Genomic DNA, 213,407 nt, shown 5'->3' with positions numbered 1-213,407 from the left:
CAGGAGCCAATTGGGGTGTGAAGCTTAGCATTTACTGCCATCTAGTGGTTGTCTGGAGCGCATGTCCTCGGGTGGGTCTGTCAGAGTAATAAAAAAAAGCAAAGGATTTATTTTTATCACCTTGAAGCAGAAGATTGACTAACTTAGAGAGTTTAAAATGTGTCTTTTTAATAACTGTAAACGACTTCAATGTTTTATACAATATTTTTTCCACAAGTCTAAATTGTCATTCATGATTGCCTAAAAGAATATTTGAATATATATTTTTCTTTTTTTTTTCTTTTTACAATGAATTGTAAAAATTGTTCATGGTGCTCAGTTTTTCCCACCCCCAACTCAATGTCCATCATTTGATCCATCTCTTGGAGCTGCATGTAGTTTTTCATCTCAGGCTGTCAAACTACATTTCCTGTTGAGTTTCCAGTTTTTTTTGAAGGTCCCGTGTCGTCTCACAAGTCTCCAACGGGAGGCGCTCACCGTCCGTCCGCAGGTTTGCAGAGTCAGGAGTCTGGACCCAGGACTTTTTGCGCCAAAATTCCTTCTGCAGCCTTGCCGCTCTTCCAAGAGGCTGCAGGCATGCCGAAATCTGGAAAGTATTAAACAACCTGCTGGTGGAGGAGGGCAGGGGCTGAGGAAGAGAAGGTGGGGGGATAAAGTTTAAAAAAAAAAAAAAAAATCAACAACTGGGGTTAGGGGGGTTAGAAAAATTGGGGAACAGAGGGGGAGGAAGCAGTTCATATGGCGCCCTTTAGTTTGCTACCTCCAACCTCCCCCCATGCAGCTAAGCTTGTCCCTAAAATAAATAAAAGTACTTCTATTTTTTTTTAAGTTAAAAAAGGAAGAACCCAGAAACCACTCCCAAAGCAACTACACTGTTTTATTTTTACAGCAGCATTTCACATCCCCCCCTTTTTAAAGGGTCATAAACAAACAGCCGTTTCTCTCATGTAGCTGTACTGAGGGAAGAGGCTGGGGTGCGTGAGGCTGGGCTGTGTGCATTTGGAGTAGCGAACAACAAGAAGGCCAGTGCTGTCAAAAATCCCCAACTATGTGTGTGTTTGCGTGTGTATTTTTCTTGTGGGCAGCAGGAATTATAAAACTGGATGTCATCCAGACCCCCTTTCCCATACTTTGACTTGCAAATGCTCCAAGCATGTTGCAATCAACTGCACATACTATGTCCATATGAGCTCAAAGCACGTTAGGTAAACAGTAATGCACTTTAGTTTTAACTGTACCAGGATAAGAAACAGAAGAGAAGGGCTTCATCTTTACTATTTCAGATACCTCCCATCTGCCTGTAGGTCAGTGTGCCAAGTTCCACGTCTCCAAAAAGGGAGCAGGACTTTGAAACTAACAAATGTTATCATTCTAAACCTCTTTTTTTCCCTTTTTTTTGGCCAAAGATATAACTCAGTACTCCTTTAAAACAGAGACACACCACGGTACTACTGATACTGGTGTTAGCAGGAGTAGTGAACATAAACATTCCAGCACCCACATTTGACCTCCTGACCCCTGAAAGTTGCCTGGGCAGGGCTGGCAGTGGGAGACCACACAAATACACACATGCTGGGGGGGGAGGAACAGGGAGGACATAAACCCTCTCCCATGTCTTTGCTCTAAAAAGCTGGAGAGAGTTGAAGCAAACACAAGTATAACATTCCAGTTCTTTTGAAGGTGCGTCAAAGAGAAAGGATGGTTTTTCACATATGGAGGAGTTGTTCAGAAAGAAACCTCTCTGGCCTCCATTTGGCTGTGTTCACATCATTAAATGTGCGTTGATAGTTAAACGAGGTAAACTTTGACCAATCAGGGTTCTTGAATGTGCTCCACATGCCCCGGTCTGAACGTAGCATTATTCTTTCTGAGATATACAACAGGATCCTTAATCAGCTGTGACAGTACAACTGCTAGAACTGCTTTAAGCTAATTGAAGCTTAAAGTTACCTTGATCTTTAGTCTCAATAAAAATAATCTCCATCCAGTTTTTGTGTTTTGTCTTTTTTTATGTAATGGTACCAGCATTCGGCCCTCAATCGTGACATTTCAGAAAAGCTTTTTACCAAAAGCATTGACACGGTGATTCATTCCTTTATTTTCCATTCTATCCCTCATCTTCGGTGCTGCTCTGCTTACCCTGTCTCATTCCTGTGAAGGTCCTCCAGCCACACGGATCCCCAGGAGGTCCAGCGCGGCCTGCACTCAGCCATGACTGCTGTCAGTGGGGCTGGGAGCTCTGCTGCACTCTGCCCCCTCATCTCTGCCAGATGCTGCTTCTTTTCTCGAGCTCTGCTGAAACAGAGCACCCACGCTTGCAAAAGCAAAACCTCCAAATGTAAACGTCTGCACATTTCCAAACATCGAGGTCTGACAAATCCCAAGTTTTCATTCATCTGGGATTGTGGCTGATTGGTGGAAAACATTTATCAATGAACCCATGATAGATGAAATAGGATTCGGATCTTGGTCACACAGCCAGGCCACATCCTTGTCAGCATAGACTTGGCGCCGTCTTTGCAGAGGCCTTATGTCCACACAATGCACCTCTTGTGTTGGTGGACACTGCCTGCGAAAAATACTCCCAAACTGGGAGATCACAAAGGGTCGCTTCCCATCAGCAGCTTTTAAACTCTGACCTCCCGGACTTCTGTCCAATTTATTCTCACTATCGGACACAATGAGCAGCAGAAATGCCATTCATTCAACACAAAAGCAGAGGCCTGCAAAAACTGTTCCTTCTTCTTGCACATTGCTTTTGGATGATTCAACACCTCCTCTGCACCCTAATATTATTTTAATAGGCTTGCATGCTCAAAAAGGACTTTTCCAATATCTATTTGCAGGAAGTAATTTCAGCTCTTTACACCCTCTATTGCACTGAGAAATGAAAGTATGCACGACTACTTTCTGGATGTTAGCTAAGTAGATACTTTTTGCAAGTTGTCAAATTGAGTGCAGACATATGCAGCTCATTAACTGGGGTATTGCTCGTAATTCTACATATTTAATCTAAGATATCAGGTTATTTAACATTGCTTGCACATATGAGATGAGTCTATGTATTTATAAAACTCGGTGTTGACTGTTTGCGCGGCTGAACCTCATTCAAATATCACAGTGCAAATGTCAGCACAGCCGGTGAGATCCACTCTCCATAACAGTCTAGCCTTCCTGCTTTTCCTCACAAATTTTTCACAAGCTTTCTTTCTGCAGTGGGAACACTGAAACCGCTTCAAGGCTCCTTAACTTCCTTTAAATCTCAATGGCATCATAAATCAGGGCGTGTTTAGAGAGAGAAAACAACATGAGAGTGAAGAATCCCCAAGATTCATTTGGTGAGACGGCTTTAAGACGCACAGCGAAGGGTGTTGGTCACCTATTAAATAACTTCGTCATCCAGTTTGTTCTCGACTCCCTTTGGCCGTGAGTCCCTCTGGGCTGAGCTGGAGAAGAGACGGGGAAAAGTCCGGCTGATGCTGGCCTTCCTCGCCATACACTGGCCAGACTCTCCTCCTCCATGTTCACTCAGCCAATCACAGCTGACAGAACATGGGCAGATGCAGTTGTGTGTTCTCTGTTGTGTACTTTTGTTAAGCTTATTTAATCCCTTTCAGGCAGGATTCATTTTTTTCTGAAACAAAGAAAACTTTTGACTGAATGTGACTCTACATCTTGCATACATAAAAGTTTCGATGTAACTTTCTACTTCGTTGTAAATACAGCAAGACTACATGCTGCCATGGCTGCAGGCATGCAAGTTGTAAAAGTGAATGTTCATAAAAGTCTATATAGTTTTGAGCGTCTGGCTCAAAACTATATGGCTGAAATACAGTAGCTCCAATATTGCTCACCATTTTTGTTGAACAGGTAATGTTGGGATTGTGAGGTACTGTAAGCTAGCCGTAAAGCGTGTAACAGATGGATGATGGGGGATGAGCTTACTCTGCACCAATAGTTCAGTCCACAACTCATTTTAGATGAACTACTGCTGCCCTGCAGAAACTATGTTCAACACAGGTTTTATTTTATTTTGGCCAAAAAACGGCATAATCTTAATTAAAAGACCCCTGGGAACGCTTTTAGAAACGATCAAAAGACGGTTGGAGTAGGCCTTTAATCTTAAAATTTGTTTTTTATACCAGCAATGGAAGTGAATCTGGATCCTCAACCCCCAAGATGCAGCTGCTGATGAATTCTGTCTGTAAAGGGTTGAAGCCCCCACCACCCTCAGCATCTGCAGCTGTTTTCCATTGACAGCTCGCAGCACTGATCAAAGAGCTGCTTCAGATTCATCTCGAGCATTGGCTCATTCAAGTTACAGTCTTTTGTGAAAAAGGAAAAAGTCACGTCGGCAGTAAAAAACAAACAAAAAAAACCCTCAAACTTCATGGCTGGTGTGCAAAATGAGAAATGCACGAGTGTTTGCATTGAGCCAATGAGCAAAAATGAAAGCTGGCCTCTAACTAAGAGAGGAGGAAAATGTGAATGAATGGCAAAGTAATCATTGGCGTGTCTGTTTTTTTCTTCTCCCCTTTTTTGTTCCATGCTCCAGCTGTGCTGCAGCTTTTAGATCAGGAAGTGTTGCAGGAGGACTTTATGGGATGGAGGCTGGGTGAGGTCACGGAGCTTTTTGCCCTTGGGATGGGAGGATAGTTAGGAGGAGACACATGGCTCACTGTTCCAGCCCTATCTATTCATTCTTACTCCGACACTTAAAGGAGGTCTTCATCTGAGTTTAAGTGCACCAGACAGGATTGCCATTTCGAGAATGACTACACAGTGACCCCCAGTTTCACATCTGCGCCCCTTCACACACAGACATAGTGAAAGTGAGTCACCAACAGAGCTGCAGTCATATTTTGGAGATCTGTGAATGCCTGGCCCTGCATGCTTGGGATGCCTTGGGTGTGACCAGGGTGGCCTCCGATGTGTGTGTGTGTGTGTTTTGGGCTGCTCCAGCTGCTTGCCGCATCAATTCTCGCCAAAGGAGAAGAGCCAGCCAAACTCTGAGTCAAGCAGACCCCAAATTCGCAGGAAAATACACAACACATGCACTGAGAGGATGTAATGGAAAGAAGTGCAGATAGCACATGGTGTTCTGGCTTTGTCATGGATGCAAATAAAAAAAGAGACTCCATCCACTTTTACTCAAGGCAATCCAGTTTAGTATAGAAGACATTGTTAGAACTCCAATAAGGTGATTTGGTGATAGAAAATCAAACAGAAAGAACAAATTACCAACAAGATAAAGGTTATGGATATCTGCTGCATGCAAAAATGTTATTGGGAAAACCTTGGCATGCATGCAAAAATCTCTCTGTTATTTGTCTGCAGAAAAATAGTTGCCATTAAAAAAAACAGTTAGATTTAAGAGCTAATAGGGAGTATCTGCCTCCTGAAACTTTGCTGGAAACTCTAATAACCACAAACAAGCATGAAGTCTGAGTTGCACCCTGGAAAGACAGAATGTATGAGGTTTTATCTACAACTCCATCATTTCTGTAAGCTGTATTTGTGAGAAATAAAAACTCTTGTCTTGGATTTGACAAAAATAAGCTAGAATTAGATTTGTGCTCATTATTTAACACACCAGCGGAAAAACAAGCCATTAGGTTAGTCATGAAAATCAAAGGCATTCCTATTCACAACAACATTTCGACACCATCGGGAGACGGATTTACTGATAGCAGCTTTCTGTGAAGTTTCCAGTTATCCGTCGTGGTCTTGAGTCTTGGAGATTCAGAGGAATCATAAGGAATGGACGGTACGGTCTGCTCCCTCCTCCCACACTAATGTGTGTAGTTTTTACAAACTGGAGATCCACAAACACAAGCATGACCTGAGGGAATGAAATATCCTCTTTGGGAAAACCCCCACATCCCCAAAGTGGTGTTTAAACTTGTCAGCTGCATTGTGACTGCATGTTTAGTTTCTTTTCTGTCAGGAATACCATCGGCGAGGAAAGGAGAGACTTGGTTTTGTTTTACTCAAATCTGTCTGATGCTGTCTGCAGTGTTTTTCTTTTAGTTGTGGTGTTTAAATGGCACATTGGTTCATCATCAAAGCAGACTGACGGTATTCCTTGAAGCTGTTTGCCTTTTTACAACTTGAGTGAAGCTGATCTTAAAGGTTTGGTGCAATGCTTTGTTATACAAGGGTAACTTTATGAAGGAAATATATATAAAAACAGCCCCTGTTTTCAATTAGTGTCCCATCCCCCAGAAGTTTGAAACAGTGGGAGCGCACTTCAAGCTGCCATACCACATTATTTCTCTGAGTTCAGAACATTTGTGGCGCCATATGGCCAAGCGTAAAACTTTATCTAACAGTAAAAGTTCCACTGTTTCATAATTTCATTGTTTCAGCTGAAGTAAATTCATTTTCAGATTTGCTATTGACCACACCCTGCTCACCCCCCACCCTCCACCTTCTAATCACGAAAGGGTGAAATCCATTACATGAAGCTATATAGCAAAAGACATGTTTTAAAACTCTGGTGTGGGTGGGGAGACCAGGATAAAACCTCATCTGGAATGCGTAAAGCATAACAACATATTTCAATGTCTCTCATGGCTCTGGGTGTTCAGCTGGGATGGGAGTGGGTGTGATCCTGCCGGAATTGTATAGGAGAAAAGCTCAGGGCGATAAAGAATGAGATGTTCTTTCTGTGCCTGCCTTAATAAATGTGAAAAATAAGCAGCTATAAGGAAGACATTTTAATCTTATGGCCTGGATATGGTGCTATAATGTGAGATTTGCCTTTAACAATGACGATGGACACATTTTTCATGATAAGAACTAGACTTTTTGTTTGTTTAGGATCCATATTGTGCAGATATCCCACAATAAAAAACACAAATAGGGCTGTGATTGATTATGTCGATTTTCTTCTGAAAAAGATACACATTTAATTATTTCTATTTGGGATTTGTTCTGTTACTTCTTTAAAAACTCATCATCAAATCCAGTTTGGCTTTCAAACCTTTACCTGTCTGCAACTTTTTTTTTTATAAACTCTGCAGTGTTTATTTATAATATTCATAATTTCTTTTGATTTTTTTCTGGGTTACGTTCATTGAAGACATGGATATGAATTTGCACATTAAAGCCTCCTTTTAATTTGTACATCAGATATTTTCATGGGTCAAAATTCTTTTGAATGTATGTTTTTGTTGTAAAACTGTTTGAAATGTGGACATGTAAGGATTTTTTAAAAATCATACTGTATTTTTTTAGCCTCAAATATTGTAATCAGTTCAGATTAGAATACTTTATTAAGGTTTTTTTAGTGTTTGCTAAAACAATTTTCAGGTTATCTTTAAAGTTCAGCTGTTTTTTCCCCATAAAATAACTTTAAATGTTTTGGTGTTTTGAGCATATGAAGCTTAAAATAGCATTTCTGAGTATTTCTTTATTAAAATTGTTTTTTTTTTAAAAAAGGGTAGCCAAAAAACACAGTTTGAAAAAGATCATATATGTCACAAAGAAAATACAATGAGGGGACCACAAGCTCCCTGCTCCACTCCATTCTGATGAATCCACTAGATGACTAGATCCGTTTACACAATCGGTTTCCTTGTCCAAGCTGGCATCTTTTTGTTGCATCTGTAGTAGTTTTATTTTATTTTTTTAATTGGCTATAAACAACATAATTGTACATACATAAATATAAGACCACGGGGAACACTTCTAAAACATAGAGAAAAATATCATTTCACATAAGTTTGACATTTATTAATACCTGTTGGGTGGTTTGTTGTATAAAAATGATGACAGCTGATTAAAGGGCCCCATTATATATGTCTTTTTTTTCCTTCTTATGGACTCTGGAGGCTCTGACAGCACCCCTGATCTTAAGGGATCCGTCACAGCAGAGAAGGACAAATCTACATTCATGCATCCTGTAGTAGTTAGACCAAAGGCTTCCTTAAGATGAAAGTTGAGACGATGTAAATGATGTCCTAAGTTTTATCTAACAGGCTGACACACTAAGGCCTGACAGTATAAGTAATTAAAAGAGCATAAGAGCATGCGTGTTTTGGAAAAATGTTGACTATTGGTTTTATGGTTAAAATTCTTAATCTACAACACATTCCTGATGATCCATGAATGTTTGTTGAAATTGAGTATGGAGGGAACAAAGTGACTCTCTGTGCCTGGAGCCATCATGGCTTATAAAACATAATGAATTTCATGTACCGGGTATATTATTTCATATGTTTAAAGCGAGACAGTCTTGTAATGAGGACAGTGATGTCAAACTCGTAGAAAGGCTTTGGCTGTGAGTCAGAGGGTGCTTTCAGGTGAATCTGTAAAGCCGCTGGAACATTGCTGTGGACCGGCTCATCCTCTTTTACTCCAGCGCCGAGCGGAGCTGTCGCTGAGATTTTGCGTTCACTATGGGCTGCAGTCCAAACTGGTGCCGGCAGACGGAGACACACATGTTGACTCCACAAGCCAGTTGCACTGCAAGGTGGTGGTTTTTGGGTCAACGTGCAGTCGCTCTGTTTGGTGTGACCTCCATTGTGCCTCACTGCATTTCCCAGCACGTGCTCAGACAGGTTCTTCTGGAAACGTGTGATAGAATAAGAGCACCAGAAGGAGTGCAGATGATTTTATCAAGCCCAGTTTTGTGTATCAATACCCCTCGTGACTTCTGATCCAGGCAGAGATGAAACACAAGCTTGTTTAGTGAACCAAAGGGGAAGATTAAGTTTTTGGGTTATTTTCATTTTCTTCTTGCTTTGGCCAACTCTTTCAGCTTACAAAAGCTCTGTAGTTGTGTAAGAGTAATAAACTCAAAAAGACATTTTTTTTCTGAATAACTAACCATGAAATATCTTAAAGCAGAGCTGAAGAAGCTCTAAAATGACCATAGAAGCAACTTCTTCTATAACTCATGCATACCTTAAATACCGGTAATCTCTTAATAAACAGACACCTTCTTACAAAAAGAAAAGGGAAAGTATGTCCTGGCACACCCTTTTTTTTATCTGACTGAAGCTGTCAAGTAGAGCATACAGACAGTTCTTGGCTGAAGACACCCCAGCAGCACCAATGAGAAAACCAAAGATAACTAACAGATAAGAGCCAGTTGTCTCTGGGAGTTTATATTTTTGCTGCAGAAACAACACAATCTTCTGAGTGCATCTGAGTCAGATGTATTTGACTGCAATTAAAAGCTGAAATGGAATGTGTCAGGAGAGGAGTAGACATTCAGCAGAAGATAGGAAAGAGTGTGAAGAAACCAGAGGCGGACCACGAGGATGTGTGTGCTGATGACATCAACTCCAACAGGAAGCGAGAGACTAATGATTAGCACATGTTCAGGATCACTGGGGTGCCACCATTTGGACGCTGTCACGCTGTACGTCTCTGATTTATTTGCTTGTTATTTCTTCTCAGCGAAGGACAGACTCACTTCCAAGATAAAAAAAAAGTCTTTACCTCTCTCTTGCTTTTTGGCCTGCTTTATCTGATTAGCTCTGAGCCAAGGGAGCGCTTCACCTCGGTCATGGCTCATTCTGGAGTTTCTGTCTTTAAAATGAAAGGATACCGAAAGCTCTTCAGGGGCTTTTGCACTTACAAACAGACTCAGTTTAATGCATTTTCAGTGAAAACATTCAAATCCAGTCAATGAAAAGTATTTACAATCAGTCTCTGCATGCTAACTACTGTTCAACTGTGTCCTGCAATGTTTGCAATCCTTCAGCATAACTCTGTGTAAGGGGCTCCTCCCAAACTCCTCCTGCATGGTCTCTTCTGTGTTATCTGATAGTCACTAAGGGGCCAAACACAAACACCAGCTCAGCAGCTCGGGGCAGAGGATTGGAAACACAAAGGATGCGTCACACGCACTGTTTTGAAATCAAGAGAAAGCAACTATAAGAAAAATGTCGTCTAAAGTCTGAATCGTGTCTACTAAGCCAAATCCTAAAGATTGAGGCCACTATCTAGAGTAAAGAGCAAAAGAGGAAAAAAGTTGGAATAAAATAACCTTCTTCTTCTTATGTCTTCTGCTTATGTCTTATCTTCTTATGTTGGGATAAACCTAAAAATTGACAGGTATGGCTTGATGACTTTATATTCCCATGAGTGGGAACGTTTTTTAAGCTTCCCTGCTTTAACAGCACATAAGCAGCAAAGAATCTGGGATCAAATCCAAAGTCTAATCCCTAATTTTTTCCCTCTTCTGTCACCCTCATGTTTGCTGTCAGAGATTGAGTCATTCTGGCCACGCCTGCTGCTGGAGCCCAGTTCTGAAAACTCTGGACCTTTACTTTAAAACCCTTCATTTTGAAAAGAAAACTGAAGCCCACCGATGTTCGATGCAGATGATCAGTGCAAAAAAGGCAAACGTCTAAATAGTCAAACTAACACATTTCAATATATGGCAAAACTCTGCCGTTTTACTGGTACATTCCTGCTGTAAACAACTCCAAATCTTTCCAAAATTGTTAATTTTCCAGACATTCATACATAGAATAATGTGTTTCCCTCCAGGCAGTGCTTAAATCACACCATAACATTATCAAATGTAAGATTTTTTCCCCCCAAAACTTGCAGGGTAATGATAAAACTAAAACAGTTTACATTTACATTCACACGAACTCGAACAAAAGTTTTAGCTTTATTTTGAAAATATCTGGATTTTATTAAAGTAGAGGGGGTGTGAGCAGTTCTGCATGGTGTCCATTAAGCTTAAAAAAAAGGTTAAAACCAGATCACTGGATACTTATTTCTTCAGAATATTTTTGTTGTTGAAGAATATGTTTCTTAAATATTCATCAATTGAAAAGAACGTATTAAAATTTTATCAGAATTAGGTGCTTTGAAAACCTGAAACTATAAAGCTTTTAGCCTTTTTTGGGCTGAGAAACTCTGATTTAAAGAAAAAAGCAAGTCTGTTCTTTGACAGTGAATTTTATTGGATGCCAGAGTGAAGAAGCTAAATGTGTTCTCCTGGCAGATGATACTCCAGATGCAGTGTTGGAGAGTTAGAAGCCAAATGTTTCTGTAAAATAATATGTCTCCATTGGAATTGTACAAACACGTTTTTCAAGGAAAGAATCTGTCACTGAAGCCTTAGGAAGATAAATGGAAGGATGCAAAACGTTTCAAATGTTATTTTATTTTTATTGCATCCAAAAACCTGCTCCAGCTGCACAACTGAGCTCTTTTTTTCCCTTCACCTTGCAGCTGGCACTTCCTCATCCATCTATGGTACCAATTACATCTTCATAAACAGCAGCTGAGTGGTCGGCTGCTGGTCAAAGCTGAGCATCTTTCTCCTGGCGGTTGATGACAGCAGCTCTGCAGTTCACTGGCAAACGCTGGCCACAGGAATCCACCTGATGATGAGCCAGAAAACCTGCAGTCTGGGCTAAAGAAGCAACAGATTGCTGCCTTTTTTTCTTAGTGTTGTCGCTTCTATTTTCCCTTGTTATTTGTGAGGAAATGGCCTGAGACCACATCATAATGAAGGTTAAAGAGCTGAGACCGACTGCATCTTTGTGCCTCATCCGGAGATGGTGTTTGGGTGGAGAGGCAAGGTGTTCCGTCGATTTAGCATGACCAAAACACAGTGTTAACTCCCCTGTGGGGCTGGACAGGCTCTCCCGTCTTTCGGCAGACAGGAGTAAACAAGGAGGGGGTCTGCCTGACACATTCTGGCATACCACAAACCTCTGGGGGGGTTGGACTCTCACAGGCCAACACACACTGACTGATCCCTGCTGGACATGTGGCTTTTAGTGCACACTAAATTGGGGTTAGTTTGCCACTTTTAATAGGTCAACCAAAATGTTCTTTGCAGTTATTTTTTTATTTTTTCACATTTGCAGGTGTCCCATAAAAAAATATGTGCAATGCAATAAGTCAGTGGCTTTTTAGGTGACCTTTTATGGGTGCAGTAAAATCTGTGCACAAATGCATTTCTGGCTGTTTGACAGGTGTTATGGTGTCTTCCTCCAGCTTTGCATGCAGCCTGTGGGGTGCATCACTAACACATGCTGCAGCGGGAAGAAAGGGGGTGGCGTGCGCGCCGGGAGCCTCGCTCTGGTGACGTGCGGGGCCCGCGGGCCGCGCAGGGCGGTGTTTTCAGGCGGGGAAACTGCCTGACTGGGGTGTGTGAGTCTGAGCCACATCTGGAATAGGAGTCGAGAGAAGCACAAGCTTAGAGATACTTTCTCCAACTCTTCTGCACATCTGTGGAGTTTTTCTTTTAATTACATTTGAAACTTTGCCTTTTTGTAAGTTGGATTTATCCAGGATTTGTTTTTATATATTATTTCAAGCTTAAGATTTCACGTTTGTATTTACTTTCTGATTTTTTTCCCTACCGTTTTGTAAAAGTGTTGGACCTTATTCGGGAGTAAAAGCGATTTTGGATGTATTTTAAAGAAAAAAGTGCGTTTCTGTCCCGTGTTTTGCTCGAAAGTGTTTAGGCAACAGTGGGGGCTGAGGCATGATGGCAGCTGCTGGGATTGGGGGAGTTTTCCGCGCTGATGGAGTCACTTTTGTTCCAAACTACATTATAACTCGAAAATAAGTTCGCGTTTTCCTTTGTTTTTCATATTTTTTATGTATGAATCAGTTGTGTTTTTGCTTTAAAGGCGCAGACGGTTGCTCACGCTTTAAGGAGGACTCCCCCCCCCTTCTGTTTTTTTTTTGCTTTTTTTTCTTATGAGCGTAAGCGGACACTTTCACACCCACCAGGAGGAAAGTGGAGAAACAGCGCCCTCTGCTGTTGTGATCGGTCATGACACCTCCAGTTTGTTTTCGATGATACGTTTTTCTTGTTTTGTTTGTTTTTTTGTTTGCTTTTTAACAGTTTCTTTTATTGTGTCTGCAGATCTACTTGAAAAATGCTGTTCATCCTGCTTGGAGTGCTTCTTTTGCACCTAGTTATCCTGATACTTTTAATTGTATCTACAGCAGCAAGTGTACGTCTTTTTATTATTATTTCTTCTAATGGGAAAATTCAGAATTGAATAACTTTTAGGTGCGGGTTATCACATGCAAGCAACGGATAATTAATTTAAAAAAAATGTCTTCCTCACCAGGCCTGGTCTGCAGGTGTGGATAAGAGCACAGATCTCTGGTACCATTGCCAGACAACCTCTGGGAGCTACCAATGCAAGCACGCCAGCAATGAAGGTTTGTCCACTTATATGACATTTTTGGTATTTTGTGGTATAAAGTTGAGGAGGATTTGAATTTGTTTTCAATAATTCTCAGAGTGGATCCAGGCTGTGCAGGCCCTCATGATCCTCTCCTGCATTTTCTGCTTCTGTGCGCTCATTGCCTTCCTGTACCAGCTGTTCAGAATGGTGAAAGGCGGCCAGTTCTTCTTCACCGCCATTTTCCAGATCTTGGCGAGTGAGTACAACTTGATCACTGAAGTGCCACACCCTAATAGAAAGTGAGCTGTGAGGTCATCTTGTCATTCCATCCGTGCTTTTTTTTCTAGGTGTGTTTGTGATGTGTGGAGCGATCATATACACCGTGATGCGCCCCGACGAGGAAACCATAACACATTTTGGCTACGCCTATGTCCTGGCCTGGGTGGCCTTCCCTCTGTGCCTCATCAGCGGCCTCATTTATATCGTCCTGAGGAAGACGGAATGAGAGTAGGAGAAGAGGAGGGGGAAAAATTGGGGGAATGTTACAGGACCCCCCTTTAGAACAACATCGCACTGTGCTTCCTGCCCACAGACCACAGAATGACTTCATCACAATCCTCCAGTATTCATCGTTTTCCCATCACAAGCTAAAACCATTTGTCTTGTGAATCCAAACTAAAGCTGTTTGTCACTACAGTAGTGTCCTGTGGGGTCATTCTCAGCAGCCTTTCCCACAAATCCAACCAGAGTCACCTCCTCACATCCCTACAAAGGTGTACATAGTGTCTGTGTGGGTTTTGGACATATTTATAACATTTTATACATACATTGTGTACATAGAGTTGTCGAGTTAACATTGTCACGCTCGTTTATGTTTTAAGAGTGTGTCTCACAAATCATGCAGCTGTGCCAAAGAAGTGTCGCTTTAACTTCCAGTGTGTCAAGCTTTTTTCTCTCCTCTTTTTCTGTGTTAAATCAATGTGCCTTAATCAGAATGTTTGCTTATATTGAAGGAAATGAGATCAATCTCAGAAAGTGGCGATTCCTATATGAAGTTTAACTTTGATAACTCAGCAAACTGATTTGCATTTTGTATTGAAAATGGTGCTTTTTTTTTTCAAAAAAGACAAAAAATACCAACAAAAAAAAGACCCTGCTATCCTTGAAATTTGTATCCTAACTTGTGTTACTAAATGTGTTTTGTTCTGTAATTAATTTGCTTTGTACAAAAACATTTTTAAACTTTGCTTTTTTGGTCATTATTACAATTAAAATTCTTTTAAAAAAAAGCATCGGTTGAATAAAGGTCAAATCGTCTGCAATCTGCTGAGTATGGCAATTATTTTGAGTCACGTGATCTTTTTGAGTGAACAACATGATGTGCTGGATGGAGACTTTCTTGCAGTATTGCTATTTTTTCACGGGGGGGCGCTGCAATGCACAGAACACAGCCAGACCTTTAACTGTCATGTTAGCAGACCACAGAAATTTGCCCCAGTTACAGAAAATTTGACTTCTGATTTGGAGCTGCTGTTTGCCATGGGGCCTTGTTTATGTATTGTTTGTAAACGTGCAGGGGATGGGCTGTGACCCTATATGTTTTTTTGTTTTGTTTTTTTGGACTCTTTAAATGAACTTTAATGACTCGGTCATCACTGGAAACCACAAATCTCTTGTATATTGTTAACCAGCAAATGGAATAGCGGTACATTTGTGGGTTAGGTAATTAGAATGTCTGTAAGGAAAGGCAAAAGTAGTAAGTTAATGTCTTTGAAACATCTGGCTGAATGTTGTAAATTATTTTTTTTTCCACAAAACCAATTTTTACTCAACTTGTTCCATCAAATAACTATAAATATGATTTAAATTAAATACTTATTCATTTATGTGGTTAATGGATAGAATATAAGCAATTTCTGCATTATTCCAGAGTAAAATTTTCAGTTAAACATGAGGCTTTTATTTTAGCTTTTAAAAGTTAAGGGTTGTTGAGAGAAAAAACAGTTTGAAGCATTCCTCTAATTATCCACTAGATGGCGACAACCCATTTCTACAACAATAGCTGTGCTTACATTTCCAAACGTCAAACAAAAATAAAACAATAAAGAGGGTTGGTGATATTTAATTTGATTAAACTAACAACACAAATTTAACTTTGTGTTTGAAAAATAGATTCACAGCAATATCATTTTTTGCATATATAAAAACTGACACTAGACTAAAAGTTTATCATTTTAAACTAACATTTCATATCAAAATTAAAATGTTTCAAAAAACAGAACCAAATTACTACGAATTACAATGTTTTTTTATTTTACGTAAAATTTTAAGTAGTATCCATATGTATATATATTTACACACACAGTGAGGCAAAAAAGTAATTAGTCAGTCAAAAGTTCTCTCACTTAAAATTATAGGGGAGGTCTGTAATTTTTATCATAAGTACAGTATATGAGAGACTATGAGAGATGAATCAAAATGAGGGGAAAAAAATCCAGAATATCACACTGTCTGATGGTCACCTATAAACAAGCAAGATTTCTGGCTTTCACAGACCTGTAAGTTCTTCTGTAAGAAGATACTCTGTCATCCATTCGTTATCTGTATTAATGGCACCTGTTTGAACTCGTTATCTATAATAAAGACACCTGTCCACAACCTCTAACAGTCATCACACTCCAAACTCCACCATGGCCAAGACCAAAGAGCTGTCTAAGGACACCAGAACCCAAATTGCTGACCTGCACCAGGCTAAGAAGACTGCAGAGTCTGCAACAGGTAAGCAGCTTGGTGTGAAGAAATCAACTGTGGGAGCAATTATTAGGAAACGGAAGACATACAAGACCACTGATGGTCTCCCTCCATCTGGGGCTTCCCGCAAGATCTCACCCCATGGGGTCAAAATGATCACAAGAGCCGGGACCAAAGTAACACAGGCACTACACTGCCAGGGAGGGACTCAAATCCTGCAGTGCCAGATGTGTCCCCCTTGCTAAAGCCAGTACATGTGCAGGCCCGTCTAAATTTTGCTAGAGAGCATTTGGATGATCCAGAAAAGGATTGGGAGAATTTCCTATGGTCAGATGAAGCCAAAATAGAACTTTTTTGTAAGAACTCTGCTTGTAGTGCTTGGAGGGAAAAGAATGCTAAGTTGCATCCAAATATCACCTTACCTATACTGTAAAGCACGGGGGTGGAAACATCATGCCTTCGGTCTGTTTTTCAGTAAAGGGACCAGTACGACTGATCCATGTAAAGGAAAGAATAAATGGATGAATTGTATCATCAGATCTGGAGTGAAAACCTTCCATCAACAAGGGCATTGAAGATAAAACGTAACTGGATATTTCAAAACGACAACGATCCAAACATACTGCCTGGGTCACAAAGGAGTGGATTTCAAAGTCCTGGAGTGGCCTAGCCAGTCTCCAGATCTCAACTCCATAGAAATCTCCGGAGGAAGTTGAAAGTCTGTGTTATCCAGCGAAGGCCCAAAACATCACTGCTGTAGAGGAGATCTGCATGGAGGAATGGGCCAAAATACCAGCAACAGTTTGTGAAAACATTGTGAAGACGTTCAGAAAACATTTGACTGCTGTCATTGCCAACAAAGGGTAAACAAAAAAGTATTGAATTGAATTTTTGTTATTGACCAAATACTTATTTTCCTCTATAATTTAGAAAAGAAATTCTTTAAAAAAAATGGGGCAGTAACCCCCAAACTGGAGAAGTGGCTACAGCACATCCCTGGAAAGACCTCAGACCTCTCAGTCCAGAAAAGCGCATTGCATTTGCGTTGTATTGTGGATTTACATTTTCAGATTATTTTGAAATAGAATTCTTGATGTTTTGACAAAAAAACAAATTTAAAAACATGAAATTAGAAAAAAGTAGGATGCAATAAGCTGCTTCCTTTAAAAAAGACATAATCTAAATACAGTTACATAGCTCTTTACTTCTAAACAAACATTTCACTGTTAAATGCGTCACTTTTATGCTGATAGTGGAAATATCAAACTCACAGTGTACCAAGTGTAATTCAAACATGTCTGAGACAACATGTGTGCACTTTTTACCACTAATGCTATTTGAATAGACAGAGAATTATTATCCTTTTAAAGTTTGGTGGTAAAAGAAAAATCTCCTCTTTAACAATTTCTACTCTGACACAACAGACAGTTAATTCCAAACTGGTAAAAGTCCCTGGGCATACAGATAACTTATTGAGGATGTCAGGAAAACTCTGGAGGCCCATAATGGCCTGGCTGCTCCATTTGAAATGTAGTTAACCTTAAGGGTTATTTATCACTGTGAGGGTCACAGAGGTGCACTTAGTATTTACTGCAGGACACGCAGGATGGAGGAGTGGGGATTGGAAGGAAGCCACCCTTATCACATCCACTGCGTGCCGCCGCGGCTCAGACATACATCAACAATGTTTTGCTGCTTGATAAAAGCCGACATTTTTCACCCGCATGCCTGACCATCATTACGAGTTCAAAACAGCAGCTGCGGACATTAATGTGTCAACTGCTGAGTGTTTTCTCGGTTTCCCTGAACACACCATAATTATTTCCATTACCTGTTTTGTTTTTTTTCCAAAGGGATAAAAATTGTCATGAGACAAAACCTGCTGCTTTTGAAAAACATCATTTAGACTGTTGGTTTTTAATATAAAAGATGTTTCTGAAGTTTTTTCAAAGCTGATTTTATGACAGCCATAAATTTTCAAGTAAAACGTCATAGCCTTCCCTTTTCTAGCTTTTTGTCTTGCTAATACGCATTAGATTGCGGCTGGCTGCCCACTTTGATGGCTGCAGTCTTGGCAAAGTAGCAGATGCGGAACCTGGAGGCACCTTTGACCCGTGAACCCCACAGTTACATCCTGCCACCAAGCGGGAAGAATCTCCCTCCTGGATCCATTTCCTGCCCAAAACTCTCCCAGACACTAACTTATATCTAAAAAAATGGCTGTTATGCTGGTTTTACATCCTTGCATGGAAAAGTTTTCTCACTCAGACAAAAACTGTTGTAACATGAGGATTGTAAAAACACGCTCAAGCTAACATAGATGATTTTAGTCTAAATCAAACATCATTCAAGCCTGGTTCATGTGACAGTCTCATACATCCGCTTTATGGAGTTAACACTTCATGTACTGAACATAAACAATTTCGAAAACTGTAAATAGAATCTAGTGATTCAACAGGTTTGTCCTGCTGTTATTCATGAAAAAAAAAACTTAACTTATAATGGATGATAGATTTTCAAAATAATTTGCAACCAGGGGGAAATAAAATCATTTTTTGAGCTCCTGATTCACAACAATTTGAATAAAGAAATACTCAGAACTGCTATTTTAAGTTTAGTAGATGTTCTTCATCATCAGAAAGATTCAACAAGAACATGTTAAACACACCAAAAACAGGATAATTCAGCTTAGTGGGTTGTTATTTGAACTGGTGGCGACTCTGGTCTCTGTATCAGTGTGACAAGACCACTGAGGCAAACAGTTCCCATTTAATTATACAACACCGAGTCAGTGACATCCTTGTTACTCTCAAGCTCATGCAGAGTTCCTCTAAATTAGAGAGCAGTGTGACAGTGCAGGGATGCATCAGTGCAGGGATGCATGGAGAGATGCTTGCACGGCTGCCGATCTATTCATGCGCCTCCGACTTCTGTGTGTCGATCATTTGGGAGTTTGTGAGAGTCCTCACATGGAAGAGTAACTAAACTCAAAGTGGCATAAAAGGTATTTGGAACCACTTTGACAACAAAGAGATTTAAATTTGTTTTTCTCTTTCAAAGCAAAAGATTTTGATCTTGTCAGGCTTTTATCCACTTGCAGACTCAATATATCAAAGTCAGGAAATCCAGCATTATTTTGCGTCTGATGTTCTTTCTTTTGCAGGATCTTGGGCTCTTTTTGAACCCATAGAAAGACTAAGAGATAGTAAATAGATGCAAAATATCCAGTTGCAGACTCTCATCAGTCAATAGACAAACTAAGCCCTCGGACGTGATATCTGCTGGCAGATCAAATGAGGGATGGTGGTCATGGCCTAATCGGGTGGGTCAAACTGAAGTAGCTGTGTTATTTCAACCTCAGTGACCCTGCCCAGTGGCCTCTAGTCTCCCCAGTAGATTTCTGAACGGATGGGGAGTTGAGAGCAGCCAGGCTAAAGGTGTTTGGAGTGGATGTCTTTGTTTGTCTTCCATGACCGAACCCCAGACTTAATGGTGACTGATTGTCAGAGTCCAGGTGGCAGCTGAAGTATGGAGTTAGGAAAGCTGGAATTTCTTCATTGGCAAACACTCCACAGCCCAAAGTTCACTAAAAGGGTGGAAAGGCTCAAGCAGAAGAGACTCCAACACAAATGTAAGTTAGAAACATCCACTTCCAAAAGTGATCCATGATTAAATAAGTCAGTGTGTTTGAATTCTTTCATTACTCACTACTTAGTGCACCATGCAGGGCATTCGGCATTGTGTAGAGCTGTCTGAATCTACAATTCCAAAATCCAGTGCCCTAGTAATTAGAAACTAGAAAATAGTGTGCATCAATGCTGGCTAGATTGGCAAATATAGACCAAAATGCATTGTGATTGAACAATTTTTCATGTGTATGTATTTAAATGTATTTTTATCCAACATTCAAGTTGTCATCATCAGAACTCTGTTTATTCATATATAGTCTTTCTTAAATGTTCATACTTACAGTGTTAGGTTTTTACTTGGGAAATCGGTGACGTCATATTTGACGTTAAAAAAAAGTGAGCACGTTTTATAAATTGCTTTTAAAATCCAGAGATAGATGGATAGTCCTGCACGATATCTTTTTCAGGGAGTAATGAGGAAATTTGGACAGAGTCAACAATTGGTCATGAGCCCCTTCCTCTCAAAGACTCAATTTACGTCATATAGAAACACACAGGATGGTCAATAACAGTAAAGGGAAATGAGGCAGCAGAAAACGTTATTGCATATGATATAGTGATGTACATTGAACCGTCAAATCTGCAATAATTATGAAAGGATTGAATGTAAATTTAAAGTCCCTGTTTAGAATTGCAGTTTGAAAGGGGGGGGGGGTGGAGAGAAAGGTTAGTTGTGTTCTAGATTTGTGGTTATTGTCTTGATGGCTCATGAGAAGAACTGTTTTGCAGTCAGTAGGCAGGGGGAAATATGTGGTGACCTGGGTGGTGGTGGTCGGTTGGGTTTTGTTAGACTCTGTTGAGGCACTGTGAGTTGGCGATGGAGTTGAGGGTGGTCACTCCTCTTCCCTCTCTCTTTATCATCTGATCTGCATCCAAGAAACCATACATGGTTGGAAGAGACCATTTCATTGTTCTCCAGTTTGTTCCTTCTAAAGACTTTCAGGAAGTCAAGTTGCTGCTGGGCCATCTGAACTGCCACGTTGGGTTAGATGTCCATTAAAGGTCCTTGTAGGTGTGGTTCCCCAGAAACGTGCCTGTGGGACACATGGGTGTGGTTGATGTGCAGAGGGACAGTGACAGTTATGCCTCCTGGAGACCATTCTTAGTCTCGCTGATGTTCTATGACACACTTTTTCGACTCAGCTGTTAATATCCATTGCTGTTCATTTGCTTCCACATATATGTCAGGGATTTCCTATTGTTCACTGTCGGGTTCAGCAGCTGTGTGACATTACTCCTTGTTGACGATGACCAACAACAGCCTCTTTTTATTAAGATTTACAGTCTGCTGTCCTCAGATCTGAAAGTGCATCAGTAAGAAACATGCAGAGAGGAAAAAGAGTGTTGATGTGACATAGACCAGACTGTATACGCAACGCGAAGGCCAAAGAGCCCTTTTAAGCCATTGGCACTAGTCCATAAACACTGAAAAACTCTGCTCACAAGAAACTTATCTAAATATTGTTGTCCTGTAGTGAACCCTGTTAACAAAAAAGTTCGAACACTTAAACAAAAAGACAGAGAGAGAGCTCCAACAGAGAGAAATCACCTTGCAGCTTGGAGACCCCTGGTGAGGTGGGGTTAATAGGTTCTCTTACATGTCTGAATAGTGCAAATATTGACAGTTACTCCATCCTCTTGCCTAATAACCCTCTAATGTTGCTAGAAAACTCAAAGAGGTAAAGTTCTTGCACCAAGACTCTAACTGTTGTATGAATGCAAGCATTCCACCCTCACTTTTGTTTTGTACATTTATCACTGAAAATAATGATTAAAAATTATACAAAAATTAACAACAACCAAATAATTCACTACCATATTACACATGTCAGCACAAATTAGGTTTTTCAGGCACCTTACAATCCTACAAGAGTATAAAGACGTTTTAATGCATTGTGATCTTCTCAGAATCAAGATCAGACAGGGACTTCCCATTTTACTGCATAAAAAAGTAATATGAGTACCGGTGTAATGAGTTGGCTGCAAGGTGGTGTAGCGGTTAGCACTCTCGTCTTACAGCAAGAAGGCCCTGATTTGACCCCAGGTAGGGTCCTTTCTGTGTGGAATTTGTATTTCTATAAACATGCTTCATTGGTGAATTGGTGCCCTTAAAATGTTCCTAGGTATGTGAGTTTGTAGCACTACAACAGAATGGTAACCTGTTCAGGGTGAACCACGCTTTCACCCTAGTAGCCGGGTTGGCTCCAGCAGCCCTTTGACCTCGAAAGGGATTAGGCAGGTTCTGAAAATGGATGGATGGTGGAATGTGGCGGATCTCCATATGGTGCCTCTAGTGGTTTCAGAACCCAAAGCTGAGGCTATGGTTTTAACAGGTTTCCGTAGAAGATGTGAAAGATGTCTGGTCTGGTGAGTTTCCATTTGTGTTGCAAAATCCAGACGGTGGGGTTGGAATATGGCAGCATAAAATTATGGATCTAGTCTGACGGGGAGTACTGTTGGGAATACGAAATTATCACTCAATCAAGCAAAAGCTGAGATTGGTTTACCATCAAACTCTTTAATTACTATTTGAAGAAAAAATGCAGCTCTCATAAAAAAGAAAGATGCTTCTGCGGTTCCAATTTTTACTGAAAGCGCACATTTTCTGAGTAATGCCGAGTAATTTCCGACATCCCCTGTCCCAAATGCCTTTTGTCATTGATGTTGTTGTAGCACACATAAAAGCCACAAGCCAACACAAGGCTGTGCACCCTTTAAATGTGTTTTGGAAAATCTGAGCTGATGAGTGAATTGCGGTAAAGGCCAAAAACGTTTAAAGAGACCTCTCACAAAGTATAAAACAGACAAACCCTCTTATGCAGCTGGCATTTACTTTAAAGCTGCCCAATAAATTGGTTGACATTAAGATTACTTCTCAACATTTGTAATTATTTTTAAAGGAAAGGGACATTTTGAAAAAGAAACACATTAAAAAATAAATTTTCTGAAAGATTTGAAACAAACAAGACATTCACATTTTTAGACTATTTACCAACACTTAAGTGTCACAAGCAGTTAAATCTTATCTTTGTTTGCCTGTTCACTTTTAATCTGGGTGCATAAAAGACTTGATTACAAAAAATGACAGTTTAAGTTTGACTTGTTGCCAGAAGTTCACATGCAAATGCTATATTTTATAGTTGCCAAATCTCTAAAAATCACATACTTCCAATCAACCTTCCGATTCTGCAAATTGCAGGTAATTTAAAAAAAAAAACTTCAGTTTTCTCCAAATTACCATGCTAATTTTCTTCCCCTTTTTTTTCTTTGATTTAAAGCTGTAATAAATTGGTCAGAGCCTTGACCCTTTTTTTAACATTTGTACAAAACATGGTATGCATCGTCTGTGTCCTGATTTGTTCAAAAGCAATGCTTCAAGCCTGTCATTAGGAACTCTTAGTGCAGTGCAGATGACGTGACTCAGTGCATTGCGTTAGTACATTCAATTGACCTGTAGTTTTTACACTCAACACACATGTTTTAAACATTTTTTAACATCATTAAAGTAAAGAGGAAGCAAAACATTTATAAGCGCTTACCAAAATAACATCTTTATGGTTATAACAATTAACATCAAGTTTACATGAAAATTCTTTTCTTTTATAAATCAGTGTCTTACGAGATGTCTAGACGCTTCTCCATGCTATCAACAAATATGTGAGCAGCTAAACGCCATGGTCATAAAAAGCATGATTCATTATGTTCTGACTCTGCCTGAAGTATGACTGAGATTTGTTTGCCGTGAAGCTGGGGGCGGAGCTCAGACTTGACATGAATTCAAGCCGGGCATTATTGTGATGTTTCACAGGATGTGAACCATGTAAATAGATTTGGCCAAATTTAGGCTGTCTAATCAAAAGTATTCCTCAAAAAATAGAATGACTCGGAAAGTGGTATGACCTGGACGTATCAATACTGAATAGCAGTTATATTATCTCAATGGGCTTCGTACCAGTAATTGTAAAGTGGACATAAAATCACAATGTATCACAAAACACTAATTTCCTACACCTGTCTGTCATTTAAAAATGAAGCTTTTGTAACAAATCAGGAACTGGAATTGATGACTTTCTATTGACTATGATTTTAGCACCGTTATTAAATAAATCATACAGTATGGTTTAAAACAAGCATATCTAAACACTATGACAGCTGGGGATTTGAGGTAGGACAGTTGTATTCCACCCTAAGAGTTGGTAGTTTGATTCCTGGATACACAAAGTGATCTTGGGCAAGACACTGAGCACTTTTCACGTTTCAAGCTTCTGGGTTGAAAAACTCTCCTGTTCTTGTGCTGCACGTATAAAATGCATATCCATTGACGCATTGAAAGTCAAATCAGTTAAACTTCGACCAATCAGGGACATGGGATTGGTAGTGATGTATGGATGGCGTCTGTTATAAATTAATCTATAGATTAAGCTATTTTTTCTAAAATAGTATAGTTTAATCTCAAACGTTTTTTTTTACAATGCTGCAAAATTAACAGAAATGCTCATTCATCTAATTTCTACTTGATAATAATAGACATTTCTTTATCTCCAACTTGGTCTGACAGCTAAGTCACAGATTAACGGGAGAGAGGTCCAGTTAAAGCCATGGCAAACATGAGGGCAGACTGGAGCCGACTAATCCCAACAGCTGCAGCTCAACATGCAGCATTGTCATATCTGTGCATCTGTGCAGGACGCCGCATCACATAAATTTACCCGATGTATTCTGTCTCTCTGCAGTTAGAGAGCGTTTGGGTGATGAGTAACCTTCATGGGCTTAACTGGCTGCACCTGTTAAGGTGTAGATCTAAAGACTTCTCGCTGTCTGTGTTGGGAATCCATCTGTCTTTTGATGATTGCAGTCGCTTGTTGTTGTGGTTTTAAGGCACTGTTTAATTCAAACAGAACTTGATTTATTTAGTTCAACTTCAAGCCGCAACTACAAAAAAAAGAACAAAAAAATTCTTCAGAGAACGGGAACATTTAAAAAAGAGTTTCACAAAAAAAAATGTTCACAGCAGGAGAGTAATCCTTTAGGAACAAACTGAAGCATCTCTCAGAACAACGACACGGTTAAAAACATGCATGAAGAACAAAAGACGAGAACATTTTACTGACAAAGTTTTTATAAAATATAACCCATTCAAGTGGACTAAAATAGTTTGTTTCTTAGCTTATGTCCACATGGTAAATGCAAAAAGCCCATCAGCCAATCAGAAGACAGAAACTTTATGGATGTATGTGAGTCATTCCACAATGATCAGATGAAAATGACCATCAGAAGGATTGTGCCTTGTGGTTTGCGCTTTAGGTCCTAATATATTTTACAACATTTTATACAATCATTTTTTGTGATTCAATGTTTAGTTTTAACCCTGGGATTCAGGTTTAACATTAGCATTTCAATAGAAAAACATTTTTAAAAATATGTTTAACCTCAAGAATAGACATTTGGATTTGAGACTTATCCATCTTTTAAATTCCCTTGATCCCTCTGGGTCATTGGGTTGCTGGAGCTAATCCCAGCAACTCTGGGGAAAGGTGGGTCCATTGCAGGGCTTAGATTTAAATTTTAAATTAAAAGTTCACATTTATATTTAAATTCTACATTTTACATTTTTGTTTATGCTTTTATATTCAACATTGAAATCAACATGCTACTTACAAATGACACATTTGTTTGCAATAAATTCTGATTTTAAGGTCACAAAAATGCAGCAAAATTAGAAAAGTTGGCCTAATCTGGGAACAGGTGCTCCCAAAGGAGCAGCTCTACGAATTGTGTAATTCTTCCAGGCAAATAGACTAATTTTAAAGGAAAAAAGTGACAGTTTCGTCTTATTTTTTGAACATCAACTGCATTCATGTTTGACACTTTTGCACTGTGATGGTGAACCCCTCCAAAGTAATCCCCCATCTCCCTAGACGGCACAAGCAAATATAGCTGAACAAGAGAAAGCTCCTTGAAGGAACAATCTTCTAAACCAAAGTCATCCTCTCCCTGGGTGGGAGCTCAACTTTTACCGAGCAAAACCTTCTTTCAAAGTTTGCGGGCCACAGAACCGTATTTAAAGCTGACAGCTCTTTAATCCAGTGGTTTGCTATGATTGGTCTGTGATTAATGTGGAAATTGTTCCTTCGTTCATGTGGATATTCATCCTCAACCCCATTTCTTCCTCAATGCAGTTACACTGCGCTGACAGGCCAAAGAAGAAAGACGCACATGAACTTCCCAAAAAGCTGCTTTCCTTCGCTACAGGGAACCTGGCTTGTTTTTCTTCAATTTGCTTGGATGACGAGGAGAGAAAAATGTCACCCTAAAGACAAATTTAACAGAATAAAAATCATATGGAAAGAATGTGCTAAACAACAGATTTGAGTCTGACCTACTACTGGAAAGTTTCACAGAGAATTTAAAGCAAAACATCCATTTCAGGTCAGGATATAATAAATAATGGATTTTTGAAGGTAAGGAGATAGAGCACTAACTCCCACTTATTTGCATTTATTCAAAATGTAAGAGTTACAGGGTCAAATGTCAACACTTTTGTGAAGTTATTGCAAGAACATGGTTTACTGTCATCCCGGCTGTTCTCCATAACAGTGGAAAGAAAAAGAAGCACGTCAAAATAAAGTTTTTAATATTTTCAGTGGCCGCTGCTGCTCTGTTCATCCTCTCTGCTTTTTGTCTGAAGCAGGGTGGTCATTACAACAGAAATGCAGATACTAAACATCCTTAATAACTTTATCTCTATTATGAAAGGAAGTTCTTGCATGACTTACAGAACCACCCCTATCATCTTTTTATTCATTTTTAAAGTGTAGTGGTATTTAAATTATGATTAAGGCTAAATAATGTTACCTCTGAGTTGTGGGTGGGACCATCGAAGCAGAGCAACCCCACCCCACCCCCTTGCCCCCTTCCATTGCTGAGAGATTGTAGCAGGGAGCTTGTGCGAGTTTTGTACATCACAAATCCCCTCTTTTTCAAATGGCATTTTTTTTTTGTCTGCCTGATTCACGAGTTGAATAAATACTCAGAAATGTAGCTATACGTTTTTTTTTCTTCATTTATGTCCATCATCAGAAAATGCTACAAGAACATGTTGAAAACACCTAAAACATCATTTTCATGTCAGTGGATCTTTAAGTGGAGAAAGGAGCAGATTTCTGTATCATGCAGATAGTCAATCCTAAAACCTTTTGCCGCTTGGATCCCTCTCTTTGCCTTTTTCAATGATGCAGCACTGCTTCTTCATCACTGTCGAGGTGGCCATCCTCACAGTGACAGAGACGACACACAAACATCAAACTCTTTCCTTCAAGCCCAAAAAAGAACTGCAAAAGTCAGCACCACTTTAAAATCAGAACAAGCAGTAATTCTTGTAATCTAGGGCTCTTGAAAGCCTAATGCATGTTCAGAGAAATTTCCTGACGACTGCAATGATAATACTTGCATCACATCTAAGATAATTGAATTAGTCGGCCTTGTCTCTCCTAATAAAGAGCGCAACCCAGTCCTCTGAGCTATGGGTCACTGGCTGGTGGAAGCGCTTGGATATAGAGGAATGTAAATTCATAACTGAATGTAATAAGGCTGATGTGTAAATTTAGGATGACATCAACTGGAGGATGTGTGTGTTTAGGCAATGTGGACTATGGTTTTTGACCTGGACTGCTCAGCCACCAACACGGACATTTCTTCTTTTGAGTCCTCACTGTGCGCAGTGAAGGGCGTGGACAACACAAGGGGGAAAAAGACCACACATTGTAGCTTTTTTAGGCATCCTCTGCTGCTCTTTTACACCATTTATAAATATGAAAAACTTTACATAATGCAAGTGTTCACATTTCATCCAGTTTAAGGGTCCATCCAAATTCAACCAAAAGTAAGAACATCCTCATGAATGTTGGATTTTGAACAGTTTTCATTGACTTTGTCAGGTGAGAGAAGACGCCAGAGGCTGTATACATCACCAGTCTCCCTTTAGTGGAGGTTTTTGACTCAAAGGAACCATGATTGGTCTGAAGTCTCACCCAAAACCAGGATACCAAAGGCAGCAGGAAGGATGGATGGTAAAATCTGAAACGGATGCGCTTTTTGTTTTATACGTCAACACAAAACTGAAACAACAGAAGCATCTTCAAAGTGTGCACATTTATGAAACTAGGAGCAGCTGTTTGTAGCAGTGCCTAACATTTTAAGATTATTTAAAGTCTATATGCGTCAGCAGCTTTAAATTTCTAACAGAGCAACGTCGGGTGCTGCAAAGCAGGAAAAATGAAAGGATCCGAAGATCTTCTGTTATAACTTTACCCAGCTGGTACACACCCACAGAGCGGAAAACTCAGGCTTTGGGGTGCAGCCTGTGTGTCTCACATTGTGGCTTAATGAAGTTCATCAAAGGAAAAGCCAGTGGAGAGTTCGGTTTTGCATGAATTGCAGGATTATTGCCGAGGCTTTCAGTTGTGGCGTGGGGCAGCACCAGCTTGGATTTGGAGGGAAACATGAAGAAGAGTGGGAGAATAGGAGGTGCTGGTAGTTTGATGAATCCTTATATATCTAGTGTGTAACAATTGAAAACCACTCCATTTCAGCTCTGTTTTTAGCTAAATTACAAAGCGAATTAAGGTAGATTTTTGCAAAAAATCTCAAGTAACATCTGAATTTTCCAACACTTTTAGACAGTTTCAAGGCGAAACGACAACTTGTCTTAAGAAAGAAAATAGATGTTGACAATTTGGTAACAATATGTGACAGAGCTCCCCTGATACCATGGAAACTAGTGGAATTTTGCTCAATAGAGCCCATGACGAATCAGGACCTTGATGTTCACAACTTTCCAACCAAGGGCGGCAGGGGGAGGGAGATCGACGACAAAGCTCACTCAGACGGCAACACTTTGCGAGCTTGTACTGTAGAAGAAATCTTAACCAGGAGGACATTTTCCTTTACTGGGAATCAATTTAAAGACTGAAAAAAATAATCATTACATGCTGAAATAATCCATTTATGTTACAACATCTTGAGTGGTTAAATATTACAGATTAGTTGAATTTTGTTTAAAATTCATAATACTTAAAATACATCATGTACAAAATTAATAACCAAAGAAAGTTGTTAAAAAGTTTTATAGTCTGGCTTTGCTAGACACATTAAATTCTCAGCCATCTGCATAGTTGGGGGAAAAACATCCCAGTCCCACAAAGAACTCATAGCTGGCCTGTCTGTTTAAGACTTCAAGATTGCACAAGGCTTAACCCAAAGCACTGTCATAAGAAGTCAGTTAAAGAGCCACTCTGACGGAAATTGTGTTTTTTGTCTTTGACATGTTTTTGGGGGAATCTTTCCATAAATAAAAGCCATGTACAAAGGCAATTAAGCTCAAAATTGTATTTATGAGTATCTCTTTATTTAAACTGTTGTGAATCAGGAGCTCACGAAAAAATATAATTGGGAAAAGATTGTAATGTGACAGAAAATCCGATGAGCGGCCACAAGGTCTCTGCTTCCCTCCATTCTGATGCATTTACTAGATCCATGTATATCTTAGTTTTCCTTGTCCAAGCTACCATAATGAATAGGTCCAATATTGCTTGCCATTGTTTTTGCACCAGTAATAGGTTTGGGGTCTGAGGAGCTGTAAGCTAGCGGGATAGCATGTAAATACTCTCAGTTATGAGTGACAGGAGGGGGGGCATAGTTGCTCCAGGCCATAGGTCTTTCCCTCAATTCAGGGCAGATTTTCTAAAGAACTTCTGCTACTCTGCAGAACCTACAAAATGGTGCAGTTTTTTTTTTTATGTGTGGCTAAAAATCATAATCATAATAAAAAACCACAAGGAAAATAGAAAAAAAAAAATGTTGGAAGTAGGTCTTTAAATACATCCTGGGATTTGAAAATATTCAAATCACAAATGGTCCGTTGCTAAGCTCGTGCTAAGAACCCAAAAAGGTGGACTATCAAGGAATCCAGTGTACAACTTTAACAGTCTTTGTAAAATTTAAATAGAGCTCATAAATATCAAGAAACTTGTTTTTTCTTTTAACTGAAGCTTTGATATCAAAGCTCAAAACTCAGCGATGGGCAACAAAAATATGCCTTAACACATCCTCCAGTTTTATGACACATTATATTTCTGCTCTGATATGAAAGCTCAATTCTACAGACTGTCCTTGAATAGCACAAAAGCTCTTTTTTAGTACTCTGTCTTACTTGTGATTTTCTTAAATGTAAAAAGGTCTGATCCTAAATATGGACCAGAAAAGTAAAATAATTTTTCCTGCATTCTACTACTCCTCCATTGACTGTGTTCGTGTGGAGGGCAGATAAAGTGATACGTTTTCTGTCCCATTCTGGTGTTTCGTGAACTTCTGTTTATTCCCAAGAGAAGTCGCTTAACGGACTAATTAATTGCACAATCAGATTAAATCCCTTAAAGCCATGAAAGTATATCTGTGTGACATTGTTTCTCATACTGTGAGAAGCAGTTGGAAGCAAGAATGTTTGAGTCATAACCTCCCACTGATCACCATAGATCTTAATGTATGCCGTCATTCTAACATTCTTCTTCAATAATTAAAGCAGGTCATTGTTTGAGGAACAACATTTTGACTTCAGATTATCATGTACAGGTAAATAATCTTCCTGGTGGTTCTAGATGGGAGACCAAGCAGCGGAGAGCTTGTAATTCCACTGAGAGTCATTCATCTTGGTCAATTCTTAGTCTGGATTCATTAGGATGATATCAGTGCATCACAAATATATAAAAATAAACGAGGACAGGCTGCAAACAGCATTGTTTAGAAGTTCAAAAGGAATTACTGCACACTTGAAATGCTTCAAATGATCTCAAATGTTGCCACGTAAAGAATTGATGCCATTTTTTATACAATTTGTTAATAAACAGTGTATCAGAATTTAAAAAATGGTCTAGAGATCAGGAGCTTAATTAAGTGTCTGTGCTCTAGTACAGTGATAAATTCATTACAATTGCATACCACTGGGATTTGGAGAGGTCTGGCCTAATGGAGAGTCAAAAGTGGTACCAGGCAGGCGGGCGACTGCAATAAATAGTACTGGGAGACAAGAATGAATGAATGCATTAACGACAGGGGCTGCCTGTATTGGTTAGAGGGCACTTCTCCCCTCATACTTGTCCTCTTGGGACTCTCTGGTTACAACAAACGGATCTGACTGCTTGTGATGCAACTTCCAGTCTTCACAACATCATCTTGTCTGTTTGTTGTCTCAACTAGCAGAATCTTTTTTCAAAGAACAAACCACAGTTTCAAAATCTAAGCAAGCTCTACTTAAGTAAAGTGCCATATGTGGATTTCCGTAATCTCCCTGCAGTCTGAAAGCTCTGCCTTTAGACTAAATTGGCAAGATCATCAGAACACACAAACTTTGAAATCATTTTAAAAAGTCTCAATGCCAACAGTTAACATTGTACATTTAAATCTACAATGAGATGAACAAACTTTCATCTGTGAACAATGTCCCAAGTCATTGTTCTTATTTTATTTTAATTTGAGCAATTTTTACAAATTTTTTCCCATTTCACTTATCATGATTATAGTATCATTTTGCATTGCTGATCATAAACCTTCTAATGTAAAGAATTGATGATAAGTGTCTATTTTTTTGTGGATAATGCACCAACTTTTGTGTTTTTACTGATGTTAAATTATGTTTTTAATTTAAAGAAAGCCCACAAATATTTGTAAAATGATGTTAAACCTACTTTTGGGAACAATGATAGCCATGTCTGCATTTGAGGGATTGATTTAAAGTAAATAAAAATGTGAATAAATGAAAATGTGATAATAAGTGAAGTCTATTTAACTATTCTTATCTTTCTAAGTTTAAAACAAACAAAAGGGAAAATCTGGATACACTTAAAAGTATTGTGAGCTTTAACATTTGCTATTCTATCAAAATAAAATCTATAAAGTTTCATTTATTTATTTTACTTTGAATTGACGTGAAGCCGTTGTCTTCTGTGACACTTTTACAGATTTCATGCGAAGCTAAGATTTATTTATTTGAGCCAATGTGTTTAGAGATTTTTAGAGACTCCATCTACAAGATCTTGACTCACGAATGCTTTGACTAACGAGATTCGGAGGAAGCAAAACATTTATGAGTTAAGATCCTGCAGATGGAGTCTGAGGTCCAGTATCAGAATCTGACAGCAGTTAATGCAGTAATTTGATTTGACTTGACAAACTAGGTGTGTATGTGTGCATGTGTGTGCATGAAGGGGGGTCTAAGGGCAGGGATGCCAGTATAGCTTAGTCAGTTTGTTAGTTCATTTTAGTATTTTCCTATTGAACTCTTTGTATTTATGATCCTTTTGAGTTCATATTTTACTTCGAAGCCCATCGAGACGACTGTTGTTGTGATTTTGGGCTATACAAATAAAATTGAATTGAATTGAATTGAATGTGTGAGTCTAAGTGTGTGTGTCTTGACTCCAAGAATTTGTTCTCCTGTTGTGTGTGAAGTTACATGAATCAAGCTGGACCTACAGAAAATCCACAGGCTCTTTTGGAAGAGGGATTAGATTTGGATTAGCTATGTCAGCACGTACATGTCAACTCCAAGTCTATGCTGTCTCAGATTAATGCTTGTCCTTCCTCTTGGATTAGGATTAAGTCTTTAGGAGAATAAAAGAAAAAGGGTCAAAAAGAAAGGCAAACATCTCTTCAGGATCTAAAAAAGTATAAACAAGAATACTCATCTTGCGCTAACTTTTTTGTGCCTTTAATGTTCTTTTTTATGGTCTTTTTATGGTTGTGAGTTCCGGGACGTGCATAATTCAAAGTTTGTATCAATAATTCAGTAGAATTAAGTTTATTTCAGTTATAACCTCATTTGTATTCATTTTTCGATGCTTCTTCATGAGAACCGCCTTCAAATATTGTTTTTTTTTAATTCATATTTTAAAAACGTTCTTTTGGTCATAGTTTTAGCTCCAACACAGATTTTTTTAAAGCATTTAAGGGGCATCCAGATGAATCCCAAAATTAAGCACGAAAAAGCCATAAAAACTGTTAAGAAAAAGTATTTTCTACTTTAACCTTCTTGTGGCCAAAAAAAAAATGTTCATATTTTTACTGTGAAGCTACATTCACACCACTATCAGGCACACATGTACAAGCGTCCACTTCCAATGAAAGGTGCGTAAACGTGCATGTTCACACATAGCTATGCAAGTTTCTACAACTATTTTCAGGTTCTATGAATAAAAAATCATGGCCATTGAACACACTTTGCAAGTTAAACAAAGTTAAACTTTGACTAATCAGGGACACGGATTTGGTTGCGAGCCATGGATGGCTCTTCCTTTTTTAATTCACAAAAATGCCAACTCTTTGAAAATTGTTCATGAAGGAAAAATGAATATATTCGAATAATATTAGACAAAGTCTTTCAAATACCGCCTGGAGCTGTGTAAGAAAAAGCCTGGAGCAAGATTTCACACCAAGCCTCTTCCGGCTGTAGGTGGCGGACAAGCGCAGGTAAACAGTGGAAAAAGGAAAAAGAAGAAGCCCCTTCTGGCTTGTGTAAACACCACGTGTGCCTCATATGCCCGCGTGTCTTTGTCCAATTCTTTAATGATGTAAATTTGATTTTTTTTTTTTAGTGTGCAGACAGATTTCCATCAAATTAACGATTAAAACTGCAATTCACCTTATTTCTACGGGCAATATGGTTGATTTATTCCTGAATGGTCTCACATTTTACCCACATAAAAGATCTTAATGAGACGGCATCCAATTGCCTCCGCCCAAACTACAACTTTCATCACAACTATCCTCCAATTCAAAGACATTTTCTTTTGACTTTATTTTGTATCTGACATTATTTCTCTGCGGCAACTGTCAAGTCTATGTTTGAAGTCACTCAGCTCTCCGGCTGCCAGGTATCAATTTCCCCTGTCTTCCCAACCTTCAAACAACAGCAGTCGTCCTTATGAAAGCCTGGAGGGATGTATGCTAACAGCAATTCCCCAGCTGGGAGCCTAGCAATTACAGCACTCCACCCCCTCTATCCCTGTAATTGCAAAGGGAGCTGCTTCCTGGGTGATCAGACAGCCTGCCTGACACCAGGGAGACTAGCTTCATCTCCTCTGGCAGCCTCAGGTAAATGAAGGTGTTTGGATGGGAGATAAATAAAGGTTGTTTGTTAACAGAGTAAGGTGAGTCATATCTTCATCAAGCTTTACCTTTGCTGTGCCCCCTCACTGAGTTGAATGTTGGGGGCCGGAGGCCAGTTTGCAGAAACAACTCCCTTTAAAGTGTGACAGATCATATTAGAAGAAGGTGTTTAATGCTTGTGAAAGAGAGACAAAAAAGTGTGGAAGATACTGAATCCATGTCAGGTTCACACAGGACTATCAGGGCTTTAGGCTGGCACACTCTTACCCTGGCACATCAACGACAGGGCAGTTCCCCCCCCCCCATTCCCTCTAAATGAGAAACCTGAGTCTTTAATGTGTTTTGGGGCTTCATGGTAAGAAAACCATTTTACTGGGAGGCTGAGGTTGCTAAAAGTAGCTAATTGTGTTGTGCTAATTAGGTGCACAATGTGCAAGATGATTAATGTGAAATCTGCTGTTTTCTGGAGGGATTTGAAGATGGGCACCACAGAAGTATCACAACCACAGGTACTATATTAAGTCATTTTACTTAGCATCCACAGATATGCATTTTGAAAAAATCTTTTTTTTATTCCCCATTTGTGCAAAATTTAATCTGCATGACACATTTTTTTTTTTGTTTGATCCCTAAATATCAATAAATGCATGTTGCTCTCTGAAACTCAGTCATAGAATGATACAAATATTTGGAGGAAGGACCATTTTTTTTCCTTCACACAAACATGTTCTGCAGTTGGGCTATGTGAAGCCTAAGAATCGGCTTTGAGGAATTTTATTAAAAGTATCCCAAACAGCATTGGAATCAAACTCCCTCTTTAATCCAGAGTACAAAAAGTGTAGCAAAAAACAGCTCTATTCTTGACTAATCATGAATTGGACTAAAGGGTCACCCGTGAACTTAATGTCACAGATTAAGTTTTATTGAGAAGCCTGAGAGATTAAGGAGAAACCATTGCTCAGTCTTAATTGACATGATGAGGACCTATTACTGTATTGATTCACCTGGCAAGTCACACAGCTTCAGTTGAGGTCTGCATCGACCTGCCTAAGTGGGTGTCCAGTCCTCCGGGGGTCAGGCAAATGTTAAGGAGAGATTACCAGTTTGTTGTAAAACTAGATCCCAATCATCTTAAGGTGAAACAAAAGGAAGAAAAAAAAATCTAATGTAAAAAAAAAAAGAATCCTGGTTCTGCTCAAAAAATATATTTAAAACAGACTGTGCTTTTAGAAAAGTGTGTGATATCTAAACTAAAACAAATAATACATTTCAAAGGCTCAATATCATACCAATAAATTATCATAAAATAGAATTCTGCTTCTTCTTTTTTTTACAACAAATACTATACATATACAATATGTCCTGATAATACAAATATGAGAAACGGGAGTAACCAGAATGAGTCTCTATTCCTCAGAGTCCCAGCCGAAGTCATAACCAGTCATCTTATAAAATTTTCTATTAAATGGTTTATAAAAGTCCCTTAGCCTCTGCACCACCTCTGGGTCGATATTAGGATGAGTCCTCCCTTTGGTTTTACCCAGACAGTGTGGCTTGCTGTTACCCTCAGGTCTCTTCAGGCACGGAAAGCCTTTTGCTGGGTTAAAGTGGAAATATTTCTCGGTGATGACCCTCCTGATTCCGAGAAAGTCCTGGACGCGAGCCATCTCACCTGCGGGGTCGGTAATAAGGCGCTCTCCGCTGACAAACAGCAGCTGCTCCATGGGGAAGAACTGGAGCCAGCGCTCAAGGTGCTTGGCATACATGCCGATTTGAACTGCGCTCCATGTGGTGTCGATCAGACCTGCTGACATGTTCTTAAAAGTGAGGCTCTCAAAAGATGGGATGTCCGGCTTCTTGGAGCGAGTTTGAGTGTAGTCGGAGATGGCACGAGTGACGGGATCCCGGACGACTACAATCAGCTTTGTGTCTTTGGACATGCAGTAGATCCGAGCGGGCACCTCCCTCGTGACGTAGTAGCTTGGTGTTTTCTCCATGGTCAGTTGGCCCTCGGAGGACTTGGGCATCAGGTCCCTGTGAAGCACAAATATGTCATGACTTAGATTTGCATAGAACATAGTGTGCTCCCAAAATAGCCAACTCCACCCAGCTGCTAGTTCAGAGCTTCTTTGTAGCACCACCATTTTCAGGAGCCAACACCTTGCAAAAGTGCAAATTAGGAAGGACAAGATTAACACTGACACTGGCTCCACATGGCAGATCTGAAGTGACTGTCAGATGGGATAGTTATTCGTGAGCAAGAACAAAGTTGTGAGCATCAAAATCTGTGTTAAACAAGTCCTTGAACATGCACAGAAGTGAGAAGAACTGCTTCACAAACACAGTCTATCAGTCCTGAGTGACTGATCCATGATGAGTTAATGATGTTCTGTCTACCAGCAAAAAAGCACAACACTGTTGCATTTCATTACCATAATCATCGATTTCAAATGCCAAGCTTTCAACAGAATGCACCAAATATGAAAATAACAAACGGCCTTTTGTCTTCATGCACCTCTATCTTTACATTTCTCAGGTTTTGTGTGCAAAATGTGGGAAAGCTTTGCATCCCTCCAGAGGGAATACAGGAAATGTTGGCCCTGGGTGACTCTGGTCGATCATAATATAGCCTGTTAACTGCAGCCAGCACTGGGTAATGGCTAAAGTGAGCAAAAGGGGATTAGAACTAAGCCATTAAAGCTGCGGCATTACACTGTTATGGGCCTTACTAGCTAACTGGGTGGCTGTGTTTCTATGGGGAGAAGAAATGCATGGTTACAGCTCTGAGACTTTACAAGAACAGGAGGAAAAAAATGAAAAGACACTAAAGAAACTAATAAATAAATTCCATTTTATAACCAATCTTTTGGTTGTTCATTAAATTTTTTAATTTTATAAATTAAATGAAGGAATGGTAAGACTCCAAAATGATTAGAATTTTAAGAAAAGTCTCAAACCAAGAGCAAATTTCTTTTAATGTGTTAAAAAGAAAAATAATCTACTTTTAACACACCACACCCTAGGAATCAAATATATGTCCTGAATATCAGGAAACATGTTGGGAGTTTTGAGTTTTTGAGTGGTTGATCTAAATTGAACCCCTGGAATCAAGAAAACCCATGTCATTATCAAGATTATCATCATTTCCATCCATCTGCTGCACAACAGGAGTTTCAATGTTTCTGTAAAAATAAGAGTTTTCCATCACAAGAATGCATTTGGATGAAAAAAATCACATCATTATTATTTCTGAGATTAAATGGTAAAGCTAAGTGACCATGGAAAAAATATACTTCCTTTACTTTTTCATTTAACAGTTTTTTTCTTTTCATGTATGTCTAAGGCCACCTTTTCTTTGTGCCTATTTTGTGTGAAGGACAGTTTTACACATTTCTCCGCACCTGTCCACCACAGCTCCTTGGCAACCACCACAAACCAATTGATTGTAGACAAAACACACCGTCAGCATCCACCCTTCAAAAGGTTTTTGAATCCTGTTGATTCCTTAAGCTTCGACGGAAACAAAAAAAAACTAACAACCGATCAGTCTCTGCTTTAGTGACAAAATCTACATGAGAAGAGCATGAATTATTCATCTTAGCAGAGACAGGGCAAGAGAGCGTTTCTGACTGAGCAGAGTGACAGAGTGGCTGTAGGCAGGTGGATGCAGCAAGCTTTCACAATTTGTTCTGCTCAATAGACAATGATGCCTGCAAGCAAAAGATTTCATCAATCAATCACCCACGCCACAACACGATTGTTGAAATTCACGTTATAAGTTTCTGTGGGCTTTTTTTTTTTTTTTGCAAGTAGATGCATCAAAGTTTCACTTTTACAAAATCCAATCCCAAACAGCAAAGTATAGCCCCTATCGAGGCACAACTAAAGTTGCTAAGTTAGCTGATGTGCCTTTATTTTCCAGACATGACAACCCAGTCTCAGGCCAATTGTTCTGTAATTTTCCTTTGTTTTGTCTCCGAGAAACTCAGGTGTGTCCATTATACTGGCTGCTGCAGAGACAGTGTGAAACCTCATGCCTTGTTTACATTCACTTTTATCAGGAAGTAAGTTCAAAGGTAGGAATTTACAACACCAAAGCACGCTGCACTACCTCAGCAGCTGCTGAAGGATGCTTCGATAACACTTTTACCAAAACCCAATGCAGCGATAGCCTGATAATCTGAGAATTTTTTTTTTCAACCCTGTGGCGGGGTCAACTCCAGAGAAAGCTTCAGCAGTATCTCATGCCATGACTGCTTCTTATCTTTCCATGCAGCTCTGAGCCACTGTGGGAATCATCTCATTCTCAAGGACAGCATGAGAGGTGGTGGTATGCAGCCACTCAGAATAATCGGAGCATCTTACTGTGAGACAAGTTACAGACGGGAATCAAAGAAGAAGGCGTCTTTAAAGAAGGTGTCCTTCCTCTTTGCAGCCAAGCTTATCAAGAAGTGAAACATTGCAGATTACAAAAATGACCATCTTACATGAACCTGAGAGCCTTTCTGTTTGCTGAAAGCATTTGGGAACTGCAATGACAGTCCCGAAAGTGCCTTTTTCCATTCTCCATTATTACTGTCAGCATGCAGAATTGAAGACCACCTGGCTGTCTGGTGGAAACTGGCAGGAAGGATGAACTATGCATGAACCAATCTGGCACACAAATGTCAGCTTGAAATTAATAAATGAAAATTCAGAAACGTCTTTAATTCTATTTGCTGGAAACACAAAAGAGGAAATGAATGCTTTGAAACAGAAGCTAAGCTTTTCTTCATCATCACTCAATTTTAAAAATACAACTGCAGCTTGAAGCAGCACAGATATGCATATGCTGTATTTATAAAGGGAAGCTTTCAGCCTCTTACATTTTGTAAACCCACTTGTTAGCAGTACTTCATTGCTTTCGTTGGGTTCGAATGAGGTAACTTGAGTTTGATGAACACAGGGAGTTGCTAAGTCACTTCAACACAAACATACTGTATTTCACAGGATGTTGCCCTAAAATAAACCCTTGATACTTTTTTTAACCCTTGTGCTATCCTAGGCACTTTAACGTTGGGAGTTGGGTCATCTAGACCCCACAAGACACTGCACTGAACATTTTTTCTTCAATGATTTGTGATCTTCACTGGTGTCCATGAAATCCTCTTCACTTTTATCCACCTTTGTCATGGTAGGGAGAACAAATCAATGTAAGGATGGGGTCATAGGAAAGCACAAGGGTTAAAGAGATGATATTATGAAGAAAGTTTGTTGAAATTATTCCTAAAACACTCTGCGAAAGATCAAACTGGAACAATTATGGGCAAGAAGACAAGGCAATGTCATCATTTCCTGAAGATTCTCTAAACAAGCTGATGAAAAAAAAAAGAAGAAAATTCCGCCTTTAGAAAAAAAACGATCTTAAGGCAACTTAAGATTAGAGATCATATTTTGGCTTTAAGGGCAAATCCAAACAAATCTTATGGCTCTAACTTCATACTATAAAACAAGCTCATACTGTCGTTGAAAAAAGGCCGAAATTCTACTTTGTGAAAATACCCACATATACGGTGATGCCTCCCTTTTTGGAGCAAAACACAAAGCTGATAACCATCAATTAATGTCATGAATAGTTTATTTTTTTACGTTTTTTCTTTGAAATCAAACTTCGATCAAAATTGATCATGACATCACAAATTTGGTCTAATAACTCAGCACTTCAGGGTTCATTTCAGTTTTCTCAAGCAGGTTTGTTTCTCACTGATGCATGCAGCTTTGGGAGGACTGCAAACAAGACATCAAAGAAGCAAAACAAAGATGTCTCTGGCAGATTTGCTTCCTTTCAAAGAAGCTCTGGCTTTCTATGAAGAAGTCTCTTAAAAAGAGTAAGACAAAAGCTAGAGAGAAGTAATTTTGCCAGAGGACTCAAAACAAAGAGATGAAGCTAAAATGTAACTGAGGACTTCTTTGGTTTCCTTGGTTTTAATGAATCATTAAAAGTTGCTGTTTGAAAGCTCGCTTCAAGAAAAAAATCTAAATCTTTTAAAAGTGCTGTTCATAATGCTGTGCCTTATCAGGTCAGGTGCATATTGACAACCTAAAAGACTTATTTAAAGAATAAAATCTGAAAAAATACTTTGCTGTGTTGTCTTAATCAAAAGAAACATTTGCAAAAAGAGCATATTTTTGTAAAATTCCTCTTCAAACCATCTTCTGCCGTTTTTCCCTCTCCATTTGTGCTCCTGGCAGTGGTTTGGTCCAAAGTTTTTGGTGCATTTCACCAGCTGAAGGTGTTGAGCGTGCAAAAAAGGCCTGACAGGGCTTTAACAGTGTGGATGTGCAGACTTTCTCTTTTAAAAAGTCAACTTTGAGACTCAAAAGCTTAAAGTTTCTTCTTTTTGGGGGGGGGGGGGGGGGGGGCGTCTCCAGTGTGTGCATTTTCTGATGAACCCCCTGCTGCGCTTCGTCAAAGGACACTTTCACCCTTCTGAGCACATTTGCATACAAAGTGAAGGCAGAGAAAACATGTTTCACACTAATTGTCTGCTCCTTTATTGTCGGGGTTAATGCAGTCCTAGGGGGTTCTCCTGCATCCCCGTTTCATTGAGCTCAACTAAAAGGCCCACAGTAAATTTACTGCCCTCTATCTTCCACTGGCCTGCAGTGAGTCTCCCCAAAGCTCTGAGCTGGATTAGGTCGTCTTGTCTGACATCCTTTGTGAGTTAGCAAGAAGGTTTTTCATTGTTTTACTGCCTCACAGGGAAAAACATGATTGCAGCTTTACGTTCCATCCACTACATGGAGCTTAAAAAACTTCATGAGTCTGCAGTCAGTAGATGAGCAGTGCTGAAAAAGACGCATAGAAGAAAGTTAGAACAGGGTGCAGAAGAAATGAAAGAGGAATGTGTTCCCACGGCTTTTGGGAGTTTCCTTCAGTGCTTTTTAAAGGGTAAGCGTGCACAATTGTCTGTCCGCTGCTCCTTTTATTCCAAAGGGTGAAAACAGGCTATGCTGGTTGGCACCCCTGCTGTGCGAGGGCCTCTCCTCTATAAAAGATGAACACAGCAGACGTCCAGCAGGAAGGATCCACCAATCGCAGCGGCTCAATCGTCTGAACACAACTCAATGCCGTCACGAGAGATGATAAGCCCACCCAGGGAACTGCTCCTGTCCCCCCCCCCACTGACTGCTCATCATTAGTCTGAAGGCAGTGAGGTGAAGCATATGGCCAAACAAATCACTGGACACCTTGGTGTGGGGATCAAAGGGGAGATAAGGCGGTGAGATGTCATGTTTTAGAGGTGTACTGAAGTGAGCACAGGGTTTCTGAGAAAAACAAATGTCCTCTTGAAGTTAATGTGACTTCAGATGTCTTGCTGCTGCACAAAGTCGGTTTTTGCCATGACAAATCGAATCAAGTTGTTGAAATTTACTGTCTAAGAAAACATGGTCAGTAATAAGCCTGCTCAATAAATCGAAACTGTATAAACATCAATATCAGTTTAAGAAATGAAAGATGGCGTAACCTGCGATTAAGTCCCACTCCAGTCATCTTTTGACATATTTTTAAAGCATTTCCAGTGGTCTTTTAATTATGATCTAGCCGTTTTTAGCCAAAATAAAAAATTTGAAAAAACAGTCTCTGTAGTTCAGTTCATTTAAAATTTGCCTCTGAGTTGTGGATGGGTCTGTTGCCGTTTTTTTCTTTTGCTATTTGTTCGTGTCATACAAGTCAGATTGTTATCTCAATATCGATCCCTAAAATCGGTTATCGCAACTTTTCCTCATATCGTGTAGCCCTAGTGGGCAGACAATCATTGCTGGATGATGGGTAAGAAATTACAAGTCTTCAAACGCAGGTTGACTGCAGTTTTTCCAGAATTCTTTAATGAAAACAGTTTCTTTTTAGAAAGCTCAATGGAAAGAAAAAAAAACCAAACCTATCTGGACATTCAAAAAAAACAACCTTTATTTCCCAGCCTTCAAATGTGTTTAGATGCTTGAACACAACCTTGTTAATTCCTGAGCGCAGTCAAATGCACGCCTAAGTGTGTCGATGAATCTCACAGTCAACTCTCCCGTGAAGGAAATTAAAATAAGTTCACAGCTGTATGCTAGATTGTGGTAGTTTCCTCTGGGGCTGCTTAGTTGTGGAATTGTGCAGCTGAGTCAACATACTTCACAAGGACGAACTGAAACGACAAAGTTGTCTTTGACATCGATGGTCATATGGAATGAAAATCAACTAATTACTGCAACTGATTCAGTGTCTGACAACAGCTTAAATCCTGCACCTCCCAGCAAGCAGCTCAAGGATGCCAGCATTATGTAATCTTTTTCATGTGAAATGACAAACCAGGGTCAATTTTCTCTGAACCACATGCTATTCAAACCTACATGACACTTCCAAGCATCCACTTGTTCTGTTGTTTTTTCTCCTCTGGCCTGAAGGTTTAAAGAGAGTGCAGATTCAAGGACAGAGGTAGGAAAATTCCAGGAAGCGAAGAAGAAGGTCATCTAAACAAGAACAAAATCAACCACGCTTTGTAAATATTAAAAGGGACCAAGCAGAAAAAAGGCAAACTGAGGCTGTAAAACATGAATCCTGCTTCTGTTTTTTTTTTTTTTTTATTTCATTTTATTTTAATTTGATGTGTCCTGATGTCTTTGAACTTTTCTTTTAGAGAGGTAAGCTAATGGACACATTTCTGCCTTATAAGCGCACATAAGACTAAGTTATTAAATTGTATTTTTTTACATTTTTTACGTGCAAATAACCTTAGATTATTTAAACATTAATTTCTTATTCAAAGACAAACAAATTTGAAGCTTTTAGTAACATTTGACTTTTTCCATATTATTATTATTATTATTGATAATATTACTACTACTACTACTTCTACTACTACTACTACTACTACTACTACTACTACTACTACTACTACTACTACTACTACTATTGCTGCAGATGCAGGTTTGAGGAGCGCTTAATTTGGTGTACCTGTACCACTCTAGCCCCTTGTCGTAGTTGCGGTCGAAGAAGTGCGGCTCCGCTCCCACCGCCCTCACGTCCGGGTGCAGCCGCAGGAACTCCAGCAGCGCGCGGGTCCCCCCCTTCTTCACCCCAATGATGATCGCCTGGGGCAACTTTTTACCCTCCGTCTCATTAAAGAAACCTGACATGGCATTATCATCCAGCGCCTTGGTCTCGCCTCTGATGTCCTCCCACTCATCTCCTCTGCTGTCCAAGTCATTCTGGTTGTTCAGTAAGTCCCTGGACGCTCCCGCAGAGGAGCCTCGGTTGTCGGCGTCTGCGTCGCTCTCGCGCCTGTTCGCGTACGCCAAGTTTGGGACCGTGGAGCAGTAGCCAACGCAGCAATAGATCATATAGACCCAAAGAGACAGCATGATGCATAGCACAAAGAGTTTGTTCCTTACGTGGGATGATGGCACAACATATAGATTGTGTAAAATCGGACTATATTCCATAGGAACTCCGTACAAAAGTTTTATTCCAGTCACAAGGCATTTTGTTAAGCTGCCTCACTTCTCTGTCATCCAGGAAAACCGGCGCGCAATCCTCCAAAACGTAAACCAAAAGGGAAAGTTAGATGTATTTCTCATCTGTTTAAGAGACTTGGTTGGACTGTTAAAGTAAAAAAGTGGAGAAGGCTGGTGGAGATGTCACCAGCTGAGCCACAGTCTTAAAGCGGTCACAGAGCGCGTCTCCCATCACTGAAACTCACCGTGTGAGCGCGCAGATCCGAAGATGGTCCAAGTCATGGGTGGCAGAGTCAAGTCAGAAAAGGTTCTGGAACCATTTCCTGTCTGACCCTTCAGAATATATTGACTGCCATGAAATCTTTGTGATGTGAATGTGTTTGTCAGGTCAGTAAACAACATTGTAAAGTTTTCAGACTCTTTAATGTAATCGTTTAAAACTTGGATTAAAAAAATATGTAATCCAAAAAAACTGTTTTTCACAGGAGTTAATCATGGTCACACAAAAAATAAAAAATAAAGATATAAAAAGTGTATGATTCAAATGCGAAGATATGCTTTTATCTTGAAAGCGACTGACATACACATTCGTTTTTTTTGTCCAAATGATTCTGTTTTCACGCAGAGCAAAGAAAACCAACGATAGTGCAACTGATTCAAATAAATAAGCAAAATCAAACACCTTTTTTAGTTTTAAAAAGCTGTACTGAAAACAGTAAAATTATGATCTTCTTTAGAAAACAAGGGGTAAAAATGACTAATGAAAAAAATAGCGAAAATGCTTCACTCTTAAAACACTCAATTCTTTGGTTATTCTTGTTGGAGCAACACTTTTTTTCGGGTTACAATATTTTTATTTTAACCCAGTCTATGTTGTTCTTGAGATTTTCCTTAAGGTTATAAAATTAGTACGTTTCGTTATTTGTAAAAATCCGTGTATGATTAAAAATACATCAGATAAAACTTGAATGTTTGCTTGACATTATAACACAAAAGTGACTGGTCTGGCGCTCTCTGTTCCGACGGAAATGCTTTTATTTTGAAAGAGGCAAGGATACCGTTGCCCTTTTCTGTCAACCAACGATTGATTCACATAAATACTCAAATCAACAACTTTTCAAAAAAAAATTAGAAATATAATGAAAATTGCTAATCATCTTCCCTATACCACAAATAACTGTAAAAAATTGTTTAAAAAAATGGTAAAATTTCAATTAAATTAGTTTTTTTAAATCTAATTTTTAATGAACATGTGCAGTTTTATAATTATTCTGCAGAAGTTGATGGATTTTTTTATTATTTAAAAGCCGAGATGGAGCTTTTAACTGCTTTTTCTATACATTAAATGGTTGTCGTTATCTCAATTTTGTTCGATTCAAAGACACATTAAGGAAATTACAGTCTGACAGTTAGCCAATATTAGTCCATACAACATGCCTTTTGGAAAAGATGTTTCACAACATCTGATTTACAGGAACTTTATGACCTGAAATCAGCAAACAACCTTCTGAAAATACAGGTCATGCATCAGCTGTTTGTTAACACACAAAGTTCTTGGCATCTGCTTTGTTGCACGTCTGGGTAGAAGTTAATTGTCCTCATAATAATCCTTAACTGCCATGTGATTTTCCTGAAGGTGAACAACCAGTTAAACAAACGCTATCAGTGGGTTTTAAAGATCCATAAGAGTTAATCATTCACTCTTGAAGGCTGTGGTGGTGCAGCCAAGTGCTCGTTTCAGCAACGCTGAGAATGCACCATTAGGGATTTTGCAATGCCTCTAAAAGTTTTGGTCTGTGTGTCTGTGCTGACACCTCCTCCTGCTGTGAGGTCAAAGGTCCCAAGTCCCACTGCACCCCTGAGCAAGCAGAGGATTAGCAGGATTACCCCAAAGCCGCCATGTCACTCAGGGTTTCAGATGACCCTGGCCCCTTCATCCAAGCCCCTTATCTCATTTCTGTCAGACCTTGCAATATATGATGCAGCATGTGTGCAGCATGCATGTGTGCGGGTGGGTGTGTGTGTGTGGGGGGGGGGGTCAAATCCCAACAGTTTCATTTCCACAGTGGAAGAGCTCAAGATAGTCCAGTAAAGATAGAGTGTGTGTGTGCAGGTGTTTAGTCACCTGTAGTTTGACCTTTCCCTTTTGTAAATAGACATTGTTGGTTTCTGCACAGCAACATTCACACAAAGATAAATAGTTGAGGTAAATCAAGAAGGAAACATCTGTCTAATGAAAACACACAATTTAATCTCATTGACGATCTCTTAGTTAAAAGAGGAAAGGACATATTAGGATTTCTCACTCTTTATTTCACTGCTAAATATGGAAAATAATTGGGACAATTTTGTCACAAATACATATGTCCATCTGGGATTATTGTTGTGATCCAACCCTACATTTGTAGGGTTGGATCACAACCCTACAAATGTACAAATTGTGTTTTTAACATGTTTTTGTGGCATTGTTAGAGAAATTATATGAATAACGTGAAGTTCAATATGGCATTTCTAGGTATTTTTTTTTATTCGAATTGTTGTAAATCACGAGTAAATGAAAAAAATACTGCTGGAAAATGCTTGTAGGTGTGACATAGAATTTACAACGGCAAGCCTCCAGCTCCCTGCTCTGCTCCATTTTGATGTATCCACCTGTAGATGTAAATAGATCCATGTATGTCTTTGTTTACTTTGAAAAAAATTTGACACCTGGATAGCTATAACACTGCTCGCCATTTATGTTTCACCGGTAATGTTAGGTTGGGGTTTTGAGGGGCTGTGAGCTATTTGGAAAGCAGAAACTGACGCTCTGCAGAAATTAATGTATATCTGTCACAAGAACGGCAGAAGGCTGGTTCCAATTGAAGACGACTCCCGCCGGTGACCAGAGAGGGAGACAACTCTCCCGTGAAGGAAATTAAATTAAGTTCACAGCTGTATGCTAGATTGTGGTAATTTTATTAGGGGGGCTGACATCAGAGGGTTCAGACCATGACCCCCCATTCGGGAGTCCACCAGTGGGCTTCAGCAGTGAGATGTGGAAGGTGGGCGAGGTGCGGTATTCAGGAGGTATTGAAGGCGGTAGGACACAGAGGTGATCTGTTTGATTATCTGGAATGGCCCCATGCACCTGGGACTGACCTTTCTGCAGAGGAGCAATGGCCGAAGGTCTAGACACTTTCCTGTCTGTGTAGATCGGCCTGCTCTCGTATTCAGCGGACGGCTCGTTGGAGCTGTACATGAGCCGCCTCCCATATCTCCTCACAGCGACGGAACCACTTGTCCACTTCTAGCAACTCCGTGGGCTCTTCTGACCAGGGAAAGAGCACACACACACACACAGCACATACTGAAAGGGCGAGAGCTCCGTGGTTGCCTTCTTTAGTGAATTCTGAACATATTCGGCCCAAACCAGGAATCAACTCCTGTCCTCTTGCTGTCGACTATAGTAGGTACGGAGGAGCCGTGTGTTTTCCTGATTCAGGCATTCTACTTGGCTATTTGCTTCGGTCGCAGAGGTTAGACGTTGGAGCTGGTGCTCCTGCATTAAAGAAGCAAACCCCGCCCGGTTCGCCGGGCTACGAACGTCTGCTGCTGTATCCCTGTTTGGCAAAGTATTCTTTCACAAAAACAAGCAGACTGCTGGTTCCAAATGCAGCAGTCTGCAGCCAAATGCACAGCTAAAATTCCACAAAGCTAAATCAAGGTCAGGCAGGCAGGGGTCAATCACGAGCATGGGAGCATCAGAGAAGAAACAGGAGTAGTCAAGATCCAGGCGAGATTCAGGGCAGGCAGAAGGCAAACAGAGTCAGAGACAAAACAGGGTCAGGAAATCAGGAAATCATGTCAGGTTACAACACTCTGTAATGCAGGCAGAGTGACCCAAACAATACTTCACACTGAATGAGGCTCAGTACAGTGCTTAAGAATACTGATGATTGTTTTGACGAATGAGAGTCATGTGTGCGGCACTCAGAAATTGCAGTCTGGGATTGCTGCTAGATGTAGTGCGTTTAGAACTCTGGAGACGACTCACGCCGGTGACCAGAGGTGAAAATGGAAGATGGAGCTCAGACTCCTGACAATATCTTAGAAAACGACACAGGTTTTTTGCTTTAGCCTAAAAACTGCATGATCTTAATTAAAAGACCACTAATTCTAGTTTTAAACTTCAAAGCTTACCTGGAATGAATTAGTTTTCTTTTTCAATTGTACATCGAAATTCAAGTTACCATCAGTATCCGTTATATTAGACTTTTGACTGATTATAATTTTATTTTTTATTATTTAATACACCTAAGTGAAGATACACAATTATCATTTCACACAGGGCAGAATTGTAAGGTTTCTGCTCCCAGAGTCTCATAGACTGAGTTCCCTCACTTCTTCCACTTGTATCATTTCACGATACACATAGTTAAAACCTCATGTGCACACAGTGGCCTCCATGTCATCCCATATGGGTAAAATTAAACTGAACACGCTAAAAGGAAGTGCTAGACTTCAACTGCACATCCGTGGTGCAAATATACAAACTGAGCCCTGTTAACACACTGCAGTTCTGCAGCCTAAACAGATTACATAAACAGCGCTCTGGTCAGACATAAAAGCTGGACTGTTAAACAAAGCCCTGCAGCAGGGCACTAAAAATGTCAGTGTGTTTTCTACTGTACTGTGTAGACAGAGAATAAACACATGATCTAACTATCTATAGTATTAAAGTTATGCAATTGCAATTCCTTGGACTGAAGGATTTCTGGAGGCAGTTTTTCCGCATAGAACTTTGTTTTTCTGACACCAACAGAGTGCAGATGGTGCTTCTCATAACTTGTTCTTACTTATCACCTTATAACCTTCAGCATTCTTTCAAAACTCACTTCTCAGCATTCCTACAGCTGCATGAAAAAACAAAGACCAGAGCAGGTGGAAATAGAAGCCATCTGTGTTCCTGTGTGTCACACTGTCCAAGTTTTGTCTGCATCAGAATTCACCGTGGCTGGTGACGAGAGCGTGCAGTCGAGCATACAAGTAAATACCCATTAGTTGTGCTGGGGTCACTACTTCCACATGGAGATTTGAGCCAATTAAAGGGTAAAGTGTAATGACGGATGAGCTCATCATCCACAATCTGTCCTACAAAGCAGAGAGCAAACAAAAACAACAGTTAGGCCTCACACAAACCTGGGGTCTAACGACAGGGTAATTAGACAAGCTTACTCTCATCTTAAGACAGATCTGGCTTCTCTAGTCCTTCCTTGAGGTCTTCAGCTCTTGCTAAGGCTCTTTAAGATGTCCTTAATTTCTCTAGAGCTCTACTAGAGATTGTCTTATGTTCTCCTGAAGAACAGAAGTAGCTTTGGCGGATTTCCTGACTTGATCCTGTGGAAAAAAGTTTCATCCCTCTGATGTTCCTCTGGACACAGAAGAAATGTTTTGGAAGGCAGGAAAGCTCAAACCAGCTAAGATGATCTGGTTCTGCTTATCAAACAGGCCAAAATTCCCTTGTGCTTTTACAGATAAAGGAAACTGCCACGTAAGATTTCAAATAGTAATACTACACTCTGACATGCCTTCTAATGTCTTCTTTTAATAATAATATTAATAACAGTATGACTGAGCAAAGAACATGATAAAATATAATGCAATTTCATATTTTCTATGGAAAAAAAAACCTGAGAAGATTAAAAATACAATAAAAATGAGTATTCTTGCAAAACCACCTTTTTTTAAATATATTTAATAACCTGAAACACTAAACTGCAGCTCAGATTTACATATAAATATAAATGTATCCACTGCATGAAAGATATACAAATTGTTTGTGAGGCATTGGGAAATTTGACATAATTCTAAGAGTTAGCGTAGAAGTGTGTAACTGTCTTTTTTCTAGTTACTGGGAAACTCCTGGGATTGTGAACAAGTGCATCCATTGCAACACGGCTTTCCAATCATCCGTGTTTGCCATAGCAGACAAACATCAAGACTTCAAAGGCAAAGATAGAATGACCTTCCCATATGAGTATTTAAAAAAAACAGATCCCAGCCAGGAGTCAAAGAGCACGATTGTCTGGCGCTGTTCAAAAGATTGCGGTTAAAAGATTCATTGGAAGCGATGGCAACTAGATATTCTCAAGTTCCATGTCTGCTGGTTGGATGTCCCAATGGGGGTATCTCCTGGATGAAAATTTGGTCCATTATTTGAGCTGAGAACAGGTGCTTTCAACAAAGACTCCAGCATCAATATGTCTTGTATAAGTTGAGGGAAAATATCAAGGATCAAGGCTGTGGAATTTCTAATGCACCTTTTTTGATGCACCAGATCAAATGCTGGAGGATTGAGGATCAAATATTGAAGAATAGAAATGGGAAACAAATATCCCATCTTTTCACGCATACAAAGATTTAAAAAGGTTTTGTAATAAGAACACCATAGTTATTTTAGTTTTTTATATCAGCTTTTTCTGAAAAGTGACCATACTTTTGTGTGGTTTGTTTGAGTCTCTTGAGCTCATTATTTAGTCTCCAATCTCAACCTGCACTTGCAGTTTAACATGTCAGCAGTTTTTTGGGGATCACAAAAAAGAAGAAGCCATTGCCAAAAAAAAATGTCTCCATGGGTGGAGGTCCTTTATGCCCCGGATTTCCAGCGTTTTTCCTTTCCTTGTGCTTGCCTTTGAACATTCCTGACATGCTTCATCTACCACTCCTCTTTTATCTCCTTCATCTCTCCAGAATAAAGCATGCACAAATCTCACTCTCCATCTCAGATCTTTTTTGGATCTGTGGAGCAGCTCTAGCAGATAAACAGCTACCCAAAGTAACAAAACATCTCCAGGTGTCAAGCAACATTTGCTCCCCAGTTGCATGCGCATCATGGGCTCTGCTGAGTGTAGTGGTAACTGTCAAACCACAGACTGAGATGGCAAGGCTGTGGGCCTTAAGGCTCCTCTGTCACTGAAGGTAATAAATAATGAGGTCAGCGGGGAAGATGCAACAGAAGTTCACACTATCTGCAATGGTACCTGAATAACTTGATCCTGCATCTAAGATTTTAGACATTGTCGAGGTTTACTAAACAGCCACAGCAAAGCCTAGCATTTTCATGTATTTATTGAGTAGATATGTTTCAATAAATTACAAAAACAACAAAAGTTTTTTGCAATTTTCATCTAAAAAGTGCCTTCTGAAAAGTCCCAGTCAGCTTCATTGCCTTTTCATCATGTTTCTCTTGTATCTGTTGATGTGTTCTCTGCAGGGAGCCAGTGTAGCCGAAACACAGTACAGCTGGTTTATGGGCAAGTCAAACCCCCCTAGGAGGGAACAAGACAAACACAAAAAGAAGCTGTCTGTAAAATTACAGACTCTGCAGCCCTTGATGGAGCTCAGCTCAGAGTTGGGAAAAATAAGGTCATTCCGTCACCCATGCTCTCATGCAGAAGGTGCTCCTCCTGGATTCCTGCACACCAATGTCAACAGGAAAAGAGGCTTATTACATTAGGTTCACTGAAGGATCTTCAGTGTGCACTTACATTCCAATGGTGACCTTAAGTAAGCAGGAACACACCGTTTTACCCAAGTTCAACCAGCGCGTTGACACTCATGAACTCTGTCTGCAGGTTAACCACTGGGAAAACAATGATAGTCTATTACATATATGTTATGGCACCAGGGGTGGGGAAACACTGTAATCAAACCTTGTTATGAATTTAAATTTACACCTGTCAGATTTTAGATTTATGGATGTGTTAGTGTTTAGTTTTGACAGAAACCCTTGTGAAGCTGTTGGAGCTTCGGGCTACAACAAAGCCAACGGTTTACTGCGATTCAGCTTCCAGCCCCGCCCTCCAACTACACAGACTCTTTATGTTTCACTTCAATTTGTTCGTTCCCACAGGTTCAAGTAATCATCCAGACTTGTGTATTGCACCAGCTCTGTTCATCACAAAGTGGCTGCCAGCCCAGGGAAGAGTTGGCCGGCCCCCTAGGTTGCTCTGCTTGCATCATAAATTCTGAACCATCAAAGGTCATTCTGCCTCCCAGATCCACAAAATTCCAAGGCTACCTGAAGGCCCTGAGTTTCCAAATGCTGGTTTCATATCAGATATCCAGTCAGTGCACGTATGTCAGTGTGTGGGCTTCTGTGCGAGATTTATCTAAAAGAAAACAATTCTACAATTGTTGTTGTGCATACACCTGCAGAAATCTCAGATTTAAACAAGCTTGATTTAACTATTTTATTTCTGATTTTGAATGTATTTAATCTTTTTGATATTGTTTGCATTTTTTGGACATTTTGCAGAATTTAAACATTCCCTGTGGGGAGAGTATGCAAAAAAAACAATTAAGCCAAAATAAAACTTGTTCATACCTTGATTTCCAAAAGGGCACAAAAATATTTAAAAAACATTGTCTAAAGAATCTAAAGGTTTCTAAAGATGTGTCTTACCAAATAAAATTAGCGTGTGTTGCATTTTTACAAGGAAACCAGAGGCAAATGCAAGTGACTCATCTTTTGATCTATTTCAAAAGCATAATTTTGATAAGTGTAATTGTAATAATGCTGGTTTCTTTTTTATGGAAATCAAAAAACCTGTATTATTTCTAGGACATAGTTTCTGCAGAGGATCAGTATTTCATTTGAAATTTACTTATGAATTGTGGGTTAAAGCATTGGTAAGGAGTAAGCCTGCCCCCTACTTCCCATCATCACCATCCCCTCGCTACCTTACAGCCCCTCGCAACCCCAACCTCACATTTCCGGTGCAACAAAAATGTTCATGGATCTTTTTGTCTACAAGTGTCTACATCAGAACGGAGCAGGGATGTTGTGGCCTGCCGACAGTAGCTTTTATGTCAGAGCTTCAGGCTGTCTCCAACAGAATTTTTATGTCTGCTCCTGATCCACATCAATTTGAATAAATTAAAATTCAGAAATACAATTTTGACCTTGATTTTCTTTATTCATGTCCTCCATCACGAGAAGAATTGCCACAAGAACATGTCAAAAACACCAATTTTCATCAGAGTGGGTCTTTAAGAATAATAGCCTTCAAATTCCAAAGTGTAACTTAGGGCAGCCCTCATCAAGCTGTGCCACAAACGACCAGAAACAATCGCTTCATCACCTGCTCCCACTTCAGTTTGAAATCATGTGTGGAAGCATTCCTCATGTTCATGCTTCTGACTGAAAACATGAAACTTCTTTGTGTATCTTGCTCAAACAAAACCAGTGTTTTCTTTTTTGTGCCGACATGTAGAAAATTGCATCTCTTCAAACACAGATACATTTACAACAGGCTTTTCTGTGAGGTGGTCTATAAAGCTTTAAATTTGCAAAAACAAACTTTAGCAAAAGCCTTTTGATGCAGTAAAGTTACACAGAAAATCTCCATCTGTACCTTTTAGACGATGTCTCTTTAAAAGCTGTTGTTTCGTGTACTCCAAGCAGAGTGCACATCAAAACAAGGATACTCTATGACTCCAATGGGGGAAATATTTACAAATCTAAAGCAAACGGAAGCGTAACTACTGGCAAAACATCAAGAAGGGATGCACTTCAAGCCACCATAATATGTTTGAATTCTCTTCATCAGACGTTGTCATTATCTATTACAGCATGTTTATGTGCTGAATAATCTGGGTGATGATCTGTGAAAGATAACACCTTAATACTTGATATATTAGCACCATTCTGTCAAGTTTATGTCCTCACCTCATTCCGTAAAATGGAGTCTATGGAATGTGTTTTTTGTTGGAGTGTTAAAACCACCTTCATTCCTTCTTTAGTGTGTGTTTTTTTGTTTGTTTTGTCCACTCACTGCTGCGCTTCAAATGCCTGGCTTGTGACTGAATTTGAAGCCTCTTTTCCAGCAGACGTGCATTCTGCATGTCTGAAAGGTGCCCGTGATAACCATCATTTTGTGTCATCTGATGCATGTTAAAACAGCCCCTGTAGTTTGAACCTGTAATGCCCCTGATCTAAGATGTCACAGCGTTGTCATTGGGCCAGGCCCTGAGTATACCCGGGCTTGTAATAGTCCCGCAGAACACTTGAAAGACACACCACAAAGTCTGCCAGGAGTACTCAAGCTGACCCACGAGGCTGTCATTAATGCCCACGCCCAGTCTTGACTAAACAAAAACGGTCCCCACCACAAACCATCTGCTTTTTTCCAAGTTTCTTGATTCAGGTCATTATATCTGTGATCGAGGATTCCTATTGAATTCCTCTGGTTTCAAATGTTGCATTAGTAACTTGAGCAGAGCTTGAAGTGTTTCCTGCTGCCTTACACATACTTGCTTGATTAATTTGTCACACTTTTGTCTAATGACAGACCAAAGGCTTGTAGTAACCCACCTCTTTCATGCAGGCTGATTGATCTAGGTAATATGATGCTGCGTGTTGGAAGATAAAACACAAGCCTGTGATCTGTAGCAGTCTTCCCTTTGTTGACCTGGCAGCCCAACACCCTACTTTAGCTAGTCTCCTGTAAAACTAGTTCACTCTGATACCTTGCAGAGGTCTTGCCGCAATGCTGGAGTGGCTGTAATAGTTTGTCTGAGGTGAAAGGAAAAGAGAGCAACTCTTTGTAGGCCACTGACTAAGTGCAGCCCACATTTCAGTGGCAGTGATGGCTCCTCCGTTGCAGAGGCTATGACCTGAGAGAAGGCTTCATTAGGTGAACTGGGGTCCAATTATTCCCCAGCTGCCCAGCAGAGGAGCATTAGAGAGGGAGGAAGAACATTTAGACTTCCCACGTTGGAACAGAATTAATCACTCAAGTATTTTTTATACTCTTGTGCAGTAATAAAAAAAGTTTTGCAGACAGAAAAAACCTGGAATAAAAGCGCAAATGTATCCTACAATCCGCATATGTTAAGTTCAAACTTCTTGCCTCATTACAACCATGCAGATAGGAACTTTGGCAAATTCTAAACTGATGCTAAAATTTCCATAAACACCCAGGAGATGGAAGTTAGCTTCCAGATTTAGAACAAACGAGTCTCTGGAGATGTTTGCTGAAATCATCACTGTGGAGCAGGGTGAAGGTCTGAACTGGGCAGTTATTCTGAGTGGGAACTAATGAAAACAAATGATCTGACAAGGTCATAAGGTTGAGATCAAGGCTGAATTATACCCGCCCCTCTCCATTTACAACTAAAGAGATAAATGAGGGCTGAAAACAACCATTTCTCTGTATCATTTACCCCCTGAGGCGTCAGAACCTTATGGCAGCAGCGTGCAGCCCACCTGTTTGCCCATTAAGGCCTTGGAGCCACAGGGCAGTGACAATTTGTGACTTGTCTGCCAGATTTGCAGCACAAAGAGCATATTTAGCTAAAAAATCTCTACTCAAATGATCCTGAGGCATCAATGAAACATGGCTTGGGTCAGAGTCACTACATTTGCTAACGTTCCATCTCAGCAAAGATAATGTAAAGTAAAGGCATTCTCTTTAAAATGATTCCATTTGGATTTGTTGTAAAAGATAATGCATTTGTATTCCAAAGCTGCAAAATTTACCTTTTTTTAAAATATTTTATAAATCATGGAACATGTGTAGACATGTTTGACCATCTTCTCATACTGAACTAATGCATTAAAAATGCAAAGTAAAGCAATCCTGTTTGCATGAGTTTTAAGTTTACATTTTGCTTCAATTTTTATTAAGAGAAATAACAAAACATAAAATCTCAATGAATGATTGTTAATTATATAAAAGCGGCTGTCTGTGACATTTAAATTACAAAAAATCAACAATTTTTAACAGAAGTTTTTTTTTTCTTTTTGCATGTGAATTGCAGTTTGTAAAACAAACCCAAATTGAAGAAATGCTGAAGCTCTTCCAGACAGTTCTTTGACATTTTAGTGATGATGATGCAGTTTACAAGACAAGACTGCTCCCTCCTGGACACCCCCTGTAGTCATCCTTTCATTGAGCATGAATACAACGTGGGATTTCAAAACGTTGCAGACCAACAAAGCATAATAGTTGTTGAAATTCCAGAAGTTCAAGTAGAAAATAATGTGCTTTACTGCACCAAAGATAATTTTATAAAAAGCTAAATTTCAGTAACAAATTTATGTTTCACTTAATGTAGTTTTTAAATGATGTACAACCCTAAAAAACAAGATTTTAAATCAACTAATAATACACAACTGGTCCTTGCACTTGCAAATATCAGCCACTAGATGACAATGTCTGTCAAGCTCATCAGTAATTAATTATTAAGCATGAGATTTACAAGTACATGACAATGATTTATTTTCTCCTGTTTTTTGGTATACGCTAAAATTTAAATTTTGTGATTTTGTTTTGTTTTTTTCTATTCTGCTATTAAAATATTATTTATCAGCAGTAGGTGCTGTTCTTGCACCAATATGCGTTTTTCGTATTGCTGGTGCTAATGTATGTTGATTTTTTTTTTTTTTTCAAACACGTTACAAACAAAGAAAGTTCCCATCAAAGTGGTGCATTGGCAAAGCCTGGTGCGAAATTGGGTTAATCGCTCTTCGTGAATTGTTACTACATTTCCCACATTGCATTGCTGCGCAGCCGCTACTTGTCACCGCTGTCGCTCTCCGCCTGCGCGTCCGTGGTGAATTGGTCCAGCATCACCTCGCCGGCTATGGGGCAAAGAAAAATCTAAAACCAATTCACGCCTTTTTTACGTGAAAAGATGTAGTTGCTGGACAAGTTTTCGGCGCGCAGCCGCTGGCAATGACGCATGGGAAACACAGCAGACTGGATTTTGCGCTCTGTGGAGGACGGACCGATGCATTAAGACAAACAATGCGGAGTATTTTCCCACAAAGGTGTTAACGCAGAATTTCAAGATGAAGAAGCAATTCAACCGGATGCGACAGCTCGCCAACCAAACGGTTGGAAGGTAAGAGAAGCCGTCCAGCGCGCTAATGAAACCCAATTCAAATGGCCCAATTAAAATAAAGAAAACCCAAATTTCCTAACGATTGGACATTTTACAGGTAAATCATCATTTGTGTGCCCCACGCAAGCTGAGTGATAAGTCACGGGGGGGCAAAAGAAAACCCCATGTTCGGAACGCCCCCAATGTTCCTATGCGTAATGTGCGTTGGGATATAATGCTACCGCATAGGCAGCGTGTAGGCGCATTCATTGCCCCACTATCAGCCGACCAACTAAGATCCACCAAAGGCAAGACCCACGAGCTCAGTGCTATTAACACGCAGCAATGAGCGGGTGCGACAGAACTTGTGTAAACGACGCATTTGCGGGGATGAATGCGCCTCCTGTCACCCAACCTGTCAGTGATACAGGCTGATGCGGTGTGGGCGGCGATGCGGGGGGGGGGGGGGGGGGGGGTCAATGTTTTCATTGCGCTGCAATTTCTACTGAGGAGGGACGCACCTCCGAGGGAAGGGCCAAGACTCGTGATCTGCTGTTGATTTTTCCCTCTCTAAAATAAAAGATGAAGATTTTCGTCCTCTTTTTAAAAGCCTAAAAGGATCTGAACGGGACCCACCACGAATGTATGCGCTTCAGACCCTCTTCCCCCTTTCAAAATGGGATATTTGTGACCTTTTTCTCAGGTGCATTGGGTTTATTGACCACCCCCCTCTGTGTTCAGGGAGAGCAGCTTGTCAAGCAGCATCAGGCCATAAGGTGTTTTCTGTTGGGAGGATTAGGAGCAGGCTAGGTCATTATCACTACAAGACTGCGTGAGTGGCGTACTCAGGGAGAAGGGACACACCTTGCAAAATGTGAGGGGCTCCACCATTCCCATGCAGCTCCTATTTATGCTGCTTTATCCCGGTGACTTATTTTATTGACTATTTATTCATTTTTATGTCAGAGAAGCCAAAGTGACACTGTGTGCGTTTGCATGGCTGAGTGTGGCTCTCACAATTTCCAATACACATCTTGGAGTTTACTATAAAAATAGCCACTGTTAGAAATGACAATTAAAAATGCAATACAGAAGGAAGCAGCTGTTGCTTCTTTGCAATCTAAGATGGATTATTACAGGAAATTTTTAGTTTTTGTATCAGTTGAGATTTTTGAAAATAAAAAAAGTAAACAAGCCATTAAATGTAACATCCCAAATTACTAAAGCACAAAAAGTAATAACAGAGCATGGAGCCAAGCCAACAGCTATTTAAATCTTCCAATGAACAGATGAAAACTCAATTATATAGTTTCTGTTTTGCAAGTGGCCCATTTTTAGGAAATCTTTCAAAAACACTGTAAAAAATTAAAGTAAATAATACGCAGGGTGGTGGAGGAGTGATTATTTGAGTTCATACAGGTGTCACATGACCTTGGCAGCTTCTATCACTCACTGTGTCGACATTGAGCTATAAGATAAAATCCAGGGACAGCTTTTTCTCCAGAGCTGTGAAGGTTATAGCCCCCCTCCCCCCATCACTAGTGCATAGAGGTGAGGAGATCACACAGACTTTTTGCACTAAACTACCCTTCATTTGCATTTTTTCCTTCTAATTTTTTAGATGGTTTATTGACATTTTTTTATGTTTATTTGAGTTGTTGTTCATATGTGCCTCTCAAGCCTGCAAAATGTCATTATGTTTTAACTCTTGTGCTCTCCAATGCACTTTATCGTTGGGAGTTGGGTCATCTAGACCCCACAAGACAGTGCACTGAACCTTTTTTCTTCAATGATTTGTCATCTTCACTAGTGTCGATGGATTACATGAAATCCTCTCCACCTTCATCCACCTTTGTCATGGTAGGGAGAAAACGTCAATGCAAGGGTGGGGTCATAAGATAGCACAAGGGTTAACAAAGACAATAAAGGCTCTTTTTTGAGGATTCTAAAGATACTGATTTGTTCTGATGCTTAATTTAAATCAGGCAATGATGTATAAAAGTTATTTTTCTGACCCATTTAGATCTTGTATTTGTTGTTTTATACCAGACGTTTTCTTCAGGTTTTTCAACTCATGTGTTTTAGATTCAATTCAAGCTAAATAGTTCAACTAAAAGCAGTCAAATTTGGTATTCTTATGATTGTTTGTTTGCAGATAATTCCTAGATGTGTTAAAATGATGCCAACAGATTCATTTTATATTAGCTGCAAAGTTTTTTTTAACATGAAACGTCAAACTTAGCTTACCTCCACCAGATCCCCCCCATCTAGTTCACAGCTGTCTTAGTTGTAAAGTGAGTCTCTAAGACAGAACATTTGTTTATCCTTTGACATCGGCTTTTTGGTCATTTGATTTTCAGCATTCACTGCAATAAGAGTAATTGTGTTGCTGATGTGGCTGAGGCACATCATCTGCAGTCCAGTCTCGTTGTTTATGTGTTCTCTGCATCACACTGTTGCTCATTTGCATAATATCCACCTACAAGCCACCAGACATCCGTGTTTTGGTTCACATTCAAGCTTTTAGAATTTGCATGGTCCCAATAGGAGCCACTATACGGGTAAGTCATAGCTCATATGGGGTGAAAATGAAAGCCAGCCCAATGTTTTTGGTAATACTAGCATTTCCTTATGTGCTGCACATTTCTGGATTAAAGACAGTTTCCTGTTGGGAGCAAAGTGACATCTCTGAGTTCCATACTGTTTAGAGACAATAGTATGGAGATACAAATTCACATTTTCCTCAGTTGTTTTTGCTGTAATCCCACAGATTTTATACCTGTTTTGGGAAGGCATCCTTCTTAATCTTTTTGGGTAAACACATACTTTGGATGAAGCAAGTGTGTGTGACATGGCAACATGCATCATGTTTTGTGTACAAAGAAAGATATACCGGAATCTGCTTCTGCACCCAGATGTCGCAGGTTGTTAGTGTGTGTCTGTGCGATTATTACTGCATGCAGAAGTCATGCTGCTGATTCATGACGTGAAGCACCTCCCACCTTAGAGGAAAGTCTCATAAAACTTTGGATGATTTGGTTTAGGCTTTTTTTCTCTTTTAGTTTGCTCATTACATTGTGAGAGACTACAAAATAGAAAATAAGGGGGATAAGGTAATCAAGATTTTTTTAAGGACTGCAGTATATTCTGTTCATGTGGACAGTAAATACATTGATTCTTCTTTATAGCCTTGAATGGATGATACAGAATGAATTTACACTAAAATATAGGTAAAAAAAAGTTACTTTCTACGTACTTTATATGCTTATTGGTATCAGATATTCTAGGTTCATTGGATTCATGATTTTATAGTTTTATTACCTCTTTAGAAAATGTATCTATTATTGCATTTTAAAACGTGATGCCATTACTTAAAAGAATATCCTTAAAGGCAAATCTTTATGTCCCTTTCAAAAAAAATAAATAAAGAAAGAAGGCATTAACACATATAAATGTACACTAACCATCTTGTTTTTCTTTCAATGTTAAGACTCTCTGAAGTTTAAGTGAAATTTAACTTAGGTTTCAGTTAGTCAAGAGGGAAATATTAATGTCTGAAATTTTGTGTTTTGTAAACCTGACTGATATATTCTTTTTTTTGTTATAGTTTAGGTTTATTATTAAATATCTCAGTTTATGAAACACTAAAATATTTGTATGTATATATTAAATAAATAAAAAGTTTCAGACCAATTTAGACTTTTCTAGGAGTTGAGTGATTTGGGAATCCAAGGTGTTTCTGTATGGAGTGTGTCTTTTCTGTAAAAATGAGTCTTTTTATTAGGAAGTTGTTGGCATGAAGCTTTAGCCGTGTCAGCAAAAGTTTTAGTTACTTACTGTAAAATATGTGTAATGTGACCGTCATGATGAGGAACTTTTTTAGTGTGGTTGGTTAGTAAAAGCTTTAATAAATTACGGAGAGTCATGGGTTAAATGAAAGGCTTGTATGTCTTTGATTTGTATTTATTAATACAAAAAACGCACTCATATATAATTATATGTAATAATAAACACCGGGAATATTATGAATTTATTTTTGCTTTAAAAAAAGCAAAATTTCAATTTGAAGGTTTTTATCTTACATTTTATTTAATTTATAAAATATTAGGAAACAGGAATTTTTAAAAAAGCGTCAGCATTTTAACAAAAAGTAATGTTTGTTGACCATTTCAGATGATATATTTGTTAATAACAATTTGACGAAATACCATCAAAAGGTAAAAATTCTTTAGGTGAAGAAAACGTAAACCACATATGAAAGCATTTTTTTAATCTTTTTATTTTTAAAACAATGAATCACTACCAGATATTTAGTATATTTTTGTATTTGATGGTTTGGAGTTATCTACAGCAATGAGAAGCAATGTTGCAGTGGTTGCTTAGATTAGTCTGGCAAACTGAGAACTTACAGTCAAGAGTGTGACCTTTAAATTTTCAAAGAGGATGCTTTCTTTTACTCCTATTTTTGCTAAAACAAAGGGAGGCTGTTATGCTCTTGTTGACCCAGTTTTTATTGAGATTGAGCTCTAAATGAACGATATTGTAATATTTTCCTTTAGGGTTCACAAACCCAAACATTTGTAAAACCTAAGAATGTGTGTCCTGTCCTGTTTTGGAGTTTAATCAACTGTAGTGACTTCAAGAATATTGTCCAGGCAACAGTCTTTTGGGGTTTCTTCTGATATATAGAGGAGGAGGATGAAATTGAATCATTTATGGCTTGAACATAAAAAGTGTATAGACAGTAAAAAATGTACTGATTTAGTGAAGTGCTAAAAAATGCATGACCTCCCATCACCCAAATACCCCCTCTACACTGATGCCTATAAGCCTTCATAGATTCAACACGGGTGGTTGATGGAAATGTGTAGGCCACAGTTCTTCAAAAACCCAGATACAGGAGAAGTCGCCGGCGACAGCTAAATAACACACGCTCTTTGATAAAATCTTTGACTGTTTCAGCTGATTCTGACGCAGAGATAAGCGGATTTTCAGAATGAATTAAAGAGCGTATGAAAAGATCTCAAAATAGGAATAAAAATGTGCCTGATGCTGATATGAGAATAAGATGTTATGGGGATCTGTCCACACCAGCAACCACCCCATTCATAATGACAGAGAACATCACCACAGCTATAAAATACATAAAGAAGGGAACTTTAATGGACAGGTAAAAAGCACAAAAAGTAGTCTAAAAAAATTGACCATGAGTAAAACATATAAAAGAAATACATACAAAAAGTAAAAATCAATGGACATTTTTCTTCTTTACTTGTAGAATATACATTATCACCAAAAAGTAACTTTGAATACATCTACCTAAATCTTTACCATATTAAAAACAATGGAATTCACTATTTTACTAATTTTTAAAAATTCTCAGATGATCCAGGAGTTGTCCAGAATGTGTTTTTTCAGAAACCAAATTTGGCAAATGCAATTTTAAATTGTTGACAATGCAATCTCATTTTTGTATTATTGCTAAAACTTTTTTTTTTTTTTTTCTGTTAGGGTAAAGATTTACAACTTTGTGAATTTGCATCTTTTAGGAATTTTGTGTCCTATTTTCTCAAATATTTTCATGTAATCTTGCAGACTGATCAGCAGTCTTTTCTGGAAAACCTTTGTGGTGCCTTGAGGTTATAAGAAATGTCTACATTTAGCCTGGAAGACACGGGCCTTTGTGGGATATGAAATTTGAGTACAGATTATTCTAAAGATGAAAATAAAAATCACATTAAAAAATAATGTGATTTTTTACTGTTGTTGTCCATAACAACAGTAATGGAAAACTGACAGTGAAAAAAATCTATTTGTGTAAAAAAAAAAGATATCAACGCATCAATCTTTGTCAGAAAAAAAGAAAAATTATTGTTAATAGAGAGTTATTCAAAATACAGTTTTTTTCTTTTAAATTCTTTCTGTCTTCATAAACTATAAAGAAGTAATTCAGCATATGATTTGGACTCTAAATTTATACCTCTGTTATGTGTATTCTGATTAAATCCAACCTAAGGAACATTAAACTACCATAGACTGCATTATGTCTAGAAATGCGATTTTAGACACAACGCACATAAAAAAACTCAAATTATATGAAAAGGAAAAGTGTTGAATTGTTCTGAGGAAATTAGGCAAAAGTGTTGGAAACCAGAGCACCTGGAATTAAAAATATTGTTTATTGTTGATTGTTCATCTCTTTATAGGTGAGCAAATAACCAAATTATCTATCTCCAATTAGCCCTGTCATCTGCATGCACCTTCCATCAGTGATCCATTTTCAAGATACTGAAGTTGGGGCTTCTTCCAACACAGCATTCTTACGCTGGAAGACTCATTGGATAAAAAAAAAGGTTACCTTTACTGTTAAAGATTGGAAAACCGGAGTAACCTGGAGAAAAATGTTGTCAATCTATGTCAGTTTGTCCTGATAACAGGGTGAATCACAGGGTGTTGTGGAAGAGTATTTCCTCTAGATTTAGATGTTGTGCTTTCATAGACATGTTGGAGTGAAGATTTTTTTTTCTCCAAAGTTAAATTTTTTAATTTTAATTTACATTTTTTTATTCTTACATTTACCTGCAAAGCTGGTTCATTGAGGACTGCTTGAACTGAGTTGCCATTTTGTTTTCAACTTCCCTTTTTCTTCAAACTCCTTCGCTGGCAGCTTTTCAGGTTTGAGTGGAACATTGGATAAGCTATCAACTGTATAATATTGACTCTGAAAAAAAGCCAAAATTTTATTCCAAAGGGAATGTTTGGATGCAACAGCTTTGCTTGTGCCAACATTTGTTTCCCTAACTTTTTACCTAATATGTTCTATTTATTTTGTTGGCTTCCATTAGAGGTTACTATAGTCCGAGTTTGTCTCCGTGTTCCTGGAAAAGCTGGTTTGAGTGGAACATTATGCACTTCATAAAATGCTGAATAAGACATTTGAAAAAATAACATAATTTTATTCTTAGCAGCCTGTCTGTCTCCTTGCTTGTGACGGCGTTTTTTGCCACTATATGCATACTCACTAACCTTTTGTCAAATGTATTATCATTATTTTTTTTGAGCAGCAGCATGTAAAATGTAATATATGATTAATTTTTAAGAGGTAATTCAGAATTCTGACCGTCTTCTCATATTTCAGTTTGAACTCTGGATTGTAGACAAAATACCCTTTCTTGTTTTGGATTTGTAATGATCATAATCACAATCAGCATATTTGCTGTCACATACATGGAAATACACAGTATGACATACAGGGAGATGTGTGAGCTGCTCAGGAGTGCCAGGGTCAGAAATTGAAGAACACGTTTGCTTCTGGTTGACTGATCCCCAGGTATATGTCCCATGTCTTCCTCCGGTTGGTTATTGCTGGTCTTTTCCCCTGTCTTATCCTGTTTGGGTATTATTTAGTCCATGATCTGTTCAGGAAGAAACAGTGAGTGTTTGGTATGCATTAAATAAAGACTTTCTATTGAATCCTTTGCGTAAATTTTTATGTAGATTTGGCAAGCTGCACACTTTCTGTGCAGGAGACACAGTACAGAGGAGATGGAATAACAAGAATGAAGCCGGGAAACAAAATGGTGAGATGGAAAGATGAAGAGCTGTTGAATGAAGACAATGTTTAGGAGCACAAAGTAGAAGAGATGGCTGTTTAAGGAGCAGGAAATAGCAAAGATCAGTAGGGATGAAGTTAGAAAGATTATAAAGATAACAAAAAGTGGAAAGATGGCTTTAGACTAACTGCAGACTTTGTTGGTTGCACCAGGACTCCTACCTTTTCTCCTTAGGTGCATCTCTATGAAAATTAGGTCCACCCACATTTTCTACTGCATAGTATTTACTGCCACAGTTTTACAGGGCCACTTTTTCTTCTTAAATGGCTGCCCATTTGCTGCTGCATGCCACTGAAAGGGAGAGGGGACTCTAAAGCAATGCATTTATCATAGCATGGAATATGCTTCGTAAATGGATCAAGCTTTTTCAGTGTTTCAACTCAAAATGTATTACAAGGGGTGACAGATGCACTATTGCCAGCCACCATCTTTCCACAGTGCTAACAATAATGCAGTCCATTAAATTATGGGCTATTTGATCAGTAAAGGATTAAACCTCTCTCGGACATGAATACACCTGACTTTACGTTGACACCCCCCAACTCCTCAATACTTCTACATAGTTAAAAAATGTCAGCAAAAAGTTTGATTCTAGTTCAAACATCAACCTCACAGTTATTTTCTAATCTTTAAAGTCTGAATATGTTTTTTTCTCTTTTTGTCTTATTTTCTCACTTTCTGCACTGAAATTCACTTTGAAACAAACAGCTATGACTAATAAAATGTAGTAAAATAAGGCAAATGTAGCATTTATTACACCATAAAACACAGTGTCCAGACCCTCAAAATGCAAATGCTTATTCTTTACTCTCTTTATCTTCTTTCTTTGTGCTGTCATTAACAGAAAAGTCACTAAAAATGGAGGGAAAACAGATTAAGATGGTTTGGACACGTTGAGAGGAAGGACAGTGATTATGCTTAAGTTGGAGCTATCAGGGGAGGCCTAGAGGAAGACCAAAGAGGAAGTTCATGGATGTATTGAATGAAAACATACGTGTGGTTGGTGTGAACAAGGATAGGGTTCAGTGGAGGCAGATGATTTGCTTTGGCAACCCCTAAAGAGAGCCGCTGAAAGACTAAAAAGAAGATGTTGAAATCATGGCTTCAGCTCTTGCTCATATACTTAAAAAGTCCCAGTAGTTGTCACATATCTAGGTGTGTGAAATTTGTTCTCCACATTTGATCCATCTTCTGGGGGAGCAGTGAACTGCAGACACAGCCTGTTTCACTTTTTCTTCTTACTTTTTATTCAACCACTAGCTGCAGCAGGTAACCAGAATCTCCACATCCAAGCTGTGCAAACACCCATTTTTTTATTTTAAGATTAGATTATATGCAGATAATATTTTGATCTATGTACAACATGCAGAGCAGACTCTTCCTGAGAGAGTCAGTCTATTAATTAGAGCACAAAATTATCTTGTTCGTGAAGATTCTCTTATATCCAGTTGATGTCCTGAAATTCAGCCAGGCCATCTGGATTTAAAATCTTCTTCCTTGAAACGTTTAACATGTTTCAATGGCATCTAAGTGGTTTCCTGAATGAGTGATAAAACGTTACAAGGAAGATTTTAAATCCAAAAGTCATGATTCAACTTCAAGACTCAAAATTATCTTGATATGATCAAGAGGCATGAATCCTGTCTTCTGCCACTGAAAAGCAAATCTAGGAATGCAGTAGCTTTGGCTGCTTCTGTAACACTTTGCCCAGGTGTCGGACTTATGTAAGTACCGATTTATCATGTAGACTATCAGAATTAATTCATCCTAAATTTATTTTCCTTTAAAAACAATAACTGAGTAGCCCTTAATTGTATAATTCCATTATTCTCAATCATGATTAGAATTGCATAAAAAAAAAAGCTCTTAATTGGATTCCATCACAACCATCTTCAGGTTCAATTATTTCAAACGTTTAATGTATAATCCAAACTCCCTGAATTAGCCTAGTAAAACTACAAAATCAGGTTCAGCAAAGTGGAGCAAAGAGATACTTAGCAATCACAGATTCTGCATGTTGTCCCACTTAAAAAGATGAGCGAGGTCCGTCATGTTTATAAATCTATAACATACCAGCCCACAATCCATTTATCAGAAAATGGCAGCCGTTTGTGGGTCGTAAATGCTGCACTCACTCTAAATTTTAGTTTTGTCTCGGATGTATCATATAAATACACTGCAGATCAGTTTTCAGACCACCCTCTAAGAGAGCTGAAGCACGTTGAAAATGTATAGGAGTGGGAAGCTGAACAAAACAATATGAGAGGGAGATTTATGATTAATGCCTTTTTCCATCCTTTATCAAATTACTTATTTAAAAAGGGACAGATGCAAGGTGTTACATCAATCTGTGTCGCATCCCTGGATAAACCTATTCGTAAAAACTATATTGTCCTACATAAAAATCCTTAGCTCAGCAGTGTTGAAGCTGTACCTCTTGGCTTTAATTTTCTCATGACCCTAAAAGGTCATGGTGGCTGACAAGTGTCAAAGTCAACTTGTTGCATTAAAATGAAAAATCCTGTTTCTTCTTGTTCCAGCTTCATCTTCACTCTGCTGCCCTATTTCTTTTGTAGCACACAAACTCACCACAGAAAAAAATGAGCCGGTTTTCCCTGCACATTTTACTTTATGGCTAAAAATACTAATATATAAGTTAAGTTATAATATAATTTTCCAAATATTGGAAGTTTGCAGTTTTGTTGCACTGAGCTTTTTTTCTGCATTGCACCATTTAGCTTAAATGTTAGGTCCATTTTGATTTCCCTTCCACATTTGCATCAGTGTCTTGTCACTACAGGGTATCCTGGTGATAAAGAGCCTTTGTCAAACAGCCATTTTGGTCATCAAAAGATGTGATGTAAGATCAGACAGATGCACTTTTCTCCCTTTCAGCTTTGTTTTTCCTCCCTCAGAAGACCAACCTCTTAAAGAGCCCCTGCTCTGATGTCCCACTTTTTCTTGTACAGTTGACTTATGATGGACTAAACCTATTATAAACAAGAAAATACATAACAACTTTGGTTTTTTGTGTCCTCTCCTCTGCACCTGGATTTGATATACAATCACTACAGCTATTTCCTATTTGGTAACAGAATCCTTTCAAGATCCACTCTTATAAAAAAAATGTGTTTTGATGTTCTTGTGGCTGTTTTCTGATTATGGGGACAAATTAAGCTACAATTGCATTTCTGTGTTTTTCTTAATTCAAACTGTTTTGAATCAGAAGCAGAAGAATAAATGCCGTTAGAAAAAGAGCTTATTTGTGACGTAGAAAATCCACGGGGGAGGCCACGTGCTCCCTGCTCCAAGCTCTCAACAATAGGGAGGGGAAGAGGGCAAATTTCTAATGAACTAGTGCTGCTCTGCAGACACTATGTCCTAGAAAATGACACATTTTTCTTTTATTTAGGCTAAATACAGCATAATCATGAATAAAACACCACTGGGAAGGCTTTTACTGTTAGGTACCAGGAGGGGCCAGGGCGGCCGATATTGTTTTTGATTCACTTCCTGTTTTAGTTTGACACTTCCGGTTCTGGTCACTAGTTACACTCGTTGTCTTTACCTCATTGATTGTTTTCACCTGTTTCCACTTTAGTCACTGTATATATTCTTTGTCAACCCAGTCATGGTCACAGGATCGTTTCGTTTGTTTTAACTCTCACGAGAATAGTCGATTAAATTCGAGTTATACGTATCCGCTGGCGTCCTGCGTTTGTGTCCACCACCCGACCCTGACATTTACAATAGATCGAAAGATGATTGAAGTGGGTCTTTAAACAGATACATCCTTATGCTTTTTGTCATCATTTTCTAAATCTTCCTGATGCTTTTTTCTTGCTTCAAATTAGTGATTGTGATTTTTATAATTCTGCTGTCCTTCTCTCCTGCTTCAATTTGGATATTTCTGGTTGCCTATTCTGGTTGAGTTACTGCCTGCTGTGTCATTTGGTATTTTTCCATTTCTGTGTTTTTATTAATGAATCAGAATAGTCTGTCCACCTGCTTCCATTTGATATCTCCACCGCCTCATTGACAGAAAAGGGGTGTGTAACGTCATAAATCCTGCACTGTTTGCAGTAATAAGCCAGCCTAAAGTGGCAGTGTTCTTAGAAATAACTGAAGGAGCCGAGTGACTCCCCGTCAACATGTGCACTTCCTTTCTTTCAAGAGTGCTCCAAACAGGAAGAACTTACACTAATATAGTTTCCGTTTTTTCTCAGCTATTTGCATTAATTTATGGTTTTATTCTTGCTTTGAAAAGATGAATTTCCTTCATCTGTGCAATAATGCAAATTATTCCATTTTCTCTAGTTGCCTAGATACGCTCATTTGGTATTAGCTGTTTTCCCACATTTGTTTGCCCACTCAAATGGTAAATATCTAAAGTTGTGAAGACATTTTTAGAACCAACGGAGCTTTTGTTTAGACATATTGATATTTTCTGCTTTCTTTTAAAATATATTTTGTCCACTTGATGACCTCTAGTGAACAATTGACATGTATGCAGTGTGTGAATAATTGCACAGAGGTTGTTCGAGTAAAAGTTATCAGACGTAACTCATTTCTTGTGCTTCCAGTGAAAGATTACAGAGCACTGCAGGCTCCCTTGCTTGTTCAACTCCCTCTGTGGACATATGTGAGCTTTGTGTGTGTGTGTGCGTGCGTGTGTGTGCACGCTCCTGCTCATGTGTTCTCTTCCCTCACATTTATTCCTGCACACTTGACAGAACTGTGACCTAGTTTGCTGGACAACTACAGCGAGTGGACTCCTCTGTTTTAGAAATCTTGTATACTTTTAGCCTCTTACTTTGTCATATAAGAGCAACCCAAGTCAACTTCTAGATGTAAAATACAAAAACAAAGAAAACAAAGGAATATGAAATGGAGAAAAGAATAAGAGCATCTCGAGTGTGTGTAAGTGTGGCTGACTGTGTATTTCATGCCAGTGCTGGAGGCCCCGTGGCATCCTGCTGAGGCCCAGAGCCAACGATCTGCTCCCCGACCCTCTCGTGGCGGCGCAAGAGCATTCATCGAACAAAGTTCTTTCTTTGTTGGAAGTGAGCATGTTTTTTTAGCATCGTAGACATATTTTATGTTATCGCAAACAGTTGATTGCATTATTGTGCTCACATTTCAGCCGCGCTGACATGGATTATTCAAGCTTTCATAACCAATGCACAGCGCTTGAGGGCTGGGGCTGCAGCTGTCTGACTTTAATTTTAAGATACGAATATTTAGCCTCAAAGATATGGACTTTTTAACATGGAATGCACAGCTGAGATGCACAGACTGCTATTTTTTAGGGACCCATCTTAACCAAATGCCAAAAGATGTGCATGGTAGTATTTAATTTTTCCTGAAAATTTTGTTAAAACTCAAGCCAAAAATGTAGGTATTTCTTACTAAAATCCATTGCTGTTTTCATGAGAGGTGGAGATATTCTCAGTAATGCAGTTTGTCATCCTGTGCAAATATTGTTTTATCAGATTCCTCTTCCTTAAGTGCCTGCACTTAACCATGTTTGCTCGGCACAGATTTGCAAAGAATAACAAACAGCACAAAGGGTGATAGGGTTTTCGCAAGCTGACACCAAATTTCTGCTTCCCAATTTAAGTTCATCCATCTTTTAAGCTTCTAGATGTCCGCTTGCATTGAGTCATCCACGGCTCTAGGTAAAGGAATGCCTGCATTGTGGCAGATGGTAGGCATAACCTGGCAATGCTCTCCCTCCATCCAAAGCACACTGCCCACATGGCTGCCAACTCTCCCACGTGTTTATTTTCCTCAAGGGGCTCGATCTGCTCATTATTTGCTGAGAGAAATATCCCTCTTCAACTCATTCTCCTGCAGTCTTTAGCAGCACATTATGGTCTGTAGGGCCAGTCAGCTCAGATTCCCAGTTAGGGAAGAGGAAATACCACAGTTTAAAAACAAACAATCCCAATGAATGAAACTGCTCTTCCTAAATATAGTATCTGTTCTGTTTGATGTCCAAATTATAATAGTCTCATTTTTACTCTCGTTTTAATAGGTGTAGTTCTTTTCTTGTCTCATGACTGCAGTGCTTCTTCATTCACCTTGGAATATCTTGCCTGAGAATATCTTCCACCAACATCTTTGATTCTTCTTGTCATCCTTTGTGTCTTAAGCGGCAGCTTGCAATCACCCCTACCAACTGTGCCAGAAACGTCTGATTTTGCTATCATTCACTGTTCCTCTAATAGCCTAGCACACACACACATATTCTGCTCCAATCCCCCTCGTTGCTGAGTTATCGGAGCGGTTTTCCTTGAGGCTGGATGTGATTAGATCCACTGGTACATGGTTTGACCCAGTTCCCATGATTCCATGTTCACGTTAGCACCAAGGCCGAAGATGTTAACAAGTGACATCATTAAAGCACAGATCTCTGTTGCTTCAGCCATCATGTAGGGTTTTGGGAAAACTTGATGACTATATCTGACATGAGAAGAACACGTATTTAGTGCTGCTCTATTTCTGTCAGGTTCATGAAGAAAAGAGAACAAAGCAAGTCTCTTTTTATAAAGATGAATTTACACGCATTATATTCCTCAAGAATGGCACGGTTTGGGGAACAATTATAGGAAGAGGCTGTGCAGACTGTGCAGACAGGAAGTGGAAGTGAGTGGCTGCTTGTTAGTGGGCTGTGGGTGTGGTTTTTATTTCACTTTCAGAGGTCAACTGTCTGTCCAATTTCACTTTTGTGGCTCTAAAGCTCTTCTTAAAAGGAAGGGCATGCAGTCCTCTCTTAACGGCTGAATAATCATTAGGAGCACATTCTGTAATGCAAGTTTGTGGTAATGTTCAGGGAATTTCAGTCATCCTCTGTTGTCTTGTAGGATTATAGAAGGCATGTTGAGCTCTGATAGAGCTGGAAAGGATTTTTTGAGACTTTTAAGGAGTTTGCTCTTTTCTGATGTCATAGCCCCATTTACTTCTATGGCTGAGTAGTTTTATCTGCCTCACAGGCAATACAGCTTCCTTACAGTATTGAGCTCAGTGTTTGTTTTCTTAGTGGACACGGGAACAGCTCAGTATCTCTGCTATGCTGTTCCTATGAAGGGTTGGCATCCGGGGTCACAGAAACAGCAACAAAAACACTAAAAACGTCACTGTAAAAAGTAAGCTATGCCCAAATTATCTCGGTATTGTCCAAATGAGCATCATGGCAAAAATTCCTCTTTTAAAATGTGTAAAATTATCAGATTCTAATGACATAAACAGGCCATTTTTGAATGTGTTTTCTCGCTGTGAACATACTTTACCGTAATTGTTTTCTGTTTGTATCTTCACAGGGCAGAAAAGACAGAGGTGCTGAGTGAAGATCTTCTTCAGGTGAGGGAGGGTGTTTCCTTCTCAAGTTTGTACAGGAGTATAAATCTCTGACTGGCAATAAACACATCAAACTTAAGATTAGAAGGGATTAGTAAGGTGTTTAAAGGCATTTGATGGATGTGGTTATGATGCCTTTGTTTGAGCACAGGAAGCCAGTGGGTCTGTAAAAAATGGAAGTGTGTGTAGAGGCCTTTCACAGAGTCCTTTGTGCATTTGTGTGCTTTCCCAGGTGGAGAAGCGTTTGGATCTGGTCAAACAGGTGACTCACAGCACCCACAAGAAGCTCACCGCCTGCTTGCAGGGTCAGCAGGGGACTGAAACTGAAAAGAAATCTGTCAAGTCACCTTCGGCAAGTACCTGTCTATCTATCAACCAATAACAGAAAATTGACGCAAAGTGTGATTGTTTCTGGTTTAATCATTGTTTTATCTTTTATGTTTTTAGAAAAAACTGCCGCTCACAATGTTGGCACAGTGCATGGAGGAGGGAGCAGCAGTGTTGGGGGATGACTCTCTCCTGGGGTATTTTTTTTTTCAAGTGCACTCATGTGTACACATGCACAAAGGATTGTTTAATTGTTGCTTAGTTCCTAATTACAGTTAACTTTATTTGAATTCATGTTTGACTAAAAAAAACAATAGAAAGATGCTGAAGCTGTGTGGGGAGACAGAAGAGAAGCTGGCTCAGGAGCTCCTTCAGTTTGAGGTGCAGATAGAAAGAGATGTGGTGGAGCCTCTCTATGTGCTTGCTGAGGTGAGCGTACTCTCCTGGTGTATAAAATACAATTCTTTAGACATTAAATGACACACAACGATGTGTCGTTTTGGTTCATTCTTTTGAAAGCTTTCCCTGGAGTATGCTAAAACTGTGTTACAGGTCGACATCCCCAATATACAAAAGCAGAGAAAACATTTGGCCAAACTAGTTTTAGACATGGACTCGGCTCGGACAAGGTGAAGAAACATTATTAAAGAAATTCATTGGAATATTTTGTGCAAAAGCATGAAAACATAACAGGAATTATACTGATGTTGTTGTGTTTCCTAAAAGATATCAACAGTCATCAAAGTCATCCAGTCACCCAAGCACCTTACAGCCTGGTGCCAAGTCTGAGTCGCTGAGAGAAGAAATGGAGGAGGCAGCAAATCGGATGGAGATTTGTAGAGTCAGTCACTAACAAGACTAAATCATATTATATCTTCTATACATACTATGGCCCTCACATGCTTTTTCCCCATCTACCTTAATTTTCAGGATCAATTGTCAGCAGATATGTACAACTTTGTGGCCAAAGAAATAGACTATGCAAACTACTTCCAGACAGTAAGTGCATCATAAAGTCAAAGCTTTAAAGTCAGTGCAAAATTATTTATTATTATATTGTTTATGATTTCTTTAACCTCTTCAGACCTGGCGTCCACATATGTGGACATCCCATTGTAGGTTATATTTCCACAGCAGTAATTAATTTTTCCTTAACTGTCAACGAGAAATAAAAAAAAATGGTTATCAAAAAAAGTTAATTTTCTTGCTGATGGCACTGTATTATTTGCACTTGTGCATTATTTTTCACTACATACCGGTTGTTTAACTAGCTCTCTTTTCCCCCCATTCAGTTGATAGAAATGCAGGTGGAATATCACAAGAAGTCATTAGAAATTCTTCACGGTGTCTTGCCACAGATTAAGGCTCACCAAGGTGAGTCATTCTCTGTGTGTGTGTGAAGAAAGATCTGCTCTCTCTGCACCTGAGGCACTGAAATCATGACAAGTACAAGATATGTTACAAGCTCTCAAAATACACTCAGCAGTTTTTTTTATATTTACATCTAAGACCCCCAATTAAATCTAGCGCCTACAAATCAAGTTTATGAAATATTTTTCAAATGGTGTAAACATTTTTGCAATAATTACTGGGCAATGTCAGCTCTGATGGAGGGATTTTTATTCCAACCATGTAATTCTAGCTGCTTTTTTGTTTTGCAGAGGCGTGGGTGGAGAAGCCATCATTTGGCAAGTCTTTGGAGGAACACCTGAATATTAGTGGGAGAGAGATTGCCTTTCCCATAGAAGCTTGTGTCACCATGTTGTTAGAGTGTGGCATGCAGGAGGAGGTACAGCACACACACATCACCTACGCACTCTAGGTGTGCACATTCAGAAATAAAAATATTTATAATAGGGGCTGAACACATCCACCATCCATTACGTTGTTTTTCACTTGTAAATATCGGGTGCACAGGTGAGGTTAATTATGTATGACGTGGTTCCATGTAGGGTCTGTTCAGAGTGGCCCCGTCAGCCTCCAAGTTGAAGAAACTAAAAGCCTCCCTGGACTGTGGAGTTATTGATGTACAGGAGTACTCCTCCGACCCACATGCCATTGCAGGTGAGCTTCACCCACACAAAATCATGTTTAAAGTCCATTTCCACTGCGGCTCTCAATTCTGCCTCTGTTATTCAGTAATAAAGCTGGAAATCTTTCAGCTTTAAAAAAGAAAACAATGCATTTTTTAAATTTTACCTCAAAATTCAGTCTTTGTGCAAACATTGGGTTTAAATGTGTTTAAATTGAACTGTCTTTCCGTAAAATTGCACTCATATTTTAATGAAAAGGTTCATAGATGCAATCTATGCAATACTCAAATCAGCTGCTAATCACGCGGCAGCAAAGTATACCAGCTTTAAAATAAAATATAAATAAAAAAAATTAAATAAATAAATAAATAAATAAATAAAATTTGTAATGTTTTTTTACAGTTTACATGTTTTGCAGACCGCATGTTTTTTACACTTTTGCAGCTGTATTTATTTAATATTTATTTCTTTATTTAATAAGAATCTCATTTTTGATAATAATTGTTCATAATAATTTTAGTAATATTTTTAATTATCTAATATAAATGTAATTTGTGATGTCCTTTATTGATGTTATATTATATAGATTATTTCTGAATGTCGTGTTGCTGCCACAGATAAATGAAATTTCCCCATTGTGGGATTAATAAAGTCATCTATCTATCTATCTATCTATCTATCTATCTATCTATCTATCTATCTATCTATCTATTCTATCTATCTATCTATCTATCTATCTATCTATCTATCTATCTATCTATCTATCTATCTATCTATCTATCTATCTATCTATCTATCTATCTATCTATCTATCTATCTATCTATCTATCTATCTATCTATCTATCTATCTATCTATCTATCTATCTATCTATCTATCTATCTATCTATCTATCTATCTATCTATCTATCTATCTATCTATCTATCTATCTATCTATCTATCTATCTATCTATCTATCTATCTATCTATCTATCTATCTATCTATCTATCTATCTATCTATCTATCTATCTATCTATCTATCTATCTATCTATCTATCTATCTATCTATCTATCTATCTATCTATCTATCTATCTATCTATCTATCTATCTATCTATCTATCTATCTATCTATCTATCTATCTATCTATCTATCTATCTATCTATCTATCTATCTATCTATCTAAAATGAAATAAATGTAAAACATATAATCCATTAAGATGAGTTTATACTATCAATTGAGGCAATGTTTGAAATTTAGGAAAGTAGAATAGCAAAATAGATTTACGGCAGTCTTCCTCCTCTTTACCCCACACTGTGCTTTTCCCAGGCTGCCTGCTCAGATAGTGCTGTCTGTTACACATATGAGTATGGAATCTGTGTTGAGCAGTCCCAGTCTGGCAGCTGCACTAAATGTGAGGGCCAGCTAGAGGGGAGTGAGGACATGGGGCATCTCCCCACCAGTGAGGAGAGAAAGCCGGTCCCTGCTGCTGAAGCTGATCATTTCTGTTCTAAACTGGCCTTGTTTTTCTTCACTTACAGGGGCTCTAAAATCATACCTCCGTGAGCTCCCCGAGCCTTTGATGACCACTGAACTTTATGATGAATGGATTCAGGCCTCCAAGTAAGGACATTTTGAAACAGTTCAAAGTCTTTATACAGAGAACAGTAGAGAACGCAAGTCTAGAAAATGTTTTTCTTCTTCTTTATTTTGCTTAGTATTCAAGATATGGACAAGAGACTACAAGCACTTATGGGAGTTTGTGAAAAACTTCCCACAGACAACCTGAACAATTTCAGGTCAGAAACCTTTTTCTGTCTTTATGGATGGATGGATGGATGGATGGATGGATGGATGGATGGATGGATGGATGGATGGAATATTAAACAAGTTAACACTTGTGTGATATGGTGCACATATTTATAATTGGCTTGCTTGTAGCTTAAACTGCCACTGTGGTTCCAGAAGTTGATCTGACTTAGTACAGATACTACTGTTCACTTAGCTTTCTTTAGCTAGACTTCTGTACAATAACACCCACAATGGAGATCATAAACTCCACTTCTGTGACATAAAAAAGATTAGCTTGATTGTTGAAGACCTTCTGGGACTCAAGATAAAGGCTCTGGAGGACATCATTTTGAGAAAATGTACTGCATCAATGCAGAGGGTGGTGTTTTTCCACACCAATAAACAATTAATCTTTTTCTCAATGTTCTCAATGCTATGTTCTCACCACCCTCGGCAATGCAAGTTCAAGCAACCACTCTCAATGAAAAGTCTATGTAAACATACATAAATGTGCTTCAAGGACTCTGTGTTCAAAACTCTTACATTCATGTGTGGCTATGCACATTTTTGATGTTTTTTTTAAACCAGATTGAGCTTTGACCAATCAGGAGTAGGTAGTGGTGTAGATGATGTCCATTCTTATTCCATTGAAGTGCCAACTGTTTGTAAATTGATCATGGAGGAGAAATTAATCATTGCAAATTGTTCGTGCCCGCATTATACAGCACCAAGTCTTTTATATATCGGAGTAGGACTGTGAAAGAAAAAGCCTGGAGTAAGATTCACAAGGTTTGCACCGCTTCAACATTTCGCACCAAGCCTCTTCCAACTGTAGGTGGCAGACGTGTTAGTAAACAGTAGCAAAAGGAAAAAAAGAAGAAACTAAACACACACACACGTTCAATAGTGTGCATTAAAGCTTTCTTGAATTTGCATTAAATGTCCGGAGAATGCAAACTTTTAAAATGAATTTTCATGGATTTACAGATACCTAATCAAATTTCTGGCCAAGCTGAGTGATTATCAAGACTCCAATAAGATGACTCCTGGGAACGTGGCCATTGTCCTTGGACCTAACCTGTTGTGGACCCACACTGAGCCGTACGTGAACACAGCAAATTCCTTATTTATATTAATTTGTGTCGGACTGGAAAGGTAGCACTGTAAAATTACAATGGAGCTCCAATGTCTTGTGTTTTCAGGAACATGACAGAGATGATGACCACTGTCTCTCTGCAGATTGTTGGCATTGTAGAGCCTATCATTCAGCACGCTGACTGGTTCTTTCCAGGAGGTGAGGTGACATTGGGATGGATGCACTTAAACTGAACAAACGTATATCCTATTCAAATACCTTCCTTTGTCCCAAAATGTTGAACAAAATTATCTATTATTTGTTCAAATATTAGACTGACCCTGCGACAGACTGGCAACCTGTCCAGGGTGCCCCCTGCCTTTGCCCGCAAGTGGATAGGCCCCGGCAGCCCCTTGACCCCGAAAGGGATAAAACGGAATAGAAAAATCCAAAACGAATGTTCAAATATTCATATAGAAGTAAGGATTTTAAGTTTGTGCTAGGCCTGTCAAATAAATTGCAAATTTATCGTTATCGCGATATCAAGCTGTACAATATGCGTATTGCAAAAGTCGGCGAAAATTGCAATAAATGGTCACCTTAAATGTGCTAAAACAATCTTATGGCTGCTTGAACATTTTAACGAATCAAATAAAACCCTTTATGCATTTGACCAATCGGATGGAACCCTTTTATAATAGAAGCTCACCTCCCACCTAGACGAGGGCCATTTGGAATGTAATTTAAGTTATTTTAGCTTAAATTAAATTACACTGTTGCAGTGAAATGGAAATGATGTATTTAAATCGTGAGTTTTTATCATATCCTGCTGCCCTAATTTGTACATATTTTTCTCTCTTTTGGATTATACCTTTTACATGTTTTAGTCTGGTCGAAAATCTGTTGTGTATAAGTCAAAGTTATGTTTCCTCATTCCATAGAGATTGAATTCAACTTGACAGGCAGCTACGGGAGTCCGATTCACACCAATCACAACTCCAACTACAGCTCCATGCCCTCACCAGACATGGAACAGTCTGACCGCAAACAGCAGCATGATCAGAGTCGTCGCCCGCTGAGCGTCGCTACTGACAACATGATGCTGGAGTTTTACAAGAAAGATGGGTATGATGCCCAGTGTACTCATTTACCACTCACCTTGTTTCCTTCTTTTATTTTCCACCCCTGACAGAGGATGTAGTGTTTACCTGTGATGTAAAATACCCAACGTGTCAGAAATGTTCATGCGCAACCGTGATGGGAGCATCCTGGTGTCAGTTGTTCTGACTGCACCCTTATGTTGTCAGAAAGCACCGAGAAGAGGCTGCATTTCTTGAGTGGCACTGTCTCCATGGCAACATTTCTCTGATGGGGAGCTGATGGTTACACTTCTTTTTTTTCCTCATAAAATATTTCTCCACCGCTATCTTACCATCCTCCCACACTCAGCTTCTCTTTCACAGTCTGGCAAGCATGTCACCTTGGCTGAGTCATTCATTTAGATTGTGGAAAACAACAGAAGGAGAAAACGAAACGTTTTGCTGAACCCAGAATATTTCTGAAGAAATCTGAACAAAAACAGCTGAAAGAAAATGATTTAATTACGATGCTTAGAGAATTTCTAAACAAGTTGAGAATTTAAATTCTATATAAAAATTTATAAAAATGTTTTGTTGTTGCATAGTTTATTTTAGATATCAGATTTGCTTTTCCAGACGTGGTTAAATTACCTCAGCTTTTTTTTTTTTAAAGTGGCCATGAGCAGGAGGACCAAGCTACAGAAACAAGCTAGATCCATGTAACAACTGTTTTATACTGTTTTTTGTGTACTTTCTGAGATCTATTTTCATGACTGAAAGACATAAATGACACTGAATACAGTTGGTCTGAGCCCATTATGAGCCCATTTCTAGAGAAACAGAGAGAAAGCAGTTGCCAAATTGCTGTCAACAACAGTTGCAGTGAATCAAAATATACAGTACTTAATATTTTCATTTAATAGCTGTTCATGTAGAGAAAAAAAGGAAATCACAAAGATCAACACAAATTAAAAACATTTTTGAATCACAATGGCCAGCTTTCACTTGCCCAGAAAAATCTATTTCAGAATAAAGGTATGCAAACTCTAGGTTGAAGTAAACCAGAAATAAAATCCTGAAGTTTAAATTCCAGCAGCAATGGCTTACCAACTTGTTACTTGTTTACACTTTAAGCTTAAATGCATAAATGCATGTTTTATTTTTTTTAGTTGTTGTGTTTTTGTCTTTTTTTGGTGGGTGGGGAAGGTGTTGGGGGGTGGCAGCAATTTTATTGAAAATATGCTTTAGCAGCAAGGCTAGGCTTGCATTGGTCTCTTTGATCAGAGAGAAGGTTGCAATTTTTAGGGACTTACCCAAAGCTGCAGACAAAGGTAACAAAGGTATGGTGATCTTATACCATCCTCTCTTGAACACCCCACATCCTCCTCCCTTGATCTGTTGATTTTATTTCCATATCATACACAGGACTGAGCGCATCGTGTTTGTTAATAATGCATGTATTTCTTGTGACCACTTATCCCTGTTGCCTCTCTTTTCCCCTACTAACGCAGCATTAGGAAGATTCAAAGGTATTGTTTCATTTCGTTTTCCCACTTCCCTCCCTCATCTGCTCCTCTCCCTTCTTTAGAAAGATGTTACTATCATCTTATGTAATGCAGCTCTGCGTATGTGTTCCTCTCTAGTATGGGCGTCAGAGTTATGGATACCACATGGGTGTCTCGCAAAGGCTCGTCCACGCTGACACGCAAGCCTTCCTCCACCCCTCCAGGCATGCAGGGACCTGGCTCTCCAGCAGACACTCTCATCCCGGAGCAACCTGGAGAACTCACCATTTCTCCCTCTGCCACACCTCCACCTGCAGAAAGGCTCTGGTAAGTCACCAGAAATGCTGTCTCCTCCTTCTAGACACTGCCGCTCCTGGATATTCTCGTTGTCATCACCATCAGTCGTCCCGAGTTTCTGAGATATGTGACAGTGTTTTAAAAAACTGCCAAGCTTCCATCTGCAAATCCTTGTAAGCATGTCCACTCGCTAACTTTTTGTTGTAGCTTGGCTGTGTCAGCTTCAGTTTGAACTTACTTTAATCATTTTTGTCTGTATTTTCCACGCTCAACTTGATTTTTACATTTTCATGCTTATCACATAGAAACACACCAATAATCCCCTCATGGTCACTGGCTCCGCCCACACGGTGGGCAATGAATAACTCGGTTTCTACCTTGGCTGGCTTTCCCCTCATTTCCTTTGGCTCTTTCAGCCCCTGAAAGGGTTTTGTGTCTGTTTCACACTGCCCTGGGCTGATAGCAGGAACTGGAATGCAAAAAAAAAAAAGAACAAGTCTGGTAGGTTTAGGTCTGATGCTCACCACATTCAGCAGGAAGGACATATCCACTTCAACCTGTCAAAAATGTCAGCTATCAAAAGATCCTCAAAGCTCGATGCAGTGTACAGACACAAGGCGATCACAGAGGAGATCGCACCCACTTTATTATTTGGTTTTTGGCAAATAAATGTTATTTTCTTTGCTGGGTTTTTTCTGTTTGTCCATGTTTTTTCACTAAACTGACTCTGTGCTAAGCTTGGCGCCCACCACCTCCCTGAAAATGCCGTTCCTTTTACCTTTTTTGCTTAAACCCTTTTTTTTTTTTGCTTTGGACCAACTAACTCGCTAACATGACAGCACATCAGAACAGCACACCCTGTATAGCTCCAGTGCGTGTCCTTGTTTAGTCATCAGAGCTGTTTTATTTGTGCTGTCTATTCTCTTAATATCTACAGCTCAGACAACATGTCGCCCAATCGGTTGGACACCTTTCATGCCCACCCACCCTGTGGGGAAGACCGCCCACCCCCACCTTACCCTTCCTCCACTTGCCACTCAGGCCCCCATCACTTCTACCCCAAACCCCCGCCATGCACTCGCCCTGTGGCCCCAGGCCCTGAGTCCCAGCCTCCCGCCTCACCCCCACCCCCACTGCGGTGGTCTGGCTTTACGCCCCCTGCCCCACCTCCTTCTTCCTCCTCCTCTTCCTCCTCCTCATCACTTGATATCAATTCAAATCCAAAACCCAGCTGTCTGCACTTTACAAAGCACACCGCACCTGGTGAGGTGTCACATGCCCCCCCACCAGACACAAACGCTTCACCGCTTTATGTCAAAACCCCCTTGGTACTGACACGCCATGACCAGACCCTGGGCAATCCACCTAGTCTCCCTTCGTCTGTGCCCCCGCCCCCACCATGGGCTGCCTGTCCATGTGCCCGAGAGAGAGGACCCCCCAGGCTGACTAGGTAAATACAACACACCCACGGCGCCTGTGGATTCTTTACAGAGTGGCACCTCTCTTTTTCTTCTAACTCGCTGGTTAGGATGTGCGTTTTCCTTTTTTTTAAACCCCGCTTTTTAAATAGCAAACCTAAAATTTTGATACAATGTCCAGTGATATGGGTAACCTAGCAACCAAGGATGTTACTGGCTGACAAGGTTTGACTTTGTTATTGAAAAGGCCAAAAAAAGACATGGCAGTGCTGCGATGAAACATGTTCTCCCAATGTTGGTTTTTGTTGTCAATGGATTCATTGTTGTTTGTTTGTTTTGTACAAGTATTGTGCAAAGTCAAAAAAATACAGCACAGAATATCCACATGCTCGTACAGAAAACACCAGCAAGGTCAGCAGTGTTGCTCTTGTTCAAAGGGATCCTGACACCTCACTGACTCATAGGACTTTGGTGTTACAACCGTACAGCCAATGTAATGTGATCAAATCTGCAGTCTTAATGATGACTCTTGTAGCCTTCTAGGTCAGATATTTATATTTTGTTATTGTTGCAAACTTTGGCAGCAGTTTCCCTTAAACCTTTGTCACAATTGCCTTTATGGATGGAGTCAGGCTGTCTGGGCAAACCTGTACAAAGCACGCAGGTGACCCGCTCGAAATAACAAGGTCCTAGACTGCTCAGTGAGTCTGTAAAATGAAAATGTTTGTGCACATTTTTTTTCCTGAAGGCATGATGCTGGCGACAGGTCGTGGTAAAAACTCATACAGCACGCAGTGGTGGGTAAGGGTGATCTTGGTGAGACGCAGGCGTGTCATTAAACAATTTTTTTTTTGACTCTTCCAAAATCCTGGGGACTGCGCAAGGGGCCCGTGAGTAATGTTTATGTGATAAGTGCTCCTCGCGTGCAGCCTGGCTGTTAGAAATTTGGAAATTGGAGAATCTGAGTGTAGTTTTTTGTGTGGGCTTCCTATGGGTACTTACATATCACGTGATCCCCCCTAAGTGTGGCATTCGCAAGGGGTCAGTAAAACTAATGACTGGAGTGTGGCGTAAGGGCACCGTTCAACAGCATCATCCTTATGTCATAACTGCGTGCGACTTACAAGCCTTACAAATACTTCATGGTACACGTACCACAATTACAATTTTACTTCTCATTTTCAATTACACCGGTTGAGGTGGCCACACAAATGGTGTATGCCCATATAAGCCTTTACTACCTTCTTAGTAGGCCTAAAGGGCTTTATAGTCACAGTCTTATTCACCCATGAAGGCGAATCCACTACCCAACATTGGCGCAAACATAAAACCACTAGTGGCAATGTGGGGTTCAGTATCTTGACACACAGGTCAACCGCTCTACCTTTTCACCATGACCACTCCATGGTAAAAGGGGTGTCTTGCAGGTGCCTTAAGAGAACTGCAAGACACACCTGCACTCCCCTTGAGGTGCAGCCGCTCCACTCTGCGATCCTCCACGGGCCAAGACAACGCAAAAGCCTGCAACCCCCACATGGGTCAACCCCTGTACACCTGCATGTGACTAAGGCCTATTTTGACATCCAGACTAGTATAACTATGTTGCTACTGAACAACCTAAACATGCATGGATGGAAATCATCTGATAAATAGCTAGTTTTCAGTACAGATTATTACAACTGCATTATACCTTGGATAATATTTTTCCCATTCTTCACATTAAGATGAAGGACAACCAGGTAGAACTTTCTTTAAAACCTTAGGATGATCATCAGATTTAATGTCTGATGTCAGAAGGCACTCCACTTTACCGTGAATGAAAAGATTTGTAGAAAACGTGCTGCATATTTTCAGGGGAATGACAGGAGCTTTTTGTCAGCTCTGATCCTGGATATTCTCCTGGCCTGTCTTTTATACGTGTGCTTTGACTTTTGTAATATTTTTATTGTGCGTTCATAACTTCCCATTATGTTACATCATGGTGATGCTGGTGGCTTTGACTTGTGACCCTGAAGCACTACTTGCAGTTTTGACAAAATACACTCAACAAAAAAACATACTTTGTGTAATCTGGTGCGTTTTTTTTTGTTTGTTTGTTTGTCATTGTTATTTGTCTGTTTCTTTTTTTCAGTACACTGAAGAGTAAGGAACTTTCCCCTGTAATTGGACACAAACCCATTCAGGTTCCAGGTCCTGTAGCCCCTCCCAGCTGTAGTCCACAGAGCAGCAGCCAGTCCCCCCTCTCTACAGAGCACAGTCCACACACTCTGCGCAAAGGTCTGCTCTGCCTTTACGTTATCTTCTTTTACATCTTATAGGAAGAGAGTTGTAAAGCTGTTTGTTGCGTCTCTCAGGTTCTAAGAAATTGGCTCCTGCGCCACCCAAAGTCCCATACGGGCAGTCTGGAGGGATGTCCGACCAGTCCACCAGTCAGCCATCACCTGTTAGCCTTTCTCCAACACCTCCTAGCACACCCTCCCCTTATGGACTCACCTGTCCACCAGGGCAAGTACCCCCCTCCTCCCCTGGGCAGACTCCACTCGGGGCCCTCCACTCGCTTTCGTCCCCACCCTCTTTAACTGGAACGCTCACCAAGTCACGGCCAGCCCCAAAGCCCAGGCAAAGACCAAGCTTACCCCCTCCTCAGCCGCCCACAGTTCCCCCAGGGATGCCTGGCATGGCTACATCAGCAGTTTCTCAGCCTCTGGAGCAGGGCCTTCTGGATGGGCTTTCACCTGGAGAAAGCATGTCTACAGGTAAACAGCAGCTCTTTGCAACGACACCCCCTTCGCCACCACAGGTGGGGCTGCAGCGGCCTCCTCTCAGACTCGCTGTGGCTCTGTCTAATTTAGATGGTGGACGAGTGTAGGACCCTGTAGGACTGTAGAGACAGAAGACCCCCATAACTGACTATTCCCAACCAAGTTTCTAAATGAATAAAAGTTGCCTTTTAGACGCCCATGCCTGAGATGGTTGCAAAGTGAATATTAGAAAAATGCTTCTGTAAGCAGCCTTACTGACTTATGTATTCATTGTTTGTGTTATGTGATGATGTTTCTGGATAAGGTGTGGAAACATCAGAGAAACATAGCTTGTCCTGCTTGTATGGAAGTTACCATTAGATTCATCCTGTGCTCTCTGTTTATCTGTGTTACCGAGACCCCCCCCTCACCCCGAGGCAGAGGTAGGTCAGAGGCGTACACAGTCCACACCAGACAGGTGTCTCCTAAACAAATTTTGATAACCCCCACCTAATACATACAGTATGGTGTTCTGATGATGAGGTGTTCTCTAAATAATTCCACTTATTTTCTTACTTTGTTATATTTATCATTTTCTTATCCCCCCTTTGCTAACATTGTGTACTTTACAGCTGTGTGAGGCCAGGGATTCAATGTGGGCTAAATGTGAGGGGGACTTTTAGGGTAAGCCAGACCGCCCCCCCTCGCCCCATGCTCTCCATCTCACTGCCTGGCCTCGTACTGTGGATGCCTCTGGGGTCTCCTGCAGCCTGCCTCAAACACGTGTAGCTCTCAATCAGAACATGCTCCTCTTTTAGCAGTGTGTCATTCTCATTGCGTCTTACTTTAACGAATAATGCACGGCTTAAGGACTTCCCAGAGTGTACCCCGCCGCTGTCACATTACAGACGCCATCGCTTTCCAAAGGTTCCTCTTCCTTTTGTTCCGCAGACATCCCTCCCTCTAATGCCGCAGCCACTTTTTATCAGGGGTCCATAGATAACCCGCTCTCTTCCTCCAGCAGGTTCATCGCTTTTTATAACCTCTGCTTTCTCCTACTACACTGCCACGCCCATCTCATTCCTACACAGAAATAGTTAAGCATCTATTTGGACCTTCAGCTTCCAGTAAATGGAGCAGAACCCTAGATAATCTGTATTTTTAGCAAAAACTATAAACAGCCCCAGAGATTTTCATTGTTTCTCGGCATCTCGGTGCCATTTTTCTCCACATACTGTACATCCTGTTGCCTCTGTGTTGGGTTATGTGGCCATTGTTGTAGACTTGCAACGTGCCATTGTAAAGTCTTCGTGACAGCTTGTTGTATTTAATCTGACTAAATTTTTGTTGCCGTCGTCTCTAACGACACAAAAAGTTGTGATGTGCCATTCGAGTTTGCTGGTATGACTGAGAGAACACTCTGAAAACATCCCTGTGTAGAATGTACATGTAACCTACTTATTCCTTCATTCAGGCCAGACATCATACACCGCTTACCACAAGTCCTGACTCAAAACAATTAATATTATTTCTGCTCTCTTCTATTTTCACACCTCATGATCATAATCATATGCCCCCCTCCTCCTCCTTTTGCTCATTTACACCATTTCCACTACTCTGCTCATCATCTTTTACCTTTCCCATCATGCCCACCATTAGATATCTTCAATTATGAAATCCCCTCCATCAATGTCAATCTGGACAGCCTCATCGATGAGTTCAGCGGCGCCCCCTGCAGGAGGTCCCTGGCAGTGACAGACTCTCCAGAAGGGGATGCTCTGGCTGAGGAGGAGCCCCAGAGCACCATCCTATGACCTATGACCCTGAGGCATCCTTTACCAGCAACTCCCCGCTTCTACACACAAACATATACACCTCCTTCATGGCTAAACATGCTCTTCTTAACTGTTGCTGAAGCTCATATTTTACAACAGCTCGCTATAAAATTCATGTGACTCCAAAAACACAAAAATGCCATGGAGGAACAGTTGCCTTTAAGAAGAAAGACTGGAACACAGATAAGTATTAAATTGCATACGATTTTTTTTTAACTGCTTTGTCCATTTTTGTTTTGTGTTGTTTTTTTAATCATTTTTGCCTTATTAGAACAAAAGTTAGAACACATCATAAAAGTTTAAAACCTGACATTGTTCAGCACAAAGCTCATTCTCAGGCGCAGCCTGGTTTTATTGCTCACAGGGTATTGAAGCTTTCTGCACAGTAAAAATAAAACTTTTGACATGAAAATACAAGCTTTGCATGCACAATTAGAAATATTGTTGATGTAACCTTAACCTGCTATGTTTTATTATCCTTTTTTTTTTTCGTCAGACATTTCTCTTTGTATAGATCTGCTCACTTGTTACTGTACCTGCACAGATGATAAGAATGTTAATGTAGATTGTGCTTCTGTACTTCTATCCTTCTTTTGTTTGAGAAAAAAAAACTTATTTTTTTAATTTATTTTTTGCATGACAAGTCAATAAGATCTACCTGCTTTTGCTTCAAGGCCTCAGAATAGCAGTGCTTTACTTTCTGTGTGTTGTTTATTCCCCCCACCCTGAGAGCAAGCGTACAACCTGCTTGTTTCTTTGTCAGTTATCTCTGATTATGAATGGATGACTACACTGACTTTCTGTTCATGTGATTTTTTTTTCTTAACTTAATTTTAAGTGCTTCAGGTTTGGTTATATTCAGCCCAAAATGTAAATACAACTGTACATTTACTGATGTATATAAAGTTGAGAGGAAACGTTTATGTGAAATGCATATCTTGAGAATATAATAATTATAATACATGTGCTGATATTTATTGTGTAGAAAATGTAATGATAAAGAAATCAATGTTATTTTTGTCCCTGCACACAATGAACAGATGTACTGTAGATTCATAATTTTTTACTTTAACACCAGGTTACTACAATGCTGCAGCAGAGAAGCAGAAAATTCTTTCTGCTAGAAATCAGCTAAGGCCTTTTTCATTTTGTGTCCTGAGCTTTGAGGTTCAGGCACACAGGAGTTTGAGTGACTTGCACATTAAAACCCTGTGTTATCCATTTTTTTTATTAATCTCTGAACTGAAGAATTCTATTTGAATGATCCGATTTCTCAGCTCCTACATGGATCCGTCTCAGCCTTCGCCGTTGGACTAATTATGTTCTAACAGGACAAAATGGAGAAAAAAATTGAAAACAATTTCTTTGTTTCCAAGACAACAAATGAGAGTGCAGCAGCGTCACTTTTGTGTTTGATACAAAATGTCTTAAGGCGGTAATTTTGTCAGTTAAAGTGCAATTACAGTGTTTACTGATCCACCTCACTCCAAAAAAAGTCACCTTTTCCAAACATTCACAAAAGAAGCCATTAATTTCATTGCAAAGCAATCTTTTGAGTTGTTTTTTGTTTCAATAAATAAACGATCAGTCTCTCCTAAAGGGATCTATGGTATGCTTCAGTGTGTGTTCTCAATGGATTAGTTTTAAAGATTTTGGTGATGTTGATTATCTTAATAGTTGTGGTAATTATATGACAATAATTGCAAGTGCCCTCACTCTGGTTGTTACTTTGGAACTAAAAGGCCTACTATCTGTGCTGAATTCATACATGTGTACAAGGAGGCAGGTGATTCTCTGAATGTGACTAATGCAAATTTTTCTTATTGTGTAATGAGCATTGCGGCTCATGAGAAATAGTATTTGAATGATGTCAGTAAGGGTGTGTTGGCATGTTTTTCCTTTTGTTGTTGTTTGTTTTTTTCCCAGATCATGGCAATCTTAGTGCTTTCGTGCATCATGTCTGAAACTTGCAGCTAACTAAAGGCATGCTTTCATATTCATATTCAGTGTGGTTACCATGCTGCTAGAAGAAAAACTCCTCTAAGAAATGGGAGTCATGATATTTCATTTTTGCTAGGACAATAACCTGACAGCAAATGTCAAACATATCCATAGGAGTGATTGTTTGTACCAAATGGTTCACCGTTATATAGTTTTATCTTTTTAATAACTATTGGCTTTTTTATCTATCATCTTACTAATGTTGCTTCAGCCCATTTTATTTAAGGTTCAAATCCGAGGATAAAAGGTTTCATGCATGTACTTCGTAGATAGTCTTTTGATAGTTCATGTTTGTGTCAATCACAATCTTGAAGGATTGTTAGGGGGAATGAAGAGAAGCAAAAAACAAAGAGATGGGTTTAAGGCAATGTGAGGGTGCAGTGGGTGGTCCTTTAGCAGGGGGTTTCAGAGCAATACAGTGAAGGACTGGAAGTTGCCTATGGATGTACTGCCTCCTTCTGCTTTCACAACTATTGTACAAATAAAATCTCCCGCTTATCAAGCCCACCTCCTCTCCCCTTTCTGCTTAGCATATCGAGTTGAACACAGTGTGTACTGTGAAGCCTTCCTGCAATCCTTATCAGAATGTCAGAACTAAATATATATATATTAAACTTTACATTTTTAATAATCATATCTAATGTGGATTTATTTCTATTTTAGGTGCATTTTACTTTGTTGACAAACTTTTGTGCTATTTTTTCAGATTTAAGGTAACGTTAGCAATGCCTGTTTTGTTTTTGTTCACGGAGAAATACTTTGAAATTTTGAAATACTTTGTCACCTTTTTACAGGTCAACTTATGGTTTTACTTTAAGAAATAAAAGTACTTAAGTTGTGTTAATTTTTTGTGTTTATTAGTCATTTCCAGCATGAGTACCATTTTCTTATCCAAAATAGTTAAAATTTAAACTCATATATGTCATTCTTTAAATGTTTTCCCCGCTGCTGGCAGGCAAACCAATTCTTATCTACATTTTTTTTTCTTTTTGCATTATCGACTGTATGGGTGTGACTGTACATACAGTATCTAAGCACATTAAAGGGATAATAGCTTAAGAGTTATATCCTATCTGAAATAGAAATAGTCTCTGAAAACCGACTAAAATTAGGTTAACCTGAAGAGGAAAGTATCTTTTAGGTGTGAAACCTGTACGACAGGTCGATCAGGGGTGACTTGAGGATGAAACTGGGAGTGTACACTTCAGGAAAGGATGGTGGTGATACATTTTAAACTTCCCCAATCAAGCAGCACAAAACAACTCAGTGAGATCATCTTTGAACATTTTCACTATTCATTTCCAAGAATTTTTTACTTAACGAAAACAAAACGTGAATTTCAATTTTTAACATCATGCACATTGAAATTATCTACTCTTTTTAAGCAAAAATCTGATTTGATTTCTATATAATGAAAACTGTATTCTTTGCTTGGACAAATGTTGACAAACTAAAGAGAAAAATGTCTCCAAATAGAGTATAGAGACCCAACATTATAACAAACCTTGTTTATTATCTGTGCACATAATCTGACTGTGATTACAAAATGTTTTTTTGTTTACTTTTCCATTATTGAGTCAGTCAAAATAAGTGCTTATTCACATCTTTAAAAAATAATAGTAAAAGGAAACAATGTCAACTTAATACCTTTAACATTATGTGCGTTAAATTGGGCTTGAACGCACAATGCTCAGAAAGATTACTATTCTGTCACATTATAACAGTAATATCCAGGGTAAAGTTAAAGTCACCAGTGCCAGAACAGTAAATGCCGAAAGCAAGAAGACCAGGCATCGCGCCGTTGAGCAAACGCAACCAGTGCGTCTTCGCCTGCTTTGAGGATTGACTACAGTCCAGACATCGAGCGCGTCCTCCTCAGTCATAGGTCTCCCTTGGGTGCTTATGATGTAAACTTGATGTGCATTTGGGCTGGAACTGATTGTTCTCTGGCTATGAAGTTTCCAAGAGATGCACCTGCAGAAGAAATGGGAACTCCTGTTGGATTCGTTCAGTAAGGAGTCTCTGGAGACGCGCTGTGCGCTCTGGAGCTGCCCTCCCTGTGACACGGGCAGAGGCACCTCCAGGGTCTGCCCTTCGTCCGGATCCTTTTTCTCTATGAGCGGCTGCAACGCTTCGCTTTGTCTCGTGATGAAAGTCAGATGTCGACAGATGGGACAGGCGATGGTGTCTTGGATGTTTCCCTCCCTTTTGATGCTGACCAGCATCTTGACCAGGCAGTCGTGGCAGAACACATGTCCGCAGCTCAGAGTCCTCTCAATGCCCGCGAGACTGTCGTAGCACACCGGACATTCTCGCGTGTCCTCCAGGCTGTACTCCTTCTGAAGGGCCATTTAAAGACTGTAGCACTGGGAAACCGTCCACCCAGCAGTAGTGTGCTTTCCAAACTACTGTTTCCTGATCAGCTGCCTTTGCTATTGGCTATGGGTGTGGGCGACATGAAGTAATGCGACTTGTCAAACAGGGCTGGCCAGCTGTGAAAACAGGTGACTACAGGATACCGTCCAGAACTTTCTTTAGTTTAATATCCTCTTATTTGCACAAAACGAAGTGTTAATTCTATTAATTAATTCTATTCTATTCTATTCTATTCTATTCTATTCTATTCTATTCTTTTCCACCCTGGACTTTTTTGACACTCGTCTGTCCTCCAGTGGTCCTTACTATAATTACACTGACGCGCACAAATCTCCACAAAGAGGGTGCGGCTGGGTCTTACGTAACAAATTTGCGTCATCACGTTCCTCCCTGTCTGGATTTACGTTGGTTCCGGGAGACGCGTTGGCAATTTCCTAAACAGACCGACTACCCCTGGGTTTCTTCCGTCGTACGTTTCAGTGACCGGACGGTTTCTCGTGGATAAAGAGGACGATTTAACGAATTGATATGAGCAGGTAAGGGTTTTTTTCCCCCTGTAACCCTCAGTTTTATATCGCCGTTCGATAATTTGCTGTATTAATGTTACGAAGGCAACAACATCTCTAAGTGCCGGTTTCTGATCTAAACTGTCGTACGACCTTTTTTGTATTTACTTATTTATTTGCTGTAAAAGGCGTGTTCACCTTACAGCTTGCCGTCAAACAGCTCCCGCGAAAACTCTAGACTAGAGCATCAAATACTAACGTTTCCTTTAAATTTTCATCTTAACAGTTCCGCTGCTTGGCTGTAGTTGACATATTTGGTGTTTCCTGTCAGGACTGCTTCGTCCTAGCATTTAAATAAGACTTAGCTAATTTTAGGTATTTGAAGATCATGAACTTCTGTAAACCTATTTTCCCTCCCTGTTTCCCACTCAAACATTAGTCACTTCAACGTCAGCTAATTACCTATGGAGTCATCCACATGACAGACTGTAGATTTCAGTGTTTGATGCTAAAATAAAGATAACGGTCTGACAGAATATCTCTGCTCTTGATACAAGTGGAAAGCTTTATACTCTTAAGTAGTGTTATATTTGACCCGTTACTTTTGTGATGGTGTACTAAACGTGTGTGTGTAATTTTCATTTAGGTGTTAACCTATTTTAAAGTTAGAATAAGATCTGTTTGAAAGTAAACCCTCCAGTAGTATTCAGTCTTTTTTATGTCTTGTTTTTGGCACTTCCTGTAAAAATCCCCCGTCTGTCATATATGAGACCGTCAGGCTTTCTCTGTTTCTTTCTGGGGAAAGTTTCCCTCTTTTCTCCGCTGTGGTTTTAGAAGGAACTTAGGAACACGTGAGGGTCATGCATTCTGAGAATTGTTGTTGCTTCATCAGAGAGGAATCTGAAAACAAAGTCGCTGTCGCTCTGAGTGTGGACCTTCTCTACCTGGAGAGAGAAGTGCTTTCTGTTGAGATCAGTGAATACCAAAGCTACTTGCTAACTCAAAGGGTTTAGTTAATAATCCTGAAGGTTCAGCGGTGGAAGTGCTGACTAAAGGTCGCCCACTCGCAGCATGAACTGTTCTTTCCAGATGTGTCCTGTGAATTCCCAAAAACTGCCTGTTGGCATTTGCAGATCCTACAGGAAGGCAGAGTTTAGAACAGACTTTTTATTAAAAGCTGCTTTATAGTTTTGCATTACACCAACATAAAGGAGAGATTAGAAAAAATGAGAGGATGATTACTTGTAATATGCACTGAAATCCACAGATTTGTGTGTATAAGCCTCTAAGCTGCAGCTAATCGGCCAGGTGGACCTTTTTGATTGCTTTGATATGAAGGAAAAACTTAAAAGAATTCATTTGAAGATGCACGTGCATCATATCTGATTTTTCCTGCCAAACTTAAGTCACTTGTTTGTGAAAAACAAAAACCAATGAAGCATCTTTTCATTCTCAGGTTGCCCTGACATGGACACAGAGATGATTCCTAAATTTTCATCAAAGGATGAGGAAGTTGATTACTGGAAGTCCCAAGCGCTTAAATATAAGAAAAGGTAAGCTTTTTTTTTCTTCTTGTGTCTGCTTGGATGTATTGCTTAACCTCCCAATAATAAGGCTTTTATTTTTAGCCATGACTCCTTTTATTTATTTTTTTATTGGATTGTGCAACATCACAGAAATGCCATGTATTGACAGGTGGATAAAAATGCTTACAGATTTGTTTTATGGAAAGGTTTCTGCACAGAATGACTGCTTTTAGTCCAAATAAGGGCAGCAACCAGACAAAGGAGCAGTCAAAAACCAGCTGACTTACTCATGAGCAACACGCCTCAGCGTTTAGCTTTGGAGCAGATGCCACAGGCATTCAGACGGACCCCACAGCCACATGTTTGAGGCCGGCGCTGTTTGGAAAATCTTTTTTTTTTTTTTTAAATATTGTGAAGCTGGAGATGGTTGTGCTTTCAGAGGCATGAACGTGCACACGAGGGGTTAAAGTCCAGTTGGTTTTCAGAGGAATTCCTGTTGTGGTCATGTGCAGCAACAACTCATGAAAAAAGAGCTTCCATGGGTTTACTATAGCTCGCAACACGTTTTTCTAACTTGTTTCTCGTGAGACGTCTTAGCTTTTAGCCTGCAGTGTTTCAAAGCTAACTTTCTTGGATTCGTTTTGTGTTTTTATGAATAAATCGTGGGCTTCTCCATTAAAAGCTGTGGTCAAAGCGAGCTGAGCTGTAAGGTACAGGCCAATGTTAGCTGATGGGGCGGCCTCAGTGACACTGGCATGTGTGGAATGACCGTGCAAACACATCTGATGCCTGGACTCCGAGCCCTGTGGGGTCACTCAGAGGTCATTCGATCAGCACAACTCGGCTGCTCTCTGTACAGTTTGGAGCAGGGGGACTTCTTAAGAAAAACTGTATTTTTAACAAGTTCTTGTGGCACTTTGTTAATGATGGAGGACATATATAAAGAAAATTGAGATTAAAGTTCCATTTCTAAATATTTCTTTATTCAAATTGTTGAGAATCAGAAGCGAAAAATTGCAATTTGAAAAGAAGCTTATTTGGGACTTTGAAAATACGTTGGGGAGACCACAAGCCTCCTACGCCGCTCCATTTTGACGCATCCACTTGTAGGCGACTCACATATGTCTTTGTTTTCTGGCTCCAAACTGTACGGCTGGATAACTCCGATATTGCTCGCCATTTTTGTGGCACCAGACATGTTGGTTTGGGGTTGTAAGAGGCTGTAAGCTAGCTGAAGTGTGAGTAAACGGATAGCTCAGCTCATAAATGCCAATTACTAATGAACTGTCACTCTGCAGAAACCGTCTTAGAAAACGATACAGGTATTACGATTTTGGCTAGAAACAGCATAATCATAACTAAAATACCACTGCGAACACTTTTGCAAAAGATTAAAAGTTGACTGAAGTAGGAGTTTACTGGCACAAAGGTTGTTTGCCTTATTTAAATGTACTCCAACACACAGATTGTTCTAGATTTCTCAGGACAATGCATTTGTGTGTTTTCATGTCAGTTAGTTGATGTCGCTCTGTCCGGACCTTTAGCCCCCCCTCCATAGCCAAAGACAAGTGACCACCTGTTTGTTTTGCTGAGCCTGTTTCTGAACCTGTTGCTGTCTAACCTCAGCTCTTTCATAGCTGAATATGAGGTGGACTCTCACATTGAGCAGTCCGTACTGAACGCTAAACGTCTGGCTCTTTAAATGGTGTCATTTCCTACTATTATGGGAGGGAAAAGCTACCAGAACAGCCCTGTGTTTGGCTCCTATCGCAGAACAAAGGCCTGTCAGTTTTCCAGAACGTCTGCTCATGGTCAGCTCTTCAGAACTGAATGGTGGATTGTGCGCGGGTTTACTGATATTTGACAATGTCCCGTATGTTCCCCTGTTGTGTTTGTAACCCTCCAGCTGCCAAGATGCCCAAGAAGAACTACAGGAGTTTCAGGAGGGAAGTCGGGAACTAGAAGCCGAGTTGGAGGCACAGTTGACTCAGGCTGAGCACCGACTCCGAGATCTACAGACGGAAAATGAGAGGCTGAAGAGCGAAATGTCAAACCTCAAGGTAACCCGGAGCGTTGTAGTCCATCTGAGACTTTACATTGTCTGAATATTCTTGTCATTTATGTAACTTCATACCTAAAGGGTTATCTGATCAGGGCTGAACACAAGGTCCAGTGTTTGCTGCCTCTTTTCCGTGGCAGGTTTTATATGGCGTGCTCTTACATAAGAGTGCAGCTCTCTTTAATGGGATGTCAGGATAAGGAGGAGAAAATAGAACAGACAAATTGGGCTTCTAATCACGCCGTGTTCTAGGTTATAAGTGTGTATACATAACAAAATGTAGTGTTTTACTCATGTGAGTGTGCTTGCTTTACACATTGTCATGAGGAAGTGTTTAAATGAACAAAATGAAAGACACAGTCCTGCCACTAATTACACTGTGAGGGAGATCTGAGAGAAAGTCAGTTGGCCTCTTCATGGAACAAAAAGCCTCTTTGAAATGTAAATATTGTGGAAGAAGGCTTCACTGTCGGGTAATTTCATTTTATTTCGTGACTGAGCTCTATTTTCCTTCTAGATTTTCTGGATTTGCTCAAACCTTGTTGCTTTTTTTTGTCCCACTCTCTCAGGAAAAACTGGAGCAACAGTATGCCCAGAGCTACAAACAGGTTTCCATGCTGGAGGATGACTTAAGTCAAACGCGCAGCATCAAGGAGCAGCTTCACAAATATGTCCGAGAGCTTGAACAGGCCAACGATGATTTGGAGAGGGCCAAGAGGTCAGGATGACACTTGAAGCTGTCCACTTTTGGACATCGCCCCAGGTTTTAAAACTCTTTGGGGATTTTCTTTCTCTTCTTGTAGGGCAACAATAGTGTCTCTTGAAGACTTTGAGGCCCGTTTAAATCAGGCCATTGAGAGAAATGCCTTCCTGGAAAGCGAGCTGGACGAGAAGGAGTCTCTGTTGGTGTCTGTGCAGCGCCTGAAGGATGAGGCGCGAGGTAAGGAGTCATCAAACAGTCACGCCCACCATTGAATGAAAGGGCGTGTTTGACGCGTCTCCCCCTCTCCCCTGCAGACCTGAGACAGGAGCTGGCAGTTCGAGAGCGGACCACAGACAGGATGTCAGCACCAAGCTCGCCCACTTTAGAGCATAACAAGACCGATTCTGCAATGCAAGCCTCTCTGTCCCTCCCAGCAACACCTGTAGGGAAAAGTGTGGAGCATTCCTTCATCAACCCCAGAGGTCTGCGTTCATTCATCTCTGGTGTTTCTGCAAAAGTTGTTTTAAAAAGTGTCTCATATTGATTGATTTTTGCCTTTTTCCAAATAGCTCTTACCAACGGCAGCGGCGGTTCCGCCCTCACGCCTTCTGCAAGAATCTCAGCACTTAATATTGTTGGAGACCTTCTGAGAAAAGTGGGGGTGAGTGGAAATCTTTGGACTGGAACGATTGAGTGGGATTTAAACTCTGGGTAACAATCTGTCCTCCAAAAACTCTGTGGTCACCAGGCTTTGGAGTCCAAACTTGCAGCTTGTAGGAACTTTGCCAAAGATCAGGCAGCGAGGAAAACCTATTCCACAGACAAGGGCACGCTCATCAACAGCAACGCCACCAAGTTCTCGCACTCCATCCACACGACTTACTTTGATAAAACGTAGGTTCTTCTTCTCTTTTTCTACTTTGAATCTGCTTAACAAAGCGACGAAAATAAACATTTGGTTTCTCAACTGCAGCACTGTCAATGGACTGGACCCCAGCTCTCTGACCTCCATGGCTCCATCCAGGGCCGTGTCTCCTCCAGGCATGCTGCCTTTAAGTGTGTGAGGCCAGCCGCCGCTGATAGGCCTGCCCACCAACCACAGCGCGGCGCCAGAGAGAACAGCTGGACATGTGTGCGTGCGTGCGTGCGTGAGTGCTGGCAAAGGGTGCGCTCGCCTGCTTAAGAGCGTGCACGTTTGAGTTTGGTGTGCACAAATTGGAAGTCAGCTCTGGGTGCAGCAGTGCCCGTGCTCACCCCACATGTGCATGTGCCTGCAGCTGTACTGTGCTCAAGTGGCTGTCATTGCAATGCGCTTAACATAAAAAAAATCCACAGATTTTCCTTTCAACTGTCTCTGACAAAGGTCCTAAACAGACCACAGCGTCCTTTTGTTTTCTAAAGCAAACAGTTAAACTTCTTTCTGTTAAGAATGTATGATATTTCAAAGGGAAATGTTCCTCCAAACTAATTTATCTGAGAGTAAGATTTAAAATGCTGTTTTTCTACCTGAAGTTTTTTTGCATGTTTGTGTGTGTGTAGAGCGTGTTTGCTGAAGTGTGAATGAGCGGCGTGAATGTTGACGGTTCAAAGCCGCGCGGTGCAGCCGTTCCTGCCTGGAAGAAGAAGTTCTGAAAAGTCCCCAGCTGTGCGTCTCCTCTGCACTTAAACAAGCTGCTCTGCACAGGTTTTCAGTTGCAGTGGAGGATGCTGTGGACATATTTAGGAAAACAGTTATGCCTTTTTGTTTTATTGTTTGTGTGAATGTTGGCAGCTCACTGTGATTCCTCACTTATAAACAAAAGTTTGTGTTACGTTTGCCAGGTGTAGCCTAACTTATGATTCTTTGCTGCCTTAGTGCAGTGCAGCTAACGGGGTGTTTGTGTTCAGTATTAATTCAGCATTATCCTCCTTTAGGTTTCCTATTTTTTGTTTGTTTTGTTTTGAATCTGTTTTACGCACAAGAAGTGCATTTGCATCCATTAACCCTTAATTTATTATCAAAGCTTGCAAAATCCTTTCAAAGCTCCTATTTGTGTGTGTTTTGTTGACAAGGCGCCTCCAGAAGCTGTTACAGCTCCAGTCGGTCTGTACGTTTCCTTCCTCTGAACACGCTGACGTCTGGCATTCTAGTCCTATTTATTTCAGATGCTGTTGGCATGTTTCAGAGAAGTTTTACCACCATTCAGTGGTTACATTGTATAATAGTGTTTGTTGTAAATGTTAAAGTAAATAAAGATTCAGATTATTACTATATGATGTGGTTTGTTTTATTTGCTATAAAGTAAGCACATTTAAAATGTTGTTTTAAATTAAAAAAAATAAAAGTTTTTAAATGTAATTTTTACATAAAACCAAATAAATTCAATTGGGCAAATTTATATTTCTTGGTAATTTCCTCCAATTTTTGCTTTTTTGATCTATAAAAGAGATTTATAATCAGGTAGGAATCATGTCATAAATCAAAGTTTGAGTGCGGTCTGCATAGCTAGTGTGCTGGTTTAACCCTTGTGCTATCTTAGATGACCCCACCCTTACAATGATGCATTATTCCTACCATGACAAAGATGGATAAAGGTGGAAAGATTTCATGTAATCCATGGTGAAGATCACAAATCATTGAAAAGGTTCAGAGGACTGTCTAGTGGGTCTAGATGACCCAACTCTCAATGTTAAAGTGCCTAGGATAGCACAAGGATTAAATCCCGGCTGAATTCATGTTTGAATAAATGCTTCCTTATGGAATTTCATTGATCCGATCTGGAAGCTGATGGGCTCATCACTGATCATGAACCTTTTGTGAGGCTGACCCTGATCCATCCACACAGAGCGACCCAGGCTTTCTTCTGTTCGTGTGGCACCCATCATCTGGATCTGATTCGAATAGATCTTCCAAATGATCTCACAAAAGTTCAACTGACTGGGACACAAACAGTTCCAGGTGGTAGATTTTTTTCATGTGTTGCATGACTTGTGATAACACAATCGCTACCTTCTAACCCTTGTGCTATCTTAGATGACCCCACCCTTACATTGACGTGTTCTCCCTACCATGACAAAGGTGGATAAAGGTGGAAAGATTTCATGAAATACATGGACCCCAGTGAGGTTCACAAATCATTGAAGAAAAAAGGTTCAGTGCACTGTCTAGGGTCTAGATGACCCAATTCCCAATGTTAAAGTGCCTAGGATAGCACAAGGGCTACAGGGCAAACTCCACTTCTCCCATTTGATAAACTGGATTCAAGGACACTTCAGTGAATGACAGTCTACAGTTCTTCCAGAACAGTCACAAAACAGCAGAGTACGGTAGATAACATTCACGGTACATATCAAAGTGTTAACAACACGAGGACTGAAAGTGCGGAACAAGCAACTAATCAGCTGAAGAGTTGACCTGCACGATGGTAACGAACGGGCTGGATGCTTCATCAAGCATGAAGACGGAACACTGAGCAGCACTGACTGTGCATTAAAGCTCTTCAGAGCAGAAAAACAAAAGCTGAAAGAGTAAATTAGAAAAACTGAGAAACTGATGCTGTCCTGCAGAAAGAACACAGGCTGCCAGTTAGGACAGCACTGTAGAAATCAAAATCTCAACCTGCAGAAAGTTTAAACAAAAGGGACAAAAAGCAGCATAAGGTGATTATAGCTAAAGCATTTATTTTAGAGTCCTTATAAGAATAATTGGCAAAAATGCAAGTGTAAACTCAAAGCATGAATTCATGAATAACTCAGATTAAAGTGGGTTACTTGTATTTATTTGTCACTTTTTTGTTTTGTTTCAAAGCACAAATCCTCAAGTTTCCATGTTACGATTGTGGTAAGAAGTACAAATCAGCGACAGCACTGCAGCAAAGTGACTGCGTGTGAGTCCATCCCAGTGTCTGACACAAAGCAGACATGTCCACAGTTACAGTCATTTCTGACTCAGCTCAGAAAATGAGTTCAAACTTCTACTGGGAAATCTGGTTTATACTAGTCTACAGATGTGTTTTACTGTGTCCCTTTTCTTGAACCCCAAAAGAAATAGACACAACCCATATATTTAAAAAATGTGTTTTATTTTAAACACTGAAGATGAAATGTAAAAAAAAAAGTATTATTACAATTCATTCTTCAGCCTCACACGTGTTTAGTTCTGAACAGAAAAAACATTACTGTTCTAACAAATGGTTTAATAATAAAAATAAAAATCTTTTGAGTTCTAATATATATATTTTTTTTTTTTTAAAACTTTTTTTCTGCAGTTTCGGGCTTTTTAGAAAATATTACTATTTTTTCCAGGTCGTCAAGGTAAAAATAGTAAACTTAACCAAAATAAGTTGGGTTTGTGTGTGTGTGTGACTGTGTGTTTGTGTGTGTGTGTGTGTTTTACAAATTCAAACACTACATTTTTTTACCCAAATATAATACTTTTTTTTAATTTGGATTAAATTATAACACGACTGCACCAGCAGGTGGCGACATTTCCTCAAACTAAATGTTACTTCCTACAGCAGTAAAGGGACTATTGTTTGGCATGCAACTGTTAGCTTAATTTATTCAACCTTATTTAAATAAAAGTGTTCGTCTTTTATTATTGGGATTATTTAAAAATATAGTTAAAATTAGAAAATACAATCAAATATGGAAAAATGATTAAAGCTTTAAAAACAGTATAATTTATTTAACATTTTTTAACATTAGATAACGAATACACTATGTTTACATGCAGTTTTAAAAGGCCTGTCAAATATAAACTGGTCATATTTATAATTACACTTTTTTTTAAAAATGACCATGATTTCAATAAAATGGTGTCACAAGGTTTTTTTTCTTTTTTGATTGAATAACGAACTTTTTTTCTTACATAAGTAAAGAAAACTAGTTTAGATTGTGGTTTTAATGTTTCACTGAAGTGAAGTTTTCCTACTTTAGCACAGCTGTCCTTCATATAAGAACGTTTTTAGAAATGTGACCTAAACACATAAAAAAAAGACTATAGTTTTTTTTATTACCATCTGCACATAACTTTACTAACTAAACAACAAGTGGCAGATTATTTTTCCCTACATTCTATATTTAAAATAAAACTAATGTTGTTTTTTTTCCTTCAAGATATTTCATTTTTTTAACCAGACGGGAAAGGAACTTGGTTTTCTTCGACCAACTGATTCTAAAGGGCCCAAAAGAGAACTTTGGATACAGAACTGGAAAAAAAGTACTTAATAAATACTGTGTCTTCAGCTCAAAGAAAATGTGTTTGTTGAGTATTTGCATTTTTATTACACCAGTAAAGAAATCAATGTAAGATGTGATGATGATAAAAAAAAAAACAATTCGATCTGCCAGTGGCAGACGGATGTTCCTTCATGGCCAGGATTATTTTTGAGAAAGATTAGCTTTTAAGCCTTTTTTCATAATCAAAGATGAGTTTTGTTCATAAAGCCATGAAGTTTTTTCTTTTTTCTATGTAGAAAGCAGGAAAATCTGGATTCATTCAATTCATTCCTTGTTGTAAACTATTGTTTTTAGAATTATGTATGTATTTGTTTACATGTTCTGTAAACAGATTGCTTAAGGTAAATCTATGATCAACTGTTTTAAAAATTATGTTTTGTTTTTCTCTTCCTGTTTAAAAAAAAAAAGACTGATGACAAAAACAAATGGAGGAACGCTCATGCAGACAGGTCTTACTGATCTTCTTGCATATATGGATGTTACAGGAAGTGTTCAAAAACAACTTACCTACTGGAACACAGGATTTGTGGTTTAACTCCAGCATTTTCTCACCAAGTGTAAGAATTAATTGGTGTCCTCTCAGAAATGCATCATTGATGGATTTAGACTAGACCAAAACCAAGCCAGTGAATGCATCATGTGGGTTTCAATATCAAATTGAACAATTTGCAGTCATGTTTTTATCTCCGTGGATCAGCAAGTATGTAAATCCAAATACACTGGCAACTTTGAGCACAGTGTTGGCAAACTTTGTTATGCAAATGTTTCTTCTGTACTGAGCTGAGTAAAAATAGGAAACATGTTTTTCTTTGCGTCTCTGTGACTGTTTGGTAACCCACGGTGGGTTCCAGCCACAGCCATTGGTCATTCCACAAAAGCACAAGTAATAAGTAAATTGGAATAACAAATAATGACAAAAGTGCTGGAAGAATCGAATCTTATCTGGCAGGTTCAGCGTTTTTCACAAGGTGAAGCAAAACTTCTCACGCAACAGCAAACTGAGGGCTCTGTCTCCTCATCTCCTCTTGCTCTGATTTTCCCCATTTAGACCTGTTATGCATTCCACAACAGAGCAGTGATAATCCTCCCATATCCACACATTTTGTCACCAATGAGCACATGTCTGTGCAGTCTGCAGCGGGGCAAACACGGATCGCTGCAACCTGAGCAGGAGAAAAACTATTTTAGACAGAGATTAAAATAAATTGGTTTAAAAAAGATGCAAATGGAGAGCTGACTTCAGCTTTTGCTCTCCTTGCTTTAATAAGCCAGTCAGGTTGAAGGTTAACCTTTTGCAAAGAGAAGGTCACAAGCAACTCAACAGGTTCCTAAACTTCTGATTAAGAGCCACTTGCTGTCACCTGTGCCTGCGCTGTATGTGACAGAGCTGCATGCATGTGCATGTGAGCGTGTGACCCCCTCATGTTGTACTTTCCCTTGCCTCAGCCATTCTTTTCCCAGCTGAGCGTTCAGCTGTTGCCAACACTTGTCTACTTAAATGTGTTGCCATAGCTCAGAACTGGGCACAGCGCTTCACAAACAGTAATGATTTTAATGAAATCCCTCTGCCGCAGTTACACACCATTCCAGAAGCAAACTCGTAACCACCGGCTTTTTAAAGGGAATGCAAACGAGCGCATTTCTTTAAAACAATATAAAAGAAGCTTTCTTTTGAAGTGTCCCTGAATGCAAAATAAGCAGGAACCAAAAAAGTTTCTACCTGTTTTAATTAACCTGATGTTGCTTCGTTAAAAAAGTAAAAATCTATTTCATAATGCTAAGATACTTATAATATAGCTCTCAAAATACTTTCTTAATTTACGAATGTGCTTTCTTTTAGCACAGTTAACCTGCCTTTTGTGCTTTTGTTCTCACAAGTCAGGTTGGTAAGATTGCATATTTGATAGCTTCTTCCGCTAAAGACGATAATTGCAAAAATGAACCAAAAAGTACGCCTTCAGTCTGTCTTTTGCCAAATCGATCTCATCCACAAATCTATCCATCATTCTTTGTCTTGAAAACAAACAACCCACATCCGCTTCTGAGTAAAAACCCTAAGTGTTTGCTTCCTACCTATCCGTCACTCAACCCATTATTCCGCTCATTTGGACATCCATCAAACGCCTCTTGTTCGGTTGTACAATTCATCACGCTCTTACGCTCGTCCTCTCATTGGCTGATAATCTTTCTCACCTCACATTGCCCAAAGATGTGCACTTCCTTTGGAGCCTGGAGGGCACGGCCCTGTCTACTCCAAATCCTAATGGCTGAATTTAGACAGGAACTATTTTTTTCTTTCCACATCCAAAGGTCAAGACTCAGGTCAGAGGTCAGAGGAGGCTGGCCTAGTTGCCAAGGAGGAATCGGGGGCTGAGGCAAAGGCTGTGGTGCTCACTGGACTGTGCAAACAGCAGATCTGCCTCTCTGAGGGGCTGTTTGACAGACATAAGAGCTATGGGGTCTGTGCAGATTGCATTGTCACAATCAGACAACAAGCAAGTGTTGACGAACGACAGGTTGTATAGATCCCACAACAGCATTCTCATTCAACACCAAGACTGAGTCGAGACAGGGGCACGTTTTAGAAATATTTGATTATGATGAGACAATCTATTTTGGACTTTTCCCAAAGTTTCATATTGAAATCCACAGTTTGTTCTCAACAAGATGAATAAAGTTTTGTTGGACTTCTATAAATTGTGGATCATTGTGGATACTATGGTGACATCATGAGAAAGTTCTGCTTTTGAGGGGAAGGCCTGCTGTTGCCATGGGGCTGCTGGAAAAGCCACTGTGGATCCCAGTAAATGAAGGTTGCTTGGGGGAGGGGAGGGGAGGCGGAGGCCTGTAAAGAAAAGTCCTGTTCGCTGCATGTTTGCTCGGCGTCCTCTGAGCCAAAGCCTGCTTGGTTATTGGGCCGCTGATTATACAGGATCCCCTAGACTCTTGGAAAAGCAGGGTCCCCCTTCTCTGGAGGTGTTTTCTGAATGAACAGGGGTGCCGGAGCGCTGCCTCTGGGTGGCATGTGAGCGGCCAGCGCTGCGGTGAAGCCCCTCATTGAGGAAGAGGACGACACAGGACAAAAGGAGCGAGGAGTCCTTGAGGCTGCAGACTTCAGACCATTCATAAACCAAAACAATTAGATTTAACACAGACATCAGACCAGACTGAAGAATTTACATGATAAAGCTGCCATTTCCATCACACGCATGAACTCTATTTTCACTCCGGCAAAGTGCAACAGTATATTTTTGACTGGATGAGTGCCTGTGAGCCTCTGCCAACTTTAACATGGTGTTTTGACAGACTACTGTCAGCCAAAATCAACTAACCATAATCTCCAAACCATATAGTGCACACACCACGTCTGGCTTATTTCATGCACACCACACATTTGCTCAGTTGGAGCACACCATTCCCCGGACCTCTTTGATACCTGATCCGGAGACGAGGAGGTTCATGAAGTGACCCCTCAAATGCAGTCTGACTGAGACACCTAACACTCGAACCCCTAATACGGCGTGTCGTTTTTGGCGAGAAGGGGGAGGGCTGAAGGAGGCGGCTGTGATCCAAGAAGATGGTTTGATGACCTTTATATCTCTACAGTGTAACACTGCCATGCAAATTATAAAAACATCACCAAAACGTGCTTATTGTTAAAAGCAGAACTTTATAAAATGCAAAACCAATCTGGTTTTAATAGAATTTGGTTTCTCGGGACAGAAATTTCCCCTCTAACAGTGTTAGCTAAACATACAAAGAAAGTAAATTGAATAAAGTGTTGGATGTTGGTTGGAAAAACACAAGCACCCAAACAAGCAATTAACATTGTGAGTGTTTGATTTGATTTATTCTTTATTTCACTAAAAAACTTAAAAGAAAAGATGGCAAAAAGCTGAATTTAGCAAAAAATACCTATTATTATGCTAAAAAAGAGCAAAAAAATAAAATTTCAGCTTGTTTTCAATAAAAAAGCATTAATTTATCTCTCTTACCAATTTCTGCTGTTGATTTTACATTTTTACTCATCTTTTTCCAGCTTATCATCCAATATTAAAGCAATACCGGTAATTTAATTTTCTGTTTGTATCTCCTTAACATTAAACATCTTCTAAATCTGTTGCATGACTCCTTTCACAGTGCAGCACTGTTCCTTTTTCTTCTAACTTCTGTTCCTTCAAGGCTGGAATAAACTTCCTTCTTTTTCAGAACTTTCCCTGAAAGTTTTTGTTAAAATGATGAAATTTTCTTTGTATGTTGAGCAAGACAAAGATGCCAGAGGACAGTTCCACGTTTGATCACAGCTAAAGAAGATGGTTTGGACCAGCTGAAGTCCAGCATCTTTGAACTGGACCATCACATTATCCGTGGAACATCTTCAAAGGAATTTGACAATAAATCCATAGAATTCCCACGCAACAATAATCCCTGTGGAGTTTTTAAAGAGTCAGAAAAGTCAGAACTAAAGATTGTCACATGAACATTTTAAAAACCAAATTGCAACATAAAGGGAAAAAAGGAATTCTCCAAATATAAAACAGCAATTCCTAACTGAAATCATGTAGTAAAAACATAACGACTAAAAAGAAGAAAGAGCAAACATAACATTTTTGTGAAGCACGAAGGATTGGCATTACAGAGATGTCAGGGTGGCATTGTTTCAGATGGGAAGTGCAGCTGCAAATGGAGAAGTGGCTCAGTGTGGGTGGTGGATATCTGGTTGCTGTGGCAGTGTGTTTATGTGTGCTGGGGTTAGGGCCACGTGCACAGCGCAGGCACACACACCGTGGCACACACACACGCGCGAAAAAAACTCCACAGAGGGTCTATTGATTCCGACTAATCAAGGCAGCAGCGTTTGGGGTGGTGCTGCACTTGCATGTGCGTGAAGTCAACACATTCCCAGCATTCCTGCACTTCCCAAAGAGACATGAAATATTAACCAGAGCATGGAGCTGCAAGGCCTCACTGCTGGGGTTCTCCTGCTCCTCCCTGCAGCTCCTCTCTGGAGACAGAGCAGGTTCCAAGTGCTTGAATCCATGACGTTTTACCTGATAGCAGTGAAGCAGATTCAAGGACTGCACTCTCTGATGATAACAGATATTCCTCTTTTTTGTTTTAGGATTTGATCTAATGAATAGAAACGCTATTTTTCTCAGAGAAATTGTCAGATTATAACTCCCTTGAAATAAGACTTGTGCAACCGATTAGGAAACAGCAAATGCAATGGAAAAAAACCGAAAACGCATCACTTTGGACAATGATCATGTCCGCGTTGTGAAATCATCTCTGGTTCCAGAAACTACAGGGGCAGGCAGAGTTCACTGGCCTGAAACAGAGGAAGAGGGGAGTACGGATGGTTCAGCCTAAGAAATGCCCATCTCCCCCACCTCTGAGAAACCTGGTCTTAAAGCAAGGCAGAGGACGGCAACAGCATCGTTGCTATGGAAACTCTGTTTGCATTTCCCAGTGAGGATGTCTGGCTGTCAGCTGGAATTCAGACAGTCAATTCAATGCAGAACTGCTTCTGGAAAAGCAATTGTCTGCATGGGGCAGACTATTCAAAGACATTCTAGGTGAATTTCCGCTTAAGTGGAAATGCAGACGAAAAAACAAAAAAAAGAGAGCTGCGGTCAGCGGCTGGGCCTTAACAGCCTTAACAGCACCACTAAGAACTCTTGTAACCTTGTGCCTCTATTGCTCTCCTTTTTATTTAGGCTCATGAAAATGACAGGCCTTCAATTGGGACAGTTTGAGCAGCATTTTTTCCATGTCAATCAAAATTAGGCGTGTGATTGGAGAGTGCTGCTTTGTGCCGGTCACAGGGCGGCATTCAGGTCTGCCTTCAATCCGCTCGCTCACACCGGCCCGCTGGGCAGAAACAAAGAGGCCTTTCACATTGACCTTGACACACGGCCACAGCGTCACCACAGGAACCGATGCAGAGGAATCCACGCGGACTCTCCGGTGTCAATCTCTCTGTACCTCTGGCAGACAGGCTCAGCTCAAGGGGAGGTGAGGCGGCTGATGCACATTAAATGTGCTTTTATTTCAGCACAGAGGAAATGAATCCTGACCTGAAACTACCCTCCATCTCTCTGTAAGATACGGTTGTGTTCAAATACTTTTTTATCCAGTAAGAAAAAAGATTTTAGGCAAAGAAATAAAAACTTTTTATTTTTCAGGATAGAACACTTTTTTGGTTTGTTTTTTTTTAACAATTGTGCAGCCTGAGAACAAAAGCCAGGCAATAAATTGAAAATATTTTTTTAACAAAATAAGAGTCTTTCACTTTATATACATTTGTCTTTAGAAACATGTTCAGAACTGTACATCAAGCTTTTTACAAAGCACACAAAACATCAAAATGTACAACAATTGTTCACATTTTATACATATAAAACCAAACAGAGTTTCGCTACATTTTAAACTGCGGTTCACCGTGCAGAGGAGGAAAGTCCGAACGCGCTGCGCCTGCTTCAGCACTGAAAATAGAGCTGCTTCATTACATTCGGGAGCTCCATGCATCGTTACTGAAATACTCGTGGGGTGGCAGGAGAGGAGCGAGGTTCTGCCAGTCTTTCAGCCTCTCTGACCCAACCCTCCCACGGGGGCCGGCTCCATTTCCAACGGCGACCGAGGAAAGGAGTCAGTCGGTGTCTACTTGACAGAGGTTAGTCCCCAGCTGCTGTGCCTCCTGATACATCCGCATGAAGTCTTTGTACCGTGGCGCACAGCTCATCCAGGCTTCTCCAAACCTCACCATCCCCATGAAGAGAAACTCACCCTCTCCAACCTTTGCCCCGCAATGGCGGGGCATCTTGATGAGGCCGGTCCAGTTCCGTACCCTCACACCCCCAGATACAAAGATCTGTGTTTTCTGTCTGTAAAGGCGGCTGATCTCCACGCTGAGGGAAGAATGCTCCTCCTCCTGATTAACCTTCTTAATAGTGCCACGCGCCACTGAAACAAAACCAAAACGCAGAGAATTAGAAAGTGCTAGCTGCCATATTTCATGCAGCGCACAATGGTGTTTTCATAAGACTTTTTCACCATAATACTTCAGCAGGAGGCCAAGAACTCTTTAAATCTAGGCTTTAACTCACCAAAATCGCTGGTGCAGACTGCTAGATGCATCTGGTCATCACTGCAGGGCTGGCAGGGTGCTGGCAGGGATTACAGAAAGACAAAAACCAAGTTAAACCTGAGGAAGAGCTCTCAGAAACAAAAGAAAACAAGAACTTCCTGCTACTTTCACTCAAGGAACATGATGAAAAAATTGTTGACAGCTCGACAGCTTTCCTCCAACATAAATACAGATCAGTAGCTGGGCCAGGCGGACGGTATTTTCCGTCCTAACAGATGACTATTTATTTAAAAACGGCAAAGAAGGATTAAGATGTCATGAGCAATGAATTTTCCGCCAAAAGAGGCCGAGCGCTGCTAATAATAAAAATTGCTTCTCAAAAATGTTGAGTGCATGCCTGTGTCTGTGTGTGCGCACTTTCACGGGGGCTGTTTTGTCAGCGTGCCCACCACAACAGGAACCCCCTGACAGCGCGTGACAAACACGGACCAGATGAAGAGGATAAGCGGTGATGTAAGACAAGGAGCGGCCGAGGAGCTCTCCGCCTGCCTGCCTGCCTGCCTGTCTGCCGGGACTGAAACTCAACCAGTACATCAAGTTCCTAATGACCTTAATCGTGGAAATCCCTTCAGAATGGCGGCACGTACGCAGGACCGATTTGAAGTTTGGCGTGGATCAAACGGCACGGCTCCACGTTTGAGGCCAAAAGCTGCAAAACTGGAATTTCAATGTCCTCAGCTGAGGAACCAAAAGTCCGCCTCAGGCTGAGCAGCGACTCAGCCAAGTCACCTCCAGCAGGAGAAACAGTAAAAGGCGGAGATGATTCGTTGACTCAGGTGGTGCAGCGGCTGGCCGAATTCAAACACTTTTATTAGTCTGAGAGCCACAGGGGATTTCCTTAGAGAGGAGGGTGGCACTTGAAAACAGGTGGGGAGAAACTAGAGGGGTATCTAGTCAGCAGAGGGGTGAGAGTGGTTGTTTGTTCAGGGGTTTGTACAAACATTGGAAAACTACCCAGCATTCCATGACGGATCAAACCCCTGAGCACGGAGATTTGTCAGGTTAAAGGAGACCAAGCTTTTGGAGCCCAGAAGGAGTTTTCTGTTCAAGAACCCGTCTCCGTGTTTATTAAAAGGATTTACGTTTATTTTTAGCGGGCTCTCCTGAGGTTCAGAGTGCAGGGGTGAGGCGTAAACATGGAGGTCAACACACGGTGCCTGTCCATCAGAGATCAGGGGGTCAAACGGCCACAAGCCCGGATGGCTTTAGAGCAGCTGGACAGCGGTGAGCCTTCAGAGAGCAGGCGCTTTGAAGTCAGCCCGCCGCTGGATCGGGCGGAGCCCACTGCAGGCGCTCCAACCCAGGAGCCATTATTCCCCGTCCGGAGCAGAGCCAACCAGGGTCGGCGTGTCAGAAATGAAACAGAACCACAGGAATGGGCAGAAAGTCGAGTCAGCATCTCTTTCGCTGGCCTTTGTGCACCCGGAGCCCCTCCAATCAGAACCACTTCAAGGGAGCAGAGAGGAAAAGGGAGGAGGGGAGGACCGGCAAAAGCGGGCCTATTACAGAGTCCAGCAACATCTGGACCCAGATGCATTCCGTTCAAATGGAGCAGCGCTCAGTAATACCTCTACATGGACAAAACCCACTTCAAGCAATCAGAGGAGGGAGCGAAGATATATGAAGGGGAGAGGAATGAAAAAGAAAATACTGAAATGATAAATAGCCATGGATGAAATCAAGAGGTATAGGAAATAGTGAGGAGGAGGTGTGTGTGTGCGTGTGTGTGTGTGTGTGTGTGTGTGTGTGTGTGGAGGGGGGGGGGTGATTTTAAGGGAGTGACAGCAAGAAAAGAAAGAAGGGGGGGGGGCAAGCATTTGGCTTCTAAAGGTTCCTCCCAACATCTGGCTGGAGACGCATTCCAACACGCGACTTGATCCCAGCACAGTGGGTCAGAGAGGAGGAGGACGAGGAAGAGGAAAGGAGGAGGAAACAGGGCGAAGATGATCACAAGAAGCAACCGAGTCATCAATCCTCCCCGCCACAGAAGAAACCCAGTCTCTGCGACCCATCCCTGTTATCTCCAACCACATCTTATTACAGAGATGAATTCAAACCTGCTGATGTGGTCAAAACAGCTGGATCCCCCTCCTTTCCCCCCTCTGGTTTAAACCTCCACCTCCCTCCCTCCCTCCCTGCCTCCACAGGGCCACATCATGACGCAGGAAGCAGATATATGAAGCTGGAGAGCAGTAAAAGCCTGTGATGCCTCATATCGTGCTCTAGGTGGAAAAATCAACATTTCCCGCTGCTGCAGATGCTCAGCTTGAAACGGTGCAAGTCTGGCAGGTACGCCGCATGAAAACAGGCCGTTGTTTTTCACCGGGGGCCCTTGTGTTTCTGCCGCGCCTCTCCACACACAAACGGCAAGAAAAAGAAAAACAATTGCAGCTTACTGCGGCGTTCTCCTGCCAGATCAAGATTTCACGGTTGGGAAATGAGGCGAGAGCTGATCCCTTTACCAAAATAAAAGACTTTAGGAGTTCTTTTTTGTTAATGTTTGACTAAAACCTTAACCTTATGGCTTTTCAAACCCATAGCGTACCTGAATGATGGAAGGAAAGCGAATTGGCTTTAATGGAATCAGATAAAATTGTCGTTATCAGACAAACGATGCAACCAATGAAGCTTTCAACCAGTAGATGGCTTCATTTAGTTGGTTGTATTGGAAATAAATCGTACCCTGAATAAATGTGACACAGGAAACTGTACAACTTCTACTGCAAAGCTTTAAAGCATCTTACCGCCAGGTTTCTGTGCGTCCCCCAGCCTGTCGCTGACCAGCTCATACTGGAACGCAGTAATCCGCCGGCTTATGTCCAGGCGCGGGACAGCCTCGATGAACAGCGCCCCCTCTTGAATGCCAAAGCAGTGCACCTTCCCCTGCGCCTGACCCTGCTCGCTCAGCAGCAACCGCAGCTTCCCATTAAGATCCAGGAAGAGGTTTGTGCCGCTAGAGTTCGTCAGGGGTTTGATGCAGACGGAGAGGCGGGCGGCGGCAGGTGACACCACGTTGGGCCGGAGGTTGACGATGATGGCCCCCGTTGGATAGAGCCACTCTAGAGAGCCCTGTGAGCAGCGCAAGTACACCTGCTCCACATCCCTGGTGTGGCCTTCGTGGGTCAGCCCGCTGCAGGATGGAGAGGGTGAAAGATGGTCATTTAGATGAGCTTAACGCCAGAAAACACAAGAAACTTTTACAAGCCCGTCTCTGAACCTCCAGCTGAACATTTTTTGTCGGCTGCAACATAAAGAGATCCATTCACCAATCTGAAACGGATTTTCCGGTGATTTACTGGCAGCGTGAGCTGACCAAGGTCAAGGTCTCAGGGAAATTGTGGGGACATTAGGCCACATTCCTCTTAAAGCATTAAGGCTCCGCACAAGACTGGCTGCATGACCAGTCACGAGCCAAAGCCGCCAAAATGACCTCAGCTCCAACACTCTCCCCATACCACATTGTTCAGGCTGCCGCTTTGGCAAAACGCAGCACTGGCGGGGTGCCTTTGGGAAGAGTTTGGAGGCAGAGATGGATGGATGGAAGGATCCAGGGCTTTCTGGGCAGACAACAGCAACAGTAGCCGAGCCTGCTGCATGCAAGTGCAAATGCGGGTCATGCACCCAACCTCCCCTTGCTTTTATGCCACCAAAGAAAGTGGAAGAGACTTGTCCGGGCAGCACTCCGGACTCCGGCGCCAGTCTGACCAAATGACTCCTTCCAGAAAGTAATGCCTGGTCAGGGGTTTGAAAACTCCACTGTGTCAGTTATTCTGTGGCAAAGCCAGAGGCAGGAAGCATCCTGCATGAGTACGCCAAGTGTGCGGTGGGACTCCGGAGGAGAAACGCCCAGTTTCCAGAAAATGAGATGCTGAAATTCAAATTTGCCATAGATCTAAAGTTACCCATGGCACATGCTGAACATATGCAGCTCCAGGCCCCACCACCAGCACCTCCTCTGCATGCCTTTAATTAACTTCTCTCTAACTTCATCACTTCTGCATGCAATTAAAGAAGATTAGTCAAGAGCCTCACTAATGAACAACAGATTATTGGTTGAAAGTTTAAAGCATCGCCAAACTCTTCTGGTTGGAGGATGAAAGACAGAAAGTTCTGTTTGAGGCTCGGCTCTCAAGTGCAAAACAGATTTCTGCAGATGTCTGAGGTCCAAACGTCTCAGATAAATGCTGGCAGAAATGCCAAAGCATTAAAAAGTCATCTTAGGCATTTTCTCCTGGCCTTTATATATTATTATGATAAGAGGATAATAAAAATAAGGAAGGAAAGACAAGAATTATTAAAACAGCTATAGCGTATGTATTGCATTTTAACAACAAGAGTACAATTTTACAATAATTAAAAAAAAAACGAAAAACACGTTTACAATTGAAAATCAGCTATAAATAAAGAAAATATCACCAAAAAACTTTCAAAATAAAAGTTTTAGCTTTGAACAGTGCAGCCTCATCCACCAGCGGTGAGTTCAGGTTCCGATAGGAGCTTATTAACAGCCATTTAAACAAAAATAATACTAATAATAAATAAGGCGGCAAACCTTACCTGCCCTTCCAGCTGCATTGGTCACTTGAGTACTGGCAAAAAGAAATCCGAAAAAGAAGTAAAAGGGGCAGCAATGGAGCCCGCATCGAGGTGAACATCGTTATTTCGCCTCTTTTCTCAAGTGAAACTACGGCGAAGTCCACATAGTGCTTCCATGTGCCCCGGTCCAAGCTCGTACGCGTCCCGGAGCCTCTCCTTGTTCTCCTTCTTCTTGTTTCTAAAAGAAGACGAACAAATCTGTTTGTTTTCCAGCCGGCCGGAGCGCTCGAAGCTCACTGACCTCCGTGAAGTGTAGACTGAGCCCGACTCCGCTCCCGGTCCCGGAGAGCTGACTGAGCTCCACGTAACGCCCAACTCAGAGCAGCGAGTGACGTCTGCTGCCTTCACACACCCAGACCAGGCTCGGACAAACTAACCTCACTACAAACTCGTCAGCGTCACATAAGTAGTTTTTAAATATTGTTAGTAAAATGTCTTATTGTTTTTATTCACAACGTATTTAATGAGTAAAGCTCTAAACTAAAGTGAGATGCCAATTCCCGATTCCTGTGGTTGTAGTGTTTTTAACATTTTCTTGAGACATTTTTCTCATGACGGAGAATATATTTAAAAAAATTACATTTAAAATTGCATTTCATTTCATTTATTCAAGTCATTGTCAATCAGGAGCAGACAAAACATTATTTTGGTAAAATCAGAAAATACAATGGCAAGCCATGCAGAAGCTCCCTGCTCCACTCTATTCGGATGCATTAATTTCAATTTTAGTTCAATTTTATTTAGATAGTCCAATACTACAACAATAGTAATCTGAAAGGGCCTTCATACCAGTAATTCAATAATAGAAATTAAATCATAATGAAAATTAAGTCATAAAATTCAATAGGTGATTGCTAAGCTAAACTAAACAGACTGGGCTAAACTGGGCATAACTTCCTTTGACCCTTCTTCTCTGTAATGAAAAACTCCTAAAACAAACGGATCCTGGAAAAAAAGAAGAAAGCTCAGGGGTGTCCACATGTAGGAAGGATCTTCCCCAGGATAGACAGGCAATGTACCAAAAATCTTAGAGATGAATTAGCTTATCTAACTCTACAACTACATAGTCATTTGTAGAGGACTAGATCCATGAACGTTTCATTTTCATCGACCAAGCTGGCATCTCGGTCAAAACTGCACAGTGAGATAGCGCCAATACTGCTCGCCATGTTTATTGCTCCGATAATGTTATGCCAAGGTTGTGAGGGGCTAGTGGGAGTGCGCATAAACACATAGATGATGGGAAGGGGATAGGCTTACTTCAGTCACGCCCACAACTCAGAGGCAAATTTCTATGGAACTATTGCCGCTGTGCAGAAATTATATCTTAGAAAACGACACTGGTTTTTCCATTTTGGCAAAAACAGCCTAATAATAATTAAAAGATCAGAAAAATGACGCACATTCCACTGCTATTGAAATTTCAAATAAAACTCCAAAAAACAGACTTAATGAATTCCCAGAAAGTGGCAACAAATGCTGACCCAAGCAAAGTTGGGGCATCCAAACAGGCTCCTATGCATATACAATTGAGGCCTTCTTTTTAAAGTTAATATTATACAGTTGATGGCATATCCAATGTTCCAGTCAGACCTGAAAATCTGCCAGCTAACGAGTTTGAGGAAAATGGGAAGTCAACAGAAAACACCGGCTTGGATGAGGCAGTCCTCAATGTCCTCCGTATGGGTGCATGTGACTAAGGCATTAGACTGATCTAGCTGCTTGGTTAGTGGTGAAACATTTCAAAAACAGAATACTTAAAGTTTGGATGCCGTAATGATGTCTCCCTATCCTGAAAATCCGTGAAGTGAAATAAACACTGCATATATGACATCCACAAAGTTTTTCCATAATATTCCTGTCTAGTTGTAAGCAGTGTATGTGTTTTTACATTTTGCAAAGTGTCACTGTTTTTACAGATGTGGGAAGTCTATGGGGAGGGGCTGCTCTTCACGTTCCCTTTTCTAAAAAAGAATTTCCAAAAGAAGCAACTTTATAACAATGTCAAGAAATGCCAATAGAGTGAAAAATGTTGGCTTTAACCCTTTAACACCAGAGCTTAAACTCCATTGCTAACATTTTTTCGACCACCAAAACTCTTCAACCATTAACGCAATTTATGTAATGCCAGCGGATTCTCAAGCAGAGGAAAGCAGCCTTGCGCTGATACGCAACACTGAACAGCCAGTGAAGCAAAGCTGATATGAAAAGCTGCATTTCTCCGGATCAGAAACATCTGATTCACGTTGAGCGCGTAAACAGCTGGAGAGTTATGATGTGTCGAAAAACGTGTATTATGTAGGTGTCCTCTCTGGTATTAATGGATTCATTTTTGAAATCGGAGACCTTATAGCAAAAAAGTTGCATTCATAAGCATTTGCAAATCGAATTCTGGAAGCTAAATTATAATGAAGTATAGATTCTGGAAAGCTCCCAGGTTATCATATAACTAATGATATTCATTTAACCAGGTAAAACCACTGTTAGTATGTTTTAACAGCTTATTTAATATTATAAGTATTGTGAGATTAAACTAATGGTGGAACATCCTCACTTGAACCTGTTACTTTACACATGGCTCTAAGTGTAAGGGGTAACTCTTGTGCTATCTTAGATAACCCCACCCTTACTTCCCTACCATGACAAAGGTGGATAAAGGTGGAAAGATTTCATGTGATCCATGAACACCAGTGAAGATCACAAATCATTGAAGAAAAAAGGTTCAGCACACTGTCTAGTTGGTCTAGATCAGTGTTTTTCAACCTTTTCTGAGCTACGGCACACTTTAACCTTAAAAAAAATCCCGCGGCACACCAGCATCCAAAAAAAAAAAAAAGGAGAAACTCATAGTCTGTATTGATCTACAGCCCCTCCACAATCTCACATGCATTTTTGAGATAATTGTGTCAGAAAAAGCTGGAAACTGCACCTGTTTTTTTTTCTAAAAAATGCAATAAAAGTTAAGTTAGAAGATTTAAAAACAGATTGATGTGTGTTCGTTGTTTCAAGACGTTTAACAACAGATCTCCTTGTGCGCTGTCAATCTCATGACCCAATGCATCATGGGAGATGTAGTGCATAAAACGGCTGGAGATCGGTTTTCGGAGCTTCAGTGTTTTGTTCACTTGTTCCACGGTCTGATACCGGATTCTGTGCAAAGCTACACCGCTAAAGACGAGCTTTAGCTGGTATTTTTGTTAGAACTGAGCGACTTTACGAGCTAAATCGGGACAAGGAAGTGAAGACTTTAACCACGTCTGATTGGTCAGACTGATGACATGTGATTAAGCTCCCCAAGAATGATTGGTGGAGACAGTTAAAGGGACGGGACTTTTCCAAAATACAGCCGAAGGTGCAGCTGAATCGCGGTACTGTACAGTCATTCTTATCAAAATGTCTTTAATAAAATAAAATAAACGCAAAGAAAATGTATTTTACATCTTTTATATTCCTAACTCCTCAGTGTTTTATCAGGGCCTGTTTGGATGAACAGAGAGCTGAAATCCTGGAGATGGGAAATGTTTTTAGAGCAGTTAATGAGGGCAATTTTCCACGGCACACTTGACCATCTCCCACGGCACACTAGTGTGCCGCGGCACACTGGTTGAAAAACACTGGTCTAGATGACCCAACTCCCAACGTTAAAGTGCCTAAGATAGCACAAGGGTTCAGTAAAACAAGAGCTGTGGGGACATGCAGAGAAACAGGGTCCGTTACTGCTGAAGCTGCGTGTGTAAACACAAACGACTCATCAATCATTTTACGAATCCCTGGAAAATGCTTCTTAAAAGCCAGTTGTGTGTCTAGTTGTGTATGTAAATGGATGGGAAAGAAACTTGTCTGACAAGGAAAACCAGAGCAGTTTGTAACTGCTACTTCTCTTCTCTGGTTTCTCTGGACTCCATATTGATTTAGGCTGGTAGATGTCACTGACCCAACTTCTCAAGTTCTTTACCCCCAGGCTGCCAAAGGCCTCAATAAACCAAAACTGTACAAAAAATAATGGTGTTCAACTCAATTACAAATGACCTCTGCAACAAAAACGTGCCATCACATGGCTATTTTCCAGAGATTACGCAATTTAGCAGGAATTGTTTTTTGGAATCTGGATTAGCCATTTTGACTGGCGAGTTCTTTGCTTTGGTCTGTGTGTGTCATTGCAGCATTGCATGTTGTCTGGGAAAATGTCCTGATGAGGTAACAAGGCCACAAGACGTGCCCAGGCAGGATGCGCAAGGATACACCAAAAGCTACACATGCACGTATTCCTGTTCCTTTACTAGTCTTAGTGATAAGATAAAACTCCAGTTTAAGGCTCAATGCTGCTACTTACACAACAGATGCATATCTTCAAATGAAATACTTGAAGATAAGTTGCATTTTGAGTGCATGCCAGGTTGTGTTTTTTTTATATATATAATGTTCAGATGCAAATCCAAGTTTGCAGCATACACAATGCACAATAATAAACCAAATGACTTGCCATTTATTTCTATTTTTGCTAAATGTTAAACCTATAAAAGAGTGACTGCAGATGAAGATTTCTCTGTAACAGATCATTTAGAAGGAATATTTGGGTTTCCAAATATCATCCAGACAAAACAATCTGTTTTAAGAAATGCCACTTTAAACCTTGGGGTTACTGGGTTATTTTCACAATGAATAGACTAAACAAATATAATAAACAAGTTTAAATGTCATGGAAATTATGTGAAGTGTGAGCAACACCTTTGTCATGACCAAGGTGTCTTGTTTCCAGTCAGAGGAAGGCATCACACTGGTTTTGTTGTTTTTTTGCAGATGTCGGATCGCTCTTAGGCCTTTGTTATTTTATGCATCAAAGTTTTAGGAAAGTATATTCAGCTCGCACTCCACACCTACCATCATTGGTGGAGGGGGTCAGGGGTGGACAAATCAAGGGCACACTAGGCTGAGGATCTCATAGTAAGGAAAGGATTTCTTTTTCAACAAAATATGTAGAGTATCCACAACTGCAGATGTTTTATGCTCCTAGATGACCATTCCTTTATTTTTCCAATATTGTCCTGTTGACTGAATGTAGTGGTTGGAGCCAGAGAGAAGAATAGTGGAAAATGTTTTTTTTTATGAGTTGGATGGAAATTATTGGGCTTTTTATTCTTTATTCATTAGTTTATTCATTATTTATTCATCTGTTCAGGTTGGAGTTCATTTTTAATAGTTTGTCAACATTTGAAATAGAAACCAGAAAACCAGTTTTCTTTTCTTCAAAGCTAGCCACAACCTGTTCCATTTGTCTTTCCATCTTAGGCTGATACTGAACTGTAAACTGCAGTCACACAAGCATGTCCGATATCTTGGTATGCACAGGCAGAAAGCAAGGTGCTGATACCATTGAGAGGCCGTCTGCCTGTCATCATCCCTCTCTGGCTCTTTTCCAGACTGTCAGCAGTCTATCTGAGGTCCAGCCTCTGTCACATTCCTGTCAGTGAACAGGAAGATTGCCATTTTGAAGTGATTGTCGCATCTGAAGACAGAGACGAGGTTTTTTTCCCCCCCAAAAACACCTCACATGTCATTGTATGTCTTTTTCCATTGCTTATACAGCACGATGTTGAACAAATATAGCACCATCTCAGGTGAAGGCATGTGACACGGAGGACAAAAGTGACGTATTCAAAGTAGGGAAATCCATGGTACTTTTCCTTTGGTAAATTAAGAAATATTTGTTCTTAAAGGGAACAATCAACATTGTTTGATTTCCACAAAAATTATTTTTCAGTATAAGAAAGAAGAAGAATGTGCCAACAAGGTTCTTAAAGTATAATTGAGGAAATAAATTGTTTTTATTTCTAACATCGTTATATCTAGTTTATCCAGTTCTTGAAAAAAAAACATTCAAGTTTTTTGAGGCAGCATGGCAGGGTCATGGAGAGCGCTTTAATATGGCTGAGATGCTTTATTTACATCATGACAGTCACGGAAGTAAACACATATTTCACTGCTCATTGTCACAACGTTGGCCTTTCAGTCGTCATTCTGCAGTTAGTCAGAACTTTAAGTTGTTCTATTTGTTAAAAATGTTCTTTTATTAAAATATTTCACCAGAAGTTTTTCCATGGATCTTCAAAATAGCCTGATTTCAGTTCAATTCAATTTTCTTTATATGGCTTAACATTACAACAAGCTTCTTCTCAGCTGTTTTGTATAAATAATGGTGTTGTTAGTTACATTTTGCCATTGTATTTAAGATTTTTTGTAATGAAGTGATCTTATAACAGTTAAAAAAAAAAAAAAACTGTTTTTAACCACTCTTGACATGACACCAAATTAAGGAGTCTAATGTATTTTATCAATCCTTAAAAATGCACACGTCAGATGACTAAGTAAAATGATGATTAGATCTATTGTCAGGACTGTTTATTGTTAGATTAAGTTTAAAGCACATGTTCTTATCTTCAGCAGCAGTGCCTATAGTTTCTGTTCAGAAGCAAAGTTCTTAAATGAGAGAATTGCATAATAATAAGTGTTAGTAAATTTACTGCTTGAGGAGGATCTTTTATGACACAGAATTTTATTTTGAAAGGAACTTGAATGTGCTGCTGTTAGATTAAAATAAATCAAATTTGTTATAAAGCCTATTTGAAAATATAACAATGTTATAGTTTCAAGATTGTAAACATTTAAAAGCTACTGTTCCAAATGGAATTAATTCAAAGTATGCAGGAACTGGTGCATCTCACTCAAAATTCCTTCAAGTCTTTACAATCCAACAAAACAAAGCTCGTCTTTTGTTCAAGATGTAATTAAAGAAAAACATGTTGGACCACATTATAAACATACATTGTTCCTCATGCTTTATCTGAAGCAGGTGGTGGACTTGATTACCAAAGACTCAACACTGCAGTATACTATAGTATCTCTGCGTGTCCTTAAACTGTTATCACTGTGCTATCAGCCCATGTATCCCTTTAAGGAACTTGAGGAGCTCTAGCACCCACAACTTTTGTGAGGAATTTAAGTCACAAATCATTCCAGGATTCCAATTTTGAGTAAGCAACAGCACACTACCTGATTTAAAAACCAATTCCGCCTAAAAGGAAATAGCTCTGCAAGTTCAAAGCACATTTTCTTCATTAATGTCTCTGTTTCCGCTCGGTTGCTTAGCCTTGTTTCCTTCTGCCAACATACCTCCTCCTTCAAAACTCTCTGTGACCCGGTGGATACACTCATTCTTTGATTGTCTGGATCAGTCCAGGATGCTATACACATGGAGCTTCAGTCTTTGCACTTGCTGATGCTAGGTGACAGCCATGATAGACTCAAAGACTGTGGGGGATGGAAGGAAGAAGCAAGACAACCTTCTTTTGTCAAATTCTAAGTTGTTTGGATCTGCTCTTGAATTCACCCTCAGATTCTTATCATTCCTATCGACTGGTTACAATATAAGGCCCTTGAACATTTTAGCATTTTCATTTCAAGATAGTTAACAAAGTTTCAAACTCACGAAAAAAGAAGAGCAAATGTGCAACATTCCAGAAAGTTGTCCCAGTGACCTGAGTGCAGCAGACTCCTCAGAACATTCTGGTTAGCTTATATATTATTTTGGGCATTTGCAGTAAATTTAAGGAGATATTTGTAAAGTTGTAAAGTTACATGCTTGTTTTTTACTTTAAGGTATGACCAAACATTTAAAACACAAACGTCATTGAAAAAAATAAAACCTGTTAAAGTTATTATAGCAGAAATTGTTTGGCTTGCAAGTCTTTTTTAGGTTTCCTGAGACGTATCTTTAATGGTTCGTTCACACCACCCTTAGAAATGTGCGTTCAAGCGACCACTACAATTAAAAGTCCATGTAAATGTACGTACACATTTTTAAGTCTGTTTTTGGGCCCTTCATACAAAACCAACATGCACTAGTATTGGTATAGCGACAGTTCAGTATGGACACAATTTCAATAACTCGCATTCGTGAATGTGTGACACATACTTTGTTGATAGTCACAAACTGGACTACAAAACCACATTTATTTTAGAATAAATGTCCAAAACATGATGAGAAACTGATGCATCAGTTTGCATGGAAACACGATGCACAAAACCTAACAATGATTGTTGTAAGCTGTCAGCCCTCTGACATAATTTAACCAGAAGCAAACATGATTAAAAGGCGGAAATCTCTGCTTGGACTCAAACATGTTCAAAAGCACACAAACTGACGTGTTTCTATACTGTCATTTATTAGGTCTGTGGCAGTTAAAACAGAAGGCAGAAGACAGAGACCTAAAAATCTTATAACATACACTGAAACATGATTAGGAGCTACGAGGATACAAACTATATGTCAATAAGTGACAGAAACGATGGGTTTAAGACACTGGAGGTAATTAAGAGATGGAAAACAGGTTAGTAACTGAAGCCAGGTGTGATTATGACACAGAGGAAGAACAGAAGCAGGAACCAAAATGAAGGAATTTGTCAACACAATCAAGACAAAAAGCCAGACTAAACTGAACCAATCCACCTGAGTAATGTTTGTGTGCAGCCCGAAGTCTTTTATCTCTGCCTCTGCTCAGCTTTAATTATTGTTTAGACAGCAAGAGAGAACAAGAGGAGGTAACATGGGGAGAACAAGTGAGGCGCTTTTATTACACAAGGACTTTTTTCAGAATTCCTTCTACCATGAGAAAAGTTTGTTTTCTTGTCGGATGTTGTCTCTGTACAAAGTGGGACGGATCAGGGTTGCGAGAAATGCCAACTTCTTGTTTCAGAGTGTGAGGTTTCCAAGTATGAGAGAAACTGCGAATTGATGGGTCAGGGTTTTGACATAAGCTGCTTTTCCAAATAAAAACAGACTTATAATTAGGTCCAGGAAGTTATGCAGTGACACGTGAAGAGAAATCTTCATAGGAAAGAGGAAAACACTGCAGAAGTATGTAAAAATAAAAATGAAAAATAAAACAGATTGAAGACTGAACTTTTTAAAGGAAAATGGAAGTTGTTTAGTTTAAATAGTTAGTTTTTTGGATGTTTGCTAATTATGGTAAATTAGCAAATGTCACAAGTGGCCTCTGAGTAATGGGGACTCATGCTAATAAAGATAAAGAAGGGAATCAGACCTGTACACACGGATCAACATATTTGCATGTTAGCCTTCATGGTGTGAAAACAGAAAGCCACTGGCTTCTACATCTTTACATTTCACACGAATGTTAATAATCAGAGTTTTTCCAGTAAAACAGCTCAACATAAAAAGCACTGTGTGATTAAAACCTTATTAAAGGAATTAGTCTGTCTGTGCTGAGAGACCACATGCATGGCGGGATATCGTACAGTCTAAGCAGGTGCTATTTCTTGTAGAGAGAGAATTAATCTCTGTCTTAACCTGGATGAAGAACAAAGTGGATGATGTGCTGACTGAGTCCGTTGCTGCCAGATCAGCTGCAGGATCAGCAGCGGGATCAGCTGAGGGATCATGGGAACTGGGCATGGCGGTTGTACTCTGTGTGTTATTGGTCCTTTTCTCGCCGCTTGCCCTCTGCTCCACTCGACTGGTTCGGTTTAGACCTGCTAAGAAGCTAAGCATCTGCAAACAGACACACGCACGCCTTCAGAAAGGCTGTATCCATGAGTTGTCAGGCCGGTTTGTCTTTTTGACTCACACTAGCGTTGATCCTGCCTCCCAGCACTGACACACTCCACACACACTCCTCTGGTCACATGATCTTGTTTACTGACACGCTTCACCAGCTATAAACTCATACTACTGCTGAACAATATGCAAAGTACCAGGTTTCTGAAAATGCTTGCAAATTGAGATGACATGTTTGGTTGAGTTTGGTGAGTTTCTTCTGTCCACATTTGCTTCTCGGTGCTGAATTTGCCTCTGTGCCAAAGTTCATGTTATTGAGGAAGCAGACACCTGTTGAAATACAAAAGTCATGACGAGACACGTATCTGTACAGGTGAATCACAACCAGGTGTAACAGGTGAGACGCACAAATAAAGAATGATTGCAAAATCTCCTGCAGATCCAGTTGTGTTAAAAACAAAGGTAGAATGTGCAAAAAAACACCTTGAGATATAAAAAAAAGATCTTAGTAAAAACAAGCATGGTGAATTAGGTTTTTTAATTTAGAATTAAAGATCTGGACAATTTTCCAAAAGTGAGCTATTCATGGAAAGATTAAACATGCTTATACAGGTGTTTGATGTCCTGTGCAGCTTTGAACCTCATCTATTCCAACCATATGATCAAACTCCCAAGACACGGCTGGAAACAAAGCCAGCGATTCAGCAGTGGGCGCGCTCCGCACCTCGCCCCTGTCCAGCTCTGTTCCTGCCAAGCTTCAGATCCACCAGCAGCACAGCGAGTTCATACCCTGCACAATGGCTCTCTTGTGTGAGCTGAAGTAACACCATAATTGTTACAATCTTACCATTCAGGTGGACGGCACACCCACTCTTGACTTCTGCCGACATTTGGAGAAGTCTGCGACTTTTGGTGATGTTCCAGTAATCAGATTGATCAGGTGGGTCACAGTTTTTCTGGGTGGGGAGAAGCTGCTGTTTTTGTTTTCATGTGTGCACATGTAAGGCAGAGCACGGGGTCTAAAGAGTGACAGATTCAATAACATCCAGATATTTTTACAAGGTGAATCTGTGATGAAAGAGCACTACACTGGAATAGTTTAATAACTTCTTGCTGCCAATCGTAAGCCCTTGAGGGGGTAATGTTTCCAATAACGTTGCCAAAACATAGACTAGTGTAACGAGGTATAGATATATTTACTTTAAAAAAAACTTTTTGCTCCTTTGGCCTCATCTTATCTTGTAGTTTCAAGTTTAACAATGTCACTCCCTATCCCACTCACGTGTCCGACACTTCCTGTGGAAATAAATCACAACTATTGGTGTTCTGAGGGGAAGACGAAGCATGGATGACTGGGTGGTTCTGGCTGGTCAGCTTCCAGCTGAGGAGCGTCCCTGTCCGTCATCCGTTTAGGAAGCATCTGGAAACATCTGCTGATTGAATCAAAGTGTGTTGCCCATGTGTGTGTCTGCGTGCTTTGACCAGGAGTGCTGCCAAGAATGTTATCATTGTGTAAAAGGTTAACCTGTTGTTCAAAAAAAAAAAATAGAGGAAGCTCACGGGTGGAAATGCCTAACGATATTTTGGCTTTGACATCATCGTATTCCAACTGAACCTCAACAACTGGTTTATGGTCATTACTCATGGGAGGGCGGTCCATCATGAACCACAGCCTGTGTTTTTTACCATCTTACTTTGCAACTTGTTGGAGAAAAACAAATATCTAAACACAAACAGATGCTAGCACTGAAAACCTTATGAACAGAGTGGATATTGTATCTGTGCAGGCAGGTGAGTAGACAAAGCCTGTGGTGATGCGACGTGTCTCTCCATGCCCAGGGTGAGACGTCAGGTCTGGATGTGTTGACAGACAGACAGAGCAAGGGTCAGAAGTCACACCTGCCGATAAAAAACAACTCTGTGTGCAAACAAAAGGAGCAGTAACCCCAAAACACTGAAGACGAATGCTCTGAGTAGCTTCAACCTGCAACCTGAAATCATATCATTAAGTTTGGGGCGCAAACACGTTTAACAATACTATTAAAAAAATGTTATAGTGACTCACACTCACAATGTAATTTAAACAATAGAATGAAAAAATATATGTATTTTCAATGATCTGATATGTGGATTCATGTGGAACAGTCAGTATGTATCAACTCAAATAGATAATAAGCATCTGCTCTCCCCAACAACCCAAACATTTCCACAGCTGAAGTTTTTAATGCCTTGTTATTCATTACAGACTAGGTGCACCACGAAGACAGTTGCTGTGTTTGGACCATGGAAAGGATGTGCAGGTCGGGCTGCAATAACCCGTAGGGGATGTGATTTTTGGGAGTGCTGGAGAGGATGTTTTGCCTCCTGTGTTGTGGCTTTTGACCCTCTCCATCCTTCCTCAACATGCCAAACCTCAGTCTTATTGTAGCTCTTATCAAACTGTTGATTGGTGCATGCGCTCAGTTTGGTGGTACATACACAATAACCACTGCTTAAAGTCCCGCTCCAGTCATCTTTCGCTTTGTTGTTAAAGCATTCCTAGGTCTTTTCATTAAGATTTTGGCTTTTTTTTAGCCACAAAAAAAAATCGGTGTTGTTTTTTTGGCCATAGTTTCTGCAGAGTGGCAGTAGTTCATTAGAAATGTGCGTCTAATGAACTACTGCCACTGCCAAGTTGTGGACAGGACAATTGGCACAGCGCGACTCCGCCCCCACTTCCAGTCACCCATCCTTTTAAACCCTCTCCTACTAGCTTATAGCACCTCAAAAAACCAACCAAATATTAGCAGTGCAACAAAAATTGCGAGCAATATCGGGGCTATCCAGCCGTGCAGTTTTGATCCAAGTGCCACCTCGGACAAGGAAAACAAAGACGTACATGAATTTGTCTGCAAGTTGATGTATCAGAATGGAGCACAGCTGAGAGCTTTTGGCCCGCCGATTGTAGCTTCTGCATCACAGCTACAAGCTTCTTCCAACTGCATTTTACGGCTATTCCTGACACACCACGATTTGAATAGTGCAATCCTCAGAAATGCAATTTTAAGCTTGATTGTCTTTATACATGTCCTCCAACATGAGAAACACGCCACAAGAACATGTAAAAAACACCAAAGATACCGTTTTTATTAGAGTGGGTCTGTAATCAGCTATTTTAGCCTTTTAAATATAACACATCCCAGCCAACAAGTAGAAATAGAGGCATTTAAAGTCTTGAGCTTTTGTCTTAATACTCCTCTACCTGTATATCCTGCTGTTTTCTTGTCATGTGCACGTCTGTCAGCTGGCTCAGCTATCACGTTTGCTTGTTTTGTCAGTACTGCATGACTGCCCCTCCTGCTAACACAGCACCGTGTTGTCCTAAGGGTGTCTCGTGGCCCCTACTGATCACAGTCGGCTATGTTGTGCTTGCACCTCCTCTCATCTTTGCTAACAAACACTGACAGGGCCCTTTCATGCCGTGAAAAACAGCGTGGACCTGGGACAAGCCCAACAAAAGCAATCTGATCCTGGGCTGATGCGTCCAAGCATGCCTGTGGCTCCCCTCACAATGAACTAAGACAGCAGGGCTCTGCTCTGCAACTTGTGGGTGTCTGCATGGACCTGCACATTGTCCTAGCTGGACCTCATGTGTGTATGCTCACTAAATCCACCAATTCGTCAGCCCAACTTAAAGATTCAACGTGTCTGTTTTCTATGACTCTTATAAAATAAATAAGAAAATTGGGAAAAGAGGGTTTCTCTGTTTGTATTTATTTAACTTTTGGTGATTAATTACCTAAAACTGAATGAATGACAGAAAATCATCTTTTTAGTAAAAGATTTTAAAGTAATTGTATTGGATTTGTTCTCTGCAAATATGTATTTCCAACTATAAAAGTTGGAAAGATGTTCTGTTTGAATTCTAAGTAGTACAGAGACAAAAAAAATATGAAAAAGGCATTCAGTTTTTCTTATAATATATGTTTTAACCCCTTCTTGTCTGGCTTTATTTCTAAAATGGTAAATGATAAATGGCGTATACTTATATAGCGCTTCTACCTTCTTTCAAAGGCCTGAAGCGCTTTACAGTCACAGTCCCATTCACCCAGTCACACACACATTCACACACAAAAATATTCTTCAGTGTCTTTCCTTTTTAAGGTGATACTAAGTGAAGTCCTTCTCAAATGGCACAGTGTGAATTAGCAACACATTGCGTGAAAATATTAAGGATCTGATTTAAGGTTAAAGACAATCTAACATCCTCTCTTCTTTTTTCCGTCTAATCAAACAAGGAATGCATATAAAAATAATTATTACAAATAAAGCTTAGCCTCAAATACAAAAGGGATTTAATCAAATATACACTGAGTTTGAAGATTACTAAACTTCTATTGTAACACTAAATTCTGTCCAACACAAGAGACCTTCAGCTCTGATCTGTTGGACAGGACAGGTTAAAAAAAAGAAAAATTCTTGAAAAGTATTTTTAATGTGTAAATGTAATCATTTATTTCTACCAGAACTGTACAATTCATCAACATGTCTGAAACAATTCACAAAAAAGTTCATTCTTGGGGAAAAATTTGGACGTTGCTTAAAATTTTTCTAGATCTCTGAGAGTTTACACAAGAATTATTGTTTCTGTGTCAAATTTCTTTAGAGAATTGGTAAAGTGTTGCCCGTACATATATTCTATACGGTGGCCCTGAAGTGCAAATCACATCACTCATCGCAAAAACACAAAGCATTTTAAAGATCATGACAACAATACAAAAAAGAAAAACAAATAATATAACAAAAAAAAACAACATTAATTTAAAAAAATCTTGAAATCAAAATGTTAGAAGAAAACAGTTTGGAAAACAAAGTAATTTCCCCAAAAAAACATTGTAGATACAATGGGACATCACTGATTGGAAGATGTTTGAGTTTTGAAAAAGAGGGAAAGCATAAACTGTAGTTAAAGAGCTATCACTAAGCTTTTGAAGAGGTTATGCTAAAAACTACTCCAACAAAAATGGTGTTTCTAGTGTTTTTAACATGTTCTTGTGGCATTTTTCTGATGATGGAAAACAAATTTAAAGAAAATTAAATTTAAAATCCCCTTTCTGAGTATTTCTTTATACAAATTGTTTATCAGAAGCAGATAAACGCACAAGCTCCCTGCTCCATTCCATTCTGATGCTTTCCCTTGCAGACAAATACATGCACTTATGTGTTTGTTCTCCTCGTCCAAGCTGACATCTGGCTCAAAACTGCCGCTTTATTGTTGCTCACCATTTTTGTTGCACCGCTAATGTTAGGTTGGGGATGTGATGGGCTTTAAGCTAGTGGGAGAGCGTGTAAACAGATGGATGATGGGAAGTGAGGTGGACTTCTTTCGTATCAACAGTCCTGCCCACAACTCAGAGACAGATTTCTGAGAAACTACTGCTGGTCTGCAGAAACTATATCCTAGAAAACAACACAGGTTTTTTTATTTTGTCTGGAAAAAGCATAATTACAATTAAAAGATCACTGGTAACACCTTTGAATGGATTAAAAGATGATTGGAGTGGGTTTTTAAAGAAATATCTTCTGTCGGATGATATTGCCATGTCAAATAACTTCTGGTTGAAAGGGTAAACAAATATAATATAATTAGTGATGTCTATTGATACAGTATACATAATACCTACCTTTTTCTGTTTCTTATTTCGTTTTGTTTTTTTAACATTTCATTTTGAATTCTATAAATAGCTTTTGTATTCCGAAACATTTTTTTGGAATGATGTTTTGTTTTCTTGGAATTATGTTTTGATTTCTAAAATGCTATGTTGCGTTTCTACAAATTGTTTTGCTTTGTTGGCGTCAGTGTGACTTTTAATGCATTTTTGTGTTGAGGGATTTGTTGTTGTGATTGGCACTTTAGTAGTTATTATTATTTGAAACAAACTTTGCTTATTTGCACTTTAAAGGTAAAGCTATATAAAAATCGTTTATGAATAAAAACATTTTTAGAAGTTATATAACATAAAAACATGTTTCACATTGCAGATTACACATAAAAACACTATTGTTTAAAAGTTTTTCTGTTTTCTGTTTTTTTTCTTTTTAGGTCTTTAGAACATACCGCATTAGTTCCTATACCCTGATTAGATTAGTCAATTATTTAAAAAGCATATCTGAGGAACTACGGCTCCTTTCAAATGTTTTGTTATTGGCAGTTCAAGGAGATGAACAGCTTTTTAGTTCCTTTTCTAGTCACAGCAGCATTAATCCCGTATAATATTTAACCCAAACTGGCTTTTTATATCTCTGCAAGTAACTGCCAAGAGACTATAAACAGGAACAGCAGCTTCCACTGTTTTTTCTTTCACTTAAGGTCTTCTTATATTACACTAAGTGGAGCAACTTCCTCTGAACACCTTTATGAAACATTTCCTTGTTTCTTGTAAATACTCACTCCAGCGTAAGCATGCAAATTAAGCACCATTGCAAACAAGAATCCAGATCTGACCTCAGTGCAGAGCAATGCAGCGACTTTCTTTCTGTACATCTGGTTCACTTTAGCTGCAACATCAAAAGTGCTTCCAGCAGCACTGCGCTGCTGCAGCAACTTTTCCAGCCCTACGCACACATAGAGTGCATATGAAATGTATAGAATGAAGTGTGACAAAGCACAGCAACTAATGTATATTTCATGAGGCTTTTGATGGCCTTTTATTCATGATGGTTCAAGCTGCTGTGTTGTATGAGAGACAAGAAGCAGAACAATAGATTCATGGTGAAAAATTGGAATTCACACAGTCCACAAAAGCTTACAATAAGGCCTTTATCCACTGGAGCAGTCCATCCATAATTACATTAGGTGATTTTCTGGGGAAGAATTTGTGTTTTGTGGAATTTTTTAATAAAAAAATGATTTTAGATGGGGAAAAACTGGAAACAGTGTATGTGTCATGGAAAATCACGATAGCACTAAATGCCAGTGCACTGAATTGTGGAAAGCGATCAAACTTTCTCCACATATTGTGCCTTATAAGACCATGGTCAATCAGCCTCAAAGGAAAATCAGGCTTACCAGCAATTCATCCAAACCAAGCTGATTTATGCTCAGAAGGAAAAGAACAAGTGATAAATATGGGCTTCGTGCTCGGAGCAGCGCTGCCTTTGTTTGTCTTTGAAGAGCGGAAAAAAAGGAGGTGCCATGCTGTAAATTATTTGAAACAGACAAGGTCACAGGTTGGAGTTGTAGTTTGTACTGGGTTTGCTGACTGAGTATCTGCACCCTCCCTGAGCTGCCTCCTCCAGGATGGCTGCTGCTTTCCACTGTAGTGAGGGCAGGTAGCTGGGCAGGAAGCACATGTGTGACCCCACACATCCATTTTTCCCTTTTCTACATACAAATACCTCTTTGGAAATTATATCCTGATGCATTTGTCAAGCCTTTACAAAATTATTATCAGATAATCATGACATTGTTCCATTTCAGCGACTTTATTGTAGAAATTAATCTGACAAATGAAGGAAGATACAAACCCTTTAGGATCCCCACATGAGTTAACTCTGTGGTTTTAGCCGTCAAATTACTGTTTCAATGGTTTTCATAGGTTTTTTTAAATGCCTTCACTGAACATCATTTTTATTTCAGTTGTTTTGCAGAGATATGTGTTCATGATTAATGGTGGAATAGTAAAACATAAAGCAATAATTGCATTTTTCTGACAACTTGTGACTGTTGAGACCGTACCATCAGGCTTTAGATTAACCTATGTTTATAGTTTTTTAAAAACTTTTAGTTTCCCATAAATGTGGACAACTTTCACCAATAACTCAAAAGAAGACTGTATCTGTGTTGTCATTTTATGCTAAATTTTAAATAGATCTAAATTCAACATTTCAGGAAGGGCTTTACAGTTTAAAGAGCTACATTTTGTCACATTATGATTTTGGTGGTAAAACATATAAGCAGAGAAAATGCATTATAGTTTTAAGCTGCAGCTTTAGATGGAGTTTGTGTTTTTAAAGAACAGAACCAGAGCTGTGAAACAGCTTTGAGACAGTCGAAGTGTACCTTACAGTTTTTGGTTTTAGTTCAAGTGACAAGTCCGCACTTGAATGATGGCGTCCTAAGTGAGGAAGCTAAAGTGCCAAAAACGATAAACAACTGTCTATAAAAAAAAAATAAGCAGTCGGTGAAATAAAGGGCATGTAAAGCTTCGTTTGCACCGCCCTTGGCTAGACGCGTTCAAGTGGCCATTTCCAATGAAAAACCTGTGTAAAGGCGTGTTTTGGGCTTCATATTTCAAAACTCTTCAAGTGTAGCTATGCAAATTTTTACTAATTTTTGAAGGCATACTGAACCAGCATGGCTACCACAGCATCTTGCAGCGGCATGCTATTCCATCCGGTTTGCGTTTGGTTGGACCATCATTTATTTTTCAACAGGACAATGACCCCAAACTCACCTCCAGGCTGTGTAAGGGCTGTTTAACCAAGAAGGAGAGTGATGGGGTGCTGCGCCAGATGAGCTGGCCTCCACAGTCACTCAATAGAGTGAACCAATAGAGATGGTTTGGGGTGAGCTGGACCGCAGAGTCAAGGCAAAACAAGTGTTAAGCATCTCTGGGAACTCCTCCAAGACTATTGGAAGACCATTTCAGATGACTACCTCTAGAAGATCATCAAGAGAAGGCCAAGAGTGTGCAAAGCAGCAATCAAATCAAAAGGTGGCTACTTTGAAGAACTTAGAATATGACATATTTTCAGTTGTTTCACACTTTTTTGTTATGTATATAATTCCATGTGTGTTAATTCATTTGAATGAGCAGCACACCATCTGCTTCTTATATATATATATATATATATATATATATATATATATATATATATATATATATATATATATATATATATATATATATATATATATATATATATATAATAAAGTGTATTAATATGTATTCTGATTCCAATGAGGAATCCAGTCTGAATAAGCCAAAAACAGCCAACAGCCAGAGAAATAATAAAAGCACCGGTTGAGCCATGCATGGTCCCATCTCCACAGCAACCCTTTGTGTTTTCAGTGAGCAGTTTGTGAGTTTTGGCATTGAGTGCCTTCTTCCCCTGTTCCAGCCTCCTCCTGCCATCCGGATGGAACGAACAGGCAGGAGGACATTATTGAGGGACAGAGATAATAGTTGGAGGCAGGAGAGATTGGATGGCGCAGCAGTCGGGGACGAGAAGGTGAGTGGAGACTTGGGAGAGGAGCTGGAGGACATTCCTGAGCCAGCTGTGAGTTGGAGGGGGAATTCTCACCAAATGTTTGACAAAAAAAAAAGAAGACACAAAGCTATTTCACTATTCCTAAACCACACCAGCACTTCACAGTGCAGTGAAGGGTAGAGAAGGATTTTGGAAGGAGAAAGAACGGGCTAATGAAAGAAGCAGCAGGCTGCAGCGTTTATTAAGGCAGTAGCTTTCAGCACCTCTCCTTCTCCACCGTCTCTTCCAGAATGGAGGCAGAAACTGGGAGCAGTGTTTGCGGTCTTTGGATCCTGACAGCTCACACATTCCTCTTCGGCAGACAGGTGGTGGGTTGTTTAATAAATAGAGGATTTGGTGGTGGTTGGAGCGGGTTAGTGATGGAGGGCAGGAGTCAAAGGCCTTCGTAGATTGTAAACATCAGAGCCGAGCAGTCATAATACAGCTATTTTCCTTCAGTGGAGGCAAAACCTGGACTCTGCTCCTTGTTAATGACTCACTCATTCATCTGAGGTGCTGCTCACTGCTGTACCACAGTTTGCTCATTGAGGTAAGTGTAATTATCCAACTAACCCAGATACAAGTGCTGGTTTAGCAACTTCAAAGCTACACCAAAAGTTTGTTTCTTTTCTCTTCCAGCCATGAGCATAAACTGGTGACTCTTCGTTCTTGTTTTGGCAAGTAGATCGGTTAGAGGTAACAGAAAACCCTTGGTGCATCACTTCAAGTCCAAGATTCTTTACTTTTCTGTCATGCTTCAGATCTGCTGCTTGGATTTAGATCATTGTCTTCCAGCTTCCCCCCATTTTCACATCCAGCTTCATTATCCGGCAGATAACCTCAGGTTCACCTCCATAACACTCTGATAACCTCAAGACTTCAGGATCAGTTTGGAGCCTCCAAGGTATCCAGATCCAGTGGTTTGCACAAAAAAAGGCCACATCTTCAATCCTCCTCTGTCATGCTTCAGAGTATAAATGATGTATTTCTGTTCCAGTGTTATTAGTTTTTACTTCAATGTTAGCAGGTTGGTCCTATCAATGATTTAAAATACTTTTTTTGATTTTGTGATTTGTTCACAGCTACTTTTTCTATAAAACAAAAAAACAACTTGTATTTCCCCTGGCGACGCTGCCTTACAATTGAAGTAAAATGTTGAAAAAAGTGAATTTTTGGAAATGCTTTTATGATACTTTCTAGGTTTATGTGAAGAAACTTTTGCTTATCCAGTGTCTTTTTCTCTTGCCAAATATAATCTGGATCAGCAAACTTTTGACTTTTGACTCGAAATCTGCCTTTAAATTTCCTACCAGCTAATAAATGTATCAGAGGCTGATTATTGGCAACTGCTGTGGTTTTTTCCCCCATATATCCTGATAAAAGTTATTGTTAAACTTGTTTTTTCAAATAAACCTGTGTAAAATAATGAATTGCAATATAGTTTTTCTGTTGTTGCAGATAAATGTCATGTTTGACTGTGGAAAAAACGATAAAGAAAAAACATGTTTTGAAGCATTTTTAATAAACCCAATATTTATTATTTTTAACGATCCATATTCATATATCAGCTCTCATTGCTGTAGGAAGGTCAGAAAGAGAAAATCTGAGGTCCGGTTTCTGAAGGGCTTGATGGATCACAACTGGAATATATGGTTTGATTCTGACAAACTGTTGGGCAACAAATATTATTTAGTGTTCTCCAAGCTCTGGTTTAGCCAGAAATAGCATTTATGATGTGAAGACTTTGACCATGTAATTCCAAACATGAACTTCCAGTTGTCGGCAGATTTGTACCAGACTACTGCTGGGCCCCTCTGAGGAATGGAGAAGACATGCATGGCCTTCTCTCACCACCTTCAGCGTCATTCAGCAGATAGCTGAGGATTTCCTGTTAGCATGCGCCACTGCGGCGATGGACTGGTGTCCGGTGTGTGTCAGGGAATCACCATACACAGTCACACTGTGTGTTTGTGATCCGGCCAGCAGCAGCAGCAGCAGCAAGCACGCTGCCTAAACCTAATGCTTTTTTAACTTCTTCTTTCACCACACCAATGAAAGCAGGAAGGCAGATGACTTTTTCATTTTAGAATCCCACATCCTGCAATTTTTAACTTATTATCTTTGTGAAGCCAGTGAGATATATTTAACATCCCTGAAGACAAGACGCAGCTCAGGGAGAAGAAAGTATAGGGGGAACAAGCCAGCAACACAGCTAATCAGTAAGGAGGAACTGGCACACTTCCTCTGCACGCGTCCAAAAAAATAAAAGCCACTTCTTAGAAGTGAGTCACTCAGGATAAAAGCCACAACCACATCAACTGTCCCTTTTCCTTCGTTTCATCCTGGATCTCTTCCTCTGCATCACTCTCGCTGGGGTGAAAGGAAGAGTGACGCATGGCTCTGGCAGTTTCAAAGACTATTGTACAAACTGTTTGAAAGCATTAATGTGGATAGCAAATGTGCCTTGTGGAAAGAAAGGGGAAAAAACGCAATGCAGTTGACTGTTCCATCTCTGCATCCCACATCACTGATGGAAATGATTAAGTATATTGGAGTGTAATTTCACCCCCATTGGTCTGACTCTTAAAATAGAGGAATGGAGGGGAAGTCGGCTGGCTCTGGCCTATACGTGAATTCCTCTGATTGGAGCTGCTAGTTGTTATTAAGCTGCTGTCGACCTGTGACTAAAGCAACAGGCTTGCCATGTGGGGGAGAGGTGCATGGATCTGCTGACTCGGAGGCCCACTGGAATCTACTTAAAGCCTCCTTTATTCTTACTTTGTCAGAGCTTTATTGGTTTCATAAATGGAGGGTGTAAGCATTCAAACTCACAGATGGTCCAACAAGGCTGAAGAACTATTTCCTGGTTATGCTGGGTTTTTTTAAATATTTATTTGACAATGCCAGATCATCTAAAACACATGTGTAACTAGTCCAATCTGTAAGCCACTGTCAGCTGGCTATTTATTGTGTTAATAAACCACACACGCCTGGCACAGGGTAGCCGCTCTGTGCACAGAGGCTGTTAGGAAATGAGGCATGAACTCAAACTGTTCAAAAGAAGCAGATGGTGTGCTGCCCTACCAGCTGAAAGTCACCTCCTTCAGCCCTGTAATTTGGACCTTCACCAGAAAGCCTGCAAAATTCTACAACAGAAACGGTTGAAAAAAGTAGAAGAAAATGCAGAATTCTTTTTTGTTTTTTTGGTAATGGTAAAAAAAGAGACATGCAGCTTTTCAACACCAGATGACTCAATGAGGTTAACCAGAATTGAAAGCAGTGGGCGCCACCGCATTTTAGATGCAAAAAAAAATCTTGTTTCATGAACAAACAAACAGAACAGAACTGAACGGGTCATGAAAACATTTTTAGACAGTTATTGTGATGGTATGCACAAGCTGATGGACTTTACCAAAAAAGCTCCTTGCTTTTGCTCAGTTTCCTTTTTCTTTCAGCCTCTCCAAAAATATTTTCCTTATTCTGACAGACTTGTTGACTTGACCTCTGCTACAAAGCCCTAAAAATAATTCACTATAACTTCTCACTTAAACATGGATCACAGGATGCAGCTGTGAATAAAACAAAGCGGAGATTGAAAACTTTTAGGCCAACAGAGGCACAGCGGCTGCCTCCCGCATCACATGACAGCAGAAGATTACCATGAAGGAGCTTTAAGGACAAATTCAGAAAGACTTTTATCACTATCATCTGATGTGAGAGTCCTGTGACGGGTTCCAGGCCCCCGCGGCTGTGATGGGCTGGTCAGGTTCGATGCCAAAAGTTCAAGACCTGCTGTGGTTTGTGTATCTCTGGGGACGAGTCCGCTTGCGCCTTGCTGTCATCAGACACACTCGTACATCACATGCTGCTCTGCAAGCAAATGGTTGCTATGATCCTTGTATTCAAGAAACAAAAAGTGCAAATTGTGTGTTCATATGTGCACCCAAAAACAGGAATCATGACTCAGATAACATGAATTCTGTTAAAAGTCACACATTTCCTGTGAACTTAATCATTTTGTTTTTAAAATCCCACCCCCAAATAACACCAGTATCATTGAAAAGTCCCACTCCGATCATCTTTTGATCTATTTTAAAAGCGTTCCCAGAAGTCTTTTAACTATAAATGTGCCGTTTTTAACTTGTGGCCTGATGTAGTAGCTTTATTGTCACAGCTACAAGCTTTTTCCAATGACATTTTTGCATCTGCTCCTGATTCACCACAATTTAAATTTGAACCATTTTCTCAAGAATTCTCGAAAATTAAAAGAAACACTTAAAGCCAAGTGCTGCAGAAATGCTGTCGCAGAGAGATTTTGTAAGATCTGGGTGAGGTTTTTTCTAAGAACAAAAAAGCTCAGCAGAGTCAGTCTGTAGAGCCACAACGTCCCAAAACCCAGGTTCATCTGACCCCAAACACAACACTACACACCTGAAGGAGCAGGAGCTGATCCCATGAGTGAACATGACACCCTACTGGCCATTAATATGAGAGAGAACGTGGAAAACATCTATTTTTAATTGTCAGAAACCTCCGACTGGGTTGGCTAATGGATTCCAAATGGCAGGCTCATGCCAGAGCGGGTCATGTGTGAGAGGAGTGGTCAAACAGAGAACCTGATCAGGTGGTGGAGGAGGAGGAGGAGGAGAAAAGGAGGGTGAACGTGAAGATCTGACTCCTTCTCAGGTTATGACCTTTGGCTGGCCCCATGATTTGGGAGCAGATTGATTTTGTTAGCTCAGGATTTGGCTGGATGACAAAGTCCAGCAGACCAAATCTGGACTATATTTCCAGGATGTTGAAAACTCTGAAAAGCTCTGTGGATCTTTAAGTGCTGCTGATAGAGAATGACACCCTTCCACACAGGAAGTGAGGCAACTGTGTGGTGAAACCAGCAACCTTAAGCGACAAAACCTTCATTTAAGAGCTTGCTAACAATTATTTTGAAGAAACTCCTGAATGAGTATGAACTGTAATCATTTATGACCTGTCCTCCTCTCTATTCCCAGGATGCACAGTAGGTTTAATGAAGACAGAGAGCTTTCACATCCCAACGCTTAACTCTGAAGCAAGAACAACAGAATCACACTGAAGCAAAACACAAGCTAATCATCCCGGCTCCAAACACGTAACACATTTATTCACACGCATGAACTGCAAGACCACCCCTGAGAGCTGACCTGCCCATGCCCCCTGCTGCTCAGCACTGGCGTGTGTCCAGAACAAACTGGGCCTCTCCGTGGGGAACAGTAGAGGCCTGAGGCCGCGCTGCTCAGCAGGCGCCGAGGGGGCGGCAGACTGCCAGTGGTCAACCCCTAGCGGAGCCTTCTGAGGAGTGTCACACTAACCCGCATCCTCACAGCAGCCCGGGCCAGATGAGGAGGTCAACAAAGAACAGCACTCCCTAGACTGAGCAGCTGGACGCACTGTCACAGATGAGCTCACTCTGGCTGGAGTCCAAACTGCAGGCGAGCCAGACCCCTGACGTGTGAGCCTCCTCTGTAAAGTCCCTCTGCAAGCAGAGATTTACACAGCAGCAGCAGAACAGTCTCTCTGGACGGCCCCATAAAAACAGTCAGCAAGACTTTCTGTGGTTCATTCAAGGCCGGGGTGATGAAAGCCAGAGGAGATGCTTCTCCACTGAGCATGCTCAGACTTCAAAAGGTGCAGGGGGGGGAGAAAAAAGCATTTCAGGTTTTATTTTATTTATTTTCATGAAAATATATGATTATCTGACAGAAATCTATACATTTCTGAAAATACTAAAGTAGCAGGAAGGATTTTTATTGTCAAAGAGCATAAAAAGGATAGAAAAAATTCCAGATTTAAAGCTAAATGTTCCGATGATCCACAAACTCTTTGCCCTCCTAATTTTAATTTTTTATTACCCATAAGTCTGCATACATACAATACACAGGTGGGTACGTGTGCACAGACAACGAATAAGTAACCAAGGAATGTGGGAGGGGCTAAAAGAGAGATCAGCAGTCTGACTCCTTCAGGTCAAAGACAAAGAGGCTAATTGGAAACTGAAAGCTTACAACCAAGGGCAGATAAACAGAATTATTGTCTGAGAATTGTCCTCTATTTTTTTTTTAATATTACATTTCTTTCAGTCAGAAACCACAGTTTAATCTACCTAATAAATGTTATTTTCTATAAAAGAATAAAGTTTTGATTCAATCAGCCAGGTACCTGAAGAGCATGTGTCCGTTTTGTTGATATAAAAATACAGCGACCATTAGCCTGTGGTCTATAAAAGGGCACAGGGTTAGCAATGAACCCACGTTCCCAAACGTATTCAGCTGCACCAATCCCAAATGACTATAATTCCATTCAACATGGCAATTTCCTCAGCAGGGAGCGCATGCCTGGTGTGCTCCTGATTATGGCTTTTTGGAAACGTATAAAGTCGGCGGTTTCCTGGAGCGAGACCACATCAGCTGTCATATTCATGACAGCATTTCTGCTATTTCTATCGATCATATAATTACTGTGTATTTGCTATTTCGATCAGTCATATATAATTACAGTCCTCAGTCTTTTTTTTTCTCTTCACCTCAGCTTCTGTATTGTCTTGATGTTTTCATGTTGATGGAGATCCTCAGATGCACTGCAGTTCTTGCTTTTTAAGTGTCTGCTTTGAGCACTTTACTAATTGTATGCAGATGTTTGATTAGGAGTCTTTTTTTCCCCGCTAAACCCAAAGACTTAAAAAAATCAATATTTTCAGGAGTCAGATAAACACGAAAACTGTTCAGAATGTGGCCCAAGGTCCAGCTGGACGGGCTGTTAAAAAAAAGAAAAGAAAAAAAGACCCAGAACTAAAAGGACAGTGGAGTCTTTACAGCTGCTCTGCAGGACCACCGCCCCATAAATCCAGGGCAATTAAGACTTGAGCTCCACTAATGAAGCTGAAAAACCGGCGGGTGGTTTAGTTGTTACTCTTCCACTAGGTGTGAAAGCAGCAGGAAGTCTTGAGGCGGTTACATTTTTCTAATGATTGTGGAAAATATTAGGCGTAAATCATAAATGTCATCTGGTTAATGAGTCATAAGCATTGGTTAAGCATGATATTTGTTTTACAGGATGATTCTACCTTCATTTTGAATGTAATGTGCTTCCGTATGGTCAAAAATACCACCTTAACATTGTGGCATTCTGCTTATAGGCTTCAGCTTGTTCAAACTGAACAGAGAAAGTTTTTCTATGTATAAACAAGAGGTTATTATGCAGGCAGCTGTCAGATAACCGTCTGCGTTGACCACAGTTTAAGCATTGATTGCGAAATGGGAAGTGATTTTGATTGCATGCGTGTTGATAGCAATCACCAGATCACGGGACAAGTTGCAAACAGTTTTCTCCATGGAATTTTGAAATAAAAAAAAAGGTTTTTGGAAAGGGTATGATTTTATTTTTCAGTGCTGCACAAGCACCCACTGTCCTCCTGCAGCATGACGCACGCAACATACAAGGACTATAATCAAAATTATTTGCTCTGTGAGCGCTGTAATCTACCGTTTGTTGGGGGCAAAGCTTCTATAGTCTCACAGAGATACCAGGCTCAGTGTTTAGAATAAAACGACTGCACTATCCATGTGTTTTTAGGCAAATGCAGCAAAGCCAGAGTCTTAAACTTTAACCAAAATAATCATTACATCCTCATAAACTAGTCAGGTAACCAGACACGAGCAGCACTTTATCTCATAATGACCAGTAGAGAGGAAAATGTAAGGAAGCTCGTTCCTAATATCCAACCAAAACCAGTCAATGAGAGCAACCCCCCCTTCTATTCTAAAAAAGCCACCATTGTATGTGGAGAATCGCCATGGATACAGCCGGTAGACTGTAAGCCTTTTAGGAATTATTAGCATTCCTCTGTGCCCTGCCCGTTTTACAGACAAACACACCATTTCTTTCATTAGCATCTGCAAGAATTTCTATGAGGCTGCGAATTAATTAAAGTGGAATTATGGGCTGCAGCAATGCAGGGCAACCCAGACCCAATTTAAAACACACCCATGCAGGGAAACTGTGGCTGCAAGTGTGGTATGAGGCCACACTCGCACTCGCATTCTAATGCCCCCGTAATTTTCAGATGTCTAAACATTTACAGATTTTAATACAAAACTCCAGATGATGAAAACTGTAAAAGAAAAAACTTAAAAGTGATGCGTTGCTGAAATCTTCACAGGAATCCTAATCATTGACAATTTATTATACAAGTGGGATTTTGTGAGCAAAAATGGACAAATGTTGCTTTGGTTATATGCAGACAGCAAACCTATGATATGAAAGCAGATTTGGCTCATTTTAATGGGGTCAAAATACATGTCAAGCTTCCATGCAGGAGGACAAATTCAGTTATGTGAATCATATTACGAAAACTGCACTACACACTACAGAAAATGTAATATAGTGATTACAAGCACTGGGAATTTCTGCAGTTGATGACTTACCATCAGAAACAACGAAGTCAAGCACAATGCAACAATTGCATCTTTGTTACGAAAGCTGCCAGCCACAATGTGGCCACTATCGGCCTCTAATGAGCAACTATGACACAACAGGCTCTGTTTTAAACCAGCAAGGTCGCTTTTGGTCACAGTCTTCCTCGACTCCCAGCATCTCCAGCCATTTCAAGGTCGTTGTACATTACAAATGTGACTCAAAAAGAAAACTTTAAGACAAATGATCATTTCTTGGTGGGTTCTTTCACGATTGTTTCCAAATCTTCTCCTTTAGTTGCTGCTGGTTGGAACAGCCACGGCAATCAGGAAGCCTGGACGGGGGCCTGTTGATTAAAGAGCGCGGTTTGGGGTCAAACTCAACACAGACGTTAAGCTCAATTCTATGCGTTTTTGCTTCTGCCTGCAGGGACCCTGCACAGCTGTTTACCCTAATAATGATAAACAGTTACCTTAGCAACCAGCTGTGGCCTGGGTACTTCGAGCCAATCACAAAGCTGATTCCTGTGTGTCCGCACTATGGCGAGGTCGCTCTCCCTGAAGTCCACATTAAATAAGACAATGTGAAAAAGTCAACAAATGTAGTAAAAAAGATTCCAAAAATGAACAACGTACTAACCAGTTAGTGTCACTTAAACAGGTCATTACGTCCTCCAGGATTTCTGCATCAATGATGTCATCATACGTCAGAAGCATCTCATACATCTGATTCGCCGTGGTTTTCCTGATCTGCACAGAGGAAAATGTGAACCAACAGCTACTGAGATAGTATCAACAAAAACTTTAGTTTTCCTGAAAAAACATCTTGTTTGTGGAAAGATGAATCTCAGCGAGTGCGCCGTTGGCCGTCGGTGGTTTCTACACATGACGGGGATTAGGAGAGTATTTCTCAGCTATGTGCTCACCACAGGGAATGGATGGCAGAGCAGCAGCAGCAGCTGGGACAAAACTCTCTTCCTCACTTTTCCCTGGAACTGGATCAGCCCACAGAAACTGAGAAACACACGGCAGCGTCATCAGCTCCGACGGTGTCATTTTGCATCAGCGTCGCATGAATTTCTCTTTCGGATGGAAACTTACACAGAGACACAGGCGCTCAGCTTGGAAATGTCCTTAGACTTCTTGAACTCTTTGCAAAGATCCAAAAGATCCACGCAGAACTGATGACTTCAAAGATACAGAACGGAGCATTTAATCCACCACAAATCTCCAGATCTTTTAATAAAAAAGATGCGTCAAACTACTTACTTTTCTTGTGTGGTGAAAATTTCAAAGCAGCTATTGTTGAGTAACTGATTGAGCATTTTTAACAAAGGAACAGAAACCCTAAAGAAGAAGAAAAATAGCAGAAGGAACAAATTTAGCAACAAAAGGATTGGATGAATGAAGGAAATGCGCAGAAAAACACCTTCAACTTGGTCAACCACCTGTCGTTGTGGAGACTGTCTCTGAAGATTCTCAGCAGTGTGTCTCCAAACTGTCCCAGAGTTTCACTGTCCCCCTGAATTCCTTTCAGAAAGTCAAACAGTGACTGGGAAGAAAAATGCACCTAAACGGAGGCACAGGAGTGCAGAATATGAGCGCAATGAATGTGAATACACACCTAAAAGTGCTAAAATGACCGTATGATTTGATTATTGTTCTAAAAGTGGGGGTGCTGTGAAAAGAAAATGTAAAATGATCAAATTTCAGCAAAAAAAGGAAAGTTCTTTTACTATATTTGAGTACAACTTTACTTTTTGTGTCTCTCTGGGAATAAGAAATAACAGAAAATCAAGTTAAGATGAAAAAAAAAACACATCTTAAAGTGATTTTTTTCCTTAGTATTCCAAGCGTTTCTGCCATTTGGCTTTAGCAGTGTTTTGTGATCGATGGCGATGCATCCCCTGCAAGGTTGGTGGACGCTTTGCTTCTTACTGGCTTGTGTGAATCTGTGCCTGTGGTGTGAGAATCTAACTTTTGGCCCGAGAACTGCTGCAGTCTTGGCTCGGCTCCCCAAATGTAACCCTGCACAAAAATATAGTACCAAAGTACCTCTGGTCTCTCAGGATGCATCTGTGGCAGAGAGGGGTTTTCGGTAGCCACAGATGAAAACATAAGCGAGGTTGTCTCTTAGGGATCGTTTTTAAGACCTGAACTGGGAGATTAGTAGAACTTTTATGGCCTCACCCCTGCTGTTACGTGCTTAAAAATATTTTATTTAGAACACATGTAAGTGAGAAGAGTTAAAAATAAGTTCTTATGGCCATTTCATAAGTTTAAGTCTTTTCTGGAACACAGGTGTCAGAGATTGTAGCAAAAGCTATCCCATAGCTCCTCCTACTGGTCAGGAGAAGAAAGTATTCAGATGGCTTTGAGAAACACCTGAACATAGATATTTACTCAAAAACAAGCCATTGCTTTCCATAGAAATCCCTTTCTGATTTGCCAATCCCATGCTTTTTCACTTACTGTGGACTCTGTGATCCCTCCCACAGACACAGAGAGGCCCAGCAGGGTGCGGTACTGATACTCCGGCAAACCCAGCAGCTGCGTGATGTACTTGAAGGCCTGAGATGGGGCTTTCCAGTTCAAACTGGCCACGGTCTCACTGAAAAGGAGGTCAGAGATGAGAAAAAAGTTCTCAGCGTTCATCTTTTTTACCATGTAAACATCAAGTTTATCTTTCAAAAGCCCGTTCTTTCACAGCTGATTACACCTGCAGATGGTTTCCAGTGACTCACGCAGGAAAGATGTGCAGCAGCTCCTCTCTGTGGGGAATGTGGGGTATTGCAGGCTCAGTGCTGTGCAGCAGGCGCAGGAAAACGTTGATGGCGTGGGCTCTGTAGCGGTCGATCTTCTCTGCCGCCTGCTGGGCTAAGCAGCACATCAAAGGCTTCACCCTGGAAACAGAAGCGTGGGGGACACACTGCTGTCATGTGTCAACCCTTCCATCTTTTTGAGTATTAAAAACTCCTAAAAGAGCGGTTGAAATAAAGGTGTTAAAATAATTATTCAGGAAAACTGATTGGTACTCACAGCTCTGGCACAAGAACATTGGGAGCGCTGCTCGCCACGAGTATGCTCAGCTCCATCAGACTGGTCATCGCCGCTTCTCTCACCCTGTCAAAGAGTGTGGGACTCAGTACTCGCAATAAAATGTATCTGAAGCAGCACGCTGAAAGGAGCTTGCATTTAATAGTTACACTGTTGCAACTGATGGAAAACACTGTTTTGTCTGTCATCAATTTTTGTGTTTGTTCACAGATGTGGGATTGGCAGGAGCTCAAAAGCCCAACCACGGGAAGAGGGATACATTAAAACAGCGGCAGACTAAAGGGAAGGTTCCTAGACAGCGTTTCAGAGGCAGCCCATCCCTGGTTGCCAGGACAGGTGACAGACCTGGTGACATTCCTGGCGAGTCTGTAAGCGTGACCTGAAGCTATGAGTGAGGCGAACATTTTTCTGCGTAGGGTCAGAAAGCGAGGGAGCATTCCTAAAGCCAGCGGCGGATTAAACCCCCATGTGTGCATTTTGTACATGTCTGTATGTGTGTGAGTATTTTTGCGTCAAATACTTACCAGGCCCCCACGTCCCCTCTGCTGCTCATGGTGTAGTCATTGAGACAGCTGAGCAAAACACCGAAAACCTCAGCCGCGTTCTCTGAGCACAGCACAGAGTCGGGGCGGCCGTGGGCGCAAACGCCGGCCTTCGCGCACACCCTGACGACACAAAAGGTCACAGCATAAAACTGCACCTCAAGCGAGGAACTGAAAAGTGAAAATCTACTAAGTCAGATATAAGGACAGACACACCATACAGGTCCTGCAGGTAGAGTCGGATAATGTTTATTTTAGCATTAAGGAGCTACATGCTTCAACGAGAACTTCAAGAATAAAGGACAGAAAAACAGAGACCTTTGTTACGCAAACCACCAGACCCTGGGTTTAGAAGAAGAATAGGAAGACGGAAAAGAAAGAAAAGACTCACTGAGCAATCACTCTGACTGCATCTCTCCTCGCTTCAGTGAAACTCCCCTCTTTCTGGGTGATGGTGCACATCTGCTCAAGCCCTTCAAGGATCTAACAAACCAGCCAGAAAAGTGAAAGAACAATTGAGATAGTGAGATCTTAAATAAAAAATGTAAAAAATCAAACCGACCTGACTGAGTTTGTTGTGGATCATGACTTTGGGTAGACAGCCGAGGGCACGAGCAGAGCCGCAACGAGTGAGGATCTGAGGACTCTTCAGTCCTTCAGTGTACTGTGACACCAGAACATCTGAGCAGGAGCAGGCAGAAGGAAGTTAGTAGCAGAAGAAGTCCAGATTTGCCTTTTGACACATAATAAAAAAAAACCCACCTTGCATTTGAGAGTCTACTTGGCCTGTTTCATCCTGGTAGTACCCCTCGCATAAAGCCGATAAGGCGGAAACAACGGCAGCCTGCGCACAAAGAACCATCACTCAACGGAGAAGAAGAGACAAAGATTTTCTGTTCTTCAGAATACAAAAGGGTTAAAGCAGTCAATATTGTCAAAACAAAACTGAAATGTTCCAGCCTTTAACAGTGATTATGAATATGAAAATAAAACTCACAATAATGTCATCTGCGTTTCCGCTGGAGATCAGATGAAGAGTCTGTAAGGTGTCGTCGATCACCCACTGCCAACCAGCTAGACAACATTCACAACCTTCAGCTGGAATCCAGATTTGGCAAACTATAGATAATATCAGAATAAAACATAAATCTCACTCAGGACGGGGTCGTTCTTTAAGGGCAACTTGGACAGCGACAGCTTTTCAATCAGACAGCAAACTGTGAAGAAAAACAGAATAATCATCAATTTTATTTTGAAAACACGTTTTTATCCAACAAACTAAAATCTTTTCACCTATTTTTTAATTAACAGCTCAAACTCACTTGCTGGTCTCATCAGTGCACCCCCAAACCCCCTACACAAAACCAAAGGCATCATTAATGATCAAACATATATTCTTTGTTCAAGTGTTTACATTTTTCTGCTTACCTGTATTGTTTTCTTTCATGTAGCTGAAAGGAAACAGATTTGAGTCTGTAAGCAGAGACATTCTTACACCGTCTATTCCGGCGAAAACATTTGCAAGCAGCTTCATCTGCACTTACCTTGAAGTGAATGGTTTTTAATTCATCCACACATTCTGGAGAAATGATGTTCAATATGGACCTAAACGACAAATCACACCCATCAAAAACAAAATGGGAAAAAAATGCTCTTATTTTGGCGACACATAAACAGCCTAAAAAATACAATTTACCACCTGCTTTATACTTCATTTGTAATCGCTCGGGTCGCATTGGTCGCAAGGCCATCGGAAGGGAATCGCCCCAATCGCTGCAAAATGTGACTCAGGCTGATGACATCATCTGCGGCCGTAATTTTACGCCTGTAGTACAATCGTGTGCATATCGCACCATTAAACCTATACTTATGTCGAGGAATTGGAAGGCATGATTTAGTATAAATGCAAGACATTATTTTATTCTCACTCATTTCCCAAAAATTAAAAAAAAAAATATTTTCACTTTACATTTACTTTCTAATGCAACCGTAACTAGCTATATTTAATTAAGATATGGAGCAGGTGGCAAATCATTTCAAATTTAACGTTTTTTAAGTATCATTACTAGGTATGTTGAGGCTTTTAGAACACAAAAAAATGTAATGTACCACCTACCTTTTCTTGTCTGAACCATATTTACATAAATCTAAAAATCTTTAGAAAAGCTTTATATATCTAAAAAAAACCTATATGTAAAAACAGAATCTCAAAGACCCCTATATACTGTATGACTATGAGTAAGATACCAAACCACTGAAACGCTGCTGACAATCGCGTCATCAAGCTTGAAAAGTATAAACGCTACTCGGGAGTTCGGCACAGTTATCGCAGACAGTCGCAATCAAAACTGGTCATGTGGTAGGGACGCATTACAATGATGCCATGGCCGAACAGCTTTTAATAAGGACCTGCACTGTAGGAGTACCTGTTGGTCTGAAGGGCCACTTTGTACAGAGCGTGAGTGATCTCTCCGCATGCCAGGATGGCCCCGTGGCGACTGTGGAGGTCCGTGTCTCCCGCCATTTTTAACAGCTGTGGCAGCACTGTATGATGCAGAAGGAGGAGGACAGAAAAGCATCTTATGAGGATAGAGCTACCTTCACAACAAAAAGAAGTCCTAAAAGAAAGTTGTCTTGGGCAACAGGTAAAGTGACATTGTTTACCTGTTGTTGCCATATAATCAGGCGCCTGAGGCGTCAGGTTATGGAGCGCTTTAGTGGCGAGTTCTCGGATCGCACTGCGAAACAACAAAAAATTGAGTAAAAAGCTAATGCCAGAGTACCCGCGTAACTCTGTGTCTTTATACCAGGTGTGCTTTTAGAAACAGAACTCACCAGTCCCAGTGATTGATCTTCATGGCTGTTAGGTGGTCTATCATGCACTTGGTGTACTCGGGGAAACCAGCTATAAAGACACTTTGAAAACAACAGAGAGTCTTAGGCTTTTACCACCAGGACAAAAATGTGAAAAACCTTTGTGTTGGGGATGAGAACATTTTGTTTTCCTGCTACGTGGAGCTTTGCGTTCATTCATGCCCCGAGGCTAAAGTCTTCAGTCACTCTGTATATTTTTTCTTTCACTTTTTGTGGCGACAGATGCGACAATTCCAGAGTGGCACTAAAGAATAAAAGTTCATCAAACAGCTGGAGTGTCAGAGAGTTGCTCCCAATCAATCACACCCCTGGCAAGTTACTTTTATATAACCAGCAAGTTCCTTCATGATTAGAAATGACAGAGGCGTATCCCAGAAGTTAAATAGGACGAAAAACTAAATAAAAAAAATGAAGAACTGAAAGCTTTGAAAATTTGAGGGGATTTTCAGAAGTGGGGATTTTATTTGAGCATTTGGTGGTTTTCGCTTTTAGTTGCTGAAGTAAACAGTTTCTTACCTGATTTTTAGATAGCAGTTGTTGAGATTTCCAACAGCAAAATAATCTGCAGCAGTAACGATGTCAATCCCATGCGGAAATGTTCCCTATTGAGACAAAAAAATGAACTCGTAAGAGTTTATACCTTCAAGAAAAAGGAGATTTGTGTTTTTACTAAAAAGTATCACTTCAAAATAAAACCTTAATAGAACTGAAAGGAATTGTGTCTTAAAGCCTTTTGGCAAACGTCAGAGAGTTTGCTAATCCCACAGTGATGTGTCATTTTTCTTTAAAGGTTTTGGGCAATGAGGCAAGTTTAAACCTGACATGTAAATCTGCCTACAGATGCGGGTCACATCGGGGCAATTTCTGGTAATCGCAGTGTTCAGGTTGTCAAAGCTTCAGTCACAAACCTGTCTGCCGACATTCTCTTGGAAGGCAGCCTGGAACAGCAAAAAAAAAGAGAGACAAAAAGTGTAACTTTGGCCATTAAAACCAAATGTGATCAGTTTAGCAGGAATGAGGGGGGAGGCAGAACTCACGGAAGCTGCTCTGCGACAGTTGATGTTCCGATCGAACACAGTGGTGATCAGCAGCGTACTGCAGAGGGAAGAGCGTTGAAAAGAATTCAAATCAGGATCAGCAAATTGTTCAAATGTTTTCTCCTTATTTGATTTTCTACAGGTCATCGTCCCACACAGTTCAGGCGGGGATATAAATCACAGACGGCCGGGATCTAATTTACTGTCCTCCCTTTGTGTTTGCTTGAAAAAACAGCAAAATAATCTAACTGTAACTGTTGGTGCATGCCCCCCCACCCCCTAACTTTCTGTTTATGTCATCAAACTGTGATGAATGGGAGCAGGAACCAGCTTGTCCCAACGCTGCTGCCAAACGGCGACCGAAACCTACAACAGAAGGCGAAACCTGGCAATCCCAGGGACGAGGGAGAAGGGAGGGTGTTGTCCTTAAAAACCGAAGATAATTTGCAAGGAGAGGTAAAACTGATGCTGCAGAGCTGGTCTGCACAGTCACAGGCCACAGGTCTATACTTGCAAGCCAACAGGGAGAGGAAAAAAAGATTATGAATGATTATAAACAGTTACTGTTGACAAAAAGGCAGCACTCTGCACTGCACAGGCTACACATCCCGCGTTGCAGCTTTAGTTTGAGTTTAAAAACTTGGTTCTGAAGATACAACTCTTCTGCTGTCCTAGAAACCTGGACAATGTGAAATCCGTATCAGTCTTATTCAACAGAACTTTCATTTTTGCTTTCCAATCAGCAAATTAACATGCCAGTCTTAACCAAATATCTTGTTTAAGGTATTTCTTCAATATTCAGGAAATACTCCAATTACGAAAAATCGATTGTCCGTTTGTTCTTTCGGTTAATGACAACATGGCGGTAGGAAAATGAGATCAAGTGCCGAATTTCCATTCCTGTATCAACATGTACTGAAAAGCACAAACCAGCAGGGAAGGCTCAGGGGCATCCATGTGACAAAAACTGGTTTCAAGCAGTAAAATACAGCTTAGAGGCAAACTGTGCTGCTTCTCTGAAATATATCAATACATGAATGAGATGTTACCCACAACGAAACATCGAAATGTTTTTGTTGTGTTCACTTTTTTATGTAGAATGAATTCAAGACAAGCTAGAAACCTGAATCTTTAAAGAGAGAAAAAAAAATAATAAACCTTAATTATCGAGGTTTACCTGAAGGGATCATTAACACAAGCCACATGTCACTTTATACAGATGCAGTGGGGCAAAAACTACCGGTATGTACATCTTTACCGCTAACTCCCCGGGCTGCAGTTTCTGCTAAATCGAAAGAATCTTTAGACAAGCAGCAACTGTAGCTGTTTGCTGCAGCCAGGACGGTCATCGGCCACGACCGCTGCTGGTGGGAGGAGGAGGAAGAGGAGGAGGAGTAGGTATAATGCCTCTTCATCCATGTTTCTGGTTACACCTGAGCTCTCAGAGGAGCATTGGTGAAAAAAATGAAATGTTCATGCTGACAAAACAAAGGGATCACACACTACAACGCATTTTTACGACCAATCAGGTCAAACTTACAGTTTTGAGCTAATCATCTATTTTTATTGTTTATTTGTGTTTTATGGGTTTTTACATGTTACCTTTAAAACTATTAGATCAACACGGTAGTTTTAAAATAGTAAAAGAACAACGTTTTATCACAAAATTAAACTGTAATATATATTAACCCTATTAATACATTATGTAGTACTAGAAAGCAAAGATGTACTTACTTTTTATATAAGTGTGTGCAAAAACAAAATCTTTTGGATTTAATAAAATTAATACAGCTCAATTAATTCAGCAGCACAATTTTTTTTGCAATAGCAATGAAATTCTAGATCTGGGTTAAATGATTGTTTTTTCACAAATGAATCATGAAACAAATAGTTTGGAGGTTTGATTGGAAACACCTAACGCTTTAATTTCATGATTAGCCTCTAATGCTTAAAAATTCTTTTTCAGAATAGAAAAAAAAATCTAACTGTATTGATTTTCTTTTTTTATTGTTATATTTTACAGTTTGTCATTAAATACCACATTTAGGTTTAGCTCAAAAAAGAACAATTAGGCAGGCAGCTCAGTAACTACAAGTCTGTAACGCGTTAACGAATCAGCGCTCTGTTGATTCGTTAACGCGTTACAGACTTGTAGTTACTGAGCTGCACCCAAAAAGACAGAAAGCCTACTAAAGAAAAGCTTTTTTTTTTGTTTCTCACGAGGGAAGTTTGACCCCATGTGCTTAAGTCCAAAAAGCAGAAGACCCAGAATGCTTTGCCAAAATGAAATTGCTTCAAAATTACTTTTTTAAGAGAAATTCCTTTATTTTCCGTCTTCTTTTCAGGAAAAACAAATCAAGAAGTCAAACAAACATAAATAAATATGCATAGGACGCGAGGCGACGATGTCCCCCAAATCTTCCTACAAACATACCTATCAAACACTTGATGTTAACTCTTGATGTTAATTCACGGCCGAAGCAGTGATGGATGTCGAGGTTTGTGCAGGGAATGTAAGAATAAAATGAAGAGGGCCTACCTTGCGATCTGACTAACAAAAGGCTCCAGCTCCTTGGGTTCGTAGGCGCGGGCGAAGGACCAGCACACATAGCAGGCGGCGTCACGCACATTGGAGCCCACGCTGCACGCTCCCCTTTTTTCGTCGTAGGTCAGGGACTTCACAATAAGAGGCACAACTGCAGGTACACAAAGAAAGAGTTGTCAAAAACCCTTTTAGTTGTGTTTATTTATCGCATACATGTCTACTTTAGAGCTCTATTGCTGACTTTATTATGGTTTCTTTCCATCTGCCAGTTTTTCATAATAAAGAATATATTACATATTAGCGATGAACAAAGCAAAAACTTTAATGAATATCAATTTTGCAACTTAGCAACGCGTCAGCTGGCCACCAGACTTCACTACCAGCTTTATGTAAACAAAATAGCCATTTTCTACAAAAAAGAGGAAGATTTCAACTAAATAGAGTCCAATACCCCCTGCTTCCCTCATTTAAATCATTGCCCCAGGCTTGACTAATGTCAGGTACATCACTGTTGCCTGAGGGGCCTGTGGTTTTGGGCTTGAAGCTCCACCCAATCTGTCACACCTTAGAGGGAAAAACTGAACAGACAACTCATATCACACACATTCTCCATCAGCCACATTCACGGGCAGCACGCATCCTGAGCAGAGGTCCATGCTGGATGTGAGCTGTGGAGCAGAGTCTTCATCGGCATCGAACTCAGGAGAAAGCGCAGCTTCATCCAGGTAAAAAATATTTTTTTCACTTGAATATCATCGGTTTAAGAAAAACTAATCTTAAGGTGATTTACAGATTGTAAAATAAACAGGTGCATTTGGCACGGGATGTGAATGTACGCGTTTCTTTTTCAGAAGTAAAATCAGCTTATTCTCAGACTGATGCCCTGATTAAAAAAAAACTCTTAAATAGCTCACCAAACACTCATGTTTTCTCCTACGCTTAGCAGAAGTTTTCTGTTAGCCAAAGTTTAGAGGGCTCTGAAAAAGTGGAACAAATTTAAAAAAAAACTTTTTTGAGATTTAAGTTTTCTTACATGAATTTCAAAAAAGAACGCAAATACGTGAACTGGATTTTAAGAAGAATTCAGTTCTTACAAAGGGAGTGCCTTCGCTTCAGTAGAAACTTGAGTGACAACTTCTTGCGACAGTGCACGACAAGCAGGTTCCTCAATGCCTTCGCTTGCAACGCTCCAGTCCCAGCTTCAGGGCAGGTTTCATTTTAAGACAATTTTCCCTTCACGGTCTCTCAGAATAAGTGCATTCACGCCGTTTCGGTTAAAAATACAAGTGCAGCGTTTAGTTTCTGCAAAGTGATCAGGCACATCAAGTGATGACTGTATCCCACAGGTGTAATCATGGGAAGCAGGTGGCTGGTAGTTCCCACGCCGGCAGCACTGCTTAGTAAAGCGACGGGAGGAAGCAAGTCTCTGCATGTCCTCCAGGTCTGAGCGCCTGAAGTTTAGGCCTGATGGGCGAGCGGTTAATTTGCCGTTATGGAGCCGAGGATTGAAACGATACAAAGTGGGGCTGTGGGATGAACAGATTGGCCGAGCAGAGGCGTGTGCGAGCCGCCGTCGTTCATCCACGGTTGAACACAACAACAAACACTACTATTAACTTTATTTTTTAAAGAAGTAACATTTTTGTTGGGGTTTGATCAGTTTTCAGTGAACTAAAAGATGCGGAAATACATTAGCCTGAGGGTGCAGTGTTTAGTTCGGATTTCTCATCCATGTAGCAAATGAAATGCAGAGGACAACCATCCAATGACAAAAGCTCTCCACCTGAACCAGTCAAGCAACTCTAAACAACTTTATCAGACTTGTTTCTTGACTGCCGGCCCAGAGAAAAGCATGCGCAAACAATGCAGGAGTTCACATATTCGATTCTAAATAACTTGGGGTCATATGTAGAAAGAAAGCTCTTTAACTTCAATGTAAAAGCAACTACAGTCTAAGTATAATAAATTTTTTTCCCTGTGTGTCTCACTTTTCTTACAGACAACTGGGATCAAGATGGAGGTTTCACATGAACGCAAACCAAAAAGACCCCACTACATTCCCCGGCCGCCGGGGAAGCCCTTCAACTACCAGTGCTTCCAGTGTCCCTTCACCTGCAACGAAAAGTCTCATCTCTTCAACCACATGAAGTACAACTTGTGCAAAAACTCCATCTCCCTGATGTCGCAGAAAAACGGGCAACCAAGCCGACAGATGAAGACTGTGCCAAAGGAAATCTCAGCCAAACCCAAAGATTGTACAGATGTGACGGAGGTGGACCAGAACAAAAGCCCGGAGACGGTAGAAGATGAGGAGAGCAGGGCGGACAGCAGAGATGGTGCGGAAGAACTCGACGTTGAACACGAAACTCCGATCGTTAAGAACGTCCAGAAGGCAACAAAACCAAGTACAGAGTCAGAGGAGAACGAGAGCAACAAGAAGATGGATTTGCCACGCCAATCAGCCTTCTCCCCGGTCACACCCAACCGTGACGGAGTGGAGGCTTCAAAGATCCCAGCACAGCAGACAAAGGACCAACAAAGTCCAGCTATCGGCTACCACACCTTCCCTTGGGACCGAATTTCCTCATCAATCGCCCTGAAACCGACAACTTCCTTCATGCCTCATGAATATCCCCCCTACGCATTGAGAGATCGACTCTACGAGTCCTACTGTGTACCAGGAAACCCCCACGTGAATAATCCCAGCTCCGCTCCTTTACAGCCAGAGTTTTTAGACCCCCAAAGACCCATAGTGCAACCACCAATCGCCCCGCCCCATTCCTCCCCCTTTCCACCTTACCAGTATAGATATTACCACTATCTCCCCTCCACGCCCGCCCTGTATAACATCCCATACAGACCCCCCGATCTTCCTATGCCAGTTCCAGCACCCGGATACCTTTCTTTGGATTATTACAGTCAAACGCTCGCCAGTAAGAATTACGAGTACTACATGCATTCATATCCAAATCACAACCCTCCACATGGCTCTGCAAAAGAGGACGACCACCAAAGTGGAGTCAAGGTGACCAGGCTGAGCCCCAAGGAGGGTTACTCAGCTTTGGGGTCCCCCGACAAACCGAGTCAAGCTAACATCTTTCAGAGAGACATGCAGACGCAGAAGCCCAAGGCGAGCCCTCAGACCACCCTCCTGCACAGACACACAACCATGGAAGCCGTCTACAGAGACTCCAGGCAAGACGAGTCGGCAGAAAGTTTACTTCAGTTAAGAGCTCAACCTATGGACAGGAGGTGAGTCTCATCTACAGCTTTAGTTTGGGGCTTTTTATGAGGGGACTTTCTTTAAGTTTCCGTTTCGATTTGTCTCTTTCAGGTTGACTGAGAGCAGCCGATACGTCCCTCTGCCTGTTTCTGAGCCATGTCCTGATGCAACATCTGAACTAGATGAAGACAGACAAGAAGCCAATCTAGCCCCCCTCAACCTTTCAACCAGAGGCATGGACCAACGACCAGAATCTGAGAGCAGGCCAAACGGATCCGACTCAGCCAGCTCCAAGGAACTCGACCTCCCACTTAACCTCAGTCTTCGAGTTGCTCACAGCAGCCCTGAACACACTCCGACTACTTCGGACTCTCCACACAAACCTGAGGATGACAAGGATGAAGAGCCATGTGACCAGAGGCAGACTGCAGCTCTTGCACTTTGCCAGCTTGCTATAGCCAGCTCTGCAACCTCTTCAAGTGATTTAAGTGAAGCACGCACGGCTTCACAAGACCTCACAGAAGAGACGCGCCCTCCTCCAAGCAACCGGTCAACCACCAGGGCAGCGGGCGCCAAGAGGAGCCACGGAGCCCAAGCAGACAGCAAACGCCACAAAACAAACAGGGGGGAGAAAGCACCAGGGCGGGCTCTGAGGAAAAGGCTTCGATGCTGCTGAAAACATTAAAGGACTCTGTATTTAGCGCAGAAACGTTCCTTCTCTAAATCACATGTATGTAAGATTCAAAAGGCACATCCATAATATTTCATGACAATTAGTACACATACTCAATGTTAATAATTCCAACTGATACTGTATAAAAACGATGCATCTCGATGCAAAAGTTGCATATAAACTTATTTAATAGATGATTATGTCTGTATTTTGTACAAAGTTGATTGAAGATTCTACAATGTATTGTAAAAAACACTGAATAAAGAAACGAAAAACATTCCCTTTTTCTTTAGGATATAAAACCCTTTGAAAATGCGCTGCAGAGCACATACCGTCCTTCAGCCGCGACGGCAGCAGCAGCCCCCTCCTGCCCAGCTCTGCCAAAGCCAGACAGCCTCCATGCCAAGCACTGTCAGTTTCCTGAAAACTTTTGATGACAGAGAAGAGCATAAAGAGTTCAGACATTAAATGATCTGCCAGTGCGACTGGCAAAAATGTGATGAATGTGATGATGTGGAGCTGAAGCCAATGTGCCTGAGGGAGGAACTCACCTGAAGCAGTCCAGCAATGATCCAACTACCTCGTCTGCCAGCTCCTTGGGAAGCCTCCCCGTCACCCTCCCGATGCTGGAAGATCAAACCAAATAGATTTTTGTAGAGCATGAACTCCCTCCAAGGACCTGCTTTCAACATGAAATATTTCCAGACAAGTGTCGACATGAAGCTTTGTGATCAGGTTTTCAGTCACATGTGTGTATCCTCACCCCTTTGCAGCAGACCAACGCACAATAGTTTCTTTATCTTTCAGTCCAATCAAAAGGAGTTCTGTGAAAGTAAAGAGACGACCCCGTTCAACTGTGATCATGATTCCCTTAAAAACTTAGCAAAGGCTGCAACTGACCAATCACAGCTTCCAGCTCCTCTGGAATGTCGTAGTCCTCCTCCTGTTCATCAGAATCCTGAGGAGTCTGGGCTGCACCGCTTGAAGACTGAAGGGACATGGAAAGGTTGGCTACGAGGGAGCGGCTGCCTCTTTGGTACCTGAAAACACGCATATTCACTTCAATGCAGCTCCTGACCCATCTCCCCGTGTGTCACTACATGGAGGGATCTCCGCTGAGAGGAGCGATCGTTCTATATTTAACACAAAACTGTTTTCGGGTCATTTTGGTTACGAGAAAAGACGCCTCTGACCTCCATGCGGCCAACCGCGGCTTGAGAAAGGTGAGGCCGAGCCTCTGGATGAGTTTGACGTTGAGCTTTCGCAGCATGGCCTCGGTGCTCTCTGAGAGACGTTTCTGCTCCAGGCACTGCAGAACCGTAGGAGCTGGAAAAGCACGAAACCCAGCACCCAGACGGAAATATTTCAAGATTTAAGCAAAACAAATAAATACACAAAGAATCACTTTAGTACATTTACAATACTGACATATCAGAAATACAGATTCATCCAAAAATGAAAAGAAAACCTACCATATTGTAAGAGATCATCCCGTTTTCCATGTTTAAAAAGTTTTGCCTGTTAAAAATAAATAAATAAATCAAGTCCTGCAGGGAACAAACTCATCCTTTACAAAAAGGTCAAACTGTATAAACGTATGTGTATCCATTTTTAAAGGCTCAGTTGTGATCAATGAATAGGAGAAAACTGGCCCTGGTGAAAAAACACCCAGAGACAATTTTAAGCCCCCTAGGTAACACCTAGTCTGTGTTTTATTACTTTACCACTTAAAGAAGCTCTGAACTTGTTTAGCCAGTTTTAGTGCAAATGAACAGGGTGGATATGCTTGAGGGCTGCATCCGACAGTCTTCAATCAAACACATAAGCCTTTAAATCCTAAAACCTTTGACATCGGTCGTAAACGAATGCATAAAACATGAAGATGGGACTTTGAAACATGAAGATGCTGGATTTGCCTTCAAATGTCAAACCTGCTGCTTTTACGAGTGGGAGAACCGTTTATCTTAAAGCGGTGGATTACGCTGACATAACTCCACTTGAAGCAACAGGTCCCACACAGGCAACAGGTGTATCACACACACCTGCTAAAACCGCAGAGGGCATTGTGTGAAACCTAACAGTCATGTCTGCTCTTGCAGATTACCCTCAACAGGTTTGTGAGAGGAGAGCACACGCCTCCAAACAGTGACAGGGTTGTTGGGTTGTTGTTTTTTTTCTTTACCAGGGATTGCAGAGCACCATCCAACACCATGTCTCTCACTGAGGTGTCTCTGCTCTGGGATATCATGGTGAGACTCCAGTCCAAAAACTCTCCGAGGCATTTCTGCTTCACATCAGGGCGGGTCATAAACCTGGGGGATCATGTAAAAGTCAGATGAGTTGTTTTATTAGGAAAAGCAGGTAAACAGATAAGCATACAAAAAGCAATCTCACCCTCTAGTGGTTAGGGGGGTGAACTGCAACCCAAAAGCCCTCATCTCCCTTTAATTTTTTAAAAACATCCTCTAAATAATAAAAAAGAGGTTTTATTTGTTGTTTTTTTTATTTTTATTTTAACATGTTCTTGTGGCATTTTTCTGATGATGGAGAACTAATTTTTAGAAAATTACGGTAAGCTTAAAAATTGCATTTCTGAGTATTTCTTTATTCAAATCATGCCGGCTCAGGAGCAGACCAAATGGAAAAAGAAAGTATTTGTTGAGTAGAAAATATGCTGAGCAGGCCACAAGCTCCCTGCTCTGCTCCATTCTTAAGAATTTAATTGCAGACGACTTGATATCTTAAAACATAGACGTGGACGCGAGTTTGACATGCGAATCGCGTTCACTGTGAACACACCACTGCTTTAGTTTCTGCATGTGCTGTTTAATCTGCTGCTTTTGGGTCTGTGTGAGTTCTGCTCAGCAGGAAGCTGCAACACAGGCTGCCAGTATGTTTTCACCCGTTTCATGTTTTTGATCAATTTACACTTTTATTTCATCTTATTTTGTTATAAATTTGCAGTGACGACGTGGTGGCAGCAGGAAACTGATTTGCATAACTTGGCAGAAAATACATTTTAAAAAGCGTAAGCTACTGAGTCATTTAATCGATAAGCAGGAGCTAAGCACAGAGAAAAACAAATGTTTGGGTTTTTTCTCAATCAAAAACTGTATCTGAGTTTCAGCATGCCAACGTGAGCTGCAACAACACGATCTGGGAGGTTAAAGATGCAGCAGAAGCACATCCCAAAGACAGACAATCAAGCTCCAGGACACCAGAGCAGAAGATCAAGAGAGTGGATTCAAAGAAAACGTTGATTTCATTACTTCTTAATATTAAACTTATGCTTTAGAACTCAACTGTATATTTTATTCTAAAACAAAAAGATACTATTATTTTTTCTGGTTTTAACAGTAATTAATTGCGTCTTCTTGTTTTTTAACGACTGATGCACATTTTATCAAGAGACAAATGGATTGTTTATAATGTCCTGTTTTTAGTGGCTATTTTTTCATTACTTATTTTGTAAATTTTAAAATGGTCTTTTCTTTTTTTAATATATGAATGCTGCACACAGAGCACATTTTAAAATGTCACTGTAACAGAGACCATCCATCCATCCACTTACTTTGATATGAGCACAGATGCGGCGTCCCTTGGACTGTCAGTCACCACTAAGTAAGACTATAAAACACAAAAACAAATGATGATCAATAATCTAATCTATAGTTACAATTCTAAAGCTAATTGGTACGGCCAAATTTTTGTTTTATTTTTCAATTGAAACAGGGTTTGTTTACCTTTTTAAAACTGTAAAACAAAACTTGATCTCTTTCAAAACTCCTCCATAAGCATCTCAAACTGACTTGGTTTTGTTTTTCCACTTTGGGATCTCCACTTTTCTGCCATTTCACATTTTCATATGATTAAAAAATTTAAGTTTTTTTTGGACCTAAAAAAATCCTTTTTGCACGAAGACTGGCGAACACCTGGTTTGCCATCGCCACTCCGACTTTCGCATCACTGCTTCAAACAAAGTTGTCAAAAATGCAAAAGTTCAACATTTTAAATTGTTTTAAATATAAAAAATGATGCTTCATATCTGTGAACTTTAATCCTTTAACTTTTCTGATAAAAGCTAGGAACCGGATGTTGATAAATCATGTAATAAAATGGTTATAGTGTAACCAAAAGTTCGCTTCCTTCCACTCCCTTTCAAGCAATATTTATTAATATGCCTAATTATCCTAAGTTTGATTAGTTACTGTATGAATGTATAACTGATAATAGTATTGCTTTTTGTGTATTTCTATTTGATTGCTTGAAATAAACCATTTCAAATCAAATCAAATCAAAACTTTAATGAAAACACGGTTAATGCTTTAAGGAAGCTAAACTTTCTTAAAAGTTATGAACAGTTCTAGAGTTATTGTTGAACAATGGATGAAAAATTAAAATAAACAACATTGTTGATTTTCTGTGTATTAGAACTTACTAACCACACAATTTGTGGTTTTCCTGGATTCACCACAACAAATTCCTTGCTGCCCACTTTTATAAGCTTAACGGTTTGGTATCACTGACAACATACTGAAAGTATTTGTTTCCGATTGACAAGTTCATGATTCGATGGTGAGTTATTTTTCTATTCAAAATCAATTTTATTCTGCAATGAAAACTAGTTTTCACAGACCTAGTGAAACAAATCACACAAAGCTGAAACTGTGATTCAAAAACTCAAATGAAATAAAGGAAAAACAGTTTTGCCTAAAATAAAAAACCCTTTTAAAAGAAAAATGTAAAGATCAATTTGACACCAATTAATGTATTTTTTTTTACTTTACAATAAATAAACAACCTAAGCCTTTACTTTGCTGACCTTTGCAATAGCAAGAATGCGATTCATGACGAGGTCCTCCTTCTTCCCACCAGTGGACGTCAGGTGGCCATCCAGGCGGGAAAGGTCAAAGGGTATGAGGCAGGTCATGGACAGCCACAACAACAACATGTAACGAGTTTCCCACGTCTAAAAGGAACAGATGGTGAAATGTTAAAGCTTTCTTCCTGGAATTATAAGACCAAAGTGTAAAACTGAAGTTGGGGAAAGCATTTAAACATTTCAGGCCTTCCAGAATACTACTATTAAAGAAATCGTGCTGATTTTTTTTTTATAAAGATGCCATTCAACTCTGTTTGAATTGACAAAGAAAAAGGATGATTAAAAATAGACTTACTGTTGTTACTTCGTAACACGGAATTTATGAATAATTTTACATCATCATCCACACTTTTTGCTTAAGCACTTTTGTCACAAATATTTGCAAAAAACACAGTTATTAAGATTTTAAGGTTTTTAAAGAGAGCTGAACTAAAGTGAGGCATCAAAACACAATAATAACGGCATCATTGTCTTTATTCTAACATAATCCATATATTTTGATTTGATTGATTGAATGTAAGAGTTATGAATATTCAAATACTTTAATAGAAAACACATATCAAACCCATTTCAGATCTCATGTAATAAATTGTTTAGAAAATAAAAGGAAAATTGACAAAGATGCTAAAAAAATGGCGTTATCTTGTTGACAATGTAATTACATCTATTCTTATAGAATTTGTTGCCGTTCTGCATACAGTAAAAACGTGTGAACATAGATTAATTAAATATAACGATTATCAGATAGAGTCAAATAATTTGATATTTTCCTTGAAAGGGAATGAGAAGAAGCAAATGTATGTAATCCCACCTCTATTGAGTTATTTCTGTTATAAATACATGTTTGCATGTTGCCATAATCAGGTCCCTATCTGATTAAGAACAGAATATTTATCAAGTATTGAACGCTTATTGATCAATGATCAGGAAAAGGATATGTGATTAAACGTGAAAAATGCAAGTTTCATGTTGCAATTATTGCATAAAGTCCAATAATTTATAATGAAAACATTTCAGTGAATGGGATTTATGTCCTTCTGTTTTATTAAAAAAAGAAATGTCATTATTATACGAATCAGTCATAAATACTGATTCTGCAATAACAAGAAATACATTTAAAAGCAAATCACACTTTTATTTTGAAACTACTTTTTTATTTTACAGCTATGCCCTTAGTTCAACACCTGGAAATGCTGGTCTCACCTCCAAGTCTTTGGGATCCTGTCTAGAAATCAACTGAAGAACCGGCTCCACGTCCGAAACCTCGTGAGGTAAAATCTGCATGAAGATTTTATAGCTCCTGACCTAATGCACACAAATGAACATCTTACCTGAAGCATCAACAAAATGAGTGATACGAAAGTGCAAACCTATGCTTTGAGGATTTTTTTTCCAACCAGAAAAGAACGACAAAAGTCTTTTGACTGACCTTACAGATGATGTACAAGAACTTGAAGCTCAGGTGCAGCAGTGAAGGGGGGCAGTCTTCCCTTCTCACGTACTCCAGCATCATGTTCATCATCCATTCTAACGGGGAGTGAGCAGGTCAAGGTGAAAAGAGCGTTTTTCACGTGGGAAATACTGAAACTGTCTTTTGTTTTTTTGTTTTTACCTAGATGTGGATCCAGCAGATGAGGCTGCTCTTGATATCCATTCATTATCACTGTTTAAACAGATGGATAAAGAGTCGTGAATAGTACGTGTGTGATTGTGGGAACCGTGATTCTGTTTGTCAGTACTACCTTACCTAAGAACCGCTGGGTTACATGCTCGGTGGTCCGTTGATCTCCGTGGACTTCAGGCAGACTGGAAAGGATGCTCCTCGTCTCGTTAGCCTCACTAAAGCCACCCAACAGGCATGTTTTTGCTATGATATCTGCATCTACTTCGTCACCTCCAGCAGAAGCCCCGTTCTCTACTTCCATCAAAACCATTGTTGCAATTGTTGCTCTACGGGAGTTTTTGCAGCCGAGAAAATTACTAGTTTTGTGGGCTGCAACACTTAGCTTGTTGTTAGCATACGCATGTCAAACGAATGAACCGGAAAGTTAGTCTGAAACTATACTAGAAACATAAAAATTTACCCTAAAACTATCAAATATTTCCAAAGCTCTGCCAGAGAAAATTCTATGCTTGATTTAAGGCAAATTGAGATTGAAACACAGATGTCGACACACACTTCCATCGATTTTTTTTACCCGGAAGTGTCGCTCAGTAGTGATTGGAGTAAACTGCAAATCACGTGACCGATGGAAAAGAGGCATCGTTACGTCACATCACTTCGAGCACATTGATTCGCGATTTGAACAGAATGGGTGCATCTCTTTATGGAGTCCAGTATAGGACTCCATAAATACAAGGAAAAAAATTAAACGATGAAAAAAAAGAAAAGTACATTTTTGCCTTAATGGAAAGATAAGACTATCATTTTAAAACAAGACAGCAGAAAGAAACAATATTTTAAGTCAATACTATGGTTCCATCAAATACATAGACTTCAAAATTCCATCCCATTAAGTGATTTGTAGACTATCAATTTTTTTAATCCATTCTCTATTAAACTGATAGACAGTCTAAGGAACATAAATGAGGTGGTCAGTTCTTGTGGTTCTGGTCAAAACTGCTGTAGTGTTCTGAATGAACTGCAGCTTTCTAAGCTTACTGATCCATGATTTCAATCTTTGCTTTTAATTTTTAGTCCTCTAGAAATCAGCTCTTCAGTAATCTTCATTCTGTTTGTATTTTTTTTCCAAAAGGCACAACTTTTTCAGAGTCTCTTGATTAAAATAATAATTTCAGGATAAATGTTTATAACTCAAATTGATTAGGAGTTCCTCAAATTGATCAATTGCCAATCAGATTTTTTAAGTTTCTCTTCTGTATGACACACTTTTATCCTCAAATAGTTTTACATGCAAAAAACAAGGAATCAAGTCTGAATGATTTCATGGTTTATTGTTGTTTCAGTAGCAAGCATTTCAGAACAACCTATGTTGTCACCTATGGATGGATGATAAACTATTAATTTGCATTTACAAGGGAATTCCTTCTTCACACACATCTGGATGACAGCAGTAATTTCTATTTTGTTATACAGATTAAGATACATGATGTTAGCGTTATTAAAAATACTTCAACTCTTTATAATTGCATAAATTAACACATGTATTCATATAGAAGAATTGCGTCATTTCACAGATGAACACAATGCTTTAAAGTAACTCTTTTACCGGTAATTAAAAAAAAATATATTTTCAGGAACAAAATATTCAAAGAAAAGATCAATCATATTTGAATGTCAAAAGCTTTGATTTTACAGTTTTATCATCTGAAAAATTAGAGATAATTCAACTTTTATTGTCATTTTAAAGAAATAAAATAAAGTTTTTTGTGTACTTGGCATTTTATTATTTCAGTTGTAATATATTCCACAGTTTGCATTTAAACACATTTAACACCTTTAAGAAACTGCACATTTGATCTGTGATATTCAAAAGACTGGAATCTATATTAAACGTTTACGTCAAATTATGGACATGTGTGCCATATGTGCTGAAGATTAAGACTGCAAAACGCTCCATAAGCGACTGCAACAGCAGTCATTTTAGCAGGTCTTTCATGATCCTAACTGAGGATCCTCTGTAGCCACCGCCAAAGTGGTTCCAGTGATTTAGATAGTGGAAAAGTTGGTAAAGCTGGTTTCTCTTTTCAAATCCGGGATCTTGAGGAATCTTTTGATGGTAAGCAGAGTAAAACGACTTGTTGAAACCACCAAACATTCCAGCGATCCCAAGCTCATACTCGGAATGCCCATAGAAAGTTGCCGGGTCAAAGATGACTGGGCCCTCCACCCACTCGGCCACATTGCCTCCCCACAGATCTCCATGGAGAAGAGCTGGAACTATTTCTATTTCCGTGAAAAGCTGAGGGATCTTCAGCTGTAAACAAAAAAAAAAACAAAAAACACAACATATGCACAGTAACCGTCAGAGCACTGAGGCAATTTGTGAATATTCTGTGAGGGATCAAATGCAATGTGTACTTGTAGGGCGGCCCAAAGCTCCCTTGTTTCTCTGTCACCATAAGACGTTTCCACCATGTTAAGCTGGTGCTGCAGCCTCTGCTGGGAGTAAAATGCCACCCAGTCGCTCTGCCACTCATTTTGCTTAAAAAATAAAAGACAAAAAAATTAGAGTCAAACGTACAAAAAATGTATACTCAGAAAGCAAAGGCGGACACATTATATGGAATTTTCTTTTACCTGTGGAAGGTATCCACAACATGTAGCTACGTCAAAGCCAAATTTCTCAACAACAGCAACCTCTGATTGAGCAGGTCCTTTCCCTGAATCGAATCATTGCACAAGAACATTTTTGTGGTGGCTTTGCAGATAAGGCATGGCTGGAATTTGTTGTGAAATTGTGCATGTTTTGATTTAAAATGATTTACCCACAGTCTGTTGCTCTTTTTGTAGCTTTTCCTGAAGTGTCTTGTTGTGAAGATGAAGATCTGCCAGCTGCTCTCCAAGCTGCTTGGAGTACCTGCTCAGAAATGTTTTTCTAATTCACAGAAAAATACACCACAACTGTTCTACAGTGTGAAATGACACAAAATGATAACAGTCTTACTTGTTGAGGCCTTTCATGTCCAGATGTTCCATTACAAACACGCATCCTCCTCTGTCCAGCTCAATTACCTTTATGGGCTTTGGGACCTTGACAGTCTCAGTTCTAAAAATAGCTTCCAAACTCGCCATCTCCCCATCAAACATCAATTTAGCCTGGAGGAGATAGAATTCAAAATGTTTCTAAGCAGCAAATCCGCGTAGTAAAACATTTATAATAGCAGTAATTAAATGACTTAATCGATAATTTGATTTATATGCCTACGAACCACCTAGATCAATCTGTCTGAGGCAAGTTGTTAATCAAATTGACCAATACCATAATAAAATCATTAAAAAATGAAATAAATCAGTTATATAGATATTGGAGATACTGTTTGGATTCATTAAGGCATGGTAGGTTTATTCTACTTGAAAATGATCAAGCCATCATTACAGTCCAATGTGTGGAAACACTGAATTTAGCAGACATGACACCATACAGTGTGGTATTATGTTCTAATTATGTTACATTTGTATTAATTTGATGTGGTAAAACAGTGGGCTGAACTTCATTAAACTAAAATGTGAATGGATTTGCCATTCATTCTTGTTTGTTTGTACACATGTTTAATTTACACCTGATTATATTGCAGAAAAATACAAAGAAATCGGGAAAACTTCCCGATGTTTATGCCCAGGTATTCATCTCTGAGTCACAGTCACTGGTTGAAGTTTTGGCTAAAGAAGGTCTGGTTTTATTTAAGGTCAGTGAATCTCATCAAATCTGAATGCTCATACAAAAACTGTGACATGAATTCAATTGTTTTTAAAATGAATCGCTACACCCCTATTTTCTATACAGGTTTCCAAACTGAGGAAAACACAACTATTGAATTGCTGCCATTGCAAAAATGTCTCTGGAAAATAATAGCAGTCAAAGGGTGCAACTACTGGAAGTAATCCTATTCAGTCATGCCAGAATCAGTGCAAATACTAATCTTCAAATGAGCAAATGAAATTTTATTGAAATTTAGATAACCTAACTAACATAAATGCAATAAAATCAACTATACCTCGCTTTTGTGATTGATCTTCACAAATACTTTCCCCGAGTCAGTGTCATAGCTTTGGCCCTCGCTGATACAACCACCTCCTGAATGGCCAGTCGCTTTTAGCTTGCTTGTCCCCAATTCTTTCTTCAGCTTTGCTTCCATATTATTGACTTCCAAAGGCCTTCCTAGTAAAATGTAGGGAAAATTAAAAATGCCACTCAAATGTCAAAGCTCATGGAGGTGCTGCAGGGCAGTTTCCTTCTTATGCGCTACAGCAGACACATGCTAACGACGAACTTCTTGTTTTGGTTCCGTTCACTAAATACTGGCAAAAAGTAACCAATCGACAACCAGTTCCAGATGATTGACATGTTTTTTGTCCAGTCGTTGTGCCTTGAAGAAGTCACGTGAGCGTCACCATGGTGTTTCATGAGGCTAAACCTTGCCAAAGGCTGGTTATGCGTTAGCTTAAAAAATGGACATGAGCAACGTGAACGTGTGTTTACTTCTTGGAGCAACTGGAGTTGGAAAAACGCTGCTAATCAAGCGTTTACAAAATATCCTTTAAACTTGATACAATACAGAAAAACAATTGGGAAACGTTGTTTACGCTAGCTAGCAATAATAGCTCCACAAAGTGTTGCACGTGACGAAATGACCAGTTTTCCTTACAGATTTTCTCCACTACTCAGTGTTCACGGCTCAGCCGATTTTGATTTCCTTCCTGCAACGCTTCCTACGGTACGCACGGCAATGGAATCAGTTTATGTAGTTGGTTGGGGTTTTAACTCTGTTCTCAACTACTTTGAATGTTTGCAGGTTGGAACTAATCTGACAGATCTGACCCTGAAAAAGAAAAAAGTGACAGTAAGGGAGCTTGGAGGCTGTATGAGTCCTATATGGCCTAGTTATTTTAAAGACTGCTCATCTGTTATTGTAAGACCGTGTTTGCATTTCAAAGCTTTATCAAAGGATTTACTGTTTGTTGCAAATACCTATTAAAGTATTTTTATTCACAGTTTGTAGTGGACTCAGCCAATATCGCACAGATATCTTCCTCGTGTATCCAGCTACTGTCTGTGCTCTCTGCTAAACCTCTTTGTAACGCCTCAGTGCTCATTCTCTTCAACAAGAGGTACAACTCCAACAATCCCTCAAATGACCTTTTAAATGGATGATGTCTGTCCAAAATGCTGACTTTTTTCCTTCTTAATTCCAAAAGTGTTTATCTGTTTGATTTATCATTGCGTCTTTGTTTTTTCAGGGATGTACCGTGCGTTATGACCCCTACCGAGATGAAGTCACTGTTTAGGATGGACGACATCATTGCATCAGCGACACAGCCCATCACAGTGCTGGAGCTCAGTGCTCGCTCTGGACAGGGACTACAGGAGGTGTTGAGATGGCTGGAGTCCATTGCTGTCAAGTGATTTCCGATTGTCCATTTACAATAGCGTTTCCCCTCAAAGAAATTGAAAAGGCGCCCAAAGCTTGGCCAGCAGCAAAATTGGCAACTCTTAGCATTGGGTTGTACAAAAATGTGCACAGTACAAGACAAGCAATGAATAGTGAATAGTATTTGGTTTCTGATCAAAAAGGAGGTCATGAAAAAGTTCAAGTGAGAGGTACAGGCAAAGTGATAATAGGCAGAATGGCCATTTTCTGTGACTGCTTGATCTTAAGATCAGTCACTCGCTGCTCACTATTGCATGCAACAGATCCATGCACCCAGTAACAAGCATCAATCAACTCTGAAGGGATGTTTTATCCTAAAAATGCACTCGTACATAAGAAGAATGTGCATAGATCCTACAGAAAGGGTCAAGACAAAACTCAAAAACTGCTTTGAGTCTCACAGTTCTCTCTGTGCACAGCAAACTGACTAAAATGAATCTGACTTGCATTGATAGTTATTTATGAGTCCTTGATCAAATGTGGTGTTACAGAGCTCCCTAGAAATATTAAATCTCTGACAGTTTCTTCTGATACACTATTAATTAAGACACTAGAGGAGTGATGGAAGCTTTATTTTCTCTCCACCCACAACCTTCACTAGGGGATTATTTTAGGTTTGGACAACAGCTTTGCAAAAACTTACAAGACAAAAATGACAAACTGGACAAAAATAATCCTAATTCTGCTTCTCCACATGCTCTTCGATTGATGTGTCATTAAGAGGATGTTAGAAAAAACATATGGGACAATGATGTAATTTATTATGTAAGCTTTAAGAATATATCCGTGTGTTTTGTATATTTTCACATTTTTGTCATTTATTACCTGTAGAATATAATATCCAAGTGTATTAACAACAGCTGTTTAAATAAAAGGTAGAATTATTTTTACTTATTGGAATAGTTTGGAGATATTTCCTGATTGAGTTTTTGATTGTTGATTTTGTTTGGAGTTTTTATGTTAATGGAATTACCATCTCATTTATGATTTTATTGAAAATTTAAAACTTAATGTTTTTTACAAGGTGGAAAAAAAAGCATTATGTAACCAGTGAAAATGCTATTCTTTAACAAAACAAAAACTATTTAATCTAGGATAAATAAAATTTGTTACATTTGATTTTCTTTCTTGTTTAGCCACTAATGAAGGGTGAGCAAAGCTTCTTTGAAAATTATGAAAAATGTCATCAAAGCATCGACTTAAATGATTTCAGTATCTCTGCTAAATTAATCAGTGGTATGGAAAACCCATGATTCAAAGGAATTTTGGATTTAAATATTGCCAAACACTCTAAATTCATTTTTATGACTGCTTAAAAAAAAGTCTGTTCAAATGTTTTCTTTCCAATGCTCAGAGCCCTGAGATGAGATTCTTGCACTTTATTGCAATAAAGATCATCGTTCCACCACATTAAAAGCACACAAAAAAAACAGGACTTCCTCATAATAACTGTTTATAAACCACTTTAGACCTCTAGGTTGTTGCTTTAAAGTATATGAGAGCCCAGTTGACATATTTTAATAAATTCCTACTAATCAAAGGAGAACCAAAAAACATAAAGAGAACATTTGTTCATTTTAACTTCCATTCTTTAGATACACTTAAAAATGACACTGAAATTCCTGTTTGTTCATTGATCGTCAACTCTTCTGGTTTGAAGTGTGTTGGATGCTTTTTGCCACCAGGTGGCGGTCAAAACAATCAAATGACAAACAGACTGGTTTGGGTTTAAACCAGATTGTGATAGTTTCATTCTGAGCAAAGCAAGAGCAATGAGAGAAAGGCTAATTAAACTTAACATTTGTAGGTCTACAGATGCATTTGATGCCTTACCTGTAACAGAAACTAGCATTAGAAAATTCTCAAATGCTGCCTTGCATTTAAGGAATACTGAAACTTTGTCAAAGCCCCAAAAACAACATTTACACTGCATTTAAATTCACTAAAGTAACACTACATGTTAAGGAATCAATAGGACCTAGCCATAAAAGCAGAAAATAGCAGATTTCTGGAAGCAGGAACAGTTTAGGCACTGAAAAAGTCTTAAGCAACTCTTTCAAATGATCCAGAAAAGTGGTGCAATTTGACATCTATGTTTGTTTGCAGCAAAATATTATAAAAATGTGCTTTTTTTTGGAGTTTGTAATTGAAGTCTCGGCTAGATGACCGACTTCTAGCAAAGATCCGTCTTCTATATGGTATTGGGAAGCAGAACCAGTTTGCATCAATCTAATGGTTAATGAACGTTACAACCATGTCAAAACAGCTAAGAATAGGCTTTTCAGACAAGTCCTTTGAGCTGTGATTTGGTCTGCATTATATATGTTAATCCAAGAAAGGGTTTTGAGTGCTCTGTGCAGCTTGCAGTCCCTGAGGATTGGGTGAGGAGAAGGGCAGCAGGGGTTCAGGGAGGGTCCTTGGCATGTCCAGACTGGGCTGGGTCGGGTGAGTGAACGATGAAGGAATGGTTGCACCTTGATTGTTTAGAGACAGAGGCAAGGAGGGGCTGAATGAAAGAGAAGGAGCGGTGGGAGCTGCTGCCGTTGAGCCAGTCCCCATCTGACTAAGAGTCAGCTTTGGCTGCTCGGCTTGGAATGGATTGATGGAGGAAGGAGCACTCGGGGCTGAAGCAAAAGAAAACAGTTTTTAGTTGACACAGTTTGTGTACGTTTTAGTCAATCAACATAATTTTTAAGCATATGTAGTATAAAAAATGTTAAATATACCTGACATAAAGGGGTTACTGGGCATGGCCATGGAGTTTATTGGGATAAGATTGTCCAGGTCTACCAATGTGGCTGCAGTGGGGCCCAGGAACTGCTCCGGTGTCTTACATTTTCGAGGGGTGGAGTCAGCCAGGCTTTCTCCAAGCTTAGTCAAATCAAAAAGATCAGGACTTCCTTCCCCTCTGCCATTTGCACTGAAGTGTCCACCATCCATTGCTTCATCGAACAGATCGCCATCTAGCAAAGAAACAAGATAGGACTGCAGACGTAAACAGATGCACAAAACATGGCCGAAGTCTAGTCTAATAAACTCCTTTCTGTACCTGAGGGGCTTGCACTTCGAGGAGGATTTTCCTTCAGTGATCCCTTCTTTACTTTTGCATCCAGTGAGGCTAAAAATAGATTGATACATTTTATTTATGCAAAATACACAAATTCAAATACCTGTATGCAGTCTGAGAATATGCATGTGAACTCACAGGCAGCATTTGTAGGTATATCCCAATCTTTACTCGAGAAGCTCGGTTTAGAAACACTGCTCTGGGGTGCATCCCATGGTTTGGTTGGAGGCTCCCATGGCGGTGGAGGGCTGTAGGAAGGTGGTGGTACCATCCATGAAGCGTCTGATCGAGGAATGCTGGGGCCATCTTTCATTGGTAAAATGAAGAAAAGAAAAAAAAAAAGATTAACCTGCATGTCTAAGGATTTGTTTGGATCACGGTGGATTAACTTGAGGCGCACCTAGAGAGTCCCAGGGGTCTGTTCCTGCTGCACTGGCAGCTGCTTGTAAGGGGCTCTTCCACTTGTAATCACTGGGAGGAGGATCTACAGGCTGTGCAAAAACATCTACCAGGTCCATGAAGGCCGACTGATCACACAAGGCAGAAAAAAAAAAATTACATACACCATGTGAACTGATTTTGATTGCTGATGTAAATAAATAAATAAAACAATCTTTTTAGATGGTTAATGAACACTTGCTCTCATTCATAAATACAATTAACCCCCATGAGAAGATCTCATACTTTTGGTTGATCCGCGTCACGTTTGCTCTCCTCCAAAACTTTCTGGAGCTTCAAATCTTCTTCTCTGCGGCGCCGCTCCTCCTGTGAACACAGACACATGGTTGCCTTTCAGCATGACAGCCACTGGCAAAATTCACATATTGCCACATCATATTATATGTATGACTCAGCTACAGCACAGCTTGTATTTTCCAAAGGCATCATACACATGCTGCTGGTGCAAACTAGAACGTTCTGCGCTTGAAAAAGGGGAGACGGAGAACAGAGCACCACAGACCATTGTGCTCCATTTATGAACGTGGACAAACAACAAAATGGGGGGAGAGAAAATTCAAATACTTTTATGGAAAGGGGGACACATAAATGCTCTAACTACACAACAATTATGCAAGGTAAAGCGGTTGGAAAAAGGGATGGGAAAGAAAGCCTCTACCTGCTGGTGTTCCTCCTGGCTCAGGCTCAAGGCCAATTTGAGCTGGGTGTCCTCATCCAGGTCTGGAGAGACTTGGACTTGTGCACGTTGGGCTGGCTGAATGGATGGTGCACGTTGGGCTGGCTGAATGGATGGTGCACGTTGGGCTGGCTGAGATGTCGTTAGAGGGAAAGGGAATTATTATTTGACTGTGGTCAACAACACAAGCATTGAGGCTTAAAAACTCTTTAAAAAAAAAGAAGAAATTGAGTTTGCATCCTAGCAGAGAGGTGAAAGTCACAGCTGTCCTTCTCTGGTCAAAAATAATGAATTATTTACATATTACCGGTAGTTTATTGGAAAATGTGAGTGTAGTTTTTTTGGAGGTTTTTTTCAGAGAAGGAAAGCTAAACAAAAACAAATTGATGTAGATCAGAAAATACACAAAATTAATTGCCCAGATTTAAATGATTGCAGGAAAGGAAAGTCTTTTGCCTTTTAGTGCCTTCCAACAGAAGCTGAGGAGACGTCTTAAGCAGACTGGAATTTGGAATGGAATTTTTTTTTCTCCGATTAAAATCAATGCACATTTCCTGCGTGGCTTCTGTCCCTTCCATCTCAGCTTTCTCATGTTTCACATCACATTATGCTTTCATGCATCACATCAAATTCCTGTTAACAGTTATGAGAATTGATGGCACAGAGAAACAGGGAGGGGCATCGCTTTAGCACCCAGAGGCATTTCTAGAATCATTTTAATTTGTATGTCTTATTACCTTATCCAAATTAAAGCGATAAAGTAAAAAAAAAATTACCAACTTTTTAATGTCTTTTTCACAAAGAGTTTAATTACCCTACTTAAAAAAAGCATCTTTTTCAAATATATTGACACACTGTTCAGTAAACCTTGTTGTTCTGTTCCATCTTAATGTAAAACTATACACAGTTTTCAGAATCTTAGTATTTAGTTTTTTCTAAATTTTAATTTCAAAATCTGGACATAAAACTCGAGCAATAAAAAGGCCAAGGAAAAAATCTATTGGTCAAAATATGTGTATGCTTCAAGTTTTAAAAACATTTATTTTGATTCTTTGAGATTTGAATTCTTCCTCTGTTAGGGCTTTGCACCGACAGATTAAAGACATTTTTGCAGCTGCTGCAACTACCCTACAGGTGAAGAAAGGAAGTGACACTTCTTGTATTGAGCTTATTTCTAATTGAAGCAGAGGCTTTTTATTAAATATTTATTTTAAAAAGTCAGTTTGTTTATTACATTTAGCAAAATATCTTGATTAGGAATAGAATGTTATACTTTTTGAGTCTGCTTCTCCCTGTAAAGTACTAAAACTAAAAAAAGTTTTTTTGTTAATCTATGATTAACCTTTTAACACCAGAGCTTTAGCTTCAGTGTCAATGTTTTATGATTTACTGTAACTTTTTAACCCCTTATGTGATCAACGTAATTCCAGCAGATTCTGGAAGAGTAAAAAAACTGACTTTGCGCTGTTTTTCTCCACTTCTGCTGGAGCATAGCTGATCGTGTAAACGGTTGAAAAGTTACAGTATATAAAAGACATCTCTGGTGTTAAAGAAAGAATGGAAAAAAAGATTGGAAAAAAATATTGGAAAAATAGTTTTCTATACCCACCTGTGTTTGTTCTTGAGGCAGCTAAAACATGCAAAATCAGAAGGAAAAATGAAAAGCTGCAAATATTAGGTTTAAATTGTGTCTTTTTATTGACTAAAACATGGACTTTGTTCAGATAGATAACTTCTCCTTTTTAAAACAGTTTTTGTGTTGCAATAAGCAACACAATCTCAGTTAACGCCCACCAAAACCAAGTCATAAAGCCATAAAATTATAATATATATATGGCGCAGACATTTTATGTTGAAGATCTGAAAGTCAGTTCACTCAAATTAGTTTTCATTTTTAAAGTGCGAGTAAACACACATGCTCCAGAGTTCAGAGCAAAGATCGCTGTGTCCACACACTTTAAAAAAAAAATAGACAATAAAACCAACATGGAGTTTGTCAGGTCCATGACCACGAGAAAATCTGCTTTTGAATTTATAATGAAGGGGTACCGACTTAGCAGCAAACCTGCAAGTGTGTGTCTGTTCCTTTTAGAGGTACCTTGTTATTGTCCTGCTGGCTCAAAGCGATGGCCAGCTTCAGCTGCCGCTCCTCTTCTTCAGCGCTTGTTGGAAGAGCTTTTTCAATCTCAGATGGAAGACGAGACGGGGTGGCTACAAAGAACCAGAAAAGGACAGAAGAATGAAACCGGGAGAAGAGGAAATCATTGGAGAGGGGCGGAGGTTGGTTAAGAGCTGGCGCTGATTTTGCATGTTAATTCTGCGCTGCCGGTTGTTCGTGGCATTTGCTGGCATGGCTCGCCCAGTCCGCCTATCTCTGCTTTCAGCGAGAACAATGCGGCGGCTGTGTGGGGTTGCTTTTTTCAGGGGACTGGCATTGGATTGGGGCCCACCTTGTTAACCCTAATCATTCAGGATGGGGAAGTTGGCTCCAGATATTTTTCCTATTTGTGGACGAGGGAGGTGGTGCAGTAAGTGCCAGGCTGTGGGGTCACAGGGTTGAAGCAGAGGAGCAGCCCCCACGCTGGCAGAGTCAGGCTTCAGAAACAAATCACTTCCACTGTGCTGCCCCTCACCAGTCTCCTGCCTCAGCTGAATCTTTTGATGGTAATTAGCTGCCGCCAACCTCCCATCTCCCCCCACCTCCATTAGCATCTTGATCAAACTCTCCACAATATTCATGTGTTCTGCCCAAAACCCCTTTTTATTCCATCCTTTTAAAAATCTCCATCGCTCAACTGCAATAGCACAAGCTGTCAAACAGCAGCTCTGTTTGTTGTCTTGTAAAAAGAACTATTATCCCAAAGTGAATAGCACTACTGAACCCTTCCTCTTGACAGTAAGGTACTTTGTTTGAAGATGTTTCACTTTAAAATCACATTATGGGGGGAAAAAAATCAAAGGTTTCACCGTTTTTAATGACATTCATGACCTGAATAGATGTTTTCAAAAAGAATAAAGTTGGCACAAGTTCCCATAAGGTCACTGTTATTTTCTATGGGAGTCAAGGAACCTTTATATATTTTTATTAGCGTGTTAACCTTATTTTATTAACACTTATTCTTTATGTATGAAGCAGGGAGGCTTGAAGGGAGGCCTACCTGTACATTAATTCAAACTGAGAAGGATTCTTAAAGACCCACACCAATGAAAATCGTGTTTTTTGGTGTTTTTAAAATGTTCTTGTAGCATTTTTCTCATTATGGAGGACATATATAAAGAAAATTATCATTAAAATTGCATTTCTGTGTACTTCTTTTTTTATTGTTGTGAATCAGGAGCAGATGAAAAAAAAAACAGTTAAAAAGAATGCAATGTTAAAAACTGTCCGGCTGGATAGCTCCACTATTGCTTGGCTTTTTTGATGCACTGGTAATTTTAGGTTGGGGCATGTAAGGGACTGTAAAAGAGAGGAGGAGCGTGTCCACAGCTCAGATGTGGGTGACGGGAAGGTAGGGCGGGGATTTTCTAATGAACTCCTGCCACTCTGCAGAAACTTTGTCCAAGAAAACAACACAGGCTGTTTGATTTGGGCTAAAAACAGCATAATCACAATAAAAAAACAACTAGGGACACTTTGAAAATAGATCAAAAGAGGATCGGAGTGGGTCTTTAAGGTTAGAGCAACATTCATCTTTCATGTTTGGTAGGAGTAGTGCTAAGGAAGAGAGATGAGGGGTTCAAGTGTAATCTGTAAAAACAGGGCACGTTTTCGGGGGATCCGTTATTAAACAAACCTCAAACCCCAATTAAGAAAAAACAAAAAAGCATGGCCCACACAAATACTTAGGTTGATTCTCAAAACCAGACTTGCCACATTCTCGCTGTGCGGTATTTGTTCGTGAACGTGATTACTTACTTGGAGCTAACTAGTCACTCATGAGAGTTTCAGAACTAAACATCCCATTCTCTGGAAATGCATCTAAAGCAGATGAACAACATGTGCTAAACTTTAGCTAACTTTTAAACTAAAGGAATTTGTCTGAAAGCAAAGGCATGCATCAAATATGCATATTTTATTCTTTCTTGGTAAAATCTGAAGTAAATTAAAAATCTTATGTAAGGAAACAGCTGTCTTTAAAAAGGAAACGGTTTTCCCCACCATCTGAAGTTACCCAACCAGAATCACTGCATGATATGACACAGATACCTGTGGGACAGTTTCGTATTGAATCAATATTTGAGAGAAACGGACACATGGAGGGCCTCTGCCTTCGCGGAAATCTGTTCAGCTGGCAGGATCGCTCAGAGTGGAAGGAATGCAGCGAGAGCGTCAGAGGAGAGACAAACGTACATCTTCTAGGCCTTAAACACAAAAGACGAGTCACTAATAATAACAATCGGAAGTTATGATTGTGCAACAATGTGCTAGCCTTTAAATAGCAAGCAGATGACATAACAGAGGGATCACAGGTAAAATCTGGCTGATCAGGCTGAGTGGAAAATATAAAAAAGTCCCCAGCTATAACCTAAGATGGGAATGGCTTATTTCCTGATAGTTATAACAGTCTGAGTTGAAATTAAAAAACGACTGCTTCCATTTCTTGGACCAAGGTGCCGTAATGTTTGCAGGTAAGTGTGCCGGACATCTTGAAAGGAATGGAATGTATGCTCTGTGTAACTTACATGGGTAGGACGGCGGCAAGTCGGAATCAAAAGATGAGCTGGACATGGAGCGATCCAAGGGGGAGGGGAGCCCCGCCACACGCGACTTGGACTTCAAAGCATGAGAGCGCTCTTTCTTCAGCTTTTCCTCATCCCTCAGCAGAGACGCCAACCGCTTCGCCTTCTCTCGGACAGTGGCTCCCTGGTCATGTCCATCTCGATCTATGTACTGGAAGTCCTTCAATGTCTGAATACTGTGTATGTTCTCCTTGCACGCTTTGACCACACGCTCAGAGCCCGTTTTCACCAAATGCTCCAGCAGCACCAGGGCCTTGAAGACGTGGCGCCAGTTTTTGCCGTTATCGTTGAGCCTCTTCCAGATTATTCTCATGATGTCGGCGAAGGCCACCACGTTGAAGGTCAGGTCTGAAATTTCAGACATGAGAGAGACGGGCGGTCCCCAGGGGTCATTGCAAGTGGCCTCCCGGACCTTAATCTCAGCGTCTGTGTAGCTGTGGACCGCGTTTTTCATTTGGCGGCGGATCGATGAGGTCTGCATGGTGGCAGTCGGGTTTCACGCGCAGCACAGGTAAAGAGATGGCAGGTCAAGTCACTGCTTAGGAAAAGGTGAGCTGGTCAAGTCGAAAAAAGTCGAATTTCCAACTTCAGTTCACAAAATGTGGTCCTGTTGGAAACAAGCACAAATAAAGTACACCATGTTTACAACTGTTGATCCTTGTAAGCCTTTGTTAAAGGTGATAAAACAGAAGTCCTGGACAGGAAATGAATTAACAGCTGAATGTCATTTACATTTACTTTAGAAATCCCTGGGAAGGTTTGTGGCTTTGCCTTGAGTGTTGAACTGTTTTGTCTACAGGATAAATTTGCTGGATTTGAAAAGCAGGGGAAAAACGTTTTGTCCTCTTTACCTTTTTTGGTCCATAAATGAAATTCAGAGAACAAGACTCGTTTGTGGTTTAAGTCCCACTTGGTGCACTAAAAGCAACTGTGATCCTTCTGGAACTTGCTATGGATGCTGTAAATTTCCCGTTCCACATGGAGAGCAGAACATTTAAAATCAGAAAGCACTGCTTGAACAGTGATCAGAGCTATTAGGTGACAGTTAATCACTTCCTTTGATCAGATTGTGTTTCCAGGCAGAGTGCCTCCATTGCTGAGCCTCAGTCGATAGGACAGTTTGTTATGGATTTGTTGCTTTAATTCTGACTTCCACTCCTCAAAGTAGTTCTCAAACGCATTCCAATGCGTAAAACTGACTTCCAAAGAGTTTATTTTCGAGTGAATGAAGTCCCCAAAGGCTCAGTCTCCTACAGGCGCAATCGGAGGACATTCTTTTATTGTCTTAATTATTAAAAAAATAATAACTTCAACCACCAAAAATCAAACCTTTTGTCTCATGTTGGCTGCTTTTCGTGAGTCTCTCAGACGTCGGCGCGTCCTTTCTGTCCCAAACAGGACTGGTTCCGCGAATGCGTAGAGGTGAGAGACTCACTGACGGTGACTCAGCGATGTTTTCCCCACACTTTTAAAGTTAAAACCTCGTCGAAACTTGGATAAAGTAAACGAATCGGCTGGTTGCCTTCACTTTTTCTCTTACCTTCATGCCACAGCGCGTCAGCGGGGTCCCGACTTGGGGAGGATTTGGGTGGGAAAGGACGCGTCCCCGCCTCTCCGCATATGTCCTGACGCCCGTCGGACACGGAGAGAGGAGGAGAGCTGGGGGTCTGAAAGCAACGTAATTCCGTTTCTGTGAAAGGAGTCGAGAAATGCTGATCTATCTGTCACCAACTTCAGCTTATTTACAAATCCACAGAACTGCAAACCAGAAAGACGCAGCCCGCAGATGGGACGGCCGTGCGCGCAAACAAGCAAACAGTGAAAAAATGAAAAGAGAGGGGAGGTGAGGAGGAGGAGGGAGAGAAACCTGCTCTGTGAATGCGGAGTCAGACTTAACTCCTTCAATGCCGAGTCGAGTAGCCATGGGGCTACAACCAGAATTAAGCAGTTTCAAAACTGCGTAAATGTGGGGACGCGCGCCCTGTGGCCCTGTTAAATCTGCGAGGACAAACGTAGTAAAATGTATTTAAATGACAACCCCTAACGCAAATATTTGTATTTTAAGATAAAAGAAGTTAAAATATTAGCAGCCCCCTTTTATGCTGCATCATTCAAGGAAGTAAAAGACAAATCCACACAAAATCTAAATAAATGAAACACGCATGTCCTTCCCGGCAGCGTTTTCTCTTTACTTATTCATCCCCTCTAATGGAATGCTAGAAAGTACCCTCCTCCTGCATTATTTATGCATAATTCAAGTAAAATATCTTTTTTTTAATCCGTTTTGGTTCATTTAGCTTCACAAAAGATCTCAGGATGACATCAAAAACTGAGAGATCCCATGGTTTTTTGTTGTTTTTTTAAATGATAAATGAATCTCTAACTGACAAAAAGCAGCAGGAAGGATTAGTGAAACAGACTGAGCTGGATTTACAAGAAATTCCAGCTCCACCTTAAGAAAACATATTGGAGATAACATGGAAGAACTGAAGTTTAAGACACATGAAACAAATCCTTCACTCCTTACTGGATAAGTATCACACACAAAGGTCATACTTTGGTGTTCAGTCCTCCCTGTGAGGAGTGTTCATCCTCCTGTTCCATCTGTCCATTTTCATTTTGTTCACTCAGTTTTGGCACCCTCTGTCTTTATTTCTTGTCAAAACAGATGCCTCGACATTTTTTTTGTTTCCCAACAAAGGCGTGATGAGGTCAGTGAGTGTTTGGAGGGCATGCAAGCAAGAATGGGGAAGGGAGGGGCTTGTGGCGTCACTCGAGGGGGCGGGGACTCGACTCTGTGCGTGCAGTCATGCTGCGGAGCTCCTTTTATCATGTTGAGACTCACCAGGCTTTGGTGGAGAGAAGCAAGGTAGCAGAAAGAAGTCAATTATTGTCACAAAAGACGGGAACAGATGGATACATTTATTATAATTTATTCTGATATAAGAGCACACCAACACATTTTCAATTAAAAAGTTTTAATTATTAATGTTGCAACAAAAAGTAAGTTATTGTCAAAATAATCATTCAAGGACAGAGCTGCTTACCGCCCTCTGCTGGTCAATGTGATTATATCGGTTTGGTTTTACTTTTTGGCATTTTGGAGCATGTGGACTCTGGAGGATCATATTGCAGGCACAAGCACAACATGTATGTTACTGTGCCTGCAATAAAAGTTACCCTTAGCAAAAAGTAGTCTACTTCAAGTATTATTAGTCTGTATCAGGGCTCTGCAACCTTAAACTATTAAAGAGCCATTGGGTCAATTTCTCAGTCACAAAGTCTTACCTTGCCCTACAGAAAACTAAGACACTGATTTTAATTATGTCGATTTTGCTTTGATGACAAATACCAATGAAAGAGAAAATAGCTTTTCTTTTCAAAACGTGAAATTATTGATGACTTTTGACACAGGTTGATGTGACTTCCTTTCAAAATAAAAGGCACCATGTGTCACATCATCTTAATTCAGCATATATAGTAGGAGGTAGAGTTATGTCAGCAGGGATTGGGGGGAAAAAAATATTTTCTGTTTGTGGTGCATCTCAGCCAGAAACTTGGAAATTCAATTCAATTCAATTTTATTTGTATAGCCCAAAGTCACAACAACAGTCATCTCAATCAAAATCAAAATTTAATCAGAGTTAATTAAATGCCCCTTACTGTATTTTTTAACACAACACTGTCCACTTAATATCCTTAAATTTGTTCACAAATGGAAAATTAAAAACGTTTTATTTTTTCTTTATCCAGAGAGCCATAATGGAGGGGTAGAAAAGCCCTGGGGCTGCAGGTTGCAAACTGAAGCAGTATACTTAACTATCCCCTTATTGTAAACTAAAAATGTTCCAGAATAAAGCACTATTTGTTTGTCCAGACATTTGTAAACATTTGCTTTTTTAAATTCTTTATATATTTTTTTAAATTATGAAACAAGGTAAGATTGTGATTTTTTTCCAGTTTTTTTGTTTGTTTTTTGGTGTGACAGTGAAAGCAGTATCCGTGTTATTTATTGTTTAATTTTTTTTTAGATTCCCTGCTATCTTTGTGTTATGGTTTGAAATACCATCAATTGTCTGAAGCAGATATTTCTGTATTTGATAGAGATGTTCCATTAAAAGAAGCAGAAAGGACGTCAGTAAATGTTCCTTCTTACAAAAGATGGTGCATTCAGAAGGAGACAGATTTGTATGTCTCTGGCAAAACAATAAAAGAAGACACATCTGAAAGAGAACAAAACAAGTCTCACCCACACAGCAACACTTGCCTTCCGTTTGTGTGTTTTTCATCCTCATACTGTTGCATTTCAATCTATTAAAAACATTTGCTAATATGTTTTTTAAATTGAGCAAAAAACTAACTAATTTGGTTCCATCTATAAAACCCAAATGAAAACATTTCAAGCATTTTTGGAAATCAGCTTTATTCTGTCATTGAGAGGAATGTCTGTCTAACACAGCGGTGTTAACATTTGACCTCCTCCTTTTAGAGCAGTTTAATACTTGAGGTGCTCTTATCTTCAGCCTGGCAGTTTAAAACAGGCTAAGTTATTTGATAAAGCCAACAGTTCCACATAGGAGCCATTTAAAATAGTGTGCCAGCAGAAGCAAGTGCATTAAGACAACATTTACAATAACTTTATTTGAATTCATCATCTTTTAAGATGTTTGGTTGAAAAAATGAATGTAACCTGTGTAAAATCAGAGATTTCAAGCTAGTTTTCTTCATTATTCTGTCATAAATTTAAGCTTGCAGGTGAGAACATTTTAATCCACTGGGTCAGTGTGCTTTTTCCAGCGGCAAAATGCTTTAACTGCCATATCAGAGAGCGTGCAAAAATACAATAAAAAATGTGTTATAATTACATTTAGTGTGCATGAAGAGTTATTGTTATTGGCTTAGAGTATAGTTACTAAACAACAGTTCGGTTCAGTTTTCTAAGTTGTCCTAAAAACAGAGAAGAAACCAGAATCATTTGGCATTTTTAGACAAAGTGAAATAATCATTATCAAAGTCTGTACAGAAATACTGAATCATTTTAGAATCTATTAAACACTGAATATTTGAATTGGTTTCTTCTGTTCTGCTTTTTTAAAGCATGTGATTTTTGTCTGAACTGTAAAATGTCATTTTGTCCCTTAACACATTCAGTAGTATGGCTAACAGCGAGATCGTTTTTTTTCAATTAAGGTTTTTTTATTCTTTTTTTTAAACCAGCATTCATAATCATACTTGATTTCTAACACGTTGTTAATTTTCTTATTTAAAAATATGAATAGGGTTGTTGTATTTTAATTTAAAAATCTATATTTTAAGACTTTGGTTGAAATAACCCTTGTGTAATTTTGGACCTTTAAGCCAATATGCTCAAGACAATTTGCACCTTCAAAATAATTTTCATTTTATGCAAATAGGACTCCAAAAATACCCCAGCCTTCTTAAATCTGACCATCCATCCATCCATCCATCCATCCATCCATCCATCCATCCATCCATCCATCCATCCACTGACTGCATTCTCATTATGGGTTGGCAGTCTGTTGCATGCCCCTGTACACCCAGTGTGTGTTAATTTCCAAAAGGAACATCATGCTGGCATCAAAGGATGGCTTCCTATAGAAATGTGTTGGTGTTTAAGCAGAACTGCCTGCAGTTGATCGATTTAAATCCTGCCAGAAAAAAAAAAATAGAATAATTTGGTTTACAGTCATTTTCCTACCAGCTAAACCGTTTCTGCCTTTAAATATAACACTGGAATGATTGCTGAAGGGGCTGCAGAAGACTCATCAAGTTTCTATGAATCATAAAGAGAGTGCGCAACAGCGTCTCCTGCTTCTGGGTCGTGATCACTAAACAAATAGGCTGCATGCCAATGCAGAAGCAGAAAAATCACAGCTGCAGTGTTAGACCAGGATGTGCAGGTAAATTGCCGCTTTGGTTGAATAATCCACACTAATGTAAACTTGAAAAAAAAAAGATGATTTTAGATAAATGCTGAGCGGTGGGATATACTTTCTGCATTTCACACCTCCACTGATCATGCCCTCAGGGGTTTGAGCTGCTGAATGGACTGCATTCGTTAGCTCATAATCTATAATTATCCATAATGAGGCAGAAAACATACACAGGTGTGCTGCTAAAAATAGACTGGAACATTTGAGGCAGCTTTTTGTTTCCCCTAGTTGAGGAGGTCAGTTGGGTTTGGATCTTGAACACTAAAAACTAATCAACAACGGTTCTGGATTTTTCTGTGCGTTTTTTCTTAAGTGGATCATTTTCTACATGAGTGAGACGGTAAAGGAGGAGGGGGGGGGGGGTGTCATATTTCTAAAAAAGGAGTACTTTCTGAATGAGGCCGATGACGCAGACTCCGAGCACTATAAGAGAGGAGACCCAGATCCGCATCGTCGGACAGATGGGGCTGACATTTACAGGATCACACTGCGACAGCCTCTTACTGACAAGAGGGGCATGAACGCAACTAAGAAGTTTCAGCTCGCTGTTGATGGCCTCCTGGACACGTTTCATTGCTGCAGCGACCATTTCCAGGCACGCGTTGCGCATCCGGCGCTTCAGAGCGCAGTTCTCTGCACCCCGATGCTCCAGCATCCCAGCATCTCAAGCATCACCAAAAAGGGCATCATCAAATCGGTGAAAGAGTGCTGGAGACCACAGGATAGGAAGATGGTAAAGCGCAGGTCTTCAAGCTCCAGAGGCAGCGTCCAGGCTGCTGATGAAATCATGGACCGGTCCGTGGATTTAACGGGTCTGACCAGCCGCAGGAACTGTCACAGATTAGTTGTTCTCGGGGCGCCTAGAGTTGGAAAAAGTAATATTATTCGGCGGTTCTTGTGTGAGGAGTTTGAGGAGCACTATAAACCAACGGCGGAAGACTTCTACAGAAAGCTCTTCTTCATAGGTGGAGAGGCGTACCAGGTGGATGTTCTGGATGCGGCGTGTGAGAGGGACTTCCCCGCAAAGCGGAGATTATCCATTCTGACAGGTGAGAAAAACTGACCACACCCTGAAATGTGCTATTAAAGAAGAGACAAACCCTGAACTTTAATCTCTTTTTCTGCAGGTGACATTTTTCTCCTCGTCTTCAGTTTGGATGACAGAGACTCTTTAAATGAAATCCATGAGCTGCTCGCAGAAATACGAGCAGCAAAAGCAAAGTTACTCAAATCAAACCATCCCAGGATGGTGCCAGCGGTGGTGTGCGGGAACAAAGCGGACTTGGACGCACACAGAGCCGTCACGCGCTCGGATGTGACGGAAATCCTCGGAGAGGACGTCCCATTCTTTGAAGCGTCGGCCAAAACCGGCACCGGGCTGCAGGGATGCTTCCGGGCTCTGGCCAGCCTCGGCGGACTCCCCAATGAGACCAGCCCGTCGCGGCATCAGATCGTATCCATCCTTACGTACCAGTCGCTGTGCGTCGATCAGCGGGGCAGGAGGAGGAGGAGGATGCATTTGCGGGAGCACGCTGCGCCCTGTGCCGCAGTGGACCCGCTGGCGCGCCGCCCGAGTTTCACCAGCGACCTAAAACTGGTGCTTGGATCAAGTACCAAACAGAAAAAACCCGAGAAGTGTCAGATTCAATGAATCGTGGTGTCTCTCGACAAACATATTGTAGTAGTATGCTGCAATGTCCTTTACGTAAAGAGTTATACTCTGGCAGCTGGCTGGACCAGTGCGCTTTATACCTGTAATAACCGTTTAATAAAATACTTTTTTCTAAGAGATTTGTTGCTTTTTCCATCCTATATGTCATCAATTTAGATGACCATGCCATGGAAGCATGAATTGTGCGCATTGACGTCATCAAAAAAGTAGAGGTGTGTGTGAGTGTATGTGAGTGTGCTGGGGGATGAGGGGGTTACGGAGTGAGTCAGACATGAACTTCGAGCATCTTCAAGTATTCATGATGGTGCGTAAAACGTCCTTCACATTTCAGACAGCCCACCAGGAAGAGGAGAGTCGTGCTGATGCAGAGTCTGATGCGGAGCCTGCAGATGCTCTTGAGTCACCATGGTAACCGGTATTAATATTATTATCAGGGAATAAGGTGTTGAAGCATCATTTGTGAGCAGAGGGTGGGTGGAAAAATCTATGTAGGAGAAACGACTGAACAATCGCACTTTTACAGGATAAATCTGATTCTACGTTTCGAATTATCTTCAACATTTTAATGAAACACGTTTCAGTTAATGTTAAAATCCAAAAGTTCCCCATCTACAATTCAAATTTTAGTTTAATTCGATCACATCCAGACCTGTTTGGCTACATTTTTTCCAATGTAATATTTTAAGCTCACTTATTTAGGAACCTAGTGCACTTCTCTTTTAAAGATCAAGGACTTCAATCCATCCTGCAGATCTTGAAGGTCAGCAAATAATGAAGAATGTACAGGAGTGAATTTATTACTTCTTTCCCATAAAAACAAGGAAAAAAGGAGAAATAGTGAATAATTCAAATTTATGGCCAGAGGTTATTGATTAGATCATGGATGAATACGGATCCATAAAGTTTCTGTGCTTTTGCTGGTTTGAAGTCTGTCCTTTTGAAAGTCCTGACACAATGAGTGAAATAAGCAGAACCAAAGATTTTCATCCCCAGAAGAAAATATTTCCCAGACCTCATCCTAAATGTCTAACAAGGCAGTAAAGAAACAATAATATGGGCGTGTTTTTCTTCTAATTCAGATATACACTCTTCTTTTTTTTAAGTCAGATATGATCGCAGCATCCTTTTTGGCTAAAATATACAGGAGCTTGGCTGTGGCTTTGAGTTCAATTTGGACTTGCCTTATGTATGCTTATAAAAACATTTTTTAGTAAATGGATACAATAAAATAATTAGGTAGCATTCCAATGTAATAAATTCTAATACTTTGAGATTCAAGGTAAAATCATGTTTTTTCTTTGTCCAGTAGGAGTATGGAGGGAAGGATTTCATTTTGTCTAAATATCATATTTTTTTTACATTTATTTCACGTATGTTGACAAAGAAATCATCTGATCAGAACATACCAGAAGCTTTAAAAATAATTATTATTGAATGAATATTTCTTACAAAAACTGCAAGACTAGGATGAAACAGCTAAATGTCAAAACGTTTTTTATGTTTAAATAAGACAGATTTTTTTTAAAGTCGGGTTTTTGGTGTTCCCCATAAAAAAAGGAAGAAAATCAATCAGGCATATGAAAAATATTTTTATTAAAAAACAATTCTTTAGGAGATCAGAGATTTCTGAACTATGCCTGCTTCTGTGTCAACTACAAGTGTTGAACATTTTTTTTCTCTTCACATATCACCCTGTCAGCTTCAAAGAGACCTAAAACCAAAATGCCTCTTGATCTTTTAGTTGTAACTTCCATTGTAGGTCTGGGTCTGTAATTGCTCGCCGCTGTACACAGAGATCTGTGTCTAAAGCGTTTGTCCTTGCAGCTCTGCCAGGAGAGTTGGAAGAAAACAGTCCAGTAATGCCAGGCCATTCCACGTGCAGCGCAGACCCCTACCCAAAAGAAAAAAATGTCAACTGCCAAAATAATATCACAATTTTACATTCAAGCAACTGTTTATTGTTTTCTGTTTTTTTAAGGATGCAGATAATGGCAGTTATTATCAATAATCACCTGTCATCCAGAATGAGCTGTCCGCCCTGCAGCAGCTCCTGGACACACATAGATTCACTAAATACTTCACGAAGGCCCATTTGAGGGCAAAACACGTCCCAGTGCTGAAAATAAATGAAAAAATACTGAATACTGACCATCCTTGATGATGGAGAATTTTATAAGGGAAATCAAATATTCACAGTGTGTATACCTTGTGACTAATGCCTTCAGCCATTCTCATCCCCATCACCAACACCTCCTCCAACCTGTCAAACGGCAGCCATTCAGAATGAAAAGCCTCAAGGACGAATCTGATGAAAGCATCTCATCGGGACAGAATGTTCAAGGGACCCGGAGGCCTCTGCTGCCCACACTGCCTGTGGACGAGCTGTGATTTCACTGTTACAACTCACACGGTCAGGACATTTCTGCAGCTCTCTTCTTGTGCAAATGCCAAAAATATTGATTACAAAACACAACACCAATGCAAGCGCTACAGCTCACAGGTCAAGACGGCTCATGAGTATTCGCCTCCGCGTGCCATGTCCCATCTGTTGGACTTCACGGATCCAGGCGTCAGGCTCCAGAGTCTGAGTGCGGGCCTCCCGGGCAACTACACCCTCCCCAAGAGGAACGAACCGCCCGTGTGCTCCTATTGCACAAAACAGCTTTCAGAACCACAACGAAGAGATTTAGTTTCTTTCAGTGGTGAAAGTTTTACCTGGACCAACACCGATGTACTGCTTTCCTCTCCAGTAGCTCAAGTTGTGATCGCTCTCTGAGTTCTACACACAAGAAAAAGTGTTACTCACAGCAAACATCTTAACAAGCAATATGGACTGAAGGAAAGGGGCCATCTGCCAAGATGATGAACTGCAATGAGGATTAATCAACACAAATATGGAGTCAAATCATTTTGAGCATCATATAGCTGATAAACGTGGCAGCAACCAGATCTAGACAATCTTTCTTTTAACACAATCATTCATGTGAGTTTTTGAAAGATTTTTCTTTTAAGTCGTTTTTTTTAGACAAAAACCTCTTTTCTGTCAAGGTTTTTTCTTTTTATATTTTATTCTCTTTTTATTTAAAGTTTCCTTTTCATCTATAGTTTGCATCACTTATGTTAAAATTGTTTGTTAGAACAAAAACAATGTTTTTATTTAAATTGTGCTCAATTCTGACTAAAAATTGTGAACTTGTAAATTGAAATCCCATCAATGCAGCGTGTTGGAAGCTCTTTTTTGAAACATTAAATAATGATTTTCTTTCATATTTTACATGATTTCCCTGCCTTTTCCAGAAATTTGTAAATGCTAAACTTCATTCTGCTAAAAAGAAAACTTACATTTCTGGCAAAATTTGACACTTCATACTGAACAAAGCCATGCTGGTGAAGAGTCTCTCTGGCATGTTGGTATATCTCTGCAGTCACTTCTTCTGCAGGCATGCTCACTTCTCCACTTTGCACTTGTTTAAAAAGCTGCGTCCCTCTCTCAAGGGTCAGCTGATACAGAGACACGTGGTCATCACACACAGTAAAGAGTTTGGACAGCTGGTCTTCCCAGGATGCAGCTGTCTGCTTGGGTAGTCCGAACATCACGTCCACTGACACCCTACCAGGACACAGCCTCCTGGCCTCTTCAATAGTTTGCAAAGCCTCTTGTGAATTGTGGTCTCTTCCCAGACTTCTCAAGTCCTCATCCTGCAAAGACTGCAAAGAAAACAGTTTCTCAAAGCCTGCAAACACCGGATGAAGGGAATCCAGAGATAACATTTACCTGCACCCCAACGGAAAAACGGTTCACCCCTGCAAGGTGAAATCCTTCCAACTTCATCCTCCCTGCAGGAGTCGGGTTGACCTCAAGTGTAACCTCAGCCTGATCTGAGAGGCTCGCCTGCTTGGAAACCGTCTCGAGGACTGCGGCTATGGTGGACGGGTCAGCCAGGCTTGGAGAGCCACCACCAAAGAACACTGAGGTGATGCTACAAGTCAAAGACACATGACTAGAGAATAGTGTTTACTCTACTGACAGGATAAATGAGAGAAGATCGTGACCAATACCAGGAAACTTGACTGAGGTGCAGCAACGTCTCAGTTTCCCTCTGAAGGCACTCAGTCATGATGCTGTCCTTGTTTTCTCTGGGAATATACTTGTTAAAGTTGCAGTAGGAGCATCTCCTAAGACAATAAGGCCACTATATGGGGGGCAGATATGTAGCATTAATTATTATGAGGTCATAGGCCTACTATGCATGTGTTGAATCTAACAAATTCCCTGCAGCTCACATGAACGTATAGAGAAGCTTCCCGTGTGAGGTCAGGTTTGGAGGCACATTCACGAACATGATCTGTCCGGACTTCACGGGAGAAGCTGCGGAAGAAGCGAAAGAGGACGCAACGGAGCGGAAAACACGTGCTTCTAATCATTTTGGGGTTCAAGAGCAAACTCAGCTCAAAGACATTTCTTTAACAAAAACCCAAATAGAATTATATGTTTCATTTTTTAACTCCAGAAGCTAAGAAGCTAACTCAGGTCGCACTTCAAAACTAATAGCAGCAGCGTTAAAACCCATGACGCATGCGTGACGTCCGTCATATCCGGAAAACACGGAAGTACGTCGTTCAGTAGTACATAGTTTGTCCACAGAGTGGCGCTGTTTTACCGTACTTTTTTATTGTGACAAAATCCAAAAACCAATACCAGTTAAATTTACATGAAAAATGTCCTCGAACAAATCAAAGTACATAAACAGTTTATCAATATATCTTACCAAAATAATTAACCCAACAAAAAAATGAAGTAAAATAAAAAAGACAATTAAAAGAAAAATAAAAAATCTGCTAATTAGAATTAATAAATGTAAAAACATTCAATTATATACATTTGAATTTTTCTATAGAGGCCATATACATTTTAAATCTATTTCTTAATATTTTCTCATTAATGAGACTGTTCCTGACCATTTTCTCTTTGGTATCTAATATTTTGCCAATATTATCTTCTTCTTTCTCTTTCGGCTTTTCCCATCAGGGGTCGCCACAGCGAATCATCGTTTTCCACTTCACTCTATTTTGCCAATATTATAATTAGGGTTATTTAATGTGTTTCATCTGAATGTCATATTATATTATTAAAGTTAAATCCCAGTTCCTACATAAAGATAATGTAACATTATCCCCAAACTTTCCTGTGAGATATATTTGTAGATAATTCCAAAATCGAGATGTTTTACCAAACCATTCAGATGAGGTGAAACAGGATGGCTGCTCTATCGTGTCTGCTGTGCTTTTTGCAATTTAGCATACAATGTATTATCTTAATTAATTTACAGTTTGAGTATTATCTTTTTAGAACTAGGTCTAACTTAGCTAACAATATTTTAGCTCATGTGCTCTACAGTTTTAATAATCCATACAATAATCCATTTAATAATCCAAAAATGAATACATATAGTGCAATAACTCACAATGAAATTTTTTACATTTGACCATTTTCTGCAAGTTTACACTGATAGGTGAACAGATACACTTTAAATTAAATGAAATAATTTTTCATACGACATGTCTCTTGCAAGTATCTTAATATTTTTCTTAAAATCAAATCAAAAGTGAGCCTAAATATGTTATCCAAGGACACAATGACCAACAAAGGCAGTGATTGGATCATCCAACCGTCCAACTGGCAGATGCCTGTTCAGCCCACTGAGCTACAGTCAAATAAGTCATCAATTGCTTTGAGCTCCAACTAGAAACAAACATAGTATGGCGGGCTTACATAATTGTGTCAGCTAATGTTTGATTTAGAATGTATTTCATAGCAAAAACCAAAATAAACAAGCACACAAAAGAGTATGAGATGATGAGCTGGTGGCGTGGGCTGAACAAATCTGCCTTCTGTACTGTATGTGAGCCAAACAAAGGAGCCATTTAACACCCACAAAGAATATTATAAATGCTCTCAGCATTACCCTTATGGTCGACATCATGTGGTTCAATACATATTAATTGATTCTGTAATTAGAGAAAGAATGTTACTAGAGATGTCAATAACTGTGGTCACTGCTGGCTGCCAACCTTTAGGGCTTTTTCCAACTGATATAAAAACTCTTCAACTCTGCCTCCACTGCCAAAGATGAGGGGAATGAAAAGTTGTAGATGATTCTGGTGAAGAAAGGCAAGAGAAGCATAACATTTTGCTCAGATGGATAAAAGAACCAAAGGTACGCATGTTCTTATTTTAAAAGTTCAACAGATTCTTAAGATGTGATGAAAATTTTGGAAGATAAAGAGGAAGCATACATATCTTGTCTGTTTATGCACACTTTTTCTGCAGGAGCTGCTAAAGAGTTGAGGTTGATGGTGGTTGGAAGCAGCGGACCCTCTCAGTTCCAGCTCAGTAATGCCATCCTTGGCAGGGAAGTGTTTGAAAATGACACAAGCTGCATTTCAACAAGTGTGAAAAATGTGGGAGAGCTGGCTGGTAGAAGAGTGGCTGTTATTAATGGACCAAACATCTATGACAAGGACATGTCTCATGTAAAGAGAGTGTTGGAGCTGAGGAGATCAAAGTGCTTGTGCATACCTGGCCCTCATGCCTTTCTTGTAGCTTTTGATTTGGATAAAATCTCCCCAAATGACATGAAAACCACCAAGCATTTGAAGAAGCGCTTTGGCAAAAACTGCTTGAAAAACTGCATGGTCCTTTTGGCCTATGAAGGGAATCTGGATGGAGTTGCTTTGGAAAACAAGGTACGGAAGACTGACTGGCATCTAAGAGAGCTGGTTGAGAAGTATGGAGGACGATTTCACATTTTTAAAAAGAACTGGCGGGACAGAAGCCAGGACAGGGAGCTGCTGCGCAAGATTGAGCTGATGGTGGTGTCATCAGGTGGGGGCCACTACTCCAACAGAACGTTCCAGAAGGCGGAGGAAAGCGTGAAGAAGGAGGAGAAAAGATTGAGGAAGAAGAGGGCCGTGGAAATAGAAAAGACTTGGAGTAAAATGGAGAAGCAGTACTTAGCAGAGGAAATGTGCATCCAAAAGGACACGTACATGGCCAACATCAGCGCAGAGATCCAAGCCAAAGCAGAGCTTGACAACGAGTGGCTCAGAACTTCCCTGGCCAGGGGTCTGGGGATCGGAATGCTAGTTGGGGCTGTGATGGGGGCACTTTTTGGATCTATTGAGGGCCCAGGAGGGATGGTGCTTTATGGTATCATAGGTGGAGCAGTAGGTGGATCTGCAGGAGGAACCGCCCAGGTGGCAATAAAGCGAATGGAGAACAGAGTGGCCCCACCTGTCCGACTCAACTTTAACTCAATCTTCATCAATCGCTTCTTTGCAGCTTCACGCACATGAACAATGTCAGTCTAGGGGTGAAAAGGATATTTCATTTTGAATTTATTGTGGAATAATTTCTTTTTTACGCTTTTCCTGTAGTTTTGTCTCTTTTTTGAGCATATGGTTCACATATTTTCACATTTTAGTGTGTAATAGTCAACATGCCACAAATAAATGAATCTTGGAATCAGTGTGCGCATTCTTATCATGTTTGTCAAACTCCAGCATTTCCTTCTGCCTTACCTGCAGCATAGCTCAGGTGATGTGATGGGTGGAGCCACAAGCTCATTTGCTGGCGACTACAGCACGGCCCTTTTCTTAGACAACACACAGACACCTGAGAGCACCTGTCGAGTGTAGACAAGTCTCCTGAAACTGTAAATACAAGCAGTGCTGTGAAGGAAAAAAGTCAGCTGAAACAGGTAAGACTGCTCTCACCTTGATCACTTCTGAACATCTATTTCCATTTTGAAAACAATTTCTTTCTTTTTCTGTCACTCCTCTTGGTTATTCCCACCTGTTGCATAACCAGTGGCTTTTATGACTCAATGAAAGAACTATTGTGGAAGAAACTGCGGAGGCAAATTAAGAAAGGTGAAAAATAAAAGTCCCAGAGAAACATATGCTTTGATTCTGGATGTTTCTGCTCTGTATTCTGTTGAAATGGCGGCTTCCTGTTTGACTGCATATCTATCCGCCTCTATTGACGTTAAGTTTATCTGCCCTTGATGCCTTTGAACACAAGGAACTTGTATGATGATGACAGTCATAAAGAAACCCCAGACAAAAAGAAAAAAATGGGGCAGGGCTTAGTTCCATTTAAAAAACCATTTGCTCTGTACTTAGTTTAATTGAATAAAAGGCAAACAAACAAGGTTTAATGCGTTAATATTTTATGTTTAGACTCTAAAGTGATGTATAATTTTTTTCGTTTTTACAAATGATACAGGCTTAAACTATCGTAGCGGACTGCTTACATAACTCCTCCGTGATGATAAAACCTGTAATGATTAACAGGGATTGTTCCTTTTATATGTTCAGTTCTCACCAAGAGTTTCCATTGCCATTTCTGCACTGTATCATTTGCACATGCAGGAATGTGAGGCATGTCCACTTAAACGTATTTTCAGTTTACTACTCCTGTTCATTTTCTTGTCCGTGCTCAGTTCATGCCCTTCAGCAGTTCTCTGTAAAAACAGAATGGAATACAGCAAATTTCATTTTGTTTAATGTAAAGATTAATAATAATTGTGTTTACTTTCCCTACTGATAAGACTGTTTAATTATCGAAATTCTGTTGGTCTAATTGAAGTTTCTGTAGTATAATTTGACATTAAATGCAAAACAAAGTGTAAATACTGACTCAAATTAAAAAGGAGACTCTAAAAGAGATGAAACCATGTCACATCACTTTGTGACCTGGTGTCATAAAATCATTTAAATATAACTCAAACCCACCTTTATGTAAGCAGCCACTCTGGATCTTTATGACAGAAAAGAAAAACGTTTCCTCATACTTGTCATTTTTTTAGGTTAACTTTACATGAACCCTTTTTCAAGTTTAAATCATATATTATTAATGTTTTCTTTTCTTTTTTTAAGTATGGCATCAACGGTCAACCTCCACGAAAAGCACTTCCTGTGCTCCCTGTGCAGAAACATCTTCACCAATCCCGTGACCACACCATGTGGACACAGCTTCTGCTTGTCCTGCCTCTCCCAGTTCTGGTCGCGACACCAGTCCAGATACTGTCCGGAGTGCAGACGGTTATTCCCCGAAAAGCCTAACCTCAGTGTCAACCACATCCTAGCAAATGTGGCTGAAAACTACAAAAAAGTCAGACCTCAGAAAACACCCGACGATGAGCTGGTAACAGTTTTGTCAATGTTTTTAACACCTGACAAAAGCAGAAGGTTGTACGTTTATTCATGTTGGATTTTCTTCTGTGCAGGTTCTAGATGTCACACAAATGATTCAGGAAAGACTGCAGAAGATAGACCGGCTAAAATATTCTCTGGACATTCAAAAGGTACGTTGAAATGTCCATAAAAATGGAATGATGGGATTCATTGATTCCTGAAAAATATTCATTTGAATGAGGATTTCCTGTCAGAGTTCTTACCTGCGCGAGGTGCGCGAGAGCCAGAAGATCTTCTCCACCCTCGTAAACGCCATGGAGAAGACCCACAGAGCGGTTGTTGCTGGAATCGAGGAGAAACAAAAAGAGGAGGAGAAGAGAGTGGAGGCTTTGATCAAAGAGATCCAGCAGGAGATCCAGGAGCTGAAGGAGGAGACCAGTCAGACAGATCTTCGCATTTCTGCCAGCCAAAGTGATGACATGAAGCACGTTGCAGTGGTAAGCGTGTACTAAAGGCGGTGTGAGAGGATTGACGTGGCATGGTTGTGATGAAATGTTGCTTCCCACTGAAGACCTCAGAGATGAAGGACTGGTCCAAGGTCACTGTGGAAACCGACCCTTGTGTTGGGGTCACCAGAAGAGCGCTGTCAGACGTTCTGGAGAAGATCAAAGCAGAAGTCAACAGACTTGGCAAAGCTGGTGAGTGAAGCAGCAGTGATGTCAGAAACGCCTTCATGCAGCAACAATTCCAATCATTTTTTCTTGCTTTTCATCAGAACTAAAGAGAATAGAAAAGTATGCAGGTAAGACTCTTCTACAGAGATCATACAATGATTTAAAATGTTTTTTTTGTTTTTTTTACTGATTGTTAACTTTTTCCCTATTTTCCTTTCAGTGGATATCAACCTCAGTGCTAAAACAGCACATCCCTCCCTTTTTGTGTCAGATGACAGAAAACTGGTCAGGCTCACTGATAAGTTCCAGGAGGTACCGGACAACCCCAAACGCTTCGACCGCATAGCAGATATTCTGGCCAAGGAGAGCTTTAACAGTGGGAGGTGCTACTGGGAAGTGGAAGTAGGGGAAAAAATTGAGTGGAAACTGGGAGTTGCCAGACAATCCATAAACAGGAAGGGCAAGTTCACCCTCTGCCCGGCTAACGGCTTCTGGACTTTGAGCTTGAAAGCTGGAGGCCAGTACATAGCAAACACCTCTTCTCCCAGCTTGGTGGCTGTAGAGCATCGTCCTAGGAGGGTGGGTGTGTTTTTGGATTACGCCGAAGGCCGTGTGTCCTTCTTCTGCGCAGACACAGGAATCCACATTTACACCTTTACAGATAAGTTCAGCGACAGGCTTCATCCTCTCTTCAGTCCCGGTCGCCTGCATGGAGGGAGAAACGCAGCTCCTCTTGTCATCAGCTCAGGTTTCTGTAGCATCTGAGCCGTCGGACTCCCCAAAATGTGTTTGTTTTTGTTAATATACTTGTTCTGTAATGAATTTTACAATTTGTTGTGAACCACAATGAACACTAGAAATGATGTACAATGGCTGACAACTTCAAAAAAACTATAAACAGTTTGAAAAGTGGGATAAAAGAGAAGAAAAGGCTGTCATGGGAGCACAAGTGAGTCTAAGACAACAAAAAAGAGGAGAATAAGGGGATTGCTGAGGTGGATGGATGTGATGGGCTGCAGGGCCGGGACAGAGGTTGACCAGGAGGGGGAGGGCACAGCAAACAGCAGAGTATTGTGCCCGGACACCAGGCACTGGAAGACACATTCAAGCACATTCACACACTGACACTGCCGTGCACGCGAGCGCACGCTTCTGCCCACTGCCGCACAGACTCGCGCTGGCATCTCAGAAAGCGGCGGCGCAGAGGACGAGCGCTTCTTTCTGCCCTTCACCCCTAGCCTCTGAGACAGAGCGCCTCAGCTCTGCAGGCTGCCTGTTGACTGAACTGAACTCTCAGGGCTAATTCAGGCGTCCACAGCTGGAAGGACCAGAAAACCAACCTGTGGAACATCCCCAAAGGGAGCGTGACAGCACAGCGTCCTGCATCAGAGGTAACTATCATCAATGATGTCTGAAAGATCTATTAATGCAATAAAACACACAGAAATGTTTCTTTAAACAATCAGGTGACCTAACTCGTTTTGAAAACATTTTAAATTAATTTTTTGAATCTGAAACATTGTCTTTTTTTTTATAATTAGAAGAAAATGAAACCCTGGGACTTTCCATGAAAGTTAAAACTGTTAACAGAAAATGTAAATTTAATCTTGAACTGAATTTTAAGTTTTTATTATTTTAGTTTTGTGTAATAATATAATCTTAAACGCTTTACAATTTCTTATTTTATCTCATCCAACTATTGTTTTGTTTGAGAATCCATTTATTCATGCAGATGAGTGTGTTTGATGTTGAAGCTTCAACTCTATAGTCTGGTTTGAGAGCTGGGATGAACAGATGACACACAGGTCCTGTTGGCCCACTCTTCAAGCCTTCATAAAAGCTGCTTGTGTTCAGAGTCTTCTCGTGTTTTTCTGAGACAGTCCACTTGCCCGGCAAGGCGTAGCTTGACACCCACATCTGTGTGAAAGAGGGCTATTCTCTTCTGCGTTCGCTGGAATCCGCTTAACATGGGACTCGCAGCCTATTTCCAAATATTTATGATAAATATACGTTCTATTCGACTTGCAAAACTTTTCCAGCTTCACAGCTATATTTTAGTCTGTGAAAAGTGCTACGATTAACCAACTCCTAATTATGTATTTTTTTGTTTCGTTTCAGTGTCCTCGTCTGAACTAAGCTGAACTGATCACCATCATCCCCAAAAACTGTGGGAGCCGAAGTGGACCCCAACTGTTCTGGCAACACAGACTTGTTTTTGCGGGACAATAAATCAACCTGAGATTAAGTTAGGCACTAAAGCGATCTTTTCATCATGGCAACCACTGGCATGCAGTTGCTGGGCCTCATCATGTCCATTGTGGGCTGGGTGAGCGGGGCAATAGTCTGTGCCATCCCTCTGTGGCGCGTCTCTGCCTTCATTGGCAACAACATTGTGACGGCTCAGATAATCTGGGAAGGTCTGTGGATGAATTGCATAGTGCAGAGCACAGGTCAGATCCAGTGTAAGGTATATGATAGCTTGCTGGCTCTGCCCAGTGACATGCAGGCAGCTCGTGGCCTCACTGTGTTCTCTGTCCTGCTCTGTGGTCTTGCCCTGGCTCTGGCGGTCCTTGGAGTCAAGTGCACTAAATGCATAGGTGTAAACAGCCTTAAAGCCCGCATTGCACGCATCTCTGGTATTTTTTTTGCCGTCGCCGGTTTCCTGTACCTCGTACCCATCTGCTGGACTGCCCACTCCATCATCAGGGATTTCTACGACCCGCACGTGGCGGCCCCACACAAGCGTGAGCTCGGCCCAGCTCTCTATATCGGCTGGGGGGCCTCAGCGCTGCTCCTCATCGGGGGATCCCTGCTGTACGCAGGTTCCAGCCCGCCTGGCATCCCAGACTCCCCCACCTTCAGCAGTGGAGAAAGCAGTCCCCGCCGGGCCCCTGCAACACAAGTCAAGGGTTACGTCTGAATGCCCCCAAGCTCCACAAATCCACTCTAAACAACGACAAACCCGTCTCTACTCTTTTTGAATTTGATCCCTGTTGTTCTTCACATGTAGTGCTACTCCAGATTTTCTTTGAAAGGCTGAATATGGTCATTTTAATTTATTGTATTATTTGATAGCTGATATCTTTTAATAACAACCATTTTTTCTCTCTGAAAAATATAAAAAAAGCATTTCCTCTGCTGAGGAAAGCGCCCCGTGTTCACATTTTTACAAATATAAAAGTTGACAAAAAAGTATTTGATCTCTGTCTGTTTTCTTTGTGTTCCTTACACCAGTGGTGCTACAGTTCATAGAAAAACCTTTTGACATAAGAAAAAAAATCTTTGACTCATTTATGTAAACACGTTCTCTGCTGAAGAACAATAGAACAATGGCGGTGTTTGTACTTGTGCTGCCACATTGTTGATGTGTGTGTCTTTTCTATTTCATCAACTCGTTTTTTTTTAATCTATGACGTGGTGGCATTCTGTCAAGTAACAGCGGGAAAATTAAAACACTTTCACAGAGACAATGAGTGTGGGCTGTGAATACATGCCTATCTATTACTCTCATGGACTGTTACAAGCATCGAAGGTTCAAACTGTGGATTTATTTTAGCTCCAAGTTCTGCAAGCAGTAAGTGTTGGCTGTGAAGACATTCATCATTTCATAGGGTTTCGTACCTCCTGTCCGTAACAGGAGATGACAGAACAACACAATGCCACTTGATTGAGCATTACAGTGCCACAGTAACAATGGGCTGCAGTGTTCTAAGTGCCAGGTAGTGACTCATGCATGACCTAAGTAGGCCTATACCATCATGTTAGAGCGATGCAGTGCAATACGACATACAGGGAGAAAAAGATTGCTTCATTTCTTCAAGGGGAGTCTATGATATCATAAAATAATACGAAATTTGACAACAATTGATCACAAATAATGTCTTTTTGTGAACACTTGGAGGCCATTCAAGACTAACTTTGACAGGAACCTAAGTGTTGTTACATTTCTGGACAGCAATGAGAAGTATGCTTAGGTTTTTGGATAACTGATCCCCCCTTTATCACTACGTTGTAGAGAAGTTAGTTCAAGTGCCCAACCCACAGCTAATACTAAATAAGGAACTGAATCCACCTGATAAAGTAAACAGCATTTACACATTTGAGCAACACCCAGTAAGCATATACATTTCTCTGGAAATCAGCACTGATAATAATTTGTAGTTCGGTCAAAACTTTTAAAAAGAAGTGCTTTTTTTTTATCCCTACCCTCGTTATGTCTATGTAATTTCACTAATGGCCGCTAGAGGGAGACATTACCAAGTCTTGCAGTCTCTGTCCCGGAAGTAGGAAGTGCTGTAAGACACAGCTGTTCTCCGTGGCGGCTATAGGGAAGCTAACAGGCTCGAGTCAGTCAGCACTGAAAAATCGGGAGTGTCTGATCATCCGTGGCACACCAACAGCCCTTCTTGGAATCCGAAGCTAACATGGGAAAAGGTGGAGGCACGTTCGAGAGGCTTCTCGGTAAGTTGACGGGACATTTGTCTTGTTAACAGCTTGTTATCCAACTAATGAGTCACTAGTGCGACGTTAGCGGCGTATTGTTTTGACAGTCACAGGGGGGCTTTCAGGCCAACGGGCTAATTTTAGCCTGCTAACAAAGTCGCTGCTGTGCGAAGGCCCACTTGGATTCCTTTTTTTAAATAATCAATCCGAATATTATGTCTACATACACAGAAGAAGAGTCTTAATTTCTTCAAGTAACAAAGCGCTGCCACGGCAAAGTTTAGCTGTAACTTCGGGAAAAAGATGTTCAAATTTCCTAAAACAGCATCATAAAATTTGCTGGTGAGGCTAGTGACTTGTAAATTAAATATCTTAATATAGTGCACAAAATGCTGCATTTAGCTCGGTGCAACTAAGGCGTAATTTCAGGACTACTACAGGTTGGGTAGTTAGTCAGCTAGCTAGTTAGCTAGCTAGCCACCACTCGGCTATAAAATGCGCTTTACATTAATCTCCGTAATTATTTAATATTTAGCTGTAGCTCAAAGATAAATTTACTGCCGCTACATTACATTTGTGAAGTTTATCCTAGATAAATCTCAGCCTCGTTAATTTACACATGGATTGGGTATTGTTGTAGAATGAAAATAAATCATGCCAGCTTTGCAGTACATGTTAAGTAGCTTTACAGTTATCACCTGCACTAGTTAGAAAATCGCCCTGATTAAAAGGATGTCTTTGGCAAAAGTCTAACCACATTGGATTTCTGTGTTTAGTGTTAAAACTGTGATCTAGCAAGCACTGAAGCACATTTCAATTGATCCATCCACTGTCATATTCATCTGACAGTAGATGGAAACTAATAGATGTCATACTTGGCCTGAGTTTCGACAGAGTAATGTGTGAACACGTAACCGAAAAAAAACAACGAAGTGGGCGGTCTTATCTATGTTGAGCAGCCATCTGCAAGGTATTTGGTTAGGGGTTCAAATCCCAGACAGTCGCTGTGTCTGAGAAATCTCTGGGTTGTTTGTAGTAAAAGCATCTTCTAAAGGGCTAAAAGTGAAAGACAAATGCAATTGGTGTTTATTTAGACATGATTTGTGTGTAATATATTATGTCTGTTAAGTATTTCTTTATGGTATTTATGACACTTGCAAAGGTTTGCGCACTCACCAGAGAATAAGATGTTTGTCAAAGTAAAGTAAGGAGTATTTTATGAAACTATTTTAAAAGAATTTGGACCTACTCAGACCGCAGCTGTTCAAATGTTTAGGGAAGGGAAAACTTTGAATTGAAGCTGCTTGATTTTTTTTTTCTCCTCAGGAGTGGTTTGTCAACAAACAAAAATGTTTGCAGTCGTGAAGGAAACCCTTGATCAAATTAAATGCATTCATACAAAAATACTATAGCAGATATTGAAATTATTTAGAATGCTTTAAAGTTTTGATTTCACAAACGCATTCTTAAATATTTTTATTTAATTGCAGATAAAGCCACCAGTCAGCTGCTGCTGGAAACCGATTGGGAGTCGATTCTGCAGATCTGTGATCTCATTCGTCAAGGAGACGCACAGTGAGTTATTCAGTAAATTTGCATTTACATTCATTATTTTGTCTCATAAAATAGTTTTTTTAGTTAATCATCTAAATATAAATGTCACTTTCATGTTTTTTTTTTTTTAACTACACTCATTCTATGCAAAATATTTTCCCTTTCAAGAGCAAAGAATGCTATTGCGGCCATTAAAAAGAAGCTGAACGACAAAAATCCTCATGTGGCTCTTTATGCACTAGAGGTAAGATTCTTTTACTCATTATCTGTTCACCATTAATGCTTATTTCCCAATACTTAAAGACCCACTCTAATAAAAATGTATTTGTGATGTTTTTACCATGTTCTTGTGGCATTTTTCTGATGACATATAGAAAGAAAATAAGGATTAAAACTGAATTTCTGAGTATTTCTTATTTTAAATCATTGTGAATCAGGGAGCAAATGAAAAATACAGTTCGATAAAGATCCTGTTTGGGACGTAGAAAATACGCTGCGTGGGCCACAAGCTGCTCTGCTGCGCAAGTGTTGGGGAAGGGGGGGGGGGGGGGTTGCTTCATGTCAACAATCCCGCCCACAATTCAGAGACAAATGTCTAATGAACTTCCAATGCTTTGCAGAAACTATATCTAGAAAATGACAGTTTTGTTTTATATTGGCTAAAACCGCATAATCCTAATTAAAGTATCACTGGGAACGCTTTTGAAGTAGATGAAAAGTTGATGGGAGTGGGTATTTAATACCGTTCTAAATGGGATTTCCTTCTCTGTATTTGTGCAGCACAAACTGAGAGATATAATGTGATGTTGCTTTATAGGTTCTGGAGTCCGTGGTGAAGAATTGTGGACAGACTGTGCACGATGAGGTGGCAAGCAAGCAAACCATGGAGGAACTAAAAGAGCTTCTTAAGGTTAAATTTAGCTAAATTGGCAAAGATTTTTTCAGCTTGGAATTAAATGTTGACTAACTTTACAATGACTTGACACTGAAGATCTTTTATTATTAAAACTAGGATTTGACATATTATGATTGTAGAGAATAGAGTGAAGCTGCACATCTACACAATTTTTAGGAATGCCTCAGAAACCCTTTTTAAAGTGCTGATAGTGATGTTTCTCGTTTTAGTTTAGCCAAATGGTTAAGTTTAGATCATAGTTGTGTGACTACAGTTAGCATGTCTACAGTAGCTGGCTTCTCACTGGGTCACATGATTCTGCTGCTTAAGCCTGATTTGGTGTCAACTTCCTGGTGAGGTTATTGTCTTGTGACAGAAGGGACTTCCCACCTCACTTCTTTGGCACAACAACACTGAGAGCTGGGTTTGTGTTGCTGCTACTGTATGAAAAGACAGACATAGAGCCTAAAACAGCAGGATCTTCTATGCCTTCACGTATTTTGTTGACTCTAAATTGGTCTGTTGCCATCAGAAGCAGACAGAACCGAATGTCCGGAACAAGATCCTCTACCTGATTCAGGCTTGGGCTCACGCCTTCCGCAACGAGCCAAAATACAAGGTTGTCCAGGACACCTATCAGATAATGAAAGTGGAAGGTAAGTGTGCCTAAGTGTGTTAATATCCTGCTGCTGTTACTGGACTTGTGAACTATTTCTCTAATCTTTTTTCAACAGGTCATGTTTTCCCTGAGTTTAAGGAGAGTGATGCCATGTTTGCAGCAGAGAGAGTAAGGCATCTGTCTCTTATTTCACTCTTCTTGTTATTTATTTTATATGGTCATTTATCCCCTAATAGTCACAAGTTAAACTCAAGAAAGTGGAGTGAGGAGAAACGCATTTCAAATGTCCCATGTGCTTTACACAGGCTCCAGACTGGGTTGATGCCGAGGAGTGTCACCGGTGCAGAGTCCAGTTTGGAGTTATGACGAGAAAGGTGGGCCGGTCTCTTTGTATCTAGGCCATTGGGAGATTTAACCACTTTGCTCGCGCGGTGAACTCAGTTTGTGTGGTGTGCACGCTTAAAACTAAGACTTCTAATTTGCCATTTTGTGCTCAATTTTCCAGCACCATTGTCGAGCTTGTGGACAGATTTTCTGTGGAAAGTGTTCGTCTAAGTACTCCACCATTCCAAAGTTTGGCATTGAGAAGGAAGTGCGCGTGTGCGAGCCCTGCTTTGAGCAGCTCAACAAGTAGGTCTACCGACACGATGGTGAAAGCCTGAGTTTGTGTGAAGACAAACCTAGAAAATGTTTGTGATGTGCGGTGACCAGAAAATGAGTATGATATACAAAGATCAACCAGTTTTTATCTGATTTTTGTCTGTCGTTTGGAGAGCTGGAGTTGGTGTTTATTCAACAGGTTCTCTGCTAATTTACAGCGTTGTTTGTCTTCCCTGATCCCCTTTCCTCACCAGCCACCCCTCCCTCTCTCCTCCCCTTAGAAAAGCTGAAGGGAAAGCTCCTACTGCAGGTCTGGCCGAGCTGCCACCCGAGTATCTGACCAGCCCTCTGTCCCAACAGTCCCAGGTAATTATTTAGAAGGATTTCTTCTTTCTTCTCGCCTGTTTATCTAATATTTTGCTAGTTGCACACTTCTGACTTTGGCTCCTCTTTTGGTTTCTGCTCTGATGTTGCTGTTTTTTTTTGTTTGATGGATAGATGCCTCCCAAGAAAGATGAAGCAGCCCTCCAGGAGGAAGAGGAGCTGCAGCTAGCGATTGCCCTTTCCCAAAGTGAGGCTGAAGAGAAGGAACGGATGGTGAGTTAAACAAAGAAATCATTTACTTGCCTCTTAGTGTTTCCTCGATTATCATGGGGGTTACATTCTAAAAATAAACTATGATGGAGGAAATAGTAGAATTACAGATTTTTTAAGACTGGAAAACCCTTCACTAGACACTTTATTTGCTTTTCTTTGACACACATTGACAGTTTTACATGTTCTTTTTTTTTAACTATGCTCAAACTCTGGCAGAAAAAGATGCCCAGTATCATAGAAAAAACACTAAGATCTGCTCTTGATCAAAGATGTAAATGTGGAAAACTGAAAGCATTCTGTACAGGAGACATTACACCCAAGAGTTTGATTGCCAAGGTCTACAGCCAATCAGATCGCAGAACACGGTATGATTTAAAAAAAAACAAAATAAAACATGCAAAATTGAGCCAACAAGAATCCACGAAACAGTGAAAACATGAAAGCTGAACCTCGATAAAGAGAGGGAACACTATTTCATTTGTCAGTTTTCTGCTAAACTCTTAGTGTTCATGTTTTGGTTGAATGCTGCAACATCTAGAGACCAGAGAGGACATCAAATCTGACAGGTCTGCATGGTCACTTACAGAGACACAAGAATTCCTATTCAGTGTATCCTAAAACGGATCCAACCCCCGTGACTTCCTCTGCTCCACCAGTCAGCACCCTTTACACCCCCCCTGTGGTAAGGCAGCAAAAGCCTCTTTTCACTTAACATTCAGCAGCTTTGATTTGCTTTTAAATAACTCCAAACATTCCTGCTTTCCAGAACTCTTCTGCTCCATTAGCTGAGGATGTGGACCCTGAGGTATCTATGGTTCCTTGTTTTAGTAGCATCAATGGCTTGTTGACCGATGTATTTAGTGCTTCCATGCTTCATTTTTGCAGCTGGCTCGTTACCTGAACAGAACTTATTGGGAGAAGAAACAGGAAGAGGCTCGAAAGAGCCCCACCCCTTCAGCCCCTGCCCCTGTGTCTTTAGCTGAACCTCTGCCTGCAGTCAGCCAGCCTGTGGAGAGTCATGTCCCTGTTCAGCCTGTCAGCATCATAGAGGTGCACTAAAACTTCTCAAGAGGAGAAATTTCCCTCTTTGGTTGTGATGGGTTTGTCATTTGCATTATTGCGACTTGTCCTTCAGCAACCGTACCAGAACGGCGAGTCCGAGGAGAACCACGAGCAGTTCCTGAAGGATCTGCAGTATGCCGTCACGACCTTCCTTAACCGCATGAAGAGCAACCACATGCGTGGGCGCAGCATCACCAACGATAGTGCAGTGCTCTCACTCTTCCAGTCCATCAACAACATGCATCCACAGCTGCTGGACATCCTCAACCAGTTGGACGAAAAGCGCCGTGAGTGGGAACTTTGCATTTGAGTATATTTGCATCTGTACCGTACTGCGCACAAACCGCACTGGGGACTATCTCTTGTCAGTGTATTATGAGGGACTGCAGGACAAGCTGGCCCAGGTGCGTGACGCTCGAGCCGCCCTGAACGCGCTTCGAGACGAACACAGAGAGAAGCTGAGGAGGGCTGCAGAGGATGCGGAGAGACAGCGGCAGATCCAGCTGGCACAGAAGCTGGAGATCATGAGGCAGAAGAAGCAGGTGATGAAATCTGGCCGTTTAGCATTATTTGAGACTTTCTCACACTGTTCCTAACTCATAAATCAATGCTTCTTGCTTTTTTTAGGAGTATCTGGAGATGCAAAGACAGCTGGCCATTCAGCGCCTCCAGGAGCAGGAGAAGGAGAGGCAGATGCGTTTGGAGCAGCAAAAGCACACAGTCCAGATGAGAGCCCAGATGCCGGCTTTCTCTCTGCCTTACGCTCAAGTAAACACTGAACTTGCAGCTTTAACCGACTTAGAAAGAAGTGGCCCCTGAAGATTGACGTTTTCCTGTTCTGCTGCAGATGCAATCTTTACCCCCGAATGTCGCGGGAGGCTTGGTTTACCAGCCAGGGGCCCCGCCCAGTTACCCTGGCACTTTCAGCCCTGCTGGTTCTGTAGAGGGTTCACCCATGCACAACATCTATATGAGTCAGGCCGGGCAGGCTGGACCGGGTCAGTACCAGGCCATGCCCCCCTCTTCGACAGGTGAGGTTCATAAATGGGTCGTACTAATTGTTTGGTTCCTGTTCACTGATGTATGTGCCTGACCTTTTCCAGATCCAAATATGGTGAATGCTTACATGTACCAGGCTGCGGGCACCAACGGGCAACCTCCCCCTCCCGCCGGTCAAGCCCCTCCCGCTACCACTCCTGCTTACTCGAACTATCAGCCCACACCGGCCTACCAGGTATGGCTGTGAGACATGCGTAGATCATCCTCAGGTGTCATCAATTATGCTAAATTCGTACGCATGCATGTGTTTTGCGCGTTAAAGAACGCAGGTTCTTGAACGCGCCTTTAGCACATGGTGTTCTCACTGGACTGTCGCTACCCGATACCAGCGCATCACAGTTGGAAGAGGCTTGGTGCAGAATATTGAATCGGTGCAAATCCTTCGAAACTTGCCCCAGACTTTTTCTCTCAGATCTCTATTCCGATATATATTAATATATAATATCCATTTCTCCTTAATGATCAAGTTTTTAATGGTTGGCACTTCAATATTACATTAAACGGGATGTCATCCATACGTCACCACCAAATCCGAGTCCCTGATTGGTCAAAGGAAATGGATGCATGTTTTGTATGTAGAGCCTAAAAACAGACTTAAAAAGGCAAGAAACTGGCAAATATGCAGATTTACATAGACTTCTTATTAGAAGTGGTTGCTTGAACACCCGTTGCCGAGGTCGGTGTGGATGAAGCTTAACTGTTGTGTTTTTCCCAGAATGCAGTCTCCCAGGCACAGAGCATGCCCCACATGTCGCAGGCGGCCCCCACCAACGGCATGGGTTACATGGGTTACCAACCCTACAACATGCAGAACATAATTTCCGCTTTGCCTGGGCAGGATCCCAATATGCCCCCCCAACAACAATACATGTCAGGCCAGCAGCCCATGTACCAGCAGGTAATCAGACTATTTATTTGTCTTCTGCCAATTTTGTTGGAATTGATGTTTTCTATGGAAGCATTTGTAAAGCATAATTAAAAATAAAAGTCAGAAATGCCAGAAATGCTTTTTTTTCATTTTCAAAATGATGCTGCATGCTAAATCGAATTGATATATGCGACACTATTCGCAGGGTGGATGTGAAAATGAAAATGCAATCCCCTCTTTGCATTTCCGTTTTGATTATGGCACAGAATAAGCGTTTTTAAGTAGGAAATGAAAATGCATTTAGAAGTATTGATTTTTCCTTTTGAGTCAAAAAAATGCAGTTTCATTTTGAAAATGAAAGAGCATTTCTGTTAATCCATTTTAATAGTCAAAGTAGACATTTCTAAATGAATTTTGCTACACATTTACTTTTTGAAAATGAAATGTCAAATCAATTTCTTTAACATTTTAATTAGGTGTTGAAGTAGAAAAGGAAAAAGCATTTTATTTGTAATTATGCTACACAAATGCTTCCATAGTTTTCTACCCTACTGAATTCTTCAATAATCATTTTCGACTAGGTGGCGCCACCTGGTGGTTCCCAACAGCAGCAACCACAGGCACAACAGCAAGCGCCTCAGGCAGCCCCTTGCAGCACAGAGGCACAGCTCATTTGCTTCGACTAAAAGCCTTCATGCCTCTCCGTCAGACACTACATCTTCTCTCCTCCTTCGGTCCTTCCCTCCTCCCCCCTTGCCTCTGGACTTGGTGTGATCTTGTGAAATATCGTGAACTTTAGTTTTCCTCACCCCCACTTCCCTCTAGTACGGGAAAATAAAGGGTTAAAGCTGCAATGGAGAGCTTCATGACCCAGGTCCCTCACCTCTTCCTTCCATCATTTCAACTGATGCATATGTGGTATTTACTTCTAAAAGAATAACAAGCGCAGAAGTAGTCAACAAAATTCAACTTGAAATGAATAGAAAAAATGATACTAAGTTAGGACTGAAGAGAGACACAAACATCCTTTGTATCATATTTTTCTAACTTAACTCTGCATGTTAAAATTGAGATTATCTGCTGGAATGATCACATCCTGCTCGGACATTTTGGGTGGTGTTGAGAAACGTCTGTGCTGTTTTTAGAGATTGTGAGTGTCACACCTGAATGAAGAGGCATTTAATTACGTCTTCATTTGGGGCGAGATTTAACATTCCAGATGTAGTTTTTCCCATCATCCACACAAACTTTATTTTAACATATATTTATGTGCTGCACATACAGTTTTTTTTTTAAATGTAGGTTCTTCACAACACATGAAAGGGATTCTACAATGAAAACAATGCTGCCTAACCTCTAGTAATTACCCCGTAACAAAAAGTAATAATCAAAAATGAACAGCTACTATAAATGAGAAATCTTTCAGTTCAGAAATCTTAAAATAAAACTTAATTCCTGAACTTGAATAACATGTTACCAAATATAAAGCCCCTTTCTAAGGCTAAAGGCAGCACAGAGCCTCCAGTTGCTGGATCCTCCATCCACTGGGTTGATGTCCCGCATTGGAAGAACGGCTGAGTGCTCATCCAGTATATTTGACTATTGAGAGGTGTTGCTGCATGTTTGCGTCAAACTTTCCGACTGTGCTTTCTGTAACTTCCATTCCCAACTGTGGACTTCCTTGTTCTGACTTACTGACTTTAATTTTAAAATTATATTTAATAAACATCAAGTTCTTACTGTCATGCGGCTCCTTTTTATTATTATTTTTTTTTTGCATTTCACGTAGAAGACACAGGAAGTAGCAGAAAATGATTCTATTCAAATCCATGAAACGACGGTTTTTAATTTGTAAATCAAAGGGATTTAAACTTTCATGTGTGTAAAGAATTTATAAGTACAGATTAGACTTTAGATTATATAACCCTTTTCTGCCAGTTATTGGAATTTTTTCAACAGCAAAATCAGAAAAAACCTGTACATTAAAAAAAAAATCCAACAGCCTTTAAACCTTATAGCTTTCTGAAAATCAGACATTTGTAGTAATCTTCCATTTCAACCTGAAAAAGAAACAGATGCGTAAGTACTAAGTCAATTGGAAGGAAAGTATCTGAAGATAAAGCATTGAAGTTCCCTACCATCCTCTCCAGACGCAGTCCGTTCCCAAACGCGTGCTGTCTCAGCACATCAATATCTGGAAGACCCCACTCTGGATTTCTGTGGTGCAAAGTTAAACATGATCAGATTATAATACTTTGGAGATCACAATACGGATGCAGTTTAATTAATATTTTGTTAATTGAATCCAGAAATAAAAAATGGGAGGTTTTAAAACAAAGTCCATTAGAAAACATTTTGCATTCCAATTCTACACTACACTGATACTTATTAAATAACACAAGGATTTATTAATTAAATATAAAATGTTGTTAATCTGAAGATTATAAAAAGATATAAAAATTAGAGGTTAATGAGGTCCACTTACAGTTTCCGAATTTCTGCATCTAACTGTTCATTACGGCTTGGTGTGATTATGCCGTTAACAGCATACACCTGGAAAAGAACAAGAAAAACTAATTTGACTTTTGAATCCTGACTTGGGGAGTTCTTGAACTGTGTTCTGTGTACGTGCCCCATAGGTTATGAAAAGCCCATTTGGTTTTAGGATTTTTCCTGCTCCATTGATGACCCCCTTTGGGAAATTACAAGAATAAATAGAAAAAAATAAGTTAGGTCTAAATGAATATTTCTACAAATCCTAATTACTGAAGCAAAGGAGTTCAGGGTGTTTATAAATACCTGTGCTGTTTTGAACGAGCTGTACTGCAGTAAATTGATGGCAATAATGATGTCACAGGAGTTTTTGGAAAGTCCCGCCCATTTCTCCCATGGTTCGCTTGCATCCAGATGTACAGGCTGCAGCACTGTTTGTATGTGGGTCGCAGCAATATACGCTTTGATGCTACAAACAAGGACGGGTTTTCCATTATTTCAACCTCCTTATATGAATTTGAGAACTATTTGCCAAAGTGAGTCGAGTCTCAAACCTTTCTCTCGACGCCTCCTCGATATCTGATGGCTGCCAGGTCACAAAGGGCATCTTCTGGGCAAACCGTATGACATGCTGCCCCGTTCCAGAACCCAGCTCCAAGGCAAACAGCTGTCGGTGGGACTGATCCTCCAGCACATCTTCAAGCACCGAACAAAGACTCTCCCAGTTCCTCTCAGCCTGAGGAGACAGCAGCATGGTCTGGAGAAACTGAGGAGGAGCTCTCCGTTTTCTCTGCAAATCCACAGCAAATTATAGTGATCTCTGTCAGTGGATACGTCTTGCCTTCACCTTCGATGGAAGTGGCACATTGGTGAATAGTGGACCTGGTGGATGTTTGAAAGAGCAGATGGGTGCGCAGATTACCTGATTAAGAGGATTCAATCTGTGCTCCTCCTCAGACAAACACATACATGGACACAACCCAACACATCACTCAAAAATGTGTGTCTGATTAGGTTAAAATGCATTTAATACAACAGAAGCAGCAATAACATAAGCATTGTGTCCAAATGGTTGAAGTAATGACACGCTTACAGTAAAAACAAGTTTAAAGGATGAACATTGTGTTTTGGATCTATTTACAAAAGCTTTGAAGGACTTAAATGCATTTTCATGTGCATTGTTTTGTGACGCATTGTTTTGCATAATTAGAAGTGCTCTGACTTTGGCAAGTGAAACAGAAAACTGACATTTCTGACAGTCTGTCGGTGTCCATCCATTTACAGCTACCCTTTTATTATTGTGCTCACGTGTCTTTTGACCCTTGTGAGTTGCCGTAGGTTTGCTAACAGTTCACGTTCGTGGTGCATTGTGGGTAGGTCAGGAGGGACGCCATGTGCTGTTGAGGCAGGGGTGCAGGAGAAGGACCGGGTTGGACCAAAGCAACAGATTCGGTTGAGATTCAGCGGGATACCGGGGACACGTCTGCCGTGAACGTTAGCATGTACTGCACCAGCCGCTGCCTCCGGACCACGCTGCGCGCCGCCGCCAGCACGCACCGGTACCGGTACGAAGCCAGCGAGGCTCCGCGCATCCATCTGTGGGACTGCTTTTTTCTTTCAAGGACAGTCAGAGTTCCGCAGCCTATTGGGGTTAACCGTATAGTTTTTGTTAATCCGTTTGTTCACGCGCAGATTTAAGATTAGCATGTCCGCCGTGGCTTTATGTTGACGTGTTAGCATCATCATATGACTCGTATTTGTCGTTTTAACTACTTTATAAAAAACGTAAAATATTTGCTGCTCCTTCTCACGTTGTCCTGTTATAAAATTTTATTTATTTATGTTCGTTTAATTTAAACACGTCTTCCCTGTTATTGCTGTCAGCAAAGGTCATGCTCTAGGAACAGGAAATGCTTTGTTGCTAACACCAAGCTGCTGTTAGTAGCTCACCTGGTGTGTTTACCTGGGAAAAGTCATTGAATGCACTCACCTGGAGGAGTCAGATCTGACGTTCATAAACGCTAGGAATGCTAACATTTCGCGGTATGGCTCATATTAAACATTGTGATAAATGTAGGAATCACCATGTTGCTCGGTTGGTAAGGTAAGAGGCTACCATGCAGGAATCAAGGGTTCGATTCCCGGAGGGGCAATTACCTCATCAAAGACGAGCTATTAACATCACTCGGTGACGGTCCTTAGGCAGGACCCTTAACACTTCTGCCTCCTGAGCTCAGCTGCAGCTCCCCGCTCCCCCAGGGGATGGGTCAAATGCGGAAAAAAATGTCCCCATTGTGGGATGAATAAAGTATCAATTATTATTAAATCCCAGTTTAATCTGTTGGATTTTGTCTTTCTTTCAGGCAGCAGCTCCAACATCAGGTTCCATCCTTGTGTGCACTCCGACTTCTGAAAACCAGCTGTCATTCAGAAACCATCGCCACACCCCCGTTAGATGGAGCACCCAAACAGTACTCCCCCAAAGTTCAGCAGCTGGTCAACGACATCGCCAGCCTCACCTTGCTAGAGGTGTCGGACCTCAACGAGCTTCTGAAGGTCTGAGACCAAGTCACTGATTTTAGATGTTGATTGGTGGAGTTTTGTAACGTTCTCCAGATCCTGAATGATGATTTGTGAGTTTTTCTTTTCTTTTTGATCATAGAAAACTCTGAACATTCAGGATGTTGGAATGATGCCGATGGGGGCGATGGCAGCAAGTGCCATGCCAGCAACGCCGGTAAAAACAACTTAAAAAACTGCAATAAAAAGATGGAAAAGTTGCAGGCAGCGTCATGTAAAAGTCTTTAAGACTCAGTAAATTAATTGGTCAAAGTTGCATCAAATCATTTCATCAGAAATGGACAGTAACAATGTTTTTTCTTCTTGTAAATGAAGGCTGCAGATGAGGAGGAGGCACCGGCCAAAAAAGAGAAAACTCACTTCACAGTCAAATTGACAGAATTGAAAGCGGCAGATAAAGTAAAGCTAATAAAAGAAGTGAAAAACTGCATCCAAGGCTTGAACCTGGTACAAGTAAGTATTTAGTACAGAATGTCTCTGTAGAATGAATCTGTAACTAAAATCTGTTTTTGTTATGCAGCAATCAGAACTGTTTAGTAATCAGAACTGCATTGAATAGGTGGTAGTTAATGAAGTAACAGTGAAGTCTGTGACCCAGTTTGTTCAGAACCTTCTTTTGTTAAATGGTCACACCCATGACTCAAATAACGTTGGTTTAATGGTGGACGTTGTGCAGAAATCTGCATTTTTATTCATGCAACTGTGGTGCAGAAGTAGAGTGATGGACTTCTGATCGCAGGTTCAGTTTCCGTCAGTGTCAAAGTGTCCTTGGGCAAGACACTGAACCCCACATTGCTCCTTGTGGGTTAGCTGCCATCAATCAGCGTGTGAATGTTTGTGTGCATGCATGCGTGCGTCTAACTAATGGCTCAACGGCTTTAAACATGAAGAAGACATGTAAAAGCATCTGAGTCTGGGGTTTTAAGAATCAGTTCAACTAAATCTAATGGGTTTTTGAAAATGCAAAATTAATCAAAATCCATGATTTGTTTTACCTTTTTATTTGTTTGTTTAAACAAAGACTTTAATTTATCTGTCATTGTAAAAAAAAAAAAAAAAAGTTCCTTTATTAATGAAAGTTCCACCTTTGTTCTGTTTAAATCACATGTTGATGCGTTCCCTCAACTATACACAATATGCTTTGAATAGAATTAAAATTTTAAATTGTAATTTTTAAAACTGTTTTTGGATCAAACGAGTTAAAAGAAAAAGCCATTATCCCCACCCCATCTTGTGGTGGGGATGGCTCTCCCTCCTTCTTTTCACGTTCCACCATCCATTTTAGAAGAACGTAAACACTCACCTGAGCACAGGTGTTAGCTCACCTTTGCACTAACAGTTTGCATGATTGAATGACTGAAATATTTCACGCCAGTTGGTTTTAAGGCATAGGTATGGGTGTGAACACTATCTGTTTTGTGTGCATGTCGACATGTGGACATTTTTGCAGCTAACAGGTGTGTTGATAACATTCGAGTGTGTGTGTGGACAGGCCCCGCCCTTTTTGTACTACATTTGAACCTTACCGTAATGATTAACAACCAGTAAACTTGTTGCTTTATGCTGCTTCATGGTCTCATCCCCCCTCCCCTCCCATTATCACCCTCCTACCCCCCTCTCTCTCTAACATCCCTCCCCTTTTCTTCCCTTCTTTCCTTTTCCGTCCGGTCCAACACCCAAAATTTTCAAACATGGTTGAAATTAATAAAGTTTGGCCTCAATTACAAAAGGGGTTTATTCAGACATACCTCTGGTTTGTCTGAAGATTAATAACCCCTATTGTTAAAGTAAAATATGTCCAACACAAGAGGCCCTCAGCTCTCGTCTGTCTGTCCAGCTGTTGGACAGGACAAGTTAAAAAAAAAAAAAAGAAAAAGCCATTACTTTTAAGAACGAGATCCAAATGTTCCTTATCTTTCCTGAAAAATACAGATGCTGATTTGCACATGAATCTCAAGGAATAGTTGGAGCAAAAGAATAACCACTTGTTTTTGTGTCTCTCCTCTAATCCAGGCTAAGAAGCTTGTAGAGTCTCTTCCACAAGAAATCCGAGCCAATGTATCCAAAGAAGAAGCAGAGAAGCTGAAAGCAGCCCTGGAGGCTGCAGGCGGCACTGTAGTCTTGGAGTAAATCAGTGCATTTCTATGCTCGCCTCTTCCATGCCATTTCTCTGGCCACGCACTTCGTTTTTCATTATTTTATAACTGTTGTTGGTTTTTATTTTTTTGTGCGAAGACGTGGACTTTCAGCAAAAGAAGCAAAGGCCTTCATTCAATATTAGCGTCATCAGCATCAGGTTTGGCGCTGCAGATGGAACTTTCCAGGGACACGGCCTGCACAAACCACCACCATGCAGTTTGTTTGAGTGCTCCTGTTTGTCTGATGCTCGTGTAGCAAACGCTACCAAAATGCTGGTCCTGGTGCCAGAACTGGGCTGGTGTTTCTGTTTGTCCAGTCCTTCATAAAGGGACGGTTTCGCTGTGAAAGTAGGAATACTGGACCAGCATGAACTGTAATTGGCTCAGAAATGAGTAGTTATGGGATTAAAGATGAATTATTCTAAACGTGTCTTTTTGAGTAATTTTTTGTTGTTGACTTTTTTAGAATGTAGTACATTCTAATGATTTATGTATTTTCATCCCATTTAAAGTCTATTAGTACAACTATTAACCATAAAAATGCATAGAACTGCAGGGAAAATTGTTTCTAAAAATTACATTTGTACTGTATGTGATAGACTTTTTTTGAGTGAGGTCTTTATGAAACAGCAGTTTGAAAACTTACGATACAGTAGTTTACTTTTGCTTCCAAATAAAATTTTAAATGTTAAGCAAAAAAAAAGAAATAGCAGTGGGAAATACCTTTGAGTTTTTGTCCTAATTTTTAAATCAAAGAATTGACACATACAATGTGCTAATATTCTTAAATATAAGCAGCGAGAGTAGTTGAGTAAACTACTGTTCAGTTTAATCCCACAATATGCTCGAAAGCCTGTCAAAAGTTCGATGGGATAAGGTAAATCACACCGGTAATAACCTTTGGTGTAAAATAAAATAAACTGCAGAGATTGTAAAGGTAATTTGAAGAATCAAATGTAATTCAACAGGCTCCCATCAGGTGGCGCTTGTAGCCTTAATTTCAAAATAAAGATCAGTTTGTAAAGAAACTAGTGATGTATATTCTGCTTAAAAAAATCAATCATCTATATAGGGCTGCAGTAAACTGAACAAACAGCTATTTAGTCAAATCTATTGTATCTGTGAAAAATTATTTAATGAAGAAATATTTAAGGAAATGGCCAATCTTTCTGCTTTTTTAGGACAAAAAGGACTATATATGTATTAAGGGAGTCTTCTGAACTTATATATTGCTGTATTTTGTTAATGTTATGTGACAACTTTCATTTTTAGATGGGGAGTTGTAAGATATAAAACTTAAAATAAACCTTAGAAAATTTAGAGTTACTAGATAGGAAAATTACACAGAAAACACACTACAAACAGTATATTATCCTGAAGTGTTGGAGGGAAAAATAGTTTTAAAGTCATGGATATCTTCGCACCCATGGAGATACATTTGCACTATGAAGATGGTTTAGAAAATGGGAACTGTGGGCTTTATTTGTGTGAATCAATAAGTTGCCCACATGCTCCATCTGTTGAACGCCTTGGCTTCACCTGGTTTGATAGAAAAACGATTGTAACAGCTCTGTCCCTGTGAGCAGACTGAGGAAGCTAGTGTGTGAACAAAAACACATCTTCACACTCGGTCAGTTTCCTTTCAGTGGAATTTGGACGGGCGAGAGTCACAGCAAACTAAGAAGGATGAGCTGATGATGACGACAACACACCATGTGCATCGTCTTCATAAATATAATAGTTTTCATTTGTGTAGTCTCTGTCATTTTTATCCAAAGCAGTTTTATTTCTTTTTTTACTAAGTTTTTTTAAATCAAAACCTTTTTTTTAGTATTCAGGGACATTTCAACTGCAATGAATATTTAAGCTTTATGATGCAAGTCATTTCAATGATCATACAAACAAATACATGAATAAAATGTGAATTCTTTGCTATGTTTTAAGTCATCCTACTGTTTTTAATATTCAGAGAAGCCCAGGACTTTTAGTATTAGTATTAGTATTAGTAGGTTTCTGAGGTTCAAATATTTCCAGACACCAAATCTGAATATTCCTTCATGCAAGTGTTTTTAAAATACCAACTAACCAAAGAAAAGCAACAGCAGAATTTATTACCGGTGGAATCAGCGCCATAAGAATGAGGCTATGAGTTTTGGTGATGCTAAATTGTGTTGACTCAGACAGGATTTTTTTTTAATGTTGTTTTGAAGCCAAAAAAAACTGTTATTGTGCTTTTTTTTATATATATCTGGTGCAACAAACTAAACTGACCAAACAATCTGCCACACAATCCTTCTTCTGTTGATCCTGCTGAGTTTTTTCTGGTCGTTCGTTGATCCAACTTTGATCAGGTCTCCACTTTCTGTTTCAGTCACCTGAAATAAGCTTCCTGCACTTTAGTCAGCAGACATGCCGACCTGCCAGGCTTCCCATTCATTACACAGCTGCACTCCTTGCTGCTGAAACAAAAGCACAAAGAACAGACAGGCTGCTGTTGAGCAGACTCAGCTAATTCTTTAGAGAAATATATAGTTTTTTTTTAAGTGCATTAAAAAATTAATGTTTTATGGGCGGAGAACATTAAAATCTCTTTTACCAAACTGCTGCAGCCATAAGGCTATTTTTGCCCTTCTTCCCACAGACCAGCTGCACACCGTTTCTTGGCACAGAATCATTGATTAAAGCTATTAACAGAATCCTACTGTGCAGTCTTCAAATATGTCCAGCTCCTAATAAAAAAAATAAATTAAAAAAAAGGAAAATCACTCTTGAATTGCTTTTGTTGGTGACCATGAGGAGGAGGAGGGACATTTTCTGAATTTGTTTCTCCATTTGGATCCTGTTAACATGGAGGGCTCCCGTCCAGCATTGCAGCCTAATTAACACATTTTATTGAATTGGTATTGTAACACCGGACCTCTTACTGGTCCAGGTGGGCCACTTTGAGGGGACATTTCAGAAAAAAAAACTTTTACTTCTAAATTCTGTGATATTTCATATTTGTTGGTGAACACATTGATCTAATAATAATAATGCATCATGAGACCCTTTTGCGGCTGAAGCTGGCTTGTTTTTGTTGAGCACAAGTGTTGATGCTTTCACTGCAGGTGTGACTGATACTCTTCGTGGCTCATTTCCAGGTGTACTAACAAACACAATGGGGGGTGAAGGTGAGGATGATCAGGGTAGCTGTGAACATAGTGAGAAGTGAAGGTTGTCGGGTTCTTTACAAAGGCCTCACTTCTTCTCTCTGCCATCAGGTGGGGAAAATAATGTATCTGTGTAGTGTTTGCTGTTCTTTTAGTTAAAAACAGATATTTTTGTTATTTCGGTGCAGTATTTGCTTAAAATTGCTTTTTTATTTGTGAAACTCAAATACAGCAGTAATGTTGATGGAAAAAAATATTTTTTCTGTCTTTTAATTTGATAAAAAACATAATAATTTTTTTTATATTTGGATTTTTAATTTTTGAATTTTATTTCATTAAATTTTTGTGTATACTGGTCTTTTGGTTTTTATAACTGGAAAATGTTTTAGCAATAGTAAGAAAAGCGCTGTACCAATAAAGTTTGATTTGATTTATTTCAGCATCT

At 40.2% G+C, this 213,407-nt stretch overlaps 18 protein-coding genes and 1 long non-coding RNA gene across 32 annotated transcripts; 11 read left to right on the top strand and 8 right to left on the bottom strand.

Moving 5' to 3' along the window:
• Window positions 1-12,081: 12,081 nt before the first annotated feature.
• On the top strand, window positions 12,082-14,449 carry LOC101167620 (peripheral myelin protein 22). Its single transcript, XM_004071397.2, has 5 exons — window positions 12,082-12,254; window positions 12,857-12,947; window positions 13,068-13,161; window positions 13,243-13,383; window positions 13,475-14,449. The coding sequence occupies exons 2-5, from the start codon at window positions 12,870-12,872 to the stop codon at window positions 13,630-13,632; spliced, it is 471 nt and encodes a 156-aa protein (XP_004071445.1). The 5' UTR covers window positions 12,082-12,254; window positions 12,857-12,869; the 3' UTR covers window positions 13,633-14,449.
• A 19,829-nt stretch (window positions 14,450-34,278) lies between these two features.
• On the bottom strand, window positions 34,279-43,526 carry LOC101167367 (heparan sulfate glucosamine 3-O-sulfotransferase 3B1). Its single transcript, XM_004071396.4, has 2 exons — window positions 42,711-43,526; window positions 34,279-35,761 (listed from the first exon to the last, which is right to left on the bottom strand). The coding sequence occupies exons 1-2, from the start codon at window positions 43,196-43,198 to the stop codon at window positions 35,134-35,136; spliced, it is 1,116 nt and encodes a 371-aa protein (XP_004071444.1). The 5' UTR covers window positions 43,199-43,526; the 3' UTR covers window positions 34,279-35,133.
• A 12,240-nt stretch (window positions 43,527-55,766) lies between these two features.
• On the top strand, window positions 55,767-87,770 carry LOC101169113 (rho GTPase-activating protein 44). Of its 5 annotated transcripts, XM_023957516.1 has the most exons (23): window positions 55,767-56,101; window positions 71,016-71,055; window positions 71,285-71,404; window positions 71,500-71,576; window positions 71,697-71,808; window positions 71,932-72,008; window positions 72,106-72,220; window positions 72,310-72,378; window positions 72,672-72,753; window positions 73,041-73,168; window positions 73,332-73,443; window positions 74,934-75,015; window positions 75,111-75,191; window positions 76,171-76,284; window positions 76,386-76,477; window positions 77,200-77,383; window positions 78,849-78,866; window positions 78,981-79,169; window positions 80,077-80,589; window positions 82,689-82,834; window positions 82,912-83,313; window positions 83,931-83,982; window positions 84,958-85,066. In XM_023957516.1, the coding sequence occupies exons 1-22, from the start codon at window positions 56,049-56,051 to the stop codon at window positions 83,936-83,938; spliced, it is 2,814 nt and encodes a 937-aa protein (XP_023813284.1). In that variant the 5' UTR covers window positions 55,767-56,048; the 3' UTR covers window positions 83,939-83,982; window positions 84,958-85,066. The 5 variants fall into 5 exon arrangements, with proteins under 5 accessions (XP_023813284.1, XP_023813281.1, XP_023813282.1 ...); XM_023957513.1 differs by lacking the exon at window positions 83,931-83,982 and having other exon boundaries at window positions 55,768-56,101; window positions 84,958-87,770; XM_023957514.1 differs by lacking the exons at window positions 78,849-78,866; window positions 83,931-83,982 and having other exon boundaries at window positions 55,768-56,101; window positions 84,958-87,770.
• An 857-nt stretch (window positions 87,771-88,627) lies between these two features.
• Window positions 88,628-89,786, bottom strand: rnf222 (ring finger protein 222). Its single transcript, XM_011478123.3, has one exon. It carries the CDS (start codon window positions 89,483-89,485, stop codon window positions 88,850-88,852), a length of 636 nt encoding a protein of 211 aa, XP_011476425.1. The 5' UTR covers window positions 89,486-89,786; the 3' UTR covers window positions 88,628-88,849.
• A 117-nt stretch (window positions 89,787-89,903) lies between these two features.
• LOC101167121 (nuclear distribution protein nudE-like 1-B) lies at window positions 89,904-96,557 on the top strand. Its single transcript, XM_004071395.4, has 9 exons — window positions 89,904-90,046; window positions 91,473-91,569; window positions 93,449-93,602; window positions 94,171-94,319; window positions 94,405-94,541; window positions 94,619-94,786; window positions 94,874-94,965; window positions 95,053-95,198; window positions 95,278-96,557. Exons 2-9 carry the CDS (start codon window positions 91,484-91,486, stop codon window positions 95,366-95,368), a joined length of 1,023 nt encoding a protein of 340 aa, XP_004071443.1. The 5' UTR covers window positions 89,904-90,046; window positions 91,473-91,483; the 3' UTR covers window positions 95,369-96,557.
• A 9,116-nt stretch (window positions 96,558-105,673) lies between these two features.
• metrnl (meteorin like, glial cell differentiation regulator) lies at window positions 105,674-111,567 on the bottom strand. Its single transcript, XM_004071394.4, has 4 exons — window positions 111,229-111,567; window positions 109,416-109,801; window positions 106,631-106,690; window positions 105,674-106,487 (listed from the first exon to the last, which is right to left on the bottom strand). The coding sequence occupies exons 1-4, from the start codon at window positions 111,324-111,326 to the stop codon at window positions 106,174-106,176; spliced, it is 858 nt and encodes a 285-aa protein (XP_004071442.1). The 5' UTR covers window positions 111,327-111,567; the 3' UTR covers window positions 105,674-106,173.
• Window positions 111,568-129,859: 18,292 nt separating this feature from the next.
• On the top strand, window positions 129,860-131,568 carry LOC105354550. 2 transcript variants are annotated; one of them, XR_909146.3, is made up of 4 exons: window positions 129,860-130,054; window positions 130,323-130,401; window positions 130,532-130,622; window positions 130,712-131,568. It is a non-coding gene; the product is annotated as an uncharacterized LOC105354550 (long non-coding RNA). The 2 variants fall into 2 exon arrangements; XR_909145.3 differs by having other exon boundaries at window positions 130,323-130,622.
• A 6,701-nt stretch (window positions 131,569-138,269) lies between these two features.
• On the bottom strand, window positions 138,270-159,572 carry tbcd (tubulin folding cofactor D). The gene is made up of 39 exons (XM_004071637.4): window positions 159,100-159,572; window positions 158,965-159,015; window positions 158,782-158,879; window positions 158,556-158,657; window positions 157,293-157,439; window positions 156,042-156,097; window positions 154,653-154,782; window positions 153,943-153,988; window positions 153,664-153,796; window positions 153,371-153,510; window positions 153,234-153,294; window positions 153,022-153,096; window positions 152,803-152,897; window positions 148,569-148,725; window positions 146,030-146,087; window positions 145,901-145,930; window positions 145,509-145,594; window positions 144,954-145,034; window positions 144,783-144,856; window positions 144,545-144,662; window positions 143,663-143,723; window positions 143,547-143,569; window positions 143,441-143,472; window positions 143,273-143,335; window positions 143,116-143,192; window positions 142,881-142,962; window positions 142,681-142,799; window positions 142,510-142,601; window positions 142,101-142,241; window positions 141,559-141,642; window positions 141,264-141,422; window positions 140,992-141,130; window positions 139,968-140,089; window positions 139,789-139,866; window positions 139,621-139,707; window positions 139,446-139,533; window positions 139,160-139,269; window positions 138,993-139,077; window positions 138,270-138,866 (listed from the first exon to the last, which is right to left on the bottom strand). Exons 1-39 carry the CDS (start codon window positions 159,284-159,286, stop codon window positions 138,846-138,848), a joined length of 3,588 nt encoding a protein of 1,195 aa, XP_004071685.1. The 5' UTR covers window positions 159,287-159,572; the 3' UTR covers window positions 138,270-138,845.
• On the top strand, window positions 148,943-152,747 carry znf750 (zinc finger protein 750). The gene is made up of 3 exons (XM_004071393.4): window positions 148,943-149,299; window positions 150,574-151,826; window positions 151,909-152,747. Exons 2-3 carry the CDS (start codon window positions 150,589-150,591, stop codon window positions 152,471-152,473), a joined length of 1,803 nt encoding a protein of 600 aa, XP_004071441.2. The 5' UTR covers window positions 148,943-149,299; window positions 150,574-150,588; the 3' UTR covers window positions 152,474-152,747.
• Window positions 159,573-160,286: 714 nt separating the features above from the next.
• Window positions 160,287-163,328, bottom strand: LOC101166386 (ketosamine-3-kinase). The gene is made up of 6 exons (XM_004071392.3): window positions 163,032-163,328; window positions 161,981-162,132; window positions 161,802-161,893; window positions 161,614-161,696; window positions 161,395-161,517; window positions 160,287-161,290 (listed from the first exon to the last, which is right to left on the bottom strand). The coding sequence occupies exons 1-6, from the start codon at window positions 163,170-163,172 to the stop codon at window positions 160,952-160,954; spliced, it is 930 nt and encodes a 309-aa protein (XP_004071440.1). The 5' UTR covers window positions 163,173-163,328; the 3' UTR covers window positions 160,287-160,951.
• Window positions 163,329-163,374: 46 nt separating this feature from the next.
• arl16 (ADP ribosylation factor like GTPase 16) lies at window positions 163,375-165,491 on the top strand. Its single transcript, XM_004071391.4, has 5 exons — window positions 163,375-163,567; window positions 163,696-163,751; window positions 163,830-163,946; window positions 164,030-164,145; window positions 164,275-165,491. The coding sequence occupies exons 1-5, from the start codon at window positions 163,486-163,488 to the stop codon at window positions 164,438-164,440; spliced, it is 537 nt and encodes a 178-aa protein (XP_004071439.1). The 5' UTR covers window positions 163,375-163,485; the 3' UTR covers window positions 164,441-165,491.
• Window positions 165,492-165,829: 338 nt separating this feature from the next.
• LOC101168623 (epsin-1) lies at window positions 165,830-175,240 on the bottom strand. Of its 3 annotated transcripts, none has more exons than XM_011478120.3 (11): window positions 174,948-175,240; window positions 173,351-174,014; window positions 170,766-170,878; window positions 170,277-170,297; window positions 168,650-168,799; window positions 168,217-168,297; window positions 167,933-168,059; window positions 167,671-167,838; window positions 167,515-167,583; window positions 167,192-167,428; window positions 165,830-167,089 (listed from the first exon to the last, which is right to left on the bottom strand). In XM_011478120.3, the coding sequence occupies exons 2-11, from the start codon at window positions 173,886-173,888 to the stop codon at window positions 166,791-166,793; spliced, it is 1,803 nt and encodes a 600-aa protein (XP_011476422.1). In that variant the 5' UTR covers window positions 173,889-174,014; window positions 174,948-175,240; the 3' UTR covers window positions 165,830-166,790. The 3 variants fall into 3 exon arrangements, with proteins under 3 accessions (XP_011476422.1, XP_011476423.1, XP_004071684.2); XM_011478121.2 differs by lacking the exon at window positions 174,948-175,240 and adding an exon at window positions 174,737-174,915; XM_004071636.4 differs by lacking the exon at window positions 170,277-170,297.
• Window positions 175,241-179,819: 4,579 nt separating this feature from the next.
• On the top strand, window positions 179,820-181,152 carry LOC101165889 (dexamethasone-induced Ras-related protein 1). The gene is made up of 2 exons (XM_004071390.3): window positions 179,820-180,410; window positions 180,489-181,152. Exons 1-2 carry the CDS (start codon window positions 179,879-179,881, stop codon window positions 181,010-181,012), a joined length of 1,056 nt encoding a protein of 351 aa, XP_004071438.3. The 5' UTR covers window positions 179,820-179,878; the 3' UTR covers window positions 181,013-181,152.
• Window positions 181,153-182,607: 1,455 nt separating this feature from the next.
• On the bottom strand, window positions 182,608-185,597 carry rsad1 (radical S-adenosyl methionine domain containing 1). Its single transcript, XM_004071635.4, has 9 exons — window positions 185,318-185,597; window positions 185,093-185,226; window positions 184,809-185,013; window positions 184,376-184,741; window positions 183,749-183,812; window positions 183,532-183,679; window positions 183,239-183,293; window positions 183,046-183,149; window positions 182,608-182,924 (listed from the first exon to the last, which is right to left on the bottom strand). The coding sequence occupies exons 1-9, from the start codon at window positions 185,456-185,458 to the stop codon at window positions 182,837-182,839; spliced, it is 1,305 nt and encodes a 434-aa protein (XP_004071683.1). The 5' UTR covers window positions 185,459-185,597; the 3' UTR covers window positions 182,608-182,836.
• Window positions 185,598-188,700: 3,103 nt separating this feature from the next.
• LOC101165640 (E3 ubiquitin-protein ligase TRIM39-like) lies at window positions 188,701-191,825 on the top strand. 2 transcript variants are annotated; one of them, XM_020705265.1, is made up of 7 exons: window positions 188,701-188,793; window positions 189,974-190,241; window positions 190,324-190,401; window positions 190,486-190,728; window positions 190,803-190,929; window positions 191,007-191,033; window positions 191,126-191,825. In XM_020705265.1, exons 2-7 carry the CDS (start codon window positions 189,975-189,977, stop codon window positions 191,668-191,670), a joined length of 1,287 nt encoding a protein of 428 aa, XP_020560924.1. In that variant the 5' UTR covers window positions 188,701-188,793; window position 189,974; the 3' UTR covers window positions 191,671-191,825. The 2 variants fall into 2 exon arrangements, with proteins under 2 accessions (XP_020560924.1, XP_020560925.1); XM_020705266.1 differs by lacking the exon at window positions 188,701-188,793 and adding an exon at window positions 188,879-188,965.
• Window positions 191,826-191,937: 112 nt separating this feature from the next.
• On the top strand, window positions 191,938-194,100 carry LOC101165395 (claudin-4-like). The gene is made up of 2 exons (XM_004071389.4): window positions 191,938-192,296; window positions 193,024-194,100. The coding sequence occupies exon 2, from the start codon at window positions 193,178-193,180 to the stop codon at window positions 193,823-193,825; it is 648 nt and encodes a 215-aa protein (XP_004071437.1). The 5' UTR covers window positions 191,938-192,296; window positions 193,024-193,177; the 3' UTR covers window positions 193,826-194,100.
• A 1,103-nt stretch (window positions 194,101-195,203) lies between these two features.
• Window positions 195,204-204,347, top strand: hgs (hepatocyte growth factor-regulated tyrosine kinase substrate). 5 transcript variants are annotated; one of them, XM_023957507.1, is made up of 20 exons: window positions 195,204-195,366; window positions 196,839-196,923; window positions 197,071-197,146; window positions 197,720-197,812; window positions 198,333-198,453; window positions 198,532-198,584; window positions 198,722-198,790; window positions 198,922-199,046; window positions 199,271-199,382; window positions 199,515-199,613; window positions 200,152-200,295; window positions 200,380-200,418; window positions 200,499-200,663; window positions 200,749-200,962; window positions 201,045-201,217; window positions 201,303-201,443; window positions 201,523-201,706; window positions 201,779-201,909; window positions 202,450-202,632; window positions 203,184-204,347. In XM_023957507.1, the coding sequence occupies exons 1-20, from the start codon at window positions 195,330-195,332 to the stop codon at window positions 203,286-203,288; spliced, it is 2,349 nt and encodes a 782-aa protein (XP_023813275.1). In that variant the 5' UTR covers window positions 195,204-195,329; the 3' UTR covers window positions 203,289-204,347. The 5 variants fall into 5 exon arrangements, with proteins under 5 accessions (XP_023813275.1, XP_023813278.1, XP_023813276.1 ...); XM_023957510.1 differs by having other exon boundaries at window positions 198,330-198,453; window positions 199,298-199,382; window positions 200,200-200,295; XM_023957508.1 differs by having other exon boundaries at window positions 198,330-198,453; window positions 199,298-199,382.
• LOC101165147 (methyltransferase-like 26 B) lies at window positions 203,898-206,364 on the bottom strand. Its single transcript, XM_004071388.4, has 6 exons — window positions 205,650-206,364; window positions 205,402-205,564; window positions 205,235-205,294; window positions 205,088-205,155; window positions 204,741-204,819; window positions 203,898-204,662 (listed from the first exon to the last, which is right to left on the bottom strand). The coding sequence occupies exons 1-6, from the start codon at window positions 205,847-205,849 to the stop codon at window positions 204,615-204,617; spliced, it is 618 nt and encodes a 205-aa protein (XP_004071436.1). The 5' UTR covers window positions 205,850-206,364; the 3' UTR covers window positions 203,898-204,614.
• A 90-nt stretch (window positions 206,365-206,454) lies between these two features.
• On the top strand, window positions 206,455-210,187 carry mrpl12 (mitochondrial ribosomal protein L12). Of its 2 annotated transcripts, none has more exons than XM_004071387.4 (5): window positions 206,455-206,660; window positions 207,459-207,651; window positions 207,758-207,832; window positions 207,991-208,128; window positions 209,689-210,187. In XM_004071387.4, exons 1-5 carry the CDS (start codon window positions 206,596-206,598, stop codon window positions 209,803-209,805), a joined length of 588 nt encoding a protein of 195 aa, XP_004071435.1. In that variant the 5' UTR covers window positions 206,455-206,595; the 3' UTR covers window positions 209,806-210,187. The 2 variants fall into 2 exon arrangements, with proteins under 2 accessions (XP_004071435.1, XP_011476416.1); XM_011478114.3 differs by having other exon boundaries at window positions 206,479-206,654.
• Window positions 210,188-213,407: the final 3,220 nt, after the last annotated feature.

The sequence above is a fragment of the Oryzias latipes genome, chromosome 8 (genome assembly GCF_002234675.1).
Source record: "Oryzias latipes chromosome 8, ASM223467v1".
NCBI classification, from domain to species: domain Eukaryota; kingdom Metazoa; phylum Chordata; class Actinopteri; order Beloniformes; family Adrianichthyidae; genus Oryzias; species Oryzias latipes.
This window is presented reverse-complemented; position numbering and strand designations above follow the sequence as displayed.

Bases quoted from the DNA above. Each gene is read 5' to 3' on its own strand.
- LOC101167367 (XM_004071396.4), bottom strand. From the start codon at position 43,198: ATGGAATATAGTCCGATTTTACACAATCTATATGTTGTGCCATCATCC. The intron at 35,762-42,710 runs GTACACCAAATT...TGTGCTTCACAG, and splicing joins AAGGGGCTAGAGTGGTACAG to GGACCTGATGCCCAAGTCCT.
- rnf222 (XM_011478123.3), bottom strand. From the start codon at position 89,485: ATGGCCCTTCAGAAGGAGTACAGCCTGGAGGACACGCGAGAATGTCCG.
- LOC101168623 (XM_011478120.3), bottom strand. From the start codon at position 173,888: ATGCAGACCTCATCGATCCGCCGCCAAATGAAAAACGCGGTCCACAGC. The intron at 170,298-170,765 runs GTACCTCTAAAA...TGCATGTTTTAG, and splicing joins GCCAGCAGGACAATAACAAG to CTGCCTCAAGAACAAACACA. The intron at 167,839-167,932 runs GTGCGCCTCAAG...TACCAATGAAAG, and splicing joins AGACCCCTGGGACTCTCTAG to ATGGCCCCAGCATTCCTCGA.
- LOC101167121 (XM_004071395.4), top strand. From the start codon at position 91,484: ATGGACACAGAGATGATTCCTAAATTTTCATCAAAGGATGAGGAAGTT. The intron at 94,542-94,618 runs GTAAGGAGTCAT...TCTCCCCTGCAG, and splicing joins CCTGAAGGATGAGGCGCGAG to ACCTGAGACAGGAGCTGGCA. The intron at 94,787-94,873 runs GTCTGCGTTCAT...TTTTCCAAATAG, and splicing joins TTCCTTCATCAACCCCAGAG to CTCTTACCAACGGCAGCGGC.
- LOC101165889 (XM_004071390.3), top strand. From the start codon at position 179,879: ATGAACGCAACTAAGAAGTTTCAGCTCGCTGTTGATGGCCTCCTGGAC. The intron at 180,411-180,488 runs GTGAGAAAAACT...CTTTTTCTGCAG, and splicing joins GAGATTATCCATTCTGACAG to GTGACATTTTTCTCCTCGTC.
- rsad1 (XM_004071635.4), bottom strand. From the start codon at position 185,458: ATGATTAGAAGCACGTGTTTTCCGCTCCGTTGCGTCCTCTTTCGCTTC. The intron at 183,813-184,375 runs GTAAGTTTTCTT...TCTTGTGTGTAG, and splicing joins TGTCAAATTTTGCCAGAAAT to AACTCAGAGAGCGATCACAA. The intron at 183,294-183,531 runs GTGAGCTGTAGC...GCCGTTTGACAG, and splicing joins CTCATGAGCCGTCTTGACCT to GTTGGAGGAGGTGTTGGTGA.
- LOC101167620 (XM_004071397.2), top strand. From the start codon at position 12,870: ATGCTGTTCATCCTGCTTGGAGTGCTTCTTTTGCACCTAGTTATCCTG. The intron at 12,948-13,067 runs GTACGTCTTTTT...CTTCCTCACCAG, and splicing joins TTGTATCTACAGCAGCAAGT to GCCTGGTCTGCAGGTGTGGA. The intron at 13,162-13,242 runs GTTTGTCCACTT...AATAATTCTCAG, and splicing joins CAAGCACGCCAGCAATGAAG to AGTGGATCCAGGCTGTGCAG.
- LOC101169113 (XM_023957513.1), top strand. From the start codon at position 56,049: ATGAAGAAGCAATTCAACCGGATGCGACAGCTCGCCAACCAAACGGTT. The intron at 71,577-71,696 runs GTATTTTTTTTT...AAAAAACAATAG, and splicing joins GGGGATGACTCTCTCCTGGG to AAAGATGCTGAAGCTGTGTG. The intron at 80,590-82,688 runs GTAAATACAACA...TCTTTTTTTCAG, and splicing joins GGACCCCCCAGGCTGACTAG to TACACTGAAGAGTAAGGAAC.
- znf750 (XM_004071393.4), top strand. From the start codon at position 150,589: ATGGAGGTTTCACATGAACGCAAACCAAAAAGACCCCACTACATTCCC. The intron at 151,827-151,908 runs GTGAGTCTCATC...TGTCTCTTTCAG, and splicing joins GCTCAACCTATGGACAGGAG to GTTGACTGAGAGCAGCCGAT.
- arl16 (XM_004071391.4), top strand. From the start codon at position 163,486: ATGGACATGAGCAACGTGAACGTGTGTTTACTTCTTGGAGCAACTGGA. The intron at 163,752-163,829 runs GTACGCACGGCA...GAATGTTTGCAG, and splicing joins TTCCTGCAACGCTTCCTACG to GTTGGAACTAATCTGACAGA. The intron at 163,947-164,029 runs GTAAGACCGTGT...TTTTATTCACAG, and splicing joins AAGACTGCTCATCTGTTATT to TTTGTAGTGGACTCAGCCAA.
- LOC101165395 (XM_004071389.4), top strand. From the start codon at position 193,178: ATGGCAACCACTGGCATGCAGTTGCTGGGCCTCATCATGTCCATTGTG.
- mrpl12 (XM_004071387.4), top strand. From the start codon at position 206,596: ATGTACTGCACCAGCCGCTGCCTCCGGACCACGCTGCGCGCCGCCGCC. The intron at 206,661-207,458 runs GTACGAAGCCAG...TCTTTCTTTCAG, and splicing joins GCCAGCACGCACCGGTACCG to GCAGCAGCTCCAACATCAGG. The intron at 208,129-209,688 runs GTAAGTATTTAG...CCTCTAATCCAG, and splicing joins AAGGCTTGAACCTGGTACAA to GCTAAGAAGCTTGTAGAGTC.
- LOC101166386 (XM_004071392.3), bottom strand. From the start codon at position 163,172: ATGGAAGCAAAGCTGAAGAAAGAATTGGGGACAAGCAAGCTAAAAGCG. The intron at 161,894-161,980 runs GTAAGACTGTTA...ATTTCTGAGCAG, and splicing joins GACATGAAAGGCCTCAACAA to GTACTCCAAGCAGCTTGGAG. The intron at 161,518-161,613 runs GTAAAAGAAAAT...TTATTTTTTAAG, and splicing joins GTTGTGGATACCTTCCACAG to CAAAATGAGTGGCAGAGCGA.
- metrnl (XM_004071394.4), bottom strand. From the start codon at position 111,326: ATGTTCACCTCGATGCGGGCTCCATTGCTGCCCCTTTTACTTCTTTTT. The intron at 109,802-111,228 runs GTAAGGTTTGCC...TCCATCCTGCAG, and splicing joins CAATGCAGCTGGAAGGGCAG to CGGGCTGACCCACGAAGGCC. The intron at 106,691-109,415 runs GTAAGATGCTTT...AATCCCTGCCAG, and splicing joins GGACGCACAGAAACCTGGCG to CACCCTGCCAGCCCTGCAGT.
- LOC101165147 (XM_004071388.4), bottom strand. From the start codon at position 205,849: ATGCTGCTGTCTCCTCAGGCTGAGAGGAACTGGGAGAGTCTTTGTTCG. The intron at 205,156-205,234 runs GCACGTACACAG...GTTCTTTTCCAG, and splicing joins GGCTTTTCATAACCTATGGG to GTGTATGCTGTTAACGGCAT. The intron at 204,663-204,740 runs GTAGGGAACTTC...TTTCTTTTTCAG, and splicing joins GACTGCGTCTGGAGAGGATG to GTTGAAATGGAAGATTACTA.
- LOC101165640 (XM_020705265.1), top strand. From the start codon at position 189,975: ATGGCATCAACGGTCAACCTCCACGAAAAGCACTTCCTGTGCTCCCTG. The intron at 190,729-190,802 runs GTAAGCGTGTAC...TTCCCACTGAAG, and splicing joins ACATGAAGCACGTTGCAGTG to ACCTCAGAGATGAAGGACTG. The intron at 191,034-191,125 runs GTAAGACTCTTC...TTTTCCTTTCAG, and splicing joins GAGAATAGAAAAGTATGCAG to TGGATATCAACCTCAGTGCT.
- hgs (XM_023957506.1), top strand. From the start codon at position 195,330: ATGGGAAAAGGTGGAGGCACGTTCGAGAGGCTTCTCG. The intron at 198,791-198,921 runs GTGGGCCGGTCT...TCAATTTTCCAG, and splicing joins TTGGAGTTATGACGAGAAAG to CACCATTGTCGAGCTTGTGG. The intron at 202,633-203,183 runs GTAATCAGACTA...ATTTTCGACTAG, and splicing joins AGCAGCCCATGTACCAGCAG to GTGGCGCCACCTGGTGGTTC.
- tbcd (XM_004071637.4), bottom strand. From the start codon at position 159,286: ATGGTTTTGATGGAAGTAGAGAACGGGGCTTCTGCTGGAGGTGACGAA. The intron at 152,898-153,021 runs GTGAGTTCCTCC...TGTCATCAAAAG, and splicing joins TCATTGCTGGACTGCTTCAG to TTTTCAGGAAACTGACAGTG. The intron at 139,708-139,788 runs GTAAGTAGTTTG...GTATCTTTGAAG, and splicing joins ATTTTCACCACACAAGAAAA to TCATCAGTTCTGCGTGGATC.